This window comes from Cricetulus griseus, chromosome 5, assembly GCF_003668045.3.
Source record: "Cricetulus griseus strain 17A/GY chromosome 5, alternate assembly CriGri-PICRH-1.0, whole genome shotgun sequence".
NCBI classification, from domain to species: domain Eukaryota; kingdom Metazoa; phylum Chordata; class Mammalia; order Rodentia; family Cricetidae; genus Cricetulus; species Cricetulus griseus.
In genome coordinates, this window is record NC_048598.1 from 126,055,553 (window position 1) to 126,335,464 (window position 279,912).

The following is a 279,912-nucleotide window of genomic DNA, read 5'->3' on the forward strand; positions in this document are numbered from 1 at the left end:
TGGCCCTCTCTGCTGTGTAATTCTTATCATTTCATATACTGTAATTCCATGTATTTATTTATTATCTGCCTTTCTCCTTGATCGTAAGTTCCAGGAGGAGAGGAATTTTCCCCTTTCTTCTGCACTATCTTTAAGACTTCCAGCTGTGTCTGCTGTATATATAGCATCTGCTTAAAAAATATCCGTTGGCTTTCCATGGCCTTTGCTATTCCTAGTAACATCTCAGAAAGAACAGTGAGAGTTACTTCGCATCTGGTTAAACTATATGCAGTGAGAACTGCAAACTGCTCCTTTGTGAAGAAAGAGAAAGAGAATGGGAGAGGAGAAAAAAGCTGCGGTGAAGAGTAGGGTGCTCTGGGCTGCTGGACATAGCCCGTCTCAATGGGAGCTGCTGCAACCTGCCTTATTAAATACTTATCTCTGCATTATTAACCACACTAATAAATTATGCTTTTCTAAATCATTTTGAAAGCCCAATTGTTCTGTCAAAGGTTTTTACCTTTTTATGGGTGGCTCCTACCATGGAGTGCTTGGAATAGACTTGTCTGAACTCCACAGAATGGTCCAAATCTGTTGGATTCCAGAAGGCCTCTAGAGGAAGGAGCTGACTACAGGGCAGCAGATAACAACTTCAGATAGCTGTTCTATTTTAAGAATAGGTTTTGTGTCACAATTTGAAGGCAACTGTCTTGGGATACCTGTTGGGAGGGCTTCAGGTGGATTTAAAAGGTTCAGGCCCAGAAAGCCTTGGATTGGAGTGAGTGACTAAAGAAATAAGAGTTAAGGAAAATTCACGCTAAAAGAATAGTCAGAGCAGGTATAGTAAAGAGCTCCTGGAATCCTAGCACTCTGGAGATGGAAGCAGGCAGGAAGATCATGAGTTCAAGGCCAACCTAACTACATAGCAAGTTCCTCAGGAAAGTAGGAATTCAAGCATCAACATTCAGGACCCGGAGAGCTTTCTTTCCCAGGTGGGCCATGAAGGGAGTTGATAGGGGCCTTCACTTGCTTCCATGTTCTGCCAGCTGACTGGGGCAGTGTCTGAGGAGCGGCAGCTCTGAGAGGCCAACCCCGATGGCAGATGTCTCTTTCTCTAATGCCTTCTTTTTTCACATTCAGATTTTCCGGCTCCTTCTCTGTGCTCCGTCACTTGCTAGTTACCTGAGTTTCAGCTGCCACTTACATTCTCAGAGGTTGTGCTTCCTCATTTATAAAACAGAGTATGTTAATGCCTAGATTTCGTGTTGTACTGAGATTGGACCTGTGCAAAGCACATGGTAGATATTCCATAGGGGAGTGGTGGCAGCAGCTGCTGCTATTGATACCAGCCACTGTAGTAAGATTGAGGGGGGTATGTGGCAGGGGAATGGCCTTTAGGCAAAAAGCAGGCCATTTTGAGTTAAGGCTTAGTAGCAAGAGAAAGATGACTGGTTTCCCCTTCAATCCTGCTCTGCCCTTTGGTCCCCTTTTCATCACACATATCCTATACACTGCCCTGCACTGCCCCATCTCACATCCTTTACACCCTATTTTCCTAGGAAAGCAGCTAAAGATGCAGGTGATATGGCCCTTTTGAGCTCAGCCTAGTTGCCAACCTCAGAAGCGTTCAGCCTCATGCTGGAAAACAAGACAGCGGGGCATATCACTGCTTAAGTGTGACAGTTGGCTTTAATTGTCAAGTTGACACAGTCTATAATCACTTGGGAAAGGAGTCTGTCTAGTGAGGGTGACTATTGCTGTGATGAAACATCATGACCAAAGCAACTTGGGGAGGAAATGGTTAACTCAGCTTACCCTTCCCTGACACAGTTCAGCAGAAAGAAGGTCAAGACTGGAATTCAAGCACAGCAGGAACCTGGAGGCAGGAGCTGATGCTGAGGTCCTGAGGGGTGCTGCTCACTGGCTTTTCCTCATGCTTTGTTCCATCTACTTTCTTATAGAACATAGTATCATCAGCCCAGGGATGGCACCACCCATAATGGGCTGGACCCTCCCCCATCAATCATTAATTAAGAAAATGCCTTACAGCTGGTTCTTATGGAGGCATTTTCTCAATTGAGACTCCTTCCTCTTCATTGATGGCTAGCTTGTGCCAAGTTAACATAAAACTAGCCAGTTCGGAGTCTCAGTGAGGATCAGGTGGGCCTGTGGGCACTGACTTTGGCTAATGTATGTTGGTTATATTAACTGAGGTTGAAAGACCTGCCCGCCGTAGGTGACACCATTCCCTAGGCAGGGGATCCTGAACTGTTAAGAGTTAAGAGTGAGCTCTAGCATGTCCACATTTATTCATTCCTCTGATCCTGATTATAGGTGTGATATGATGACGGTCCTGCCCCTGTGCTTTCATTACAATGATGCATTGTATCCTGGAACTGTGAGCTAAAGTATATCTTTTCTCCGATAAGTTCCTCTTGCTCAGGTATTTTATCAGAGCAGCAAGAAATGGCGCTAGGTCATGTCCCTCCATTAATAAAGAGTAATGGCCAGGTGATAAATAAGTCAGCTCAGGAGGAAAGCAGCACTAGAGAAGCTGATGAAAGAACAACCTGCAAGGATGGGGGAACAGGGAAGGTTCGAGTCTTAGCTTCCTTCACTACCTAAAACAGTGAAAAGAGCACACGCTTCAGAGGCGCTCCCAGGTTCAAATTCTGCCTCAGACACATGAAAGTTGTTCACACCTTGTTTCCATGAGGTGAAATGAGAATAACAAACAAGAATATACCACCATCGAATTGCTATGTAAGTGAGGTGTAGTAAATAGCCAGTGCTACTCCAGAAACATAGCAGGTGCTCTGCAGATGTCATTTTCTTTTTCATGCCCTGAATTCTCATAGCCTCACAGTCATGCCCATGAGAGATCCTCTGCATCTAGCCTAGACTCTGCCTCATCTTTATGGATAAGAGAGGATGGTGCCAATGTTGCAGGGAACACCTGTGATAGACCAGGCCTACGGGAAACAAAGATGGATGAGATGTGGGGCATGAAGAAGCCAGAAGTTGAGAGGGAGAGGCAGCTGCAACTACCATTGTCATAGTGGTGAACCAGCCTAAAGCAGGGAGTCAATCTGGATTTCAAAGACTACTTTACTGTTCTTGAGTGGTAACTGATCAGACTGGGGCATGGTATGGTGAGGATATAGTCAGTTTTGCCAGAGGTCTGAGCAAAATGCTGGCAAAATACAGAGAAGAATGAAGAATTCTGCCTAGAGATATCAGCCACAGGGAGGTACCTCTCCAGACTCATAAACAAGGGAAAGATGGAATGCAAAGTCACATTTACTGAGCACTCAATGTCAGATTCTGAGTATTTTGCAAGTATTAACTCATCCAAACCCTCACAGACCCTGTGAAGAAATAATGTTGTTCATGGTGAAGGACACTCATTGATCGAAGGATGAAGTCATGTGGTTTGGAATGGGAAGACTAGAGTTTGAGTCTAGACTCCTTGTTCTTAGTCCCTAATGCCTCTCTGAATCTTGAAGAATCAATGTTGAGGACAGCCTCCTCCCCCTAATAGACTAATAGACATTATGTCATTTGTCCAGCCACACCACTTCCTTTTTTGTGTCATAAGATTCTGTAAGAGTAGAACCACAGGACCTGTGGAAGGAGCAGCAAGCACAGCCCCTTACTCCACCTATGAGCTGTTTTGCTAGGACTGTCTTTGGCTTTAAAGCCTAGAAAGTGGGATGGTGGGAAATAAGGAGAACCAGTCGGGCTTCTTCGTCACCTCTGGCCCCATAGACAGGAATGGTGGGTGCTGGGAGGTCCATGACATAAAGTAGCTCCAAAGGCTCTCTTCCTTTTTCTCGGGATTGGAAGAGGTCTCTACTTGGCTTCTTATACAGAGCAAATAAAGTGGGATTGGTCTCATAGAAGCAGGATCAGGAATTGAGGACCCCACATAACCAATGTTCTCTTTATCCCCCCAATCTGCTCATATAGCTCTTAAATCATTCCCAGAAATGCATTTTGAAAGCCCTGACCTAGGGAGAGAACTGGCAGAGCTCTCTCCTTAGTGCTGCAGGTTGTTGAGAGCAGGCAAGTAGGCTCAGAAAGCCAGAAGAAAAGTGACAAATGAGTACGCATTTACGTGGCTCCCTCTCTGTCCTAATGCACTCTGGCTTGGAGGTGGAGTCAGGGAGAGGGATCAGGACCGACTAGAGGTGTAGGGGTGGGAGGTGCAGGCATACACAGATTTCAGAGCTCTGCCTGTCCCGTGCGCTTCTAGTGGGGATCCAGCACTTCTGCTGGTGACACATCCTGTGCCTCACAGTGCTCAGTCCTCATGGTGAAGCAGCTACACCGAGTCAGTATTGAAGGCTGAAAACTAGACTGCTCAGGAGGCAGGCTTGGATTTCAATTCGGGTTCTGTTGCTTGTAACTGTTGAACTTAGGCAAGTTACTTGTTTTTTTTACTTTCCTCTTCTTCAACATTGGAACAAGAGGAGTTTCTCCCTCGTGGGTTTGTGCGTATGGAACTAACTAATAGAGGCAAAGCACTTAAAACAACACCTCATATATAATGATCACTGGAGAGATGCTACTTCCATTATCATAGCATTGCCATCCTCAGGGGTGGTTAATTAGAGCTTTGGTGTTCCTAAAAAGTCAAATACCTACTGAGGGTCTCCTCCTGGTTCCAAAGTACATGTGCTTAAAATGTCTGGTTTGGAGATTATGGGCAATTTAACACTGTACTTAACAAGAGCAACTGTTAAAAGCTAATGTCTCAGCCGTATCACTGTCTACTACTGTCTGTCAGAAGAGGGGAGGGACGGTTCTGCCCCTGAAGGAATCCCAAAGTCCGGGCTCTTTCACTTAGGCTCCAGCACTATGGAGGAACTTGGAGGTCTTCACAACATTTTCCCCACCCAGCCTAGAGGCAGCAAGGAGCAAAAGCTCAGAGGATCTTCCAAGGGTCAGGCATGCTGGAGGCTGGTTCTATGGATCTCCATAGTTAGAATTTAAGTCACATGGTCTGGCTACAAAACACAATGTAGCTATGTGCTTAGGAAAATGGTCCTGCTTAGCTGGGTTCATGCCAGGCTTTGCCACTCTTTCAATATTTTGCTTAATTCAGATACCAATAAAAGTGATTTGCTGGGGCTGGAGAGATGACTCAGCAGTTAAGTACACTGGCTGTTCTTCCAGAGGACTAGGGTTCAATTCCCAGCACCCACATGGCAGATTCAGGGGATCTGACACCTTCACACTAAAGTGCATAGAATAAAGTTAAATAATTTTTTAAAAAGTGCTTTGTTTTGAAATGGTAAATAAAAAAGTAGAGAAAACATTGTGACAAATTTCCATGACATTTCACTCAGCGGTTTTCAGCTGAGGCCAGTACTGTTTCGTCTACACTTCCATTCAATTCTGTATTCCTCCCATATTGCTTTAAAGCAAATCCAAGACACAGGATGATGACATTTTTAATTATTTCAGCACACTGCATTTTTAGAATTTGCTATGTGCCAATCACTGTACAAGAATACAATTAAACATAGTTTTTTGTCTTTAAGCTGCAGCCAAGTGAGTGGTTTACAAAAGCAGGTTTATTGAGGCTAAATCATGGTCAGGAGAAAATGTAGCATTCTTTTCTTATTTGGTCGGATGATACCTTGATTTCCAGTGTGGATTAAAAAAAAATCATTGGGGCAATGAGATAGCTCAGTGGGGTAAAGGTGCTGAGTTTAATCTCTGCTGTCTGCATGGTGGAGAGAACCAGTTCATGCAGATTGCCTTTTAACTCTATTTGTGTGAGGTGACATGCTCACCCTTCCCACATAAACATAATGAAATTTTTAAAAATGCCCTTAAAACTGCTGGTGATAATAACTGATGGTCTCGGTTTTCATGACCTCCCTATCTTACCTGAGCATCTTGACTCTTGGCACAGCTGCTTTGCGAGTCATGCTAGCTGGAGAGCTCTGTGCATCATGACACATGGGCTTCCCTGTCCTCAGAGAAGTGTGATAATGGAATGGCTGCTGAGAGAGGCCAAAAGGCCCTTCCTGGCCCAGATAGCTCTAAGGGTGCCCACTAGGCAATGACTTCAGGCTTAACTCTGTCTTTTCTTGGAGGTAGGAATGACAAGTGATCTCTAAGGGTTAAGAGGCAGAATCTTAATAAAAACGAAAGTGTTGACAGCTCTGCTGGCTCCAAGTTTTCTCTAAATGTAGCTCGGCACAACTTAATGGGTCACTAAACTTGCCCAAGATGCCCTGTTATAAATCACCACCATCAGAGCTAGGCAGACAAAGCTAGGATAAATCACTGTGGGCATTTCCTGCCCCTTCAGTCTCTTCCCCTTAAAGTCTGGAGTGTGGATTTGGGCATGAGACAAGTGATCACTAGGTAAAACTAAAACCTCGTCTGGGAACAGCTTGCCCATGTACACATATCATCCCTGCGTCAACTTTCAGTTACAGAACAGTTATACTCTCTGAAGCACATATAGGGAAATAGCTTCTGCTCTGAGATCTATCTTGTTAAGGAGAATGGAATCACACCTAGAGTACTTTCCACATTTAGTAACTGGGTAAGAAACAGCTTGAGTGGCCCTAATAACTTAGCATCTCTATACAGTGCTGAGCTGGGAGTGGACACTGGAAGATGCATATAGGCAATGTGAGAGAGAAGAGACCCAGAGGGGTTGAGCCCAGGCATGTGTCTCGGGAACCTATCAACTCAGAATCTGCAGTTCTTCCCACCTATCTGGTTTGTTATGATGGTTAAAGTAAGCAGAAAAGGAAGTATACAATGCTGTTCCAAAATGTTTAAAGAATGGGGTAGGACGTGAGATAATTTGAAAATATAGTTAAAAAGATGCTCAGCCTTACAGTGAGTTTGGGTGATGAAGCCTCAATTGATCAAATACCTCAAAGAAATGTAACCTGGTCACAACAGGTTCCCCCATCCCTCTCCCCCACTGTCTGAAAGCTGCAAGAACAGACTTCAGAGTCAGGCAGTCTTGACGCAAGCCTTGATTTCACTTGGCCACTTAGTGAGCATTCTCAGAGCTTCCTAGTCATGAAGAGATCAAGGGTGTGCCATAAAAAGCTGTTGGCTGTAAATTTTTATGATAGTTAAAGCAATTTTTATAATGATTCAATATTCTGTAAGATCGAAATGCATTTGAACAGTACATGACTCCCATGGAGACTTCTTGAATATAGCATTGGCTATTTTGTTGCATAATATCTTTTTATATCTAGTATCCATTGTGGGAAGAGTCTGTTACATTTACCCTTCCTGATCACCCTAATCAAATTAACAGAGAAGTACTGCTAATCAAATTAACAGAGAAGTGCTGAAAATTTTACCATCTCATATACATGGCCCAAATCCCCTCATTTGTCCCATAATGTCGGATATTAGAATATTTTGTCACATGAAAAATACTTAATTTCTGTGAGTAAATGTCATCTGAAAAATTAGAATCAATATAGAGTACTATGAGGTAAATATGTAAATGATTGGAACATCATGAATAAATAATAAAACAGATTCCTTTTTTCTTCTGCACATGATGGGATAGTAACTCCCACTGACAGGGCTGACTGAAGATGAGACAAGTGAGAGAATGCATGCCAAGCATGTCTGGCACATAGCAGGTGGTCAGGGAGAACCATCAGTGCACCAGCGAGCGAGCGCAAATGTGTATAGCTCATGCAGTTACCTTTCTAGGGCATTTTGTATGTGCACATCTTTGTAGTCGGAATCCTTCTGCAAGCTGTTTAAATTGTGTCCTTCTGCTCAGGACTACTGAATTCTTCAACTACAGAAACTGTCCAAAACCTGAGTGGTAATTAATTTTGCAGAGCTGTTAGCCTTTACAAAGCCCTCTTAGGTCTACTTTCTCAAAACAACTTGCGCCCCCCCACCCCGCCCTCGGTTGTAGCTCAGTTGTTAGAGAGCTTGGTTAGAGTGCATGAAGCCCCCTGGGTTCAGTCCCCAGCCTCTAAGAAAAGCAGCAGTGGTGGTGGTGCACACCTGTAATTCCAGCACTAGGACGATGGAAGGAGGGGGATCAGGTCAATTGTGGCAACATGGACAATTCAAGACCAGAGGAGGACACTCACGACTGTCTCAAAACTACAGTAACCCCTCCCCCACAAAAGGTTGAGTTCTCATCATCATAAAAAGCAAGAAAACTAAGACCTAGCCAGAGTGTGAGACTTGCCAAGGTATCAGCAGCACAGATTCCAAAGATTCCAAGTCTAGCCTCATTTCACCAAACACACTACAATAGAGCTCTTGCATGTGGAAGGAATGCAACAGATGTTGTAGACAGTGTAGATTTATGTTTATCAAGCAATTTCCTAGTAAACAGTAGTAGGGCTTTTGTCTATTATAATATTATGTGGAGAGGCACTTTTAACCAAAGTCATCATACCGATCAGTAAAGGACATACTATACTACCACTATACTTTAGGTTTTGTCTTTCATGACTCAGTATTTTGGGATTTTTGAGCCCCTTTGAATTATGGATTCTAATCTAAATAATATGACAAGTTGCAGCAGGGGTTAGTGAGCTTTTTCTGTAAAAAGCTTGATAGTAAATATTTTAGGTTTCTTGGCCCATACAGTCAATCTTTGTCACAACTATTCAATTGTATTGTTGCAATTGGAAAGAAGGTGCAGACACTGCATAAGTGAATGGTCATTCTGTGTTCCAATAAAATTTTACTTATAAAAACAAGAGGTGGGCATAGCATGCCAATTACTGACTTACAGAATTCTCATTATTTGACATATGAGTTTCCTGAAAGAGAAGTCTCAGACTGAATCTGCTGAGGCAATGGATATGAAGCCAAACCTGAAAGTAGAGCAATCTTGTTTTGAGCCATTTGTTCTTTACCCTTAACAACAGACTCACATTCTCATTCTTGGCCATGTAACCTACCAACACCAGTTATATTTGTCAACAATTCCAATGTTTGTGGATATAACTTAAGAAACAGTGAAAAGACTAGAAGGGCCTCAGAAAGAACTTTCTCAGTCTAGTCCAGAGGTTATTAACAGTTTAGTCAATTTTTTTTAACTATTTTGTATATTTCATGTGTTTTGTTTTGTTTTGTTTTGTTTGAGAGGGTTTCTCCATGCAACAGTTCTGGCTGTCCTAGAACTTGCTTTGTAGACAAAGTTGTCTTTGAACTCACAGAGATACACCTGCCTCTCCCTCTGGAATGCTGGGATTAAAGGCATGTACCACCACTGCCTGGCTTCATGCTTTTGTTTTATTTAATTATCTGCTACAGTTTTAAAAATCTGAAGATTGTACACAATAAATAGATGCTGTTTGCCTAGGAAGACAAAGATGTTGATGCATTATGCCCTTGGGACAACAATCAGCTAGCTGATGCTGAACCATTACTATTTCATTTAGACATGTGGAGTCCAATTTGCAAAGCCTGAATAGGACTAACTAATTTATTCCATAAACGAAGAATATGAAGTTCTGAAGAAGTTTCACCCACTCTCGTTTAGAGCCAGAAGCCTCCCTCATTCAGAACAATGGTGAGCACTGTAGGCTTTCTCTTAGAGATCTGAGGTTCAAGGATATGCTGCACTTACAGGTGCTCTGAATGGGAAGCACCACCTTTGTCCTGTATCCTTCCATGTCCTTCACTTGGCCAGAAATTCTTAGTGGCTGTCATCCTCTACAGAATGCAAACTTGGAACACAAAGTCCATCATTCCTCAGGCTGCTGACCACACCCACAGACTAAAATATTTGTGCTCTGGGTACAGAGTGATACAGATTCCCGCCTCCACAGATGCTCTCATATCCAGCTGGGTTATGAATCTACATGCTTTTGTCAATGGCCTTTTCTCTACCCACACAGGCAGTTAAGAAACAATAGCTTCTAAAGGACAGTGATGTGGGAAGAGAGGTTACTGAGAACGGTTACTGATGACAAAGTTCCTCATAACAGGAGGGCAACAAGAGATCTGAACTCTTCCTAAAACATTAAGTGGCCCATGGCCAGAGTCTTCAATAGATTGCTTTTTAAAAGGTGCAGAGTCTGTCTGGATTGTCATAGTTTTACATAAAATGTTCCCATCAAGGGTAGTGACATTGATTAGTAAAACTCTTGGGAATGTTGAGTTTAAATGGACATGAATACAGAGGGCCCAGCTCCACTATGTCTCAGGTCCACAAATTACCTTATGAATAACTCTCCAAGGAGTTGCTTAATTGCATTTATAGCTTACAGATGCCAACAACAAAACTGTGGTCTCTGTGAGTAAATAGGTATATGAATGACATGAGGAATGGACTAGTACAAAGAACCATTTCCATGAGATCATCCACAATAAAGGTGGTAGCAACACAAAACCAAGGTAGTCTTGAGGACAAAAAGAAGAAAGAGCAGGTGACAACTGAACTGGAGGTGGTTCTCTGAATAGCTCAGGAGACCAACAGTCAGAGATTTTGATTTGGACAAACAAGAGAACACAGTCAAAGAACAAGTTGTCAAGCATGTATAGCATTGGTGACAGTAGGAGACAAGAGGACCTTTAAACTCTATTTCTTTTCTGCCTTGGAACAGCTTCTCCATGTTTCTATAAAGGAAAATGCTGCCAGGAACAAGTCAGCATAAAATTTCCTTTAAAAAATTCTCTAGAGCCTGTATCTAGCATAAATTAAGGTGTCATTGCTAAGTTTGCAAATTGACCAATCTCTAAACCTAACATCTATTCTACAAAAGTCTACTGAAGTCACTGTAGTCTCCTGGTAGCACAAAGAACATATCGGACAGTGAACTGTGGCTAAAGAAGTCCCTTTTTTGTCTCTTAGCCCTCAACTTCCACTCTGGAGCTGTTCTTTATCTTTATTTAGTGGGGATCTAGGAAACAGGCTTGACTAAAAAGAAAAGGGAAAACTGAAGTTCTCAGAGGGAAGCAACTGGACTTATTTATTTGGATCCCAACAAAACCCTGGTTTGGAGCCCTTTCACAATAGGCCTGAACTTTTTCAGAACCTCAGTCAACATGTTAGGCTTGAGTAAAGGATCAGGAAAACCTTGATAATACAGTTAACCGCTTTGCCACTGATATGTAGAATTCTGTTATTTGTGTTCAGTAGAAGGGTAGTAATGTGGTTCCAGGTAAGCCTTTTGAAAAATGAGTCACCCAACAAGGGAAAGATCCAAATCCTCCTACTCTAACTGTAAGAGAGGATTTCTAAGTACCAGGTCCTCATGGACAAAGTGCCAAGTGGTGAAGAAATGTCAGTCTTTCTAAGAAGGCAGTGTGGATAAAAGGAATCACCATCTTAGCATGACGGCTTCCAATACAGCACTCCTGGAAAGCTTCTCTGGATATGGTCAGCAGTGTTGCTTAGCCCCTTGCTGTCATGCTTTCTCACTTAAGTTTGTCTCTCAGAGTTCTGGTCCTGTGCAGTGGAGTGAACACCTTATGAATGCATTTTCTGATGATCAACTATATGGTTTCAACACAATACACAAGAATGAATACTCAATTGCACAGGACAAGACAGAAACTTCCAGAGGCAGGCTGAACCATGGGGGAAGTATGAGCACCAGGAGAATGTCCTGTTTTGATGACTTTTGAGCTGATAGAAACCTGCAGTCTTGATGGGCATGGTGGCACATGCCTTTAATGTCCACAAAGGCAGGTGGATCTCTGTGAGTTCCAGGCCAGGGACAGCTAGAGATGTCACACAGAGAAACCTGTCTCAAGCCAACCCCTCCCCCACCCAAAAAAAAAAAAAAAGAAAGACAACTGCTGTCTTTCTGGACAGAGAAACAGGACACTACAAAGTCATCAACTATAGTTGCTGGGAAGTGAGAGGGAAATCTGAAAAGAAAGGAGCTAAAGCAAGAGGTAGTAACTTAAATTCTGAGCATAATTTCTGTCTAGTTTGTTTGTTTGTACCCTGAAATATATGCAGGACAAACTCTGGTAAAGAAAAAAGAACTAAAATAAGATTTGAGTTGCTACCCTACCCAAGACAGTTTACATGCAGAGTTCAACGAAGTTTAAAACTATGTTCCTGGGGCTGGAGTATTCCTGGGACTGGCTCATCGGTTAAGAGCACTGGCTGCTCTTACAGACTACCCAGGTTCAATTCCCAGTACCCACATGGCAGTTCAAAACTGCAACTCCAAGATCTGACATGCATGCAGGCAAAACACTAATGCATATATATATACATATATATGTATATATATATATATATATATATATATATATATATTTATCACTATGTTCCTACAAACAGCAGCAGCAGCAGCAGCAGCAGCAGCAGCAGCAGCAGCACTCTTAGGAAGAATATAACAGAACCTACAGCATGAAACAGTTACAAAGCCAGACATACTGGTACATATCCGAGATCCTACTACTTGGCAGGCTAAGACAGGGATGGGAGTTTGGGGCCCACCTACACCTAATCTAATATTCCTTACTCAGTATGTCAAGTGCTCTACCACTGTGCTAAATCCCCTGCCCCCACAAAAAGGATCCTCAATGTAATTATCGTAACTATCTTTAGTAAAGAAAAATATGCTTTTGGTGAACAAAGAGGAACTGAAGAAACTAGACAAGAACTCAAGGATAAAATACACAGAATTTGCCTCCATTTGAAAACCACTCTTCTTTCCTTCATACTTTATTCTTTTCCTTTCACCGCTGAACCGGGTCAGTTTTGGATGAAAAGAAACTGATTTACCTTTGCTTCCACAGCGGTACAGATAGAACCCCCAATTCCCAATGTTCTGAAGACAAGTCAGATGAGAGCCGGAGAGTGACTCATTCACAGCCTGTCTCTGCTCAGCTGGTGGTCCCATTTCACCTGATTTCTATGTGTGTCTAAATGAAATGAAAATTTGCTGAACACTACCGTTCAAAGTTCTGCTCTTTCAGAAGGGTGGACTTTGAGAGAATTTAGGGCATTTAGTGGGAAGATTTCATTTCCTGAGGTTGTAAGGGTCAGAGTTCACTAAGCTCTTCTTTCTGCAACCCTGATACTTACTACCAGGCCTACTACTAGCTCCTACACAGACCAAATCTTTCATTTGGGAGGCAAGCTGGGTGTGGGGAGCACATTGTTTGTTCCAGCATTCCAGAAGCAGAGGCAGAGGCAGGTGGATCCCTATGAGTTTAAGCATGGTCTACAGAGCAAGTTCCAGGGAAGCCAGGGCTACTTACAGAGTCCCTGTCCTTTTAGAACACGTGCTATGAAATGCTTCTGTAGAAGGAGTTCCACACAGATAGGGGTTCTCCTGTGAAAGGAGAGAAGGTGTCTCACTCTTCTGCAGTAATTCCAATATGGGTTCCTAGAAGGAAACTTAGAACGGATGATTCTACGCTTACTCTGGATCTCATTCCAGACCCCCTCCTGTTTGTTTACAAGATTCTATATCATGAGATATATACTCTAGAAACACAATCAGCTTCCAACTTCTCAGATTCAACTCCTCAGACAGGGTGTACCTGGGTGAAACAATGAGATCCAATTCACAAAAAGTGACAATTGCCACAGTAAGAGAGATCACCACACAAACCTGCTATGGATTATTGCTTACACTGGAAGCAAGAGAATGACTATTTCATTCAATTATATCAAGTCAACAATATCAAACTAAGAGAGTGAACACCTCCCCCAAAGCGTGTTCTTAGCAACTTCATATAATATGCATGACTAAAGCCAGTTACTAGTATTAGAGGGGACCAATGCTTCTCTTGAAATATGATTATTCTATCAGAAATAGAAAAAGTAGGACAAAAGTAGAAAAAAATCTTAAAAGCTATAAACCCACTTCCCATATTTCTACTACAAAGCTTATAACTACATCATCCAGTGATACAGAATCCCAGAAACTTTACAAAATTCCTTTTTAAAATTTATTTTTGTTATCAAAGAGAATGTCCAGAAACATTGAGTACTAAAGAATTTTTTGTTCATGGCATTGTTTTATAAAACTTCCTAATGGACAGTGAATATTTCATTTGATTTTATTGGTATATTCCTTCATTTATTAATGAGGTGGATGAACTGAACTGATGAAATTACTTTAAAAAAAATCCAGACAACCATATAAAGGAAAAACATCCATTCTCATTCTGAATCTGTTGATTGCAGTGAATTCAGTGGCGAGTCCACCACTGACTAAGAACCAACTTCCCCACAGAAGGGAGCTGTTCTCATCTTCTCAGTAAATCACAGAGGTCTCTCAGATATAGGCACCATGTTTGAAGTCTCACACAAAACGTCTGTGTCACTTAAATTACATAATGTGGCAGTGTTTGTTTCATGGGGACAGAATATTTAAAGGGCAAAGTAGAAAATAATCCGTTTGTATGTTATGTGTGAGTACATTATTTTACTGTGCATGGGCTTGAGGGCACAGCAGCCCTTCACAAAGAGGCGTTCCACCAGTGCAGCATCTGAGGGTTCCCACTTGCTCTTGGTGCGGAGCATGTCTGTCAATGAACCATATGTTAGTCTGGGTCTTCTGCTTGGCTGAGATGGTCTGAACTAAATTCTGTTGTTAATCTCTTACACTCCATCTCTATTTTTCAGCTTCAGGATATGTAGGGTATTTGACTGTTTCTATCTTCTCTCGGACTTTGTAGGAAGGGTACAGGCCTGTTTTTCCTAGTTTTCTGTTGACACCTTTAGAGTAACCATTCCAATGGTTTCCAGCCACACCAATGATATCTCCAGGTTCCATGGGGATTTCCTCTTTAGTTCGAGGTTGGTGAGGATAAACTGCAATCTGGTTGTGGGCATTTTGGCCTCCAAAATAGTAGATGTCATCTAAAGAATGGAAGTTTGCAGAGGCATCAGGATGCAGTGTTTGCATGATTTCATAAGCAACCCTACAGACCTTGGGAAAGAGGGGAAAAGAGTATGTTAGTACACAGTGTAAATACCATACTACTGCACAGCGATCTCTAACCAAAGTTGGGCTCTAGGGTGGAGAGGGCTGAGAACAGTCCATTGCTGTCAGGTGATGGATAGTTATTCTTCATTCATGCACACACCACACACACAGACAGACACACTCGTGTACACACATGTGTTTTAGAATTAAAACAGCAGGGACAATACATATATTGTACAATGTAATGTAAGAATATGAACTAATTGGCTTTTAATAAATATTGTAAAGAGCTACATGATCTTCCAAGCTATGAACTAGTCACACAAAAATGAATAAGATCAAGTTTTTATCTAGAGAATTTAAGGTTTGGGGTTAGCACTTCAAATAACACAAATGTTGTTGCTCTCATCCTTTTATCCACTCTTTTTAAAAAAGTTAAATTGCTAAGAATTAACTTTTATTTGTATTGATGTATATGTGCATATGTCTCTCTATGTGCATGGTGCATGTGTGTGCATGTACAAGTGCTTGTAGAAGCCAGAAGGCTGTCAAATCCCCCTGGAGCTGGAGTTACAGGAACTGTGAGTGGCCAGCCCAATGTAGATCTCAACTCTGGTCCTCTAGCAGAGCAGGAAGCACTCTAATTGGCTGAGCCATCTCTCTAGCTCCCTCTATCCACTTTTAACATAGTGTTTTCTCAGAACTCTCCTCAATAGAGATTTATGTATTTACTGATGACCAGTGAGCAAGTGGGTTTAAACATATCAGTTATTCCTAAAGAGCTCTGAAGTATGCTGTGTTCATAACAGCAGGTTTGGACTGATATCAGCTGGGCTAATAATCTTTAAGGAAGACATATCTGCCCAACTAGTGTTGATTTAAAATGACTTAAAAGATTCTGCTGTTAAAGGATGTCCAAGCTAGCACGTAAAAATCACATGCCCTGAACTTCACCTCCTGGATTTAATATGTTGAGTGATAAGCTAGGCCACCTTCACAGAAGGGTAGCACTCAAGCAATGAACAGATTCACTAGAAAGTAGAATGGGTTTTCCATCCCTTCCTAAGTTAGGTCATGACAGGAGAGAACTATCATTTTGCTTAGAACATTTTTCTTTTTTATATTCTGACTGAGATCTAAATGCAGGTCAAATTTCTCTGCATCTCTAGTTTGGTTATCTCAGTTAATGAATTTTCATTGTCCTTATGCCAACATTTTGCATCCACTTAGAAATGAAATCACTATTAATAGCTATTAACCTGCTAATGGCACTTTTGAATGACTCAGCACATGTCTCTAGACTGAGGCATTTCTGGAGCTCAAAAACTGAATAAAGATGTTTTGATTTTTCTCTCTTTTTCAATTATGCTGGCCAGTGAACTAGGGCCTTGTACCCAGACAAGCACTTTAACCTGAGAAATACCTTATTTGGACCAAGTAAAATGACTAGGTTAACCTTCACCTCAACTTCCTGGAGAATCTGAATTTAAGGACCTTGAGCAGTTCTCAAAGGCTAGATGTAACTGGTAACCCAAACTAAAGTTAGACAACTTTCTTTTTTCTTTTTCTTTTGGGAATTAAAATACAAAGTGATTAAATGAAATTGACCTAAATCTTAGTGCTATAGTTTCAACTATTAACAGAAAGAATAAAGACAATGATTTTTGTTTGTTTTGAGATAAGGGCTCAGGATGGCCTCAAATTCTTTACGTAGCTAAGGGTGACCTTGGATTCTTAGTCTTCCTACCTCTATATTTCTAATGTTGGGATACAAGCATGTGCCACCAGGCTCAGCTTGTTTTCAATTTACCTTTGTCAACAAACTAAGTTTATTTTGGGACTGCCATGATATAGATGGAATCAATGGTAGAAACAAAAACTATAATAAAATGAGAATAAAAGCAAGCAATTTACAACTTTTAAACTTCAAATTCAAAGGCCTACACAGAGAAATCAAAATTAAATTGAACTCTGGAAAGAAACAAATATCATCAATGACAGACCAAATACACAATGGTGGTCTCATAAGATTACATCCTCAGAACTCTGTAGCTATCTTAGTTCATAGTATGTCACATTCTGACAATGACAAAAATGCCTAATGACACATTCCTCAGAATATCCTCACTGCTGAGACACATAACTGTAATTAAAATAATGAAGCTCCACTAATAACAAACTAAATAACATGGAAGAAGCTAATGTTTGCTGAGCTTTTGCTGTCAAATACTGATGTGAGATATTATTTGGCATAATCCTCCTAGGAGCCCCATAAGATTCTCTCATTCTTCTTACAGATGCCAAAGGGAACTAAAAATAAAAGCATCTGCCCCCGTTACACTATTAGTAAGTGGTAGATTCAAGTTCAAACCCAGGCAACCTGCGTATATTTGTAACTGTCACATATATTTTCTACAACAAATCTTATACTCCACATCCATTATGTTGCACCAGAAAGACAACCTAAGAGCTACAACATCCCTGGGGAAACCCAAGTCTCCTCTTCAGGGTCCTTCTTTCCACTCTCCTGCTGTTCTTAGCAGAAATGCAGGGCTGTGTTTCTCAGGACCACCACAATTTCTACCTTAGCAGTTACAACAATTCTCTCTCTTCATTTTTTAATGCATTGCTCTCATAAGAACAGCACTGCCCCATGTTCCACAACCTAGGTCTCTCTTTCTTTTTGTGAAAATTTTAACATTAGTTTATGTTAGAGAGATTTTGTAACTTTATCTTAAAAAAAAAACATAAAAGCAGATAATAAATACTACATCCACAATTAGAATCCTTTCTGGTTCCAGAGTATGTGCTTTCAAGCACAATATAAGACTGCTTTTGGATAAGCAACTGGAAGTGTATATACCACACAGTAGGTGTTCAAGCCCATGGGTGATACTTAAAATTTAAGGTCCATATACAACATTCTGAATAAATAATTGTTGTTTAACTCAATCCTGGGACAATTTACTGCTAAGGGCTAGGAGGATCACTACATTGTTGATGGTTGCATTCAACCACATTTGGCTCCCTCAAATCATGTGGTAGGTAATGAAGGCTTGCAGCCGATGGCAATATTCAAGATTGGTACTCTGAGTGTGCATGACTGAGACAGGCAGGGCTTGGTTTACAAACAAAACATGGCTGTATACAGTTTATTTTATTTCACTCTGTGCCAACACCACTTCATCACTTTCTAGCATATTATTAAGCATACAGTGATAACTGACAGCAAACATTCCTGCTAAAGGCTATAACCCAGGTATAATAATGGCTTTAAAAATATTAAAAAGGTAAGTATCCATTAGTCTGAATATAACCATTAGGAATAAATATCTAGCTGAGTATATGGGCTTCCAAGCTTTCACATAGCATATAGGACCTTGCTTTTGTCAAATTATACAGTCAGGCAAGGTTTTCCTAGTCGGAGAATCCGAAAATTGCTCTCAGGTTAGTGGGTGACGCTGGAATATCTGCACACCTTTCCTTTAGATTGCTTAGTTTTGCTATACCATGAGAGAAAATAACCAGTTTTTGCTGTACTGCATGAATGTCCAAATGAATGCAATACAAGTGGCACAGTACGGCATCCAGTGCCAAAGGTGAGGGGTACCCAGGCTGATGCAAGACAGACTTCTTGTCCTCCATGCTGGGAAGCAGGCACAGGGGTCACATCTTTTATCTTGTATTTTCTCTTTGCTATTCTCAGAAGGTATTCACCACTGCTTCTTAAACTACACCTCAATGGAAATTCCTACCCAAAAAGTGAATGTTACTCTTAATTTTGTCTTTTGGGCTTTCCAAAATCTGATTCAAAGTGTATAATGTAGCCATTCCTGTTGTGTGGATTTGGAATTAAATAGGGCATGAGACTGTTTTAACAACTGTTATAAAGGGAGTTGTCACAGGGAAAAACTAATCAAATTACTAAGCAATGCTTCTCATTAAACAAAGTAAACTTCAGCATTAAGGTCTTTTATATTTTTAAGATTTACCAAGTTTATTTTCAAAATCATAAAAGACTTCTTACAAAAAGATCATTACATTTTATGTGTTTGGGTGTTTGCCTGAATGTATGTCTGTGCACACATGTATGTTCTTAAGAGAACACCAGATCCCTTGAACTAGAGTTACAGATGTTTGTGAGCCACTGTGTGGGTGCTGGGAACGGAACTTGAATCCTCTAGAAGAACAGCAAGTGCTCTTATGCTGAGCCATCTCTCCAGTCCCAACGTTAAGGTCTTTAAGCATCTACAATTGCTTTAGTAAATCAGATTCCAGAGTAATAAAAACTGATTCTACAACTTAGTAAACAGAATTTTCAGAAAAACTTTCTGATATTTCATTTTTCTACCAATGAGCTTCCAACTACTTTCATTTCTTCAGTTATAATTTGTTTGTTTCAGTAAGGTAGTTTTAGTAAGTAAGAATATAAGTGATCAAGTAGATGGTTTGTGCATGGCATTTTCCACCAACACATTATAGTATGACTGACTTATGTCTGAAATGTCACTGTCCTGGTTGGTTTCTGTCAATCTGACATAAACACAGATATTATCTGGGAAGAAGGAATCTTAAGAGATTAACTGCCCCATAAGACTGTCCTATAGGCAAGTCTGTAAGGTATTTTCTTGATTAATGATTGACGTGGGAGGGCCCAGTCTACCAGGGACATGGCTACCCCTAGGCAGGTAGTCCTGAATGGCATAATAAAGCAGGCGGAGCAAGCCAGGCGGGAGCGCATAAATAAGCAGCACTCCTCCATGGCCTCTGCTTCAGTTTCTGCTCCCAGTTTCCTGCCTTCCATTTATTCCATGAATTCTCTCAGGGATGCCATGTGACCTGAAAAAACAGACATACATCTGTTCCTCCCCAAGTTGTTTTTGGCCATGGTGGGTTTTTTGTTTGTTTGTTTTGTTTTATTTTTCGAGACAGGGTTTCTCTGTTTAACAGCATCAACTGTCTTGGAACTCACTTTGTAGACCAGGCTGGCCTCCAACTCAGAGAGATCCTCTTGCCTCTGCCTCCTGAGCACTGGGTGTGATTAAAGGTGTACTGAGAACAAACGTTGGTCCTCTGTAAGAGCAGCAAATGCTCTTAACTGATGAACCATCTCTACAGCTTTATTTTTGTTTATTTTAAAAGCTGAGTACTTTCAGAACACTTGCACAAATAAATTAGCATTACCAATACAAGCTGAGGAAGGAAGAGAATGGACATCTATCTAGTAGGCAATTATAATCTATGCTATAGCTGGCTGCCCTCTAGCTCAACACAGTAGATTATTTAGTAGATGGCTAGCTATTCCTTCTCCACCATCCAGAGCCTTGAATTTAGGACTTTTTGTGATCTGGACTAGGCCATCATTAGAAAATCTTGGCTGTTCAAAATTCTAAAGCACAAATTTAAAAGGAAAAAGAAAACTGATTACTTTCTATCCCAGAATGGGCTTAAGAAAGGATTCTTAAGAAGGGCTAGAAGAAGCCAGGTGTTGGTGGTGCACGCCTTTAATCCCAGCACTTTGGAGGCGGAGGCAGGTGGATCTCTGTGAGTTCAAGGCCAGCCTGGTCTATAGAGCGAGTGCCAGAATAGGCTTCAAAGCTACGAAGAGAAACCCTGTCCCAAAAAACCAAAATAAATAAATACATAAATAAATAAAATAAAATAAAGAAGAAGGGCTAGAAGAAAGCAAACACACTGAGCACATCCCTATAAATGAGACTCATATGCTTTCGATTGATTTTAGAACTGATGATTAGAACAGTGGTTCTCATCCAAGGCAGCTTTGCTAGAGGCATTTGGCAATGTCCAGAGACATTTTTGTTTTTGACAAGTTGTGTTGAGGGTGCTACTGGACAAGAATTCTGCTAAACACCCTAAATGCACAGTATAGTTCTTCATAACAAAATATCTGCTCCAAATGCCAGCAGTGCCTAGGTTTAGAAACACTGGACTGGAGGAACAGGCTTCAGACAGGGCTAAAATTTAGAGTCACAGGGCAGGCAGTGACTAGGAAAAGTGACTCCTTTTTTTTTTTTTAAAGCTAAATTTTATTTTTCATGTATGAATGAATTCATGCATGTATTCCCTCAGATTGAATTGTGAACTGAAGTCATCATGTTTGGCAAGAAGTACTCAGCTATTTTACTTGTTTAAATGACTCTTTAAAATTTTTTCTTTTATTTTTGAGATTATAATAATATAATTACATCATTTCTCCCTTAAATCCTCCTAGTTCTCCCACATGCCCCTCTCCCCACTGTCTTTCAAATTCATGGCCTCTTTTTTCATTAACTTTAATCATATGCATATATGTACATTATATACATACATACATACATACATACATACATACATACATACATACATTTCATTCCTAAATATAGCCTGCTCAGTCTGCAGAACCTGTAGCTAGGTTCTCAGAAATAGGAGTGGGGTCAAGTAGATACACACCTGACCTGTTATGAGAAAGGAAAAGGTGCTTTTTGCAGACAGAATTCTCATCCCAGTTAAACAAAGCCATTAGATGCCTCCATGGAAATTTGAAATCTAAGAAGATTTTCTGTAGAGATTAGGATTCCTGCTGTGTGGCTCCTGTTTTGTGTAGCTGTTTTTATATAGTGAGTTATATTCTTACTTCACTATGAAGAACTATATATAGCCTTTGCATTGATAAATGCCTTCTGAAAATCTTATCAACATCCTACTGTGATAAGGTACTGACTGTCATACTGTAAAAAAACTATGGTCCATTTCTTTATTCTTCCTGAAATTCCTTCCCATGGAAACTGCACTTTTCTCTTACTTATTTTCTTTACCATGAGGCTCTCAGCATTAAGCACACTCATTTTACACCTTTTAAAATTTTGGGTAATTGTCCTCTACTTGTATTTTGATTCTGAATGAGAGCAAGACCCATATCTTCAAACTCCTTTTAAATCCTGTGTAACTGTGTAACTTTGAGCATAGTCATTCAATGCCTGGTTAATTAAGCTAATCAGTGATAACTGGATAAATGGGGAAAGTATAAAGTTCACAGTAAGTATTGCAGTACCAGTATTGCATAGGGCACAGAAGACTGATTAGATACCTCATAAACACACACATGTACCAAACCCATAACCTATACGCAACAATCAAACTCAAGGAGTTACTGAGGTATTACAGTGTTTAAATTATTTAAATTTAATATATAGCTTCTTGCTTAACAGAAATGCAATAGGACTTGTAAAAGACTTGCATTTACTGTTCTTACTATAAAGCAAGCAAGTGAGGCAAAAGGCTGGGAACTTAAGTCTCACCATATTAGTGTACTGATGTGTTAAAATGGATGGGTTCTATATAGTAACCACTTGCAGAATCAGGAAAGTACAAAGTAAACTTAAACACGTGCTGTTTCTGTTAGATGCTATGAACCACCAAGTACTTTAAAGGACTTTACTAAGTGACTTCAGTGGAGATGTATTCAACCATTGCTGTAAACAACTAAATATTCAATGTGCTCAAGCAGCTTTTCTATGGGATCTCTTTATTCTTTCACAAAAGATATCAGTACTGAAAGACCCGCTCGGAATGCTTCTGCATGCCCCCTGCCCCTCTGTCTTCCCCGCCTGTGCCGGTGCTGGGTGTTCTCTCTGGAGCAGGCGGGAGGAGCAGTTAACCGAGAGCAGCGCGGCGGGGACTGAGCAGGGCAGGGCCAGGGTTCGGCCAGGGGCTGGAGAATGCAGCGTGGGCGGCGCCTGGAAGGGGAACTTGAGCTGGGAGAGCAGCGGTGCTGCTTGTCCAGGAGCTGCGAGCGGGGAGCCGCCTCCAAGGCCAAGGACACGGGGGCCGCGGAGCTGCCGGGGCCTCCCAAGCCTTCACCCCGGCAGGGCTCGCGCCCCCGGCCCGCCCCGCCTGGCACCGCGCCTCGGGGCTGGGGCCGAGCAACGAGCACCAGGTGGGCCGGCACGAGGGCGAGCACCAGGTGGGCCAGCACGAGGGCGAGCACCAGGTGGGCTGGCACGAGAGTGAACACCAAGTGAGCCGGCCTGGGGCCCTGCCCCTGAGCCCCCGCCCGATGAGAAACACTCCGTCCCAAGGTCTCCGCCCCCAAGGTCAGTTATCTGGACGAGGAGGGGGGGGAATTGAGTCTGTTGTACCAGACACCAGACCTTGAGAATATGCTGATCTGGAATGGCTCTGTGTCTCAATTGAACCGTCCAATAGAAATGATTCCGTATTTCGCCTTATTTGAAAGACTCTGTATTTCACCTCATTTGAATAACTCTGTACTGCGCCTCATTTGAATAACCCTGAGTAGCGCCTCATTTACATTGACCAATGGGAATAGCTCTGTACAATGCCTCATTAGAATTATCCAATAGAATCCCTGCTTCTAGCTTGCGCCTTTTTCCCTATATAAGGACCCCTTTCCCTTGGCTCGGGGCGCTTAGCCACACAGAAGCTAAGTCGCCCGGGTACCCGTATCTCCAATAAAGCCTCTTGCTTTTGCATCCAAGTTCGTGGTCTCGCTGATTCCTGGGTGCGGGTCTCCTTCTACGAAAGTACCTCTTCGGGGGTCTTTCAAGTACTAAGTTAAGGAAATTATACTGGAATCATACTAACACTAAAAACACAGACTAATGCTGGGCGTTGGTGGTGCACGCCTTTAATCCCAGCACTCGGGAGGCAGAGGCAGGCTGATCTCTTCGAGTTCAAGGCTAACCTGGTCTACAGAGCCAGTACCAGATAGGCTCCAAAGCTACACAGAGAAACACTGTCACGAAAACAAACAAACAAACAAACAAACACAAAAAACACAGACTCACAAATAATTTTCCTGGCACAGTACAACACTGAGTACTGGCCACTAAAAAGTGCTACCACTTACCTGGGATGAAAAAGTACACACAAGGAAGTCAGCCTGGGAGAGAAAGTGTATATCCAGGATCACGCCCCGAAGTGAATTTTCTGTGTATCGGTTGTGTAGTCCAGCTGACCAAGAAATAGAGTTATCACTAATAAATTCATAATTGGAGTACCTGAAAAAAAGAGATTTGTACATGACTAAACTTAAGTATTCTACAGAAGGGAGACCACTTCTTTAATCAAAAGCTCCCTCCTGATAACATTTAATAGAGTAGTTGAAGCATCTCTCAAATCAACAATGGAGAAGAAACTACTTCAGAATATCTTGATGCCAGGTGTGGTGAGATATTCATTCCTATAGTCCAAATATTCAGCTGGCTGAGACAAGAGGACTACGGGTCCAAGGCTGGCCTGGGCTACGTAGCAGAACCATGTTTTACAAAAATATATTATGGGTATATTATCTTAAACACATACATCATTATGACCTTTAAGTATCTCATGACAGAGTAAAACTGAAGGCTTCTAAGTCTCTTTGTAATGAGCAACCTTCTAAGAGTTTATCCAAGCTTTCTCATATATGAATGAAGCTGTTGAAGAAATACATCAGGACAGACTCTCACTTAAAGTTTTAATTTATAATTGTGACAGGTCAGATTTGAGTAAACTTGTAAAGTCTTCTTCATTGATTTTTTTTACAAATTAATAATGTAAATAAATTTAAAAATACTTAAAACATTTATGACAACCAATGATCTTCAATTCCCACCCTTTTTGAAGATTCAGCTATCTACTCTTAGCCATACAGTAATAGAAAAGACATTCTATTGGATTTATGAAAGCAAGCTCCTTGTGGATGTCTGCCAATGAATATTGCTGATAGTCCTACTTAAGAGATGTGCTTAAAAATACCAAAATTGTTTTTTGTTTTTGTTTTTGTTTTTTTCTAAAAGTCTACCATCTAATAGGTCTTTAGACTGACACTGAAATCTTAGGCACTTAGCTGAAAAAGGGAATGTGCTGGCTAGTTTTATGTCAACTTGTCATAACTATAGTCATCTGGGAGAAAAATGTCTCCATAAGATCAGAACATTTTCTTAATTGGTGATTGATTGGGAAGGGTCCAGTTCATTGTGGGTGTGAACACAATGTGGGCTGGTGGTCCTGGGTTCTATAAATAAGAAAGCAGGCTGAGCAAGCTATGGGCCTCTGCATCAGCTTCTGACTCCAGGTTCCTGCCCTGCTTGAGTTCCTGTCCTGACTTCCTTTAGTAGTGAACAGAGATATGGAAGTGTAAGCCAAATAAACCCTTTCTTCTCCAAGCTGCTTTGGTCATGGTATTTCATTACAGCAATAGAAACCCTAACCAAGATGGGGAATAACAGCCATGCTTCCTATGTATAATTTCATAAGAATTAACACATAGAGTGCTTACAAGAGTACCTCACATGTAGCAAATGCTTAACAAATTTTAGCTGTGATAAGCATCTGTCTAATTCTAATCCTTAGTCTCCTAGATCTCCACTCAGAATCATCTTATCAGTGGGGATTTGAAATTTAAATGTGAAACTCCTAACCTTTCTACCTGACTTGTTTTTGACCATCGTTCATCTTGTTATGTGATGTATGTATTTACGGTTTACTGCTTGTATCCCTACCCTGTCTCATGAATCTAAGCTCTATTAAACATAGGCATTCATTTGCTATGTTACTTTAGCACTCTCAAACCTACAAGGGAATCAGGAACATGGTAAGAGATGAACAGGTATCATCTTGCGATAAAAGCACTTCTTTACCTACAAACTGTCAGTTTATATTCTGGCTCTAGACAGTACGCCCCAAGGTTGTTTTTCCTCACATGACAGGACCTAGAAGTCCACACAATGCTGGGACTAAATGCATGAACATGTGAGTGCCACCTTTGTCCAAGACTTTGTCTCCCCCCCACTTCAGATTTCTTATCATTTCATGACCACTAAGGAGCTTCCCTTCATTGCCTCTGGTAAAATGGCAGTTTTATACTGGTAGGTAGTATTCAAACCGAGTAGGCCTTATTATTTATTTATTCATTGATTTTTAACATTTTCCCCTTCTCAGTTCATCATCAGGGAGGTGAAGAAAATGTCACATTTGTTCTAAAAAGAAAACACTAAAATTTTTGGTATGATCTCCATGAAGCTACACACCCAGGAATGAGGCAAACACAGTAACAAATATATCTTCAAATGCATAAGGGTGGCAGAGAATAAGAACAAGCAAAACTATTTTGGGTTTTACCCTTGATTAAAGTCAATCTCATTAGTGTAGTGTAGAACTCAGTGAACCTGATAAAGAAGTGACCACCTTACTAAGAAGTGACACTGACATTCAGGGCTTTCCTAACTAAAAGCCCTGCTACAGAACCAGACCAACAGAAACTGATGATTTTCATGTCTTTATTATGTGAAAGAGTTTCATGAAAGACACTTCAAGTAGGAAAAACAAAAATAAAGCAAATAAAAATGGGACAAGGGTGGAAGCTTCTATACACACAGACTCGGGGGTGGGGTGGGGTGTTGCCCTCAGCTGTGTAAGCAGAGGGCTTCTTTTTCCTGGACGTTTCAGGGATTGATAATGATAATGTTTTTCTTTTACTATCTTATAAAAACTTACCTTCATACCATCCAAAACAGACTAACCATACTGCAGTTGTTGTAAACTAATCTGAACTTCCTGGAGTTGGTCTATAGGTAGAAATACACTTGTCTTTATGATTTCTCTGTGTCTGGTACATGACTCCTGCAGGACACTTCTTTATGTTGTAATCATCTGTCACATGTATACACTGTCTACCAGTTGGATATTCTGAGATAAGGAGCCATGTATTATCTTTTATTTGCCTTTGTATTCTAGGCGTCTTGTGTCATAATTTGTCCCTTAGAGGAATTAAAACAAACAAACAAAAAAAAACACCTATTGCTGATTCTTCTTTCCAAAGAACAGCTACACTTATAGATCATATAAAAATGTTCAAACATTTTTCTTCCTTCTATTACTTTCAAAGTGCCCGATGTTAGGAAAAGCTCGTTTAAAATGTTTGATAAGGAACAAACTAAATATGCAAATACGTTATTTGTGAGATTTTTTTCTTTTAAGAAATGATCTCACCATGTTTTGTCCAGGTTTGCTTTGAACTCACTATGCAGCTTACACTGACCTCAAACTTATGATTCCCCTGTCTCATCCGTCCAACTGCTCCGATATCCTATTTGGGAGCTTTTATAAAGGCTTCATCTTCCACTTTCATATCACCTGAATCTTCACTACCCTAGACAACAATCTTTGATGGACAAATTTGGTACTTTTTACTCTTTGACTGCCAGTGATTCTGTGATTTTAAATTCTCTACTGTAAGTTACAGTAACTGGTACCTCGGCAATGGCTGCTACAGTTCCTGTGAAGCCAGTGCTAAGACCTCATGGATGAGTTTTAGCCCAAAGAAACCTGAGGTGTAATGCCAAGTGACAACAGATTCATGAAGAATTAGATAAACAATGCTTATCTTGATGCCCCTTTCAGATAAACTACCTAGAAAATGGCTTCTCTTCCTATGGTGTGAAGCCCATGAATCATTGAAATTTAAATTTTCATCTAACCTTCTTAAAGCAGAAAGTTCTTACAATAAAGTAAATTACTTTGGGCACAATATATCTGTTGCAGGATAAATGAATGCTTTTTATCTCTTATAAAGAAGAACAGCAGAGGTTGATTTGCTTAAGTATCAAAACCCATCACAAGAGATCTAAAGAGAGTTAATTCAAAGTAGAAATGTTCGAGTAAAAGAAGAAGATAAAAGACAGTTAAATTTTTCTGATTAATATATGAAAAATGACTTGGGGTATTAAAACAAAAGATTGCCAAAGAGGAAAATATGCATAAAGTTTTACCAGTGAATTTATAGTAGAACACAGAGAAAACTCCTGGCTAGACCACTACAGGGAGGAGGTTAAAGGTGCTGAGTATAAAGAAGAAATTCAGGTTTTAGTATTCCCACAATAAAGGAGATATTGCCAACTGTATCTGGTTGCTCAGCATAAAAATGTCATGTGTGGGACGGGATCAATGCTGTAAAATGTTTATATCCTTTTATCTAAACAGTTAAAAGTCTGGAAATGTAGCTTGAGGAAATAATGTAGTTATTTTAGACACACTTTGTGTCATTATTTATAAGAGTAAAACAATGGAAATAACCTAACTATCCAGTACTAGAAAAATAATTGCTTAAGTCAATGGCAAATTCACACAGTAGGTATAGTCATTAAACACAGTGTTAACTCATCACCACTGGACACTAGAAGATAGAAATAAAGAAAAGGGAAAGATGTTATAAGCAAATAAAGACCAACACAAAGCAGTAGCACCTATATTTCAATCACTAAGACTGCAAGAGAAACAGCTCAACTCAAAACCATGTTGCTTCTCAAGAAGTTGTAACAACTGTAAAGCTGGTCATAGTGGCATGTACCTATAATCCCAGCCCCAGAGAGGCTGAGGCAGAGACACTGTGAATTCAAAGCTAGTCTGGGTGTTAGTATTTAGGCATCTGTACTGACCTGCCCTTGGGGTTCTGATAGGACACACCCTCAGTTGCTGCCACTAAGAGCACCACCTTTGCGTATTCACTATGTTCCCTTTTAAAGGGCCCTGCTCACCTTCCATTCCTCCCTTCTGTCTCTCTTTCCTCTCCCCCACTGCTCCTGTCCCCAGAGGCTGGTCTCCTCCTTCCATTCCCCCTTTTTATAATCCCTTTCCCCTAATAAAAAAAACCCTCCATGAACTTTGTCACATGGTGTCTTTCTCTCTCATGCCCCTTTTTAAAATTACAACACTGGGCTACATAGCAAATTATTATCTCAACAAAACCAAACTAAATAATTATTATAAGTTGTGAATTTATAAAAATTTACATTTATATAAAATTTATTTATTTAAATTATAAATATTAGATCAATGAAATATACAAAGTAGCATCAAAGATCAGTGGGTGAGATAGCTGCAATACAATAAAATCAGTAAATTTCATATCTCTCATTCAACACTGGAAAGTTCTAGACAGAAAAATCAATTAAAAAAAAAAAAAAACAACCTGGAGGGATGGAGAGACTAGGTAGCTGTTAAAAGCATTTGCAGCTCTTACTGAGGACCTGAGTTCAGTTCCCACATTTCACACTGGGAAAGTCACAATTGCCTGTAACTCCAGCTACAGATTCCCAATGGAACACATTCTTCTAGGCTCTGTGGGAACCTACACATACATTGAACACACACACACACACACACACACACACACACACACACACACACACACACTCACACACACACACATCCCCACATGAAAAATTTTTAACAATATAGAACAAAACAAACAACAAAAAAACATGGACTTGGACAACGTTTCAGACCAAATTGACCTAATGCCATTTACAGAGTCTTCTGTTCAAAAGCAACAGAATATGTGTTCTCCTCAAATATACACAGAACCTTCTTCTGAAGAAAGCATATGTTGGGTATAAAACTTTTTTCTGCCTATAATGTTATTTAGTTAGAAATGAGTCACAGAAGCAGTCTTGTAAGATTCACAAATATGTACAAATTAAACAAAATACTCTTGAAATGATGGATCAAAGAAGTCAAAATAACTAGAACAAACATGGGAACACAGTAGGGCAAATGGACCAGATGCAGCCAAAGCAGTCCTGAGAGGGAAGTTCATAGAATACACTACACCAACAGAGAGGAAAACCCTCAGACAGACAACCTCATGTTGTAGCTCAATAAATGAGAAAAAGAAGAAAACAAGACAAACTAAGTAGAAGGTTGTTTCTTAGTTGTTTCTAAGACTAAGACACAATTTAGAGATTTTTAGAAAAATGATTGAAAAGATCACAGATGTTTTGAAAAGATCAAATCAACAAATGCTTTAGACTTATGAAGAAACAAGGAAATTCAAAAAAATTTCAGGAAGGAAGAGGAAAAATAAAACTGGGCAGTGAGACTTCTCAGTGAGTAAAGGAGTTTGGCACAAAAGCCTGACAACCTGATCTCAGGAAGCCATGTAAAGGTGGAAGTTGTCCTCTGATCTCCACATGGAAGCTGTGGCACAGGAATGTTCCAACACACACATCATATAAATAATTATAATAATAGGCCACATTAATAGCAATATTATGGAAATAAAAAAAAACCCAAACCAAACAACCAACCATGAGACTACTATGAACAAATTGGGTAATCTAGAAGAAATGGATGAATTTTTAAAAACATCAACTCACCAAGACTAAATAAGGAAAAACAAAAAAAACAAAAAACAGAATCTGAACAAAACAACACCAAGTAAGGACACTTAGTAATTAAAAGCTTGCCATCAAAGTTCCACTGCTAAGTTCTACCAAATATTTAAAGATAGAATACAGACTTTCCAGATCTTTGGTTTATTTGTCTTGAGACAGGGAACTGTTACAAAGCCCAGACAGCACACACCTCCATCCTTAGCTTTTGAGTGCCATACAGGTTTATGCTACCATAGCTGTCAGTTCTAAACATTTTATGAGATTAGCAATACCTTAAGAGTAAAGTCACTAGTCATTACAAGAAAATTACACAGCAATATTCCTAATGAACAGATACAAAACTTCTATAAAGTACTAGCAAATTAAATTAAATTCAACACAACATTTAAAAACTATGATCAAATGAGATTTGTCCTAAAGATGTGAGGATGGCTCACCACACAACAGTCAGTAAACATGATCCATTGCAATAACAAAAGGAAGAGCAACAGCAATAAAAACCCTACATGACTATCTCATTGATACAGACAAAGCATTTGTCAAGAGTCAACATCTGTTCATGGTAAAGCTTTTAAAAAATAAGTATAAAAAGGAAGATATATCAATATAATACAGGGGATATATGACAAGCCCACAAATGACATCACACTGAATACTGGAAGTGTGACAAATTTTCCTGTAAGATAAAAAATAAGAAAATAGGCTAAGGCAGGAGGTTACAAATTTCAGGCCAGCTTGGGTTACTACCGGCAGACACTCTCCCCCTCCCCACTCACAAAAAAAGGTATTCAAACAGGAAAGGAATATGTGAGATAACTGCTTGCTCATGGCATGGTCTTATAATTAGAAAACACTAAGCATCCACTGAAGTTCTAAAACTGATTGATAAATCCAGTAAAGTTGTAGGTTGTCGGTTAAAAATAAACATACAACATACAAACAAACCAGTAGCATTTCTATATGCTAACAAACTACTCTAATAAAAAATTAAGAAGCCAATCCAATTTATAATAGCACAAATAAAATACTTAAGAGTGAAATTAACCCAGTCGGTGGAAAATCTGTATGCTAAAAAGTATAAAATACTGAAGAATGAACCTAAAAATTCCAAAAGTGCAAATCTCAATAATATTGTTAAAAACTTCTTTACTCAAAGTGACCAGCAGATTCCATGCAATTCCTATTAAGATTCCAATGTCGGGCTGGAGACAGCAGAGACTGACTGCTCTTCCAGAGGGCTTGAGTTCAATTCCCAGCAACCACATGGTGGCTCACAACCATCTGTAATGAGACCTGGTGCCCTCTTCTGGCCAGCAGGCATATATGCAGGCAGAAGACTATACATAATAAATAAATCTTTAAAAAAAAATCCCAATGTCATTTTCCACAGAAGTAGAAAAACAGCCTACAATTTATATAGAAGCAGAAAAGATCTAAATTTCAAAGCAATCTTGAGCAAAATCCCCTAACCTGGAAGTCTCACACTCCCCAATTTCAAAGTATATTACACAGTTGTAATGAGAACAATGTGGTTTTGGCATTAAAAACAGACACAATGGCTAGTGAAATAGAAAACACCACAATAAACCAAAGTACCTATGGCCTGATTTTCCAAGAATATCCAATAGAGAAAGGGCAGTTTGTGTAATAAATATAGTATTAGGAAAACTGGATATCCACAGACAGAAAAATGAAAACAGATCCTTGCAAAAAGCAAAAGATATCTGTAAGTGAACTTGGTGTAGACTGGAGACTACATGTTATTTTGATGACACTGGGAAAAAGCTCTGGGAAACTGGTATAGTCAACAATGTCTTAGACAAGGCTCTAAAACCACAGGCAACAAAAACAGCAAGTAGGAGTCTTCAAACTAAAACACCCCTGCAAAGCAAACAACACACTGTGGAGGCAGCCCAAGGACTGGGAAAACATGCACATGCCATGTACCTGATAAGGGGTTAATTTTTAACTACATGTCAAAAGGAATGTAAAAAGTGCTCATCATCTGAGAACCAGGAAAATGAAAATGAAAACCATAATGAGATATCACCTCACACCCTTCAGAATGACTGCTAACAAAAAGAGGGAACAAATGTCACTCGGATTGTGGTACAAATGATTCCATGTATACTGTAGGAAGGGCATAAACAAGTACGTTAACAGATAAAGCTCTCTCAAAAGTGAAAATTAGACTTACCATATAATCCAGCAATCCCATAATAGGGATGCAGTGATCTATTCGGACTGGCACCTGGGGAAGCTGCATGGGACCAAACTAAGCCCTCTGAACTTGGGTGATAGTTATGTGGCTGAATCTATTTGGGGGAGCTCCTTAGCAGTGGGACCAGATTTTATCCCAGATGCAGGGACTGGCTTTTTGGAGCCCATTACATATGGTGGGATACTCCCCCCTGATTCAGGGGGGAGGGGCTTGCTCCTGCCTCAATTTGGTATCCCAGACTTTGGTGACTCTCCAAGGAAAGCCTTATCTCCTCTGAGGAGTGGATTGGGGGGGGGGAAATGGGGGGAAATTGGGGGGAGGTGGAGAAGCAGGAGAAGAGAAGGGAGGGGGAACTGGGGTTGGAATGTAAAATGAAAAAAAAAGTTTTTAATTAAATTTAAAACAAACAGCAGAAGAACCAGAAATTCAAGGTCATCCTCAGTTACATAGTGAATTTGAGGCCAGTCTGGGCCCCACGTGATTGCATCTCAAAAAATAAAACAAAAAATGTGACTATACAAATTTCTGGGAGGAAAATGCCATTATTTAAAAGATGGCCATCACTGGTAATGAGAATGTGGGTAGCATTTTTCCTTTGTTTTCTTTTCATATTTATGAACTTCTATATTTTTAATGGACATGAATTATTTCGCCAGTCAAGGGAAAAAGAAGTGTGTGATACATTCAAGAATAAGTCAAAGAATAGACAAGAATAATATCCTTTCTCTAACCAAGTTACAAATTGAGTCTAGTGTTTTAAAATGAATGAGCATTCATCTAAAACAAATGAGTGGACCATTCCTGTTTGTTTCTTTGGTGCATCCGAATATTAAACTGAAAATGAACACTTTAATGTCTTGTGCTCAATGGTCACTTAAAGTGTAGCTCTTATATTAACTTAGTCTTACATTTGGCTGATAAGTTTCTTGGGTAGCTGACTTACAGAAACAGCTATATATTAGGCTTTACTCTAAATGTTTCTTTTTCCCACCCCCAACTAACAGATAAAAGAGACCAAGCAGTATACTAGATAGGAAAACAGTTTAAACGATTAACTGCTAACAAAATGTTTTCAAATTGTCTAAGTAAATAATTCAATATTTACTAGGCCTATACCACAGCTAGGACTCTCATCAAAAGTATATAAAATGTACTGAAGGAGACAGAAGTGCACAAGTATTCAATGATACACCAATAATATGTAGAGGAGGGATACTTACTCAAAGCTTAGGGATGATTTTTGGAGGAGGTAGTATAATGAGCTAAGACTAAATTTTTCTTCCTTCCTCTATTTCATAAATAATTTATCTTTTAATTTTATTCGCCCAGATCTTCTGAGAATTTCCAATTTTGCTCACGGCTTTGTCTATGTGCTTCTTTCTTTCTTTTTAAATTAATTTTTATTTAAATTAAAATGATATTATTTACATACCAATCCCAGTTCCCTCTCCCTCCCACTTTCCCATTCCCCTCACCAACCCTCCCATCTCACTCCCCCATCCAGTCCTCAGGGAGGGTAAGGCCTCCCATGGGGGGAATCATCAAAGTCTGTCTATGTGCTTCCCCTAATGCCACAGTAGTACTAGGTGTACCATATACTAATGGTCTGTTCCATCCCCAGAATGGAAATTCCTTAACAACACAGTGTATCATGACTGGATAGTGACTACCTGTAAGCTAAGAAACTTCAGAGTAAAAATCAATATCACTAGGACCTCGATCTGGAATATCCCAGATCAAAACTGTGAGACATAAACTTCTGTCACTTAAGCCCCAGGCTACAAAATTTGATTTATGGAAACTCTAGTATGTTAAACAGATTTTGGTACTAAGAAGTGTGGTACTGTGTTGAATGATGACTGCTAGTGATGCTACACAAATCAGCAGTCTAATTCATTTTAGACTTCTTAATTTGCATCAGATACAGCTAGTAAGGTATGACTTGATTAGATTAATATTTGCACATGTAGTCTTTGATTTTGGAACCTATTAGTTAGCAACAAGAACCACAAGTTCCCAGAATTAAGGATTTTCTTCAACTAAGAGATAATCCCATACAGAACCACTTGTTGGTCTAACTTACTTTGTCTTTGCCTCCTTTAACAAAGAAGGGTCATCAGTGGCCAGATACACTCTTTTTTTATCCACTTTCATTCTGCGTTCGAGAAGCTGAAAATGTTCTTCAACGTGTACCATGTATTCCTCAATGGGATGGAAGGCTGCTTCTGTTCCCACTTTGTCAGTGCGTCTGACATGGACTCTGGGGAGAAGTGGAGAGCACACTGATAATGTACTGGTACTCAATTAGTATCCCTAGTCATGGGGGCACTGGAGACATATTAAAACATTTTCTCATTTATTCTCACCTTAGAAAATATAAAATCATTTCAAAACACTTCACAAATACTTTAACATAGCTGAATGTTGAATAGTACAGGTCAATATGAAAGTTAAGTAAAAGTTTTATGAAACACTTGCTTACAGAAAAAGTAATTGGCATATCCAAGAATATATGGGAACCTGGAATCAACAGATTTAAGTTTTTTGGTTTTTGAGACCAAAATCATAACGGAATTCAAAGCTTAAAGATAATGCTTGTAACATTCTTATGCCAAAGTTTATTAATTTTTTTCTTTCATTTTACCCTGTAAAGTTACTACCACTTCAGTTCATAGAATTTAAAGTCATCTAAGAAAACAAAGATCCATATGAACTTTTCCTGTAGTTTAAGACAAGCTAGCCTTTTAAAGATGTTGGTTATTTTATGTTCATGAAGTTACTACAGACTTTTTTTTGCATTTTTTTTCTCTATCAACTGCAAACAGAAACAGACCTCATTTTCTCATTTTGAAGAAAAGTCACAATGTTATAAAGCAAGGAATACAGACTTACACTGACCTGCAATGGCCAAGTCACTGACTTCCCAGCACTCTCCTGCATCTTAGTGTTGCCAAAGACAGGGTTATGTCTTGAATCTGGAGTCAGGGCTGTAGCACACTGGGGTAACTGTGCCACCTTCATGCTACTGTTTCCTTTGCATCCCAGACTATAGTCCAGTTGTGGATTTGACCACAGGAATAACTATGCAGTCATCTTTTCTTTCCTACATTCCTCTTAATCACTGTTTCTCTCAGGAAATTGGACTTGTTCCGTGTGTTCTATACAAATGAAGTGAGGCAGGGAGAATGTGCCACACTGAATTTCAATGAAGTCTGAGGAGATGAACACTATTTAATATTCTGGTTTCACTATGTACTTTCGTTACCTCTAACATTTAGAAGAGGGGTCAGTAACAACTCTACATATAAAGATTAAGAGATGAAGAAATTTGTGGAATAGGAAATATAAAAATAAAACCAAGGAGCTTCATAAAAAATGAAAGGAAGAAGAGCATCCGAGACAGCAGAAGGACACACTGCACCATTTGCTCTGCTGCCCTAACTGAACAAAGGGAGAATAGTCTTTTAAGTTTTAGAATCTTTGTTCTTTGGTGGGACTATGACTATTAAATATTATAAAATTTACAGTAAAAAGTAAACACATACAACTACTGCTATATATTACTGTTTAAGGGGAGGGGGATAGATTCTTACCCAATAACTGGATGTTTGAAGCCAAGCTTCTTGGTGGTTTCTTCTATTTCCCTTTCCAGCCAAGGTTGTGGACGGATCAAGTATTTGACAAACTGGGATACCCACCACACTGCAGGATCACCATGGACTCTCAGGAGTCGATCTGCAAGGTCTTCTGGTACAGCCAAGGGTAAGTAAGGAGGACGAGGATGGAGGCTGTCTACAATGGGGAGCTCGACCACTTGAACATTTTTGTCCTTCACTTCACCTAACAGAACATCAAAACACATCATCACTACACTACACTCCTTATAAACCTACCATGCAACAGAACTCACTCAGAGTACTTGTACCTTCACAGCAACTCTAAGGAAGTATTATGGTTTTTACTTGATACAGGAAGTCAAGAAATCTGCCTAAGGTGCCAGGGCAAATATAGTGAGAGAGATGAACATGCCTCTCAAGTTCATGGCCTTTCTAAAAATTATTATCACTTTATACTTCAAGTTAGGATGGTAACCAGATCCAAAGTATGTTAACAGTCATATGGTTGACAGACACAATCAGCTACTAAGTTCATGTTTTTTGTTTGTTTGTTTTGTTATTCTGCTTTGGAATTATACAGTAAGTGCCTCCAACTTCTAGCTTGTCATTATAGCAAATGGTCCTTGCATTTTTTTTTTGTAACAGACACTAGAAATAACAATAGATTACAATTATAAAATCAAGCCATCTGTATATTTTGTAGAAAACAATAGACAACTAAAAATATTTTTCTTGGCTAAATTAGATGTACTATATATTTTATTATGATAGTAACAGTAACTTGTTCCTTATTTATCTCGACAGTAAAGTTCAGAGATTAGGTAATCATTTTTACAGACAATGTTTGCTTTTGGAATTCATCTTGAATTCATCATTGCTATTTCTGTTCTACTAAATTTATAATGTAATGATAAAAAATATAAACCATAATTGACAGACAGTACAGTACCCTCAGACTTTACACATTAAAGATTACCCAGTAATAACTAGACCAAAATACTACACAGAAAAAATAAATTATACTAAGTTACAATTTTAATAAAAGAAAATGTCAGCATAAATATACAAAATAATTCCAGTTAAGATGTGGTCATAATCATGGGACAATTAAGGAAACAATATACTTATAAAGAATAAGCCTACAATATGTTGAAAATGTATTCACCAGTATGAAAGAAATATAATCTCTTTCTGTATATATGTATATGTAAATATATATGTTATATTATATATTTAATATATTATATATAACATACATAAATTTTAAAATAAATTGTCTGGAACACAGCCAATAAAGCTAACTGCATTGGTATTTTAAAATCAGCTTAGTATAGCTAAAATTTATAATTTTGGTAATATTTTACTTCTCTGCTATGTAAAATCATTTCAAGATTTTGAGAACAAAGTCTCTAAAAATATGACATTTGAATGAATGAACAGTAATAAAAAAATGAACCATCAGCATTTCAGTTCATCTAGTATGCCAGCTAAGAAAGAACTGGGCACCTTTTTCAGAAGAGGGATGTGGAGAAAGAGTGTGAGGGGAAGACGGAGATGCATTTTAAATTACGTTGTACCAGTCTCCCCTCAGACAAGGAAGTCATTGGCGCTTTCCCAGGTATGGAAATGACCAAAGGTAAGACAACCAAAAAAGAGAAAATACAGAATGAAAAGAAAAGGGAAAGGGTAGTTATCTGTAATTAAAAAACAAAACAGAGTAAGGAAGGAAGTCCTTACACTGGGCATAGTGTATGGTTATAATCTCAGCTCTTAGGAGGTATGAGCAGGAGATTCTGTGTTCAAAGCCAGCATGGGTTATATGTAGTAAGATGTCTTTAAACAGCATTGCTATTGGGCTTAATGGAAGAAAGAAAGGAAGGAAAAAGAAAATAAAGATAGCAGCATTACCCAGTCTCATATAGACCCATAAACATGTATACCTACACAAAAACAGAGTTAGTGGGGCTGTCTTTGTTACTTCTTCCTATAAGGTTATTCAAAATGTTCAACCTAAGTAGCTCAAATTTCACTAGTAAGAAAGCAGTATCCTCTGATGGCACCAAGTCTTCAATTTCTTTATTGCTAACCCTTCTGGCAACTTGCAAAATGGAATGAAAACTGTATCTACACCTTCCAGCTAGAAGTACAGTCTTGTTGATTTTTTGTTCTTACCTTCATTAATTCATTATCTTGTTCAAATATTTGAGGAATTATATTCAAACATTTGAGGAACATTATAAACCAAACACTATAGTAGTTAGAATATAAAATGATAACATGCTTCACCAAGCAAAAACTACAAGATTTCCAGTTCAAAACCTCATATAAATTGCACGGTTTACAGTTTAACAAATAAAACATCACTGTTAGCAAGTGTGCTTTCAAAAAAAGACTGTCTTGCAAAATATCAAAAAAGGTATTTCTACAGAATTAAAACATTAGTTTCCTCAGTAATTGTGCGTGCGTGCGCGCGCGCATACACACACACACTAAAATACTAAGTGAATGAATTTGCTTTGTTTTGTTTTGTTTTTCGAGACAGGGTTTCTCTGTGGCTTTGGAGGCTGTCCTGGAACTAACTCTTGTAGAACAGGCTGGTATTGAACTCACAGAGATCCACCTGCCTCTGCCTCCCAAGTGCTGGGATTAAAGGCGTGCACCACCACCACCGGCTGTGAATGAATTTTATAGATGTTAGCCATAACGATGAATCTACTGAAATTCAAGTCATGCTTCTGAATTTTATGTGCGTACTACTGTTTACTGGCAGTTCTGAGCCCAGCCAGGTTTCTGTTAGGGGGAGATTACTAGAAAGGACTTATTTATTTATGAATTAGGTTTTAAAGGGTGAGAAGTGCTTTCCCCTTGCATCTTTCTGCATTACAAGTAATCTAGCTAAGCGTAGGTTGCATGTAAATGTTATGTAATTGAACACAGGGGCTCAAGCATCTATGGATGTGAAGGTTTTGGTATTTCCTGCAGCCCATGAACAGCCAGGGGACCGTACATTATTACTGACCATTGTCACCTAGACATACATCCCTAAAAGTTTTTCTTCCAATGTAAATGAAACTTTGCCCCCTTTTCATCAACAGTTGCCCTTTTTCCCTCAGATCCTAGACACTAACTTCTGTTGTCTCTATGAGATCAGTTTTTTTTTTTTTCAGATTCTATGTATACATGAGATTATATAGTATCTCTCTACTTCTGGATTATTTCAGCGAAAGAATTAAATTAAATAAAGTTGTAGAAATTAGTAACACTTTAAAATATCACTAACAAAGAAATTAAGAAAACAATCTTATTTGCAATAGCACAAAACTCTTTAAACAATCTGATGAAATATCAAAATACCAGAAACACAAATAAATGGAAACATAGCCCATGCACATAGGCTAGAAAAATTAATGTTAAAATATTCATAGTACCCAAAGTGATCTATAGCAATGTATTCCATATCTCAATTATAAAGTCATTTTCCAAAAAAATACAAAAATGCAATTTTTATGCAACTATACAAATACCCCAAAGAGCCAAAGTGATCCTCAAAAGGAAGGAGCAGAAGCTGGAGGCATTACATTTGGATTTCATAGTGTAATCAAAGCAGGATGGTACTGGCATAGAAACAGACACAGTGACCAGACACTTAAGGGTTTACAGATAGTTGAGCTCCATCAAGGTCCCAAGGGCATATACAGGTATCTCTTTTGTAAATGGTATTAAGAAAAATAGATATTAACATACAGGAAAATGTATTCATATACCATAGACATAAATGGACTCAAAATAAAGACAAACATAAAATAAGAAACAATAAAGCTACAAAAAGACCAAAACCAAATTAGGAAGAGCTCCACAACATTGGTCCAGACAATGATTTAATGGATGAGACTTCCAAATCATAGGCAACAAAACAAAAACCACACAAATGGGATTGTAGCAAACTAAAATGCTTCTGCAGAGCAAAACAAACAACCCAGTGAAGAGACAACCCAAAATCAAGAAAAATGTTTGCAAACCATGTAATTGATAAGGGGCTAATCTCTAAAATATACAGAATCCAAACACTGGAAAAGTATGAAAACAAATAATCTGATTTAAAAAATAGGCAATGGATCTAAGTAGACACTTATAAATAGAAGTATAAATAGACAAGTATAAGGAAAATGCTCAACATCTCTAATCAACAATAAACTCCATATCAAAACCACATTAGGATGGTAGAAAAACACAGACGATGATTAATATACATTGCCAAAGTTGTGGTGAAAAGGGAAAATTTGTGATCCAGTGGGATGTAAATCAGTGACCATTTTGAAGCAACATTTAAAATGGAAATGATTTGAGAACAGAGCCTCTGATCAAAGGCTCTGTTGAGATGTGACTACTTTGAAGAAAGTACAGAGTCAACCTTCAGCCAGAGGATGCTCTGTGTGGATAATCCATACAGAAGTTAACAATACTACTCATTTGTGAGCAATCAGCATCAACTAGCCTGTGCTTTATACTATGGACTGCTTGGTTCAAACCAAACCAACAGTGATCATTATAGCTGAGAGATCCATTTTCAAGACTGCCTCTATACTATGGTTTGAATGTTAAGATCTAAACAGAGGAATAGTTCTATGACACTGGTCTGGGCAATGATTCCAACATTGAAATCCTAACCCCCAATATTAGTATCCTTATAAAAGATACCCACTTTATGAAGCTTATTTATCCCTTCCATCATGTGAGGATGTGGTAAAAAGATACTGCCTTAGTTACTTCTCTATTGCTATGAGGAAATACCATGACTAAGGCAACTTACAAAAGAAACCGTTCAATTGGATTTACAGTTCTGGAGGGTGTGAGTCCATGATACCAAAGTGCAGAATGGCGGCAGACACAGCTGAGAGCTCATCTGGAACTGCAAGCAGGTAGCAGAGTGCCATGGGAATGGCACTTGGCTTTTGAAACCCCAAAGACCACTGCCAGTGACATACCTCCCTCCAACAAGGCCACATCTCCCAAGCAGGTCTATCAATTGGGGACCAAGTGTTTAAACATGAGTCTATGGGGCCCATTCTTGTTCAAGCAGAACTTCACCTGACAAAGTATCTACAGGACAGTGAGAAGTTGTTAAGACACTGTTGCTTAAATTCCACTGAGTCTTACAGTATTTTGTTACAGCAGCAGACTATGATGCACATCTTATTAAGGACCCTGTTTTACAAGGCCATACTTTCTGATAAGGATACAAACTACTTACAGGCTTCTTAGTGCACTTACATCCCTCTCCTGGAAGCATGCCTCTTTGAAAGGGATGATTTTCATAGCTAGACTCTGTAGAAAAGGTTTAAGAAGCTTAACACATAACATGAGTGAATGGATTCTGATGTTAAGAATAGAGGATTTGGGATGCCAGGTATAAATGCTACTTCAGAGATTAGCAAGATTTAGGAGGGAACTTTTTCTTTTTAAAAATACAATATGTAGACAGGAAAGTAGTGGTGCACATCTTTAATCCCAGCACTCAGGAGGCATGGGCAGGAGATCTCTGGGTTCAAGTTCAGCCTGGTCTACACATCGAGTAACAGGACAACCAGGGCTATACCATGTCTGGACCCCCCACCCCCATTACAATATGTTTATTTATTCTTTGAGAATTTAACACAATGTATTTTGACCATATTCATTCCTACTCCTCACCTCTACACCTGCTTTCAGCTTTGTGTCCTCTTTTTTATTTTTTAAAATAACCACCAAGTCCAATTTGTGGTGTCCATGTACGCAAGAGTATGGAGCCATCAAGTGGAGTGTGGTGAGTCTACCAGGTGCCACATCCTTAAAGAAAACTGACTGTGAGAGAATACCAGGATGTCTGCTGTAAAACAGTGTCTCTGCATAAACAAGACCTGAACGATGACAGCATCGATAGATATGTCAACATGAAAGGGGGGGAATCTCCTGTGCTCCCACCCTTACACAAAGGACTACTAATTAATGCTGAGAGGGAGAATTAGCTCTCTCAATTATGAGCCTCCTAATTGGTTATCTAATACAAACTGGTCAGCCCTTAAACCATAGGCAAATATACAAAAAATGGGCTCATCAAATTATATTTAAATATTTATCCGTGTGTGTGTGTGTGTGTGTGTGTGTGTGTGTGTGTGTGTGTGTGTGCGCGCGCGCGCGTGTGCGTGTGCGTGTGCGTGTGTGCGTGTGTGTGTGTGTGTGTGTGTGTGTAACAGTATCAAAGAAAATAAGGATTATCATTTGAGGAGGGCCATGAAAGGAGTTGAAGGAAGGGGCTAGAGGAAGGAAAGAGAAGAGCTGAAGTAATGTAATTATATTTTAATTAAAAATGTATTTTCAAAAGCACTGTTTTATTCACCCTTTCTCAATAAACATTTCTGAATTACTACCCCTTCAAAAAGAAGAAACAAGAAAACCGACTCTTCCCTCCCTCAGAAGCTATCAATAACCCCTCAGTTAGGAGTGGAGGTATGTGAGCCCCTTCCCCCTCCATCCTAGAATGCTATCTTGAGCTTGTATAGGCAACCACAGCTGTTGTGAGTTCATGAGTACAATCGTCCTGTCATATCCAAAAGACATCACTTTTCTCTGGTCCTCCCAGACCTCTGGCTCTTACAATTTTTTTCTGTATATGCTTTTTTTTTGGGGGGGGGTTATAGGTTTCCACATGGTGTTTTCAAACATCCTTAATGTTAATCACACACATCCCCACCCCTCAGCCTTTCTTAAGTCACAACTCATAAAACTGAGAATGTCCAAGACAAGTCTTCAGAAGGCTTGAGAAAAACACAAGACATACATTTTGCTTCAGGGAAAGAGATTATCAGTATCTTTTTAGTGGTTAGAATAGCTGTCTGTTTCCTAGATTCAAGCCTCAAAAAGATGTTTCTTTCACTACCTCTATAGGCAAACAGACAGAGTGAGGTCTTCATATTCCCTTCCTATTACCAGCAGTGGGAGCTTCAGCCTAATACTGTATTCGGGCAGTAATGCCTGAAGAGTTCTCCCTCAAGGATCTCCACCCAGGTCTTGCTCAGATCTTGACTTATATAGCAGAAAAGCATTTCAAGACAAGTCAGTGTGAAGCAGTCAGGTTCATTAAGTAAGGATAGCATACACTTACATTTAAGTGTGGGGAGGAGGGAAGGAGAGGGGAGACAGGGACAGAGAGGGAGGAGGAGGGAGGCAAGGTCAGAGAGAAAGAGAGAGTGGGGAGATCCTAAGAAAAATACATATGGCTTTTGAAGTTAAATTAATTTATAGCTAGGCTCAGAAATTAAGCAAAGTTTGAAAATTAAGTAAAAACATGCAAGCTTGTTTACTTCATTTTCTGATTTTAAACTGTATCCACTTATGAGTACATACTGTGTACTGCAAGGATAACCAGTCCATGATCCCAGAGAAGCTGGGTGACAAGGAGAACCCTAAGAGAGACATACATGAATCCCCCACAGTAGGGTAAATAGACAAGATCTCCTGAGAAAATTGGGAGTGGGGATGAAGTGGGGAGGGAAGGCAGAAGGGGAGGGAGAGAGGAAAGGGAGAGGGAAGGAAAACATGAGGAAAAGGGATGGTTGAGATGAGGGAAGAATAGAGAGGAAGAGCAAGAAAAGAGGTATCTTTATTGAGGGAGTCATTATAGGGCTAGTGAGAAACCTGGCACTAAGGAAATTCCCAGGAATCCGTAAGGATGACCCCAGCTAGAACCCTAAGCAATAGTGGAGAGGATGCCTGAACTGGCCTTCCCCTGTAATCAGATTGATGACTACCTGAATTATCATCATAGAACCTTCATCCAGATGGAAGCAGATGCAGAGATCCACAGCTAAGCACTGAGCATAGCTCCCAGAGTCCAGTTGAAGAGAGGGAGGAGAGATAATATGAGCAAAGGGGTCAAGACCATTTTGGGGATACCCACAGAAACAGCTGGCCAGAGCTAGTGGGAGCTCACCGACTCTGGACTGACAGCTGGGGAACCTGCATAGGATCAAACTAGGTCCTCTGAATGTAGGTGACAGTTGTGTGCTCGGCTAGGGCATATTGTGGGGCCACTGACAGTGGGATCAGGATTTATCCTCAGTGCTTGAACTGGCTTTTTGGAGCCCATTTTCTTTGGAGGGATACCTTGCTCGGCCTAGATATAGAGGGAAGGGCTTTGGTCTTGCATCAAAGTTATGTGCCAGACTTTGTTGACTCCCCATGGGAATCCTTACCCTCTCTGAGGAGTGGATGGGGATGGAGTGGGGGTAAGGTGAGGAGGGCAGGAGGAGGGGAGGGAGTGGGAACTGGGATGGGTATATAAAATGAGAAATGATTGTTTTAAAATAAAAAAAACACAAAAAGGAAAAGAAAAACAATGTATTGGGTGTCTATATCAAATCCTTTTCTAGCTTTGTTTAAAAAAAAATTCCCTCTGTACTGAACTGTAAGGAGATATGTTGTTGGTTTAAAGATGTGAAGATATATGCTGATAATGCTAAAACTCAAAAATCACATGTAGTTTGGCCGTAAGCAAACCATGATTCATTTGCTGTTTTAACATTCTTGAGGTGACTCTTTGGAAAAAAATGGAGTCTTTATATGGGCACTCTTCTTGGTGATTCTCCCCACACACCACCCAGTAGTGTAAAAATTCTTGATTCTTAGCCAGTGAGAAACATACAACAGATCCTAGGGTTCAGGGATGTCTTTTACTCCTGATGTTGCACTAATGTTCCCTTAGTTTCTATTCTTCCTCATTTGTAGGAGTTACTTTGAATGATATAGCTGCTAGATGCCATCACAGACTTCTTTCATTTTAATGTCTGTAAGAGGGAAAGGAATCAAAGAAAATGTATAGAGGCAATGTCAATTTAGATGGTACCTGGTAACATACAGTGATCAAGAGTAGAAACTTTGTAATCACAAACATTGATGTTCAATCCTTTATCACTTAACAGCTGTGTGACCTCAAATGATAGATATTTAACTTGATTCTGTTTCTTCATTGGGAAAATGATATTAGTAACATTACCTACTCATCTGTAAATTGGGACAGTAATAGTTATTATTATCAATGATATATTATCAAGTTATTTTAAGAATGAAATGAGATGCTGCACATAGAAAGCTAAACAATAGGGGCTGGAGAGATGGCTTAGTAAATAAAGTACTTGCTGGGCAAATATGAAGACCTAAGTTCATATCCCTGCATCTAGGTAAAAAGCTGTACATAGCACAACCTGAAGTACTGGGGTGACAGAAATATAAGAATCTGAGGCTTGTTATTGAGCTAATCTAGATGGACTTGCTGTAGGTTCAATGAAAGACTCAGCCTCAAGAGAGAGACAGAGACAGAGACACAGAGAGACAGAGAACAATCGAAGAAGGCATTTGATATTGACCTCTGGTCAGTAAATGCAGGTATACACACATGCACATGCATCCCTCTCACACACATACAAGAAAGCTAAACACAATACCAAATGCGGAGTCATTCTTAAAACATTATCTATCTTGGAGTCAATTCTGCTGAAAAATTCTCAAGAAGCATCTATAGTTTGGCCCAGAATAGACAATCTGCCAAAATATACTCTCTGAAAAATACATGGCAGTGCTCTCATTTCAGTGACTGTTTTATACCCAAGTCATGTCTTATCCATGCTGTTTACCACAGACAATAAAACAGTATGCAGCTTTTGCAGCTTTTATCCTTTCAAAATATTTCAACAAATGATCAAACTAAACAGTAGGGACTTCTGCGATTTAAATATTAGGAAATTTGATGTTACTACACAACTTGACCAAAACTCCACTCTACTCAGAAACAGCTAGTTGTCTGAGCCACTGAGAAATTCTGTTCATATTTCAATAAGTTTTTATGTTTAACTTAAGAATACAAAGATTATACAGATTCCTGGGATTTTCTTCAAGAGTATATGTCCAAATCCAACAGATTAAATTCTTACTAAACTGAGACTTGATATAGAAGTCAAGAATAAGAAAGGAAATAAAGTCTAAACACTAACTAGTTATAGTGAGACCTCTAACTGTGTGGACAGCCCTTAAATTTTTTTTCATTTGAATAAAAACATGGCTGTTTACAGAAATCAATAAAAAACAAAAATATGAGGTCTATTCTTTGGTATTAAAACAATGAAAACACAAATATTTATATCCTGGTTTAATGACAGAGATCCTTTCTCATTTAAAATACATATGATAAGCTATTAACAAGTCAACACCTGGGCTACCTTTGTTTTGTTTTCCAATCACATCAGTGGATAGAGATTGCTTTTTGAACAAAAATAAGACACTGTCACCTGCCATATGAATTCTATCTCTGCTCTGCTTAGGCAGCAACTCAAATGACTATTGTCATTGCCAGTATGAAGGCTTCAACCAATTGAAGGAAAAGTTCTAAATTCAATCACATGAATCGCAGCACAGTGTTGGCAACATTCTAAAGACAGAATATCACACCCTGGGAATGACTGAGCTGCATTTACTAGCAACAGAAATGCCTTGTAAAGGCAACTGGACTCCAGACCTCAGTGTCATTCTGTATTGGAGACTAAAAGAGCAGCTGTTAGAAAACATGTTCTATCTTGGGGGTTTAGAATTTAGGTGGACAGGACAATGTCAAAAGAAAAAGGCCAAGGAGGTTTGACTGACCATGACACTAACCAAAAGGATCCCTGTAGTCATTCTGAATTTCTGAAACAAATTTGCTAATTCTATATATACCTAGAAAGATATAGACCATATCTCTACATATCATTACCCAGAGGTTGCTAGTCTATGGGCTACTTATGAAAAGGATACTGTCAGGCTGATGAGATGGCTTAGTGGATAAAGGCATATGCACCAAGCCTGATGACTTGAGTTTTATTTCCAGGACTCATATGGTAGAAGGGGAGACTGATTTCTGTAATTTGTCCTCTGATTTCCACACTAATGTAATGGCACAAGTGAGTTATGGTACAGTGATGATGGTGTGTTAGTGTATACACTAGACAAATAAATAATGAAATAAATAAGCAGAGGCAACAAAAAGTTTAAAAGCATGTTGTCAACAATCTTTCATGGCTTGTAAGGTGTTGATTGGTTGTGCTTTTTTTTTTTTTTTTTTTTAGTAAGTTAGTATTTTCTCTTATTTTGATCCTTCCAGCTCCAAGGGTGCCAAAGACACTTAAGCAGCTTTTCTCATTGGCAGAACAAGAAAATAGAGGAACAGATACCTAGGAGGACAAAGGTCTTTTTTCATTGAATGTACCAAAATCAAATTCCAACCTTCCTTTTCTCATAGAAAGTCAGTCATGCATTATTCCCTTACTATCTGTTATATCTTTGTGCAGTGTGCAGCCATAAGACAGGACCCAAAGGTAACTGACTGCTTTGAAATAATTGGAAAAGGTGACTAGAGTAAGAAGGCATACCATCAGAATTTAGTGTGGCATTGTTGGTTGGAAAGCTGAAGTTCTTTGTGGGAATTTTAAAGCTGCTTCCATGATTAATACACTTGGAGGATTGCCAATGAGATGTCATGATGGATTTAAGTCATTTATAGTTTTTGTGCTGAATTATCTCCTGATTATGTTGAATCATATTGTTGAATTTCAGACCTAATGATAGGCTAAAGGCCAATCCTAATACCCTAAGATTCAAGAATCATAACTAGATTGGCTGAGGATAGCTCCATGATAAATGTTTGTCTTGAAAGCAGAAACATCTTAGTTTAATCTTGTAATCCTAGTGCTAGCGAGGGGGCAGATAGATTTCTGGGGTTTGCTGGCCTGCAGCCTAATCTAATAGGTGAGTACCAGTCTAGTCACAGACCCCCATCTCCCACCCCACCCAAAAGCAGATGGCACTGGAGGAATAGCTGAGGTTGGTTGTGTTCGAATTTCCACATGCACACACAGAATTTTAACTAGAAATTCTAAGTACACTACAAGGGAAGAAAATATATGTTGAGAAAGTAAATAATAAAAAATCAGGCAAGTATTATGTGACAAAGACCAGAGGATAACTTAGCACAGCATTGAGTACCACCGTAATACAAAGTACTGATGAAACAGTCATGCATCTTAGCCTACTAAAACAAAGACTAGAGAAGAAAATCCCCTTGTGTGGGCTACTCCAATATGTGGGGTACCAAAAACTCCAGTCATCACTTTGATCTTAGACTCCTGCGTCATGTTAGACTGTAGCAAACATCTGCTTTCCCATCTGCCTCAGCTTCCACTGTGACAACAGGTTCAGATGTTGGACATGGCCTCATGTGCCAACAACTGCTACTGCCACCACTGTTACTGACATGGTATAACTCACCCACTTTCCCTGAATTAAGCAACATCTTTAGTCAGAGAGCTAACATGTTACAATCAGTGCAGCAAACTGTCATAGCTGGGACAATTTCTGTAAAGATGTTGTTCAAAGATGAGCACCTTTTCTGTTTACCAGGGAGAAGGTTAGGGGATATCCACATAAGAATAAAAGAGCTACCAAGCAAAATGCACCAAACCTTAACTAATAGATTAGAAAGTGGAAGAAGGAAGAAGTTACATATAGAAAATAGGGCAAGCAGAGCATGTCTGGTACTGTGGGAAGCAGGTTTTGGTTTGTCAATGCCTTAATATTTATAAGATAATTGTAATTATATAACTTGATAGTTATATTTCTCATGAAATTTCTAATTAGACTGAAAATATGGGGCCCTGTCAGCATATATATGCTGGGCAAGAACCTTCCCCTCCAGGCAGTTTTTCATTCTTTACAGCATGCTGTTCAAGCTGGAGATACTTAACTATTAACAGGACTCAAAGTCTTAGTTGGCTTATCTCAAAGTACTACCTTCATCTCAAGTATAAGATAACAGTAGGGATGAGAGTTCAATGCTAGTTCTCTCAAATGCTTTGTTCCTTCTCAATTACATCATTTCTTCCTTGTTGTCTCAGCAACTACCACTGCCCCAGGGACATAATAAGCACAGCATAGATGCTTAATTGAAGGAATGAATTATTTTAATCATATATAAGCAGTACACTTAATAAGGACCCCACAGTCAGATGTAGGAAATAATCATTTGGTTATAAGTGAGCCCTACCATCAGCATCACAATCTCAGAGTTACATGTACATTTTAAGGCTTGTGAATGTTATCAGTTTTGCCAATTTTTAAGATGAAAAACAGGCAACACTACTCAGGTTCTGCCTTTATACCTTTACCAGTTTGTAGACAACAGCTCAACACCTTGAATACTTAAGAGAAGTGTATATAGTATTTACAAAGCTACCTAGATATCACTAGTCTTCACTCACACACTACTTCAGAAAACAGGAATCCTACCTTAGATCCAACAAGCATTTCATTAAAATATGCTATCTACATAGCACATGACAGGAAAAGAAATATTATTCTTGTTTTTGTCAATTTTGTTATGTCACTGTGTATTTGAGGGAGTGGGACACAATTTCCCAGGGGAAAAAAGTCACCTTTGAGAGTGATGAGTGATAAACACTGTAGAAAATAGAATTTAATTAGTAAATAGTATCAGATGCTATGATTAGTTTTTTACATGAAGCACAGAGCCAGAAGACATTACTTTGCTCATGTGTTATTACTAAAACATTACCTGCATTCAGAATTTTGTGAGTTTCACACTGGGTTTTAACTTGAAGTATATAATGAAATCACTTAGAAGAATCTTACTTTGAAAATTTCTATATATCATAATAGAGAACATAAAAATAAATGAAGCATTTCATTTAATACTTATTTTCATATTCCTTTTATTACTATTTGTGATCATTATATCATTATAATAAAACATACAGTACTTTGTTCAGTTCCAGAAAATTTTCATGAATTATAATAACTCAGTTTATACTTAAGAGTTCTCTGTACTCTTTAACAGCCTCTGCCTACTAGGGTTTTATCAAGACTCACCTAAGTGAGGGAAATGAAAGATACAACTAAGGCTCCCTAAAGTCTCAGAAATTGCTTTAGAATGCCCTTCTTCCTCATACTAACACATTAACAGGACTGAGGAAGAATAACAAAGAATAAGAGCTAAAAGAACTGCCCTTTAAAGGAGTCTCTAAGAATGTTTAGGACAACAGATCACTAAAGGAAATTTCTGTAGCTGAGTCCACAGTAAACACTTAACATAGCTTGACTTCCAGTCAAATGAACATAAAAACTTATGCTAAAAGCCCATGTCCTTCTGTTTCTTTTTTTTTTTATCCAGCTAACAATACCTGGCTTTCATCAAAAGCCCATGCTAAAAGGCATAAAAATAATATAGTATGAGAGACAAAGAAACCATCAGAACCTGACTCAGATATGGCAGAGACTTTTGAAGAAACAAGTTCAGAAATTTACAAATAACTATGATTAATATCTTAGGAACTTTAATGGAAAAAGTAGACAACAAGCAGGAGCAGATGAGTACCATAGATGGAGTTGAAAACCCTGAAAAAAATGAAAATGAAATGCTAGCAAACAAAAGCATCGAAACTGAAATGGCAGCAACTCTAAATGACCTCATCAGATCAGACAGGATTAGACATGACCTGGTTTTTAAAAAAAGCAGTAAGCTTAACGATATGGCAATATACTTACAAAACTGAATGAAAGAATGAAAGGATGCAATGGGATTTCAAGAAATATGCGAGGCACATACCCGTGACCCCAGCATTTGGGAGCTTGACAGGAAGACTATGAATTCTAGGCCAGTAGGACCTGTCCAACAACTGTGGAACAATTACAAAAAGTGTACTACAGGTAATAGAAATACAAAATGAGAGAAAGGAAGAGAATATTTGAAATTATAATCCTGAAGATTTTCTAAAATCAATGGCTGATACCAAACTATAAACCTGTAAAGATCTGAAACCATCAAGCAATGTATACATTTAAAAAAATAAAAATATTCTAGCTAGGTCTGGTGATAAATGCTATAATTCTAGCATTTCGGTTGACTGGTCCGTCCTTCCTTCCTTCCTTCCTTCCTTCCTTCCCTCCTTCCTTCCTTCCTTCCTTCCTTCCTTCCTTCCTTCCTTCCTTCCTTCCTTCCTTTCTTTCATGTCACTAAGTAGCCTCAAACCCGCTATGTAGATCAGGCTGGCTCTAAACTCACACAGATCCTCATGCTCCTGTCTCTTTAGTGTTAACACTGAAGGTATGTGCCACCATACCCAGGCAATCCTAGCATTTTGAAGGAACTCAAATTCAGGGACAATCTGGGTTACATAGCAAGCCAGCCTGATCTATTAGTAACAACAAAACTCCAAACGAAACCAAACCTGATATATCCAGGAATAATAACACTAAACAACATCCCTCAGAATATCATACCAAAACAGAAGAAAATCAAAGAAAAGGTTTAAAATAAAAAACAAAACCAAAAACATCCAGGGCATGGGAAAACCTCATTTATAGATATATGAACAAGGGTATATTTCAGAAACTATTCAATCAAGAAAAGATTGAAGGTTCAAAGAATAAAACCACTCATTTAGAATTCTATGTTAGACATGGTTGTAGAAAAGAGGAGAGTTGCCATGTGATCCCAGCAAGAGAGGACTCATGCTGCTGGTGTCCTTGATAAGTCTTTATAAAATATATAGATTAATGGTTATGGTTGATACTTAAGACAGAGCTATTGGCCAGCAGCATGGTAACTACTATAAGACTCTGTGTGTTATTTGGTGGCCCTAAAGCGACAGCAGAATCCAGGCAGCTGGTGGAAAGAGTTATCGTTACAAATGGCGCCCACGTGGTTTTACAAACTTCCACATAAAAACTTCACAAAAACTTAAAAAGAGATTTTAGAAACAAAAAGAACAGAGGAAAGCACAGTTTTCCTGATAGCAGCATTTTCTTGGATGAGCAATGTTTCCCAGGCTTTAAGAGACATGCCCAGACTCCTTTTAAGAGCAACTTCCTCATTTACATAGCAGCCAAAACAGAGGCTGTTAGCAAGCACATAAGACTCATGTGATTAGAAAAAGTTACAGATTTACATTAAAGAAAAAATATACATAGGCTTAGGAGAGAAAATAAAAAGAAAAAAAAATAATGAGTAGCTGGGTATACTGAGACATACCTTTAATCCTAGCACTCCAGAAGCAGAGGCAGGTGGATTTCCACAGGGAAACACTCTCCGAGGAATAAAGAAAAAAAAGGAAGTAAAAGAAATAGAATAATAAAAAGCCAGGTAAAGATGGAAAATACTCACGAGTCTGGATACTATATGTTATATTGTTGTCTTTAAATTGATTGATTGCCAAAGAAAGAACTACAGCTGCTAAAAGACTGCTAAAATTAATTAAAAGTGCTGCTAAATTAATCCAACTTATATATTTTAAAAATGCTTTGACTTCTAAATTTAAATATAAGGACAGGTTACTTGGGAAAAGAGTTTTTGCTTGTGTTTCCACAGAAAATGGAAAACTATGGATTCCTTCCAGACTAATATGGTTTGATGAAGCAAGACCCCCTGAAACAGTGTCCCCAGGTGATCCAACATCTAAAACAGCTGAGACAATGCAGCCTTGCCGGCCACAAAAACAAAGACCTGGCCTGGTTTCTGTGTTTTACCATGATCCCCATGGTATGGACATCACCCCCAACCAGCAGGAAGCAGTTTAGAATGAAAGGCACCCAAGTTCCTAAATATTGTTTATAAATGTTTGTTTTCATTTAAATGGGGTTGGTTATAAATGGTAATGATCACAGTCAATCTCCTTTTAAAGGAAAAAAGGGGAATAGGATATAGAAATGAATACTTTACATTGGTATGGATTTTCACTTGTTGAATACAAATTTAAAGCTAATTTTTTATATGTAAAGTTCTCCTCTTTTTTGGTATTGTGTTTATACAGATTTTTTAATATGTAATGCATAATTAAATACAGATTGTATATAGTTAGGTTTAATAGTCAAAACTTACAGTTAGATTAGTTAGGTTTTCTAGATATTCAGAGCTGTATTTAAGATGGATAGATATTCTCCAAACCTTTCAAAGACCTACAGAATACATGGCATTTAAATGGTTTAGAGTTTTTCATGGGAGTGAGACACAACTGCTCCTGGCACACCAATTACATCATAAAGGAGGATGGGCATCAAAGAAACTTGTTATGGAGTTTGCTTTCAACATGGCAAGATTAGCCATTTGGGCAAGAAACTGTTCTTGCCTGGACTGTTTGATAAACTAGACATGCAGGACCCACAGGAAAGTGAGTGCTGAACTTGCAAAACAAGACAGTCCTGAAGGGTTCCTGCTTCATGGAGAAGTCTGCCAGACACACTGTGGCCTATAGGCTGAAGATGGATGCCCAATGTTTCAGAGGAACTTTGGGTGACTGTTCAGGTAGCGAGATGTCTCTGTCAGATCTAGAGTTTTATATATTATCCTTCTGTGGTCTTTGATGGAGTTGAAGACAGATAGCTACGGTTATAGATTTCTTTAGTTATTATAAAAGATAAATTATATATAAGACCTTAGACTCACAAAGATAGGATAGATGATAGAATATTTTCTTTAAATCTTGCTAAATGTTAATGAACTACATATTGTAACTATAGGTCTTACTTGATAACTGTTTTGCTGTATATTTTATTATGTTAATGTTAAAACCCTTCTTTTTATTTAGACAGAAAAGAAATGATGGGGAAGTCCTTCTGTGTATATGTTTGTATTATTGGTTGATAAATAAAGCACTGTTGGCCAATAGGGAAGCAAGTTAGGCAGAACTAGGAGAGGAGGAGGATTCTGGGAAATGCAGTAAAGAGTAGAGTCGCCATGTAATCCTGGCAAGAGAGGACACATGCCACTGGCGTCCTCAATAAGTCTTTAAAAAAATATATATCAATGGTTATGGTTGATACTTATAACAGAGCTAGCAAGTAAGAAATTCTAGTCATTGGCCAGCAGTATTATAATGAATATAAGACTCTCTGTGTTATTTGGGGGCCCTAACATGGTGTTGGAACTCAGGTGGCTGGCGGAAAGAGTTATTGTTACACATGGTGGTATAACTACACCGTAGAAATTAGGAGACTGAACATGGAGAATGCAAACCTGTTAGACCTGTCAGGATGGAGATACAGAGATTTCAGTGAACGTTTCCTTCAGAAGTTAAGGAGATGTATAGAGCTGTACCCATGAAAGCTCAACAGTATAGCTGCCTAAACAAGACCAGCATGACAACAACACTAGTCGACAAGCCAACAGGGATGAGGAAAATCTTACAAGCAACAAGCCCCCACACCTACCAGATGAAGAGCTACAGGTAATGAATGGCTGCCAAAAGAGAGAGAATCAGTCTTGCGGGGTCCAGCCCCTGATCAGCCCAAAGCATATATACACATTAACAACACTAAATGAACTCAAAAGGCTGTATTTATATATACATATGTGTAAAAATGTGTGTGTAACAATAATAATCAAAGAAGAAGAGGTCATGAGTTTTAGGGGGGAGTGTGACATTGGAGTAACTGGAGGAAGGAAGGACGAAATCATGAAAATACAGTACTAACATGAAATTCTAAAAACAAATTAAAATAATTTCAGAAAAAAATTAAGGGAATTTTACTGCCAGCTTCAAGGAGGAGGGAAAAAAAAGATAAACTCAGACATGTAAAGTAGATTGTTCTAGGATGGCCCCAAACTCTCTATGTAACTGAAGATGACCTTTAACTTCGGATCCTCCTGTTTCTATGTTCCTTCCTTTCTGGGATTAGAAGTATGCTCCAGCATGGTAGGTTTACACAATATCAAGGATCAAATGTAGGCTTAATGAATGCTAGGCAAGTACCTTACTTGCTGACCTCCTGTCATAATCTTTCCAGTAAATTTGTTCAGAAAGTACAATGGATGATAACAATGTTACAAGGGTTGGGAGAAAATAATTAGGAATACTCTGATTATAAAGTGGTAGTGATAGCCATGAAAAGACACAATTATTTAAAAGTGGACCTAGATTAGTTATAAACATACATTACAAATTCTGGAGGATTCAAAAAAAAAGTGTAACTGATATGCCAAGGCAAGAGAAAAAATGTAATCTTTGTATAAAACCGAGGCAGAAAAACAGAAATTTTTTTTAAAACAACAAAGAACTAGGGCCACAAATAGAAACATAGTACAGACTCTATTATGTAACTTTATGGATTCAGCTTGCCATGACAAGAGCCATCTTGACTTGTAACTGCTATGTTTGCTCCTAAGGAGTTCTGGTCTGTTTTCCATGCATAGTTCCACAATACATAGCCACAGACAAAACCATCAGAGTAATATATGGATTCTGATGATTACACCTTAGAACCAGGAATGTGTCTCATTCTTGGATGAAGATATGTTGCCCTTATATAGCCCTATATTTCTGACTAAAATCATGGAGATCCACCTAATCCTGCTACCATTCAGGGTCATGTTTCTGTCAATTAATTCCCAGTCAGTTACTCTGCAATCTTGAATCTATCTTCAGGCTCATGGTATTTGGGACTGCTTGTCATATAATAAGACTACATTGTTCTGGAAAACAAAGTATGTCAATAATCACTTTAAGTGTCAGTGGTTTCTGAATGAAGATGGAGGAGTGGATAGGGAGGGGTTGAAGGGAGATGGAGGGAGAGAATGGGGAGGGGGGGAGGGGAAACTACAGTTGATATGTAAAATAAATTTTAAAAATGATGAATATATATATATTCATCATTTTACTTGCTGACCTCTATACTCCTGTCATAAATTTACTACCATATTTAATATATATATATATAATATATATATATATATATATATATATATATCTCCAATTTAAAAGACAGAGACTATCCAAGGTTTTTCTTTTTTTGGGAAGGGGAGAAAAACTCAAGCACATGTTGTCTACAAGAAACTTATTTCAAATATGAAGACATATTGGTTAAAAGTAAAGGGAGGGGACTACCCCCAAAATCATGTTAACCCCAATGGAAAGAAAACTAAAGTAGCTCTATGAAATTCAGGCAAAATAGATTTCAAAGCAAGGAAAATAATAAGCAATGAAATGGGAAGAAAAATTATGAGAGGGTTGACACTGAAGAAGATACATTTTCTTTAAAACCTATGTCCCTAAAAGCACAATGACAATTTGATTTACAAATTGATAGAACTGAAAGGAAAAACACATAATTTCATCATTATACTTGTATCTTTAAATGCCTACTTATCATTGAAAGAATCAGCAGGCAGAAGAAATGAGTAAATATAAACTGGAACCAAGCTGACATTTCCTGGATACTTTACTCAGACCGCAGAGTACCCACTTTTCTCAAGTTCACAGAAGACCATCTCACTACATTCTGATTGTAGAACACATCTTAACAAACTTAAGAGAACGAGCATTGTACTGAGTATGACTTCAGATCCCAATACAATTAAACTAGAAATCAATGAATGGGTATAGTGGGGCCCCTAGGCATTTTTGGGGCAGTGAATGGTCTCTTCAAAATAATGCATAGTGGAAGCATGTGATTATACAGTTGACAAAAGCCAGAACTATACAACAGAAACCAGGAATCCTAATATAAATATGTTTTAGTTCTCTGATTTTTTTCTCTTTTCTTTGTTTTTATATAGGGGTTCTCTATGTAGCTCTGGCTGTCATGGAACTCTGTGGATCATGCTGGGTTCAAAATCAGAGATCCACCTGCCTCTGTCTCCAGAGTGTTGGGATTAAAGGCACTTGCCACCATGCCCAGCCAGTTCTCTGATCTTAACAAATGTACTACAGCAATGCAAATACTTACAGTAGGAAAAAAGTTGGCTGTGTAAGATACACAGGATATGGTGTATGAGTGTGTGTGTGTGTGTGTGTGTGTGTGTGTGTGTGTGTGTGTGTGTGTGTGTGTTCACTTTCTGTTCAGTTTTTATAGATGGCTACTCTAAGAAATAATGTCTACTAGTTTAAAATACATTAAAATGACTGAAAGGAACACATATTTATGTATTTAGTATTTTGAATGTTTTCTTTTGTATTTTCTATACTTTCAGGGTTTTTAGCAATAAACATCCATTGCTTTTTATTTTACACTTGTATTAAAAAGCAGTATGGTCAAACAGAATGAGTAAATTTAGTATGGCCATGGCCATAGCATGATCTGAAAGAAACTAAATCCACAGTTGGTCTCTCACACTTGTTTCAAATAATTCATTCCAGGTTTGTTAAAGAGAAGTGTTGAGCCAGATTTCAGGTAAAACATGTAATTGTCACTAGCAGCTTGCAGGCAAGGGAAACTGAGATCAACAATGACTCCTAGCACAAAAGATATTCCTTACTTTTATAGACTTAAGGAGAGGGGTATTGGGCCTTCAAGAGGAGGGGAAGAGTGTGTGAGTTGAGAGGGAAGCTGTCTCCAAGCTTAGCAGGCTAGTAAGTTTCAAGACAGGACATGAGATGTTAACTGATCCCCTCTACAAGGGCAGCCTCTGATCAAACATCATTGTCCAATCAACACACTTTCTAACTTCCTTTCCTTGTCTTCTAACAATGAAAAACAGTGTCACTTCCCCTTGGGTGTATTTTTGGAAGAGAAGAGTTCTTTAAAGACTTCCTAGTAACTGTTAAATATTATCAAAGATACGACTTGTTTATCTTTGATGAAAATGAGACTAGAGAGAGAGGATTCCATGAAACTTCCAGTCAACTATTAAAAGTCACGTGTATCTCAAATTAGAAACACAAAGAGAGTGTTTTGTTAAATCAAAGGGCTGCTTAGTCCAACTTTAAGGCCACAAATGGAAACAGCTTAAATTAATAAGTAGGTGTCATAGGTTACCTGGGACTTCTTAACCTAGGAAGAAATTTGTTCTGTCTGAATGAATTTACTTTCTTCTTTAAAGTAGATGTTTTTCATTTTGTAAACAAGAATTTCTAGTCAGTATTGAAATAAAGGCTATATATTGTGATGTAAGTGGAAATACAACTTTGTTAAAGTCCTCTCTTTCATGACAAATAAATACATAAAGGTACCCTTATGTAACATTATTTATTTTTACTAACTGATGAACTTCTTAGATTCAAAATAAATAAAACTGATAATCAACCACCTCTACCTTATATTTGGTTATTTTTTTCAGTTGGCAAAAATCAAACATTATTCAGATTGTCCTCAACAAAACAAAAATAAAATTAACTATTAAAATTAACTTTATTAAAAATGGATTTGATATAAAAATATCTCAAATATTAATAGGCCCAACCCAGCTCTATTATAATAATGTTTCCTGTTATTACAGTATTATATTCATATTGAACATATTATTTCTAAAAGATAGATCAAGAACAGGTATCAGGCTAGAGTTTAAATTTCACAAGTGAGCTTTGTGTTAAATAAGAATGCATTTGAAGATATAACTGAAGAAATCCAGACACCAAGTGTCAGGTCCTAAAGAAACCTGGGACCAGGCTCACTCACTCAGTTCCTGTGGCTCCTCCTAGCATATTTCATCCCTATCCTAAACCATTCTACCTTAGAGGCTGGGCTTCACTTCCTTTCCCACAGCTTCTCTTTCCTATAACCTGACATTTAGCCATGCGCCCTGATGCTCCTCAGCTCCTCTCTTGGTCACTTGATCCCTTCTCTCTTCACTTCTTCTCTAGCCCTACCCCTCCTCTCATGGCACGGTTCAGTCTGGACACTTCCAGATGCTTCTGACCACACACTCTCTCTTTATCTACAATAAAGCCCTTTCCCTCAACCATACCCAGGAGTGGTCATGTCCTCATTTTCATTCATCAAGGGCAAAGAGCATTTAATAGCTTGTGATGCTAAATAAAGCCATTTGTCCAAAGGGGGCAAGCTTATTAACATCCTTTAACAAAACCTCAATGGCTCTATTTCCTAGGTGCTCTTGTCCAGAGTGGTCTGTGGCCTCTTGCTCATCAGTTTGGTGTGCCAGTGTTAAGTAATGACAGCATAGAAGTGAATCAGACAAAACAAGGAAGAATAACTTTTTGAATATTTACTCAGTTTAAATTATATACAATTATATCACTTTTAATTAATTCTGAAGACATCTGACTATATTGTTCTTTGTGCTCTATGTAATGACTACAGAGAAAAAGCAAACTCTTTCACTTGGTACTGACAGAGAAAACTGTCCAAATATCTTAATTTAATTGGGATGCTCTGTGGCAGACAGTGAAAATATGTTGTCTCATAATTATACTGTCAAGACACTGAAAAAATGACAAGTTAAGAAAAACTGAGCTGTTCCCTTCTACTTATTCTTTCCATAGAAGCTGAACAACAGAAAGGATGAATGGCAGACGCAAAAGCAATGGTCTGTAAAAAGACCGAACAGTCTTTCTGTGTCTTTTACTTGTGAACCTTAATATAAAATAATAATTGATTAACTTAAGTTGAACTAAATAAGCATAACTTGATAACAATACACTATATACTAGTAAAAATAAAATCTCGTCTTTAAAATGATAATTTCCTCTCAACAGCAGGTAAGTCTATCAAAACACAGCTCTGTGAAACCATTTCTTTGTCTAGTATGTTTGAGAAATGACATGACTAGATAGAGGTTGCAGGCTGGATTTTAGTAACAACTCAAAAAAGGCTGCACTAAAATATTCCTAGAATGATTCTTTTCATTCATTTCTTTAATCATCTCAGCATGCCCTTAAGACCCAGGGGGATTTCATTTCAACAACACAGAACAGCAACACTCTCTTTAAAAAATGCTAATGCAAATATATTACTTTATGGATGTTTTTATATGGATCTGTGACTACTACTGTTTTTATACTACTACACATATAATTTGGCTACTAAAATGGTTCAGGATTAAGTGCTGATAGTTATGGACACATTACAATCACTATAGTAAAACATATTTGTCTTTTGTGAAACACAACTGAAAATGCTATCAAATGTACATTTGAATATACAATCAATGCTAAACAAAATATCTGCCCTAATATAAAACACAGAAACAAAAATTATAATTTATCACTAATGCATATTCTTTCCAAGCTAAGAAAAAGTGTTCAAAGAATAGATTTCACTTAATGAGAAACATTTAATTTAAAATATATATCCCCAGGAGAACAGGGAAGAGTGATCTGCTCACATACACATTAATTAGTTCAATTATTATATATTAGTATTAATGATATTCAGAAAATGAAATAGCTTACAGCTATTACCAGGCTTTTAAAAATGTTATAAACATAGACATAACATTTATGACTCATACAATAGATGCCAGTCTGCATAAACTACAAGATTAGGTAATCTTTATGCCCTGTCTACTTTTATTTTTGATGTTTGGAGTATTTTCCAATCAGCAAAGAATAATTTAACCTTTTATTGCCTTGAGAATAAAATAATACTTCAAAATACAAACATTTAATTAACTGTTAACTGTAACATTCTAAACTGTATAAGAGTATAATATCTAGTAATGTAACTGGTTTACATGTGTGCTAGAGATTGATCTAGGGCCTTGCATATGTCAAACAGGCACCCACTTGGCCACAGACCTATACTTCTATCTCCTTCTAACATAATATAATACTCAACCTCTGTGCTAATTTTAGGAAATACACATTTTTTTTGAGTTTACATTCATTATACTTTAGGCAACACTTATAGCCAGGGCTGGAGTAATAAAAATGCCAATCCTGTGTCATTTCCTCAATTTAGTCAAAAAAAAAAAAAAAGCAGTGCTATATTAACTTGACTACTTTTGGCCATATCTTTCAGAAGCAAGATTGTACTGTTTGGTACAATAATTGTACATGCATTATAAAACTGCAAGGTAGAATAACCACAAGTAAGTACCAAATACAGAATTATAACAGTGTAAATGGCAGTTAAGAATGAATACAAAATTCAAGGATTATTTAATTAAAGCACCATCATTTTCATACATGTACACCTAAAAACACTTGCATTCTGATCGGTGCAATAGTGGCAGAAACATAGCAGTAACTAATCATTTTTTAAAAATTGAATTTAAGGCTCATTCCATGAGATGGAAACCAAACATGACACTACTAAAGTGACCTAGAATCATAGACTAGATAAGTCATGAACCTAGGGGAGTATCTATCTACTACTATTATTCTACTAAAGGAACACAACAATAAAATGACATATTGACATATGCTAATGACATATTTGCTACACCCATAGATCAGTGCATTTTCTCAACTCTTATCAGAGAAGTTTCTTCTTGAAGTAGATGGAAATTAACACAGAGACTCACAACTCAACATGTTGCAGAGTGGAGACTTTGGTGCTCTTAGCCCTACATGGGATGTCTTTTCAAACCCCTCTCCTCAAGGCTCAGGCATCTATGCAGAAGAGGAAGAAGTGGTAAGATTATAAAGAGCCAGAGTTAGTGGAGTACTCTAAGGAAACAACACCTTCCAGACAAAATAGGACTGAAACACAAGAACTCACAGAGATCATGATAGCACACCTAAATCCCACACAGGTTCAAACCTGACAAAGTCCCAGCCCTGAGAAGGGGAAGGAAGACACAAAGACCCACCCTATCCCAGAAGTTATTTGAAATTCATACCAGGTGGGAAAGGGAAAATCAGTTTTCTTCAATGGAGTGTCACTGGGTACATCAAACACACTACAGGGTAGGCTATATGCCCAGGAAGAGTTGGCCAACACAAAATGGATTCCATAGTTTTGTGTGTGCATGCTTTTGTTTTGTTATTATTTTTTAATCTTACTGATTTTTTAAAAGTTTGTTTTGTTTTTTCTTCCTTTTTTTAGAGTGAGAGAAAACATGGAGTTGGTTGGTAGGTAGGAAGAGGGGAAAGAATATGACCAAAATATATTGTATGAAAACAATTTTAAATAAAAATTACTTAAAGTCAAGTATCTTCTATCAGATTTTTTGGTTTTAGTTGAAAATGCAATATAATTAGCTATCAATACTTGGTTTTCAGTCACATCTGACTAAAGGCTAAACTGAGAAGCAGATGGTTTAAATCTCTCTTCTGTGTAATTCAGCAAATTAGAGACTGAAGAAAAAATAATTCCCAGTTATGATATTTTGGAACCCTCTCTAAGCAAGATGTGACAGGCACCTGGCCATTTTATCATTATCTGTCAAGCACTCCAAGTGAGTAGGATTCCACCCCTAACATTTCTTGCCATTTTAACAACCCTGCCAAAAGCCATTTAAACATGCCATTTCTGACTTTTCTAGCTGGAATGAGTACACTTTCCCCCCTCCTTTTGAGTCTTGCAGATGATTTTACAACACCACAGACCAATTTGGTTCATGAGATAGACTGGGAGTTTTCTGAGTATAGGAAGTTCAATCATTAACTTTTTGGGACATGCAGCAAATATTGGATGCCTATAGGCTGTATATGTCCCTGTTGCTGATGTTTAAAGCAACCCTTTAAAAATGTAGCAGGCTGAGTCTCCTGAAAATGATCACATGATGATTTTTGGTTCATTAAAGATCAAATTTAAAGGAGGACTGGACTTCTATATCTTAGTAGCAGCACCTCTGGCAAGTCACTCATTTACATGACGTGTGAGCAGTATAGGTTATGGTGGGTATCAGTGGGATGGAGTATGCAGAGTTCTTGGCAATCTACTTAGTAAGGCTCACGAGATCTAGTTACTGCTGTACGAACCTCCATAGCCCATCAGCTGAGCAGCATCGAAGCATTCAGCAAGTGTTACACAACTGGAGATGCCCACATTATTTTGGGATGGCGTTTGCTAGATTGCCCAAGTAGACCTTGAATTCATAGTTCTCTTGCTTCAGCCTTTTAAATACTCAGCTGGAAGGCAAAGCCAGGGTGCTTAACAAGTTAGGTGAAGATAAGGGAAAATCAAATGATATCAGATGCAATGTCTGTCTGGTATCTCATAAAACCAACTACCTCTGAGCCTCCCTGCAAGATGTCTAATCTGTGCCCTGCACTGCATATGTACCCCAAAGGAGCTGGCCATTAATCTGTTCACCAGGTGCTCTCTCTCCTGTAGGAAGTCCAATCTGGTTGTAAAACTGACCTTAGCCATATATAATGATTTGTAAAGTAAGTGTTCTACTTTTTGGACTGGTGTTGAGTCCTCCCTAAGTGTTCAGTTTACCTGTTAAAGACATCTAGACCTGAAATTTTTTTTTTGCAGATTTTTCTTATTTGAATTAGAAACAAGATTGTTTTACATGACAATCCCAGTTCCCTCTCCTTCCCCTTCTCCCCTACCCCCGCCCCCAACTAAAGCCCTACCTATCACATATCCTTTCTGTTCCCCCTGGATGGTGAGGCCTTCCATAGGGTATCATCAGAGATTATCATATCCTTTGGGATAGGGCCTGGGCCCACCCCCGTGTGTCTAGGCTCAGAGAGTATTCCTCTATGTGGAATGGGCTCCCAAAGTCCCTATGCTAGGGATAAGTACTGAACTACTACAGGAGGTCCCATAGATTTCCGAGGTTTCCTCACTGAAACCCATGTTCCGGGGGTCTGGATCAGACCCATGCTGGTGTCCCAGGTATCAGTCTGAGGAGCAAGAGTTCCCCGATGTTCAGATCAGCTGTTTCTGTGGGTTTCACCAGCCTGGTATGGACCCCTTTGTTCTTTACTCGTCCTTCTCTGCACCTGGATTCCAGTTCAGTTCAGTGATTAGTTGTGGGTGTCTGCTTCTACTTCCATCAGCTGCTGGATGAGGGCTATCAGGTGGCATATAAGTCAGTCATCAATCTTATTATCAGGGGAGGGCATTTAAGGTTGCTTCTCCTCTGTTGTTTAGATTGTTATCTGGTGTCATCTTTGTAGATCTCCAGACAGTTCCCTAGTGTCTGATTTCTCTGTAAACCTAAAATGTCTCCCTCTATTATGGTATCTTCATTCTTGTTATCTTCTATTCTTCCCCTGACTCATGTCCTCCACATCCCTCCTCTTCTCTCCTTCTCATTCTCCTAGCTCCCTCCCCCCTCTTCCTGTGCTCCCAATTTGTTCAGGGGATCTTGTCCCTTTCCCCTTTTCCAGGGGACCATGTATGTCTCTCTTAGGGTCCTCCTTGTTTACTAGCTTCTCTGGCAGTGTGGACTGTAGGCTGTAGACCTGAAATTTTATGGAAAGTTTTAAACTATAAATTAAATTTATTGCCCTTCCACCTCTCCTTCCCCCAAGGTCCTTCCATGTTGCCGAAGCTAGCCAAAAACACATGTGTGATCCTAGGTCCTTCTGCCCAGCTCACCCCAGTACCACTCTTGGAGTTTCTGTTATAGAATTATTTGTTTTTATTTTTTATGCTGGGGATGGGCCCTAGGGACTGTGTATACCAGGCACTGAGCTACAGATCTAGGCCCAAATTCAGTTTCTTTAGTGAAGGTTATCTATTTTTTTTTTGAGCAAGCCTTGATAATTTTTTTGTTAAGCCAGACACTGTGAATTACACCTGTTAGCACTAAATAATTTGTAGTCATACAAATGCTCATAAACTTTGTTGCTGGGTGCATTAATGTTACTTGGGAACAAACATTAAATAAATTGAAGACTTTCAAAGAGACTCACATAACTGAATTTTGTAAGAAAAATACCTTATTTAGTTAATCAAAAACTCCTAAATTAATACTTTCAGCTTAGTTATTTGTAGCTTTGCTGGAAACATTAGAAATAAGAATCTTAAAAAAAAAAGAAATAGGAATCTTAAAACAGGTTTTAATATTAGGACTATTTAAACCAATACAGATATGTGAATATAAAATCCCATAATGAATTAAAGCTCATCATAAAATACCAGGCAAATTAGTTCTAGAGGAATGTTACTATAAATAAGGGCATATTTTGAAATATTTTCAGATATTCTCATGCATATTACCTTATTTGATCCTTACCAGAAACCCAGGAACCATACAGTATGAATTTATTTTCTTTACTTTATAGATTTAGAAACGATTTAAAGGGTTAGGGTTATAGCTTTGTGGTAGAGTGCTTGCCTAATGTGTGTAGTTCCTAGAGTGAGAGGGGGGATGGAAAAGGCAGGGATGGGTAGAGAGGGAGAGGGAAGGGAAAACACAGGAAGTGAACACAAGCTTGCTTCTAAGGAATGCATTTGTAGGTAGACTATTGAGATAAGGATTACAATAGCATTTTGAGAAATCAGTGTATGTAAATGGGCTAAATTATTAAACTCTTAATGCTTCTGGATATTGATCTGACATGGAAGACTTAAATGATAAATCCCTATTTCTTTTTTGCAATTATTTTAATGGAAGTATGGAAAATAGATTAAAAGAAAAAGGAATGGATTCTAAAAGTAAGAGACATTAAAGTAACTGTTCCACAGAGGGATTTGGTATATGCTGACAAGTTCACAAGATGCACAACACTTACTGTGACCTAGCAGTAGTACTACAGACATACGTGCTTTACACTCAATGTTACAAAGTACTTGAAGACTAGCAAAAGTTCAAGATGAAGCATAGACAAAAACAGGACAGACAAACAGAATGGAGAAAACAGAAACAGACACTTTACTACACTGTTGAGTAATCTTTACAAAAATGCTATGACAACACAGCAGAGGCAAAAGATGTTTAGTAGATAAGGTTGGAACAACTGGAGAAGAATATAAAATAACCACTCTAATATTTATCTTGCTTAATCTTTTTCTTGCTTGTGCTAAATAAAAAATAATACTAGAGGAATGGTGGATATATGACAGCTAAAACATACATCTGGAAGAAAACAGGAGTGAGTGTGTGTGAGGTATTGAGTTATTTGCAAATGTTAGATCATGGGATTTCTTATGATCATGCAAGTCAATACCTTTTAATATGTTTTCCTAAACACACAAACACCTTTTGATTCTTTCTCTCTGGAGAACCCTGACTCATACAGAGGGCCACAAGGTCTCTTACCTATTTTACTCTGCCACAGTAGTATGAAAACAGCCATAGGTAGTCTTAACAAATGGAGAACATGCTATAATAAAGTCTTATTTTAAAAGACAAGTAGGGGATTTTGTTTCATCTGAGGACTATTGTTTGTCAACCTAATTTTCAGAGCAAAAGATTTTATATGTAACATAGTGCCATAAAGATCTGTGACTTTACCATATGGAAGCCCCACTAAAGTGAAAATATGGGTAATAAAATATATTTTATATTATGTGAACAAGTTTAATAAGAACTAGCCTAGGAAAACCAACATATTAGTTACATATGCACAAGGAGTCATTTTTGAAGACAACTACTAATCATTGTTTATAATAGCAAAGGCTTGAGATGTAAATGTCCACCACAGAGACAATACACAAGCTAACACTTGTACAACAAAATACAATAGTAGGAGGAACTAAACTCCACTTTTTAATTCATTAGTAACAGGTGCCTCTAATATTCATGGTAGTCTGCAAAACGGTAATATTTCTCTGAAATAAAAATATCATGTTACTTTAAAAATGTACATATCAGGTTGTTAATCCAATCTAGTTCTAAATTGCTAGACATTTCCAAGGGTAGAGATGGAACACTCTCTGGAGTAGTGGAGAATGACCCTCATATAGAATGAGGGAATCTAAAGAGCCAAAGATTTTTTTCTTTGGGGATAAGTAAGTAGAATGCTTATCCTCATTTTCACTTTGTTCTTCTCTTATGATTTTCCTTGTCTCCCCACTACCACAAATTATGCAGTCGAGTTTCCCACATACGGGAAAATCACAGGGCTCAGCACATACAGAATGCAATGGATGAGCCTTGCCTTGGGAAAACCTTTTTTGTAATCATGGTGTCTCCTTTGCCAGGTAAGTATATAATTTCCTCTTTTTATTTCCAATTTTTTTTTAAATCCATCAAATAGTTCTGAATTTTGTTAATGCTGCTTGCTAATCCTTTTCTAAAGAAGCCCTGTTGAAATCCTAATATTTGATTATGCAATAATTGTTATTTTGTTCCTAAAAATCTAAAGTGGTTATCATAGCATAAGAGTAATTTAGAATGTATGAAGAATTGCCAAATATGTTTCCATGGTAAATCATTATAACTACTATGTGAAACATAGAACAAGGAGGGTACAGGTACTACCAACCTTAAGCTACTGTTCTATTTCTGTGAAGAGACAACAGGACCAAAGAAACAAATAAATAAAAACAATTAATTGGGACTTGCTTACAGTTTTAGAACATTAGTGGCAAGCAGGCAGAGATTGGGCCAAGAGTGGGCTTTTGAACCCTCAAAGCACACCCCCAGTGACACACCAACAAGGCCCTAGCTCCTAATCCTTCCCAAACAGGTCTACCAACTAGGAACCAAATATTGAAAATATGAGCCTATGAAGATCATTTTCATTCAAATTACTATACTACCCAAAGTCACATAACTAATTTTTGGCTTAAAAATCAATGGCATAGATTTGTCCTTGCAGATGATAACTTTCTTCATTATGTCTGTGCTTCCAGTGAAGTCTCTTATTGTTTAAGCCAGAAAGTTACTCTGATGACTCTTAGAATTTTGTATTTCTCTTTGGACACTGAATATATCCTATCTGTTAAAATATTTACAGATATCTGACTTATACAGTTAATGGCAAATTCTTGAAGAACAGGGATTAGGTTTTGTCCTTTTTACATATCCTATATTTCATTTTTTAAAAAAAACTGGATAACTACTGGACTTCCTTGTTTATGGGGATAATAAATATTGCTAAAACTACAAACATATATATATATATCATTATTGAACACCTATATAGTATTTTTAGCAATTGTATTTAAAAATGAAGTACACCAAAATTTTGAACAGTAAATGATAATACTTTTATTTTTGAGAAAAATCAATTTAACTTCTAGTATTGCTATCTGCAATCTCTATAGAAACTACAAACTGTATTATATTTAAATCATTCTGAGGTTGTAATTAAATTACAAGAAACATCTCTTTAGGAGGAAGTGGAAGACTCAACTCTAATTCTTCCCAATATCCAATGTATTTACAAAGCTACATTTGAATATTTAAAACATGACTTGGTTTGTAATAATTTAATTTATAGCACATATTTAAAGAACACATATAAAGCATGTTAACTCTTTAAAAAACATATATTTCTGAAAAAGTTATCCAGACAGCTCACAGGAAGATATTACACCTGAATTATATTAGCTAAAGCAGCCTTGGGTAGGTTCTAAATAAACTTGAAGAGATTTTTCAGAAACCCTTCACTAATGAAACTGCTTTCAGGCTACAGTGACTTTGATGCTAATTACATAGTCCTTAAGCCACCCCTCTCTTTATCCCTGGACTCATTCTGCTGGAAACTTTCAGGGCAAAATATACTGCTAAGAAGATTCATTCTTAATAGTAGACTTTTCATTAAAAAAAAAAAGCATTACAATTTTGCAAGTGGTTCACACTACTTGAAGAGGACTGTTTTGGAGTTTGGAAAGAGGTGTGGGGGTATTTTATTTCATTAGAAATGTTCTGGTGGGTCTAGAGAGATGGTTCAGTGGTTAGCAGCATTTACTGTTCTTTCAGAGGACCCATATTTAGCTCCCAGCACTGACATAATGGCTTACAAGCATCCCAGCTCCAGTTCCAGGGGGATCTAATGCCCTCTTCTGACTTCTGTAAACATCAGGCATGCACATGGCACACATACAAACAAAACCTCATACACAAAAATAAAAATAATAAATCTGAAGTGCTCTGGTCAAGTCCTTGACAAACAACCCACGAAGATGCACATCCCATTGCCACATTTTGAGCCTTTAAGAGAAAATATACAGCTAAAAATCCCAGGTGTTCCCTACGTGGCTGTCTCCTACTCGCTCATACTTTAGGTCTAATCATAAAACCATTTCTTCCTAAAGGACATATTTGTAACTTTGCATTATAGAGTAGTCCAAACTTACCTATACTACAACAGTACACAGCATATTTCACCTCTTCATTCAGCCACCTGCCTTTGCTCATGACAAAGGAGAGAGACTGCGTCTGTCTTCTTCATGCAAAGACTACTATAGCATTGGGTGCCAGCTACAAAGCAAGTACTTTTATTTTCAGAGTGTCTCCATATAAATCACAAGGATAAAAAATAAAATATCTTTGTTCAAAGCCTTTTTGAAATGAGGCATAGAGAAAACCATACAGTTTATATGTAGAAATATAGAAAATGACCATTTATGTACATGTGTACTTAAACTTCTAGGACATCAAACTCTTCCTTGTTACCTATTATTTTCAATTACAAAATATGATTCTAAATTATTATTAATTAAATCAAATTATTAATTTGTTAAATTCACATCTCAGTTTAATTCATTATGGCAATAGGAAAAAGATATAGATACAAAATACTTGAATAATTCCAGTTTTTGGTTGTGAGCCTAGCCTTTAACAGCTCAGCCATCTCTCCAAGGGATTGACACGTGAAACAAGCTTGTTCCTAATTTGAACTAATTAAAAAAAAATTCCAGTTTTTTATTAAAAAATATAAAATAAGAAAATTTTTAAAGGAAAAAAATCCCAGAGAATGCTTTAATTATTGGAATGTATAATCGGTACATCATTTATTCAAGGGTATTTATGCTACTACAAAAAATTTTGCAAACTAGTTATCATACATAGCCTAAAACAGATAATATAATTCAAGAACAAATCAGTAATTATTGAAAGATATTTCCAAACGTTAAATTAAAAGGCAAGGTTCCTGAGATCTGTGTGGAAGAATCTGAAAGTCTACAATATGTAGTTACTTTAGGAGCTATCTCATAGTAAGAAAAATAAATTATCTTTATTCCCCACCACTTTTGAACATACAACTATTAAGAATATATATGATGTGTGCAGGTGATGGGAGGGTTTTGATGATTTTCAATTAGATGCACACTCTAGACTATCTAATCTCCCTTCATATAACAAAATTAGTTACTATAAAAGATTGTGTGTGTGTGTGTGTGTGTGTGTGTGTGTGTGTGTGTGTGGTATACAAACACACATGTGACTGGGTACAAGCACTCATGTGCATTAAGGCCAGAGGAAAATGTCCTGCTCTCACACTCCTCACCTTATTGCTTTAGGGCAGAGATCATGGGGCTAGGCTAGTGGCATCAGGTCTCAGTGGTCCTCTTGTTGCTACCATCTGACCTCCCCCACTATAGCACTAGGATTACAGATGTGTACAGCCATGCCCAGTTTTTTATGTGGGTTTTAGAATTTGAACTCAGGTTCTCATGCTTGTATAGCAAATGTTCTTACATGATAAACCATCTTCCCAGTCCAGGATAGGGTCTTCTGACTATAAATTAATGCCAGAGAAACAGAAGTCAACATATAAGGTAAGATGAAACTTGAAACGATCAGATATGCACACTAATTACTGCACTAGTGATGCATACAAACAGGAATCATTAAATTCCAGCCACAGGCACATCATGTAATATGTCTCTGAACAATAACAATTTCATAGAAGTGGAGTCAAAGGGAAGAAAAAAAATGCAGGATTTTTTTTTATAAATTACAACAACAGATATTTTTATAACTAAAGGATTAATATTAAGGACCTTATTAGAATTTATGCTGTGTCCTCTACTTCTCTGAAATGTTTTACTTCCTCTAAAACACATATACATCTTATATACCATTAATAATTTTATAAACAATGTTACTATTTCTCTACATGGGCTCTTTTACACAGAACTCAAAGTATTTTTAAGAAATTACCCAATTAAATTTCATGACTCTTATATGTGAAGAACTGTATCAAACTTAAAAGATAATGGAAAATTATTCATTCAGCCAATGGTATAATGACCTTTATACCATTACACTACATCTAGTGCTGTAGCTTGTGAGAAAGTGTTGCTCAGCTCCAAGAATGATGCTAATGGAAACATCTCAGCTTTAAATAAGTTTAATGTCCCAAAAAGATGTGAGTTCAGAAACAGTGCATTGTCTTTTTTTTATCTTTTTCTTTTTCTTTTTCTTAAAGGTAAGGTCTTACTATGCAGTCCTGGCTGGCCTGGAGTTACTATGTAGAGATGGTCACAAACTCCACCTGTCTCCACTTCATGAATGCTGAAAGGCATGACCTCCATGTCTGGCAATACTTAGCTTTGATAATAAATACCGGTCACAATTCAAGCACCCTTACATTTATTTTTTTTTAAAGCAAATAATAGTAGTTTGCAATTACTTCAGCTTTTACATGAGGTTCCATAGTAAATGCATCTCAATATATGATTTTATTTAGTGTTTCACACAATTCAATTCTCTCATGTTACTGGTAAAGAAACTACATCTTGGGTTCCATAAATTAACCAGGAATTTTTAATAATGGTAGCTTAACTTAAAGTCTTGATTGTAGAAAAAGAGCACTGAACTACCACTAAGACCTTCTGTCTATAGTCTTTTTAATACCACTTTATTGATGAGAAGGGAAGGTTTCTGTTCTTTTTTAAATTATTTTTAATTACTTGGAAAAGCCTGGAATAGACCATAGTTCAACCTATCCATCACCAAATGTTTCTTCATTAAAAAAAAAATATAAGCAAATATTTCATTGTCCTCAATGTAAAATGAAGATGGTTACCAGCGCAGCCTTTTTCAATTCTCAAACCTTGGTCTCAAGATACAGAGATTTTTCTCAGAAATAAAAAATCTTGGGCCCTACTCCTGACAGCCTGCATCAGAATCCACCATTTTAACAAGTCTTCCAGGCATGCTAATGTTTGAAATTCTTGGGTTGATTTTATGCAATAATTATGAATAAAATAAATTCAATAACAGCACCTTAAAAGTAAGTTACATCATCCCTATTAAATTGTACTCCTTGAAAAAAAAGTGAATTCACAAAATCAAAACAAAAATAAACATCAAGTGAAATAAATTACTAAATAATCTTCATTTATTTATTTTAGATAGAGATTTTTGCCATGTAGCCCAGATTGGCCTTGAACTCACAATCCTCCCAAATCAGATTCCCAAGCCCTGGAATTATAGGTATGTGCCACTACACATGGGTACATAATACTTTAAAAATATAATACTGTTCTACATTTATTTGCATAATGTATAGCATTTATGTATCAAGAGAAAAAGTGATTATATCTTTAAATCTGTCCCTAGAAGTGTGCTAATCTGACCTAACCAGAGATCTTTCATGGTGCACATGCTCCTTACCTGACCAGTGTCCAGTGGAGAGGCCAGACCTGTCTGTGCATGTCTCACTTACAGGTCTAAACACAGTCTCCCATCCTCCAGTAGCATAGCGCCAATTCTGAGATTCCAAGATGAGTGTTCGCTGGGTGCCATAAGCAATCATGAAGCAGTAAACCACATGATGGAGTTGACATCCATAGCCACAGCCTTTGTTGATATTACATACCAGCTTTCTGGCTTTGCTGCAGTCCTTGGGATTCTGCCAGAGAAACAAATAAGATAAAGATATAAGGAGTTAACTTCTCATTTTGGTCACAGGTATTGAAAATCACACAATAAGTCAGAGCTGATTCAGCTTATTTCTTATTTAAATAAAGAATCAATTCTATGGATAGTATCCAATAAAACATTTCAATAAAAATTCGGTGTGCATATTTAGGGAAATGGCAGAGAAAAAGAATTACTGTGGAAAAATCACTAAATAAATGTGAAATTAAGCAGTTAAATTAAAAAATAGTTTCTAACATTCTATAATTTAGAGTGTGCAAATATGAACATCCCTGAATTCAAAGTTGCAAATGCTGAGATCATGATGAAAGAGGTGGTTTCTGTTACTCCAGCAGCACTTCAGCACTTTTAGCCAATATTCTGTGACAAAATACAAGGCTGCTTAAAGGTAAAGCTGTAGTTTATTGTCATTCCCAGAGTTCTGAATGCCACAAACAAAACTATATTTCCCATCAAGAAACAAGGGGTACAGAGGAGCTGGTGTGACAAGTAAGTGGGGTCACCTGTCATTAAGCCTGATGACAAGACTCACATAGCAGAAGAAGAGAACTGAATGCTATACACTGTCATGCAGTAATGAGGTGTGCACACACCCGGCAGGAGAATAAAATGGGTTTGTGGGATACTGCAAGGGGTAGTGGCTGCTCAGTAGCATGTGCCCTAGTATACAAGGATCCTGGGAATGACACTTTCAAAGTGGTTTGGAGCATTATTATTGACTCAGCAATTTCTCAGGGGAGTAGATAAACATTATTTGCCAGACTTTTTTATGACTCATTAAAAATATAGAACTTGAATAACTCTAAAAATCGTATCAATAAAATGTAAATGCCACCCACATATATTCTGATAGCTGTGAGGCATTTCAAATGGAGTGACTATTACAAAGACAGCATACAAGTTCCTAGATACCATATTCTATTTCTTCTATCACTACATTTTACAGAAGTCTTTTTTTTTTTGATCTTAAGGAGCAAACATGAGAGAACAAGATTAATCAATCATACAACCTTTCATGTGACTCCTAGAGCTTTTACTTAAAAGAAGATTGCCATCTACATCTAACAAAAACTGTGTACTAGGTTTACTGAAAGAAATACACTATTTTTTTTCATGTATATTATAGGCAACAGAAAGAAAGAAAAACATTTATTATGCTTGATTCTGAAGAGAAAGCTCTACGTGTAAAAGGTCTCAGTGGAGGACTCCAAGCCAGAGAATGACAAGAGAAACTGAGTGACTGGAATGATGGCTGTGAATAAAGCAAATGAAAGCCATAACACAACTTTTGGTTTTGCCAAAATACTAATATCTAAAAGTACAGAAAATTCAAAGGATGTTGCTCATAAAATATCCACAAAATGCAGAAAAAAGGAAAAAAAAACAGAAAAGGTATTTATGTTTATAGACAAAAATTAAGTTCACCAGAATAAAGATCTAGAAAAATCAAGTAGGTATTTCTCAGATAATAAGGAGGGATTAATTCTTTTGAAAACAAGTGACAAATAGACTGACAAAAACTTACTGGGATGGAAAAAAACTTTACAGGAACACTCTAATCTGAATCACCTCTATCATCCACTGTTGTTAGAATGACAAGTGTTGTTATTTATAGATTTATAGACAGCTACAAAAGGGAAAAACTCATAGTTCTGTAACCTTCAAATATCAATCACCACTGATCCTTGCTCCCTAATATCTGGCTGTTAAAGTCTTGAAACTGTGTTTTACTAAAAGACAGAAACAGGCCTTGTTACTGAAAAAACTTTGTTCCAATCATGCTAACACTTTATCATGACGGTTCCATCTGATGATAAAAAATCTGTTCTGCCATTGCATTTGGTGTACTTAAAGCATCTCTTCTACATAAATCTCTACCCGTTATATAATACCACAGTATGTGCTGCTTTATATTGTGATTCTTATCAATCATTCCTTTCCTTTTATAGAATTTTCTTCACCTGCTACAACTCATACAGAAGATTATGGTGTATTCCGGCAGGATTAAGTTCACTAGAAAATATTTTATGTGAGAGTAAAAGATGAGGGAAGACATAATGAAAATGTCTCAGTAAGTCCCAAAGGAGAAAGTCTCCTCCACTTCACTATCCTTCTGTCTTCAGTGTCACAAAGATATGGCTTATTACACTTATGAGATGCAAAAGTAAATGAAAAGGAAGTTTTCTTTTAAAAATAAGTTACAAATCAGATTGACAGGAATTTATCCTGTCAATTTTTAAGAAATTTTCAAATTTTATAGGAAATACGCTTATTCAATGCTATAGAATTACTGTAAAAACAAAGTTAAAATATGAGCTATAAATCATGGCATTTCCACATACACACATATATGTGCATGTATACACATACACATCATTGTATTTTGCTCACTTGTGCGCACGCATGCGTGCGTGCGTGCGTGCGTGTGTGTGTGTGTGTGTAGGGGGAGTGAACCTAGGATCTCTGGAAAGCTAGGAAAGCACTCTAGTACTTATATTCTCACTCTTCCTTTTACTTTTCATCTATTTAGTTAGTGGTTTGTGGTTTTGTTTTTCTTGGGATTTTGTTGTTGTTGCTTGGGGTTTTTGTTGTTCTTTTATTTGTTTTGAAGACTGAATCTCACTATGTAGCCCTGGTTGGCTTGGAATTTACTATGTGGACCAGGAAATCCTCAAACTTGCGACATCCTCCTGTCACTGCCTCTTATTTACTTTTTATTTTGAGACAAAGGTTCACTAACTTGCTTAGGTTGGTCTTCCCAGCAGCCCTGCTGCTTTAGCTTCCCAAATAGTTGAGATTTTGGGATTCCAGGCCTTTACCAACAAGGCTGGCTGTATGTGGTTTTCATAAAGTAAAATTCATCAATAGACAAGTAAGTTTCAGTTCTTTACAATGAAGATAATTGTCCAAATTTTAGAATGACAAGCCCTGTGTATGTCAAGCAAATAAAAGTTACAGAGAATTACCCTAATGAAAGAGCTTTGAAAGAAGGGGCTTTAGAGATGTGTTTTGCTCCAGTGAAGGCTTTGGTATGAATTCAAATGCATGATTTTGCTTCAGTTTGTAATTTAAAATGAGACAAAATAATCTCAATTCTTAACCTCTCCCTGTCAATCCATCTTTCACCACAGATAGTGAAAAAAGCTAAATGAGATAGTATACACTCAAAATTAATTTAAATATGTTCTTACTTGTTCATGTAATCTGAGAGACACTATTTGGCTCTGTATAAGTGTAATTTGGAGATGCTGGGACTGAGCCCAGAGCCCTGTGTGTATAACAAGCATGTTCTTTATCACCGAGCTTCATTTTACCTAAATCACTGATTTTTGTGCCTTAGGATTTCTCACATACATACATACATACATACATACATACATACATACATAAATACATACATGCCCTTTGAAGGACAAATTCCACTCAATAAAATTTCTCACTTTTTTAAACAATTGACCTAAAATATTATGAAAAATGGCTAAATAAGCAACAAATAAAAACATGTCATCAATATAAATGGTATATAACATCCCCATGTCTTAAAGAGGAAACACTCAGTAAACCATTACCTCAACTAAATCTGTTTAAAAGATAAAAGAGATGTTCATATTCACAAAACTAAATTCATAGGTGGGAAGGACTATAAATTATGAATTTTGTTTTCTCAATCTACCTTCCTCAAAATGTCTTCAATACAAGAGGTGGCAAGATGCAGGCTCAGAATACCTAGCTTGCTACTCTTATAGGCTACTAATTAAGAATCAGAATCCCAGGGGAAACTTTCACCTCCCTTTTAAAAACATTCCTATCATGGGGAGGCATTAAGACACAGATAGCTCCTCTTTCTAATGAAGAAAGCTTGTTAAAAAGAAACCAGGTAAGTTAAATTTTATTGTGCTCTTTGTATTCTCTAATCACAAGACTATAAACAGTTTTTTAATTTGTTTGATTAAAAAGATTTACAATATCTAGCTTTGTGTTGATAATGAAGAAGAGATCCATTAATAGTGTGGTAAAAGCACTTCATTGTATTGGAAATAATCTGATTTCATTTCTCTAAAATTATTTTCAGAACCAATGCAGAAAAGGTAATGAAGCAACTAAGAGAACTGAAATACTGCATGTTGGTAATTAAAATGAAGACTCTGGGCATAGTTAATAACCATGAAAGTGAAAGTTAAAAAGCATTCTCATTTTTAAAAGCCAAGACTAGAAATTACTGGCTGCAGACATATTAAACAAGAATATTTCCCTAGCAAAGTTAAGATGTTCCAGAGGTGTCCTTTCCACCCTTGCAGCGAAGAGCAATTTGCTGCAAGCAGTAAGTGCACTGCAATAGCTCAGGCCCAAGCAGGCTACCAAGTGCTTCAAGAAATCAATTTCCCTGTGGGTATTCTGTAAAATTTAAGTGTGGAAACTTAATGGAGAAAAGATATCAAGATACATAGTTCACAGATGGGTAGACTGGCACACTGCAGCATAGGCAGACAGTTGCTGTTCAGTATAAACGAGAAGAGCTTACCTTGTTAAGTAAAGCAGCAACTGGCTTATTTTAAATATATTTTTAAAGACTTTGGCTCTTTGCCTACATATCTATATCAAACATTTTAAACCAATTTCTAAAAAAATTTCTACAAATCTAATAAAAAGAAAAAAATGAGAAAAATTTCTTCTACTGTGAGTTCTACCATCTCTAGCTATTCCAGGTAGCCTCTACAAAAGCACTGCCTCTGACTCAAGAGAACTGTATACCAGGACAGTGTTATTTTCTGCTACCATAAGGGCCACAAGAAAAGGCATAAAATTACTGAGAAAATCCAGCCTAATATCCCATTCTAGTATATGATGTAAACAAAACTCCTTCCAAAGACAGAGAAGGAATGTATCGGCAGCTGATATTTTATACAAATGCACAGGTTGATTCTTTAAGCACCTTAACTTCTCTCTTTGAGTTTATAACCTGATTCTCAGCTGAAGTGTAAGGACAAATTAGCATACATAGAAATTAAGATAGAACTTCAGGAACGTCCTCCATCTTTTTACTTACAGTGCTTCATTTGACTTTCTTACCTCAAAACCAAGACTACAAGAATGATGTGGCAGGTACTAGGGTGTTGGGGAGGTGTGGAGAAAGAAGAAGAAACAGAGTGGAGAGGGTAGAGGAGTGAAAACAAGCACAAGGAAACTGCTTGATACTTTGTTCCTGTGCAAAGGCTGCTACAATTTTATTCTCTCTCCCTCCCTCTTATGTTTGGATGTTCCTGTTTAAAGGCTGCTGCAATTTTATTCTCTCTCTCTCCCTCCCTTGTATGTTTGGATGTATGCATGTTTGTGTGTGGTGGTACATATGCAAGCCAAAAGGAAACATGGTCTCTCATTGGTCTGGAGCTGATCAAGGTAGGCTAGACAGGCCAGTAAGCCCTGCGACCTATTTCTGTATCTACCATCATGCCTAGGCTTTTTTAGGTGAGTTCTACAGATCAACTCATGTCCTCATGTGACTGAGTTATCTTCCTAGGTCCCTGTGTTTTCCTTTAAAAAATGAGAATAAATTACTGTTTTGCTGATGTTTCTGCTCCAGAATGTGTCATTCTTCTGGGTAGTACTGGCATTATACCACCTATCTACTCACTATTTTGAAAATCAAACCATCAACAATAAAATAAACCAGATGTCAAATCTGACTGCCTTTATTTCATCTCTTCATGCAGCTCAACACAGAGATAATCCATTGCTACTTCAGAATAAATTTCTTTGGAGTCCCCCAAGTATTATTTTTTTGTTGCAAAGGGGAGAAGCACTTAAGAACACTTGTCAAACTACCTTCACCTAATTAACAGTACTCTATTCATTTTACTTTCTTTTTTAAAATATAAGGATATTTGTTTCTTTGTTTTTATTTATCTCTGCACCATGTGTGTGAAGTATCTGTGGAGGCCAGAAAAGGCATCAGAAGTGGAGTTATAGAGCATTGTGAAGTGCTATGTCTGTGCTGGGATTTGAATCTGGATCCTCTGGGAAAACTCTAACCCTTACCCACTGAGCCATCTCTCTAGGCCTTTATTTTACCTTCTAAACTCTTCAAAATCTTCAACATTGTGTGTTTAAACACTTTAACCCACAATAAATTACAATTATTGTGTACCTTCTATAAATTTTCCCCCAAGGAGAACAACAGTACATTTTCAAAACCAGAAAACAGACATAATGTAATACTATTAACTAAATCCCAGGCTTTGTATATATTTTAACATTCTTTAAAATGTATGTAAGTATTTATTTATTTATTTATTTATTTATTATTTAAGGGGTGAGCATGTGTCACATTGCACATGTGGAGGTCAGAGGGCAACCTATGGCAGCCAGCTCTCCTTCCACTACTGTGGGCCTCAGTTACTGAACTCAGATAACTCAGAGGCTGCTTGATGTCAGCCTCTTTTACCATCTGAGACATCTTATTAGTCCCATATTATAAGTTTTCACTTTCACTTAGACATTCTAATATGTATTGACTTGTGTAACTATCATCACAATTAGGATACTAACTGTTCCTACCTCTTTGAAGATTTATTTTATTTTTATTTTATGAGTGTTTGTCTGCATGTAGGTATGTGTACCATGTATATGCCTGGTGTTTGCAGTGGTCAGAGGAGGGTGTCAGATCCCCTGGAATTGAAGTTACAGAGGTTGTGAGCCGTCTTTTAGGTGCTGGGAAATGAATTCTGGTCCTTTGTCAGGGCAGTGAACACTCCTAACTGATCCAGACCCTGTTAATCCCTCAGAGTCACATTCCCTAAATTTTAATCCCTGAAAAGCATGGACCTAGTTTCTACTTTCACCATTCTGAAAGCATTGTAAAAGTAACAGTAGTACCTAGCCTTTGAAAATGTCTTGTCATCATTCAGAGAGATGCTTCTGAGATCCATTCAAGTTGAATTGATTCATTTCATTTTGCTTCTGAATATGTGTTGCTCCCACTGTACCATAGCTTATTTATCCATTGGGGGAGTAACATTTGGATTGATTTGTTTGAGCCTATTAAAAATTAAGTTTTTATGAGCATGATCTAATCTAAAGGTTTCTGTGTGGACATGGGTATTAATTTTTCTATGAAAAATAAAACAAGACCAAGAATGTGATGCTGGAACATACGGTAGGAGTACATATAATTAGTACAGGAAACTGCCATATTGTTTCCTAGGATTGTTGCGCTATTTTACATTCCCACAAGCAATGTATGAGAACTGGTTACTTCATATGCTTAGTGTCTTGTTTTGTTTTCTCCTTTATCCATCCTGACAGGTGTTATCTCTTCATGTCTTTAAGCTGTACTTCCTTAATAGCTACTGAACATGTTTTGCTGAGCTTACTTCTTTATTTTTTTAAGATTTATTTATTATGTATATATCGTTCTTCTTCATGAATCCCTGAAGACCAGAAGAGGGCACCAGATCTCATTACGGATGATTGTGAGCCACCATGTAGGTGCTGGGAAGTGAACTCAGGACCTCTGGAAGAGCAGTCAGTGCTCTTAATCTCTGAGCCATCTCTCCTGAGCTTAGTTCACACACACACACACACACACACACACATCACATGAAGTTGTCTGTTGAAAACTTGTGCCTATTTTCCAATGTGACTATTTCTTACTATTGGAATAAGAGGTTGCAATACATACTGTATACAGGACCTTTGATGTTGACTTCTAAGATTCTTGTACCTTCATAGGCATATCCTTCTTTAGGTTGGGAAAAGTTTTTTATTATTTTATTCAATGTATTTTCTGTGCCTTTGAGCTGGAGATCTTCTCCTTCTTCTATCCCTATTATTCTTAGGTTTGGTCTTTTCATGGTGTTCCAGATCTTTTATGTTAAAAATTTGTTGGATTTAACATTTTCTTTGACCGATGAATCTATTTCCTCTATTGTATCTTCAACTCCTGAGATTTTTTCTTCCATCTCTTATATTCTGTTGATTATGCTTGAATCTGTAGTTCCTGTTCATTTACGAAGATTTTCCATTTACCCAGAATCCCCTAAGTTTGTGTATTTCAATTTTCAAGTCTTGAACTGTTTATTTACCCGTTTGATAGTTTTTCTTGGTTTTCTTTAAGAGATTTACTAATTTCTTCCAATTTTTTGTTGGTATTTTCCTCCATTTCTTTAAGGAAATTTTTCGTTTTTTCTTTAATGGTCTCTATCATCTTCATAAAGTTATATTTAAGGTCATTTTCTTCTGCTTCTTCTGGATTAGGATGTTCAGGTCTTCCTGCTGTAGGACACTAGGTTCTGGTGTTGCCATATTGCTCTTTAGGTTGTTGAATGTACTCTTGCATTGGCGCCTACCCTTCTCTTAGCAGGCAATGTCATTGCCTCTTGGTCTAATCCTTACAGTTGGTATCTGTGTCTCAGGGAGCCACTCTTGTTCAGCTCTGTGTAGTTGCTGTCTGTGTCTCAGGAGTTGCTGAGGACATTCGGGGAGGGGGGGAGTTGGAGGCAGAGTGGGACTTGTAGATTACAGGGTCCACTGTGTGTTGGGGAGGGGTTGGAACAGCCTTACTGCAGGAGGTTTGCCCACTGATTAGTTAGTATAGCTGAAGCGGTTGGGGTAGGGGCCCTGGGGTTTTGCCCTGGGGCCTAGGGTCTAGAGGCTAGGCTGTCCAGCTGTGGTCCTCTCTGTGCAGTAGTAGTCTGTCTGATACTGACTTCTAAAGACTTTCTTCTTCCCTGTGACTTTTCATTCTCTTTAACAGAGTAGTAATTTGTAGATCAAAATATTTTAATATTGACATTGAATAGTAGTGGTGAGAATTTAGTATTAAAATATTTTCTTGAATCTTTTACTCCAGTTCCTCTTCTAGGATTTCAAGGATGAAAATATAAAGATGTTTTGTTTCCATTCCAAATGTCCTTAAGAGTCTGCTAACTTTTCTACAGTCTTCATTCTCTGCTGCACAGGTGACTGAATTTCTACTGCTTTAGACCCCAATGTACCACCAGTTCTTTCCTCTGCCACTTCAATAACACTGAGCTCACTGGAAGTCATTGTGCTTTACACTCTTAAATTTTCCATTTAGGTTTTCCTTCTACCATCTATTTCTTTGCTGAGACTTTCCTTTTTTTTTTTTTTTCACTTGTTTCAAGCCTCTAATTGCTACTGGACAATTTGTACTATTACACTTTTTATAAAACCTTTGTCAGACAATTCTAGCACCTGTGCTGTCCCTGTATGGTGTTTTGTCTACTTATTAACATTCATCATTTAAATTGAGATTTTTCCTGGTTCTTGGTATGATGAAACTCTATTTTTTATCTGCATTTCCTATTTTAGTAAGCAAGCACATTGTTTGGATTCATTATGAATGTTTTTGCCATCTCTTTAAGAGCCTTGGTTCAAATGTTAATTTAACAGTTAAAATCTTTTCAGCATTGCAGTGCAATCATTTTGCTTTAACGGAGCACAGGACATGTGGTAGTATGATTTTATCATTTATCATGAAACCATATTCATGACTGATGTCATTTTAGAATTGTAGCATTGCTTCTACCTTCTGGAAAATTTTTATAAAAAGACTTTGAACAAATACAGAAAAAAATTGAAGAATTCTAATTGAAGTTCATCTTATATTCAAGTGAGTTAAAAGAATAAGATATTTGCTAGGTATAATGCTACCCTCCAAGATGAAATGGGTAGGGGATAACAATTGCCATACTACCAGCCATTCCATTTCTAGGATCACAGATGTTAAGAGACTCATATGCAATTCTGCAACCTAGAAATAAAGCATTCTTTATTACTGACAATTAAGATGGTGTGGTCATATGAAAAATAAACTTAAAATGGCAACATATGGTGAATTATAGATAGCACAGTGTCACAAATTCAGAAAAGTTCCTCTGGTCCCATCAAAAAGTTCAAGAAATATTTACCTTCTTAGCAAAAATGCCTAAGCTGAAGGAACTAAATTTATAGTTTACTGTAAGCTATGTCTAAAGTATAAATATACTACTTAAAATTAAGAATTATAAAGTGATTATTGATAAATGTCACCAAGATTAAAAAATGAAGAAACAAAGCAAATGACACAGTAACCCATGTGGAAAATCTAATAAAATCCACAAAAAAAATTATCTAACCTAATGAGTGTGCAAAGCTCTAGTAACCAAGATGGTGTGGTAATGACAGAATAGATATGACTATACTACCTGGTTTTCAACAAAAGCAATAAAGCAGTGGTTTCCCATTTTCAGGCAAGTCTTTGAATAATGGCTCAAATAAACAAGAAAATGAACCTGAAGTATTGGTTCATATCATAACTCCAAATGGATCACAGGCCTAAATGTAAGAGCTCAGTTATAAAATAGAACTGGAGAGGTAATGGCTCCATTTTAGAGTGCTTGCCTGACATGTACAAAGCCCTGAATTCAATCCCTAGTGCCAGCAAAATAAATTAAAAAATATAGATAAATAAATAAATCGTCTAGAAGAAAACAGGAAAAAAATCTAGCCACCTTACCATTAGCAAAAGTTTCATAAGTATGAAAGTGCAAACTATAAATAAAGTAGATTTTGTTAACCTAAAAACCTTTGATCTTTAAAAGACAGTGATAAGAAAACAGATGCTGGAGAGATGGCTCAGTGGTTAAGAGCAATGCCTGCTCTTGCAGAGGACCCAGATACAGTTCCTAACACCCACATGGCAACTGACAACTGCCTGTAACTGCATTGTTTAAGTGATCTGACACTCTCTTCTGGACTCCTGGCACCAGACACTGCACATGGTACATATACATACAATGCAGGCAAACAGCTATACACATAAACAAGTTTTTAAAACTTTAAAAAAAAGGAAAAGAGAAATAGGTAGGCTACAGACTGGAAGAAAAGATTTCCAGGATTCCTAATAAACTCAAATCATTAATAAGGAGCCTCAATAACTCAATCATAAGAAAACAAATATCCAAACTAAAAGTTGACCAAAAGATGTAAAGAGGTCCTTCATTGAAGAAGGAATAAGGGGGTTGGGAAGATAGCTCAGCTGGCTTGCCTCACCAGCATGTGGACTTGAGTCTTATCCCCAGCACTCATGTGAAAAAAAGGCTGTGCATGGTGGTAAGCACCTGAGAAAGACATCTGATGTTGTCCCCTGCCTGACCCAAGAGCATGTGCACTGCTACACATATGCACCCACACAAAGGGTAGGATAGGATACAAAGATGGTAAAAAGGCAAATAAAGAGACACTATTCAACTACGGTCAAAGGAAAATATGAACTAAGCCTATGGCGTACTATTAAAAACATACTAAATTGCTAAAATAAGAAAACTGATTATACTAAGGATAAGGATTATCCGAGGATGAGGGAGAACTGGTTAAGAGTATAAACAGGGACATGCAAGACAGATCAGTGGTTAAAGGTGCTTGCACTAAACCTGACCTGAGTTCAATCATTGCAACCCACATGGTGGAAGGAAAGAACAGTTCTATCAAGTTGTCCCGTGTCCTCACATTCATGTGTGTGCACACACATGCATGCACAAAGGCACAAACAGGCACAACACACACAAATAAATTTAAGAAAAAGAGAATGTAAATGGTTTTCCCATTTCTGAAATCTGTACCAAGTGGGATCCTAGATCTGAAAGAAGAAGTGGACCCATGCCCCCATCCCTCAGCCAGAAGCTATCTCCAATAACCACTTGCAAATGAAAATTTAGTTTTCTCCAAGGGAGTCTCATTGGGGAAACAAATTACCCTAAGGGTTGGCTGCATGTCTAGCAGTAGATAGCCAACAGATAACAAACTCAAAGGCATCTTTGCAGGTTCCTTGTTTCATAACATCATGTCAGGACTTTCCCTTTTCTTTATGTTTCTTTCTCTTTTGCATATATATTATGGCTTCAGGTTTTGTGTTTTTATGGGATGCCTAAGTTAATGAGTGAGTCTCTGTGTATGTTTCATGTGCCTTTTGTTGGGCTCTTTTCCTTCTGTTTGTTTGTTCTGCCCTATTCTGATGTGTTTGTTTTTGTCTTGTCTTGTTTTATTATTATCCCTTAGATGCCTGTTTTCTAATGAGAGACAGAAAGGGGATGAAACCAGATGGGGAGAGTTAGCGAGGAACTAGAAGGATCAAAGGGAGAAGAAATATTATAGATAATCCTGATTTCAATTTAAAAAAAGAAGAACACATTAGTACAACATTTTTAGTACTGGGATAGTTGTTATAGAATATTCAGATACATCAGTAGCAAATGTTAGAATTCTGAAAACTGTGCTGGGTAGACATCTCAGTGTTTCCTATATAACATTATTTCCATTAGGAACCAGAGGAGAGATGATAAATTAGACTTTCAATAAGGATTATGAAGCTGAAATCATGCAATATATTTTCTTTATCTATTAATTGGGGGAATATCATGGAAAGCAAATGGAGTAGTAATATGAATGCATCCAGTTCTGTAAATTGTCAGTTTGGGATGTATGGCAAAGGGAGAATGAGTGAAAACCTGATAGTTTTCTCAATCTAATAAACAAACAAAACATCAGCAAAAAAAAACAAAAAAAACAAAATCAAACATATATTTTACTCTTAGGTAATTTCAAAAAGAGTAAGTCCATATAAACATTTGTATATGGATGTTCAAAAGAGTTTATTCATAATAGACTCAAACTAGAAATAACTAAATGTTTCTTAAAATGAAAATAAAGAGTGATGTATCCACAAATGAAGTATGACTCATAATTAAAAGTAATGAAATACTGATACATACAATGTGACCCAAGGAGTAGATTTTAAAAGAGAAACAGAAAATAAAGTAGATGGCAGGTACTTGTTACAGTATGAGAAGCTGATTATGACCAGATCGTAGTTTAAATACAGTGGCTGAAAGTTTAATGAGTATGTAAAAGCTTACAAACCATTGTTATTTCCATTTTATTAATAAACGAGATGATGGTTCTGTACCACCAACTGTTCACAGTTCACTGAATGAGGATCTAGTTGATAGGAGATAATTACCTCTTCCCTGTAGGAGGTAAAGTGGTTTGCATTCTGCGGACTCCTCTAATGAATGGTCATGGGAGTATGAGACCAGAGAACATGCCAACACTAAGTTGATTTTTAACAACCCCTAAATACTTATCACCCCCACTTACCTGTATGAAAACATATGCTTTAAAACATATAGAGGCATGTCAAGAACTGCCCTTTTGCTTCTCATCTTAAAGGAAAACAGTTCTTGTACATGGAACTATGCTAGCACAGAATTAAAAAAGGATTGAGTAGACATTTTATAGTTATTTCAACTTGAAACATTTCTTATTCAATTTTAAATATCTCTACTAATTCACTAATTTTTTTCCTCGAGACAAATTTCTCTCAGTTTATTACCAGTTAAAGATGCTTCCATCCCCAACATTTTGGCTCTTTCAATTACTTAAATGTCCACTAATTCTATTTTTCCTACTTTCCAAGTTTGTCTCTACTTCCCAGGAAAACTCCCAACACCTCACAATTCTTCCTGCCTGCACCTAATCTCTTTGTCCTAAATGCTCTTGCTGATTCTAGTCTTTTCAAATACTAATAGAGTTCAATGGAAATACTACTTTTAGATTCTATCGTTCATTGTACCTTTTATGTATAAAACTCCTTTAAAACTAGATTATCACTGGTGTACCATGCCCAGGGCCCCAGGTTTAATCCCTAGCACTTGCGGCAGAAACAAACAAAATGAGGATGTTGTAAAAACCCAAGCCAGAAAGTGTCTAGAGAATATTAACAATAAAATAAAATTCAAAAGTTTTCCTTACAAATATCTAAAAGCTATATATGCAGATAAGTAAGAACTTAAAAAAGAACACATAATAAAGATTTTGTAAATGGCCCTTAACAGTTTGATCAGTGTTTACTTCTTGCCAAATGACATCTATAAAATAAATGTCTTTGGGTAATCATTTAACATTCCTATACCATAAAGCTTATCTTCTATACTTTAGCTCTCCAATCTCTTTGAAGCTTACTTTCCATCCCTCTCTTTCATACAACCCAAAACTCCAGACCAATTAAAGAGTTCAGCTCACATTTGGAACCCTGTATTAACTTTTTCCTGTTATGGGCCACTGTTCACAACACACTCTTCAGTTAGTATATCCTCTGCCTCCAATTTCTGAATGCAGAAATCAGACTTGACTACCTTCACCGTTAGGTTCAGATAATAATATATCCTCCAAAAACCATCCCTAGTGTTGCCTTCAAAATGCCAATAAACATTTCCAACAAAATACAGCATGTTCCTTATTGTATACTTTGTGTGTATGCGAGCAAGTAGCTCTTCTTAGGCTAGGCAGGGACCTTGTTTTAGTCGCTGTTATATTCCTGAGGCATAAAACACTGTCTCCCGAAATTAAAAACTGGGGTGCAGAACTAAATAGAGAATTCTCAACAGAGGAATCTGATATAGCTGAAAGACACTTAAGAAAGTGCTCAAAATCTTTGGCCATCAGAGAAATGCAACTCAAAACAACTCTGAGATACCACCTCACACCTGTCAGAATGGCTAAAATCAAAAATACCAATGACAATCTATGCTGGAGAGGATGTAGAGAAAAAAGAACACTCCTCCATTGCTGGTGGAAGTGTGAACTTGTAAGACCACTCTGGAAATCAGTATGGCGGTTGCTCAGAAAAATGGGAATCAGTCTACCTCAAGATCCAGCCATTCCTCTCTTGGGTATATACCCAAATACTGCATGTTCATACAACAAGGACATATGTTCAACCATGTTCATAGCAGCATTGTTTGTAATAGCCAGAACCTGGAAGTAACCTAGATGCCTCCCAACTGAAGAATGGATAGAGAAAATGTGGTACATTTATACAATGGAGTACTACTCAGCAGAAAAAAGCAATGGAATCTTGAAATTCGCAGGCAAATGGATGGAACTAGAAGAAACCATCCTGAGTGAGGTAATCCAGTCACAAAAAGACAAACATGGTATGTACTCACTGATATATGAATTTTAAACATAGAGCAAAGGATTACCAGCCTATAATCCTCTTCACCAAAGGAACTAGGAAACATGAAGGACTCTAAGGGATAAATGATCCCCAGGAATGGGAAGTGGCATGAACTCCTGAGCTAATTGGGAGCATGAGCCGCTACAATAAGCGCAAGAGAGGAGGAGTAGAGGAAAGGAAATGGAGGGGCAGAAATATTGAGTTGGGGGAAGAATAGAGGAGAGAGAGCAGGATGAGAGATACCATATCAGAAGGAGCCACTATAGGTCCGAGAAGAGATCTGGAACCAGGGAGATCTCCAGAGACCTACAAGGATGACATGATCTGACAATACAGGCAATGGTGGAGAGGATAACCTAAAAGCCCTTCCCCTAAAATGAGATTGATGACTACTCTTTATGCCATCCTAGAGCCCTCATCCAGTGGCTGATGGAAGCAGAGACAGACATCCACAGATATACAATGAGCTGAAATTGGGAATTTAGTTGAAGAGTGGGAGGAATGAAGAGTGAAGGGGCCTGGACCAGGTTGGAGAAACCCACAGGAACAGTTGGCCTGAACAAGGGAGTGCACATCGACCCCAGATGCTATCTGGGAGGCCAGTACAAGACTGATCCAGATCCCTGAACATGGATGTCAATAAGGAGGCCTCTGCACTCCAGGGAGCCTCTGGTGGTGGATTAGTATTTTTCCCTGGTGCAAGAAGGGACTTTGAGAGCCCATCCCACGTGAAGGGTTACACTCTGGCCCTGGACACATGGGGAAGGGCCCAGGACCAGCACAGGAAGATTTGGTGGACTTTGCAGAGCCCCCGTTGAGGGCCCTACCCTGCCTGGGGAGTGGTGGGTGGATGGGGTGGGGGGTAGACTGGGGGTGGGGAGGAGAGAGGGGTGAGGGGAGAGAGAGGTGAGAAGGGACTTACATGTGAAACAAGCTTGTTCCCTAACTAGAACTAATAAATAAATTAAAAAAACACTGTCTCCCTGAATAAATATATAAAATGAGTGAGTAGTTGATTCTTTTAAAAAGCACCAGAAAGACTTTTTTATAAAGCAAAACTTAATTTTCAATTTAATTTTTTAAAAATTAAAAATTTTTTAAAAATTCAAGTTTTATTTCTTAACCTAACCTTCTTACCTGCAGATATGTTATTCTCCGCTGGACCAGCTCTGTCAGATCTTTGGCTTCTTTTTCCCGCCACTCACCTGCTCCATCTGTTTGACTGAGGTAGTATAGATCTGTCATGATAGACCTATGAAAGCAAGGAAAATTGGAGATCCATTTATTTGTACTGTTTCAATGGATTACACAAAACTATAAGGGAGACAAATTCATCCAAAATATTGATGCTCAGGTATATGATGGCATTTATCTTTTACTTTCCATTAAAACTATGAAATTTAAAAATTAAGTCTCTACCAGCCATGATTCATTACTATAGAAAATCTTTTCTGATGAAAGGATACACAACTTTTCCCTACAGGCCAACCAGATACACTGTTTTCCAAAGAAACAGGAAAAGTACAAAGAATACAATTCAGTATAGTTTGATGTTTTACTCTTTTGGCTTTTAGAGGGGTCCATCAACCAGCATCCAAATAAATACATGGAGGTTTATTCTTAGTTATGCTCAGCCTTAGCCTGGCTTGTTTCTGGCCAGCTTTTCTTGTCTTAAATTAACCTGTCTACCTTTTCCCTCTGGGCTTTTATGGTTCTTACTTCTTTATATCTTACTTTCTTTCCTTCTTACTTGCTGGCTGGCTGGTGGATGGCCCCTAATGTCCTCCTCTCCTTGTTTTCTTGCTCCTCCTTTCCTTCCAGATTTCTCCTTCTACTTATTCTTTCTGCCTGCCAGCCCAGACTATCCTTGCTCCTGCCTCACTATTGACCATTGAGCTTTTTATTAGGACCATTGGGTATTTTAAACAGGCAAAGAATCAAAACTTCACAGAGTTAAACAAAGGCAGTATAAACAAAAGCAACACACCTTAAAATAATACTCCCCAACAATTCAGTATGCATGGTATTTGTATTTGAAAGTACCACTGTGACCTCAGTTTTACGATTTCACAACCCCTCTTAAAATTCCACTCTGAGTAACTGGAAAAAGATTAGAGGAAAAACTAGATACAAATCCTGAACAATCAAGGATTAGCAAATTCTTTCTTTTAAAGGGATAGGTACTAAGATGTTGCACAACAAATAAAAAACTCAGCGACTGATATTGGGGTTCAAGCTTCAAGCTGAAGATCAGAAAAGCAAAGCAGCCAGGCACTAGCTCTCACTCTACCTTAGACTGAAGGACGATCCTGGCTCCACCAAACCTCAGACTGTAACCTCTCCTCACGGTGGCTGGAGAATCCTGAGGCTTCAATGTCTTCCTATCCTCAATATGGCTGGAGATTGAGTGCCATCCTTTCTTCAGTGTGGCTGGAGAGTGAATGCCTGATACTGACTACTGAAGACCCTGTTCCTATCTTTTATACCCCTCTGGTGCTGGGATTGAAGGCGTGTGATCCCAGGTGCTGAGATCATCTTTGTGTGAGCTCTTTCTCTTTAGGATTGGAACAATCTTGTGTAGATCTGTGTTGCCTTGGACTCACAGAGATCCATCTACCTCTTAATCCTGAGTCCTAGAATTAAAAATGTGTACCATCACCTTCTAGCTTCTGGTTTCTGGGATTAAAGGTATGTGATCTCTATAGCTTGTGGCTGACTTTGCTTTCTGAATCCTCAGGCAAGCTTTAATAAATCATAAATAATATATCACCACACTAAGATTTTAGGTTGTGTGAACCTCTGTTGCTTTTTTTTTTTTTGGAAGTATGCAATGCTTCATAAATCTTCATGTTACCCTTGTGTAGAGGTCATAGGACTTTCTGTATCATTTCAGTTTTCATATGCCTACTGCCAAAGGGAGTATCCTTTGTTACCTTAGTAACAGGAAAGTTGCCATTGGCAATAAGTAAGTGAATAGGTGTGACTCTGTTCCAATAAAACTTTATTAACAAAAATAGGAAAAGAGCTAAATTTTGCCCCTGGATTATAATTTGCTATATTTGCCATTCTCTCATCAAAACTAATGTAATTATTAAGATACTTTCTCACTCTGTAGCCATTAATAATTTTAATTATAACATATTAGATTTCCTGGCTAAAATACCCTGAAAACTACAAAGACATATGTCAGAGCTGGTACAGATGGTTTTACTTATATTGCATTGAATAAAAACAATGGTTTGCACTTGGTATTAAAGAAAGTAAAAGAGTATCCTCTCTTTCTCTAACAGGCCCCATGTAATCTATCAGAAAATAAAAACATAACCAGTTTTTGACTATGAAGCTCTACCAGTACTGTTACCAACTAAGCTACCATCTTCTCACACGAGAATTACTATAACAGCTTTCTGACAATTCTCTCAGCTCCCAGCCTTTACTTTGTGTAGTTTATTCATAGTGGCCAGATTCTCTTAATAATCAAATAACACTTCTGCTTTGCACTTAACATTGAGTTGACCCTTCAAATAACTTAAAAGTCAAAGCCAAAGTTACTATCCTGACTAATATGACACAACATGGCCCATCATTTCATCTGATCTCTTTCTAAATACTTCATTGCTTACTTTATTTCAGTCACACGAACCTCACTGCAAACATTTAGGAATACGAGCATGTTGTTATTCTAGGGCATTTAAAGTTACTTCTTTCTACCCTAGAATACCCAGATATCCGCCACATCAACCAAATGTCCTTCAAATATTTGTTCAAATACATCTTCTTCACAACTTTCCTAGATTAACCTATTTTAAATAGCCAAAATCCTACCACCCTCCCCCACTTTGGCTCCCTCCCTCTCTAACTTTCTCTCTCTTCCTTCTCTCCTTCGATTCATGGGTCCCAATTCCAGAAACTCTCAGAAAGTTGTTTCACAGCATTTACCTTGAGAACAAAAAGCACAGACTAATACTCTCATACAACTAAGGGGAAGGAGTTACTGGTTGGAGATAACAGTAATATGTGTTAAGGATGGCTGGGAATAAAAACTATCCAGTATTCAGTCCCCTGTAAGATCTAAAGAAGAGGACTGATCAATCAGAAGAACTGAGTCCTCAACAACTGTGAGCTAGTTATCTAGGAGGACATGACATAGTCTCGGTAACTCTTTTATTTACAGTTCTTGGTTAAATGTTACAACATTTAGTAACTAAAGCCAACAGTTCACATAAAACATTTTGGACTATGAATGATTGATTACACAGTGAATAAGTGATAACAACACATTTGAAAAGGAAAAAATATTGGTATAAAATGACAATTAAAATCTTAAGACACAGTTCAGAATATTCAGACTAAGTTAAAAAAGAGAATGGACACAATAGAAGACAGTGACACAAAGAGTCACTTTCAAAGGATTTTAGGCATTTATTGGTATCAATATTACCTACTTACAGGACACCCTGAGGTTTAGCTTAGTAAATTCATTTTTCACCATTTTTTGAACATGGGTAAGAGTCTAAACTATAGTGTTTTATTAATTTTTATAATTGTCATTATTATTTGAGAACAGTTTTAAATTTAAATTTTTCATATGATCAAAATGAGTTCCATCTGGAATACTGTATAGCCTACAATATTCTTTGATAGTTACTAAGTTAAATGTTACCACTTCCTATGGCTTGAGTGTTCTCTGGTGTCCTGTCCCCAAGGGTTCAATGTGATTAAGTATTAATCTCCAGGGTAGCAGCATTGGGAGGTAGAATGGGAAGGGATAGTTATCTTGAAGGAGGTCCTAAGATTCTTGGGTGAGGACCACCCTCAAAAGAGGCTATGTGATATCATTCATATTCTCTCTCTCTCTCTCTCTCTCTCTCTCTCTCTCTCTCTCTCTCTCTCTCTCTGTCATTCACTCTATCTCTCTTTCTCCCTGTCCCCTTCTCCCTCTCCCCCCTCTTCCTCCCTTCTTCTCTCTCTACATCTGTTAGGCCATGTAAACTCTTCCACACACATCTCTCATGATGTTGGGAAGGCTTCTGCTGAAAATGAGCGAGAACAGCACCAAGCCTGTAAACAAGTCTCTTCACTTCATGAGATCAACTCTTTCAGATACTTTATTATGGTAATGCAAGCCTGCTTAACACACTGACCACATGGAATTATGATTTTACTCAAGAAGCACAGAAGTCTTTAATTATAATTGTGTTGCAATGCTCAGTTGGAAATTTATATTTTCTCAGTTTTATAAACTGCTACCACAACACACTCATAGTTCTTTATATTTCATAGGCATCACAACATCCACTAATTTTCTCCTACTCATCAAGTAGTAATGGCCACAAAATGTATTGCAAATCTATGTGTTAAATAGCACTATTACTGCTGGAGATAAGGCACAATGGAATAAAAACCCAATCTTTTAGCAAATGCCTACTGGAGGAAAGAAGGAAACCTAATATGCTATGTTTAGCTTTAAAATTAAAATAAACATGTGAATACATATGCACATATGTACATATATGGGGACAAAAAATAGTAAGTTTTATTAACATTCATAGCTCCAAGTATAGGGAAACAAATTAAGCCTTATTTGGAAGGCAATCTTTAAAATATAAACATTATGTCTTGGGCTCTCTCCTCTTTTTTTCCTAACACAGGCTCCTGCAAAAGTCCAGTCTGGCATCAGACTTGTGTATTGGTCTCTAAAATGTTGGGCTTATAGGTATAAGCCTCTACACCTAGCTATGGTTTTTAGATTCAGTTCTTGATTTCTAAGAAATCAAGAAATTAGATTGGTATCTTTCAATGAACTGATAAATTAAAAAAGCAGTTTATTTTAAACCAAGTTATATCAATTCTAAGTCTTGGCAATTCATTCCATCCCAATCTGTGTATAAGTCAGAATGATCAAACAACTAGATGGCTAAACATAAGAAAAGTGCTCAATATCATTTGACATAGGAAAATGAAAATAAAACTACAACATGGCAATCATTTCAACCAGCTAATCTCTCTCTCTCTCTCTCCCTCCCTCCCTCCCTCCCTCCATCCCTTCCTCCCTCCCTCCCTCTCTTTCTCTCTCTCAAGATTTAAAGAAAGAGAAACTCTCAGACACTGTCAGTAGGGATGTAGAATAGTTCAACCATATGAACTAAATGCATATCTGGTTTCTGAAGGAAATATAATCAGCATGTCAATGAAATATGTTTATTGCTGCAATAGTCACAGTAACTAAGAAGTAGAATCAGGAGATGGAGAAATGGCTTAGAGGTTAAGAGCACTAGTTGCTCTTGTAAAGGTCCTGAGTTCAATTCCAGCAACCAAATGGTGGCTCAGAGCCATCTATAATGAGATCTGGTGCCCTCTTCTGGTACATAGGCAGAACACTATATAGATAAGAAAAAAAAAAGGAGGAAGAAGAAATCTAGATGCCCATCCTTAAATAGGAGAATACACCAATGTCTTCATTAAGAGTTTCTACTGCTGCGATAAAATACCACGACCAAAGCAACTTGGGAGAAGATAAGGGTTTATTTATTTACATATTATAAGTTTCAGTCCATTACAGGAAGCCAAGGCAGAAACTCAAACTGGGCAGGAAGCTGGAGGCAGGAGCTGATGCAGAGGCCATGAAGAACTGCTCCTTATTGGCTTGCTCAGCCTGCTGTTTTCTTGTAGCAGCCAGGACCACCAGTCCAAGGGTAGCACCACCCACAATGGGCTGGACCCTTTCCCATCAATCACTAATTAAGAAAATGCCTTATGGAGGCATTATCTCAGTTGATATCCCTTCCTGTCAGATGACTCTAGCTTATGTCAAGCTGACATAAAACTAGCCAGCACAATAAGCAACAAAAGCTCCCTTGTTATTTTTCCCTTAGTGGTATAACTGAGACAGATTAGACACTCCTCCCCCTCCACACACACACTTTCACAAGAAATGTTTCAGGACTATAAAAATAGAAAAACAACTCAGGAGAAAATATAAGAAATACAAGCATAGCCAATTTTTGAGATGAAGTTTCAACTGAATATTGTTCAGCCATAAAGATGATAGAAATCCTGTCCATCTCAGCAAGATGGATGGAACTGATGTAGACTATGCTAAGTGAAATATGACAAATACAGAAAGCAAGTACCACATTTCTCCCTCATATGTGAGGGTTTTTGAAAAGTCAACTTTAATATAAAATAGTGATAGCTAGAGGTTGAAAATTGGAGACAGGGCATATATAAAAGGGGGCTACATTTAGTCACTGCACAATATATACATATACTGAAGCATCACATGAATTCCATTAATACCCACAATCGACATGCTAGTATAAAAATAAACAAGGAACGCTGGATGTCTCTACAATTTTGTTCAAATGACTGCAGAACCTGGAAAAGATGTTGTTGCTATTGATGCATAACATACTGCTATTATATATATATATATATATATATATATATATATATATATATTTGAACTTTTGGAAACTTTAGCTGTGCTGTCAACTTTGGAAAAAAGTATACCAGTTTACCGCATTCAGTTGGCATTGTATAAAAATTAACAGCCATATTGGTCTAGAAATGTTGAACTTAAATTTTTTTCCATTTGTACAGGGGTAATGCACTGTATTAAATATGTAAGGTCTTAAAAAAAAAAAAGAAGGGATTTTGAGAGCCCATCCCATGTGAAGGGATGCTCTCTTGGCCTGGACACATGAGGAAGGGCCTAGGCCTGGCCCAGGATGATGTGGTAGACTTTGGGGAGCCCCTTTTGAGGGCCTTACCTTGCCTGAGGAGTGGAGGGGGGATGGGTAGGGGCAGGTGGGATGTTGGGGGGAGGGAAGGGAGAGGGAGAAGGGATTGACATGTGAAGCAAGCTTGTTCCTAATTTGAACTAATAAAAGAATAAAATAAAATAAAATAAAATAAAAAAACAAGGGACAGTCAGTCAGAATACCAACATATCAATCAATCTATTCTCAGTCTAAGATTAAGTCTGATTTTAAAACCCCCTCCCTCTTCTCCCTATCAGAGACCACATAAATACGTCAGTTATGGCAGGAAACAAAGTTAAATTTGCATTATTTCTCCACCAACTCAAAGATGTTTGGAAGTTGCATTCCTACAAAACATAGTTTTCTGTGTTAAAGAACTGTATATAATCAAAACAGAAAGCTATGGCTTGTTTTACTGGGAATTATGATGATTTAAAAAAGCATTCTGCCGAAACTCTTGACATTTCAGGGGTTCTACACCCTGAGCCAAATCCCCCAAGCTGGAAATGTTGCTGCCTTTGCTTTTATCACTGAGTATCAAGAAATCTCATAGTTTGGCAGTAAGGATGTTGGCTTTATATGAGGCCACATCAAGGTTTAGCATATGTAAGCCTAGGCAAGGTTAGGTACCAGCAAAATGAGGGAAGAATACAGATGCCAGATGATAAAAGGTCATTAGAATAGAATGTGTGACTTTAGAGTCAGCAGCTATGAGGGCTGTCAAACTTCATTTCAAAAGCTGTCTATGTATGTGTTATTGCATTTTCCCAAGTAATTTTTCTATTGTCTTAGTCATAAAACTTTTATGTGAAAATAGAGTCTAGTCTGTCCCAATTTTGCTATCAAAGAAACTACAATAAAGAAGGTTTTTGTTTATTTTTGATTCAAAATGCTAAAGCATAAAAAATTCCCTTAAGGGCCACTACAGTTATAATTCATATAAGAATAATCTGAAGGAGAAGATTCAACATATACTAAAATAAACTTGACTAGGGGAGATTGCTGCAAAGTCCTGTCCCTGGGGGATCATAGACAAGAAAAATTATCTGAAATTTGTGTAAAGTTGCTGTGATGTTTACTTTGCATTATCAATTTCATTAGATTTAGAATCATCATGGAATAGCACCTCTTGTGAAAGTCAATGAGGGAATTTTCAAAAAGGCTTGACTAAAGATTCATTCTGAATGTGAGCAGCACCATTCTCTGTGCTGGGACCCAGACTGAATAAAAAAGAAAAAGCAAGGAGAGCCTGCATTCATCTCTGTGCTTCCTTACTGCAAACAATGTGACTAGCTGCCTAATGCCCTGCCTGCCACCTTGAGTTTCCTGCCACATTAGATCGTACTCTCAAACTGAGAATCAAAATAAACCTTGTCCTCCATGTTGTCTCTTGTCGGGTTTTGATCACAGTAACAAGGAAAGTAACTGATACAGGTACCTCACTTCTGTAGGTCTAAGAATAGCTACAAACAGGTTTAGAGTAACTCTCCCTTATCCACTAGAGCTTCATTTGGAGACCGCCACCCAGTGGATGCTTGAAACCATATACAGTACCATTTCCTCTGATATATATAAACCTAAGGTAATGCTTAATTTATAAATTATACATAGTAAAAATTAATGCTTCTACCTCTGCACTTTGTAGGTATTATTAAGTACAGCAAGGACTACATGAAAACAAGCATGACAACACTGCTGCGATAGTCCACCTGGCAGTTAGCATATGCAGTATGGACTGGATATACATAGAGATGACTCACATCCTGGCAAGATGGGATGAGACCTCACTGTGCTACTTGGAATTATGTGAATTTAAAACTTGTAAATTGTTTATTTGTGGAATTTTCCACTTATTATTTTTGGAGAGTGGTTAACAATGGCTAACAGACTAGAAAGCAAAACAACAGGTAAGAGGGAGCAATAGATAAGAGGGGACTACTGTAATTACTTCAGTGGGTTACTGGATTGATAATGTGGTTGTACCTATAATGATTGAAGACACTGTATCATTAGTGACTGGCATTAGACAATCCTTGGTAAATCATTAGTTTTAATTTGCAAATCATTCTTCAGTTTGGGACACACACCCCCTTCCAAATAACAATAGAGGCAGGGAAAACAATGGCTACTAGATACAATATATTCTTCCACCTAGATCCTTAATGTAAACTTCATTTTAAGGAGGAGGGGAATTCCTTGAAGAAGATGGAGAATTAGAATTTGGTAGATACAAATTAAGGAATAAACAGAACATGAACAACTTTCCATGCAAGTATCTCCTTGTGCTCATTTGTACTAGGAAAAATGTTCTATTATCATTTGAAAATACTCCTGGATGTCCAGAGAAAAACATTTTGTCCAAATAAACTTAAAAGTTAAGAAAGATTATACACATTGTAGGTTAATAAGAATCTCAAACTCAAAAAAAATTAAGATTTTTCATCCCCTTGTGCATATGTGTGTGACATAAAACACAAAGATCTGATCTGAAGAATTGTAAAACTTAGCTTTTCAAGGGTGAAAACATCAATTCTTGAGACTTTCAAAGAGAGTGGGAAAATAAAACAAAGTTACTAGGCTACAGCAACAGCTATGATTGAAGACTTAATCTTACAGTATACAGGTCATTAACAAGCTATCAATCTTTCCCTATTATTAGATAGATAACTATCTTTATCTTTTAATTATCTTTTAATTCTTTATCTCCAAAGTCCTTTCCTAGCCTCCATTATGGCCTTTTGTTTATCAGCCAATTTCTAATAAGTATACTCAGCCATAAGTATCACCTATTATTTGGAGAACACATCTAAGTTTGCTATTAACAATATTGTCATCACATATTATTGATAATGAGATGATACAGACTTAGAAATGGAGATGTTAGTGCTGCTTCCCAGATAGTTTTTCAAGAGCTGTAGTCAACTTAATTGAGAAATAGATCATTGGCTATTTGGCTCTATGAGCCTTCCTGTCCTTCAGTTTGAAGTTCAATAATTACTGTCATTTAAAAGCAGAAAGAAGACACTCTAGCAACTATTTCATAAATTGGTATCTGGCAGGATGAAGAAGGCAAAAGAATCAAAGTAGTAGTGATATAAAGGGTGGTAATACAAAAATCCACAATACTCAGAGGTTAAGGTATAAATCTTTAGAGTACCATATAGATAATAAAACCACAATGGGAAAAATGATCATTCCAAAATATTTACTTCCATCTCACTACTTCAAAGAAGGGGAGTGAGGGCATTTGTGATTAATGATACAAAAAATCAGCAAAGCAAAAGCAAAAGCAAAACTACTTGGCTGCATGACTATGAAACAGTGGCAAGCAATGATTAGAATGAGACCTAGTGGTGCTGAGGCTTGAGATCCATGTAGCAGGGAATAATCTATTCTGCAGCACACTCTTCTAAGTTCCTCATTTATATTTAAGATTTATTAATTTTATTATTTGATGTGTGTGTTTTCTCTGCATTCATAGAGGTGCACCACATATGTGCCTGGTGCCCAAAGATGTCAGAAGAGGGCACTGGGTCCCTGGAACTGGAGTTAGAGATGGTTGTGAGCAGCCATGTGGAAGCTAGGAATCAAACCCAGGTCCTCTGTGAGAGAAACCAGTGCCCTTAAGCACTGAGTCAATTCTATAACCCTCTAAGTAACTTTAAAACCCTCTAAAAGTCAAGTCTTTTACTAATCACTACCAGGTAATTACACACTTTGGTAGTGCATAGGGACCTGCCAGTTATTAGATCATTCATAATAGATTAGTCAAATAAATAATGTTTTGCTAAAAATTTCAGGTAATCCAAATCTCAGATATAAGCATAGTATTTGGCTTCCAGGCTATGTTTAGTGCCTGGTATTTGGAGTAATAAACTATAGTAGTCATGATCCAGAAGATAGAACACAGTGCCTCCACCACACAGAATAGCATCAAGCAGGGAAAAAAAGAAATTTTTCCTTACCTTTCTTATCACCAGAACAAACCTCGGTGAGATCCAGCAATACTGATCTCAGCTCTTCTCAGATATGGTCTTAGATCAGTTCTGCCTAAACTGGGTCTGTGCTCTCAGAGACAGACCTACAGATTCTGCATCTGTGCAATGCAGGACTAGGTCCTTTCAACTACAGTCTGATAAACCCTGATCATGAAAGATTACATTGTAATCTACAATTACTTGAGATTATAAAGAACACAAACTGGCTGATTAAAAAGTAAGATCCAACAAGAAGTTGCATGTAAGACATTCCATTTAGTTTAAAAGATATAGACAAGCTGGACGTTGGTGTCGCCCACCTTTAGTCCCAGCACTCGGGAGGCAGAGGCAAGTGGATCTCTGTGAGTTCGAGAGCAGCCTGGTCTACAAGAGCTACTTCCAGGACAGCCTCCAAAGCCACAGAGAAACCCTGTCTTGAAAACAAAACAAAACAAAAAACAGACAGATTGTGAGGAATAGAAAAGGAAAGAGGGAAGTGAAGCAGTGGTAATCAAAGAGAAGGGTGGCAATACTTAGGTCAGACAAAATGGATTTTTAGCCAAAATTTGTTACATGAGACAATAGAAGCTCACTTATTACAACAAAAGGGGTAGTTTATTATGAGGCTATAACAATTACATACATACATACTCAGCATAGTAGCACATAGACAAAGCAAACGCTAATAGAACTAAAAAGAAACACTGACAGCAACAGAGCTAATAATAGCAGGAGACTTGATACCCCACTTTGAGCAATGCACACATCATCCAAACAGGAAATCAATGGGGGAACATGTTCAGACCAAAAGAACATTCTAATAATAGCCAAAAAGCATGTTCTTTTGAAGCATACATGAAACATTCTCCAAGATGCATGATATGTTTCAAATAAGGCTTAACAAACATAATAAAATTAAAATCATATTAAGGAAATATTATTCTCCCTGTCTTTACCAGAGTCTTGCATATGCTAGACAAATGCTTTACCACCAGGCTATCTCCCCTGACCATCATACTGGGTACCATACTGAGTATAGAAAACAAAAGGAAAATTTTCAGGAATAATTCATGAGTCAAGAAAGAAATAAGAGGAAAATCAAGATATAAATCAAGACAAACAAAATGTAAATACAATAAGCTCACACTTGGATGCCGAATGAGTGCTAAGAGTGTATTCAAAGTTGTAAACACCTACATTAAACAGAAAATATCTCAAACACCTCAACTCAAAACTCAAGGAACCAGAAAAAGTACAAAGACCAAATGCAGCAAAAATAGGTAGATTACAACAGCTAATGTATTCAATGAGAAGCTACAAGGAAAGATATCCAGTGATTAAGTCACTTAATATACTTAATGACTTTTCCTCCAAATGGCATGCATGCATGCATGTGTCTTCTGGTACATGTGTGATAGACAGAAGACAGCTTGGGGAAATTGGTTCTCTCATTCTACCACATGGGTTCCAAGGATGGAACTCAGGTCATCAGGCTTGGCACCTTTACCAGATGAGTCATCTCACCGACCTCAGAAAATCTATTTTAAAAGACCTTTGAAATTAAAAAAAAAGACACCTGTGTTTTATATATTTCCAACAGTTTGTGAATTATTGGTGGGACACTGCAACTTTTAGTCACATAGAGTTTGTTGATATGTGTCTATTATTACATTTAATTCCCATCTTACAATTTATATCACATTAGGTATATCTCTGGGCGGTTGAAGCCAGCTAGGACTACATAGTGAGATCCAGTCTTTCAAAAAAGAAAAGAAAATAAAAGTGTAAGGCTTTGGTTTATCTGTCATGGACTGAAATACTTTAACACAATGCTTCACAGAACTCGTTCTCAATCTTTATCTTGCACAGGACCCTCCAGCATAACATACACAAAGAAAATCCTTGATGTCAGACAGATGGAAGGCTTGACAAATGGTGAATGGAAGGTTTCATATAATCTCCTCAGTGTTTCCATTTAATTCTCGGATAAAGAAGTCATTGGAAAGACAGACATTTCTGTTCATTTGTGTTGGCAAGCATACCTCTGATGAATTAAATTTGAGCATTTGCATTACTGAGGGAACCAGATATAAGCATTTTAAGAGCTTTGAGGTACCCTTTTGAGAATATATCTGTAGGTTCCTGAATAGTGTTCCACTATTTACACTTAGGGTTTAATCATTATGGTAACACTCAGAAGTGAGCTGAGATTCTAGGTTATCTTTCTGAACACCAGGGAATCTCTCAAGTAGTCTGACTTGAAAGTCAAGCTGGTTTATTATCAAATTTTTGGCTTTCTCAAACCAAAGCACTCATGCTAAGTTCAATATTTTCTACCATTTCACAGAGTAAATGTGTAATCGAGTCAAGGGATCAGCTATAAAGGTAACAGAGGTTTGCCCCCGGAGATTGTTCCCTAAAGGACTTTGTACAAGTCAATGCATTTTTTAGGAAACAGCAATAGTAACAATGAAATTGAAAATTTTCACTGCCCTATAGGGTAAAAATGCTTTACCAGAGTACAGCTCTTCCATCTAATATTTGTGTCACTGCTTGTATCATCTAAACACAAAACAAGAGCCGGCAGGAGGTCTGCTAACATTTCCAAAGCACCATGCCTGCCTGTCCACTGAGAATGGCAAATATTCTGCAGTTCTTTACCCCTTTCTTCAATGTTCTGGAAAAGAATAGAAGTTATAGTGCAAAGTTCTCAAAGCAATTGAAGTGCTTAATGTAAAACGGAACAACTTTGTTCTTGGTGTAACAGATAACTGCCCATCCCCCTATACACACACAGTAGACAATGACTTTGTCAAGCATAGGCTTAGGGTAGAAGGAGAGCAAACTGTTAGTAGCTTTGGGATATTTCTCTAAAAATCTAGAAGCCACAAATTTCATTTAAGGAGAAAATTCACTGGCATATTTTAAGCCTGGTCATAACAACACTCCATATTTAGTTCCCACTTCTCAGTTATCATAGTGCAAAATTTCACAGCCAGAGTTTTTACATTGGTTCCATAAAACAGGAAGCTCTCAAATTCCTTTTTCAGATTATGAGATGCCCTGGCGAACCTCAGCAGTATTTGTAAGTAAGTCCTTCCCTGGTAAGTCTGCTACACTAGTCTTGGTAACAGAAAACAAGAGGCAGTCTTGCCTCCCTGAGGGTTGCTTCTGAATAAGGCTCTTGCAGTTCTCTACTAGGTTTCTCTGTCTTAGAACAGAACAATGAGGTAAATGTGCTCTCAAGCACCTTTCCAGGACCTCTTCAGAATGTATCCACTTCTTTAGTGCTTGAAGATTATCAAACAGAGAGATCTCTTGGGATTGCCAGGCTCATGCCCTTCCAGACATGGTATCTTCTGCCATAAGAATCAAATTTTCAGATAAAGATAGTGAGTCTGTTCTACTCTTCCAAGTTGGATGCCTTCACCCTCATGGACATGCTCTTCTTTTGCAATGTAGTTCTAAGCACTGCTGTTTACATTTCAATTGTGTTCAGAAATCTTGTCAATGGTTTTCTGTTTCATTGCTCTGACTTCATAGTCACTTGATCCTTTTACTCATTTTTTAAATTACACTTATTTATTTGGGGTGGCATATGACAGTACACAAAAGGAAGCCAGAAGACAACCTGTAGAAGCTGGTTATCCCCCTTCCACTATGTGGGTCCCAAGCATCAAACTCAGGCTGTCAGGCTTGGCAGGAAGTATTTTACTATCTGAGTCATCTTGCCACTGCTGGCCCTTATTCATTGTCTGTTTCTACTACACGGCTTATTCCAATGACTAATAAGATCAAATACTGTTAATACTACATTATCTTGAAGAATTGCCTATAAGGCCCAGTTCTATAGGTCAAAAGGACTCAAAGTGTCTGGCATACAATTGCTAGTGCTTATTTCATTGATCAAATGATTTATTTTCAAAATCTACTAAAATTCTCTACCCAGTTCTGACAGCTAGTTGGATGCCATAGGAACATGAAGAAGGCCAAGCTAGACAGTGTGCTGCTTTGTGTACAGTTGGAGCAGTACAGAACTTGAGTACTGTTGTGTGTCTGCTGATGTTCCCCACTTCCTCAAGGCAGCCTAGCTAACCACTGAGGCCAGGGAGGAGCTCAGCGATGAATTATAAAGAATCAGAAATTCTCAAGAAACCAATAATAATAAGCAAAGGGATTGGATTAGTACTCACAATAAACAAAAACCCTGAACCAAGTACATTTGTAGATAAATTCTATGTGAATTTAAAGAGAAAATCAATGTCAACCTTTATAAAATTAAAGAAATGAGAATTTTCCAAACTCCTTTGAAAAGATCACTGCCATACCAAGTAAGGGCAGTACAAGCAAAGATTATAAGAGAACATCCCTGATGCATTTAGATACAATAATCTTCAACAAACATGAATGAACCAAATTCACATTAAAAAGACCAAGTGGGTCAAAGGAGGCAAATCAGAAACAAGACAAAAGATGCTCACTCTCTATACTTCTATTGAACATGATTTTGGTAGCCATAGACAGACAAATAAAGCAAGCGAGAGAGAGAGGGGGAGGGAGGAGGGAGGAAAGGAGGGTGGGAGGAATAAGAAACCTAAATCAGAAGTTATAATGGTTCTGTTTGGATGATCATACATACAAAAAACCCTAAAGACACCATCAAAATTTGGTGGTACTAATAAGGATATTTGAAAAAGCTAAATGGCACAAAACCAACATACAAAACTTAACATTTGTATATACTAGCAAACCATCTCTTAAAAAAATTGAACAACCCCATCTATAATAGTATAAAAATAGGAATAACCAGCCAAAGGGGTAAAGACTTGTGCATTGTTCTACAAAACTATAGAATACTGATGAAAAATATATATGGTGCAAAATGGAACATCCTATGTTCATGGACTGGAAGAATTAATATTGCCATAAAGTCCATACCACAAAAGTGACCCACAGATTGAATATAGTTCCTATAAAAATTCCTATGTCATTTTTTACAGAGCCAGATCAAGAACTCTTAAAATAATTTTTGGAACTGAAAACACTCATAACATGTGAAATTATCTTTGGAAAGAAGAACAAACCTAAAGATATCACATTTCCTGACTCAAGACTACACATCTATGATATTTACTTATATTATAATTATGTCTAATTTTAAAATTTTTCTACTTACATATCCAATAAGGGCTAATAACTAAAATACATAAAGTACTCAGAGCAAAAATAAATAACCTGACTGGAAATAATAAAAATAACTTAAATAGCAATCTACAGATTGAATGCAATCCCCATCAAAATTCCAACACAATTCTTTACAGACCCTGAAAGAACAATATTCAACTTCGTATGAAAAAAACAAAAAACCAGGATAACTAAAACAATCCTGCACAATAATAGAGCTTCTGTAGGAATCACCATCCCTGACTTCAAGATGTACTATAGAGCCATAGCAATAAAAACCACATAGCACTGGCATAAAAATAGACAGGCTAATCAATGGAATCAAATCAAAGACCCAGAAGTAAATACACACACCTATGGACACCTCATTTTTTTTTATAAAGAAGCCAAAATTGTAAAACAAAAAAGAAAGTATCTTTAACAAAGGGTGCTGGTTTAACGGGATGTCACTATGTAGAAGACCGAAAATAGATCTGTATCTATCACCCTGCATGAAACTCGAGTCCAAGTGGATCAAAGACCTCAACATAAAACCAGATACACTGAATCTGACAGAAGCAAAGGTGATCCTTGAACACACTGTCACAGGAAACACTTCCTGAACACCAATAGCACAGGCACTAAGAATGACAGTAAATGGGACCTTATGAAACTGGAAATCTTCTGTAAGGCAAAGGACACCATCAATAGGACAAAATGGCAGGCTACAGGATGGAAAAAGATTTTTTTTTTTTTGGAAAGGCAAATTCCATACTGTTTTTATTACTATATCTCTGTAATACAATTTGAGGTTGGGGATGGTGCTACCTCAGTAGTTCTTTTACTCAGGATTGTTTTAACTATCCTGCATTTTCAGTGTTTCTATATGAAGTTGAAAATTGTCCTTTCAAGGTTTGTGAAGAATTTGTGTTAGTATTTTTGTGGGGATTTCCTTGAATCTACAGATTGCTTTTGGTAGGGTGGCTATTTTTTTTTTTTTTTTACTATATTAATTGAACCAATCCATAAGCCTGGGAAATCTTTCCATCTTCTGATATCTTCTTCAATTTGTTTCTTCAAAGACTTGACATTTTTATCATACAAGTCTTTTACTTGCTTGGTTAGAGTTACCACAAGACATTTGATATTATTTGAGGCTATTGTGAAAGTTGTTGTTTCCCTGATTGTTTTCTCAGTTCAATTTGTCATCTGTGTATAGGAGGGCTACTATTTTTTTATTAGTTCTAGTTAGGGAACAATCTTATTTCAAGTCCCTTCTCCCTCTCCCTCCCCTCACCCCCAATCTTCCTCCCCCACCCCCAACCCCATCCACCCACCACTCCCCAGGCAGGATAGGGCCCTCAGTGGGGGCTCTGCAAAGTCCACCAAATCTTCCTGTGCTGGTCCTGGGCCCTTCCCCATGTGTCCAGGGCCAGAGTGTAACCCTTCACGTGGGATGGGCTCTCAAAGTCCCTTCTTGCACCAGGGAAAAGATTTTTAGCAACTCCACATCTGACAGAGGGCTAATATCCAATATATACAAAGAACTCAAGAAACTGAAGACCAACAAAGCAAATAATCGAATTTAAAAATGTAGTAAAGAACTATACAGAGATTTCTCAAAAGAGGAATCTCAAAGGGCTGAGAAACAAAGTTCAACATCCTTAGCCATTAGGGAAATGTAAATCAATATGACTCTGAGATTCCATCTTATACCTGTCAGAATGGCTAAGATAAAAACACAAGTGACAGTACATGCTGGAGAGGATGGAGCAAGGGGAACACTCCTCCATTGCTGGTGGTAGTGCAAACTTGTACAGCAATTTTGGAAATCAATATAGTGGTTCCTAAGAAAACTGGGAATCAATCTACCTCAAGACCCAGCTAAACAATTATTGGGTACATACCCAAAGAACGCTCAATAATACCACAAGGACACTTGCTCAACTATGTTCATGACAACTTTATTAATAATAGCCAGAAATTGAAAACAACCTAGATGCCCCTCAACTGACGAATAGATAAAAAAAATGTGGAATATTTATGCAATGGAGTATTACTCAGCTGTTAAAAATAATAACATCATGAAATTTGCAAGCAAATGGATGGAACTTGAAAAAAACTCATTGTGAGTGAGGTAACCCAGACACAGAAAGACAAACATGGTATGTACTTATTTATAAGTGGCTATGAATTCTAAAGTACAGGATAACCAGGCTATAATCCACAGCCCCAGAGAGGCCAAGTAACAAGGAGCATTCAGAGGGAACGCATGAATCTCCCTGGGAAGGGAAAAGAGAATCGTTTTTTGTGGGTAGACTGGGGATATGTGGGGATAGAAACAGGAGAGACAGGCAGCAGGGAAAGACAACTGGAACTTGGGGGGGATTTGGGGGTTGAGATAGAAACCTAGTGTGATAGAAACTCCCAGGAATCTACAAGGGTGACCCTAGCTAAGACTCCTTGTGCCAGTCAATATGAAGCCTTTACTAGCCACCTTCTATAACTAGGCAAGGCTACCAGGAGAGGGACTGGGACGCCACAAAACCTTCAACCTACAATTTGTCCTGCCTGCAAGATGTTCTGGGATAAAGGTGGTGCAGAAATTGTGTGAGTGACCAACAAATGACTGGTCCAGCTTGAGACCCATGTCAAGACAGGGAGCCCATGCTTGATGCTACCTAGAGGGTCAGGAACCAGAGGCTGGATAGCTCCAAGACCTAGGATAAAACCAAATAAGACCGGGGGTGGGGGGAAAGAAAAGAAAAGTCAATGAAATGATTCTTAATGATACTCATAGACTGGAACCTAGCATAATTGTCATCAGAGAGGCTTTATCCAGCAACTGATGGAAACAGATGCAGAAATCCATAGCCAAACATTAGGTGGAGCTTGAAGAATACTATGGAAGAGGGGGAGGAAGAATTGCAGGAGCCAGATGAGTAAAACAAACAAACAACAATAGCAAAAAAAAAAAAAAAAAAACATAGAATCAACTAGCCAGGGCCCAGGGGGGCTCACAGAGCCTGAACCAAGAATCAGTGAACTTGCATGGTCTGATCTAGATCTTCTAAATATATTTATCACTGTATAGATTGGCATTCTTATGAAACTCCTAACAATGGGAGTGGGGGCTGCCTCTGACTCCTTTGCCTGCTTTTTCGTGATCCTTTTCCTCCTACTAGATTGCCTTATCCTGACTTAATATGAGGAGATATGCCTAGTCTTGTTTCTGAAGGGAAAAGGAGAAGGAGAGGTGGTGGGGTTGGGGGACTGGGAGGAAATGATGGAGGAGAAACATCAGTCAGGATGTAATATATGAGGGCATAATAATAAATATATATGAGAGCAAGGTATGGAGGTCTATTTCTATATTCCAGAATCAGGGACACTAACGCAAGATAAGCATGAGTCTGAGGTCAACATGAGGTACACAGAGAAGCACTGTTGCAAACAAACAAAAACAGAGGGGAGGGGGAGGAAAGGAGAGGAGTCATGAAAGGAGAGAAGAGTTAGAGAAGAGAAAATAAATACTAGAGAGACTACTGAGAAAAAGGAACCCTTGTAATGTTCTTGGGAATATAAATTGGTGAAAACACTTAAAAATACAACTATGGAACACATGCTCAATCCCACTTGTGAATAAATATCCAAATGAAATAAAATCAATATATTGAATCACACCAGCACTATTCACAATAGCTAATCTATGCCAACAATCTAAGTGTCCCTTAACTGATGATTAGATAAACACACACACACACACACACACACACACACACACACACACACACACACACACCACAACATAAACATCCATAAAAACGAAAGGCAAAGAAGACATAAAGTTAGGAGGACGATCTGTTAAGGAATCTGGAATAGGCAGGGTTGGAGATGAGAAATGGTGGATAGAAATAATCATATAACATTCCACAGATTGTATATGAACTGTCAATGAACTTTTTAAAAGGAAAAGAAATAGTGCCATTTCTAGCATCATGAATATATCTGTAGGATATTATGCTATGTGAAATGAGCCAGTAAGAAAAAAGCAAATACTGTAATGTGTTTACTTAGAGATAAAACCTCAACCTCATATAAGCAGTGTGCCTAGGGTTAGAAAGTAGGAGAAATGTGAAGGTATTATCAATTGGTTCAAACAGTCAGTTATGAGATGAAATAAGTTCTGGGTATCTAATGTACTGGCATGGGTTAGCAATGCTTGATTGGTTTGTTCAAAACGTGTAAGACATCACATGTTATCAACACACACACACACACACACACACACACACACACACACACACACACACACACACAACTGTGTTGTAAAGGGTATGTTCCCTCTGTGGTAATCATTACACATATGCATATTAAACAAATCATTACAAGTGTACAACTTATATATTCACAATTTGGGGTTTGGCAGTTGAATCCAAGGCCAAGCCCTTCAAAGAAAGCATTCTATTACTGAGCTACAGCCGCAATCCATCATTTATCAGTAAATTATATGTCTCAGTAAAGTCCCTAAGAGTTTTTCCCTTAGTTGTTGACTGAACAAAAATGAGAGGTTCACAGAGAAATTTAAACAAGAAATCGATACATTAACACTACAACTGATTCTTCAGAAAATCAAATCTTTTAGTTCAGAGATAACTTGCATACCATAATTTGGGCTGCTACAAAACTAAAACAGATAACAAGTACACCATAAATTAAGATGTAAATAAAAGAAGATACTGTCTTTAGTGTATATAACAACTATTATTATTCTCAAATATTCTGTGAACTTAACAGAGAAAGAGATAGAAAGCAAGCAAGAAAGAAAGGAGGAGGGGAAAAAGGAAGGAATAGAGAGAAAAAGCCTAAGAAAAATAAAGACATATAAAGCCCAGCAGAGACACAGTTCTTAAACTTTAAGGATTTAAAAATGGCCAATATGAGGATATTTTCTATGGTATAAATCCTTCCTGCTTGCATATGACTATTTTAAAGATTATTTCTCTAATGTGTTGCTGTGTTTGTTCATTATTTGTGTTACCACATTCTAACCTGTCTTCCTGGAGTTAAATTACTACCTTGTGCTTTGCATCTGGTTTTCAGTGAAATATCATTATTTAGTATACACTAAATGACACTGTCAGGACTTAGTATAATTTTTGTAAAAGTTCAACTAACCAAAAAACATAATGGTAATTTACAGACAGTTATCATGGGCTTGTTTATTGTGTTCATTTTTAATTTACACACATAATTAGAAAGCATATGCACAAAATATATTTACAAAATAATTTAAAATTATTTTCATTTAAAAAACCTTAGAATTAAATTCTCATCAAGCAATTTAACTAAATCATTTCATCAGAAGTCAATATTCAATATTCAAATTTTGGATTTAAACCACATAATCTACTTATATCAAACCTTGTTTTAATCTGCATTTTTCTATAAAACTGCAATAATCAAAACACAGAAACACAAAGGCCTGCCTAATAGAAGCTTGGAACAGGGAATCAGCTTTAGGGCAGGAGCCTATTAAGGACTGAATTAGTAAACATTTGGTCTAATGGTCTAAGTTTGGCCTTACTGCTAGCTAGGGTAAAAATTTCAAAGGGACTGCCTAGTTTAGGACCTAAATATTCAACAACCCTTTAAATCCATATTATCATATTTCTATAAACTGCTAAAATCATCCTAGTACACTCAGATTTTGTATGTAATTTCACTTAAAGCAGGAGATCAATCTTTCAAAAATCACTGTAATACTGTTGATGATGTTAATATATGTGACTCTCTTGTTTGTGTGGGTAATTCATTTCCTCATCACAGTGGTAGCTTATACTAACACAATTGTTTTTCTTTCATTGTTCACCAATAAGACAGTAATTCCTATGAGAATCCTATTGAGAACACATGTTTTTTAAACTATAATAAGCCAAAGGATGTTTCACTTTATTTAAAATGATTCTCATGTACATTTTTTCTGCAGGAACACAAGATCAAAACATGTTCTGTCTTATAGATCATAAGCTGCTTATCATTAGAAATGTGGAAATAGGAAAAACAAATTTAGATGGGCAGATACTAAGTACACCTCTCTAAAAAATAAACAGAACAATTAGCAGAATACTCTCCTTTACCCCAAACCTGCTAACCTTTCATTAAAAACCCTTTAAAGGTGCTATTTTTAAGTATGCAATATTTGGAAATTAAAAACATTAAGTGCAGCCTGGGTGTGAATTCCAGTGCACTGTAAGTACACATTCTCTGCTTCAAATACTGATTGTTACAATGGACTTTGACAGGAGACACTTTCATGTATTGATAAGTGACACCACTAGATACCAATCTACCACTCTTAATCACACTACCACTTACCATCAACACATAAATTAGAAAGAGTCTCAATGTCTCATTCATAAATTAAAATCTTTATGGAAGCCCAAATGAAGCACATAGGGACACAGTACCTTTCATGATGTCCTAAATCCAAAAGAATTTCATCTGCATGTCTTTGGAGTTCGTTTCCTTCTAATTTCTTTAATTTCTTCAATTCACTTTGTAGAAAAAACCAGAGCTCTTTAGCTCCATTTTCAATCCTCCTCCTTAAGATTTCATGATCCTTTCCCAGATCTGCAAAGAATAGAAAGTATTAGTATTTCTAATATTTGGTAAGAGGAATTTTCAATATTTGTGCTAAAGTCACTATATTAAAATGGAAAAACTGCATAATCACATACCATTCCTAGCTTGTTTCTTGTAATTTTCAATCTGTTCTTTGGCCTTAACAAGCTGTTCTTCTAAAACACGGACTCTTCCTGTAGCTGTCCCCTGATCAATAGGGCCTTCTGGTATTCTGTAGTTCAGAGATGGAAATGTGAACATTTGCCTTTTATATTACACAACAAAACATATGCATAATTTGCTATACCATACTTATTAGTATCTCTATAGGTTATTAAGCATACCAAAAAGGGTTACAAAGTGAATCTTCTCAACTGTAAAGAATTAATCATAAGGGCTAGCTGAGAATGAACAAGACCAGAAATGAATAATGTAGTTGAGATATAAGATCTTCTGAAAGCTAAGAAATCTTTAGAGTTGTTTACTGAAAACTTTCTCCTCATTTGGGGTATCACTTTTGGTGTCAAAATTTCATAGTGGTGATGAAATTAACAAAGACGTAAGAGAGAAGGTGATGTGACTTAAAGAGAGTAACATGAATCTGAAAGGTCTCTACAGATATATTAAATATCAAAGAAAGCAATTCTGCATTAATCCCAGTATCAGATTATATGACTGTTTCAACTTATGAATTCATATCTAGCAATGGTTTTATAGGGAAGGGAAAGATAAGATAGAAGAGAAATACAGTAGAAAATATGGAGATTGTCTCCTTTATTACTGTCCAAAATAAACAAAATCATTTAGTAATATAAATTGTTGAAAAATAACACAGGAACTCCAGGCTCTTTTACTTATATTACCAACCTATCTGTTCTTATCTGTTCTACTTCTTTGCAAATTTGGCTCATTTCTAACATGCTTGCTTTTATGTGACTTTTATCAGTACTCTGCACTCCATATTTGCCTAAATACCTAAATAAAACTTGGGAGTAGCCTAAACAGTGATCTTCCAAAGGTACTTGCACCTTAATTTCTGGAATTTATGAACATTACTTTATATGACAAACGACAACTTGAAATATGTGATTAAGGATCCTGAGGCTGGGAGACTATCCGGTGTGATCTAGGTGGGTAGTAAATGTAATCACAAGTATCCACATGTAATCACAAGTATCCACCAAAGAGAGAGAAATAGGGAGGCTTTGTTACAGATAGAAAAGGGTAAGTGGCTGCTCACATTTAAGATGCAGGAAGGACCTAGGAGTGAGAAATGCATACTTTTGGAAACTGGAAAAGGAAACATTTTTCCCTTGGAACTTCCCTATGAAATACTGCCTTTAAACACCTTGGTTCCAGCTCAGTAGAATCATTTCTGACTTCTGACTTCCAAAATGATAACAGGAAAAAGAAATGCCTATTGTTTAAAGATAGCAGTTTTCTGGTATTATCATAGCACCCATAGGAAAAACACACAAATATGTTTTGCAAAACTGTGAACATTAAATAATGGGTTGATTACTATTCCAAAGTCTAATTATAAAGAAGAAAATTTATCTATTCTTATCATCACTGTCTTTTGTAGGAACTTAATTTCCAAGTTGTATGTGGTGAAACCTAAACTGAGACAGGAATACAGTCCTTGGCACAAATGTGATGAAACAGGTATTTAACAGAGTTTTAAACATGTTACAGAACTGATGAGGTCAAATTAACTATTAATTACTACACTAATTCAGAATATATGCTTAGTGTTGAAGCTACTGTTTTATCTATAGTAATTAGGACTGTGCATGACACTATATGCAACATTGAGCAGGAGAATTAAAATAATCATCTTCCATACAAGGTCTAAAGATATAGAATATCAATGAAAAAGCTTTCACTTGTAAATGCACAAAGTGAACAATAGTAAAATGAAAATAAGTATATAAAGACTAATTTATAGGCACTTAAATATGCATATACATAAACAAGATATGCACTGATATATAATTTCTAAAATCTGACCCTTAATCTCTTTCAAAATTAGGTGGTTCATTTCATAGAAACCATGTAAAAAGAACAATAAAACAAAACAAAAATCCTACCCCTTGGGATTTATTATGGAAGCACTATGCCATGGACAGGGATGTTCGTGATCAGAACACAATTTAGAGATAGAAAAATTCAAACAACAGAAAGATTATCTCTGGGCTCTCCTTATCCCATTTCTTTCTATACTGTTGGAATAATAATAGACATTAAAAAATAACGTGCACTCTTTTCAGCAGATTTTCATCAAGTACTAAATCCAATCTAATTCTAATAAAATGGAATGGAAGTCATGATTTACATCACAGTATTATATATAATTATATAATTCAACTGTGAATACACTGTAGATAAATAAAAAAGAAAGCACAAGAACTATTTCTCCAAAACACTGTCTATAAACGTATGTCTGCATGAACAGTCTCTTTTCTTTGAGAATGAAATGCTCTCCTATAATGTTCACTATAAAAAGATACATAGGACTTCTACTTCCTACCATGGAAAAGAAACCAGATTGACTATCATGTCTGAAATTAATCAAAACACAAACTACACATACATGCGCGCTCGCACACACACATACACACACACACACACACACACACACACACACACACACACACACACACACACACACACACACACAGTATAATAGGCAACAAAGGGCACTGGTTTCCAGAGAAGAAAAACATGACGAGAGCCCTGCAACTACCCCAACTTATACCTCAACAGAATTTCCACTCCAGATTGCAAAGAAGGGGACATGCTGATGGACCCTAGTATATGCTCTAAGATGAAATGGAACTAGAGTATAAAACTAAGGTACAAAGAGTTCAAATGATAGAGAGAATTAAAGAAGAGCTGAACACTGAACTCCAGAGATCTGCAGAAGTAATTCTTGAGAATCAGCATAATACCATAAACACATGAAGAATGTGCTGAGTAAGGAAATTACTCAAGATTGGGGGAGGAACTCTCCAAAAAGATTAGCGCAAGTACCCGACATTCATACAGAGTTGCATGGGGCACTAGGGATAAAGCTCAGAAGGATTTGGGATCAGCAGTGGGGAAAGTAGTCAAGACTAAACATAGTCATTTTTATAAGCAAGACCAGAAGGATCCAATTATTCTCAAGTAACCAAATTCTAGGAGAAAACTTAAGAATACTTGACTTGATCCTGGTGGCCTGAACATGTCATCCAAGCTATGAGGGAGGATGAGACAAGAGAACTTCAAATTAAAGAACAGCTTGGTCTACTTCAAGTAACTGTCTCAAAAATTTAAAAAGAAAAAAAAAAGTAAAAAGAAGGCTGAGTCTATTTAAATGGTAAATCATTAGCTAGAACATGTAAGGCCTTCAGTTCAGTTCCCAGTACTATAAAAAGGGGGGGGGGACTAAAAATATACTTGTATATAATGAGAAAATCCAATTAATAAAACACGCTTGACATAAAAAAAAGCAGTTACTATGACTATTTTATAGTTCAAAAGATAAAGACTTGAGGCTAAAAGTGTACATTAGTGGCATTTGTGAGGGTTAGATTTGAGTCCCATAACTGAAACACACACACACACACACACACACACACACACACACACACACACACAGAGTGTGATACAAAAGGGACAGTATAAAGGACCAGAACAATGGCTCAGCAGTTAAGAGCATTACTGCTATTGGAGAGGACATGGGTTTGACTCCCAGCATTCACATGGCAGCTCACAACAGTGGATACCTCCAGGTCCAGAGGATCTAACACCCTCTTCTAAGCTCCCAGGGCACCTGGCATACAAATAGTGCTCAGACATTTGTATGTGTGTCATACAGACAAAGTACTCACATGTAAATTAAAATTTTTAAAGAGACAATATAAGCAATATATTAAAAATATAGTAAAGACCATAGTTGAATTTACCAGAGATGAAGATGCTAGAAATAACAAACAATGAATGGTGCTGGGGGCCAGCCCTGCCAGTTGACAGGTTCAGTTGACAGAGGAGGCAAGGAGTAGGCGAGGGAGGGTTGAGCCAGGCCATGGTGGTTGGAAGAATCTTGTAGCCTGACTAACTTGCAGTCAGAATGTTTCTTTATTTGTACAGAATTCAGTAAGCAGGGGTAGAGTCATGTTGGTCAAAAGCACAAATTATATCACTTTTGTTTCCACACATGTGCTTAACTTTTTCTCACACACATCTGGAGCTGTAAGTTTAATCATCATTGATAAACTGTGACAGAACAGTTATCTTTTACAATCATTTTCCCTCAAGTTTAGTCATCACTGACAAATAGAGTTATCTTTTATAATCATTTTTACTCATCAGCCCCATAACCCAATTTTTAAGAATCTAGAGACATATGACAGCCTGTTCTCAGGCTGGTAGCTCTTGTGGCCTCAAGGACGGTAGACAGAAAGAAAATCTCCAAGCCAGCCTGGGAAGATTGTCATGTCCCAAGCAGTGTATTATTAATTTTTTTTTAATTATTTTTAACTCTTAATGGTTAGAGTGCCCAAGAAAAATCATCAGGCCAAAGCTGCTGCAGTTATTATTCAATTTCTGACATAATACAATGCTTACATTCTATATCGTTATAGAATTTGTTTAGATGTCTAATCCTAGCATTCTTTTGCTCCTTGATCATATGACACCACAGTGGCTCTGCATGAGCTAACTTTTCTAAGAAATGGTTGTTCTGACACCTCACTCTTTGTCATCTTTTACATTGTTTTATGCCCATCAATATAAGTGTCTGTGTAAGGGTGAGGTAACTCCAGCTAATCTAACTTTGTTGCTGTGTATGCCACATAATCACCTGGGCACATAGTAGGAAGAGGCTTGTAATCTGATCTGTTGCCAACTTCTCAATGAATCTTGTTGACCTTTTTAAGTTTACTTTGTCTTTATTATCTTGTTCCTGAGTAAACACAGGGACAGATGTTTCAAGAAGATTTCATAGCCTCGTAAAGAGACCCCTGGCTTCTTTATATGTGTCACAACCTCCAAAGCGTAAGGAAGACCTTCAAGATGATAAGGATATCTCCCTAAAAGCAGGAGGGGCAGTATGCTCAGGACTTTCCCCAGGAAGCATAGAAGTTGTAGTCCTGGGAGAAGGCATAAGAAATTTCACATCAATCCAATAATATCCTCAAATTGTACAAATATTAAAAGCCCCTCAAGCATGCAACATGTGAATATCAAAGCCAAAAGTGGCATGGCATCATCATGTGGCTCAACTGGATTTTGTCAAGCAGCTGTGCTGGCTTTATGACTTTTGCCATTCTCATCTGATACGGCTGCACCAGAATGGGATTTATTAAAGATCATATGCTAGTCCTCATAGCTTAAGAAACTAAGAAAAATGGGGCAAATGAAATCCGAAGAAGGAGAAGGAGGAGGAGGAGGAGGAGGAGGAGGAGGAGGAGGAGGAGGAGGAGGAGGAGAGAAGAGAAGAAGAAGAAGAAGAAGAAGAAGAAGAAGAAGAAGAAGAAGAAGAAGAAGAAGAAGAAGAAGAGAATTAACAAAAATCAGGGAGAAAACCAATGGAAACCATGAAAACTGTAAAAAAGAAACAGGGTGGAAAAAAAAAATCAATGAATCTAAGAGTGCCAGCTTTTCAGAAAATCAAAAGAAGGCCCTGGAGATGACTCAGTGGGTTAAGTGTTTGCTACACAGGCATGAGGTTCCTGAGTTTGGATCCTCAGCACCCACCTAAGGGCAGGGTGTGGTAGCAACAGGCCTCTATCATCAGCACCAGGGGAGGGAGACAGACTAGATGGCCAGTCAGTCTAGCAGCAAGCTCCAGGTTCAGAGAGCTGTGTCAAAAAAATAAGGTAGAGGGCTACCCAGATGGTTCAGCTGGAAAAAGCAATTGTCATTCAAGCCTGACAGAGTTAGTTAGATCCTTAGATCCCACCAAAGGAAACAGCACAGTAGTTTGCCTCTGTGATTGATCCCAGTGCTCCTACAGAAAGGAACAGAAGAAGAACCTTCTTGGAGGCTCAAAGACCAGAAAATGGCCAGGGAGCTGATAGGCCAGATAGCACAGAGCATGGCACAGTTAAAGCAGAAGCTAGGAAGACTGCTGCTCAAAGGAGAGGTGAAAGCAAAAACAATTACTCCAGAAAGTTGTCCTTTGACCTTCACATGCAGACACTTGTGCCTGCACACACATTCTCTCTCTCTCTCTCTCTCTCTCTCTCTCTCTCTCTCTCTCTCTCTCTCTCTCAAAAAAATATCAATTTATTCAAATAAGATGTTTCTTATAACCATATTTATACATTTCATTTAATGTGCAAAAGTTGGAATTTTTCATTTATAATACCAAAAATTCATACAGTTTTCAGATTCAAAACCAAGAGTAGGTAAATATCATAACATGGCATCCCATGGGAAGACCTGGATCTGGATTTAGCTATAAGATACTATGATACCAACATTAGGTGGATATCATTTCAATTTCCAGGGAAATCTGTCTACATTTAATTTTCCACGTATGAACCAGAGCATTCTCTCATCATCTAGCAGCCCCAAACCAAATAATGTGTAGAGTAAATAGCTCTCCATTGTCAATTCAAAGGAGTTGAGTGAAGAAATGTTGGAGGAAACTTACAAATCTACAAAATGAGCAATTAAATTCAGGTTTCAGCTCCCAATTTTTTCCATAAAAATTAAATTGCTCATTTATTTGCTTATGTTAGCAAACTGCCAATTTTTACACATTCTTCTTCCGAATTTAACTGAAGACATAGTACATGAGCAGGGTAGTTTTGTTAATTTTTGTGGTGTTAGAGATCAAACCCACCACTTTGCTATTATCATTCGATAGATACAGTTTATACTCTTGTAGTTACAACCAACTCAGGCAAAGAATTGTTACAGATAATCTGATTTGCCTGAACGGCTAATCCTATCAGTAAAAGCTGAGCCTGCTGGATTATATAAGACACTCAGGCACACACAAAGTCTTCTTTAATACACACATTTCTCCAGGTTTTCATGCACTAGAAACTTTAGAAGAAAGAAACCAACTACTTCCCTACTAAGATACTAAAAATGAAGCCTGCTTCACAAAGTGTTTTGGCTCCAAGCTGTACTACCTCAGAGATCAAGACTCTCTTCAGCTTCTTTTGCCACATTACAATCTTAATGGCACTACTTAACTCAAATAGCTTAATCTCCTTTTATCCAACAGTATCAATAAAATTTGTTAATATTAAGTTACAAAACCCTTATGAGATGAGCATTTTAACTGGAAAGTTAATCCTCATTTATGAAAAAAAAAAAAAGCTGAGTTTTCCTTGTGTATTCTGTTTGGCTGAGGGAAAGCACAAATTGTAGAACAAGAGAGCTGAAATGAAAATACATGACCTATTCAAAGTCCTCACAAGACGAAGACTCCCATCTAAGACTAAAGGAAGGACCCATCACCTGGAAGACTGAAGCAAGCGGATCATAATTTAATACCAACCTCAGCTACACAATGGGATCTTGTCTTGAAAACCAATCAACAAATCTAAATGTTAGCTTTTCCTTTAATCGAAAATGAGTAGTGATGGGTCAAAGGAAACCATACCAACCAATAATACTAAGTTCAAGAGTATGGTAAATTTTCAATTTTTCAAATTAAAATGAAAAACAATTAAATAGCTTTATATTCATTTAACAATTCATACAACCATTCTAATGGGAAAATAGCTGACACCTTGTATAAAAATTTCTAGGCTTCATTTCCAAAGTGCTTTCTATTACTTTGAATACATTTTATGTGTGCTTCAAACAAAAATATTGATAGAACCTAAACTGATGAACATAATGTTTTCCTAAGTTAATACAGAAATGTTTTTGGTTTTCACATATTATGAGATAACAAAAATGTAAACTTTTCAAAATATAGCAATAATGGGACCTCTTCTTCCCATGGAGATTTTTATCCAGGCAGACAGAGTGACAGAAGGTAAAAAGAGAGTCACTGTCTTTGGCCCTCAAGCAGAAAATACCAAACAAAAGGCTGAAATCTACTAACACCAAAAAATGACAATGGCCTCAGCAAGATTTTGAACTGAGACATTAAGCCCTCCTCAAGTTGTATGGGGGTCTTCAGAGCCTTTTAATTTTATCTGGAGATTAAAAAAATTCACACAGCATCAGGCTTTTAATGTGCTGGCATTTTACAAAAGGACTGTAGTTCTCCACACTCCCTGGTATATTCCCAACACTATTGCACATTTAGGAAGCACACAAATGACACTGTTGCTCTAGTCTGCTGCCATCTAGGAAAGGAGCTTTGTAATAATAAGGGAATTATTAACATTCCCCACAGCTGGAGGAGGAGAGAAAGAAGGGATTTCTCCCCTAGTCCTCATCCTTTAGATGAACATACAAAAACAATTTTATGGGTTGTCAAGATGCTTCAATTTCAGCGAAAGCCTAAACTCTTCCCATTCCCTGTGGCTTTGTTTTTATTCTGCATTACAAATGAACTGGATATGCTGGAGCTAAAAACAAACTCTTTGCAGAGACATTTCCAATCCAAAGACTTATAACGTATTTCACACATGAGGTGTGTATGCATGTCTTAATTTGTGAAGGCTAGAGGTGGATACTGGGTATTTTCCTCATTTGCTGTCTATCATATATACATTTTTAAAAGATTTACTTTGTACTATATTTGACCTTGTCTGTGTATCATCTTTTTAAAAACTAGAATCTCTTACTATGCTAAAAATTAATAATTATAAAAAGAGGGGCAGAATCAAGAAGGAGCCTCATCCTGAGTGAATGAAGTGAAACACCTTACTCATTTTAGGCAAGACACCTGGCTGGCAAAAAAGGAATTATCAAACCAAAGGTTTAGGAAGTGCTGTGTTATTCTTCGCAGAATTGGGAGTATTCTGTTCAAATTTATAAACTTGTATTTCTTTTACATACATTTAAGTAAATATGCTATTAGTATACTTATCAGGAAGAAGTTTCTAGTGAAATCAGGATGATTTTTCTAGATGCTGTTTCATCAGAAATCAATCCATCTATACAAAGAAAATCCACTCACTAGTGGATTTTATAACAGTTTTTTCCCTACAAACACTTCAGACAATGCCTGCCTTAAGTGTAACACTGAAGAAAAAGAGGGGAGAATTGAGAAAGAAGAATGAAAGATGAAACAGGGCTAAGAACACAATGAAGGGAAAGTGAATAAAATTGATATTTATATATGACAAGAATTACAAATCGTTTATAAAAAAAACTTCAAATTGTCTTATAGATCGTGTACTTAACGAAATAAACATCAAACAAGAGCAATCACTATCTTAGAGGAGTTTACAACAATTGAGAAACTTATCATGAATTAGTAAATATTATGTTTTTCATATGAGGTCTTAGTAGACTTTACCACCAAGAAATACATAATGCCATTGACATACAGATTCTCAGGAAGGGCAGCCATGAATGAGTCTAAAAGATGGTGAAGTTTATCGGGTAATTAAGGAAGAGAAAAAAATCTCAAATGAAAAAGGAACAAAGCAAAGAAATAGCAGTTTGAAAGGGCACAGATACTTACGTCCTAGAAACATATTAATTTCTACTAATTATATTTTACTTGTATACACAAGTAAAAGATCAGTAAATAAAGACTCATAAAACTATGGTTATTGACCTGGTTACAAAATAAACATTTGTCCTAGGTCATATTTCTGGTCTCACTTTTTTTTTTTTAATGTAAGAGTCATGACATGTTCCTTAAAAAATAAAATAAATTCATTTTATAACAATTTGCCTAAATATAAATATTTGCTTTTAAAATATCCAATTTTAACAACCAGTTTGATATTGACTTCTTTAATAAACTTCTGGATGGCCATGATTTATATATCATTCTAAGATTATTTTAAAGATACATGATATCCAAAGAAACCAAAACAAACACAAACCCTCTCAAAACTGCCTAATAATATATTAAGTAACAATTTCCTTAATTGGTAAATGTAAACACAGGATAATGAAATAGTGGTTTTTTTTCCCCACTGATTTAAAACTTTCTTTTCTTATTTTTTTAGACATAGTAGATTGTATTTACATGTTTGCTCATATAAATAAATACATATATGCATATATATCAATAATAATTGAGAGATAAGAATCTATAAATTTGAGAGTGGGGAGCATGGAAGGAGATTGAAAGAGGGGATTTGGAGGGGTTGATGCCAGAAAGGGAAGGGGAAGTGAAAATTGTATTTTAATTCAAATGTATCAAAAAATTTCAAGACAAAAAAATAGCAAAATGTTTATTTAAGATGTAAGCATATTTGATCTAAGTTGTCTTCATCTTCAATTTGAGTCTATTGTATAAAAATAAATGAGAATTATGACAAATAAAGATAGTGAGTAATTAAAGTTCACCAAAACATCTATTAATATTAGGATGAATAATAAGATTCATTAAAATGAACAGTGTCTGTATTCAAAGTTTTCATTTGAGTTCTGCTATATGCACTGATTTTCATTGGTATATGCTAAGCATTTTCTCAATTATATATATGCTTTTTTATCTAAATTTCTAGTTTGAGAGTCTATACTTGAAGAATTCATTCCTTTTCTGTGATTTGTGAGTTTCATGTATTTGTTTTGGTTCTAATCAAATTTATGTATTTTTCCTTTTAATGGTATTTTTATTTTGAAACGTCACATATTCTCAAAGATTTAAAATGTTCTTACTGACCACACTTAAAACTTTGATGGTTTTGTTTACACTGACCTATAGCTCTCTTTAAATCTTGTGTAAAATGACAGTTCTTCCATGGAAAGCCTGTCTTAAAGTTACACTTCATTTATTCCAAGAATGATGGCCACATCTCTTTCTACAAATTTCCCTACAAATTTTACAAATTTCATTGCAAAAGTAATCAGCAACAACATAGAAGTTAATCAAGTAATTCCCCCTTTGTTCTCTAGTCTTGTCACTTTTAGACATGCTATAGCATTATTTGAAAAATGTTTCATCCATCTTTACAATGGTGTATCATTTTCATGAATGCAAACAAAACCTTTTAGATTTGCCTTCTTACCAGAAAAATCATTCTTGATGTTTCAGAGTCAATGGATTCTTTTCATTTACATCCTAAAAATACTCTCTTAAAACTTTTAGTGTACTTTGACTGAAGGGTTGGAAAAGACAGACCAACAAATTCTTAAATTCAAAACAAGCAAAAAGATGACGACTATGGATGTTAAATATTAATACTACAGTGACTAATCTAGAAGTACAGATGCTTACTAAGTCCAATGCAAAATACAGTCACAAATTCCGATTTATTCATCCAACAATCAAACTACTGAGCTAAGTAATATGTAAGAACTAAGACATAAAAGGCACAGAGAACTGTATTTAAAATGATAGTCATCAGTTAGTAATGTGTGAATAATTTATAAGTAGAAACAAAGAATCCCCAAATAAACTGGGCTTATTCATTCAAGTTTCACTCATTTCATGGTTTTTATTAAAGGTATCAGATTCTGGCTCACTCCTTCACCACATCGACAAGATTCACTTTAAGAGATGAATGCATAAATAAAGTTAACACATTGTGGTGTCTATAAAGGCAAGAATAAATGGTAAGTGCTCAGAGAACACATGGAAATGGTACCTTATCTGGATGAAAAGGATCAAAAAAGAATTATCAGAATTCTGGGTGTTAAAGAATCAGTAACATTTATGAAAAATAATTCAGGAGGGTCTAGGGAGATAGCTCAGTGGATAAAGCACTTTCTGTGTTTCATTTGCCCACCAAAATGTTAGGTATACATCATGGTCCAGCAATAGGGCCAGAGCTCAAAAGTAGAGAGACAGGAGATTCCTAGAGCAACCTGGCTAGCTAGACTAGTACCTTGAGCTCTGGGACAACTCAAGATCCTGCCTCAAAGAATAAGGTGCAGAAATACCAAGAAGATTCTCAACCTCAACTTTGGGTTTCCATGTGTGTACATATACTCATGTGAGCATATACATATATACATAGGCACATTGTGAAAATGCTTGAGGAAAGATGAATATAGGGCTAAGTCAGTATAACAGGGAAAATATGCAAAGATACAGAGACACAGAGCATATTGCCTTTGGAGAACTGTAGGTTGCTCAACCTAAGGGCTTAAGTTTAGGATGCAAATTAGTAAATACTGAGAGTAAATGTTAGTGAAGTAAACAAATACCATGAAATGTCAATGTTACAGACCCACCTGAAAGCAATGAAATAAAGATAATTTTATGAAAATGTTTCAGAAGAGCATACAATTTCTATGTGTAAATCAGATATCTTTTTTAGGGTCTAACATTGCTCAGGTTGGTCTTGAACACTGCTTCCACTTCCTACTTGCTGATATTACAGGTATGTACTACCATGCCCAGTTTATGCCATGTTGGGAGTTGAATCGAGGGCTTTCTGCATACCAGGTAAGTATGGTACCAAGAAAACTCTATTCCCAGACCCACATAAACTTTTTTTTAAAAAGTCATGTATTTTTACCATAAATAAAATGTAAATACAACTACAACTGGGAATTCAAAACCTTATATATGGTTTTAGGTGGGTGGGAGAAAAAATGCTGGCTTAACTTACCATGCTAACATTTATGCTCCTTTCGAGCTGAATCTTTATGTGACAATACAGTCAAGCACACTGTGCTATTCTCTATATCCTCAATCAAAAATTCAAAACTATAACTTACAGTTAGGGCAACAAGATTCTAATAGTTTCAGTCAAGTATAGTAGACAAAGTAAGTTGTATTCTACCCAAACTAAGAAATCAAAGTCTGTTAAGCTGACAGTATTTAACTACAATTTATAAGCAAAAGTGCTGTTAGAAAACTCATAAATATATTCTTGTTGACTTCCTAATGTGGCATCACCCAAAGTAGGAATCTATAGGTAGAATAAAAAAGGAAAAAGCAATTGACCTCTAATAATAATCAAATGTCACCTAATACATACTAAACATCTATAAGAACAGATTTGATGAAATCATTAATTACAAATCAAGGCTAGGATGAGAAAACTAAAATTACAAAAGTTGGCTTGTATTCTTTGATATCAACATCAACAGCAGCATTCTACACTTTTCTTTCATAGACCATGCTGTGAAAAACTATGGCTGCATAGTTAAGGTAAATGTCATAAAACCAGCAATCTCCTAAAATGAATAAAATAGAAAATGTCAAATAAATACTTTGGATTTATGTCGTTTTCCTTTGGTCCAAGGTCTTATCCATGCTACATGTACTCTAACCACTGCATTCATTCGTAGACCCACATAAAATCTTCTGAATTGAACCTTACTTCCCCACAGTACATGATGCCCTATATTTAAGCAGAAGATGATACATAAATACTTACTTCACTGGTGCACTACGAATGCCTGTAACAAACTCTGGTAAATTCCAAAGATGATTCACTGTTAGTAACAGTTTTCTTTTTTTTTTTTTCTGTTACAAATTTTTGGTCACAGTAATATGAATATCAAAATACTATGCTTTAGAAAATGATTCTCAAACTATTCGTGTGCATCAGGTCCATATTGAGGGCTTCCCAAAATAGGGGCTGCAACTGTAACCTTCAATCCCAGATAGAGGATGAGGAGGGCTGTGAAATATTGTCTTCTGTGACATGATAAAGCTATTGCATTCAGGAACTCAGTACTGCTAAGGTTACCAACACAAGATCAAGTGAATCCGCATTGCAACATATATGGAGTTGGGGTGGGTGGTGTGCTCACAAGGCCCCACCCCAAGCTGAGAAGCTACTGCAAGTTCATAGCTTCAGGAAAATGGAGAATCATTTTTCTTCAGGGGGTGTGGCTGCTGGTAGGCTGTCCAGGTATGGCCTCATATCCATATGCATGTAGCACTAACTGGACTCTGTGAGTTTAAAAACCAAAAGACAAAGTAGGGAAGAACATGTTGGGAGTCTGGGGTGGATATGATCAAGATACACTGTATACATGTATAATATATGTCATATTTTTATATAGTTATATATAAGTATTTATTGTATAAAATATATAAATATATATTTATGTACTAGTATATATAAATAAAAGTATGCATTGGTATATTTTTGAAAGGAATGTTTATTGAAGTCCTTAGCTAAATCTTTATACATATAAAAACTTTCACACAAATGCACTTATCTAAGTGGCATTTGTATAGAGAAGAGAAATTCTAACACTGAATTTATGTATTTATTCTCAATTCGGCTGTAAGGTTTTAATATTTTTACTTATGTGAGATCTTTTTCCAAAAATGATGCCTTTTCACTAGAGGTCTTACTAGACAGTGACAATAACTGAAATTACTGTACTCTAAATAAAACTAAGGGTGAGCAACTACAATTCCCATATGTAAAAGCATCAGCGATAAAAGTTTAAAGTCATAGAATTTGGTTCAAAGAGTCAAATTATGAGGAAGAAAGCCTGTGGACTTCTATTTAATTATTTTGTCTCTATAAAGATATTTATTGAATGTAAGTATCTACCTGGATCCACTGTCTCTGATTTCTTTGCAAACACAGCAGATCTCATTCTCCAATCACCATTTCAGCTCTCAACACAATGGCTATCTAACAGGCCCTGGGAGACAAACCTCCAAGAATGTTTGAACACATTAAAAAGCAAAAGCAATCTGAGTATGGAATAAGTTCATAAAGACTTAGAGCACAGTCAGCAAGGACCTGATCAGAACAAAAAATCAGCAACTGGGTTTGCATTTCACAGCTTGTCTTTACCCACATGCAATATGCATAATGATTTGATGGGGAATGTTCTTCTGTAAATATGTTTCTCTTATTGGTTGATGAATAAAACACTGATTGGCCAGGCAGGATGATAGGTAAGACTAGGAGACAAGGAGGATTCTGGTAAGTACAGGCAGAGAGGAGTCATCATGTGATCCAAGGAAGTGGTGTAGCTGGGCAGAATCAGAGTATAAGCAGGAACAAACAGGAAATCTCTTCTCTTCTCTTCTCTCTAGATACAATGAGCAGTCACCATGTAGGACATGAGAGGAGTAACAGGTCCAGACCCTTTTTCTGGACCCTTTTTTACGGTAAGAGAAGACCACCACAAGGAAATACTTAGATTAACAAATATGGGTTAATACTTTAGACAGAGCTAGCCAGTAAGAAGTCATAGGCAGTGGTCAACATAATTAATATAGTGTCCATATGTTTCTTTGGGGGCAGAGAAGGGCAGCAGGACCTGCTGGGCCAGAAAACTCAGGTGACAATGACCCAAAGACTAAAAGAGACACAGGCTAATAATGAGTACATATAATTAATACCAACTCCCAGCTAGAAAACTTTTTCTATAAATGTCCAGATAATAAACAGTTTAGGTTTCATTGCTATATACACTAATATTATCCTCTGAATTTGCTCCCCATTCTCCAACAATGAAAATGAAAAATCATTCTTGGCCTGGAAGTCATCAAGATCAAAAGGGGATAGAGGGCCCACATTTGTCCCACTAGACAGTTTGCCAACTCCTATTAAAACCAAGCAAGTTAAAAAAAAAAAAAAAAGAAAGAAACACCAATATATTTAGCAAGGCAGTTACTACAAGGATTGCTAGGGAGACGAGAACCAAAATTAATTACTCATATAAAAGCTAAATTTACTTGTGTTTGGGAATTAATTCCATTTTATCTATATTTTTAACTTAAAAATTAAGCATTCATTTGAATACATGCTTCCAGTAAACTGGTAATCCGTTTATCACTTCATAAACAAAGAGACAGGCTATTCATAACCTGGGTTTTCTGCACTTATTTCTATTAAAATAAAAATCCATATATAAAACTAAAGATAGACAGATAGATAGAGGATAGATAAATTATATGAAAAGCCAACAAAATACAAACTAAGTAAAGCTAAAAGCAAGTTGGAAATACTCCCTGAGTACATTAAGTTGAAGTCTTATCTAACTGCTCTTAAACTTTCACATCCAGGTAGACAAATGAAGGAATAGGAGCATGCATCAGACAACACAGCAAGGGTTAATTGTTTTTTTAAGTAATCAACTTTCCTTCTAATCAGTTTGTAGCCTTGGACATAGTCATCCACCTAGCTGATTTCTATTGAACCATCGTTGTTGGGGGTTAGAAGTGAACAGAATGTGAAAATGAAGAGGAAAAAGAATTTCTCTCTGCAGAAGAGACTTCCAGCTGATCCTACAAATAAGTAGAAATTTCTGGAGCTGACACTTTACAATGCACAACTCCAAATACAGACTTCCCTACTTATTACAGCAAGGCCATCTAAGGAAGCCTTTAAAATATACTCTGATCCAAATAACAGGGGGTACACATCAGAATAAGAATGTGCTCATGGAAAATATGTATTTGTTATTGTAAGATACAATACTCTCTAAGTATCAACTAGGCCAAGTTGACTGGTAGTGTTGCCCATGTAAATATATCCTTACTGATTTTCTGTCTGCTTGTTCTATTTCTATAAGAAGGGTGATGAAGTTTTTAGCTATCATAGCAGGTCTAGCTACTTCTCTTTTCCTCACAATATTTTACCTCATGTATTAGACACTGTGGTCAAGTATAACCTGTAAAGGCTCAGTGTGTCATAATATAGTTACTCCTGTAGTATTTTGCAATGCTCTTTCACCTCTGTTGAATCTGTTTCTTGATAAATGGGGAGTAAGTCTGATACAGAAAGAAAGCTCACTATATAGCATAGGATCTGCCCTGCTAGATCCATACAAACAAAGAACAATGAGGGCTGGAGGAGTGCTGAACATTTTCCTGTGATAGACCAGTTACTACTAGAGCTATTATAGCAAAATGATTAGGAATAAAACCAAAAAGCCTGGGTTTGACCTCTCCACACCTAGTACTCACAGCTATATAAATTTGAGACAACAACCTAGCCAACTACTCTTCTGTATTTGCCTCTCTACTTCTACAAAATGGAAATGATGCATTTATTCATAGTTCTGTTACAGTAATTAAATGAGTAGTTTACACAGCATGTAGGATGTTACCTGATATACAGTAATACATTAATAGCTACAGTTTCCGGTTTGCCATTCCTACTGTAACAAATGTTAAAATAATCAAGATGCTGGGATAAAAAGGAGAATCTAACATTGGTTCTTGCATCATTTCCTATTGTAACTCAGCGCCAGTGGATGAAATATAGCACAAAGACTTTGAGAAAAGCTTCACAAAATTATCAGCTGTGGTTCCAGTATGAAAAGAATTATAAACAATGTTCTGTGTCTATGTACTGGTAGACTTAGTGTTATAAAACAAAACTTATAAGGCGTTGGTAAAAATGGATTATTATATTTTACATACAAATAATGCAAGTTTGCTCCTTTTAAAAAATGATTTTGCTCATTTCTATATCAGGCCTAGTGAGACAGGGACTAATAATTAACACTCAAAACTTCTACAGACCTGGTTCATAGAATAAAAACATCTGTTACCAAGTCCAGTGACTACCTAAGTTGGACCCGCCCAGGAGGAACCACATGGTAAAAGAGAGAGAACCAATTCTCACAAATTGTCCTCTGATCTCCACAGGAAAGGACTGGCCTATCCATGCCTACACACATATATGTATATATGCACAAAACATAAAATTTCATTTTTAAAAGGCAAAGAAGCCCAGAAATAACACACTTCCAACAAAGGAAACTATCTATAGCCTTCAAAGTATTTTTTATAGGCAATGTCTGGCATACAACTAAAAACAGATATGCAAAGTTACTGAGTAATCAAACGAAGAGATAACAGAAGTAAATCAAAAGGTGAGCTAGAAATAAGCAAAAAGTCAGGACTACAGGAGGACAATTATTGAAAAATTAGAACATGATGGATAGTTTTATTAATTATTATTTTGTGTATGAATGTTTTACCTGCATGTATGCCTGCATGTGTACATGGTACCCAGACAGACCAGGAGAAGGCATGGGAACCCCTGGAACCAGAGTTACAGAAGGCTGTGAGCTGCCATGTAGGTGCTGGGTATTCAAACTGGAACAATAGTCAGTTCTCTTACCCATGAATCCATCTCTTCAACCCCAAAGACAGACTTTTAAAAGAAAATTAGAATTTCCAAAGAAGTTTGAAATTTTTGAAGAAAATCAACTTGATATTGTAGAATCAAAATACCAACAGAATATATGAGTTTAAAACAGAATGCAAAGATATGCTGGAAGACAGCTCAATTGAAAATACACAAAATAAAGAGTAAAGAGAAATTAAATTAGTAAAGGTGCATAAAATGTATGTAACACTATACAAGGAAGTTTTATAATACATGCATTTTCAGTTCCAAAAGGAGAAGAAAGCATGGCTCTAGAGCCACACTTAAGTTTTTAAAATTAAATCTTAAAGATGTCAACTCCCATATTTAAGAAGTTTAGCAAAATTCAAGCTGGATAAAAGCAAATCAAGTACTACCAAGGCACATCACAGTCAACTGATTAACATCAAAGACAAAGAAAAATGTAAATGCAGCTGAAGAAAAAGGTTCACTGTGATAACTACAGAATTCTCAACCAAGTGTGATGATGATTAGAAATCTTGACTGGAATAAACCCACAGAAATGTTCTCAGGCAGGGAAGTATTTTTGCTTAGGAAAAATAAGACATCTTAGTAGTATAAGGAATAATAAAACTATTATTAAGTATAACATATGTAGAATGCTATTAAAAATTATTCCCAATCAAATTCTGTACTTTTTCTTAAAAAGTAACTTTCAAAAATAAAACAGAAAAAATGAGAAAATCTGAAATTAATTTATGGTCCTTAAAACATGTATCATAAAAATACTAGAAGATACACTTCAAGCTGAGGGAAATTATTCAAAAACTAAACTACGAAAAACTAGTGAACTTAGAAGGGGAAAAAAATGTGGTCAATTGATAATGTATTTTTTTAACTGTTTAAAAATTTCATAATGCATATAATGTGTCTTGATATGGCATTTTAAAAGGTAACAATACAATAACAGTCTATAACATACTACAACAAAGGCATCCAAATGGATGAGGTTTTAAAAGTTTGAAAATTACAAGATTTTTTAGGACTTCCAGAGCAATGCAAAAATAATAAAGATAAATGATAATGAAAGGATTGTAATTTATTATATGTGAGATGTGTGCTGTATATGTGTGTGATACATGCATACGAGCATGCAGACGGTAGATAATCAGGTATCTATGACTCCCCTACCTTATTCCCTTAAGACAGGACCTCTCACTAAACCAATATTCTGTTTTGGCTAGGCCAGTTCCTCAGGGAGCTCTTGGGATCCTCCTGTCTCTGTCACACAATGCTGAAGTGACAAGCCCATATAGCAATGCATAAATTTTCATGGGTGCTAGAGATACAAGCACTCTTATCCACTGGTAACCATTAAAAGTTGGCATCACCTGCTTGAAGAGAGGGCTCAGTGGCTCAGAGCAGTGGCTTCTTTTCCAGAGGAGCTGGGGTTTGATTCCTAGCACCCTATGGCAGTTCGTAACATCCACAATACCAGTTTCAGAGAATATGACACCTTCTTCTGGCCAAGACCAGGTTAGCACATGGTGCACAGACATACATGTAGTCAACACACCCATTCCATAAAATAATTTTAATTTGATATAACTTACTGTAAAAACAGAAAAATAAAAGCCTATATAATCCAACAGACAAAAATAAGAGATGAGACAAACAGGGAAGAAATTTAGCAAGATAAAAGAAAATGTAAACCTGGTAACAGCATTACATATAAATGGCTAAAACAATTCAGTAAGGTAGGAGTCGTTGGTCAGAGGGAAAAATGATGCACTGCTATCCTCTTTAAAAGAAACACTTCAGGGGCTGGAGAGATGGCTCAGCGGTTAAGAGCACTGACTGTTCTTCCAGAGGTCCTGAGTTCAATTCCCAGCAACCACATGGTGGCTCACAACCACCTTGAATGAGATCTGGTGCCCTCTTCTGGCATGCAGGCAGAAGACATAAAAAATAAATAAATCTTTAAAAAAAAAAAAAAAAACTTCAAATATTTAAATCTGTGTCTAAATATAAGGATACATGTCAATTAAGGTTAAAAACACTAACCAAACACATACAAATACTAGCCAAAATAAACCTGATATAAGCATATTAAATTAATTAATTTTATAGCCAAAAAGGTTTTGCTAAAATAAGGACAAGATCTCATAAGCTAATGGGGATCGTGGGTGGAGGGGAGAGGGAGTTAGAAGAAAGAGAAGGGGAGAAGGGGAGGGGAGAGGAGGACATGAGGGAGCAGGAAGATCTAGTCAGGGGAGGAACGGATGAGAGCAAGAAAAGGGATACCACCATAGAGGGAGCCATTATAGGTTTAAAGAGAATTCTGTCACTGTCCAGAGACCTACAAGGTTGACCCCAACTAACAATCTAAGCAATAATCAAGAGGCTACCTTAAAAGCCCTTCTCTGATAATGAGACTGATGACTACCTTATATGCCATCCTAGAGCCCTCATCCAGTAGCTGATGGAAGCAGATGCAGACACCCACAACTAAACACTGAGCTGAACTCTGGAATCCAGTTGCAGAGAGGGAGAAGTGATGAGCAAAGGGGTCAAGACCAGGCTGGGGAAACCTACAGAAACAACTGACCTGAACAAGGGGTTGCTCATGGACCCCAGACTGATATCTGGGAAACCAGCATAGAACTGTTCCAGACTCCCTGAAGGAGGAAGTCAGTTTGGAGGTCCGGACAATCTATGGGGCCACTGATAGTGGATCAGTATTTACCCCTAGTACACAAATGAACTTTGGGAGCCCTCTCCACATAGAGGGATACTCTCTCAGCCTAGACACACTGGGGAGGGTCTAGGCCCTGCTCCAAATGATATGACAGACATTGAAGATTTCCCCCATGGAGGGCCTCACCCTTCCTGGGGAGAAGAAAGGAGTTGGAATTGGGGCTTAGGTGGGGAGCAGGGGAGGAGGGGAGGGAGAGGGAACTGAGACTGACATGTAAAAGCAGCTTTGTTTCTAATTTAAATAAAAAAAATAAATTACAAAAATATATGTATTGAAGGGATGAAAATACAAGCCAAAGACTGGGAGAACATACTTGAAAATAATATCTAACTTTAAAAAAGTATTTACAGACAGGAACACTAAAAAACCTATTTAACTAAAAAACAGGTTTTTAAGGAAGGAACAGGGACTTGAATAGGAACTTCACAAAATCTACAATAACAAAGGGATACAGATGAATTATGGTGATAATCAACATTTTCATTATATTTACTAGTGATGGCTTCAGGTGTGATAGTTTTAATTGTCAACTTGACACAGTCTAATCATCTGGGAAGAGTCTCAATGAGAGGTTGTCTAAATCAGTTTTTCCTGTGGATGTGCCTTGGTTGATTGCATGAACTGAAGTAAGTGGATATGCCCATTGTGGTAGCACTATTCCCCAGGTTTATGATCCTAGACTATCTAAGAATAGGAAAAGTGAGCTGACCACAGGAATGCATGCATTAATTCACTGCTCTCTGCTCTTGACTCCATGTGGATGTAATGTGCCTAGCTTCTTCACATTTCTGCCATGTTGATAACCTTGCAATCATACATTATCAGCTTAAAATGTAATCTCAATAAACTTGTTGTCCCTTAAAAAAAAAAAGAAAAGAAACCTTTGAAAAGGGGTTAATTCACAGAAAACAAGATAGTACGGAGTTAGTATTCAACACACAAAACAGCTTGAAGAGATGAATGGAAAAACCAGAACCGATAGGAGACAGCAAGCATACTTTGTTCTTAGACAACAAAACAAGCATCTAAATATTTTACATTTGCATAAACTCAAGACAATCTGACCAGCATAATCAACTACCTAACAAACAACATGCTATATAAGATTAGAACCAATATCAGTAGACCACACGTTTTTCTTAAGCATTCACCAACAAAAGGCAGTTACTAAGCCACAAAGTAAAATTCAAACTAAAATAATACAGAATATAATTTCATTTGGCTAGAAAATAAGCAAAAATAATAATAAAGATAAGTAACAGCACAACATTCAAATTAAATAAAATTTTATAAATATGGTCAGATCAAAATATAACAGATCAAACAAAAAAATTGAAAATATGTTCGCTCATTGGATAACAATGAAAAGTTGACATTGTCAAAAAATATAGAACACAAATTAATTTAAAGGGAAGCTTTTCAGGTATACACAGGTTGACCATTCCTAATCCAAAATGTGAAATCCAAAACACAACAAAACCTAAAAATTTTAAAAGCTTTATCACTCTAAAAGTTTCAGATTTCAAAGCATTTCAGATTTCATATTCTTGGATCAGGACATTCAGCTGGTAAACTTGATGGAAATATTAAAAAAGAAAAGTTCAAATCTGAGTTTCTGATCCCAAGCATTTCAAATAAGGGGCATTCAGTCTATATTACAAAAGAAGCAACTGTTAAAATCAGTGATATGAACTTGCTAAGAAATCTTAGAACAGCAAAATAAATCCCAAAGAAAGTGTAAGAAAGTAAGTATCAAACTAACAGTAGAAATCAATAAAACAGAAAGCAAATATATGACAGAGGAAAAAAATACAGAATATAGAAATATATACCTGAGAGCCTTCCAATACTACCACATCTTTAACTTGTGCTAGCTACCTAGATAGAGAAGAAACCCAGAATGGAACAAGATTTTGGCCAAACACGTAAATCATCCTGGATTCCCTAACCAAGAGTCAAAGATGTTTGCAGCCATAACCTTACACACAACTAGTGAACTAGCCTAAATTTGAAAAAAAAATCAAGAGTAAATAGCTATTTTAAAATGTGCTATTTCTTTGTCTAAATTTATCACATATCAAGAAAACTGCAAATTGTATTTGGAAAGTTAGGTAACTGCTTTTAAAAATTATTGTTCTGAATCTTAAAAACTGTCATTTCAGGCTTTTGTTTTCCAACTTCAATTTATATGCCTTTATCACAAAGAAATTACCTACTATTACATTTATCTGAATTAACAGATATCAAACTGAGCACAAAAATACTAGCTCAATTATAGTAAGGAAAAAAGTCTAAATGCTAACAAGCATGTCCATCATTCATGTCTTAGCTTTAAAATAAAACCCCTGTGGATGGTGTACAAACAGCATTACTAGTAGAATCTAGAGAACAGCCTGGGGAGACATACTTCCCTAATGAAGGAAAATAACCATGCATTTATTTTTACTGAGTTAATATGCTTATTTATAAAAATGTTCTAGATTGTATTTACATTTATTATATCAGCTTTTAAAAACTATTTTGTAATTTGAATGCAGTTGTTAGGAATTCAATTTCTATGTACAAAAATATAAAGAAAGTGTCTTAAGAGACCATATGAGGGACTGGAGAGATGGCTTATACTTAAGAACAGGTTCTGAACTTGCCTTTGAGTTAGTTCCCAGCAAAGACATCAGATGGCTTACAATCAGCTCAGCTCCAGGAAAAGTGAGCTGAGCACAGGAATGCATGCATCAAGTCATTGCTCTCTACTCTTGACTCTGGATGTAATGTGACCAGCTTCTTCACATTTCTGCCATGTTGATAACCTTGCAATCATACATTATCACCTTAAAATGTAATCTGAATAAACTCTTTGTCCCTTAAAAAAAGATCTGATTCCCTCTTCTGCACTCCATGCTACTTATGAGCACAAATCGACACACAGACACATATACACATAATTTTCAATACAATTAATTTTTTATAAAAATTAGTATTAAAAGATACTATGATTTTCTGAAGAACTCATACAAATAACATGATGGGGGAAGTCCCTCTGTGTAAATGTTTCTTTTATTGGCTAATGAATAAAACACTGATTGGCTGATTGGCCAGGCAGGAAGTGACATAGCTGAGCAGAATCAGAAAATAAGCAGGGACAAATAGGAAATCGCTCTCTCCTCTTCACTGCCAACACGCCAGAGGAGTAAGAGGTCCCTGGACCCTTTCCTTGGTAAGATAAGACCACATGGAAATACTTACAATAGTAGTTATGGTTTAATAATTAAGACAGAGCTAGCCAATAAGAAGCCCAAGCCAACTGACCAACAGTTTCATAATTAATACAGCCTCTGTGTGTTTATTTGGGATTGAGGCGGATGTGGGACCCTGCAGGGGCAGAGAATTTCACATTACAATAACACATTTTCTTTCATACAGCAAAAACAAGATACTTTGTGGTAAGAAAAAAGGAAAACAGAAATAACAGTACTATAGATGGAACATGGAGAAAATTCAGTGATTATTCAGGAGCCTAAATTATAAAAGGGAAAAGAGATCTTCTCAGGATGGGAAGTCTCTCCTGAGACTTTTAAATAAAATTTTCTGGGTCATTGCTTTTTCTGTTTTCAGCTTAGGAAGATAAGAGTTCGGACTGTGTAGCCATACTGCCAGAATTCAAAGAAGGTTCTACCATTTGTTAACGTATAATCTTGGGCAAACTAAATTATTTAACATTTTTTAAGATTCTTCATCTGTAAAATGACTGAAAACAGTACTAGAATCTCATAAAGATATCTAGAAATTCAGTAAAACACGCTGTCTGGCCCATGACAAATTGGCACATATGACAAATTCCCAATAAATGATAGTTACTATTAGCAAGGCCTAAATCAAGAATAATGAATCACATATAATTTCAGTTCAAAGACCACAACTTTCATAACCCTCCCTGATGAACTTCCAGTAAAATGATTTAATCCAACAAAGTATCGCCCACTTCTTGTCCCTGACTTAGTTCCTTGCTGAATAATCCTATTGTGACAATTACCACCATCACAACTCACACCGAGGATATGGCTTCATTTGTTTTTGTAAAAGTGTTAACATACAACATTATCATCCATAGACATTTAAAGATAAAACTGATGGTGAGTTACACAATATACCATATGAAACATCTGAGTTCTAAAAGCAGTGTGAAATGCAATGGATGCAAACAGTGGTGTGGGAGAGCCAGAAGGCATCCTCTCTAATGCTCCACTTTCCATTCATGAATTATGTTCCTCAAAAAGTAATATATTCAGCTGTATCTTAATACCACTTGCTGGTAGTGCCAATTACCACATCTAATGTCAAAGTCTTCATATCTGCATGTCTAGCCCTGCAGTTTTTTAAAGTGACAGTAAGCACTGTACACATGATCATTCTTAGATATGAAGTAAGAGAATCCAAAGTTGTCAGACAACTTGTAAACTCAGTAACTGCAAGTTAAAGGTATCTAGAAATAGATATCATTGTTTATGTTTTCCATTTAAATCAGACTTTGGCTTTCCAAACAACTGATGACTTTGAACAGTTATGCCACAATTTTTAGTAGACTAGAAATATGGCAATAATTACCCACATTCCAGATGCACTGTTCTATTTAACAATGAATTTTTGCTTTTCATCATAAGAATTTAAGAGTAACTAAGCCTTTCAAAATTTATGTCTCTGTTGTAGTCCATAGAATAAAAAAATTTAATGAGCACTAATCCAAATCACATAAAGTTTGTGTTCGTCTAAACATAATTGTAAATGCAACATAAGCATATAAATGCCACTGCTTCTATATACTGATTCATATGCAAAATAAGATTGCAACTATGTAAACCTATATTGACTATATAGATGTATCACTGACTTTTAAAAAGTCTGCTACAATACTTAAAATTTTACAAAGACAGTTTGTAGAAATTATATTTTTCAACAGCAGACTGAGACCCTATACCTAAAGGTCAAGCACAGTATTTCATCAAATCCTTGAGTATTTCAAACCTACCGGAGAGACTCAGCCATTCTCCTCAAGTCTTCATTTTGTTGTTTTAAGCGCTCCAGCTTTGCAAGAATCTTGGAGAGTTCTCTGCTAGAATGGTCAGGGTGGTCATTATCTCGAACCAAATGACCACCTATATAAAACAATAAGGTCCCCCAGGCAAAAAGAATGAGCATAATCCAACGCCAGGAACCAGTCCATGCCCGCATTTTCAGAGTTTCAACTCCCTTCTGTCTTCTCGGAGCTCAAAGAATTGGAAACATTGTACTCTGGTTTTAGTTAGCCACACAGGAAAATAAGTTTCTGTTGTTTCAACACATGATGCTTCAGACAAAATTAGTCTCTCTGGTATACTGTGATGACTCTTACAAAAAGATCTTCCTGGTGATACAAGGAGGCAGCTTTCTTGTCCTGTGCTTCCTGGGCTCTACATGCTGTGGAAAGAGTAAGAAACACCCTGAGTTGTTTGAGATATAGAATACAACGTAAGTTGACTTTCATGGTATCTTTGGCCAGGAGGCTGAAAGACAATTAGCTACCCAGTATCAGGTAAAAAGTAAACACTTTAAGTCAACCACACACGTTAGGGTTCTACCTGATAACAAATGGTTCACTCCAATACTGGAAGTCTAATTCTATCTTTCTTGAATTGTTGTGTAATACCTCTTTTATAGGGATTAAAAGATTATATCTTTGAATAATTAACCAATTCGGCTATGTACTTCAGGCTAATATGTTCATTATCTAAAAGCAAAACAAGTTCTCAGTATAAGTGAATTCATTTCTACAAATTCTCATCACTCCATCTCGCTGTCATCTCACTACTTAACTTGCAACCTGTCATTTTTAGAGGACATATTCTCAAACTGACTTGAACCTTAGAGAAGCAAAGGTTATCATAACCATCAACCAATTGGCAACCACACCAAACATCAAAAGGTTCAAATGGATCAAACCAGACCATTATTTTTTCAAATATATTTAAAAACACTAATAATTACAGGTGGATATGATGTAAATATATTATATACATATATGGAAATGTCACGATAAAATCCATTTTTCTATATGAACTAATAAAAATTCCAAAAGAAGGCTAACAACAGTTAAACCCTTAGGGTGGCTATGTATTTTAAACTCCAAATGTTCGTTCTTTATCAGCTTTAATTATGTGTTTTGTTTGCCATTTCTCAATCAGTATGCTTAGGATTCTCTTAGAAATAAAATTATCTCCTCCCACAAAGAACATATATGAAAATGTAACTTAAAGTGACTGGGCAACTCTAAAGCTATGGAAGAAAAGTCATATATTATAGAATAAAATTATATAGTTACTGTAAAGGCAGGTTGGTTAAAACATTTACATATACAAGGCTATATACTTTGACCACATGGCCACAAATTAAATTATCATTAAGAGATTAAATAGAAAAGCTGAAGAAAGGGGATTCCAAAAAATCAGAGTTTTTTTTCTATTACTGAACCTTAATTTTTATTGACTTTAAATGCACAAAAACCCAAAGAAAAGAAATTCTCTACAAAAGAATGTACCAGAAACACCATTTATTCTGATTTCTGCTAAAATATAGAATGGGGGAGGGGTATACTCACTGACTATTATTTGAAAGCAAAATTCAAAAAGCACTAATCCCAAGGAATATTTAATGTCTTGTCTACTACTTTAATAAATAGTTTTACGTTTACAAAGTATACTTTTTGTTGTTGTTAAACTCTACTGTTTACCTTCTCCCTTTCTCAAAACCCTGTGCCTATAAATCTGATATCCCCATCTATCATTCAAATAAAGACTAAAGTCTGTTTAATGGTTCAAGTTGTTTACCACTCTGGAGGTGGTGGGATCTGAGAGAATGAAGCCAATAATTGAAGTGGACTGAAGTCTCATACAATAGCCAACTTTATTCATAGCATCAGACAATTTATACTCTGAGAGTTAAGAGTCACACAAGTATAAAATCATAAGGACAAGCTGCATGTGGCAAAAAAAAAATATGTTTTTCTATAAAGACATAGAAACAAGTAACAGTTTCCCTAGACTATTATGGACAACAAAACTTTCAAAAAAGAATAATTTACGAAAAAATGTATAACAAAATAGGCTGAAAATTTTTACTTACAATTATAATGTAAATTATCACAATATTCAAAAATATGATTTTACGCCGGGCGGTGGTGGTGCACACCTTTAATCCCAGCACTCAGGTGGCAGAGGCAGGTGGTTCTCTGTGAGTTCGAGACCAGCCTGGTCTAGAAGAGCTAGTTCCAGGTCAGCCTCCAAAGCCACAGAGAAACCCTGTCTCGAAAAAAAACAAAAAAAAAGGAAAGAAAGAAAAAAAAGAAAGAAAGAAAAACAGAAAAAAGAATATGATTTTAACAGTCAAAGTTTGCAGAAACATATACTTTGTTATAGAAATAACACTGTAATTTGATAAATCAGTATTCAAAATATTCCAGTTGTTAAATTACTATACTCACAGCAAGACTGAGACTATATAAACTATAAAGGCTTAAATTGTAATAAAAGTAAAACATGATCATGCTCTTAATTATTAATATGACCTTAACTCTGTTTTTTGAGAGATTGTTCCTCAGAATTCTATAGAGTTCTTAACAAGTATTTTTAAATGGTATCAACAACAGCAAGCCAAGTTGAAAAATGAATATTTTCTATGTGGTTTTTTTATCATGATTTAAAAGAGTATGTTTTGAACTTTTCCCCCATCTGCTAACCACAGTGAAAGCCTAGTTGTTTTCTTGTCATGTTGGAACCATGACTGTCAAAATATCAACACTGTAATTTTGGTCATTTCGTTTGCTGCTGTCTCCCAAGCACTTAGCGCAGTATTTGGCATTTAGTAATCACTATGAAAACTTGCGAACAAGTGAATGTATGTAGGACTGTGTCACACATGATATAGAAAGAGACTGAGCACATCAGCTATAACTACATTTATGTCAAACTTTAGACAGCAAATTTGAAATCAGATAGCACTATTTTAAGCAAAATAGATCAAAAATAAAATCATTTGTAAACTTAAGGACTTACTATTGTCAATGCATTACCTTACAATATACTGATATTTTCTCAAAGTGGCTTGTTCTCTTTTCAAACATTTATGATCTTATTCCTATTTAGAATCTCATAATACTTTTCTTCTGCAGAATAGTAAATAGATCAAAATATGGCGGGCTCCCTCCTGCCAGTGCATTTGATTAATAATTCTGGATTTTAAAGGGATAGAGGTATTTAAATGATTTATTTCTTCTGCTACCTAGGAAACTAGGATATTTTTACTTTTGTTTCTTCAACAACAAAACTACCACAAGTAATTTTTAACTAAAGTATTTGCCTTGATCTTGGAGCTACAGTGCAGTATAAGTGAGACCAGGAATTTGAGAAGAACTGTCCTAAATAAGGTTAATTATATGTAAAGCATTACCTGTATTGCTTGGCAAAGAAGAGGTACTCAATAAAACATAATTTTATCTTAATGTTGACAAGGTGTAGAGATTAAAATTGTATCTGCTATAATATATAGTTAAGACCAGTTGAGTCTGCATCATGCTATATTATGGCTAGGTAACCTCACTAGGTGCCAATTTCTTTATCTGTAAAATGGGAACAACACTTGTCTTTTATAGGGACCACTGAAGAAAATGAGTATGCTTTGATCAGGTTATCCTGCTCTGAGTTACTATTTAGTAAAGGCCTCCTAAGTGGAAGGATGAAATCATTAGAAGGCTTATTTACTTTTTTCTTTTGTTTCTCTCCACCATTGCAATCTTACCAACCCTTTGCTTTATATTTGAAGAGTTTTCCTAAAATATTTTTTGTAAGCCCATATCTATCTTTAAGCTGTATCCTCAGACCTCTTTAAAACAAGGAAAATGAAACCTATATGCATTTCTCCAGTGTTGCTACACTCCCAAAAAGGGAAATTTCAGGAAAAATAGACAACAAATTTGAAATAAGTGTACTTTTAAAAAGCTGGGTGGTGGTGGCACACACCTTTAATCCCAGCACTCAAGAGGCAGAGGCAAGTGGATCTCTGTGAGTTCGAGGACAGCCTGTTCTAGTTCCAGGACAGCTAGAGCTATACAGAGAAACTCCATCTTGTGTATGTGTGTATGTGTGTGTGTGGGGGGGGTGTACATTTCAGTAAGGCCATGCTTCATAGTTCAGATATAAACATAGAATCTCCAATGATTGGGGAGGGGGGTATCTTAGTCACTGTTCTATTACTGTGAAGAGGTACCATGACAAAGGCAATTCTTTTGTTTTCTCTCTTTTTTTAATTTTATTTTAATTAGAAAGAAAAATATTTTACATGTCAATCCCAGGTCCCTTTCCTCCTCCCCTGCCCTCCCCCCAATTAACACCCTACCTATCCTATACCCTTTCTGTTCCCAAGGGAGGGTAAGGCATTCCACAGGAGGTCTTCAAAGTCTGTCTTATTCTTTGGGATAGGGCCTAGGCCAACCCCCTTGTGTCTAGGCTCAAGGAGTATCCCTCCATGTGGGATGGGCTCCTAAAGTCCATTCCTATGCTAGGGATAAGTACTGATCCACTACAAGAAGTCCCATAGATTTCCAAGGTCTCCTCACTGACACCCACATTCAGGGGGTAAGAAAACATTTAACTTGGGACTTGCTTATAGTTTCAGAGGCCTTATAGTCCATTATCACCATGGCAGGGAGCATGGCTGCATTCACGGCACTGGAGCAATAGCTCAAAGCTACAACCTGGTTTGTAGGCCAAGAGGGAGGACAGACACTTGGTCTGGAATGAGTTTTTGAAACCTCGAAGACCATCCCCAGTGACACCTGTCCTACAAAGAGGCCACACTTCCCAATCCTTTTCAAATAGTGCCCCTACTCCCTGATGACTAAACACTCAGATATCTGAACTTACAGGGGCCAGTCTTAGTCAAACCACCACAGCAGTTGTGCACACCCATGCATGTGTGGAGGCCAGAGGTCAACCATTGATGTCTTCTTTGATTGTTCTCTGCACTAGTTACTTTCTTGCCAACATGGCACAAACAAGAGTCATCTGGGAATAGGGAATTTGAATTGAGAGAATACCTCCATCAGACTGGCCTGTAGGCAAGTGGTCCTAGGGTATATGCAAGAAAGCAGGCTGAGTAATAGGCTCTACTTCAATTCCTATCTCCAAGTGCCTGACTTGGCTATTCTCAGTAATGGACTGTAAGCTGGAAAATGAAATAAACCATTCTTCCCTAAGTTACTTTTGGTCATGGTGTTTATCACAGCAACAGAATGCAAACTAAGATATTCGTTGTCTTTTTATTTTTGAGACAAGGTCTCTCACTGAATCTAGATCTTCAATCGGCTAGACAAACTAGCCATGCTTCCCACAGTGACAGCCATGGACTCACCCTCTAAAACTGTGAGCCCTAAGGAACTCTTATTTAAGTGGTCTTGGCCATTGTGTTGATGGGGGATGTCCTTCTGTATGTATGTTTCTCTTACTGGTTGATGAATAAAACATTGATTGGCCAGTAGCCAGGCAGGAAGTATAGGCAGGGCTAAGGGATGAGGAGAATTCTGGGGAAAGGCAGAGAGAAATCTCAGGGGAGAGATGCCATGTAGTTACAAGTTAGATACAATGCGACAGATGTTCTCTGGTAAGATAAGGCCATGAAGAAATACATAGATTAATAGCTATGGGTTAATAATTAAGAGAGAGCTAGCCAGTAAGAAGCCTGAGCCATTGGCCAAACAGTTTATAATTAATATAAGCCTCTGTGATTTATTTGGGGCTAAACAGCAGTGGGACCAGGCAGAACCGAAACACCGTCTACAGTGTCTCTTCACAGCAATAGAAAAGTAACTAAGACAAGCCCTATGATGAGCAAAACCTTGACAATATCTAAGTGGTAGCAGGCTAATATAGCTGGTTTTTAATGAGCAATGGAAAGATACTATTAACTGGAGTTTATAAAATGCTTTACAATGTTTGAAAAACATTTATGCATATTATCACATAATGCTCACAATTACTTGAGTCTATGGAATATCATTCCAATTTTATAGTTGGGTAAGCTTTCTATATATTTTATCACCCATGACTAATTTGAGAAGTTTGCTCTTCACAGTACGTTACCAATCAATTATATATACATGCAAGTATATATGTATACGTCCAACTCAATTAGAATTATAAATGTACACATTTCACTTCCATTTACTAATAGTATCACTTGTTTTGTGTGTACATAAGTATAAGGAGGCTACCAACTAATAATGGTCATCTTCCTCAGTCATTCTCCACCTTATTTTATGTATATGTAGATTTGTGTTGTGTGTGTGTGCTTGTGCATATGTGTGTTTGTGCATGAGTGTGTACATGTGCATGTATGCACTTGCCTATCCAGGCATTTGTGAGGCTAGGGGATGACCAGGATGTCTCCCTCAATCTCCACCAATTCTCTGCCTTATTTTTTGAGACAGGATTTTTAATGTAACCTTAATTTGGCATTTTGGCTACACTGGCTACTGGAGAATCCCTGAGATCTGCCAGTTTCTGCACCCCAGTGCTCTGGTTATAGCCATTCAAGAAACACTTTGATTTTTACATGCATGCTAAGGATATGAACTCAGGTCCTAATGCCTACACAGTAAGCACCTGACCCAGTGAGCCATCTCTTCAACCATAGGAGTACCACTTTAAACTGCTTTCATTTGAAGCCAAAGGTAAAAACAACCAGTTCAGACTATTATAAGTTAATTACATCAGTAAATAAAACCTGTTATATTATTGCATATAACTATTTAAAAAAACTCCTTGTAGAAATCACATTAATTGTAATTAAATGTACTTCATAACTAGGCCAATTAATTTTTTAGATATTAGCAATATTGATGAATTAAGAGAATATTCTGTACATACATATCAAGGATAACTAAAATTTTTAAGTCATATGTGCATATATTGTTACTTTACCAACAAGAAATGTGAAAATGTGATTACTAGTTAGGGTTTCTATAGCTGTGATGAGACACCATTGGGGGTGGCTTATAGTTCAGAGGTTCAATCCTTTATCATCATGGTGGGAAATAGCAACATGCAGGCAGACACAGTGCTGAAGAAGGAGCTGAGAGTTCTACATCTTTGATCTGCAGGCAACATGGAATGAACTGAACTAGTTTTAGTTTAAGCAGACCTCAAAGCCCACCCCAACAATGACACACTTCCTCCAACAAGGCCACACCTACTTACTCAGCCCCCACCTCCTAATAGTGCCACTACCACACTATATAATCAGAAAATGAAAACTGAATTTATAAACATCACTCTTCTGTCCTTCTTCCTTCCACATTTTAATTCAATTGATTTCACCAAGGTGCTTTTACAGAAAATGACGGGGGAGAAGGGTTCCGTTAGAATTAAAGGGTCATTTTAATTCATGATACTACTTTTGCTCACTTATTCTGTTTTTCTTATTTTAATAAATAAACACACACACGTATGTATGTATGTATGTATGTATGTATTAACTCCTTTCACTTAGGAGTCAGACAGAAAGAAAGATTCTAATAAATTCCATAGCACTACTTAGAGAATTGAGATCAACACAGAATGTACTTAAAAGATACAGATTTAAGGATATGTTAATCTAGAATTGAATTGGCTTAATTTGTATAGGGATCTTTAAATAATAGTACTTTGCAACTCATGCTCAGCTTTTCTTTAAAATGTTTTGTTTATAATGACTTTTTCCAAACTGAAGCACTTAAGCTTCCTAGTGTTTCTTAACCAAGAAAACACACCATTAAAATACAACAGTCAAACTAAACATCTATTAATCTTGCAAGCTTAAACTTCATTAAACTATGAACTAATGATTTCTTTTTTCTTTTTTCACTTGAAAATTTCAGTCCATCTCATCACATGGAATTAACTAGGGTAGCGTACTGAAGTAATGATTTTCTAGTTTGCTTTAATTTTAAAAAAATCATGAAGTGAATGTTTATAATCATTCCATCTGCTCTGCAAAAAGGTTAGGATATTAGGAAAGTTGGGCACAGTTCTGTCATTTGCTAATTAAAGCACTAGTTATTTGAGTTGATTCTATTGTCTCTGAAATATGTGAAAATAGAATTTTACATTAGTGATTGAATATAAATTGATTACAGAATAATTACCGTTAATGTTCTTTTCATGAAAAGAATGATAAGCGTGGTACATGCTTACAATTTCAACACTAAGGAGGCTGGAACATGAGGGGCACAAACCCTAGGCAACCCTTTCTTTGTTACATGGTCAGATCCTGTAGTCCCAGCCTGGGGAGATGCAGCCAAGAAGGATCTAGAGCTAACCGTCATGCTCAACTAATGACAGGGTGAATAGAAAGCCAGCCAGTGATACAAGGCTATCTCAAAATAGAAAAATCAATGAAGCAGGGGAAAGAATGGAGAAAGGAAGGGGAAAAGGAGGGAAGGAGAAATCTGAGATAATTTCATGGGGAAAAAAATCTTTCATTTGAGCATAAAATGCAATTGAAAAACAACAAAAGTAAATTTTGTTTGAAAAATGCAATAATAAAATCTAATTCTCTAATAGCTAATAAAATGTAATAAAATCACCTAAGCCCAGTATTTAATAAATTTGTCAATTTTCATTAATGGCATTTTCAATTATATTTATTATTTAAAAGTGGGGGCAGTTTAAAATTTCTCTTAAATTGTTTTCAACTTTAAGTACCAAGTTAAATGATTTTTTAATCTGTACCTTGTATAACTATTACTTTCTCTTTTCAGTCAATTTTCTCGCTTACTGACAAACACTAATCTGGTTTATTTATACACACACACACACACACACACACACACACACACACACACACACCTCTTGCCAGGACTGAGGGCCACTGCTGCTCAGCTTAGCCCAAACATATCCCCTTTTGCCCTAATTTCATAGTTAGTGATACATTCTCAAAAACTTCACTTCAATTTATGCTGCCAGTGCCTTGTGACTAATGGAAGAGGGAGATAAAGAAATAATGGGTAATAAGAAATGTATACAATTTCACAGCATCTCAAGAGATAGAATAAAATATTTATGCAGCACAGTCCCACAATTATGTCTAATCTTATTGATCAGATGTTTTATTTTTTTTCAAATACAGTTAGGATAATTATTTTATGATAAAAGAAATTCAGCAGTTTTCATAAGTAAGAAGTCCCACACTAAGTAAGAGTTATGTTTTTTTTGTTATATTGAATTCAAGAAAGGAAAAAGAAAGAAGGGGAAGAAAGGAAGAATTAAACCAAACCATTTCACAGGCAGTGATCTTCAGTGAGGCAAAGAAAAACTAAACAAGATCACCCATTGTAAATCATTAGAGTTACACCAATATTAATTTACTGCATCAGTTGACTGACTGATAGTATTAGATCAAAAGCAGCTAAAACAGTCTTTATTTATAGCTACATGTAGAAGAATAGCAGAAATGTTACTAAAGTATATTTAACTTAGGCAATATTCTACATTCAGTATTTTTCATGTGGTTGTACCCAATTTGTAATAACCCAGATCTATTGCTTGTTAAGAATATCACTGTCCATTTTAAAAATGTTATGAGACCTTTAATATTATCCATAAGGAAATAAGAATGGTCAAGAATTACTTTCCAGTCAGGGATGGTGGCAGCACATGCCTTTAATTCCAGCACCCAGGAGGCAGAGGCTAGTGGATTTCTATGATTTTGAAACCAGCCTGGTTCTACATATTAAATTCCAGGTCAGACAGGAGACCATATCTCAAAAGAAACAAACAAAAGAAATACTTTCCAAGTGTAAACAATTAGAAAACAGGACAAATTATGCATCTGACATTGGAGAGCTGAAAACTGATCTCTAAACAAGGAAGACAAAACAAGTGAGCCCCATGACATCCTGGGATTGCTTTCAGTGTTTGCAGCACTGAAATATGTAGATGAGGAAGCCCAATAAAAGCTAGTCATACTACTGAGTTGGAAAGACCAGAATTCAGGAAAACCAAGGCAACAAGAAATGCTGGAAAATGTCTCACTTTAGAGTGAGAGCTACATGAAGACCTGTGTTTTCAAAGAAGCTTTTTAAGTGACCTGAAACCAAGTCCACATGTGCAAAGAATTAAAGACCCTTAAAATAAAACCTAGAAGAATAATTTATGGGGAAAGAGTAATCTAGTATTAATGGTTAATAATTCCTATGTTCATAAGGGACTAGGAATTCTTTAAGTTCTCACAATAAAGAGTCCCATCCATGAATTATTTGAAACATTCAGTAGAGGCACATCTTACCAATGAAACAAATTAATGGTCAAGACAGACTTCCTTTAGCAAATCTTGAAAACATTACAACATACACAAAAAAAAAGAAGGATGGTTAGGGGTTGGTGTGGAAGTAGACTTACTATCACTGCATGACTCTAAAGAGCTCACTTGCAAAACTCACATGGCTCATCAGTCCTCAAAAGGCTACAACTTGACACACACAACCCAGAGTAACATGCTCTGAAGATGGTGACACCTAGGAGAGCAAGATGCTGCAGGGCTACCACCACTATCATGCCTAAGAAGAAAGGTAGAAGGGTTTTGTTGTTGTTGTTGTTTTAATGGTAGTACTAATTAAGAACACACATGCATGAATAGTGGGGGTAGGGAGAAGGAGGCAGAGAGAGAACATGAATGAATAATAATAGAATGAACAAGACAATGGTCAGGGCTGACTTAGTGTACATACAATCTCCAGCACTTTAGAGCCAAGGCAGAAAGATGGAAGGTTCAAGGCCACAGGGGACTATATAGTGAGACCTGGTATGTTCCAGAAAGAAGTTTCACTCCATACAGGACTTGTGGACTAATATAAAACACACTTGCCTAACTGTTCCAAGGCTTTGTCCCTCATCAAATGCAAGCAACCACTCAATTACCATTTTGTTGGGAGCCAAATCTCAGAGCTTGGCATGAGATCCTAGGCCATTCTTGGCCGGCCACATAGTTGTATATTAACCTTTACATAGCACTCCTTCGAACCTCAGCTCAAGAAAAGAAACAAATTGACCCAGTCCACCCACAGGCTCAGTAACCTAGGCAACCCATCCTGGACCTCTCACTCATGAACTCTTTACCCTGCCAAACATCCTCTTTGTGGCTTCCTAATATCCTGCCTATACTAACACCTGGTGCACAGACAACCCATTCTGCCCCTCCCCATATCCTGCTCTGCTGAATATATAAGCTAGCATGAAAAAAGTAAAGTTTGCCACTTGATCAGAATCCTGTCTTGTAGTCTCTTGTCCCCATTCCCTATCCCTGACTTTCTTGCCCCAGGTTAATGTCCTGCAGGTCGGGACACCATTTTTTCAATGAAACAACTTTCCTTTTTGTAGTAAGTTAAAGCTGTGTGTTTCCTCCTCCAACATTACAATACCTGTCCTGGTGTGCATGCTTTTCTCTAGAATTCTTATCACCATCTGACATACTAAGTATCTGTCTACACAACAGAATATAAACTTCAACAGACAAATAATTTCTCTTTATTTACTGGTTATTATTCAGTCAAGAATACAGCAACCACCAAATAATCTGGAATAATAACAAATAAATTAATGCAAAAGGAGAAATTTTCATTTAAAATAATGTCTACCATGCTTTTATCTATACACATGTCTTCCTGTAGCAACTAATTTTAAGTATCAATTATAAATACTGTCATTCATGATTATTGTATTCATTTGGACATTTCATTTCAGTTTTTAGTATTTTCTTATAAATTATTTTAAACACATGAAGAATTTTAAAATAATGGTACTGCAAGACAATTCATCTTAAAAGAGAATCAACATTTAACAAAATAATTTATTCTCCACTATAAAAATAATCTCATTCTTAAATTTGATGACAAAATAAAGTTACTATACCACCCAGGTTTAAAATTACTATATTCAGTGATACAGACACCCACATGATGGTGGTGGGGTGGTGGTTATCTAAGTGAAAAAGAAGGACCTAGAGCCACCCTCCAATGTTTGCAGTCTATTGTCCTTGATTAATATGCTTACAATGTTTGAGGTCTTATGAAATAAAAGTACTTTCACTAAATAGAGTTTTTAAAAATAATAATGAGAAAGCAAATAATGAAAAATTTGCATATCAGAATTCAAAGAAATTATATGGTCTAAAAAAAAATAAAACATATTTTTGGAAAAAATAAAACTTCTATTTTATTTAAGTAATATTTACTATTTTAAAATAGTATTTTAAAAAGCAAACAGTTCTGGGGAGTTTGGAGCAGAAGGAAGAGCAAAAGCATAGACAAGACAGTAGAAGGATGATAAAAAGGTTATAAAGATTGGAGAAAGAAGCACACCAAAGAGTTGCAGTGAGCTCAAGTCTTCAGTGATAAGGGGCTCAGAATCCAGGCTTTGAGCTACAAACTGGCCTCTGCCAAGTACAAGGGTACCAATACCAGATTAACAAAGGGTCTGAGGGCTAAGTAGGACAAAGTGTCCTATTAACTTAGGAACATAACACTAGAACGACCCATTTGTTGCTGCTTCTGCCTGTCTACTTTCGTGACTCTCTACTTCTGAAAACTGAAGAGCTGCTGAGACCAGCCTTTAAAGAGTCTCTTTGCTAACCAAAATTCCTATCCAGATAAAGCAAAGGAAGCCTCACCCAGCTAACTGGAGGCACAACTACAAAGCCAAGATGACTTTGGACTCTCCATACTCCAGCCTCACTCAGTCTCTCATCAGCTAGAATTACAGAATGTATCCCCATGCTCTGCTCCTTACTATGTTTTTAATTTCCATTTCTCTTTAATCTTGTTTCTCTATTGTTCTTTTTAAGATTGCCAATCTCTCTCCTAAGCATCATCCCACCTGTTCTCATATGTTTACTTTTCCCATTGCAGCCCTTGGCATATTAATCATAGTTGTTTTAAATTCACAGCTTTGTCATGGCATCCCTGCCTTGAGAGTGTGATTCCAATGATTATTCTTTTTTTATTAAACTATGTGTAGAGGAGAGGGACATACAATTTAGCATCTTGAAATTTTTAACCAAAGTGCTTCAGGATGTACTGGGTAGAAGAAACTGTAACAAAGAGGCCTTTAGTACCTTGTCAAGGTGTGGAAGGAGGGAACAGATCCTATGACCAGGTTTCAACCTCCTACTGACCTGTGCCCAAAAATAAACTCCACTGGTGCCTCTCAACTTCCCTCTGCCTCCTCAGGAAAACAGTGGCTAGAAAAGAACTTGAGAGCTCCCCTTCCCCTAGGTCAATGAGGTTCTTTTTTTTTTTTTTTTTTTTTTTTCCTTGATGACAGACCTTAATAGAATAGAATTCTCCAGGATATTTTAAAAATAATTACTTTTTTCCTCTCCAGCTATAAGAATAGGAATTTTTTTTCTCCCTTGCCGATATTCACTATAAAGAACTAGAAGGAAAGACCCAGAAGTATGGGGGGTCCACTCTGATGTTTTTACCTCTCTGACTTGTCCACTCCAGCCTTCCAATAATTCTTATACTTTAGTTTTGTGGCACTGGTTCTGGCTCCTGTTTCTTAAAAGAACTGTTTATTTTTAAATGTTTACAACGCTTTTTGGGGGGGAGGGGAGTTAGGAAAAATTGGTGAGCTTTATAACCTATAATCACAAAAGTAATCCTTACCAAAATTAATTTACCTGGGAAACCCTAAACTAGAGCTGTTTGTTGCTCTTTTGTTGTTGTATGTGTTATTTGTTTTGTTTTGTTTTGCTTTTGTTTTTGTTTTCTGTGTGGCCCTGGCTGTCCTACAACTGGATTTGTAGACCGGGCTGGCCTTGAACTCACTGAGATCTGCTTGCTGCTGCCTCCCAAGTCTGGGATTAAAGGTGTGTGTCACCTCTTATTAGTAAAAATACAGCTCATTTTTTTTGCCTCATGGGGAAAAATTTACATTACTGCCTTAAATTTTATTTGAGTTTTAATCTACTTAACAAAAAGCATATTGGTTAACTTAAAGTGAACATAATGCTGAATTCAAAACTTGAAAAAATGCTGCAAAATAAGCTTCCAGACCTAGCAAGAATGTCAGAAAGACTAGCCCCAAAGTGCACATATCAACAATTAGCTCATTTTAGGTGTTTATGGTGTTATTCTATTTCTACATCCATGATGCATTACTTATAACAAATATATCTGAACTCTTAACATAGTAGCAAATAACAAAATACTTTAAAATGAGCAATTATGGTAACAACTTAAAGAATCATAATCCTTTAAATTCAGTCAGCAGATTACACAATTAGGCAAATCAGTTTTCCTAAGAAGATAATGAGAAATTTGAATAAGATAGGTAAGAAAATATTTGGAGACAGTCACAAAAGGGATGGGTAAAAGTAGCAAAACAAAAAATATAAATCATCTAGATTAAAATCCACCAAAAAAAAAGGAACAAATGAGAATAGTAATGGATTCAAGTAAATAACCGAACACTACCAAAATGCACCTTTGTAAAACATAAGACATTATTTCTGAGGCTCTACATTTCCCAAAACCCAAACGAAGTCAGTATATCTAAGTAACACTGAGACTAAATACTTACTAAAGATTCTAACTAAATAACACAAGCATATTCAATTATGTCCTTTTACATAAGATTAAGAAATAAAGCAGAAGAAGACAAAGTAAACTACCTACTTATGTCTTACTGATTACATGCATAAAAGTAAACCATTTAGGTGACAGTGGTGAGGTAAAGGACAAGACAGTCTAGTAAACAGAACACAGAACACAGTCCCTGCTCCAAAAGGTATATGAGAAGATTCTCTACCCTCTATACAGCTGAAATAACATAACTCAGTAGACTCCCCTGAGGAACAGTGGGACCCCATCAACAAATAATAGTGTTTTCTGGGTGAGGGAAAATTATCTAAAAGTCAGAATTTCTGACTTAAAATGAAGAAGATTATTAAGTTACAAAGTTAATTACATATTAACTGAAAATGGCACTTACCTTCCTTTCCTTAGGATGTAAGACATTGAAGAAAGCCACACGGTATTGCAGAGATAGGTGTTATTGCTTGAACCTCGGTCTCTAAAATTACTAGCTGTTTAAATGAGATAAAAAAGAAATACTAATTATCTAGAAACACACTTTTTGCTGTTAACATGAAGCATATTTCATAATCAACTGAGGAATTTATCTCGAAGTACGGGGTGTAAAAGACAGCTTCTTTGAAAGCAAAGTCTACAGAAATAGTTAAAAATACTTATACAATTCAAGATCATTAAATGTGAATTGGTTTAATTTTTTTAAAAAAATCAAATCTTTATAGTTTTCACCCTTCATTAATTTTTTTCCTAAAAGGGGAACAAAGGTGTGGTAAAGGGAAAAAGGCACCACAGTTTAGAGGTGGGAGAGGACCCACGTGGTTTCAAGGACAAAGCACATTGCACTCCAGGATATATTTACAGCTCTTCATCTAGAATTCAACTAATATCGAACTGCAGCAATCAGCCAAGCTAAGCAAATTAAAATAACAGTAATTTGACAGATTATCTTCTATAAATATTCAAATATAGATGTTTGTGTGAACATGAGGGCCTCCACATGCCAATCAAAATGTTTTGTTTAGGATCCTAAAATTGGGCTCGTTTTTTTAACCTTTTGTAGGAATCCCCTTGAACCCTTAGCTCCCTATGTTAACTTTGTCCTCAATTAGAAAAATTCTCTCTCCAGAGCTTCAAGTTTTAACGATAATATTCACATATACACATCAACAGAAAACCCAACCAATGTGGATCTAATGGCTTAAAAAAAAAAAAGGTGTACCAGAGTTGTTTTAGAATAATAGATCATATCTCATGCCCCAAATCACATCAAATAGACAAATCAGTCATAGTTACATTTACATGACTTATGTTCCATTTGTACAGTGATGGTACCATAAGATTATACGCCTAACAAAGTCATGGTCACCTTGACACTATCGATGTGAAAACAGTGTACTAAAACAGTGTACTAAAACAGTGACTATATAATCCAGTTATACAGTCATCAGAACAACTCTTATCCCTAAACAATAAATGGCTATGGCTAAAACACTGGCAATTACTTTTTCTTCTAGACCCTCAAGCACCATGAACATTTAGGATCATGTTGTCTAGGAAAGAGACAGAAGGCCTATGCCATCATGTAACCCAAGGAAGACAGAGATGGAATGTACCTGTTACTCAGCTATTGTTCAGCTCCAATCCCATCCTTAATAATCCTTTCTGTTGAAAAGAAAACTCTTAAAACTACTTTTCTCTTTTACTAGGTGGCTTTCTAATACTGCCAATAAAAGCCTTAAAGAGAGAATTTTATTCAGTCATCAATGCCCCAGCACAGGCCCTCTACCCAAAAGCAGCAGTTAGTGGAAGATACAGGTCTCGGGAACAGCAGTAGCCACCAGACAGTAGCTCTCTAAACTCTCCATGGGCTCTAATGTGCCCTATTCTAAGCTTTTTTATTCCCTCATGCCTATGGGAAGGGGCTCCCTAAAATTATCATCTGTGTTACTTCAGTATCCACGTTTTGTTTTTTATGCCTCCTAACACTTGTGTAACCCACTCCCTATGTTGACTTTTCATGACTGAAGTAGAACCAGTGTGGTTTTGCTGACAGAATCCTAATTGATTCACTATGCCTAGATGGAATAAAAGTCAACAAGATCCTGATTACTATAGAAAACAGATTTCAAAAAAGACAGAATCTGTAAGAAAATATTGACTAGCTCTCCTCTAAAATCTCTAAAATATATGCAAGATGAAAAATGTATTCAAGTAGTATGTTTGAAAAAAACACAAAGAAAGCAATATACTAAAACAATTATCATGGTGATAAATGTATCAAAACTTGGGAACCTAACAGTCAATTTAAAAAAATCCTAAACAAATGTTTTCTTCTTAAAATAATGAAAATCATGGAACTTTAGGAATGGAAGGGACTACATTCTTTGGCCTCAACAATTATCCATTTTTATTAAGACAGTTTAAGCTAAATCAAGTTTGGGCTACTATACTTTAAGGAAGCTGCTGAGAGATTAAAAGAGTCCAAAGATTATATAAATGACAAAAGGAGACAAAAATGGGATTCCCCAAAGAAAGGTTCACGGAGTCAAACTTTTTAGAAGAGTATAGTGAAAAGAAAACTTCAGACTAACATACCATCTGGCTTTTAGCCTAAGAGTCCTGACCAGTTGTCCTTCAATTTGACAAAGGAAATGGACTTAAAATCAAAAATGCTAAGGCAGATAAAGACAAGAAGGTGAGCTTTCCAGATCACAGAGAGACTAAGAAGTGGGTCACGAATGTGTAACTTTGCTACTCAAGGCAAGAAGGCTCATGGGGGCAACATCTCAGAACTATTAGGAAAGTATTAAATACATGTTAACCTGATCCCCAAAAAAGCCCTGAGCACATGAAAATTGAGACAACACTTCAGTCTGAAAGAGAGGGAGTAAAGCTCTAACCTGAAAGTTACTTTCTGAAATTTTCTAAAAATGTAAAAACATTCATGTTTGAATTTACTAAAAACATTATAGCAGAAAATTAATAATAATCATTCAATACATATCATGTATAGGGATTGTTCCATCTTTACAAATTAGTTCAACCCTCAAGATGTTTATGAAGTAGCTATTTTATGGTTCTCGTTTTATTCATAAAGTAAGATGAACAGAACTCTTAAATGAATTACCTTGACCCAAGTCACACACCTAAGTTGACAACTGAAATTTGAGGTAGTCTCTTAAGAGTCTACCCCCAAAGTATTATTACTGTTTTTCAACATCATTTCAAAACATTGAAGTCATCCAAGAAAATTATATAACTGTTGGTACTAAAACTGCTGTTAAGTATAAAGGAAAAAATAATGTACTTTTCTCCAGTTTAAAATAATTCAGAATTAACATTAGAAGTCTGTGAAGTCTGTGGCACACACTCAGCCAGGAATGAGACAGTGAGGACAGTAAGCCAGAAGATAATTATGAGTCCTGCATTGCCAGTATTTTTAAAAATATCTAATATATACACAAATGAAAATCAAACACAGGACTATGTTACAAAGAAAACTTCTGGTAATAACCACGTTATTAACTGTATTTGGGAAGCAACTGAAATCCCATATTAAAGGATACATTCTCCCCAGTGTCACTCTTTTTTCCCTAGCAGCTATATTGATGAATTCTTGACATATTATAAGCTATACATTCCACTTTGAAATTTCTATCTTTAAGCTTATCTCCATAATTAAATAATTTTTTAAAAACTGAGTATCTCTTAAATCCATTTCTGCCATTACTTCTACCACCACAATCATTATCACCATTGCCACCAACCCCTGAGAAAAGTAAAGTACATTAAGCTAAGATTTTTCTCAATGAAAGAGGGGTAACATAAATGAGTGTGAATTTTTTTCTCTGTACTTGCACTGCTCCCAACTTCTAAATATGTCCCTTTTCTTTTCTTTTGTAATTTGCAAAACTCCAATTCTCCCAACAGTCCTTCAGAAAATACTGAGGACGACTAAAGGAAAAGTAAAATGGAGGTTATAGGTAAAAAGCCTATTGAAAGTCTTAATAATGTATGTGAGTTCTAAATAGCATGGCAGAATAGATGAAGTTCTCAGCTATAAATAACATCATTGTACTAACAAATAGGTTGAATTTAAAACATGCAAAATTGTATCTTGTATGTAAGGCAGAGTATTACATATTTTGTCTTCATTCAGTCTGAGCATGCTCCTAAAAAGAAAAGAGGTGAACAATGACTTTTTCATTAACAATGACAAAGCTCTGGTGACCTAGTTTGAGAATGAACAGAACTATGGTTATTAAAAATAGAGTTGCTTAACCCATAGGAATAATTAAAGATGCTGGAGCCAAGAAGATTTGGGGGCTAAAGATATCAATGCTAAAAATGAAAGGTATTCTTCCAAACATGGAAATTTAAATCTATGACTTATTAGAAGCAATTTGAGTAAGAATTTCCTTGAAAAATCTAAAATATGTAAGGTCTATGTGAGGCACCAAATGGATGTAGCCTGACTTCCTAAAAAGCACAGTAAAACTGCTCTGGAAACCAACAAAGATAAAACCCAAAAGAAGAGTGCTCCTAGCAAGGAAAACAACAGTCAAAAACCATACAAGTAAAGCATTCCTGATCTGACTTGCATTTACAAACATGACTAACAAAATGACCCAGGCCAAAACACTCAAAAATTTCCATCCGTTCTTATTCAGATTAGTTATAAAATTAGCATTCACTTTGTCCCACTAGTTAGCATCAGAGAATACCTTCTGACCCCAGTTTCACTATCAGTATCTTTTCAATCTGCCTTCTTTTCCCACTCAAACTGGAGACTGTATTACTTGAATAACTGACTTAAACATATAAAAACACAACAATATACTCTAAGCAATATTTGCTAGCCATTTAGTAAATACTGATATTTACTAAGTGATATTTGTTAAATATTAATTGAATGAATGTCATAATCCTATCCTTAACATAGGAAAATCATATTTATAATATGATATGTAAAAGTCTAACATTTGTTTTTATTATTTTTACTATGTATATGTGTGTTTGTGCACATGAATGTAGGTGCCCACAGTGGCCAGGGTTACTTAACACACTAAAGAAAAATAACTACTTAAGCATCGCTAGAATATTTTTCATTTGCTTAGTCGTTTACAATGCTGGGGACTGAACCCAGGGTGTTGTATGTAGTAGGTGAGCACACTAAGGCTGAGCTACATTCACAGCCTAGAATCATTTTTAACCACAAGACTATAAAGAAAACTCTCAAATTCCACAGTGACTGGAATGACTGAACTTGCAATACTATAGAGCCAAGCAGGCATGTCCAGCCTTTTGTCATTATAACACAGTGTTTTCATCTATATAGTTCATGTTCCAGAATACCATTGGGCTGTATTCAGGGCCATTTTTTTTTATTTTTTTTTTCTGCATATGGCTTGTAGGTCATGGGTTGCATTCACCTTTGTGGTAGCTGTGGCCCCACAGGCTCATAGATTTGAATGCTTGGTCAACAGGTGGCCATATTTGAAAAGATCAAGAAGCATGGCCTTGTTGGAGGAAGTGTGTCACTGGAGGTGGACTTTGAGGTTTCCAAAAGCCCAAGCCAGACAGACTCTGCCTGCAAATCCAGATGTAGAACTCTAAGCTACTTTTCCAGCAACAAACCTGCCTGCTTGCTGTCATGCTTCCTGACATGAAGATAATGGACTAAACATCTGAAACTGTAAGCTAGCCCTAATTAAATGTTTTCTTTTATAAGAAAGAGTTGCCATGGTCATGGTGTCTTTTCACAACTACAGACCACTGAATAAGACAAGCTGGTACTAGGCTCTATTGCCAGAGAAACTGATCTGAGTTCCTAAAGTCAAACCCCATACTACAGATTAACAAGATTCCAGGGTGAGTGCCATGCAAATTACTCTTGAATGCACTTCAAAATAAAAAGCAAAAAAAAAAAAGAAAAGAAAAGAAAAGAAAAAACACTTTACCTTCAAAAAACTGTCCACTTCCAAATTAGTCCTATAGGCCTGACCTAAATGCTCACTTCAATCTCTCATTAGTCTCAAATTCTGATTAAGCTACAGCAACGTTATTATACATACATTATATATAATGTCATAAATTTTTACATACACTATTGCATACACACTAGGCATGGTGGTACATACCTGCAATCCCAGAACTTGAGAGACAGAAACAAAGGAATCAAGAGTTCAAGAGCCTCCACAACTATATCGGGAATTCTGTAGCCTGGGCTACAGGAAACCCTGTCCTAAAGAGAGAGAGAGAAAGAAGGAAAGGGGGAAAGGGAGGCAGGAGAAGGAGAGGGTTGTCCAATTATATCATGCCATTATCTCCAATCTATACAGCCCTAAGAAGGAGTTATTATTTTCTATTTCAGTTTTCCCAACTGAAAAACAGTAACTTCCCCAAAGTCACAGGTATACTTACAAGGGTAGTGATGGGTTCTATCCCTAGAATTGGGAGGAATGAGGAGACACCAAAAATTACTCAAATAGCAACCAATTTCTGGAGTCCTTAGAGAGCCTTTTACGTAAATTAACACCCATAGACCCTCAAATGGCAGGAAGCCTCAACACTTGGTAAATCTTGCCCTATTTTCTTCATACTGAGTAAAGAGTATGTCCTTTTCCTGACACAGAGACAATTGAATTGTGGTGCCTTCAGCACAAACGCCCCTCCACTGTACATAGAGAAAATAAGCCATCTATGTGGAATTAAAATTAAAACTAGAATTAAATTGTTATGAACATAACAACTGCAATCAAACTTTTTCCTTTTGATAGTCTGTGAATGCGCTGTCCAGTGAAGTGGCCAAATATGTCCATTAAGCATATGATTCGTGACTAGTCTGAATTATGTTGCAAATATAAAGTACATATAGATTTCAAAGATTTAGTATGGATTTAAAGGTATAAAATATATCACTGATAGTATATTGATTAGTTACTAGTTTTCTTTTCATTCCTTTCAATATGGTCATAATAAAATTAAAATATATGGTTTATACTAAATATCTATTGGACCATGCCAACCTACAAATTAATGATCACTATTCCCATATCAAGCTTTCACGGTCATATAGTATCATGAAATCTAGTGATTACAACAATCAGACTCAAACTCCATTTCTCCTGAAATGCAAAGTAAAGAACAAATGCTTACCTGTTTCCAGGTTCCTTCCTTTCTATTATCTTCACCTAGCCTTCAAATCCTGAATAAGCTCTTTAAAATTTTATGTCCTCCACCACCTCCCAAATTATCGACCTTGACATATTAATCTTTTCTCTCTAACAACTGTCATATTTAAAGAAAGATAGAAAGAAAATTTTTCCCAAAGGGGACTGTAGGTTATCTTCAAAGACAATACTGTGGCAATGTTAAGTATTTTGTCAATAGAATCAAATAGCCAAACATGAACCTTGACTCTCATTGTGAAAATGTTGAAGTAGTTTCCTGATTTGTACAGATCATTGAATACTAAATTAGAATTTCATTTAAATAATGATCACTATTAAAATATAAATTCTGTGTTATTGTTCAGTTATATAATCATCAGAATAGTATCTGAGACTGTCATTATTATCACCCCCATTTCTGTCTTGCTTCCTGAATCTACCATTTCCCTTTTATTCCTGGCTGTCCATCAGTAGGTTACTCCCTTAGTCAAGCCTGCAGCACATCCAATAATATATGAAGAATACAGAATAACAGGTCATTTGGGGTTGCTACAACAAACAACTCCAACCACAGGAGATCATACAAAAATGGTTCACATCACATAATTCACTTTGGAAGTAGTCGATCCAAGTCTGGAAACCTGTACAAAACTGTCTTCAGTCGGGCGTTGGTGGTGCACGCCTTTAATCCCAGCACTCGGGAGACAGAGGCAGGTGGATCTCTGTGAGTTTGAGGCCAGCCTGGTCTCCAGAGCGAGTGCCAGGATAGGCCCCAAAGCTACAGAGAAACCCTGTCTCGAAAAAAAAAAAAAAAAAAAAAAAAACAAAAAACAAAACAAAAAAAAAACCTGTCTTCAGAGGAAGTAGGTGTTTCTGAAATCATTTCTAACCTTCTGTGCCCTGTCCAAGGTATCAAACTCAGATGTTAAATTCTGAAATCTGTCCCATTAGCAATATTTATCAAGTCTAGGAATTGTATACTCTTTATGACATCTAGAATGGCAATTAATTGCTGCCTGTACACCTAAAATTTTAACAAGCTTCCATCTATTCACTATTGGAAAACATAAGTTTATACTTTGACCACATGGCAATCACAAGTAAAAATCTGAACACATTACTCAGTAGCCCAAAATATAGAAAGCATCTTTATTGAAAAGTACAAATGCTTTGTCACTTGTGACAAATCAAAAGTCTTATGGTCTTAGAGCAGATTTAAAGTTTCAAGTGGTAGCTCTTTACTTAGGCTAAAATATAAGAAATCTAAACTTCTCATCACTTTTCATATTGTGTCATATGATACAGACATATGAATTATGTCTTACTTCTTTCTCTTAACAGCAAGGACAATACCTTACTAAATTCTAAAACCTATACTAATCCAACATATTCTCAAAAGTTTGCTGTGCTAGACTGAATCTATTGTTTTAATAAAATTATTTACCTCTGTTACATTAGTTCTTAAAATGATTCAATAGTCCCAATAATCATAATTAGACAGACATAATTTTATATTTTACTAAGTAGATGAGGCTCAGAAGTCCAACTATGTAATTCCCATTTTTTCCACTTTTGTACATATTAATAAGAAATATACTAGTCCAAGACTTTCCTGGTCCATAGATGAAAAAAAAATTCACAGTACCTCACCATACCACATCAGAAATAGTCTCTGGGTGAAAAGGAAGGGAAGAGAAAAGATAAAAGATGATCAAAAAGAATGTTTGATTATGAGCTAAATCTAAGTTCACATCATTTTCCTTATTTTTTAAAGTCATAAAGTTTAACTTTTCTTCCTCAAACTGTTTTCAATTACTTCTTATTTACCTAATTACTTGTACTTTCATCAACATATGCTCTATCTCAGATTTTACCTGCTACCTTCCTCATGCCTATAAGTTAATATATGTTCTAAAAATTACAATTTTGTAATTACAATTCTCTTATTCTGTCTTCATGAAGACATCTTACTTCTGTGAAATGGCTTCTTTTAAATTTTACCTTCTCTAAAAATAACCAAATGCATTAGTCTCACTAGACTTATGTGAGAAAAGATCCAGAAGTTTTAGACTATAAAAGTATTCATGCTAAGCAACCAACAGCAATTGATATTTAAGATGATAAAAGAAAAGTTTATTTGCTGCCCATTATCATTCCAGAGTTTGTATTGAGAAAGTTTTATAAATCCCCTTTTTAAATACAAGACTTAAGACAATTCACTTCATGTATAATAAATATTAAAATCATAAAACAATATATAAATATAAAATAACATAATAAAATAATAAATATGTTAAGATCTAAAGTTCTAACAAGGTTAAATACATGTTTACCTTTTCATAGGTTGTTTATTGTTTTAATTCATGTGTGTGGACTTTGTTTATTCACTTGTACTTAAAGGTAAGAACCATGTCCTATACAGCTTTGTACCCTTATCACTTTGACCACAGTGTTTCATACATACAGGCATGTTACACATGGTCTAATAGACAGTATACAACTGCTAACTTTAAAACTTCAAGATCCCCCATGTATGACTCAGTGTTAAGTTACTACAAGTTTGAACCAGAGGCTGAGCAGACAATTCTGTACAGCTGGAGTAAGGACCCAGGTTATATTAGATTTCATGATCAATGGTCAGTATGACTTGCATCTGCAAACAGAGATGGTAACTGGGAAATAGAAATTAGTGCCAAACACTGCTTTAGCCATGCTCCCCTATAACCCTTAATAGCCAATTCCTGACTGATTTTAAACATTGTCTAGAATGTCATTTGGTCACTAGATCTAAAACTGCAAGGAAAAGAAGGTGGCTAACAAGGTTATATACTTAGCTTTTGATTCATTATAATAGATTTTGCTCAAAACCTTACATTTGCCAAATTTGTTTTTAAACAAGATTAAAAGCAATCTCTTTAAATTAAAGTAAAAATTTGAAGAAATACTTTTAAAAACATAAGAATTTCTGCCTTTACTTCTTGTCAAAACCTAATAATATCAACATTAGCTTAAATTTAAGCTGAAATTACTACTCCTGTGAATAGTTTTAGCAGGTGATTGAGTCCTGATCAAAACCATTGGCCTATGTGAAATACATGTGTATTTATAAAGCCAATGCAGATACAGATAACAAAAACCTATCAGGACACACAGAGCAGTAAAGAACTTTGACAAGTCACAGGCAATCACCACATCTGCATGTAGTTAAACATATGGTAAACCGGGTTTCAGGAATCCTGAGATTATCAAAACTTTTACAAATATATTTGGGCTATTTGGGGCAAGGAAAAGAGATGCGAAAGGGCAGTAAAGAGCCTTAAGACACCTATTTTGACTAAGTCTGCAGCTGTTATTACAGCTGTTCTGAAGCTTTTCTTGGAACCACATAAGTACTTTTTAAAGTGTTAAGAATAACCAATGATAGCCTTAAAGAACTAAAGAATAAAATAGTGGGTTTCTGTCAACTAACTGAGTATAAATTGTTATGTAAGAAGCAAGAAGCTTGATTAACTTCCTTGAGTTTCAATGTTTCTAACTTTTCTTCATTAGGATATGCATTTTATACAACTACAAATCTATAATCCAAACAACATATATGTATAATACCAACAAACACACAAAATCCTTTAAAAACATACCAAACGTACTCCCTAATATACTCTAAATGCTTACAAAAGCAACTTCATAAAACAAAAGAGAAATTACATACATTTTAAAACACATTTTGTACTATATTTCAAATGTAATTAGTACTTCAATTAATTTCTGGCTCTTTGTTCAAAAGATAAATTTCTTTTAGAAAAATAATACATCTATGAAAATTTTTAAAATCTATTTGCTTTTAAACGAGGTCTCAGAGATCACAAGGATGCACCCACCACCACTCTGCTATTTCTGTTATTCTTAAAAGCACATGTAATGGCCTAAGACTTTTCAATTGTATATTTCTATTTCTGTTCAATCAGAAGTACTAAAAACAAATATTTTCTTTTTATATACATATATAAATTTTATTTAAATTAGAAACAATCTTATTTTACATATCAATCCCATTTTCTTAGAAAGAAATACAAAGAAGCAAGGTGTGGTGGCACACACCATTAATCCCAGAAGGCAGAAGCAGGTGGCCACCCAAGGCTACATGGTGAGACCTTGTTTCAAAACACCACGAAAGAAATACAGATGGATGAAAGCCTTTCAAGTTCTTCAAGACAAGACATAAAAGTAAAAAAGGGTTCCCCTTCCCCAAAAAAATAAAATAAAGTTATGTAGTGAACAACTGCTTACATGATTACAAAAATTACAAATAAAGAGAATAAAGTTTAAGGGACAAAGTAGTATTTTTTAAAAAAGATTCTCTCTGGTGATTTATTTAGTCTTAGCAAGTGTGTTGTTTATCATCCTCTGGCATTCAAATTGGGAAAACAGGCCAGGGAGATGGCTCAGTGTGTAAAGGCACTAGCTGACAAGCCAACAACCTAAGCTTGATACCTGGAAGCCACATAATGGAAGTAGAGAACAACAACTTGCAAGCTGTCTTCTAACTTCTATGTGTGTGCCCTGGTGCTCAAAAGCATGTGCGCATACACACACACACACACACACACACACACACACACACACACACACACACACACACACACACACTAAATAAACAAGTAAATGTAACAAAAAAAAATTATGAATGAACAGCAGAAGTGGTGGTACAGGCCTTTAATTCCAGCATACAGAAGATGGAGTCAGGTGATGTCTGTGACTTTGAGTCTGGTCTATATAGCGAGTTCCAGGCTAGGTAAGGCCTTACTGAGAAAGGAAGGAGGAGATGCAGATGGACTGATGGACAGTGTAGTAGCTGTAGTGTATGGTGACTCACACAATTGCAGATCAAGAAAAGGGAATGAACGCTGTTAAGTAGCAGTTACAGAAAATTAGTAAAGCATTAAAATACATAAGAGAAGCTAGGCTCATGAGTATAATCTTGGGGCAGAAAGATGACAAGTTCAAGGACAGTTTGGGCTACATAATGATAATGAGACAAAGACAGAAACAGAAACAAACAAAAGAAAAAGAAAGAAGGAAATGCCTGGTCTTGTCAGCCACAGCTAAGCACTTGGAAACAGGCATTGAAAGGTTGGACGCATACACCAAGCTTTCATGCCAGCCATCAACACTGATCTCATTCAATTTCTACTAGACTTACCTTAGAAGGACGAGGAAATTTTTTAAGTCAATTGCTCTTTAAGTTGAAGATGAGTCAACTAAAATTGCTGCTACAAAACCCTATTCTGACAGACAGCTTCTCCAGCCATGTGTCTACTCAATACCTTTTCATTACTACATAGTGTTGTTGTTTCTTGTACTGAAGAATCAGACCAAGGAAGGCAAACCACAGAGACAAAGAACTTAAATGTCAAAATTTTTAACTAATTAATTCCTTAAAGTTTTATAAAGGTACTACCTTGTGAAATCAAGAGCTAGGAGGAGTTTAAAATCATGACCAAGATCTATTGGAGAGTTAAGTCTCTGGGAGTGAGGTGGAGCTAACTAAACAAACAAACAAACAAACAAACAAAACCAAAAGGAAAACTCTTCTGTGAAGCTAGTCCATGACCTTAACCTTCTGAGGAAACCTGTAAGAAATTTGATCATCTTTCTCCAAGTTAGAGTTCTCCCTAGGACCTTTCTCTTGCTATGATTTTTCCAATGTACTCCTATGCTGTATGATGCTACTCGTTTCCTTCCAGAAAGTTCCATGTGCTGTGCTTCATGTTTATTTTCCTGAAAAGGTCCAAAGTAACTATAACACTACTTCTGAATGTGTATAAACACTAGGGAAATATGCAATACAAAAGTAAAGCTTCCATTGGTCACTGAAAAAAAATGAAAAGACAAACATTTCTCAAACTATACTGAACCAGTTCTATCTCACCCTTGCTGTTTCCTCTGAGATAGTCTCATGCTCATTCTACACAAAAAATCAGAAACTCAGTTTAAGAACTCAGTTTATCCAGTTAGCAACTGGCAAATACAATACTTAAAAACACAATTATCCCAGGTTAATTCCTGATTTGCAATAAAATGCTATAAACTACATTACAGTAGGTCAGACAACTGGTCTATAAGAAACAACTGCAATTTTTAGAGTATCAGTTTTCCTAAGTCTACTTACTTACTTTTTTTAATCTTTCAGAAAGCCTGATGGCTCATGCTTTAATTCCAGCACTTGAAAGACTAAGGTAGGATTGTTTGGGCAACATAGTAAGTTTCAGGCCAGACTGAGCTACAGAGCATGACCCTGCTTCAAAAAAAAATTATTTAAATATAAAATTCAGTGACTGTACTATAAGTATATTCTTCACATATTTTTCTGATTCTACCTCTCCCCAAATATTCACAAATAAAAATTAAATATCCTATAGATGCCTTTAATGTAGTCATGATGAATCTAACTTCACAGTCAAACAACCATCAAGTTTAACCAGGATTGTTCCCTAGACAGTTTCCAGTTCATTATTCTTTATATCACAGTTCAATAATTATATTCCATTGGTATACAGCATGTCCTTTTTATAAAAATTTAGAAATGGTATTGGGAATAACTCTGGCAAAAACAAAAAACAAAACAAAACAAAACAAAAAAAACCTAAACCTTGGCTCTATATGAGCAGGCTAATGGCTTCATGGAAGAGATTTTTTTTTTAAGTTGCCATTACAAATTGTGTACAATAATAGATACTTGAATTATCCTAGGGATAAAGCATAAAGAAATGGTAACTCTCAAACCAGAATTATTTTAACCACCAAAACTACTGGGATTTTAAAATAAAAGGACAGAAGTCAAAATGTACAAACAGGAAACAGATGTGTCTTCTCACTTGAAACAAACAAAAGAAGGCAGACAAATTATGGGAAACAACGGTTTTCAAGAAACTAGACAACAAGCAATAAAGAACAATGATTTAGAGCTGTGGTTCTCAACCTTCCTGATGCTGCAACCCTTTAATAGAGTTCCTCATGTTGTGGGGACCCCAAACCATAAAATTATTTTCACTGCTACTTCATAACTGAAATCTGGCTACTGTTATAAATTGTAAGGTAAATACCTGTATTTTTCTGATGGACTTAGGCAACCCCTGTGAAAGGGTCATTCAATCTCAAAAGGATCACTACCCACAGGTTAAGAACCCCTCCTGTAGAGAGACAGAAAACAGAACAAACAAAATCGTAGCATTGCCCCAGCTCTCCACCTCTAGAGACTGCACAGACTCAAAAATGAACAAGGTGAGTTGCTGAACTCAGTCCAGGTGGTGAAACAGAAGATCAGGCATCTATCCGGAAAGAAAGTTACAACAAAAAGTAAAAAAAGAGAGGTTTGCAAAACCATGTCTCAAATATTTGGCACAGTAATGACTGTGTAAGCTAAGAAAGGAACAACCTGAAAGAGGTACAGATTAGTGCCTGACAATCATACAGAGTAAGGAACACAGTCTGTTCCACCAGCCAAGCTAGCAAGGGACACTGCGTGGAGTACTTAGGAGGGTCTTGTCTCAGTAAGTGAGAAGACTAGCCCTAGAAAACCCTGCTCTAAGCCATTGGATGAAATATAAAACAAGATTCAAACTGTCTCCAAACAACTACAACCAAGGCAACTAAAAAATTTCCTAATACAAAATATAAAGGTAAAATTTACAGTTATCTATCATCCAATCAAATATTACCAGAGCTGGGCACAGTGAACATGCCTGTAGTCCCAACACTCGGGAGACTGAGGAAGAAAAATCAGCTTGGCCTAGAAGATTAAGGCTTGTCTGGTGGAAAAAATCAGTCTGGGGAATTACTAGGTACACAAAGAGGCGGAAGATCATGAATCATAATGAAGAAAACAATTTACCAAAACAGATGTTAGAATTAGGGCCAAGGATCTTAAAAGTTGTTTTAATATATTTTACATACTCAAAAATCTCAAGTGAAACATGGAAGATATGAAATATATATCTTAACTATAGTGATGGAAACTATAATCTGAGATGAAAAGTATACTACACAGAATTAACAGATAAGACATTAAAGACAAAATTAGTAATTTGGGGGCAAGAAAAAGCCACACAAACTACATATACAAATAAAACAGGAGGAAAGATGCCAAATATAATATCAAATATAGTAAAACAGAAAAATCAGCAGTATTGAAAACCAGAAAACACTATTGATAGAAACTAATTATCTAAATTACTCTGACCTTATCCAAGGGTCAGCAGACTCAATATTGCTATGGTGTCAATTCTCTCCAAATCTTTCTAAATACAATGTAATTCCAATTAAAGTTTCAATAGGCATTTTACAAAATGTTTCTAAAATTCATATGGAAATGCAAAATCTACTAAAAGAGAGAAGCCACCCAGGAATTTGAAAAGGGAAAGTTTAATATAAGAGATCATTAACTTTAACAGGGTTTGGGGAACAGTCAATTAACTAATGAGAAATAAAAAGGGCTGTAATGCAGGAGAAGCCAATACCCACTTAGGCCTGAGCCAGTTAAGAGCTTCTTCCAACCCTTAACCACCCCAAGGCTGAGATCTAGATCCTACTGAAGAAAACATGGTGCCATCCACTGAATGGCTGAAAAGCTGCTCTAGAGTTCTGTCACTGTGACTTCCTAGAAACAGACAGAAATCCATTCTTTATGGAGTTGATGTCCCAACAAGATTCTATGCTACAAACAAGAACAAGCAGCCAGTATCAGGTCTCTGGTTGCTGGGGTTCGCCTGCCTCTGAGCACTGCCGGAGCCTGGTACTTCTCAGCATTCTGCAGAAAAGTGTACACTACTGAAGAAGCCATGAGGACTAAGGAAAATAAATATGTTGATGGAGTGAGCCAAGCAAGCACACATGATACAAGAGGAAAAAATTATCAGTAGTGTTATCCAGAATTCTTTCTAGCCTAAGGTAAGCACTGGATGCTATGACAAAAGAACAGTATTTAAAGGGTCTGATCTGTTTTCAAACAGCAAAGGAAAAAAAGATTCATTGGAACAAAATACCAATAAGCAGTACAATAGGCAAAATAAAAATGAAAAAGAACAAGTTGGATGGGTTAACATGACCTCATTCCATAACTCACAGAGTCAAAGTGACCAGTATGGTAGAAGCACCAAGATACACAAAATGCCAATGTAACAAAAACTCAGCAACAGACCCAGAGACTTGTGAGCAGGGTCTCAATGTGCACCCAGACTAGCCTCGAACTTGTAACCCTCCTGCCTCATTTCTGAAGTGCTATGATTTATTGGTAATTCTGTTTCCCAAGTGCTGTGATTTACCAGAGCCAGCAACCACACCCAACATCAAGACTTTTAACAACAAATCTATTTCAACAAATGATGCAAAAATAATTGAACTCATCTTTGAGTGGTCCATCCAATTTTCATTACACACACAGATACATACATAAACACACAAACACACACACACCCCACATCAAAGAAATATAAAGAACTATTTTCCATCAAATGAGACTATTAGATGCCCAAGAATACCACTGTTCAAGAAAATGTGAGGAAACATACATTGTGTGGATTCATGCTCCTTTCTGAAGACGACCTATTTCTATGAATCTAAGTTTCAAAAATAGTAAAATCTTCTAAGGCAGTAATTATATCTCAGAATGGTAATGCATTGGAAAAACAAAAAATTCTTTCTGTGCATTTACATATGTATAAACATATGTTATTGGTACCTGTAGGCTTTAAAAGCTCCTCATAGAACTTTGTATGATCACCAATTTGTGGACCATGATCCCAAAGAATGAAAACATGTATAAAGGGAACTATAACCTACTGAGTAACTTTTGTGAACCTGACACTCTATGGACAAATACATTATCACATTTAACCAGAACATATTAAAAGCTAATGTTTTAAAAAGACCTTGTATATCCAAAATGATAGTAAAGGCCTTAAAGAGTATTTCCCTACTAAATTCTTACACTCAGTTGGCAGAATTCATGTTCTAAAGGGAGGGGGAGTAGTTTAAGACAAAATTAACGGTTTATGAGCAAAGAACAATTCAAGAATCAGGCTATATACAGAAGCACAATCAGTCCAGAGAGCTCTACTGCCAACATATTGGGCCAGAGCTGTAGAGCAGTAAGTCCTGAGTTAGTTAGCTGGTGGTTTCTGACTGATAAAGTTGCTGGTTTCCTTGTTTAGGATGGGTTATTTGCTTATATAGGAACCTAAAGAACTCAAGTTGTTCTGGTCTCATTACCTCCTAAGTTAAAAAATATAATAATAATACTGTGAAGATAAGTTTTAGTTACCAATTCAAAATCCCCCATTAATTTCCAAAATGTTAGTTGGCCCCCAAAATTAGATCATATTCATTATTTTAAAATATAAGATATCAAGTATAAAGTAGTGGTAGAGTAAGGCTTTTATAATATAATAGAATCAAAATAAATTTCAAAGTCCAACTATCTTACTGAAAATTACAGAGAATCTGTATGTTTAAAATTATAATTTATCTGGATCACTAAAATCTATAGAAAATACTATACTATTTAGCCATCTATAAAAGGTATCAATAATACAGAAAGGTTTTATACTCACACCATCACATATGGTAGCTATGGGAGCAACTGATCTTGCAGCAGATTAGCATGAAGACCCCCACAGTGTGGCAGAAAGCTAATGAAGGATTTGAAGCTTTCCTAAGGATTAAGACAACTGTGGAGCCTAGTTTCATCACCAGCAGGGCTTCCCCCCAGAAGTTCCAGAGCACCCTCCTGAGGCCTACTGTGTCTGGGCCCAAAGCTCCCTCCCTTTGCCACTCTTAGACCCTTCACACATGGGCCAACCACTATTCTGATGTCCCTCCAGGCTTCAGGGGAGCTGGGGTAGGAGCTGGTCAGAAGGACACTGAGGCTGACACTGAGACTGATTTAGAAGTGTCTATTGCAGATCAAGCAACCTGCACAAGTCAGAAAACTAATGTGTTAAAGATGTCTTTAAAGGTCCCTAAGAACCTGAGATGCCTGGAAGAGTTCTAAGGACATGTCACACCTCTCTGGTGTCTTAACCTGCTTTTCTTCTAGGACTTTATCTCAAATCTGTCCCAGAAAAGGAAAAATGGTGTTATTTTCTGAAGATCATTCAAATAGCAGGAAAGGACATCAGAGTTTATCAGACTGACTAGCCAGAGAGAATTCCCTCTGTCACTCTTATCTCATGGCCAGAGACTACCATCTTCCACAAACAGGTTCACCACAGCCCAGATGACTACAGTCTGGTCTCTGTCCCTTGACCTAAGTAAAATGGGCTTTCCGTTCTACATAATTCTGGTTTCTGGATCTACACAAACAAGCTGATTGTTTAGCAGCCCTTTTGTCATGTTAACTCGTTACTGTTCTTCAAACAAATAAAAATAGGGTAGATACTATCTAGATACAACTACAGAGCACTTAAATATGACTACTGAGAACAAAGTATTGTAATTTTATTTTTGTTTAATTTAAACCCACATGGCTATCGGTTACCATTTTCAACAGCACTGGTCTATAATGACTTCTGGTCCTTAAACAACAATCAACAGCTTAAGCAAGCCTCTACTGACTGTTCCTCTATATTCCCACCTTCTGTGTAACCTCCAAGCTAATACACTAACAATTATTTAATCATTACTTACTGAGTACCTCCTACAGGACACACCCCATGCAAAACACAAAAATACTCTTTGACAGTCTCTAGTCAGCCAATAATCCTACAACAAAAATAACATTTAGCTTTAACTTACATTTACTCCTTTTAAAGAGATTTAACCTGGTATTTATAGTGACACACACACACACACACAACTTATGACTTTAATTTAAACAAAGGCATTTTTTAAAGATTTATTTGTATGTATGTGTCCTCAACTCTATGAAAAGAAAACTTAAGAAATACTAAGAACAGGAGAAATAGTCTTCCCCAGGAAGGACACAGCAATTGATTTTCCAGTACCAAATGATCAGTCCTGAAAACACATACAACATTATACAGAGCAAGCAGGCTTCATATATATTCTTCAGGAATATAAGTGTAACAACAATTAATGAAAACAGAGGCTATGAATTTGAAAGAGAATGAGAAGGGGATATGGAAGGATTTAGAGGGAGGAAAGTAAGGGGAAATGACATAATTGTATTATAATTTCAAAAGTAAAAGAAATAATTTAATAAAGTTTTAAAAACTGTTAGAGGACCCAATCCCATCAAAGTAAATACTTCCTTGAGTTTTATCTGATACCTCTATCAGGTTGTTAGAGTCTGAGAAAAGACCCTTATATTTCTAGCAGAAACTAGAAGAAACCTAACTTTTCTGAAATGTGTCACATTCTCTGTTCTCTTAAAAGGCCTTCCCTCCAAAAAACGAAAGCATTTTATCAAAGCTTAAGCAAGTGGGTTTTTTTTTTTTTTTTTTTTTTTTTTACCTGTCCTGTTTCTAGGATTTTACAGTATCTAACCAATGCCGGGGAAGGGAAATACCCACTCCAGCCCCTACTATCTTCTGACATGGGGAAAAGATGCTCCAGGCAAACCCACAAAAGACAAATCTAATAACAGGACCTAAGAACTTCTTCCCTTCTTCCCCTTCTCCCCTCTTACCACATCAACATGACTACTAAGCAACAACCAAAGATTACAACTAAAAGAACTATAAACCTCAGGCATTATTTAAATATTCTCTCAGGAAAAAAAAAATCTAAATACAAAGTTAGCCTCTGATGCCACAGATGCAGCAAACACAGCCAAGCTTTTTGGCAGATAAACAAAACTTCATGCCATATACTATTACCTTAGCTTCTTTTACCTGATGCATCCTGTCTATGAACAATATAAGTAAAAGGTGTATTGTTAAGGCAAAACCCACAAAATAATAGAAAGAAAAGGAGCAAGGATGGGTGGGAAGGTACTAACCTATCTGCCAACCAGACCAGGGTATGACAGAGGTTTTAGAAATACCACCAGAAATGTGAAGTACATTTGCTAAGAATGCTGATGTGAGAATCCAATAACATGGAAAGCAGGGAATGGAACAAGGCAAAGGAAATGCCACAAATAAAACACACTGTAACAGAAAAGTAATTTTGCAGTGATAGTTCAGGGTACAGAGGACATCAAGCAGGATAAATATCAAAAGACTTACATATAGGCATGTGAGATGAAGACTGCCAAAAATCAGACAAAGAGAAACAAGAGAATAATAAAAAAAACTAAAAGGCCACCTTACCACAGGAAAGCAGGTCAGTATTATATCAAGCATTCCCCTTCAGAAATCACATAGCAAGAAAAGAACAAACGAAATACCTCAACTATTAAGAAGAGAACTGACCCAGTCAGAATTGCAGTATTATACTTCAAAAATAAAGCAGTAATTAAGATTTTTTTCAAATAACAGATGAGAGAGATGAGAGCTAAAAGACTTGTCTTATAAGAATGGATTTGATTCTTTAATAATAAGCAAAATTTTAGAGCAAAAAACGTGGCACATATGCACCTGGTACCCAGGGAAGTCAGAAGAGGTTGTCAGATCCCCTGGAACTGGAATTACAGTCTCTTGTAAACCACCATGGTAGTGCTGGGAACTGAACCTGGGTCCTCTGAAAGAGCAGCCAGTGTTCTTACTACTGGACCATTTCTCTAGACCCCTAACATTTTAATCCAATCTCAAGTAGAATAGCAAGGCAGTGTTTCCTACTCTTTTCACTGGAAAAAAAATAGAAAATATGACTTTACCATAATTACAGTACTTATTTAATTTCTATATTCTGTCCATTTAATATTTCATTTCCAAGTATTACTTCAAGATTACAGTAAATTCTATGTTCAAATATATCTCTATCCTCAGACTACAGTTTTGAATTTTTACTGCATGAAGTAAAACAAAAAATGACCTGATTTTCCTCATAACTTATATCCAGACATTGATTTTACCTGTACTGACGCTTACCACCAATAGACAGACATTATTAAACACCTATGCATGACTACATAAAAATTATAAGAATTGCAGTATTACCAAACAAGTTCCTTTACAATGCTCACAGTATCACTAAGCAATAATTAACATGACTCTCCACATTGATTGAAAGATTTCAAGTAAAATACCTCAATGACCCATTCAAAACATGAGGAAAGTCCAACTTGGGTCAATGAATCACAACTGTCATTTTCACATCATGCTCCACCTCCCAGGATAGTTAGCATTTTCTAGTAAGAATTTTTCTAAGATCCTATGATAACAAGAATGATGTGACAGAGAACCGAGAGCAAAGAGAAGAAACTACATTCCTTATGTTCATTTTGTTTTATGAACTCAGCAAAAAAGCAGAGTGGTAACACACTTTTTAGCTTTAAATGAATTAACTGGCTGTAAAAGTGTTCCTCTTTCTGATATTCTCTTCAAATTGAAAAATATTAAATATGATTCAGTCGGGGAGATTGGGACTAACAGCAAGCAGTGATCTTCACTGGTGATCTTCACTGCAGTAAGGCATACACAATTAATCTGCAGATGTTACATTTGTAAGTCAGCACCCCAGCTGGTGGGTATCTGAGCATTCTCTCTTTGCTATTTTATGGTGTTTTAGTGATCTGGTTATGTCTGTAAGGTCTATTTACAAGTAGACAAGTTCTAGTGATTCTGACACACACATGACAGCAGATATCGTCAGGGTAGAGTGGTTGTGGAAAGGAGCAATCACATGACCAGACAGGTAGCCATAAAGAAGGGAGGGCAGATTTGCTCTGTTTCTAAAAACCCTCTCAGATGACTTTACTCAGAGATTTAATTAAAATCCACAATGACCTAAGGACCTCCCATTAGGCTTTATCACTCAAAGGCCCAACTCAGCCCCACCATTAAGGTTTAGAGAGCAAATGTCTCCCACAAGTTTGTGTATTGAATACTTGTCCCTGAATGGCTGTGCTAATTTGGGAGGTTCATGAAATTTAAGAGGTAGTAAACCACAGATGGTTTCTGTGAGTGGGACAGAATTTGATCAAAAGATTCAGGAGGACTTGGTATTGGTGTAAAGATGCCTGATTATCAATAGTCACCAAAACTTCCAACAGTGGAATTGTGTCTCTTGAGTTCAGTGAATGAAACTGGCAAATAAGTGCAAAAGCAAAAGTAGTTTACTGAGTACCAGGTAAAAAGGTGCCCTGACTCACATCGAGCTTACCAGAGCTCCCTCCCAAGAGAGAAGAAGCACGGAGAATGGGTTCCTGCTAGCTGGCTCTTACTTGTGGAGTTTTAAAAAGAACTTTATATAGGGAAGGAGAACTTTCAGGGAAGCAAGCCATCAGCTGACTATCAGCACACTGTTGGTTGTCTCTGGTGTTTTTAGAAACCAGATGCTTTTGACTGTACTCAGCACACAGCTGTCATCAGTGGAATCCTTCAGGATCAGTGCCCCATCCTGACTGCCTGGTATGGTCTAACTACTGGCCTCCAGGGGTCTACTAGAAGAAATAAGTTAATGGAGAAGGGTTCTTATGGGCACTTTGTTCCCTGTCCCCTAAGTTGCAGGCCGCTAGCCCTATCAAACATCTGTTAAATTTTTTTCTAATTACTTTTTAATAATATTTTTGGTGCCAGGCATGGTGATATGTACTTCTAATCCTAGCAATTAGATGGTAGAGGCAGGAAAACCAAGTTCAAAAGCCAGTCTAGTCTATGTAGCAAGTCCCTGTCTCAAAAACACAACAACAAAAAAAGGAGACTAGGCAAAGCCCTTGCCTAGAATGAACAAGCTACTAATTTCAATATCCAGTACTGGAATTGGGGGGGGGGATTAAAAAATGCAAACCCAGCCCTCCCCCCCCCGAAAGATGACAGTTAAATTATATGGTCTATTTTAACAACAAAAAGTTATTTAATTTATAGCCGGGCGTTGGTGGCTCACGCCTTTAATCCCAGCACTCGGGAGGCAGAGGCAGGTGGATCTCTGTGAGTTCAAGACCAGCCTGGTCTACAAGAGCTAGTTCCAGGACAGTCTCCAAAGCCACAGAGAAACCCTGCCTCAAAAAACCAAAAAAAAAAAAAAAGTTATTTAATTTAATAAAGAATATGAAGTCATGTTGTCTTTTCAAATGCATGACAATGGAAGCTTTACTATCACCCCAAACTTGAAATAATCAAAATAATCAACTAATAGATAAACTAATTATAGTGAATCCACACAATAGAATACTACTGATATACATATGAACATGAAGAACTTACAAATGCATTATAGTAGGTCAAAGAAACAGATTTCAAAAGCTGAATACTGAATAACTGCATTTAAGTAGCACATTGGAAAAAGTAAACTATACAGGCAGAAAACAGATCCACATTGCTACAGATTGTGGTGAAAGGATGGGGGTTAACCACAAAGGAACAACATAAATGAAGCTGGAAGCTAGTATAACTGTTTTAATTGTAGTGAATGTATATGCCAATACTATTAGAATTAACATTAAAAGTAGAGATGTTAGTATATGACTTAATGTTCATGTGTAAAGAAGTTTTAAAAAAGCTACTAAAACATCACAAGTTTCTAAGGTGAGTTTATTTTCATTACCAACTATGCCACACAACAATTCCCAATGTTCAATATAGAAAGCGTGGCTAAAACTTGTTTTATCAAGTCTAAAACTTGAAAGTCAATGCCATTAAAAGTAACTTGCTTATAAAGGACATATTATACTCTGTAGGCAGGCAGAAAATATTCCCCAACTAATGCACAATTCACTAGAGTTTGGGCTAAGCTGGCCTTCTTACTCCATGGGTACACACACATGTAGCTTTAAAAACAAAATCATCCATGTCTCAAAATACTAAAATGGAAACAGAGAAGTGCTATTCACAAAAAAATATACTAACCTGAACTTGCTCAGTTAATAAAGATGGGAAGGACTTATAGTGAATGAAAACACCACCAGGGTCACAGATGGCCTAAGCCAGAGCAGCAACCTGAAATAAAAGAAAGTAAATTAATTCACCCTCCTCAAATTTCACTTAGCATCACTATACTTATTTTTTATTTACTTTCAATGTGGTAGTCATAAGTAAATGTTTGTATTTTGCATTAACTAATTCTGCAACCATCATTTTCCAAATGACAAGAAGGAATAGAGTTTCATTTTTCAAATTATACCCAAACTCAGTTGCACTCATTGTCTTAATTTGCTTCATATTTCATCCCCAGAACAAGTCAGCCCCTCAATGGTTCCTTCCCAGTCACAAACATTCATCTTTCCAGTCTACAGTTCAAAATCTATATCCCCAACACCTCAATTAGTTCTATACCTTTGTTTTCTTCCTCCTTCTCCACAAACTTCCCCTCAAACTAACTCATCTACTTGCTTTCCTCAGAACAATTTTATTATTCTCAGCCTTAATCATTGAATGAGCCTTCCTGGCATATAAGACAGTGTAAATCTTACTGTATTGAGTGCTAAGTAATTTCATACTCCTAAAAACACTGAGTGTTTCTAGGATTTATTCACATTTTTTGGAATTTTCTTTTTTGGGTACTGCTTTTAGTCTTTCTTTAGAGGAGTCATATGAGCTAAAGTTTGCTCCACTGGTAAGCCACAACTCTTCTGAACTCTTTTTTTGTTTTTTTCACTTTTTGCCAATTAAACTATATAAGTCAGCTTTCTCAAAGTTTTTTTAAGAATTCTATATTCCATTAACCTTTGGTAGACTATTTGCTTCCATAGACATATAAATACATATGTATATACATATTTATAATCATTTAATTAGGGAATTTATATCCTACTTTGTTGCTGGCTCTCCATCATCTATTACCATTTTTGACATATGGTAAGGAATCAATATGATTCACAGTCAAGTGAAGTATTCTTTTTAAAGATTTTATTTATTTATTATGTATACAATGTTCTGCTTGCACCTACAATGTTCTGCTTGCACATTTGCCTGCACGTCAGAAGAGGGAAGAGGGCAACAGATTTCATTATAGATGGTTGTGAGCCACCATATGGTTGCTGGGAATTGAACTCATGACCTCTGGAAGAGCAGCCAGTGCTCTTAACCTCTGAGCCATCTCTCCAGCCCAGTGAAGTAGTTTTAATAAACATTCACTGAACATATATATATATATGTGTGTGTGTGTGTGTGTGTGTGTGTGTGTGTGTGTGTTTGTGTGTGTGTATGTATATGTATATGTATATGTATATGTATATGTATATGTATATGTATATGTATATGTGTAAGTCACTGAGTACAAAAACCCAATTAGCACTGTATCTTTCTCTCAAGTCACCCTACTCTTATGACATGTGATTATTCTTGAAATGACATTAATCGTTAGAAGTAGGATTGACATTTACTATAAGAAGTGGTTTTTCCTACAGTGACACCAAAGCCCACGGAAACTGACTTTTGGCAATTAGAACTAATTGGAAGAAGCACCATTCCTTAACCTCCTATATAATCAAGAGCCCAATTACTTTTAATTTCCAAAAAAATTAAAAGTTCTGAGGGATAATAGGCTATGAAAACCTTCAACAAATTGCCCTAAACACAAATCCTTTTGTATAGTACAATATTGTTTACATTATCTCATCTGGTAGATCAATTTGAAGAGGACAAACAGTAACTCTGAAAAGACCATAAACGTACAATTTATACACAAACATGATGTCTAAAATCTACCTAGATTCACTATAATTCTTTCCTAGAACTTCACCTTAAAGCTTTTGGCAACTTTCTACAATAATTGAAAAGTGTAGGACTTATGTCTAATGCCACTGTAAAATAACTGGTACCAGATTTACCTTCTGATGGTAAACAACTGCAAACACACACACACACACACACACACACACACACACACACACACACACACACACACACACACGCACCATTTTCCAGATCTTGAACAAAAATAAGTGGGATCTGTAGTGCCTAAAACTTGAAACATCAGATAGTCTCTATAAGTATTTTGTCTTTACACTAAGAGACATGTTATATATACCACTGCAGACAGATTCAAACAAAGATCACAGGAGCCATACTAACTCTTAAGAAACAAAGATCCAAGTTCACTACAACAAAGTGGCAAGCATTTCTCAAATAAATACTGGAAAAGAAGGAGCTTAGCAGACAAATGCTACATATCTATACTAAGGTTCACTTACACCTCAGACTTAACAGTAATCCACACACACTTAGGCATGTGTTCATAAACCAAGGGAGTAAAGAAAAAAATCAGGGGTGGCATTTGTCAATGAGAGTTCTATCAAGCAAAGACAAAGGTTCTCGAAGTACATTGAATAAAATGGTCCACTAATAGACTGTTCTATAATGAACCCAAGAATTCTTTAAAAACAAGCCTTAAAGGATAATCTAATCTTCTATCTAACACCTGTAACCATCAACCAAAAAGGAAAAAAACTCATCCTTCATGGGATTGTGATAATCAGAAGGGGCGTGGCTCATAATACAGCAAACATTAGCTAATATGACCCCACTAAACAAAGACTAAAAGCATAGCCAAGAAAGAAAACTCCAAATAATGTGAATACATCCCAGAAAAACTCAGGAGTATTTATAGAAGTATGAAATTACTTAACACTCCACAAGATAAAATTTATAAAATGTATAATCTCCTTTTTTAATGCTTACTAAGCATCAACTGATTACTAAGCAATTTTAAATATATATATATATATATATATAAAGACAATTTCTAGAGCCTTAATAAGAGAAAAATCAATCAAAACCAACCTAGAATTGATAGTTGATAGAAATAGGAAACTAAAGTTAAAACATTAAAGTTATTATATATACACTATATATAACACTAAAGTTTATATATATACATATATATATATATATATATATGTATTTCATATCTTCTAGAAAACAAGAGAAAGACTAGATATATCAGAAAAGATACAGAGAAGAAAAGATCCAAATGAACACCTAGGCATACACACAAAAATGTCGAGATGTTCTATCAGATACTTGGTAATTAGTTTTCTATTCTGTAGCTCCAGGTTTTATACTGTTCCCTAAATTCCTTTGGGGTGGTTATTTCTCAGCCTCAAGAAGCTTCTTCATAGATAGAGAAAGTATAATACAGTACAGTAACTAGAGCAATCATAGGCTCATTTATTACCTGTCTTTCTGGAATCAGCTTTTATTCCTTGATGGCACTGTCTTAAGAATTGTCATTTCCATTCAACAGGAGGGAAAATATAACAAGTAATAGAAATCTAGGCAACTTCCCAAGGCTAGTAAAGCCAGGGATCTAATAAAAAGCATCTACTACCACTACTTTGATAGACCAGCATAATTCCTAACTACACTAAATCCTATCCCTATACTCACAGAGAAGTGTAGTTACCACCCCTCATCAAAGAAGCTCTTCTTTACAGCATATGGAGACCAACCATCACAGAAAACCACAACTGAACACAATGTAGAAGTCACTGAGAGAAGAATCATGTGAAACCAGAAATTATGACATTAGAAACAAAAAACATGTAATAAGAGATATATAAGTGATAGAAAATATGATTTATAAAATAGGCAATAGGCTGGAAAGATGGCTCAGCTGTTAAAGGAGAGGCTCACAACCAAAAATATAAAATAGGTGACTATCATTGTTCAAGGAATACTCAGTAGTAAACAATAATAAAAAGACAATATAAAAACCCATATTAGACAAAATATAAACTGAGTAGTTTCTCTAAGGGGGAAAAAAAGACCATATACCTATGACCAAGGTCGCAACATGTGATCTCATAGTTGTTCAGAACAAATACATGAAAGATGTTACTCATTTAAGAGGAAACACCACACTTGTTTATCAGTAGTGGTGCTGGAATTTGTTCTAGTTTAAAGCAAAGCTGAGACTAGAACTGAAGCAGGAATCATGGAGGAATTCTACTTGCTGGCTCACTTCCCTGACTTGCTCAGCTATCTTTCTTGTTCAGACCAGGACCACCTGCCTAGGGATGGGACTGCTACTGTGGGCTGGATCCTCCTACTTTAATCAGCAATCAAGAAAATGCCTCAAAGACAAGGCCAGGCCCATAGTGCCAATTCTTCCAATTATGGTCCTTTCTTCCCAGATCGTTACAAGTTTGTATCAAGTTTACAAAAAAATTAATCAGCACAGAATCCATGTTCAATATTATGAAATTTGCCTACAATCTTAAAAATACTAAAGGAAGAGAGAGACAAATCTTTAAAACTAAATAAACAAATTATCTCTGTAATACGTAAAATATGAATTACTTCCTTTTTGATGAAATACAAGAAAGAAAGATAGAGGGAAAGAGAAAGGAGGGAGTTATGAATCATAGGTTTTATATTCAGTCTGTAGTGTTGAATTGTCAGTCATTTTCCCATATTGCTAGAAAGAAAAAAATGACTATGAGTTACAATGAAGAAACCCTAGATGGGAAGAGAAAAACAGTAACTGATCCGCTGATGCTCATTTAAAGAAATAAGTCCTCGTCTGAAAAAAAGGAAACATAAAAACCACATATGAAATGAAAAAAAAAACTAAACTTATGGGGAAATTACATATTTAACAGATGACAGAAAGAAACTGAAGTAAAACTGGCCATTTTTTTGGGGGGGAGGGAGTTCTTTCAAAGGGAGTAAAGGCTGTAAATATGTCTAAAATGAAAAGCTAACCATGACTCAGTCACAACTGAATCTTATAAAACTAATGATCCCTGGGCTATTTAAAGTCTGACTTCAGAGAGGAGTAGATGAGACTGTATCTACAGATTATATGGATGAGACTACCCAGATTGATGATAGCAACCCACAAGAAGCTGCTTGCTATATGTAATTTCCCTGCTGAAAAAGTATCAACATAAACAGAGCATGAAGGTACACTGCACTGGCTCAGGCATAACAAGCCATGCTCCCTAGCTATGTGCACCTTGTTATAGAAGACCGAATGAGAAAGTCTCAGCTCTAGAGAAGACCACAGTGACACGGACAGTGTAGTGCTCCATTTCCTACTTTTTAGTGAGTCTGGTGAATCAATGGAGCTGCATTCATGCAAAGAAAAATAGGCAAGAGAGGTGATATTCATGGAGAAAGAAAGTATTACATGCTAATAACAACCAAAGGGGGTGAAAGAGTACACAGAGTGTTTACCTAGCATGAATGAGGCCAAATTCAATTTCCAGCACTAAATAAACCAGGCATGGTGGTATCTACCTGTAATTCCAGCACTCGGGAGGTAAAGAAAGGAGGGTCAGTAGCTTAAGGTCATTCTTAACTACACAACAAATTTGAGGACAGCCTGGGATAATCTTGCCTTAAGAAAATACACACATAAATAACTAATAAAATGTAAGGAATAAAAAAATTTGAAGTCTATCCCAGCACTATTTTTTTTTTTTTTTTGAGACAGGGTTTCTCTGTGTAGCTTTGGAGCCTATCCTGGCACTGGCTCTAGAGACCAGGCTGGCCTCGAACTCACAGAGATCCGCCTGCCTCTCCCTCCCAAGTGCTGGGATTAAAGGTGTGTGCCACCAACACCCTGCCCAGCACTGTAAGTATCCTGACAGCATTATTTTAAAGTAAAATAAGAAGTCAGAAACAAATTCGTTAGTCTTCCTCCTTTCCTGAAGTCATCTACTTTGTTAAAATAACACAGTAGTAAGCCAGGCCTCAGGCTATCACCCCAACTACTCAAGAGTCTGAGACTGAGAAGGATTCAAGTTCCTACCTTGAAAACTTAGGAAGACTGGCTCAACAACGAAAAGTAAAGATTTCAAAGGCTCGGGTACAAGTCAGTCATGGGCACTTGCCTACTATTCATAAGGCCCATTCCAATATTCAACCCCCAGAGCCACAGAAAAACAAGAAAAAAAATTATTACTAAATCAACCTTCCCTGATAAATTGTGTCTATTTTATCCCTAATTATTACTTACTCATATTACCTACATAAACTGTCTTTAATCTTTAAGTTCTTTATGACATTACAATATCAGCTCCCTTTTCTCCTTCCTCAAACTATGCTGAGAATCACCAAAGTAATTTAAGTGACTATCATCATCCTTAAGTCACTCACATCACACACGTGTTCAAATCTTAGGATCACCCAAAATACAAATAAGAATTCTGAAAAACTAGAAAAGTATGTCAATTATCTCATGGTTAACATAGTGATTATCTTCTCAGTTAATCTGAAATCGGAAGGCAAAATACCAAAATTTTCCATGATTTATAATACCACCATTCCTTCAACTTTCCCATGGGGCACAGTTTGAATTTCTAAGTCTTTTTTAACTTGCCATATCATGTAATTGGCTGCTTTCCCACCACACCTCCACAAGATTCTACACACTAAAACAAACAAGCCTGTTATTCATCTTTTTACCCCTTAGTGAATTCTAGCACAATATCTTAAAACATATTATGTTTGCTATTTCTCCACACCAATATCCTTCTTACCTATCTCACAAGGCAACAGCAAAGACAAAACATGGAATTATCTTTGAGAATATTCTGTGTAAAATAAAAATGCTTTGTAGCTATCAAATGGAATTTATCTCCTATTACCTCTTATTACGCTAAACCTTACCTGGCAAATAGTCACATGCTCTAGGAATAAAGCAGAACTGGCCCTTAGGATGCACCATAGTTCAATGGTGGCTCCACAGCCTACATCTCCAGGTCCTCCATTCCCAGGCTCTAGAGCTCAACTGAATTGTGTCAGAATCATTCGTGACCCTCCTGCCCTACCTACCACAGCATCCCTCAACAATCTCCAAACAACATTTGGAGTTTTTATGGTTTCCTGTATTAGTTCCATTTCCAAGTCTGTATAGTTCACAACTACCACCTTTGGCTGTTTTAAGTTTGACTTGGTTGGTTGGTTTGTTAAAAACTTCAAGCTATGTTATCCCTAACCAGGGAAGACAGAAAGGCATAATGAATATGGCAGGGTTTTGACCTATAACACTACTTCTTCGATACAAAAAAAAAAAAAGTTTCCATATGTTTTTAAAAATTTAGTCACTCCCAGCACTCGGGAGGCAGAGGCAGGCGGATCTCTGTGAGTTCGAGGCCAGCCTGGTCTCCAGAGTGCCAGGATAGGCTCCAAAGCTACACAGAGAAACGTTGTCTCACAAAAAGAAAAAATTTAGTCTAGACAAATGTGTAATATTATATTACCTACGCTAATTCATGTCTCATCTAAATATTTTCTATTCATCCAATAGCATAGTCACAAGCCTTAAAAAGTAAAAATCTATACCAGATGCAATGAGAAATTAAGAGAAACTGAATATTTGATAAAATAACATAAGATGTAAATGATATAATCAATAAACAAGATACTATTATATTCAATTTATGAACCTGAACTTTATACTCCAAATAACCTCATTTTAAGATAAGACGTAGTCACAAGAACTGACATATTTAAGGTCATAAGTCTCAGTAAATTTAATAAAGTAGAAAAACAAGCTATATTCTCCTATCACTATACAATAAAAATAAATATGCAGGGAAAACAGTCATACATATAAAAATAAAAAATATTTTTAAATAAATTGCATAGGCTTAAGAGCAAACTGAAGATGCTATACAAAAATAGTGAACCAGAGATCAATAGAAATTCCCATTTCAGAATAACAAAGTCCACTGGGAAACCAGACATTTACATAGTGTCAAGTATTTCCTCACAAGGTGTTTGTTAATTACAAAGAAAAATGGCAGATAATTAAAATTACCATCACTGTAACAGTACTCACATGCTTCCAGATCTAACATGTTGAGAAGGCATACATAACTACTGTGGCTATCTCAGCTGAAATACATAATCAAATTTTAGTAAGAAGAAACATCTAAATGTAAACTGAAGGACACTCACAAAGAACTAGGCCTACATTTCAAAAACCAGATGTCATAAAAGGCAAAGTTACTTCTCCAACTAAAGAACATTGTTTGCTTTTGCTGTATATTTGGTAAATTAGTGAAATTTAAAGTTATAGGCAGACTAAAATTTAAAATATACATAGAAATTAAATGCTAACATCTATAGACAAGGTCTACTGGCTAATTCAGAAGAATGCCCCATGCTTCATAAAATAAAACTAAAGTGTTAGTGAATCTGCTAATTTTCCAATAGTTCAGAAAAATAATAATGTATATAATAAAATAAAATGTATTTAATAAAAATAAAATTATATAGATATGGCATTATATTTAGAAACTGGATGAAAAAATTGCTTGATTATGTTAGCACTATTCTGTTTTCAACTTTGAATCATTTTAAAATTATTAAAGCCTTTTGGGGTATAATTTTTTATAAAGACCTTCTAGGTCTGTATTCCCAGCATTCCACAGGTTGAGGTCAAGGTCACCCAAGATAGCATAGTTGAGTTCCACGCTAGCCTGGGCTATGTAATAAGACCATATCTCAACTATCTGTATTTCTTGTTCCTCAGATTTTCTGTATGGACCTTTAAGTGTGTGTGTGTGTGTGTGTGTGTGTGTGTGTGTGTGTGTGTGTGTGTGTGTTGTGTGTACATGCCATGGTGCTACAGTGTGTATGTGAAGGAGCTGGTTTTCTCCTTCTACTATGTAGATTCAGTAGATGGGATCAACTCAGGTCCTTGGGCTTAGCTGCAAGCACTCTTAGGAATTGAGCCATCTCACCAACCAGACAGCCTTTCTTTCTAATGAAATGTTAATAAGATTGGTGCTATTGGCAAGTGTAATTTTTAATACTGCATGAGTATTTGGAATATCTACACAATTTAGTGAAACAATGTTTTCCAAATGACCCAACCTTTTTACAAAACTATTCAAAACACAGTCTATCAAGATGGCTCAGCAGTTAAGAACACACACTGCTCTTACAGAGGACTGGAGTTCAATTTTCAGCTCCCATGTAAGATGGCTTACAACTGCCTGTAACTATTGCTGTAGGAGACCCAAAACTCTCTTCTGGACTCCACAGACACTTACTTACACACACACACACACACACACACACACACACACACACACACACACACGATTAAAATCATTCAAAGTATACACTACAGAATTTAGCACAATAATAAAAAATTCATTGATAATCTGATACAAACTTTTTAACGATCAAAAGATATCTACAGTCATTTTTAAAGTCATTAAAATAATTCCCCATGTCCCAGCTTTACCCATATACTAAAAGCGATTATTTTTTTCTTTTTTTTTATTAGAAAGAAAATTATTTTACATGTCAATTCCAGGTTCCTCTCCATCCCCTCCTCCCCAGCCCCCATCCCATACACTTTCTGCTCCCCAGGAAGGGTGAGAGCTCTCTTCTGTTCTTCCTCCAACTCAACCTCCCTGCCCCATCATGTCCTCCTCACCTCTTCTCCTCTCCCCTTCTCATTCTCCTAGTTCCCTAGTGGAACCAATACAACATTGGAACATACTGAACCCAGAAGTAGATATTAAAAATGTAAATATTTTTAAGCATGACATTAAACAGTATAAAATGATGCCAGTACTGATTTTTAATCACTTGCTTTTTTAATTGTTATGTATAGAAACATGATATGAATCTGCTCTAATCCCAGCACTTGGTAGGCAGAGAGAAGAGAACTGGGAGTTCAAGGCCAGCTTGGGCTACACAGTATATTCAAGACTACTTAGCAAAAAGATAAGAGTCTGTCTCAATAAAAAATAATAATAATAATTAGCTGGGGGGAGGGCTGGAGAGATGGTTCAGTGGTTAAGAACATTGGCTGCTCTTCCAGATGACAGAATTCTATTCTCCGAATCAACATGGCAGCTCACAACCATCTATAACTCCAGTTCCAGGGAATCCAATGGCCTCTTCTGGCCTTTGCAGGCACCCAAATATGCAAGAGACACTCAGACATACATGCAGACAAAACACCCACAAATATCAAATTAAAATTTTAACTAAAAAAAAAAAAAAAAAAAAAAAAAAAAAAAAAAAACATGGGCTAGGGATTGGAAAGATGGTTCAATCAGTAAGGTGCTTGCCACACAAGCCTAAGGACCTGAGTTCAGATCCCTAGCATCTACAAAAAGTCAAGAATCAGAGCATGCATCTAGAAGTACAGAGACAGTCAGATCCAGAATTCACCAACAAGGCAGTAAAGCCCAATCTATAAGCTCCGGCTCAGTGGGCCACCTGTCTTGAAATATAAGATGGAAATCAATTAAGGAAGATACCTGAAATTGACCTCCAACCTCCACATGTTCCCACACATACATACGCACAGAGAAGATAAATAAACAACCAAGGGTTAGAGACGAAGCTCAGTGATAGAGCATTTTTATGGCATATTTAAGGCTCTATCACTCCCCCAAAAATTCTATCTTATACTCTCAGTTTTAATTTCCAGTAAGTAAATGTCAACCTAGCAACAATAATAAACCTCTTTGTAGTGCCTCACTACGTTTAAAGAACGTAAAATGGATGAAGTCAGGTCATGGGCCTGTGATCCAAATATCCAGGAAACCAAAGCAGGAGTTAGAAAGCTGATACCAGCCTGGGCTCCCTTGTGAGACCCTGCCTCAAAAGCCAAAACATGATCACAAGCTTCACACCATATATTAGAGCAGTAGGCTGATCTGTCAGAGAACATCATTAAACTTCCATAGAATAAGGATCACAGAATAAGAAAACTAATCACTACAGTTACAGTGCAGCTTCTATTTAATTCAGCACAAGTAAAACAAATCATCTTTTTAAATATAATTAAGTCGCTGCGGTGAATTATCTTAAAACATTTTCTCTTAGTCAATGATTAAGCTTGCTTTTGTTGTTGTTTATACAGAAAAATTTTAGAACCCCTAAATGTCTTCTCATTATGAATTTCTGCATCACTAACATGGAAATGCTCAATGAATTTGGATTAAACATATTTAAAAGTTCAAGAAAGGAAATACAATTGCTTATACTCATATTCAATCAATAATATATAATCAGAATATTTCTAAAATTAAGGCTATTTCACAGCTGTTACAAACATTTGCAATTTGCATAAAACTATGACAAATTTTATCATATTTTCAGGATAAACTCTGTCAATAAAATATACCATCAGGATTATTTGGGGAGCCAGCAAGCCTGCTCAGCAAATAAAGGTGCACACCACCAAGCCTGACAATCTGAATTCAATCCTCCAGACACACATATGGTGGAAGAAGAGAACCAACTCCCACAAGCTGTCCTCTGATGTTTACATGTGCACCCTGGTACCTGTGCATCTATACGCACGCACACGAGCGCACACACACACACACACACACACACACACACACACACACACACACCAACAAAAATGTCATTTTTAAATTTCAATTAAAAAAAACTTCACAGTGCTGAACTTCCATTGATAGTATTACAGTCATTGCCTACCAGTTAAGTTATACGATACCACCATTTTTAAATCAATAAATTGGAAAATACTAAGAAAAAAATAAAGATCTTTGCTGATATGAAAGACAATGAGATTATCTGCATCCACAGCTAAATAATTTGGAAGAGACATCATGTCAAAACTTTCCTAGCAGGTATAAAAGGTCATTTTTTTGAGCAAATTAAAACAGAAGATGAAGTTACTCCTGAAACATTAATTAGTAAGTAGTAATAATACTAAAAGAGAAGGCAAAAATTATGTGACATTTACTATATGCAAGACACATTTTTTCTTACATGAGTCTATATAGTTAACTCTCAAAATCACTAAGTTCACTCTTCCTTTATAGAAGAAACTGAAACTAAACAATTTGTGCAATGACACACTTAAGTGTAAATGGGATTTGACTCCAGGCTGTCTCTAGAACCTAGACCCTTGAATGTTATATAAACTCTTCTGTGACATGTGCTAAGGTGAAAACTGTTTTCAGGGACCTTGCAGGTTATCAAAAGCTCACAGACTGTGTCCCATTTTTATTAAGACTCATCTCTAACACTGGACCACTCTCCTTCAAGCACTCCTGCCTTGATGCTTGATTAGTTCTGTTGGTTTTACTTTTGATCTTTTTAACAAAAATTTATTGGACAAATTATTTATAAATTTTTATAAGCCAAGTATTATTCAAAGACCTGAAGGATAATTCGATGACCAGCCGGACCAATATCCCTGCTTTTCTGCTTACTCTTTAAAAAAGAAAGAAAACTAAATGAGATACTACAAAAAGTTACTATCTGTTTAATTTGAATAAAGTCTGCTACATGACTTACTATATTTTTTGGTATGTCTAAATTGTTTCATGAATGCAAAATTCTCAGTACACTAACAGAGGACTGCATGGCAGGGAAGAGAATGGGAGAGAGAAAAACAGGAAGAGAAGAGGGAGAGAAGCAAAAGAGGGGAAAAGGAGAAGAAAGGAAACAAGAGGAGAGAAACCAAAGGGCAGACAGTAAAAAGTGAACAACCTAACTTCATGTACTACACAAGTAGCTACACGTTTTTCGTATGTTACCACTCATCAACAAATTCTCTCTAGGTGTTTCCTATTTATTATTGTCTAGCCAAATAGCATTGATTAAATGAAGCATTTGTTAGCAGATACAAACCGTTTTCATAGTTCAAGCTAGGAGCATAATTTTGTGTTTGTTTACCTGCATGTAGGTTAACTTGAAACTGGTCTGTCTGTAAACATATTAAACTATATTTGATCTCTGTGGTCATATAAAAATACAACTATCAAGTTCAGTTATATTCTAAGATTTCTATTTCAATTTCAATGAAACAGTTTCTAGGTGAGCACTGGTCACTGATAAAACTATGTCTGCATTTCAAAAGTATATTAGACCAGACTCAGGAAGACAAATACTGAATGTTTTCTCAAGAGACTTTGAGGGGGAGGCACAAGTAATAGAATACATGTTATTTGAAACACATGAAAGCAGACAGGGTATGGAACTATTGGGAAGAGAAGCAAGAAGAAATTGGAGGAAAGTAGTAGTGAATGAAAACAAAATTCAGCCAGGTGAACATGTTTAATCCCAGCACTCAGGAGACAGAGGCAGGCAGATCTCTTTGAGTTGAAGGCCAGCCTGGTCTACAAAGCAAGTTCCAGGATAGCCAAGGCTACATAGAGAAACCCTGTCTCAAAAACAATAATAATAATAATGACATATATGTATGAAAATGCCATAATGAAACACATTGCTTTGTACATTAATTTTTAAAAGACATAAAAAGTATATAGTATATACCTTTCAAATGTTTACTATTTTACAAAAAGAAAAAAAATAGCCAGGCAGTGGTAGCGAGTGCCTTTAATCCCAGCACTCGGGAGGCAGACTGGTGAATCTCAGTAAACTTGAGGCCAGCCTGGTCTACAGAGTGAGTTCTAGGACAGCCAGGGCTACACAGAGAAACCCTGTCTGGGGGAGGGGAGAAAGAAAGGAGGAAGAGAGGGAGGGAGGGAGGAAGGGAGGGAGGGAGGGAAGGAAGGAAGGAAGGAAGGAAGGAAGGAAGGAAGGAAGGAAGGAAGGAAATATACAAACAATGCCTCCATAAAATCTTGCCAACACCATTTGTTGAAGATGCTTTCTTTATTCCATTGTATATCTTTAGCTTCTTTATCAAAAATCAGGTGTAGATAAGTACTTATGCCTAGTATAGGAATGGACTTTGGGAGCCCATTCCACATAGAGGGATACTCACTCCCTCATCCTAGACCCTATCCCAAAGGATATGATAGACTCTGAAGACTCCCCCATGGAAGGCCTCACCCTCCCTGGGGAACAAAAATGGTATGGGATAAGTAGGGTGTTAGTGGGGGGGCAGGGGAGGAGGAGGGGAGAGGGAATTGAGATTGACATGTAAAACAATCTTGTTTCTAATTTAAATTAAAGAAATGAGAAAAAATAAAACCATAGAAATATATTTAAAAAAAAACTGCCAAACCAAACTTGCTATCATAACAATTTGAAGCCTACACAGATTGTCTTACCCACGGTTTTCACTTGTTACCTGAGCTTCATTAATGGGAAGAACTTAATTTTTTTTAAAAGGAGTCATCTATTCTTTGAAATGGCCAATGAAATACTCACATACAATATCATATCTGTTTACTACTATGTCTTTTAGAACATAATTATATATATGCAGGTCAGACGATGTTTAGGCACCAAGTTATTAAAGAGCCACCACCAAGAATTCAAACTCTGATGGTATGCTACTGAGTACCTAATATTCACCAAGTGTGTTAGCTAAACATGCACTTTACAAGAACTACTATTAAAACACTTAAAACCTCATTAACCATACAGTTCTCATCAATTCAGTTTGTAAATGAAATGGTGGGGCTAGAATCTGTACTTGGCTTAGATTCCAAAACTAGTTGTTTGTTTGTTTGTTTGTTTTTTAATCTAGTGGCTTTACACAGATTTAAGTTTACAGTCTCTAATCATTCAATAAATACTGTCTGCTATGGTATGGATGTAGCCCCAAAATTCATATGCCAAAATTTAATGACCAGTGTAACATTAAGAGGCGGGGCTCCAAAGTAAGTCATGAAGGGCAGACCCTTCACAGATATGATTGAGATTCTTATGAAGGGGGATGAAGGAGTGGGAGCTTTCTCTTTTCACAGCATTATCCTTCCCTACCCCTCTGTCCCTTCTACCATGTGAGGATGCAGAAGGAAGGCCCTCACCAGATACTAAATGCCACTGCTTTGATTATGGATTTCATCTCCAGAACTGTAAGAAAAGTCTGTTCTTTATAATCAGACTATGGTTTTGTTATAGTAGTATAAATGAACAAAAAACACAAAAATACCCATGCCCTGCTGCACAAGGAAACATATCTTGCCAGACCAGTTGTTGCAACTTACCGGGTTCACAGCTGGGTAAGCCTATTTTTTCTCTCCACTAGCGTATGTAGCACCTTCCAACAATATGGAAGCTAGCCAGTAAATGATGGAGCTTCCATCAGAATCAGGTTGATTTTTCCATCTCCTACTACTCAGGTATATGCTGTCTTTTACAGCAGGGTCTTAGCAACAAGTTATGGAAGGTAACTAAGAGCAATGGCAATAGCCTGTAATGTAGGGACTATAGGACCCTAATGACCAACAACTCAAAAAGAGGCAACACATACCTGTCTCTGGGCTTTTTAGCTGATAATCTATAATACCTAGGGGAAGCATTGTCCTCCCAGTATAGAGTAACACCATTTAAACTTTTATGTATACAAACATATGTTTTAAGAAGCTTCTATGGTAGTAGGTTTCCTTATGGCTTTGTCCAAGGTCATAATTGTTAGGTATCCCTCCTCCTACTTTCTCCTCTATCCTGCTCTGCCATCCCCCACCCCACTGAAACCTTCCTGTTCCATTATTCCCCTTTCTCCTTCATACCACCTGCATTCTATCCCACCTCTCAAAGCCCAAGGCCTGCAATGGCCCCTAACTTTTGTTCTGCCTTCTGTGGGTAATCCAATGGATGTTATGGGAGTAACCAACCACTTTCTGACTGGACTTAAAGTCTGTGTTACAAGATGAAACTCATACTTCATACCACAAATTGTGCCAAAACCCTGGGGTTACTTAGGCCAAAGGTCCTAGGGGAGAACCTAAAACTGTTATTCTCCTAGATGGATATAGTAATAAACTGTCTCCTAAATTATTACCTTCATACCAATAGATTATTATATCTCTTAACCCTCACCAGAAACGCTTCTTTCCACAGCAAAGAGCAATTAATACAAAAATCCTCAACTTGTCAACCAGCAAGGAATAAGAGACTGTGGAGTGCCCACTCTCAATAGACAGCTATTCCACACCCTCTCCCACAAGGTTCAGGGATCATCTTGGAAGGGGGGGACAGAAAGATTATAAGAGCAAGAGATAGTGGATATCTGCAGGAAAACAGTAGTTGCCAGACATGACAACTCTGTTGCACATATGAACTCAAAGCAGCTGTCACTGCTTACACAAGACCTGCAAAAGACCAAGTCAGACAGAATCCCAGCACAGATGGGGAGGAGCTCATGAACCCCTAGTTGAAGAGCTATTGGCAACTGATGACTGCTAGGGGAAGGAAAGTAAGATTTCTTCAGGGATGCAAAATTTAGGAGACTGCCAATACCCCAGCTGATAGTCCTACACCCATGTACACACAAGCAGCACTAAATGGACTGAGTGAGTTTTTTAAAGAGCATGTGAAAGTAGCAGGGAATGTGGAGGATAGGTAAGGAATTGAAGGGGAGTGAGAAGAAGGTAGATTTGATCAAAATGCATTAAGTGTGTGTATTAAATTCTCAAACAATAATATTTTTTTAAATGCAAAAACAATCCATGGTTTAACATCAGTCACATGTATAATCCCTGAGGATTAAAAACTAGTATGCATGGCAAACACTCAGGCGTGGCAACTGGCAAGCTGAGCATCCTTATATGTAAAATGTAGACAAGTCACTGTGAAGGAACGTGTTATTACTAAGACTCATTTGGAACTAATAATGAATTACCTCTTTACACGGAAAAAGTATGTATAAATGGTAATTCTATCCCTCCAGCCAGCCCATATTAAGTACTAAATAGTAATTAACTATTCCTAACTACAGTTTAGAAATATAGGAAAATATATGAGTTGTGAATATACGTATATGTATTAATGTTCTGAGATCCAGGCTATGGTCATATGAAATTTTCTATCTCATTTCTCATGAGAGCAGGGATACACACCTAACAGCATGGCAGCCTTACAGAGGGGCAGTTATTCAGCAGCAGAATCAGAATTTAGGAACAACGACAAGAAAAATCAATGGTTCCTACTAGGGAAGGTGGCTTTCCTCCACATAGCATCACTTCCTAAGTAATGTGAATAAAGCAGGAGAAAGGTTTCCACATTAGCAATTTCTATTCTACAGAGTACTTAATTCTATGGTGCTTACAAGTCAAAACTATACCACAAGTTAATTTAATGTGCTATAGAAAGCATATCTTTAACTCTGTCTACTTACAATTGGGGAACACAAAACTAAAAAAATACAATGCTTAAAAACCAATTTGGCAAATATTATGGTTTAAATTCTTAACTAGCACATGAAGCTACAAATGATACATTTATTTGGGGCAGGAAAATCTATACTGTCAAATTAATTAAGTACTGTTATATACCATGTTGGAAGGTGTTCTCACCAACCAATTAATACATGTACTCCATGCATTTGGTTTTACAATATTAAATAAAATGATTAGGAAATCACTTAAGAAAAATATACAAGAGGGAACTAGGATTGATATGTAAAATAAGATTGTTTCTAATTTAAATTAAAAAATCAAATGGAAAAAATAAATAAAGAAAAATATACAAGCCCAATAACTATAGTAATGGTGTGTTGGGGTATACAATTGAACAGAGACAGTGTTGACATGTTTAAATTATTCTACTCAAATCTCAGGAATTCTATGTTGGCTATCAGTCCATTTTATACATAAAGATTCAGAGTTTAATAACTTATTCATTTTATTTTGTGTATAAATTTTATTATTTTATTTATGTGACTATGTGTGTACCTAAGTGTATATATGTGCACTACTTGCATGCAGGTACCCAAGGAGGCCAAGAGAGAATGTCAGAACTCCTGGAGTTACAGGCAGTTGCTGGGAGCCAATCCAGAGTCCTCTGTAAGAGCATCAAGTGCTCTGAACCACTGTGCGCCATCTCTTCAGCCCCTAGTAAGTTGTATTATTATTATTATTATTATTATTATTATTATTATTACTATTACTATTATTATTATTCAAAGTTACACAACTCATGTAAGGAAGAACAAGGTATGCTGTCAAAGCCAGGATTTTATTCAGTTCACTACACAGTGAGCACCTAGGAACCATATGTTTGGGGGAGGGAAAGAGTGCAAATCATGGCCTTAAAATGATATTCACAACATAATATGCACTCAGCAAATATTTACTAAATTAAATTTTTTTCTATGACCAAGTTGCAGTGTCTAGAGACACATATTTGAACAATAAAAATACAGATGACCATAAAAATGAAAACAGAGTCTGCTACTAGGGAAGGAAGCAGTTATACCTGAATGCTATTTAAGCTAAACCAAAGTTCTTTTTACTGGTAGTTCTAGCCTATCCTTGAAGTAGGACCCCACTACAGAATAATCTCCATGGCCAAAGATTTTTGGAGAAATGACTGCTTTCACAGAATTAACAAAAAAATCTACAACATAACTCTGGAACAACTTGTCATACAACACTATCAAAGATGAGTAGTCTCATGTTGAAAGAATTCAGAATGTCTTAAGTCTTAAAGATGCTCACTGTTCCAAGATGAACTACAATGAACCTCATTAGCCACAGTAATTGCAGTGGACTAAAATCTAAATATGTCTGATTATGGAACAACAGCAACAACAAAAAGCACCTAACACCTTCAAAGGCTTAGACTCAAGGAATAAATTCACTATCTTCAATCTTAGTAAGTAAAAATTAAGAAGTACATACTTACTCTCTTTGTTCATCTTACTAGCCAATGATGGAACACATAAATAGAGTATTCTATTGAAGAATCCTTCTTAGAAGGGATAATTTAGAATAACACCATCTTTCAAAGAATTAATGGATCTTACTTCAGAAAGATCACCCAACATCACATACCTCCACAGGTTTTACAAACAGATCACATCAATTCTAATCAAATCTGGATTCAGCTAGAAATCTTCAGAGCATACAGAAAACAGAGATGCATGTTAAATTATACTATCATATGTAACTGGCAAAATTCAGTCTGTGGAAAACAGTAAACCCAGAGCTCAGCAGCCAAATTAAAAGAAAAAGAAAAAACAGGAGGGGAACATGTATATTAAGAGTTCAAGGCCAAGCTCCTAGAGTCCAGTTGAAGCAAGGAAGGAGCAATAACATGAGCAAAGGTGTCAAGACCAGTTTAGGGATAACCACAGAAACAGCTGGCCTGAACTAGTGGGAGCTCAATGACTCTAGACTGACAGCAGAGGAACCTGCATAGAACCAAACTAGACCTCTGAATGTAGGTGAAGTTGTGTGTGTGTGGCTCTGACAGTCTGTGGGGCCACTGACAATGGGATCAGGATTTATCCCCAGTGCTTGAACTGGCTTTTTTGAGCCCATTCTCTTTGGAGGGATGCCTTACTCAGTCTAGATACAGGGGGAAGGGTCTTGGTTCTGCCTCAAAGTAATGTGCCAGACTTTGTTGACTCCCCATGGGAAGATTTACCCTCTCTCAGGAGTGGGTAGGGGTGGGGTGGGGGAAGGTGAGAAGAGCAAGCAGGAAGAGGGGAGGGAGTGGGAACTGGGATTGGTATGTAAAATGAGAAAAGATTGTTTTAACAAACTTTTAAAAAAATGATTTAAAAAGAGTTCAAAAGGCACCAAATTAAAAAAAAAAAGTAAGACTAAGTCACAGTGTCTAGGGACACATTCTTGAACAAAACAGTGGCTGCTTCTGGGAAAGGAAGCAGTTATAACTGACAAAGGGTACATAGAAAGCTTGTGGGGGAGCTAACAAGTTCTAGGTAGTTGTTCTAAATGTGTTCACTTTCAATACATGAAGTAAATACTCAATTTGTGTGTTTTCTGTATTTGTGCTTTATGTTATAATTTAAGAACTTTTATTAAAACACAAATGTCAGTCTGACATTCTTAAAATCCCAGCCCTATCAGATTCTTGCTGTGTGAACCAACATCTTACCTAATACCTCTATACTTCAGTCTTCACATCTATAATGTGAAGAGAAAATAATGCCCCGTAAGTATGATCATCATACAAATTGAATGTTTAGCAAGTGTCTACTGAAGGGCAGTATTTCAATAAATGTTAATGATTATCTGTGCAAAAAATGAAACTATAAACTAAGTGGCCAACAAAAATTTTACACCAAATGTTACCCCAATTCTTTGAATGTTTATATAGTAATCTGTTAAAGGTACTCTAAGTCAGGTATGATGACACATGCCTACAGTTCTAGCACTCAAGAGGCTGGGACTACCTATGACTACTTCAGTCCAGAGGGTCAAGTCCAGGTTGGGTAACATAAAAAGACCTGATCTTGAACAAAAAGGTTTTCTGTTTATAAGTCACTGCTCATATAAATCCTTACAAGTTAAAAACTTCAGATAGTATTAACATGTTTATTTAACCAGAAATTATACAAAATGCCTTTAAAGGCATAAATCTATTCAGCTATGAGCGTATATTCAAATTTTTAAGTTAATATATGGTAAAAATGGGCTTTGGGTGAAAAGCAGAAGTATTTAGTTCTAAAACTTTTAAAACATTTGCTGGGCAGTGTTGGCACATGCCTTTAGTCCCAGCACTCAGGAGGCAGAGGCTGGCGGATCTCTGTAAGTTACAGACCAGCCTGGTCTACAAGAACTAGTTCCAGGACAGCCTCCAAAGCCACCGAGAAACCCTGTCTTGAAAAACCAAAAAAAAAAAAAAGAACAGAAGTATATTCTTCACAGTTATGGAGGCTCAGAAGTCCAAGATTAAAATTCAGTGCTTGGTGCTGGAAAGACAGCTCAGTGTCTAAGAATGCAAGCTACCCTTGCAGAAGACCCAGGTCCAATTCCAGCTCCCATGTCAAGTTCCAGAGGATCCAAAGCCTCTGATCTCTGAAGACACCTGTACTTGCATAGATATATACCCACACACATGCACACAATTTTAAAAGTAAAAACTTTTTTAAAAAATGTTTCAATACTTGGTGAGGGCCCTTTTGCTGCACACTAACACGGTGAATGGAAAAGGGGCAAAAGAAGACAAACATTGTGTCATCATAGAGGAGAACCAAAGGAGCAAACCTACTTCCAGAAACTCTTAAGGACATACTTATGCACAAGATCTCACCTTTCAACCCTGTTGCACTGGGGATAATTTCAACAATAATGTTTGCAGGGGACAAAAACAAACTATAGTAGCAATGTTCTGGTCATGGTTAAAGTGTTGTCTTTTTGCAAATGTCATATTATGGAATAATGAGACTAGCTTCTTTCACAAAGCATAATGCCTCTGGGAGTCATCCAAGTTGTTAAATGTACTAACTTGTCCATTGCTTTTCATTGTGAAATATTCCATTGCATGACCTACCACAATTTATCCACTCAGACACTGACATTTGCACTTTCTGAGTTTTGAGAATTGTGAACATGTGTTCCATTTCTCTTTGGTAAATACTTAGGGTGGGATTGCTTATTCACATGATGGCTCTGTAAGGAATTCCCAACATTGCTGTGCAATTTTTCATCTTCATCAGCAGTACATGAGCATTCTAGTTGCTCTATATATTTGCCAGCTGGCTACTATCAGAATTTACCTGTTTCTTAACCTTTGGTATTTTAATAGCTAGGTAATAGTATCTCATTACTTTAATTTGCGTTTTTTATTACTTAATGATGTTTATAGACTCAGTTTTTTAAAATACATACTACGGTTAATTTTATCTGTCAGAGGACCTCATTTAATATTATAGCACTTACCCTGTAAATGGGATGAAATTCTTTCATAAACTAAACTATACTCGGTATCTTTTCAGAATCATTTACCACACAAAATTTCAAATTGGTATCATAAGCAATGAACATTTATGCAAAGTTTTTCAATTCATTGGGTAGAAAATGTACTCAAATTCAATTTATATTGAGATTTTATAAATTTTTTCTCAAATTAAGAAAATTAAAGTCTTCTCAACTTCCTTCTCATCTTTTCAAAATCTTTTTTCACAAAATAAACTAATTGTAAAAAGCATTTACTGAGTGTACATTTTGTGTTAGGAACTATACTAAGCCTTAAGCACACAAATATTAACAAGATCTTGACATGGAAGACTTTATATTATTATTTGTACGTGTGTGCATGTGTATGTGGTGTATATGTTTGTGTGGGTATAAGCACTTGCATATGAGGGACACCATGCACATGTGTGCACATGCATATGAAGGCCAGATGTCAACACAGGGTGTACTTCCTCAATCAATCTCTGTCTTACTCACATGCCTGTGTGTGAGCTAGCCCATGCTGATGCAGGGCTGTCCTCCTCAATGGCTGTCTACCTTATTTGGTTTCTCACTAAAGCTGGTACTCACTGTTTCAGCTAAACAAACTGGCCAGCCCTCCTATGGGATCTGCTTGTCTTTGCCCCTCCAGAACTGTTGTTACAGGTGTGCACCACCACACTCAACAATTTATGTGGGTGCTGGGGATCCAAGCTCAAGTCTTTGTGCTTAACAGCAAAGAATTTACCCATTATGCCATCTCCCCATCCCTGTACCTTAATTTCTTTTTTAATTTATCTTATGTATATGGGTGTTTTGCAAGCATATATGCCAGTGTACTGTTTTGTGCTAGTGCCCACAGACGCAAGAAGAGGGTGTTGGATACTCTGGAACTGGAGTTACAGGTGGTTGTACAAGAGCCATCTAGGTGCTGGAGAGATGATTCAGCAATTAATAATACTTTTTGGTCTTTCAAAGACTCATGTTTAAGTCCCAGCACCCACATGTGTCTAACTAGGATGAGAATGTAGTTCTGATCAGTGTTCCCCTGGTGGCTAAAATGTTGAATACTTTTCCACAAGTTTATTGGTCACATACTTCTATTTAAAAGTATCTTTTTGGATCATTTCCCCCACTTACTGGCTTGATTGCTTAACTTGACATCACTTCCACTTGTCAATTCTTGCTCTTATTTCCTAAGTAATTAGAATGGGGGGGGGAGTTGATTTGATTTTTTTGAGACAGGGTTTCTCTGTGTAAAAGCCTGGCTGTCCTGAAACTCATTTAGTAGACTAGACTGGTCTGCCTCTGCCTCCCAAGTGCCAGCATTAAAGGCGTGAACCACCACACCTGGTGCTATTTGAGTTCTAATCAGGAAGTCATCACCTGTGACATACCTTGAAGCAGTTCCTGATTGTTTTCCTAAGAACTGCAGAATTTTGGAGTTCTATATGAAGAACCTTTCATCCATTTTTAGTTCATTTTTGTACAAAGTGTTAGACGGAACAATTTAAAATGCTCTCATGTGGATACTCAGTTTCCCCAGCCCTATTTGCTGAAAAAGCTGTCTTTTCTCCAAAGTATATACTTGTGCCTTTGTAGAGGACAAGATGACTAGAACTATCTCTATGAGTTCACTTCTAGATTTTATATCCCATTGATTTTCTGCCAACACTATACTTGTTTTTGGAATTGTAAATCTGTAGTATAATTTGCAAACAAGTATGATAATGTCACTATTTCTCCTTTGGCTTGGGATTGCTTTGTACTTTCCTAAGAATTTTATGGATTTGTCATTACACTTGTGGTGGGAGTTTTATTGAATGTGCATATCACTTTCAATAGTATGACCATTTTAACAATACTAATTGTCCCAATTCATAAACATTGAGGACTTTCCATCTCCTTGTGTCTTCTTCAGTTTCTTTGATATTTGATACTGTTATTTGAAATAGTGATAGGTTTATTCCTTCAGATTATTTTTTTTTAAATTAGGGCAATTTTTGTTTTCGTTTTCAGATATTGAGAATGGTATTATTTTTCTGATTTCTTCCTTAGTAAGTTTGTTATCAGTATAAAAGTTACTGATTTTTATATGTTGACTGTGTATGCTGCTACTTTGCAGGAAATGTTTGTGAGATCTGAGTCTTCTGGGAACATTCAAGGTATTCAAGGTATACAACACATTATCTGCAAGTAAAGATCATTTGACTTCTTCCTATTCTATTTATATTCCTTTTGTTACTTTCTCTTTTTAAAGATCTGTTTACTTTATTTAATGCATGTGAGTGCTTTTGCATGGTGCCCACAGAGGTCAGAAGAGCGCATTGGAGACCCTGGAACTGGAGTTAGGGATGGTTGTGAGCCACCATGTGGTACTGGGAACCAATCCAAACAATGCTCTTAGCCACACTTTTTTTTTTTTTTTTTTTTGTCTGACTACTCTGGCTAAAATTTCAAGTAGTAGGGAGTGAACTCCCTTGACTCATACCTGATTTTAGAAGAAATACTTTGCTTTTCAGTATTTGATTTTATCAAAGGCTTTTTCTCAGTTTATTGAGATGACCAGTGATTTTTCTTCTTTCCATTTATTTATTGATTTGTATGCTGAATGAACTTTGCATTTCTGGAATGAACTTAATTTGATCAGTGTGCATGCTCTTTTTTAATGTGCTGATGAATTTAATCTATAATTTAATTTAACCCTTATGTTTCTTCCTTGACTTTTTTTGGTCTGGATGATCTATGATAGTAGAATGCTAAAGACACCCACTATTGCTTTACTGAGGTCTATCTCCCTATTTTTATCTAGTAGTGCTTGTTATTTGAATTCAGTGGTGCATATTCACAATTATATCATCTTGATAAATTACTTCCCTTATCAACGTGTAGTGAACTATGTTCTGTACAGTTTTGGCTTGAGGTCTATTTAGTCATATCCAAGTATGGCCTGGGTTTCATTTTCCACCTTTCTACTTTCAGTCTGTGTATGTATTTGCCAGGAAGATGAATTTCTTGCAGGCAGCAAATTGTTAGGGCTTATTTTTTTGTTTTATTGTTTTGGCTTTTTGAAACCTAATCTTTCTGGCTGCCCTGGAATTCACTATGTAGACCAAGTTGGCCTCGAACTCAGAGATCTATCTGCCTGCCTCCCTACCTTGGCTATTAGCTACCCCCCCCCTTTTTTTTTAATTCCAATAAACCAGTCTAACATCTTTCAATTGGGGAATTTTCAAAACCAATTACATCCAGGGTTATTGTTGAAAGTTGCACAATAGTTCCTATCACGTTGTTGCTTGATTTCTATTTATTTTAAATAATCTATGTCTGTTACTTTCTCCCTCAGTCATCAAAGAGGTTTCACTGTTTCCTAATTACCACTTGCTTATCTACTTACTCTTCTGGTAAAATTTACTATTTCCCACAATCTCATGAATGTGTTTATCTTGCTCCTTTTTCCTAAAGTATCTTCTGTAATGCTCCTTTTAATGGTCATAAATCCTTTTATGCCTATCTTGAAAGGTCTTTACTTCTCCTTTGATTCTGAAAAACAATGTTGTATACAGTAATCTACACAGACTATTATTTTCTTTTAGAATAAGAAACAAATGGCCGTTCTGGCTTTGAGATTTTGCTAAGAAATCTGTTGATATTCCGATGGTTATGTTTCAGCATTTCTCCCTTGTAACTTCAATATTTTTTGTGTACTTCCAGTAATTTATCTATGCCATGTTCTTTTCTGGTCATGTCTGTTTAAGGCTTTGCCTGCCTCCTGTGCTTGGATGCCCATATCTTGCCCAAATACTTGAGAAATTTCCACTCAATAAAAGTTTAGCCTATAGATCTTCACCATCTATTCTTGTTTTATATGTTTTCCCTCTTAATGTTATTCCATAAATCATATATATTATCATTCTTTCTTTCTTTCTTTCTTTCTTTCTTTCTTTTTTGGTTTTTCTAGATAGGGTTTGTGTAGCCTTGGCTATTCTGGAACTAGCTCTGCAGATCAGGCTGGCCTTGAACTCACAGATATCCTCCTGCCCTCTGCCTCCCGAGTGCTGGGATCAAAGGCTTGCGCCACCACTAACCGGCCTCTTTCTTATTTTGTATTACTATCTGAATACAGTAATTCACCAATCTTAAAGGCTTAATATTCTTTCTTCCTCTTGATCTTGTCTACTGCTAAGACTTTCAAATAAAATTTTTAGCTAGCTTATTGAGCTCTTCATTTCCAAAACTTGTTGGTTCTTCTTCAGAATTTCTATCACTGTATTCCTCTTTCATATCCTAGATTGTCTTTTATAATTTATTCTATTTATTTGCATTTCTTTGAATTTATTTTTTAAGGATTGTTTTGAATTCTTTGTGTGGTATTTCACCCACATGGAATTAGTTACTAGAGAGAGGTATTTTTAAGGAGTCATGTTGCCTTGTTTCTTCAAATCTCTTATTATTCATTACTGCTATCTTTTCTACTTTCAAGTAGAGCTTATTTAGAGAACAGTCTTCCCTTGACTACATACCATAAAATGGAGTGCTGAGTTTAATTCCACACAGATTTAGTGTAGTTTCCTTGTAGCTTCTCTGGCTATAGTCAGTGGGTTTTCACTGGAATCAGAAGAACTCACTTTGTAGATCTCCCAAGTGTGGAATCTGTGGTAGTTCAAGCAGACACTTTGTAAAATGTGAAACAGAGTACACTCTCTGTGGTTATCCCTCCAGTTGTGTCAGCAATATGCAGTCTGAATAAGATGAAAGCAACCTAGACTGTGGTCCCCAGTAGGTGCTGTGTCTACAATCTGTGTCATTTCTCGATACTGTTGCTATGAGGCTGAATGTCCAGGAGTAGATATTCCAGACCCCTAGCTATGCTTACTACTTAAGGCTAGGTTATCAGCTAGGAGCTTTTATTTTCCCAATTCTTCAATCAAAAATGAAGTTCACAGTGGGCTGGGTAATGGATAATGCGAGCTGTTATTTCTCTTAGCTGGACTAGAAGTGAACTTCAGAGTAAGAACAGCAACCCATGATTGATGTGTCAGGTTCAGTCCCCAGTACTACACAGAAAAAGGGAAATGAACAATAAGGTATGGGAATATAGTTCAGTGGAAGGTTTGACTAGCCCAAGGTTTAAAAACTCCAACATCACAAAAAGAAAATAAAAATAAACAGCACCTAGATATAAAAATAAAGCAAAAACCAACTAAATCCTATAATAACCAAACAACCAAAAAGAAAAAAAAATCACACAATACATAAGTCTAAAACATAAAAATAGCTTACAAGAAAACCAGTCAGAAGACCTCCCAGTGACAGGGGAGGAACACAGAAAGGTCCAGAGGAAAGCCAACAAGCCAAACACAACTGCAGTTCTCTTTGGTCAAAGAAGCTTCCTTTTGCAGTTGGCATCAGAAACTACAGAGACTCATCATTAGTCCAAGTATTGAGAATAAATGACTGCTGAATGCTGGGCTACTATATCAAAGGGTGACATAGTTGTCACTAAATCATCCCTCCAAGACTCAAGTAACATCATGGAAGAAGTAGAAAAAGAATGTACAATCTAGGGAAGGAGAGAGGGAATAGTGTAAGTGACTTCTAAGCATAACATGACTGTTGTACTCAAATGCACAGCAGTTGATCACTTACACAAGATTTGGACTCATCAACACCATGTTGTGGAAGAAGGAGAGACCCTTAGAGTGGCTTTATATGACGTGAACAATTGATAGGCTGATGTGGGCAGGAGAGTTATTTGTTCAGTAGTAAAGTACCCCTGCTCCTCTAAACAACCCTAATGAAACACATTAGTTCAAAAAATTATAAAAGCTATGAAAGTAGAAGGAGGCTAGTTGAGAAGAGGGATTAGCTGGAGTGGAAAGGCAATACAAAATAGGGTAAAGGGGGGGTGAACACCATCAAAATTATTATATACAATTATGTACATGCATGAAACATTAAAATGGGTTTCAATATTATTATTAATTATAAGCTAATTATTTTTAACCAAAAAGGAGAATTTCTTATAGTAGAGAGAAGAACAATTACAAAATTCACAAATAGGCATAACAAAGGAAAATAAGAGTACTGAGAAACAAAAAGGAGCCCGGTGGTGGTGGCACATGCCTTTAATCCCAGCACTCAGGAGGCATAGGCAGGCGGATCTCTATGAGTTCAAGACCAGCCTGGTCTACAAGAACTAATTCCAGGACAGCTTCCAAAGCACAGAGAAACCCTGTCCCCCCACCCCAAAAAAAAAAAAGAAGAAGAAATAAAGAGAAAAAAAAAGAAAACAAGGAACTAGAAAAAAAGAGAACAAAAGAAATATTCAAGCAAAAGTCAAGTCACTGAATCATACAGGCAATGTTTTGTTTTGTTTTGTTTTATTGGTGTTTTGGCATATTTTTTTATTTTCTTGGTTTTCTTTTTACTTTTTGGAAGCAGTATTTTTCAAGAAGCCCAAATTGACCTGAGCTTGCAAAGTAGTCCATACTGGCCTCTAACCCAATGATCATCCTGCCTCTGACACTCCACACATACACAAACATACACAATAATATATAAAAGTTAGCATTTTTTAAAAATGCTTAATACAAGTTAATAATTAACCGAGTGAATTGTTTTTTCTAAAATTTATTTTAACATTTAACCATGCATGAGCCAGCATGTCCATGTGGGAAGTTGTGCACATGGACACAGTTGCCCAAAGAGGTCAGAAGAGAGAATCAGATGCCCTGAAATTAGAGCTACAGTGAGTTATGACCCACTTGATGTGATTGTTGGAAATGAAGTCCGGTCCTGCGGAAGAGCAGCAAGCAATCTTAGCACTGAGCCTTCTCTCCAGCCCCAAAGTAAATTCCTAACCGGTACTTCCCCTTCCCTTTCTCTCCTACATGCAGGCATTTATTTCCCTTTCTCTGTGTCTACCATTCCCTTTTATTCCTTCCTTTCTCCATGTGGATCTATAATGCTAAAGATTGTTTTTGCTAATTCACATATTTCCATCCTTTGGGAGAAAAAATCCTATCTCATTTATGTGGCTCTAATTACAATGCCAGTGATAATTTCCTACAATGGTGTGCCCAGGGACAGACCTTTTAAGTGCTCAGCTATCTGAAGTTATGCATCTCTTCCATGGCTGAAGTTTTCTAACCTAAGTACAAAAATAAGACCAGAAAGAAATGAAGCCAGGAAATGGAAAGTACCCTGAAAGTATCTAAATTTCTTGATCTGGGTGTTCCTGGATTAATATAGCACTATTCTTATTTATGTAGCAAATAAATTACCTTTTTGTTTAAGCTGTTTTAAGATGTTTTTAATGCTTCCTATTTTAAAAGTGCCAAATGTTTTGTTTCTCTAGGGAAGCAAAAATAATAAATTGTCTTTTTGCTTGTGTGACCTTCAGCTTATTTGAGAATTAATGTTTATTAGTATAAAGACAGTACACAATCCTGCAATCACGAACATGTGAAATGAGACAGAAGTAAAAGAGAATGCCACACATAAATAGACTAAGACTAGTTGCACATTGAAGATTTACTCTCCAAGTAGTCAGGAACCTTCAAAATAGCTTGGGATGTAAATTTTAGTGGGGGTTTTAAGTCTTCACAGCAGGCAGCACTTACTTTTCACTGTCTTACATTAGACCACTCCACTTTCACTAGGTAGTAAGATGTGTGTTACTTTGTGTTGATCTGCATTTACATGTTCATTCACTTATTTTAACCAATATCCAAAGACAGTCTGACATACAGCATCACAAAAAGAAACATAGATGTAGTAGGATCAAGTCATGAGTTAACTCATGTAATATACCTCTAAGTAGTCACTTCCTTTAATACAACAATTCCTACTTCTAAGTCGTCACTTCCTGTAGTGTAATGATTCCTACTTGCCACAATTTAGTAAAAGTACCTCTGAGCCAAGCGGTGGTGGCACATGTCTTTAATCCCAGCACTTGGCAGGCGGATCTCTGTGAATTCAAGGACAGCCTGGTCTACAAAGCTACACAGAGAAGCCCTGTCTCGAAAAATAAAAAAATTAAAAAATAAGTTTAAAAAAATCCTCTGGAACCACGTGTGGTGGCGCATACCTATAATCTCACCACAACCTGAAGCAGGAGAAATCTCAATTCCAGGACAGCCCAGGATACAGTGAGAATCTGCCTCAAAAGGAAAGAGAAGGGGATGGTGAGACATCTCAGTTGGTCAAGTTCCTACCTCACAATTATGAGGGTCAGAGTTGGATCCCCAGAAACCTCATAAAAAGCCAGATAGGCCTGGCAGCCCCCTATAATCCCAGCACACAGAAAGTGTAAATCCCTGGAGCAAGATGGCCAGATTGATCAAAATAAAGAGCTCCAGGTTCTATAATTGACCCTCACTCAGTACATAAGGTGGAGAGGGCTATGGAGGAAAACCCTCCCCCATGTCATTCTTGGGACCACACATACACATACATACATACATACATACACACACACACACACACACACACACACACACACACACACACCTTCTGTACATACAGATTCAAGCATGCATAAACCCAAGTACATACAACCATACGCGCATAAAAAAGAAAATTATCTGCCTTCTCTCCCTCTAGCACAGCAATTACAAACTATAATTATTTATGTTAGCAGTAATGAGAATCTGAGTCATTGTAGTAAAATATGAAACAGAAAAGAGCAGATGATGTAGAGAAACACTGTAGTAATAGAATACACAGTTGTTACACGGCAGAATGGATCTGATTCCTCTATTATTCTTATTCATTCAGAAAAGATCTGAGTCACTCAAAGATGACTCAGAATTCAAGTTTGGGAAATGGAAAGAATAAATCAATAATAGAAAAGGGAAAGCTAAGAGGAACAATACATTTTAGAACAAAGAAAATTCAAATATAGTCAAGTTAAGTTTGGTGGAATGACAATCATGTGGCAACTTCCAGGCTGGAAACTGAAGTTAGGAGCTTAACAGTATCAGAGGCACCTGAAAACTAATGTTGTCACTGAATCTAAAGGAACAGGTACCATCCCAAGACAAAATAACTAGAGAACCAAGGGCTGGAGTGATGGCTCAGTAGTTAAGAGCACTTAACTGCTCTTTCAGAGAACGAAGGGTTCAGTTCCCAGCAGCCACATGAAGGCTCACAACTACCTGTATGTAACCCCAGTTCCAGGAGATCGTATGCCCTCTTCTGGCCACAGAAAGCTCCTGCACACATGCATGTGTGCGCATAAACCCATGCAGGATCACACACACTACACATTTTTTGAGGAAACTAGTCAAATACAACAAGTTAACCTTGTAAATGAACAGAGGAGTTGCTATATTCTATAGAAGAAACAGGAAGGCCACCAAGTTAGAAAAATGGAGGAGAACAAAAGACAGAACTCAAAATCTAAAGCAAGGTTTTTACAAAGAGTCCCTATTTGACAATTAAAATACTGGTAATAACAGAGGAGATAGTTTTAGTGAGAAAGAAGGAAACAAATGGACTAAAGAAAGACATGTAATCCTCTTCCCTTAAGAGATGATGGAGAGGATGAACAAATAGCAAATCTTAGATTTTTGTCTTAGGCTATTAAAGATGCTTGAGGAAAATGAAATTAAAATGATAAATTAATCAAAGAACCTACAGATTTTAACAAGTAGAAGAAATAAAAATGGTAGCAATGGGTCGGTCATGGATACTCACATCTTTAATGCTAGCTCTAAGGAGGCAAAGGCAGGTGGATCTCTGTGAATTCCAGGCCAGCCTAGTCTACAAAGCAAGTCCCAGAACAGCCAGGGCTACATAGTGAAACCCTGTCAATAGATAAATAAATAAAACTTTCTAAAAGGAAAAACAATAGTAACCATAAGGTAAAAAGAGAACACTCCTGGGCAGGCAGACAACTAAGGTGGCCTTAAACTCTTTACTTAAAAACAAAATAGGTAACTGGATAACCTTCAATGTCTGAAAGCAGTATGCTAGAATCAGATACTAGAGTTCCAGGGGTTGTTTTTGCTTGTTAGGGTCTCGCTACTAGATAGCCCAGGTTGGCCTGGAACTCACTACGCAAACCAAGCTGGCTCAAATTCAGAGATCTACCTGTCCCTGCCTCTCCCTCTCAAGTCCTGGGATTAAAGGCCTGCACCACCATGACCAACTACTAGAAAGGGTTTGAAACAGCCCTTATAAAAAAGATGGAAAAGAACTTCTAATCTGTGTTAGTATTTTACAATCTCTCTCTTTTGCTCTCAATCTTTTTCTCTCTCTTAATAACTGAGTCTGGATCACCACATATTGCCCAGGCTGGCCTCAAATTCATGATCCTGCTGCTGCAGCCTCCCAAGTAGCTGAAATTACAGGTGTGCACCACTTGTCTTAGTTAGCAGAATATTCTCTAATTAACTGTTCATCTCATGTTCACAAATTCTCCAGTAGATTTAATCTAATTGCAATTCTTTTAAAACCAGTTTTCTATATCTGATCTAATGATATTATTTCTTTTCTATTGTATGTTGTCCCAGATAATTTTCGCTGTTATAAAACTACTGCTTTAATATGATTCTTGTTTTGCTTTGCTGTTTTGCATATGTATAAAAGTTCTATTTGATTTCTTAAAAAACACTTAACAGGGGTTATGACTCAGTTAGTAGAGTGCTTGCCTAATATATACAAAGTTCTTGGTTCCATTCCCAGCACCACAAAAACTGGGATTGGTGTCATAAAATGAGTTTAGTAGCATACACCTGTAATCTCAACACTCAGAAGTGAAGGCAGAAGGAATAGAAGTTCAGATTTATCCTTTGCTACATAAAGAGTTTAAAGCCAGCCTGGGATAAGAGGAAAGATGTTGGCATGATGGCCTTTAATCCCAGCACAGGGAGGCATACACAAAGAGATCTTTGGGATTTCAAAACCAGCTTGGTCTACTATAACAAGTCTTTCTCTATCCTGCCAACTCCCAAATAATGATACAGAGACTTCTTATTAATTAGGAAAGCTCAGCCTACAGCTTAGGCTTGTTCCTAAATAGCACTTAAAACTTAAATTAACCCATTTCTATTACTCTACATTCTGTCTGGTACCACCCACTCTGCTTCTTCCATGTCTTCTGGAGCTTGAGTGCCTAGATTCATTCTCCTCTCTCCCTGCCAGAAGTCCCACCTACACGTCCTGCCTAGCTATTGACCATCCGGCTCTTTATGAAACCAATTACAGCAATATATCTTCACACAGTATACAAATATCCCACAACAGTCTACATAGAGAATTCCAAGCCAGCCTGGGGTACACAGTAGTGAGACCTTGTCAAAAACAAAAAGCTAGGAAGTGATGGTACAAAGAAAGTAGGAACTTGACAGATCTGAGCATGGCGACAGCAATTGGGAAGTTGCGGCAAGAGGACCAAAGTTGGTTACATAGTGAGATGCTGTCTCAAAAACAAAACAAAATTTTAATTTATAGCATCTATTTTAGCAAGTATTTGAGAGAACTGTATCAAGAACAGGAATTCTAAATTTAGAAATGGCTATACCATATAACAGTTGTACATTTATTACTACTGAAAACAAATGTTCCCTTGGAGAACATGACAGATCTTTCTTTCTCTTTGGGGCTGGGTTTGATTAAACTCAGTCATGGCCTTGAGTATGCCACACAAATGCTCTATCATTTATGTGGCATTCCTAGCCCTTGGCTCTGACTAGATAAATAAAGCTGGCCAGAAACTCACTATGTAGCACAGGTAAGTCTTGAACCTAATCATTCTGATTCAGCCTCCTACCTGCTGAGATTACAATCCTGAGATTCCTACTAAACTGGGGGGGGGGGCTGGCTTTGATATTCTGAAGGCCTGAAAACTATAGAAAGTGGGGTCTCTACTTTTATATTGGAGTTTTTCTTATTATACAATGAGTACTTAGACATGTGTATTCAATTCAGTGGGTCATTTTAAAACAAGTATGGCATACCATATACTAAAAAGAGCATCCCACAATTCCCTTAGGAAGCACTGCACTATTCCTAGGATGCTGTCACTGCTAAAAGCATCAGGATCCAACTTTTGCAAATGCTGAAGAATCTTAACACAGTTTTTATAATATTGTCAGAAGTGATAAATCATACATTAAATATTGTATTGACTTGAGCATATTTCTAGGTATCATAAAGTGGTTTACCTAATTTAGAAATAACACTTTTGAAGAAAAAGTGTGACTATAAAACATGAAACAATTTTTCTTATGGTGCTATAATAACACTATCATTAAAATATGTTTATAACTATAACCCCCTCCTCCACAGAGGTCTGTTCTGTGGGTTACCACTCATGTATTCTACAATGTTGGGTAAAAATAAATTTCAATAATTTTATAGCCATACTTCCTACTATTATCAATAATACAAGAAGTCCTGAAGTTTCTGAGTCAAATTACTAAATATCTGAAAAATAATTATAGCACTCTTATCTTTAAATTTCACTAGTTATTAAATGTCCTCTCTTTTTCATACTGCATGGAAAATGCACAGTAGCTCTTTGGCACACACCTGACACCAGCCTACTCAAGTTTGTTGTTCACTCCTACTACAGACACAGGTGCATATATACAGAGACATACTTACCCACTCCTATTTTTTCCATCACCCATAAAAGTATCTTTGTCCTAGCTTGTTACCTATCAGCTCTCTGTTTCCCCTGCAATAGGCATGCTTTTTTTTTTCTTTGAAAAACAGACCAATCCCACCTAATACTTTGAGCCCCAGGCTGGCACAAAAAAAAAAAAAAAAAAAAAAAAAAAAAAAGTAAAACAGTATAGTCTTTTTCCCATCTCCACAACCAAAGCAACCCCATTCTCAAGCAAGGTGGTGAACACCTGCAAGCCCAGTACTCAGGAGGCAGGGGCAGGAGGAATACGTGTATAAGGCCTGACTGGGCCAGAAACTCTATCTCAAAGGGGGGGAGCATAAACTGTTCTCAGAATTATGAGCATGAACTAAAATAATACTCATGAAAATGTTTAATTGCCCATCATGGTAATTCCAAGCAGCCCCAAATTTATTCACTGCTGAATCCTCTTGGATTCTGAGTAATTTATGAAGAATAGAAATGTGCTGATCCCCCAATTCAAGATCAAGGCTCAGATCTGATATTTGGTGAGGACTGGTTCGGTTACACAGATGGCACCTACTTTTAATATGATTATTTTAGTGTGTGGGGGGGGAGATGTTAGTGCAAGCAGGGGTGTAACAAGGTACACATGTGAGGTCGGTGGATAACTTTCAGGAGTTGGTTTAATTCACTCCACCAAGAAATCTGGGGATTTAAACTCAAGCTTGTGAAGAAAATACTTTTACCCTCTGAGACATCTCACCAGCACATTAAATTCTCTCTAGTGGGAAGAATGAATAGGTTTCCTTGACACTAATCACATTCTAGAGATCTCCTGCCTTATCACCTAACCACTTTGCAAAATCCCCACACCTCTTATTACCAAGAAGGTAGGGGATGGGTTTCAACATGTTAGCATGTGATTTTAGGGGGATACAAACTTTAAGATTATAGCAGATTTTTTTTCTTTATTTTTGCTTTGTTTTGGTTCTTTGTTTTGTTTGGTTTTTGGAATTTCTTTTAAATTTGGTTTTGTTTGGGGAAGGAGGTTGCAAAGTAAGAGAGTAAATTCAAGGGGACAGGGAACTAAGTGGAATTGGAAGGCATTATGTAAAATCCACAAAAAAATCAAGAAAAGTAAAGGGGGAGGGAGGGAAGGAGGAAGGCAAAGCAAATTTTCAAAACTGCTTTAAATCTGCATTTTCCCAGTTTGTAAATTTTTGGTTTTATTTGTTTATATTGGAGCAGGGTCTCACTGGCCCTCCTGTTATGGGGACCTTGGCGGAGTCCACGTGGAGTGAGGTTGACCAAGGCAGAGGGACAAACATACCAGGCAGACAGAGCTTAGTGAGTCTTATTAGAAAGAGAAAGGGCAAAGGAGGAAAGAGAAAAGAGGTAAAAAGACACAGAGACAGAGAGGACAGAAGAGAAGAGGGAGACAGGAAAAGTTCTGTCTGTCCTAGGGGAATAGCGGGAAAGAGAGAAAGAAAGAAAGCAGGAAAGAGCAGGGAAAGAGTGTATAAGTGGGTCTTTCTTTAAAAGGGGTCCTTTGCACCTGGGCTGACGCCTGAGTGCATTCTGCCAGGTGACATGGTCAGGCCAGCATAACGCCTGAATCCTCACACGTCTGCCTCAGTCTCTCCAGTACTCCCAGGTAATCTTAATTAGCTCCAAACGTGATTTTTTTTATCTTTAAAAAATGCATGAATAATAAAATTACTGAGAAGGAATACAGTAAATAAGAAACTCAACAGTAAGAATACAAATAACCCAATTTTAAAAGTAGGCAAAAGGGCCTAAATAAGCATTTTTCAAAAAGATCACAATGAAGAAATGCAAACCAAAACCACAATCTCGCACCTGTTAAGAGTGACTACCAAACAAGGTGTGGTGGCACATGTCCTCTGAAGTGGGAGGCTGAGGCAAAAGTATAAAGTGTTCATGACCAGTCTGGACTACAATAGCCAGACACAGACTGGCTCCCTAAGTTATTATTTTAACTTAAAATAAGAAAGTTCCATATAAATAAAAATAACAACTCTTATTTTGAGATAAGAATAACCACAAACAGACAAGATAGCAGGACTAGATAAGAATATGAAGAAAAAGAAACCCTTCTTACACTGCTGGTAGCCATGTGAACTGGTACAGCCATCATGGGAATCTGTATGGAGGTTCCTCTAAAACTTAAATATAGAATCAACATATGCTCCAGTGACCCACTTCTGGATATACATACAAGGGGAATGAAATCAGTATGTCAAAGAGATCTCTGTACTCCATATTCACTGAAGCATTACCTCTAACAGCTAAAACACAGAACCAACCTAGGTGAAATCAAATAAGTGAGTCGACAGCACAGGGTGAGGCTTGCCCACACCTTTAATTCCAGCACTCCAGCACTCAGGAGGCAGAAGGCAGGCAAATTCTGGGAGTTCGAGGTCAGTCTGGCCTACACAGAGAGCTCCAGGACAGCCAAAGTTATAAGGTGAGACCCTGTCTCAGAAGAGAAAGAAAGAAAGAAAGGAAGAAAGAAAGAAAGAAAGAAAGAAAGAAAGAAAGAAAGAAAGAAAGAAAGAAAGAAGGAAGGAAGGAAAAGAAAAAGAAAGGAAAGGAAAGGAAAAACAAATGAAAGAAATGTGGCACTATCTGAGCATCTGTGGAGGATTAGCTCTAAAACAGCCCCTCCCACTGATAACTAAAACAGATGCCCAAGTGCCTTATATAAAAGGGCACAATATTTGCATATAACTTGTAGTAGGATGCACAAAATCCTACTTTATATTCTGCTACTATATATTTTAAATTATATAGATTAGATTATTTACAATACCAAATACTTTGTAAATATGAACACTTTGTAAATAGTTAACACATTGTTTAGTGGAAAAGTCTATATATGTTCCAATTCTTTTCAAGCATTTTTAATTCTCAGTTTGTTACTAAAGGGGTGTTATTGTTTTGCTAGTGTAATATCGAAGACAGAACCAAAAACCTCATAGACACTAGACAAAAGTAATCAACCTGAGCTACAACCCAGTTCTCTATGCTGAACTCAGGCATGTGGACACCATATATATGTGCATGCTTACATGTGTAAAATAGAACTTTATTTAGTCTTTAGAGGTTATAAAAGACAGGGCTGAAGAGGTGCTCAACAATTAAAAGTACTTGCTGCTCTTCCAGAGGACCAAAGTTTGACACTGAACAACTCACAACTACCTCTAATTCTAGCTCCAAGGAATGCAATGCCTTCTTCTGACTTCTATAGATACTCTTAAACACGAACATAAATAAATCTTAAAAACTAAAAAGGAACTCCTATCTATAAATAAGCCTTTTTAGTATATTGGCAATTTCGAGTTAAAGGCACTTAAAAAACAGCAAGTACAAAAAAACCACTCTGACCTTCCATCATTTTCTTAAAAACAGGAGATGAAATTCCCATGTGGAAAAAAAAAAAAAAATGCCTTCCTTGTACTAAAAAAGCAAGCCAACATACTTACCAAAGTTGGTAAGTTGAAACCAAAAGGATGGTGTACAAGTGTGTAAAAAGAGCTCTTTAATTAAGTCACCCCATACAACTTGGCTACTTTTTCACAACTGCCAAGTGTAAGTGTTCCACTCTGTCTCTGTGTCATTTCCTGATGGGGGCTCAGTGTAGAAGGCTTGCATTAAATAAATTTCTATGTGTTTCTTCTACTCATCCGTTTTATGCTAATTTAATTCTCAGACCCAGATTGAGGGGGAAGAAACACAAAAAGGATAACCAAATTTCTGTCTTCTCTACAATGTTGTTAAGATGAACGTGGAGAACATCGGACAAAGTGAAACAAGCAAAGTACAGAAAAACAAACACTGCATGATGATCTCATTTATATGTGGGATTTTAAGAAGGCAAACTCACAGAAGCAGTGAGTTTTTTATTTGCCATTATCTCTCAATAAAACTAGGAAGATTTTTTTTTCTTTTCTTTTTTAAAATAAATAGCTGGGTGGAATGGTGCATACCAGTAGTACAAGCACCGGGGAGGCAGGAGGCAAAGGCAAGATCACGAGTTCAAAAGGTGGCTAGGCTACAAAGCAAAATACTAAATAAACAAGCAAGTTTTTTCTTCTATATATCAAGTCCTTCTCCTTTTCCAGATCCCAAAATAGGTAACTTACTTTCTATTCTTTCATTTGCAATGGAAGCAGACAATAATAGAAGCTGTATAAAAATACACTGAGGAAATTTGCACACAATTCTTGATACAAACCATTGCTTATCATTAGTTTATTTGGGGTATTAACAACACTGCACTAGTCCTCTGCAAACAGTTACAGAGTTCAGGAGTTATTCTGACCTGCTTGCTACCTGGTCCACTAAAACTGTTATAAAATGGACATTATTGTTGATCTCATGTTTTATTTGATCTTTGTGTCATACAGTTAAGCACTAATAGCATCTTTTTTATTAAGAGGAACTGCTCTTAACTGTATATCAGAAGGTTTCTTTAGTTCATCATTTGGCCATTTTTGGTAGACATACTTAATCAGCATTAAGAACATCAGTATTCTTGAGATACTTACAAATTAAAAGTAACATGTATCTCTGATTATACCCACACTGACCATCTATATACAGTGTCAAGCTGGGCTAATATTTGGATAATGAAGGCCAAGATAGCTGTAATTCAGTAAAAGGAGGCAGTCGGGGTTACTAAGTAACCCTCCATTCCTTAAGCCACAAGGATCAATCTATCAAAGACAAGGAAGGACTTCTTTGGCCTCGAGAATTTCAGTAACCACCTTCCTAAGCCCTACAATCTTGTTAAACTTTCTAAAAGAATAAGAAAAAATCTAAAATTTATGTTAAAAAGAAAGCAAAATGTTTATCATGGTTTAGCTGATTCTGAGCAGTTTCCTCAAAATTTTAATATTTTGACATTTGATTTGTGGATGAATGAACTACTCAAAGAAGGCACAACATCAAAACTGTAACCATTTGCTACTAAACATAGAGAAACTGAACCAGTCTGGTCCTAAATGAGTAAGGCTCTAGTTATCCAACATATCCTCCTTGTGAACTTCCAAGGGCAGGGAACACTGTGCATTTTAGACTGAGTTCTCTTTAGTGAATCTCCGTGTACTGTTTTGCTTTTTACAATGTGTTATTGCAAAGAAATATGTAAAGATTAAAAAAATCCTTTTCAAAAAAAAAAAAAAAACAGATCCTTATAGTTGGGAACTCTATAGACAAAGACGGAAATAACATTGAGACAAGAGAATGCATTCCAGGAAACTAGGATACTGTCTTAAATAGAACAATAATGTTACTGGCAACCTTTCTGATCCCATACTACCTTTCTCTGTTGTTTTTGGTGTTAAGCACATGTTCTACCACTGAGATACAGAACCACCATCCCATAACCCTTTTCAAGTGAAATTACAGTCAATTTCTCAATTTCACTTAACAACGTTAAAAGGTAAAAACTGGCATCCTGGTCTTTTGTCTTTGCCTCAAAAAAAAAAAAAAATGAAATCACTAGAACACATCTATGCAACACACCAACTAAAGTTTTACCTGAAAAGTCTATGAACCTAAAAGAAAAAATACATCACAAGAACAAGACCTGGTGGCATATGGCAGCAATCCCAGCACTCAGAAGTCTGATGTGAGGATCACAGCAAATTTGAGGCCAGCCTGGAATGCAGAATGAGATAAACAAAACAAAAGGAACCACAAAGACAGGTTCATGAACGAGTTCATGAACAGGCTCCTCTGAGCCTCCCTGTCTTCAAGGACTGGGCCCAAGCCCCAAACTCTAGATTTAATAGAAAAGCTATTAATTATTTTCCATCTTTATCAATAAGCTAAATTTACTATCAATTGTATTAGAAATATATAAAGTAATTATAAAATCAAGTCATTTATAAACATTGGAATACAATTAGTTTGATGGTTTGTATCTGATGGTTTGTGAGGAAGGTTTTTCTATTTTTGTTTTTGTTTTTCTCGTCTTGTTTTTCTGTTTGTTAGTTTAAGACAATGCCTCTATCTCTAGCCAGTCTTAAACTTCTAACCATCCTGCCTTTAACTCTACATCCCATTTATACAGTGCTAAGGATCAAGATCAAATCTGATACTTCATGCATGTTAGGCAAGCATTCCATCAACTAAGCTACATTCCCCCAGCCCATTAGTTTGTGCCATCTATATCCTAGACAGATTTATTCTAGTTCTAAGTATTAATAAGATTTTGTATCTTTTTAAAGTTCTATTTCCCTCTTACAATGTCATTTTCTGGCAGGAAAAAATAAAATTACAAAGAAATACCATTTAAAGTAGTAAAGCATGGGTGAAGTACTATGTAGGGTTTGGCAAATAAAGTTTTCTTGAGTGAAAAAAGAAAAAAAAAGTTTGCTGCCCCATGTCTATAATCCAAGAACTTGGCAGGATGAGTTCAAGGCCATCCTGAACTATTTCTAGTGACTGCCAGGCCAACCAGGACTACAGAGTAAGATCCTGCCTCACAAAAGAAAACAGACAAGCATCTTACATGAAATTAACCCTTTGTCACTATGCATTCTGTGGTGTACAAGAATAACTTTTAAGCTGACACGAATGGCCTAATTCCACAGCCCCTGTTTGACCCATATTCTATCAAAAGGAAAATGTACAGTATCATATAAATTCCAAATGGTCTCTTAGGGATTTTTTAAAAGGCTCTTTTAAAAATCAGTTGTAAATCTGTGTTTACTTTTAACCACGTTTTACGGTCTCATTACAATGAACTGCAAGTTAAAAACAATTCAAACACCAATCCATTCTACTTTGTGGTAGAGAAATGTAAGCCAGAGCATAGGAGAACCAAAGGGAATCCTGTACCCATCCTTACTCCTATTATACTCCTCTGAAAAGCATAGATGAATATAGAGAGTACTTCTCTGTTTTCAGGGGGCCTACAATCTTACTTTTATTTCCTTTTAGGGAAGAAATGTACTGACTTTTTAAAAAATCTTGCATTTGTAAAATGAAATACTTCCAGATTTATAAGTATGCTATAAAAATGTGTGCATCTATCATTTAGTTAAACCAAATGTTTTTATAATGCAATTTATAAAGTAAATCAATAACTGCATGGAAAGAAATGTGTATTTTAATTAGCACAATAAGGTTCTATTTAGTTGAGTGAAGAACCTGAGTAACAAAAGACTCAATCACTACCCTCAAAACATAAATATTTTAATGATTTTTAAATACACATTATCAATTTCTTTGTGTGGATCTAAAGAAGAACAAATCAAATACATTATAATTTAGAAATTAAACAAAATGCCAAGGACACAAGATAACTATTCTATTTTCAAACAAATTCAACATCATATTATAGGACTACAAAATGACCTTAAGACTTTGCTGTACAACTACCCAAAGGGCCCATTTCCTTGCTGAAATTATCTATTTTTGACAGGGAAGACTCACTACACAATGGATGTATCTGCCCCTCCAAGACTCAACTTGAAGCTTTTTATTTTATTTTATAGGGAGTTCCAGTTTTATAAGGCAAAAATACTCAATGTGCACAAAGGGTCAAGGACGCATCTTCATTTTTAATGCATTGCACAACAGGAGTCAGAAAAGGCCACAACATACTCATGTTTCAGCGCGTACTTTCAGAGATTTTACATGGAAAAGTCAAGAAGCTTAAATAACAGTTTTTATCATTCATGACGATTCATTTTTAAAACTGATTTCTATTACCCAATATATGTACCCCACAAATAACTATGTGCAGTTAATAGGTCCGCCTCAATGCCCCTGGTGTTTTAATTAAAAATGTATACTTCTCCTGGTCATAAAATCTGATTTTAGATGTTTTAAAACTTCAAACAGCTATTAAGCTACACTTTGCTTTGGCACTAGCTCCCCCTCCAGACCAACCTAAAATAACTGCATTTAAAAAAAAGAAAGAAAGAAAGAAAACAAGAAACACAGATTTTTGTAACCCACTAGCAAATTTCAAAATTCATCACTTTTAAGGACATTGTTACTACAAAAAAAAAAAAACAGCTGGCTAGAATTTGTTTTTTAAAAGACCATATTATATAATCAGAATGCTTGTCTTGGTCTCAGTTCTACACACCTTAAATAAAACGGATTTGTAGGAAAACAACCTCAAAGAACTTATATTTTATAAAATCCTTATAATGTAACCTGTAGTGTATCATATTTAAATTATTTTGAATCACTCTCCTAGATCACAAGACACCCTTCATATTAACTCACTATCTGATCAAAGACATTTCTGCACGTTCCTGCAATCTAGGCAAGTCTCATTCCAGCTGTTCAGCTCTTCAACTCAAACAGAATTCTCGATTTACAGAACAGCAAACGGAAAACCCATGCCTCCAAATCACCCTTGTATGCTCCTTATAGCCTATTCATCTCTCGTTCCCTACATCTTTAATCGGCCTGCAATCTCAAATGTTATTTCATAGGGACGGCAATGTATAGGACCGTATTAGTGGCACAGGACTTCTAGGCTGCCTTAAAGAAAAGCAGCATCTTACTCCTTTGCTCCAGTATACAATTATCTCCTAAAATACTTAATATATGATACACCCTTTAAAAGAAGTGTGCATATAACGTAGAACTTTAATCGAGAAAATAAATAAGCACTAAACCCAGCAAGAGCAAGAAAACTAAAATAAGACCTACTTAAGAGTTTGTACGGAGCAAAGGCAAAGTTAAGTCAGTGACTTGTGATAAATTTAACTCTTAAACTGGAAAAAAAAAAAAAAAACTTGCGTTGCATTTGTTCCCTGAAACCTTTAAGTTCGGAGTGATCCACGGGAGGGTATAGTTTTCCTGGGTTCACCCTGCGTTTGCTTAAAAGTAACGTGGAAATTAGACACAAGAAGGAAAAAAAAAGCCAATCTCCTTGCCTCCAAGGCCTCAGTGTTTAAGGCAAAACGCTCAAAGCTCTCCAGGGTGCTAAACCCTAACCATGACAATGCCGTTTAACTTCAAAAATACGTCTCTCAAGATCGCAATGCCCTCATCCAGAGAACAGGTGCTGCCACGGAAAAACGCCCTCAACTCCAGCAGGACAGCCCTCGCTGAACTGATACGACTCGTTTAACCTTCCCAAGTAAGTTGAGGCACTCCACAGTCGCCAGCTTGTCATTTGCAGATCAAAGGAAAGGGGGATACCAAGGCACCCAAGCCATTAAAACTGCCCAGCCTCAGCCACTCGCCAGAGCGGATCTTTGTGCAGGTTCACCCCGATTCCCAGCCCCCGAAGTCCACACAGAAACCCCGGAAAGCCAAGGAACCCACCTTCCCACGGTCTGACCACGGGGGCCCGGCTGCGGGGGACAGGGGGAGACGGGAAGATAGGTGCAGAGATGAGCTGAGGGGACACCTCCCACCCCGCCCCCATCCCTCAGGTCCCGGGCTCCCGCCCCTGCCCTGAACCAGGATGCGATACGCGACGGCGCCCCTCACCCTTCCCTGCGCCCAAGCACCGCCGGGGCATCCCGGGGGCTCCCTCCCCACTTTTCCCCGGGCCGCTGGATGAGCAGCAGAAGCAGCAGCAGCAGTTGCAGCAACAGGCCTGGGATCGGCGGGAAGAGGAAGGAGCGCCCGGAGCCCAGGCTCCACAGAGCCCGCGCCCGCCCCGTCCTGGAGCCCGCGGCGCGCGGGGCCCGGCTCCCTAACGCCCCCTTACCCGAGGCGGGAGCGAGGCGGTCGGCGCCGTCCCCCGTCGCCACAGCCACTGCAGCTGGCCGCGCCGGGCGAGTGGGAGGGGTGGCGGAGTGGAGGATGCTACTCCCCGACTGAAGGGAGAGGAAGAAACGGAAACAGGAACCGCGGCCGCTGCTTAACGGAGCCTTCGGCGCCACTGACTGAGGGAAAGCGCAAGGCGGCGCGAGCCAGGCAGAGGCTGACAGCGCGAGACCGAGCGCGAGCCGGGTCCAGGGCGCGCGACCCCGAGCAGCGCCGGCCCCATTCCGTGAGGAAAGGGAGGAACGGAACCGGTTGGCTGGGAGGCGGGAGGGGCGGCGGGGGGCCTGGAGCCGAGGGAACCCGGCCACTCGGGTCGGCCCGAGACCACGCGCGCACGCGCCGGAGTGGCTCCGACCCGGAGCGCAGGCGGGAAGCCTCCGGCCCGCGCGAACGAGCGGCGGGCGGGCGAGCGAGCGAGCGTGCGCGCGCGGAGAGGGGCGCGCGCCCCTCGGCGTCCCAGCCTTCTGGGGGAGGGCGCGCATGCGCCGGCCGCGGCCTCCTCCAGCGACCCTGGCATGTGCACAGGCTCCTCCCCGTCCCCTTCCTCTGTGCGGGTGGACAGCACAGCTGCAGCATCCACGGGCCACGGCGGGACCCGAGTTCCAGCCGGGCAGCGGCCGCGCGCGGGCTCGGGCCCCGGTTCACACCGGTGTTAGGCCGCCTGAGGGCCAGAGACTGAGGGGGACGCGCCCTGGCGGCCCGGCCCGTCGCCTTGGGGCTCAGGCGGGCTCCGCGCTACTTTCGGGGTGTTCTCGCTGCTCGTTGGTTGCAGCACGAGCACACAATGGCACCGCTGCCACCGCAGCTCTGGGCGGCCCGGCTACCCTTGCGGGCTCTGTCTCCACCTCCACGCGAAGACCCCCCTGCAGGGCCCGAGTTCGAAGCCCGGCCTCCCCGGGCCGCAGCTGCCACAGCCCTTCGGAGGCGGAAGTTTATTGAGTACGGGAGTAGGAAGGGAGAGGCTTTGCCCTAGGGTGCTTCCTACCGGCTCGCACTCTGGGATCCTGGCGCCCGCGATGCTGAGCCGTGGGCCGAAGGGCTACCTCAGACCGGCCCAGAGGGCGAGTTGAGCGGGAGGACCCAGCCGCACCGCCCGGGCTCACAAAGTAATCGCGGGCCGAGGGGTGCCGCCGTGGCCAATCAGAGCCAGGAGCCCAATGAGTGGAGTGCGAGCCGGCCAATCAGAGGGCCGGAAGATGAGTTTCCCGTGCCGAACTCTTCCCTGTAGCCTGGGGACCCAGATCCCAAGCATGAGGGTGCAGGCGGGTGGCTGGGTGGAAAAGCTACCCTCAAGACAGTTATTCCTCTCAGCACAGATATATTTAAGTAAATACTGTGGATACTTTTCTCTTAGTAAGCAGGACTGGCCTTTTAGATACTAAGTATCAAAAGGCTCACAGAGAAGACATTAAAAGGGACCGAAGCCTGCCAAGAATGCAATCTGTCTAATAGCTCTCATAAATTCCCAAAATTTATTCTAGACCAGGAACTGTGTTTCTGAAATGCAAAGAGGACACTGCTTTCAAAAAAGAAAAAGAAAAAAAATTCCGGGCCTTAAGCAGCTCCTCACCCAAGAGCAGCTCTTCCAGACCTGTGACTGGGTTACTATCAGTCCTTGAAATAAAAAGGTACTCTGAAGTATCTTGAAGAAAACACACTGATTTATCGAAGGTCACGCAAAACCACCCAGGCAGGGGTCAGAATTATGTTCTAGCCAAAGTGTTTGGGTGTCATCATTCAACAAATCAGTAGTCATTTATTGAATGTCTTCCTTGAAACTTCCAGTAGCATTCTTTGGTTGTTACAAATAGACAAATTTTAGGCTTATACAATACTTAACGTGGATTAAAGGCTAAAGTTTCAACAGTCAAAAATCTGAATTATTATCCCTTTTGTGTTAGCATGTGTATGCCAAGGATGTGTTTTCCTGTGGGCTATACCCACAGCCTGGAACATTTTTAGGAGTCAGTGGTAGAATATTTACTTTGGGATGTAAACAGAGCATTTAAAAAATATTTTAACAAGTATGTGTGACTTGAATGTTTTCAGCGGAAAAAGGGAACCATTTCTAGTTAATTATGGTTTGCAGTACTTGAAGATCTCCATGTTCAACGCTTTAAGTTTGCCTCAAACCCTCTGCTCCTTTAATCTGGCCTTTAATTTTAAATAGTAAATATCTAGGAATCATAACATTTATCCTCCCCACCCACTTTCTATCCAAATAATAATACAGTAGGGATATTTGTCAGGAATAGCACATTTTTATAGGCTAGCATAGAATATATGAAAGTACCAAGCTGATGACTGACACTGGGCTACAGTCAGAAAGTAATGCTCCAGCAGTTCTGATCTAGGCTCAGTGTGACAATATCCTGTCATCAAAGCTCTCCCTAGGACATGCCCAGGATGTAGCTACCATCCCAGAATTGGGAGTATCGCTATGCAACTGACATGTAGAAACAAATCTTTCACACATTCAGTTGCGGGCCAGTAAAGAATTCCTGAAAAATTCACTTCAAATAGAAATACTGGCCCCATTCAATGCAGACAACAGTCTTCAGCTTTTTAAAAACTACAGCCCTAAACCAATGGTGGTGGTGCATACCTCTAATCCCAGGAGGGAAGTCTGAGGCAAGAAGACTGCTGTGAGTTGTAGTCTGGCCTGGACTGTCTAGTGAGTCCAGTTCTGTCCTTGGATATATAGCAAAACCCTGTCTCAAATAATAACAGTGACTCATGATTCAAAAATTGAAATGGATAGGGAGGCTCAGTTATAGGAAGTGCTTATCTAACATACTATAAGGCCTAGAGTCAACCTCCAATACTAAAAAGAAAAAGAAAAAAAAAAAAAAAAGATGTATCAGTACATTTCTTCTATTCTCTGCAAAGGAACTCCTGAAACTCAAATCTGCCTTCCCGTGTTAAGTTTCTGAGAGAGCATCCCTAAACAGTTCTATACATCACTCATAGAAAGCTTCCCTCTACAGTCTATGGCCTCCCACTCTGTGGCTGAAACTCCTCACTCTCTTTTCTCGCTCCAGCTGCTCACTTGTGACTCTCATCCTCGGTTCCTGATTTGCATTAGCACGAGATAGCATGCCACCTCATCCTCCGATGCTCCCTCAGCTTATCCTCAAAATCACAGACAGTTCTGCCCAAGAAAAGAGTTGTCCAGAACTTTCTCCATAATGTCTTATACTAGGAACTAGGAGGGCCCTGTCAGCTCATCATTTTCCTGTGGCTCAGCCTGGGTCAGTTCTTAATCATCAGCTAGAACTGTGGAGACTTGAATGTGAGGCGAGGAGTCAACTCCTAGATAATGGAAAATATCAAAATGAAAGTGAAGTACATGAGTGGCCATTTTATTGAGAGATTAGCTAGATCAAAGTTAATGAACGTGAATGCTATCGCATTTCCTAAGTTGTGAACATTCATGTAGAAACTAGTTTGAAATTTACTACCATTTTATTATGCCTATAATAAAAATAATAGTGAAGGTGTAACATTGCTGAAACAAGGCCCCATGCTAAAGTCTTTTCCTCCATCATTTAATTCTCAAATCAAACCTTTGAGGTGGATCCTATGACTATAGTGGGGAAATCAGTAGGGTCTCAGGGGTACATGCGGCTCTCAGGAGAATCAACAACAGCTGCTTAGCAAGTAATTTAGAAACTTCCATCTCTACCAATGTAGACCAACTGATGTCACTTCTAAAAACATTCCCTCTTTTTCTTTTAGAGATGTATTTATTTTTATGTGCATTGGTGCCTTGCCTGCATGTATGTCTATGCAGGGGCACCAGATCCCCTGGAACTGGAGTTACAGACAGTTGTAAGCTGCCATGTTGGGTGCTGGGAATTGAATCCGGGTCCTCTGGAAGAACAGCTGGTGGTCTTAACTGCTGAGCCATCTCTCTGGCCCCTGAAAACCTTTTTAATAACTTTTCATTTTCTTTGTTTTACAGTGGTTGCCATTTGCCATTTCGCCTCTATGGTATTCTATTTTGCAGGCAATCATAGGAAGGATGATATTGTTGCTCCCACAAACAAGACGATGGGACCTTGAATAATGAAAGCCACTTTTGAGCAAAGTCCTGGTTCAAAAGCTAGAGCTAATCTTCCCCACCTGGAGGGTAAATGACTGATTTAAAGGCTGATGAAACTAAAGCTAACTTTCTCTCTGACTCACCTCCACAGCTGAAATTCCCGTCTTCATTGAGTGCAAGCTCCATATACTTCATACCATTGATTGATTTGCTATCCACTCCAGAATCCCCCTCATTAGTAAGACATTCTTATTTCATTCTTGTTTTAATTTGCTAGCTTTTTAGGTAATCACTTTAGAAGGAACTACACCTGGGTCTACTATTCCCAGAATAGTAGAGAACTTCAGAGTTTACCCTTTTCTTTCAGACATTAGAAAGGTTATATGTTGATAGCAGATGTCTTTAATCCCAGCACTCAGGAGGCAGAGGCAAGGGGATCTCTGTGAGTTGGAGGCCAGCCTGGTCTGCAGAGCAAGTACCAGGACAGCCTCCAAAGCAATACAGAGAAACCCTATACAAAAAAACAAAAACAAAACAAACAAACAAACAAAAAAAGGTTACACCTGCCCTCCGCATGTTTGCAGTTGGGCCAAACCATGAAACAAGTGATAGCCTCTCTATTGTTGCTTGTCAACAGGAATGATATCATTTCCAGGTACATCTATTTGTCAGTATAAGTCCTTACAGTATTTACTACTACTTAGCCTCAAGATCTGCATCTATGGTTTTTTTAAATTATTGTTATCGCGCGCGCGCGCGCGCGCGCGTGTATGTGTGTGTGTGTGTGTGTGTGTGTGTGTGTGTGTGTACCCATGTCACAGAAGTACTCCTGTGGATGGAAGATCAGTTCTTTCCTCTTTCCTTTTACCAAGTAGGTCCCTGGGATCAAACTCAGATCATCAGGCTGGGTGACAGGTGTTTCTTTTTCTTTCAGGTGCCTCAGGAAGCCTTACTTTGAAAGAAGGCTTTGCTAAGCTGCCCATGTTAGCTTTGCCGAGCAGTCAGGAGGCATACATGACCACATGCTGTGAGACTACTATTGCTAAAGATGGTAAAGCATTTGAGCCCAGGTTCCCAAACAAGGACCCCATGCAGCAAACCATCCACCTTTGAGCAAGGGAACTACCTTTGATGTTAAAGCCACTGAGATTTGGCTGTATTTTTTACTGCAGTGTGACCTAGAATCTAAGTTATGTTAGGTTGATTTGTGCTAGGATCAGAATAGTCCCAAAGTATTCTAATTAATCCCCTTAATATCATTATATTCCTGGAGTAAGCCAGCCCCCATCAGACCAAAAAAAAGACTTTGAGTCCACACTTGAGAGAGGATTCTCTCTTCTTTGCCCTCGGCATGAATAAATCAGCCTAAAATCTAGAGTGTGGCACACAGCAGTGGTGCAGGACGAACTGGTCTTAAAATGAACACACTAAAGATGACAGTGACACAGGAAAACTCCAGAAGATACGATTGAGCTGTTGATCATACCACTGGGGAAGGCTCCTGTTTCTGAACTTTTAATTCTGTAAAATAAATGTCCCTCTATAACGCTGTAGGAAGAAACTCCATTTTGAATATGTTTAATTTCATCACAGTTATCAACAAAGGATTACAGGTTCAAGAAGCACTCAAAATTATAGAATACATTAAAAATTTTAAAACATTACCTTTCATTACTGCCTTCTGAAATGTCTCTGCTGATATATGGGGGGAAAGTATTTAATTTAATCCATTCTTTTTTAGATGAAAAGATTAAGATTTAAGATTACAAGTTTTATCTAATTCATCTAGCTCCATGGTGGCAGCCGTGAAGATTGAAAAAAAAAAAAAAACCAACTGTGAAAGGTGTGGTTGTGCACACCTTTAATCCCAGCTTTTGGGAGTCAGAGGCAGGGTCAGGTGGATCTCTGTGAGTTTGAGTCCAGCATGGTCTACAGAGTGAGTTCCAGGACAGCCAAAGCTACACAGAAAAATCTTGTCTAGAAAAACAAAACCAAAAGAAAGAAAGAAAAGGAGGGAGGAAGGGAGGGGAGGGAAGGAAAGAAAAAAAGAAAGGAAATTGGAGTGTCTAGATTAATGGTGCTCCCACCTAACAAAAATCCCAATACCAGACATAAGAAGGCCTCTTTTGAGTTGGTTAGGGCTAAGAGACTCCCAAAACATACAGACTGTTGATGTTGCCCTTGGTTGCCTGGGGGAAAAGATGAAAGGTAAGTCCCTATTGCTGAAAACACCATGCACTTCAGATACAGGCCACTGAGGTCCCTGAACTGGGGCTGTTCTGAATGTCACCTCCCTGAGGACTAGTTTCCGTGGTACCAGAAGGCATGCAAGCTTCCAAACAAGGAAGACAGCACAATCCTACTCAACTCTAATGCCTGTAAGCCATATGAATGACACAATAAGGGTGCAGTACTTGGTGGTAACCAACAGCTCTCTAAGTGGACTTACCCACTCAACAAGAGGGAAAACATGCCTGGTAATGGAAACCTAGCCAACTACCCAGAGCTAATGAAGTCATGGTTATTAGAGGAGAATCTATAACCACTAATTTACTAAGCTAGCACAATCCCTGGCAACAACCTATAAACATCTGTCCTTGTACCCACAGATAATTGTAGTCATCTCTCTTCATCAAGGAAACTTCTCTTCGAAACAGATGGAAACCACTACAGAACACCACAACCAATCAATATGCAGGGTTATGGAACCCAGTCCCAATGCATACATCTGTAAAAACACTCCTGCACCCAAGGCTCAGGGAACATTGCTGAAGAGGGGATGGAAAGACTGTAAGAGCCAGAGCATCAGGGAGTTTGCTATGAGATTATGTCTTCTAGTAACATCAGAAGCTACACCAAATGTGATCTGAACAAGGATGACACCAAATGGACATGCCAAAACAAGGGAAAAGCCCAGGAGGCCTCAACCCTACACAAAGAACTATAGGCAATAGAGGAGAGCTGGGAACAAGACAGGTGGTCTTCCCCAGAGAAGAGCACACCAGTTGGTTGTCCTGTGCCAAATGGTCAGTCCCGAAAACAGGCATACAAATAGCATTATACAAACTCAATGGGTTATATTTAGGAATATATATATATAGGATATATATATATATATCCTATATATATATATAGAATATAATAACTAATTGTTATTATATATGCAATAACAATTAGTGAAAAAAGAGGCATAAATCTGAAGGAGAGTGGGGAGGGATACTCGGGAGGGGTTGAAAGAAGAAAGGGAAGGGAAGGAAGAAATGTTGTAATTATATTATAATCTCAAAAAGAAATTTTAAATGAAAAAAGTGTTGCTCAGAGTCCTTCCTAGCATGTGCAAAGTTTTGGGTTCAATCTCTAGCAGCACTAAGGATCAAGAAGATCACATGTTCAAGGCCTATAGCAAGTTTGGCCTGTGTAGAGGACCCTGTGTGTGACATGCACATGTGCGTGTGTCTGCACGCTCCAGTGAACACACACACACACACACACACACACCAAAAAAAAAAAAAACTAAGAAATATTACCATAATTTCTAACTCAAGACAGAACTGGATTCTGGATTGAGGTAGTTTATTATCCCAGTAGTTCAAAACTTGGGCTGAGGAGATGACTTATTTGGTGAACTGCTGGCAATGCAAGCGTGAGGACCTGAGTTCAGATCCCCAGCTCCCATGGTGACATGCACTTGCAATCCCAGCACTAAGGAAGCTAAGACTAGAAGACTCCTAGTGCTCAGTAGTTGAAAATAATGAGGTCAAGATTCATTGAGAGGCTTTGCCCCAGAAAATAAAGTGGAAAGCAACCAAGGAAGACACCCAATGCTGACACCTCACACACACACACACACACACACACACACACACACACACACACACACAAAACTAACCTTAAAACAAGTATAGTTTGAGCTGGAGCGATGGCTTAGTGGACAAGAGATTTTGTTATGCAAGAAGGAGGAGCTGAGTTCTATCCCTATAGAACTATTTTTTAAAAGAACTATATTTTAAAAGAGAGTTAGGCATGGCAGCACATGTCTAAACCCCTTAGAGAGAATCAAGACAGGTTGGTGGTCAGCCAGCCTAGCTGAAACACCAAACTGCAGATTCAGTGAGAGACCCTCTCTCTTGGGATAAGACAGAAAGAAATGGAGGAAGACACCTACCATCTTCCTCTGGATTCTGCATGAATGTGCATGGGCACAGGCATATGCATATATCACACCACCATACACACATAAAACCCAAGTATAGTCTTTAATTATATATGTGACCTTGGATAGATTATCTAATCCTAAATTCAGATCTTTCTATCTGTAAAAGGGATAATAATAGTTTATAGAGCTATAAAGGAGTCAATGACTCAATATATTAAAAAGAATGGAGCACAATGCCTAACACACAGTAAACATTATATACAATTAAAGCCTTGTTAAACAATGTTTATCTGCAACTAATTATGTCTACATCCTTACTAATCATTTAACTTGGACCACTGACCTATATTTTTACATCATGTATATGGAAACTTTTCAATTGTGTGTCGTATGTGGTCAACACCCATCTTCCCTATGGGGAAGTTGCCTCTTTCGTTTCCATATTTTCATCATGATGGCAACAGCAATAACATCCAAGTTACTGCTGACTGTCCTTGGTCATAGTTCCTGGGCAAGAGGTGGACACCTGTCCAAAGAGATCCCGGAGTTTTGGATTTAGGTTCCTGACCTTACTAGATATCAAATCAGAGAGATATTACTGGATGTATGTTTTTACCACATGAGTGAAGAAAAATGGTTCTTCATCAAGAGAATAAAGTCAGTGGAAAGAACTAAGTAGAGAAGACAGCTATTTTGTATACTCAAATCCTCATTTGCAGGTTTTCTTAACCAGTGGCTAAATTTCTGCCCTTTGTGTAGGTTCGTCTCTTTCTAGAGTTTCTTTGCACCCTTCCAGTAAGCTATCCATTTTGCCTAATTTTTTCCACATGGGTTTATTTTACATGCAGCTAATGTAATTCTATTACCATAAAGTGAAATAAAATAAAAACGGGAAAAATTCTTAGGTTAATTATGTTCATTAATGACCCAGATGACACTATCCAAGAATACCACCAGTGAATTTTTATCGAAAGTGAGACACATGTAAGGTACCTGTAGCAGAGACGTCAAATTATCTCTCTGTATTTATTATCTCATATTACAAAACTGCATTTCTACGTGGTCCTGTTAAAGATTCCACCAGAATCTAACTTTTCCCAATCTCCTTTGCAGTAAAAGTTGCCATCTAATAAAATTCTGGCTATCGAAATCTAGCCAGGTATGATGTATGGGACTTACAACTTTAAAATTCCCTGAAAAGAAAGAGAGACATCATTCTGTCTCTTTTCTCCATCCCATTAGCTGGATCAAGATATGGTGTATGGACCCTTTTCAGGCACTTGTATCCTTTTAAGGGGAAAGTTGTTGCCTGCAGAGACAGTAACAGTTAAGAGAGTTAAGAGAGTGGGGTCCCTGACAACTTTGCGGAGCCTCTGTGCCATCCAATATTATTCAATGTGGAAAAGAAATAAATGTGACTTTCCCTAAGCCCCTATCATCCAGGTTTTTCTGTTATACTACACTAAACCTAATCCTGATACAATAGATACAGTGTTGTTTTGATTTGATAAATTATATTAAGGTGGACCATTAGTATGCTACAAAGACAAAAGCAACTCAAAAAAAATCTTGAAAGAAATTCAACAGAGACCAGCACATTCTATTACAATTAAAGATTAAAAACAAAAAAGTAAGGACATAGACCGAGAAGTATGGAATAAGTTCAAGGTCAAAGTGAAAATTCCAGTCAAAATTAATAATTGACCATAACACTTGCTCCAACGAGAATGAGCCTCTCTGTTGTCACCAAATTCCAGTGTTTGCTCAGCTTTACATTCTATGAATTCCCACTATGAGAATAGTGGGAGAGAAAGTGAATCACAACAACCTATACATATGAGAAGGCTGCAATGAAATGTGTGAATTTTTTTAAGTTTGAAAAAATAAAACAAAGAACTGAGTAAATTTCTATTTGAAAACAGAAATCTTTTAAGTTTATCTAAAGGAATATTAGATTCTAAGGAAAAAGACAAGCTTTAACCAAACTGATAGAAAACTGGAAAACTAGAAGGCCCCCCTTGAAGGCAAAGATGCCGTCTGCTTATCTTGATCAATAGTACATAGCATATTTATTGAAGGAGTTAATTTACTGCAATATAGCTTCCAGCAGAAGCAAGAATATAACCTCTGCTTAGTCAGGATCTTGTATGGTTTCCATGGAAACAAGTCCATACAAAGTCATAATTCAGAATGTAGATTCTAATTATATTTGGATCTTGGCTTCATCATTTAATAACTGTAATACCTTGGAAATGTTTTTTTAACCTCTCTGTTTCATGTGTCCATACCTGTAAAATGGGAATAACTATACTCCCTCTACCTCATAGAGTTTTTGTGACTATTAAGGTTACTAATTGAAGGCTCTTAGGCATGGAAGAAGCACACAAAATAAACACTGGCCATTTATAGCTCTGCAAAACACTAAGCCGAGGCAAGCCTTTGTGGACATTATTGCTATCTGATCTAAATTCCAAAGTCAAGATAACATGAAAACAGAATCTAAAAGAGCAAAAGAAATAAGTGATTGACAACCTTTCCTGGACCAAAGGCTGAATGCCTTTTCAGTTCTGGGGTAATGTTAAAACACAATTGTTGATATTTAAAACAAGGAGTAAAGGTTCCCAAAACAGCACCCTGCAAACTGCTGGCATGATTTACAGGCAAACTTTTAAATCCATACAGATAGAGGTCAAGTGGGACTAACTTATATTTATTTCAAAGCTGATCATTTAGTTTAAAGTCCACTCTTGGAGGTGGGAGCATTGCTCAATGACAGAATATGTGCTTAGCATACACAAGGCCCTGGCTCTAGGTTCAATTCCTAGAACCAAAAATAATCTGTTTAAAAAAATTACATTTTGTATTTTGTCTCTTACATTCATGTTAAGTAGCTAAGAAGAGCATACAGCTTATTTAACCTCCTTAACGTACAAGGGCCAAGAAATACCCATTTCAAAGGGGTGGAGGTGTGAGATTCTTAAAAATACAATAATGGAAACACCATCTCCTTGGGGCTGAAACACAAGCAATACTGAAGCAACCCGAGACATGCCTCGAATGTGTCTCTTTCTCTGATACTCCTGTGTTACTTCTGTTTTTCTTCCCCTTTCCATACCAATGCATTTCCATTCTTTCTGTTTACTATGATGCTTTATTTAATTTTGTTGTATTTTATTTTATTGAGACAGAATTGGATTTCACTATGTAGCCCACAATAACCACACGATTCCTTGTCTCTCTTCCTCTCAGAACTGGAACTACAGGCATGAACCACCATGCTCAACCTTTTACACAGGTACTGGAATGGAACTCATGTATTCAGGCTCGCATGGCAAGCTCTCTACCCATAGAGCCATCTGCTCAGGCCCCTCGTTTACATTCTTTATTTTGCCTTTTAGACCCTTTTTGCTCGTGATTTCAGATTTTTTATAATTTCATTTCCCTCCTAACAACTGACACATATTAATGTGAAAATTGAGGTAGTTCCTTGGTTCAAATTCTTCACAGAAGGAGATCTTAGGCTTGCACATTTCTTTCTACTAAGCCATATTATAAGTCCCCCAGTCTCTGTCCAAACTACTTCAAGGCACTGGTAACTACTGTTTCAGAAACAGCTAAGGTCGCAGGCATTGTGAACCCTCCAGTACGTTTCATTTACCAAAAATGAAAGTATCAAAACAAACACTCATGGTTAGGTGGATTCACCATTGAATCCCCAGGGTCTAGAATAGTGTGAGCCTATGGGAAATACTTACTGAACAAATACATGAATGAATGAACAAAGTGGATTTTGTTGTAACAGAAAAGATTTAAATAAGGAAAAGAAATCTTGACATGTCAGATCCTGGAAGCAGTTTCCAAGGAAGCTTTAATAGCTGCTAATGGTTATTTTTAAAACAACATAGAAAACCTTATATATGCTTATGTCCACATTCGGAAGTAAAAGAAAAAAATCCAATTAACTGTGTCTTTCCTTTTATAGAATATTCTTCATTTTTAAGAATAAGTACCTAATAAAATAATCTGTGAAGTCCTTTCATTTTTAATATTTCATGTACCGCTAAAGGGGAAGAAAGTGCTTGATTAGATTTCCTCCACAACTTGTAATGAATGTATTTGCCAGCTCTGTCAAGTAGATATGGTTGGATTGACTGTTCTTCATCAAAGGGGATGATCTAAAACCTAAATATAATATTTATAATCTCAATTTCCCTGAAAAGCCTAGAACACATGACCACTTAAAGATGTCTCTAAAATGTTTAAAGTCTGTATGGTTATGATTCCTTATGACCTTATATTATACTAACATGTCCTTGTCTATGTATAGGCTACATTCACCAATATGGCAAAATTCTCATAAGCCAGCAGTCTGAGTTCATACAATGCTACTTTGAATATTCAAAGGATGCCTTTGTTCCCGGCGAGCTTTTAACTGTTAATATTGTCAAATTGACAGGATCTAGAATCAGAGAAGAAGCAAACTCCTGGGTGTGTCTGTAAGAACGTTTGTGTAGATTGCGTTAGCTAAGGTAGGAAGATCTATCCTATATGTGAGCAGCACCCTCCATGGACCGGGATGCTGGACTGAACAAAAGAGAGAAAGCAAACTGAACTGAACCCCAGCAGTCATCTCTCTTTTCCTCCTGACTGTACATTCAATATGCTCCAGTGCTCTGACTTCCCCTACACAAGGAACTATACCCTCCAACTTCGAGCCCAAAATAAGGCTGTCCTGTAGTTGCTGTTGGTAGATATTTTGTCATAGCGGTTAGGAGAGTAACTAATACAGAGCCGGCTAACTACAAACTGGATAATGCAACCATCACAAATAGAGCTGTGCCCAAATGAGCATTATCTTGTGATATAGAGTTGATTTTATTTTTCCTTCACTGTCTCCTCATCACCCTTTACTGCTACTTTCCTCACCAAAGGAGAGGAAACAAGATGCCACTACAGGAGACTGAACAAATAAATCCTACACTTGACAGTCATCACCTGTCACATGATGATACAGCTGGACAATTTGTATAGGTAGATGCTACTTTGGACATCTGTGTGCTTTTAAACAGTTCTAGACTGGGTCCCTTGAGCTTTGACAGAGCAACACAGGTGCAATTTAATGAGTAGAGGAGGCTCCAAGTATTTTGCACAATTTTCCAAACTGTTAGAAATAGGTATTGATTAAATCTCTCCAGAGCTCCATACAAGAGAACGGACTGTGCTGTGCTGTGCTGTGCTGTGCTGTGCTGTGCTGTGCTGTGCTGTACTGTGCTGTGCTGTGTTTTTAAAGTGAACATTGAATTTAGTATACTATTTCCTCTAAATTTTCTGCATTCTTCTCCAACTGCTAGAATCATCTAGTCCTCTTTTGCCACAGAGCAGTACAAGTCACTGTGCTTCTTAATGTCTCACCTTCCTTGGTAGTCAAGTTGAAACTAAGATCTGCCCACAAAGATATAGGCAGAAGTGATGTGAGTTCTTCCTAGCCTGGTTAGAGGTCACTTGTGAAAACCTCTAACTCTGTCTTTCCCTGACTTGATGACATATTCTAGATGGTCCAACTACAGCAAAGAGGTGGCCTGGATCCCCGAGTATCCACTGAAAGGAGAGTCAACTCTACATGCACTGATGGTGACAGGAGAAAAAAAGAGATGTTTATTGCATGAAGTCACTAATGTTAATTAAATACCTACTAGATGGGACAAAGAACTAATGGGGAGCAAAATTCCAGCCCTTAGACTCATCAAATAGACCATGTGCCCTGAGCTGAATTCTCAGAGTACATTTTCTCGTTTAAACACATGGACTAGCAGCAGACCCAACTGTAGCCCCTCTCATTTGCTCATCCCATCTCCATTCTTGTTCTCCTTTGGAATCTTTAAAGGGCCTCCAGGTTAGCACTGGTGGTGCACAGCTGAAGGCCCAGATAAATGATTAACAGGTATTTATTAGGGAAGCACATAACACAGTAAGGATAAGTAACCACCATGGGCTTCCTGCTCCTAAAGATACAACCTCCAACTGCAGCCCAAGAGAGCAAGCCAACACCTCCTCTTCCTTATAAGGGGTCACATGTGCACACCCGAAGGCATGCCCCTAGGATTCAGCCACCACTGCAAGTCCACTGGGGAAACAAGATGGCACTACACATAACTCCGATCCAGAAATACCTTTGTGGCTTTAAGTATGTACAAAAGCCTCCCGACCCTCTAAAACTCACTTAGCCAATGTACTTCTGCAGTACAATCATTGTCTTTGTTTCCTCACACCTGTGGTCCCCATCACATATGGGGCTAGCCTGTGGAAACTCCACTTTTGCTTATTCTGTAATTTCCACAGCTCAGACTCTCCTCAAGCCCTCCAGCTTAACCATGATCAAGTCTTCCCTTTATATCCCAACTAAAAATCTAAATTTCCAGCCTATATAATATTGTTTCTACCTGATTATAAAGGGGGAATCATCTGCTTTGTTCACTTTAGCAGACACTTTCATTCTGACCCTTTGGCACAGAAAGAATTCAGTGGTTTTCTCACCCCTCATTGGATCCTGCTTGCAAGAATCAAATGATGAGGGAAAAACAACCACATATTATGTGTGTGTTCCTATCTGTGTGGTGGTTAGGATTGCCAGGTAAAAATATGTCAATTACATCTGACTGTCAAAGAAACAGAATTGCTTTTGCTTATTTGGATGATTGATTTTTGTTTGTTGGTTAAGTATCTCCCAAATATTTCATGGACTATACCTAAGCTAAAATGTTATCTCTTGCTTTTTTAAAAGTCAAATATAACTAGGGGTCCTGCGTTTTGTTTGTTTGTTTGGTTTTGGTTTTTCGAGACAGGGTTTCTCTGTGTAGCTTTGGAGCCTATCCTGGCACTTGCTCTGGAAACCAGGCTGGCCTCGAACTCTCAGAGATCCTCCTGCCTCTGCCTCTGGAGTGCTGGGATTAAAGGCGGGGTCCTGCGTCTTTGTTTGCTAAGTCTGAACACTCTAGTAATGGCCTCCCTGCTACCATTTATCTATGGCTCACATGGGGGGAAGGGAACAACTCACACATAGTCTGCCCCCACACATCCCCCTCTCCACAGCAATGTTTCCCTTCCTGTTTTCATGTGCCATTGTGATTTCTACACAATAAACCTCTCATATGACAAAATTAGTCTCTTGAAGTCAGGAATCATATTCTTCATTTTCTTTCATTGGCTGACTGCATCTCAGAGGCATCTTTCATGTACTGACTACCCATTTGCTACATTGACATTTCAGGAATTCAAAATCAGCAACAGCACCAGAAATTTTAAAGCAGATAAAAGCTTCAGAAGAAAATGCCTTGGGCATGCATAATAGCAAATCCTAGCACTTTTTCTGACTTGCATAATGAGCCATGGCTTTATAATTTTGGCCTCACACATATGTTTCCAAATCTCTCTCTCTTGTCTTCCAGGGAATACTTAGCTTGGCGTCACCGAGGTACGTCAGACATTCATAGGAACACAGGCTATGTCTAAAAGTCATTCTCTTAAGATGGCTGCTGGAGAACGAGTGATGACCAAAGGGATCCAGACCAGGCTGGTGAAACCCACAGAAACAGCTGACCTGAACAATGGGGAGCTTTTGGTAACCAGACTGATAGCTGGGAAACCAGCATGGGACTGATCTAGACCCCAGGAACGTGGGTGTCAGTGAGGAGACCTCGGAAATCTATGGAGCCTCTTATAGTAGATCAGTACTTATCCCTAGCATAGGTGTGGACTTTGGGAGCCCATTCCACATAGAGAGATACTCCCTGAGCCAAGACATACAGGGGTGGGCCTAGGCCCTATTCCAAAGGATATGACAGACGCTAAAGACCCCAATGGAAGGCCTCACCTTCCCTGGAGAGCAGAAAAGTTATGTGATAGGTAGGGTATTGGGGAGGGGGGGTAGAGGAGGAAGGGAGGAAGAGGGAACTGAGATTGACATGTAAAACAATCTTGTTTCTAATTCAAATAAAAAATGTTAAAAAAAAAAGATGCCTGCTGAAGGAATAACTCTCTGAAAACAAAAGAGGTGGCATTCCTGCTTGCTGTTTCTCCACTTTTTTTGTTACTTGTAACATTTGAAAGTAATAAACTGACCACAGATTCACATCTTTGACCTCACTAGCCTACTGTAACTGATAATAATAATAAAAAAAAAACCCTAGCTGTAACTGTCTGAAAACCACAAAGATAGTGGTCTAGATTATAGAAGTTCATTAAATGCAATAGGCAATTGGGGTATTTATTTGGTTGGTTGGTATGGTTGCTGTGTCTGTGTGTGTCTGTGTGTCTGTGTCCATTTCTGTCTGTGTCTGTGCCTGTATTTGTGTGCCAGAGCACTCTCGGAATAGATGTCAGGGCCTTGTCCATGTTAAGCAAGATCTCTGTCACTGAGCTTTATCTCCAGCCCAGGAGGAAGAAAAGCTATCAGGCAGCATGATAAGCACGCCTATGTTTCCAAATATGACTTTAACTCTGTAACGGTGTGTTACTTTTGTTACATGATGTAAAGATGTGTTGCATTGCCTGCCTAAGGCACCTGATTGGTCTAATAAAAAGCTGAACAGCCAAAAGCTAGACGGTAGAGGGATAGGTGGGGCTGGCAGGCAGAGAGAATAAGCAGGAAGAAGCTAGGCTCAAGAGAAGAGAGAAGGGAGAAGAGAACAAGGGAGAGAGAGAGGGCCGGGGGACCTGGGGCCGGCCAGCCAGCCAGCCAGCAAGACAGACAGACGTGGGACACACAGAATGAAAGAAAGGTAAAAAGCTCTGAGGTAAAATGTAGATGAAGAGAAACAGGTTAAATCAAGTTATACGAGCTAGTGGGACAAGCATAAGATGTTGGGGTTCTTAAGTTCTAGAAGTACAGGAGTGTAGCAGGCTTTCTTTAACCGCGAACCAGCTCCCAAATCAAGATACAGAGACTTATTATCAATTATGAATGCTTGACTTTATCTTATTCTAGAACTTAAGAGGTAGAAGTAGGAGGGTCAGGAGTTCAAATCAGATTGGGATTCATTCAATCCTGTCTTGAGCCAGCAGGGAAGGTGACACAGAGAAGAACTTTTTTATAGGCAATTGGGGTATTTATTTTATTTATTTTTATTCTATTTATATGTTTGTTTGTTTTGGTTTTGAATTTTTGAGACAGGGTTTCTCTGTGTAGCACTGGCTGACCTGGAACTCACTCTGCCGACCAGGGTGGCCTCAAACTCACAGAGATCTGCCTGCTGGGATTAAAGGAGTGTGCAGCCACCACCCTATTTTATTAATGAGGAAAGTGGAAAGTAAAACTTTCACCTGTGTCCTTGCTAGAATAATGGAGACCAGATTTACCCTGGAGACATAGCATAAACAACAGTTTGGGGTGTTGGAGATGAGCTTCAAAGGACAATGGATTCTGAAAGAGAAACAAAGGGGTGAAGCTGCAGAACCCCTCTGCCACTTACCCCTGGAGAGTGTCCCAGCTGCACATGAGCGCAACCCAACAAAGCCCCAGCTTTCCTCAGCTGAAGAAATGGAGTTGAGAATGCAAGGAGGCTGAGGCACTTTGAATTTGGAGAAAGATACAGAGAAAAACAGAGTTCTACATATTAGCAGGGCCTTCAACTACATACATACTAGTCAGCACAGACGTGTCAGGAAACTGCCTGAGTCCCAGAAGAGAGTTACCTGAGAGGAGTGATCCCAGGTAGCATTACAGCAATGGAAACAGTTTTTATTCCCAATAGCCTGTGTGGAAAAACCTCATGATACAGTAAAACTCTGAGTTGCATACTCAGAAAGCTGTTGCCTCGTGAGACCAAATTGTTCAGCTTCTATCAAATTTCAAGTGTGAGCCTTGAAACAATCCAAATCTTTCCCAGTAACTTACGTGTATCCTAGAACACAGCTCAAAAGTATTTAATAGAGGGCTGGGGAGATGACACAATGGATAAAAGTGCCTGCCATCAAGTCTGACAACCTGAGTTCGATCCCTACTCCCACCACCATCCCTGGGATCCACATAGTGGAAGAAGAGCACAGACTCCTGTGGACTGTCCTCTGCCCTCCATACATCCAAGCTATGACAAGCACACACCTAACCACACAATAAATAAATAAAACAATTAATAATAATTATAGGAATTTTTAAAAGGCAAACAAAAACTCAGCTTTCAAAAATGTGAAATGTAGTATTTCTGAAATAAAAAAAATACCTAGTATATGAAAAAGCAGGAAAATATAACCCATAATGAGAGAGGAAACACATCAAAGCAAACAGAGGTAAATAAAGCCTTAGATGATGAAATTACTAGACATATTAATTAACACAGTATAACTATGCTAAATACATGCAAGAAAGTAAGAAACACATGAGTGTAGTGAGTAGAGAAAATGCATGTTTTTAAAAGCCTCAGGTTGAACCTTAGATGATAAAATACAATGTTTAATATGAAAATTCAAAACTGCTATGGGAATTATAATTTTCCCATTTTTTCTATCATTATGAACATCGTGAGTATACAAAATGATGTTTTTCATTGGGTTTAAAAATAGTCTTTTCAATATAAAAATCTCAAAGCCATATAAAATTCATGCATCCAAACCAGCAATATAGAACAGTGTTTGTGAGGTTAAAAAAAAAAAAAAGGCGATCTCCAATTGCTATTGGCATTTGTAAAAGATAGAAGCAGCACACTGGCTTTTCTATATGCAAAGCATATTAAGCCAAGCATAACTTCCATTTGAAGACGAGTTTAAGTCCAATGGAAAATGAAACATCGAGTTCTTTGACTTCATTTTTAAGCTTTGTACATATATAAACTAAAGAAAGACTTTTTATATGCACCACTCAGATTATGGAATAAAGATAGCAAATTTTAGGTCTTTATCAGGACTGGTTATAGCAATATTCCCTAACAATTTGTTGGTAAACTGCACTTAGGTGTCTAACCTAAGAAATAAGGGATGATAGAGCAAGAAGCAGAAACAGGATAAAACAAAAACATTAAAAAAAGAAAGAAAGAAAAAGAAACTACTTTTCTTTTTAATGCAAGGACTACGGTTTATAAGAATACACAAATCTCAGCCAGGCATTGGTGGCTCACACCTTTAATCCCAGTACTCGGGAGGCAGAGGCAGGCAGATCTCTGTGAGTTCAAGGTCAGCCTGGTCTACAGAGTGAGTTCCAGGACAACCTCCAAAGCAATACAGAGAAACCCTGTCTCAAAAAACAACAAACAAACAAACAAACCAGAATACAGGAATTTCCTTGCTTGGGGCTTAGAAATGTTAACATGAGAATGCAATTAAATCCAGCTCAGTGTGTACTGAGCCAGTTTGCTACTTGCAAGACGCTGCACAGATGAAGTGCTGTTGCTTTCCTTTGAAGCAAAAAGTACAATGTAGGAGATGGGTGCCAATATGTAAATAACTGTATCATAAATCAGCCCAACAGCTGCAACAATGAAGACATCACCTCTGCTAAGACAGGAGTGCAATAATAACTGGATCCCAAGATAGGAAAACAGGAGGAAGTTTCACAGGAAAGGTGACATTTGAACTGTGCCCTAAAAGATAAAAGGGATTTTACTATACATAAGAGGATAATGTCATTATTAGCAATTTAATTTCTTCCTCCCTCTCATTGTCATTCTTTCCCTGCCTCGCTGTGTCTTGCTTAGTAGCCAATAGATTACCTCATGGACCACCCTTGCTGGTTGGCTGGCTTCTTCTTGAGTTGGACCAAATAAAGATACTAGCTGGAGAGCAGAGGGTATCAAGAATGATGAAGTGCTGTGCTTCTGCAACCCTCTCTGCATGACTCCTATTCATGGTCCCTTTCCTGCAGCTATGTGAGCTATGAAGACAGTACTCCATCCCTTTTGGTACTCTGGGTGGAGGATCTCTGGGTACATTTACCACACTTATGGTTTCCGTCTATGCTGGCCATATCTCTGTAAGTAGATCTTTCATTTAAACCATATGAATCTTAGGCCGAGAATAACACATGCAAAAATAGAAAGGAACATAAAATTGAGGAACCACATGAGCAGAGAAATACATGGGGGGGTGCAACAAAGACAAGAGTCTGGGGTGCAGAAGAATGGTTATAGAGAACCAGAGGCAAATTGAGGGAGCTCAGAAAGGAATTTGGACACTGTTCTTGGGTAAGAGTATCCACTGGTAGATATTTAGTGGGTACCATTAAACCTGTGTTCCATAAAGTTCTCTGGGGCGGGGGGAGCAAAGGGAACATGGAATGAAGAGGAAAGAGAGTAAGGTAGGATGGCCTGGAAAGAAGTTATTTTAATCAGGCCCTAAGGTGGGGTGTTGATTATGGTGGGAATAATGGATCTGAAAAGGGTCAGCAATAAAGTCCCTACCTCCCTCCCGTCCCGTCCTGTGTCTCCCCCCCTACACACACACACACACACACACACACACACACACACACACACACACACAACAGTATCTTATCTGGTGTCTCAGGCTGGCTTTGAACACATGGTCACCTAGCCTCAGCTTCCTGACTACTGGGATTACAGGCATACACCACTGTAACCAGCACAAGGGATTTTGAAGGACGATTTCCAGGTATCCGACAGGACCGCATGGAAAAATAGTGGCCCTATAAACACACCGAGGAGAGTGTTTGTTTCACTTTAGAACATGAGGAGTTTGGTTTAGACCACACAGAAAGCAAAGCACTGTCAACTCAGCTGTCCACACAAAGTCGGACATGTTGTTCTATGTATCAGGGATGAGTCTTTAAAAATGAAAAGTAGATTTAGCTGAGCCTGGTGAATCAGGCCTTCTGCATCCCCAGCTATTGCCAAAGCTGAGGTAAGAATCAAAAGTTTTAGGGCTGCTTGGGCCACAGTCTGGGTAATTTAGCAAAATTCTGACTCAAAATAACAGAAAGAGGGAAGAGGGGAGGCTTGGGTATAGGGGTGCAGAAGACACAGTTCATTGAGAGAGCACTTGCCTGGCATGTATAAATTCAATCCTCAGCAGGAATGGGTCAGTAAATAAGAAAAGTGAACAGCTAGGGTTGTGAATCCTAGTGGTTCTTGAGAATCACCTGAGAAGTGATTTAGAAAAAAAAGATGCCAGAGCCCAACCCCAGATCAATTAAATCCGATTTCTCTGTGAAGCCTGAAATCGGATTTAATTGGTACACATCTAATCAGATATAATGGGATATAATCTGGGTCTGGGATTTTAAAGCGCTCCCTGAGTGATTCTTAGATGCGACCAGAGTGAAGTAATAGCCTAGAACAAAGCAGAAGCAGCTAAGAATGCTTGAGGATACCAGCGGACCTGATGAACAGGGTCCCGATGACGAGTCCGGTGGTGGAGTGGCAGACAAGGTCCGCAGGGAGAACTTTGTCCAGGGAGCGGCATGCATATCTCACACCACAGGGAAGGGAAAGGACTCAGGGAGGCCACGGTGTTTGGTAAACAGGCTGTAGAACCAGCTTATGGTGGGAGAACATTACCGGCAAGGTAGTGGAGGGAGGGAATACAGACTGTTCTTGGGAGAAAAAAACAGTAACTTTGGATGACCAAAAAGTTAAAAGAATGTTCTGTGTGACTTTGAACCTAAGGTGTCAGTTGACTGAGGGTAGGGGAACATTGAAGGCTGTCAGCACAAAGATAGCGTAGGAAAGGGGTTATTAGAAAGGCTGGACTCCCAAGGAAGCCAGAATGGGTACCTCAGGATTGTCAGTAGAGGGCAAGGGAGATGGCTCAGGCTCCATCTAAGTGTGAGGACCTGACTTTGGATCCCCAACACCCACATAAAAGTCGCATGCAACCCTAGGACTCGGGAGGCAGAGACAGGGGACCCCAGGAGCAAGCTGGCTAGCCAAACAAGACAAAATGGCACACTCTGGGTTCAGCGTGAGACCCTGCCACACTATAGAAGGGAGAAAACTATCCAAGAAAAATCCAAGATTAACCTAAAGTTTCCACATGGCCCTTCAGACACATGTGAGCCCCTATACCTGAAATATGCACATGCACAGGCACACACACCCCTCACACACATACAAAATGCAAAACATTGAAAACCATCAGTGAAGTCACCATCCAAGGAAGGGATACAAGATGAGCTTGAAGTTGAAAAGTTTCGAAATTTCAAGTCATTCTCATAAAGAGACGCAAGTTGTGATGACAGCTGAGCAAAGAAGGTAGAGGGGGAAGACAAATGACTCAACGTTTTTGTTTTTTTTCTTCTAGCGCTTTCCATGTACTAGACACTGTGTTAAAGTTCTCCCAAGTTGCTACTATTAAGTTTGAATTTCAGGAACAAATGTTGTCAACTGAGATAAGAATAAAAAACTTAGGCCTATTCCACCCAACTTCAGCCATCGAGTCACCTAGTCACCTGGCTGCTCAGGTACCACTACTAATTAATGGCCCTTTGGAGCTTGGCCTGTAATTTGTTTTAAGTTAAATTCTCATTTCTTGCTGAATAGGAAGAGATTTCTGTTATGATAATATTGCCTTAGTTTAGTTTAAAGGGAAGAGCTGCAGACCGTTTAAGAAAGAGGAAAGGCCTATTATTGAGAATGCTCCATTAGCGAGGGCAAGGGAGATGGGGCTTCAAAAAGATAGAGTTTAATGGCCCAAGTTAATGGCAATCAATAAATATTTAGGGAGTAGATTTAGCCTGCATATTTTAAAATTTCCCCTTTAAATGTGAAAAATGTAACTTTAAATTGCAAGTCTATTACAGTGCCCCCTCTCTCTAGGGTGTCTGGCAAATGCTGTGGGCTCAGTATCTTTCAGCTGAGGGTCCAGCCGTACCACTTTGCCTTTTCATTATCATCTATGCCATGTGGTGCAAGCAAGCAGGCCAGTAAGCTAGATGCCTTCCAGTTTTTCAGATGGCCCATAGGATCCTTTATATGAAAAGCCTCTGACATTGGAGGTCCTTTTCTCTGGGAAACCCTTTCCTAAATTGCAATCAGTAAATTCAACTGACTGCCATGGGTTTCCTTCTTCACTGATGTCCAAAGTAAATCAAGTTGTGGTGGGGGTGGGCAAGAAAAGGCAGGAAACCTCACCAGCTGCTTCAAATGAGCCTTGGGGGATCCCAGAGGAAGAGTCCTCAAACTAACTGAAATCCAGTCAGAGTGGCGGTAGAGAGGAAGTTATAGAACACTGGCAAAGAACAGAATAAAATCAGGGCATCACCCCTATGGTGGTCCACAGCTTCATTTAGAAATCGTTTCCAAAGACATTAAGGACCCTCTGTTAGAGATTGCTGAGACCTGCTTCTAAATGATGACTTAATTCTGTCTCTATTCCATTGACTATGTCTGGACAACCACTGTGGTTTAAATGTGTCCTCTCCAAATTTCTTGATGAAACTTAATCTCCACTGTGATAGTATTACAAGAGAAGGCCTTTGGGAGAAGTGACCTAGCCATAAAGGCCCCCATCCTTGTGAATGGATTGCTACATTATAAAAGGGCTGGAGGGAAGCAGCTGGGACCCTCTTTTTAGCCTTGCACCCTCTTCCATTTAGGTGAGGTTGCCAGGTACACCAGTTTTGTCATAGGAGGGTGTACAAGAAAGCCCTCACCAGATAGCAGATGCCAGCTAGCTCTTGGACTGGCTTAGTCTTTAGAACTGTGAGAGATAAACTTATATTCATTATGTCTTACCCAATCTCTGGTGGTGGTGGTGTTGTTTTTTATAACAGCACAAAGAGGCTAAAATACAGAAAGCCAATCAGATTTGAGGCCAGAACACTGTGCAGCTTTTACACAACACAGAGCTCGGATCCTGGTGTGTATCACTCACCACCACAGTCTCAGCTCCTAGCAACACCTGACTCATAAGTTAGGTAGTGTTGTGGTGATGTCTAGCCAGACTTTTATTGTTTCACCGTGGCCTATGTGGAGCTGCTTCCTTGTGTATCTCCATGTTATTTTTGTTTAAAACCTTTAAAGAAGTGGGGGTTTTGAAGTATTACAGTATTTCCTCTCAGCTCTTAACATGTAATGGGCCAAAGGATCATTCTGATGCTATAAGGAAGAGCATCATCTAGACTCCCAGATGGTTTTCTAGTGCACTAAGGGAGTGCCGTTCCAAAGCCCCAGGCTCTCTGTCTTCTATTTCCCAACAAACAGCTTCCAAGTGAAATTGTTACTGTAAAAGGCCTCCAGGTGGGACACCACCTGACATGTTTAATGTCTCTTCAGGGGGCATTCCCTTCCCCCTCTACATTCTTCCTTCTTACACCCTGGGTGGGTGGATGGAATCAAGTCACACATTTTCATTTCATTTCCTTTCTGAAAGGTTGAAACTATGGCAAATTCAGGAAGAGCACCCACACCTGTTACTCTATTGAGGTGTCTATGCTAAGCATTACAGACTGGCCATTGCTGCTTAGGAGAAAGGGGTTACAGAAGACTGGCTTGAAACAGACATGTAGCAACCACAGCCTTAGCAGCTCCGTTTAGTTGTCTTCCTTCCACTTTTCATGGTGGGACTGGAACCCAGGACCTGTGGACACTGGATAAGTACTCAACCACTGAGCCACAGCTTCACCTTGACTCATTTTCTTAATCTGTGGCCACAGCAGCTCATAGGGTGACTCCTACACCTGGACAAGATCTGTACGTTTCATTTTGTGTAGGATCTTTCATAGAGCTAGCTCCGTTACAAAATGCTTTGCCAACTTGAGTTGTAGAATTACAGAGCAGCCCTGCTGAATTAAATAATAAGTAACAGCTGATACTAATAATTAGCTAAATTTATGGTCTAGTAGAACTGTCACAACAGAGGCAGCTCCCCGCCCCTCATCGCCCTGTCTCCTCCTGCTGCCTCCTCCTTTGGCAGCAGCAACCAAGTGCTGGGACCATTGTGTTAGTCATCATCAAGTCGAGTCACTACTTCTTCACTCTGCAGCTTTACTACGTTATTATGTCAAGAATCTCCAACCATTTCAAGTTATGTCACCCCACCACTGTTTAATTTCTCAGCTACTTCTCATGATGTCATACACCTAAAGGGGGGGGCAGCTTCCAATAGGAGCAAGTCTATTCCAAAAGACTCCTGCTTTTTTTTTCTCTCTCTCTCTCTCCTTTTAAACCAGCTTTGATAATCACTAGTCCACACATCTTAAAGGAGGTTATTCTTCCTCACTTAAACTCATGGACTAGAAGGCAAACACATTGGAAAGGTCACACCAGGGTCACATGGCAGAAACTGGGAATGACTGTTTTTCCAGTGCCTGTTGCATGGTGGCTTTACAGGGACAATCTGATCTCACTGTAACTGGAGAGGATTCAAAAAAATTATTACATAAACCTGGTTTCAAAACCCAAACAGACAGAGGCTGAGGGAAGAAGATGGTAAGTTTGAGGCTAGCCTGGGCAGCATAGCAAGATCACCATCTCAAAAAAAAAAAAAATGTGTAAAGCTGAGTGTAAGGTACAAGTCTGCAGTCTCAGCACTTGGGGAGTGGAGGAAGAAGGATCAGTTTAATGTTATCCTTAGTTACAAAGGAGTTACAGCACAGCCTGGGCTACAAGAGATCTTGTCCCCACCCCTCCAACCCAGGCCCAACACACACAAACATTGTAACGAATAATAAAAATAATAAAAACAAACTAAAGCTCATACACTTTTATATGGATGCATTGGTTCCCACTCCATAGTGCCAGCTACTCAGGAGGCTGAGGCAGAAAGATCATTTGAGGCAGTGAGTTTAAGACTAACCTCAGCCAGGCATTGGTGGCACATTGCTGGCACTTCCCAGCACTCGGAAGGCAGAGGCAGGCAGATCTCTGTGAGTTCTCACCAAATTCTTTTTCTTTTCTTTTTCTTTTTTCTTTTCTTTTCTTTTCTTTTTGTCATAGACAGGGTTTCTTTGTGTAGCCCTGCCTGTCTTGGCACTAACTCTGTAGACCAGGCTGGCCTCGAACTCACAGAGATCCACCTGCCTCTGCCTCCCAAGCTCTAGGATTAAAGGACACCAAATTCTTTGCAGTTACCTGAGCTGTTTTTTTCTTCAAGATATGTTCTTGGGAGCCAGAGAGAGTTTGGACCTGGAGGGATTTTGTTTTTGTTTTTGTTTTTGTTTTTTTAATACTGTCTTCTGTAGCCTGGAGGGTAATAGTCAGGATGTCCCCTGTGCACTGATAAAGCTGCCAACTTACCTGAATGAAATGTATCTCAATAACACTCCTGCTGGAGAGGGCCCTGAACAGGAAGCAACAATAACATTTTATGTGCGTTTTATTATTGCATAAAAGTGATTAATTGACAATCTATTACTAGGTTAAGACATCTAAACAATTAAAATGGACATAAAACTCTAATATTGCCAGACTCTACCAGGATACCTTAGAGTGACAGACATGGATATTCACCCTTCTCTTCCACACATGAAAATCTTTATAGGAATTCATTTCTCCCTCCTCCCTCCTTTCTATAGGACAGACACACTCAGTCCTGGGTATCATCAAGCTTGGAAGTGTTTGTTTTGTTTGTCACAGGAAGAGATGCCTTGGTTTTCCTAAAGATCATCCATGTTAAAAGAATATCTGTGGGGCTGGGATGCAGCTCAGTAGCAGAGAGAGCACAAGACTCTGGGTTTTATCCTCATTAACGCACGCACTCTCACGCACGGGCACACACACAGACAGACAGACACACCCACACCCCATAGCACATTTTTAACTGTTGACCTAACCAAGAAAGAACTCTAAATTTTGCCTCTATCATTACAGCATCACCATGACTTTACTTTGTCCAGCTTATGCTAAGGCAAGTTCATGCCTGGTAGGTAGTTGTTCCATCTCTCCACTGAAATACATCTTCCCCAGCTGGCTGCTCTGGAATATTTGTTAGAAAAGTGACTGATTATGGAAAAATGTGTTTGGAAAATAAAAACTGAAAATTCATTTCCACAGAAAATGCTTTGATTTTATCAGATACCTTTCAAAATAAGCACAGACCTAGGAGGGGTTTTTTTTGTTTGTGTGTGGGATTTGTTTTGTTGGGGTGGGGATCTCACTATGCTGCTCAGGCTGTTCTCAAACTCCAATGTTCAATTGATTTTCTCTCATTAGTTTCCCACAAAACTGGGACCACAGGGACTCTGTTGTTGCCAGCTGGACCTTTTAAATTCTTAATTCAAAGAGGGTCTATGGCTCTCTGTAGGAGGCAGCGTCTGACAAGTATGAGTTTCTCTATACCTGTGATACCACTTGCTTGCTACAAGTATTTCATCAGCTGAAAAAATGAGGCCATGTCTAGTGAGAGCTAATGCTACTCCTGCCACATTCTTACTACTTATTTCTATTTCTAGCCTGCAGTAATTATCAGCCTGGATGTTATTGCCTATTGCCTACTTTATTTGTCTCATGCAGTAACTAGTTGGCTTATAAAATTATGGCTTGGCAAAAAAAAAAAAAAAAAGAAGGAAGTTGGGTTTTGTTTTTGTTTTTGTTTTTTGGTAATCAGACTATCTGTGAACTTTCCTGGGGTCACCTCAGAGGGTGTGTCTAAGGAACTGGGCAAAAAGCGAGGTTCTGTGGACTCGACACTGTCCACCTCTACTTAATAAATGACTCTGGGTATCCAATGCTGACTTACGAACTTTTGTCAAAACAATTGTTATGAGCAAACAGTACTTACTGTAAGGCAATAAAAAGAGCAAACCTTAACCTTATCTAAATTCATTGCCCTAAACCACAGACATTCCAGGATGGGTTAGGTTTAAAACTCACCTAGTTAACACTGAAGATGTATTTAGCACTAAACTGTATGTAATCCAGCACCACTGAGGAGCTTCAAATCGCAAAAACAGAAGGCTAGAAAGCGAAAGAACTCATTTCAGGGCTACCTTTGGTCCTTTATTGATGGCATAGGAAAAAAAGACCAAAGAAAATCCTAGATTAATCTAAATACTTTCCCTAGGACTCTGAGATATGCAGCATGCTGGAAACAAGAAAATAAATGAAAAAGAAATGTCCTTCCCCGGCAAAGGTTGCATAGCAGATTGAACATTCATATTCTCACAGAAACATTCAGTAAAGGAGCTTTTAAACGGCATAAGCTCACAAAGCTAAAACAGACATCAGACGAAGACACAGCAAGTGAAAAACAAAATCAAAGACAGCTGAAAAATAAATCTACAGAAAGCAAGTCAAGTGGTCTGAGAGCCTCAGAAACTCAGACACCTGGACAACTGGTTCTTCCAAAAGTGGGATTGCAGAAGCAGGTCTGAAAACTGTGGAAAGTTTGCATAGAACCATTTAGAGCCTTGCCAGTTCTCCATGCCCCACTTTCTCTGCCTAGCAACTGTCCTGCCCCTTCTCCAGGATGTCTTCAGAAGGTTAAGACTTGGTGTGAAGGGCCGGTCATCGGTACACTGCTTCCCTCCAACAATTGGCTTGTGGTAACACAGTGCATGCATCCCAGAGGCCAGAGGATACCTTGCAGAAATCATCTCTCTCCATCCACCATGTTAGTCCCAAGGATGGAACTCAGGTCATGGGGCTTGAGGAACAAATCCCTTTATCCACTGAGCCATCTTGCTGGCCCCCAAAAGATTTTTCTCTGATAAAACTATCTGTGAAAAATTGAGGCCCATGCCAGTATCCTTAATGAAATCACTAACTGGGATTCCATGTAAAACGGCTAGGCTTAATAAATAAAACAGAATGAAGAGATACATGTGACTTTTGGATAAATAAGGAGTAATTTCTTAGTTAAAAAAATGTTTGTGAAATATTTGGATATTCACATAGAAAGCAAACATTTGTTTTTCTGAAACTTAAATTTAACTGCCTATCCATCTATTATCTATCACCTCTAGTCCTCATGGTGATATCTTGTTTGAAAAAAAAAAAGCCTGTCTGAAGATCAGAGGGTGGAGCTTACCACTAGCTAACCATAGAGGTCTGGAGGTCTGTATAGATAGACAGGAAGTGAAATGGTGGAGAAAGGAATACCGGTGCGAGGAAACAGGAATTTGGTCTCTTTTCTGCAGGAAAGCTAGTGAGGTAAAGGTGGTTTGGCTTGCTCCTTCTTCTCTCTGATCTCTCAGCATTTGCCCTTATGTCTGACTGCAGGCTTTTATTATTAAGACTTAAAACTCGTGCTACAAGTCTCCACCTAAAATTCTAGTCAGTGCTACTTCTTATATAAGAACAAAAGGCTAAAAACCAAGAGGAAGGAACCCTCCAAAAGGAGAGAGAAAGACCACAAAAACAGCAACAGTGGAGAAGGTAGAAGAGAAATAAATTATTACTGGAATTATTTCCATCAGAGAGACAAGAGAAAAAAATGTTCCATGAAATAAGAGCAGTAATCTATTTTAAAAGAGAAGAAAGAAAATTCTAACTTTAAGGGCTGGAGAGAGAGCTCAGAGATTAAGAGTACTCATTGCTCTTGCAGAGAACCCAGGTTCAGTTCCCAGCACCAATATGGTGACTCACAGCCATTCATAACTCCAGTTCCAGGAAATCCAAACCCTCCTCTAACCACCTCAGGCACCAGGAATATGATGAAGTAATACACATCTGCAAGCAAAACACTCATACACCTAAAGTAAGTAAATATTCACAATGTCCCATTTTTTAACATAAGAGAAATTGGAAATACACTTCCTGAAATTAAAATTTCTCATAATTATTGGAAAACCATTGGAGAAGTTCTGGCCTGGAGTATTAGAGACCAAAGTGAATGCAGCTCTCTGGGTGGGGACAGTCCAGTACAAAGTATCAATGCTCAGGTAAAGGGAGAAGATCTGCTCATAGGATAGATGCCAGTGGGAAGAGGACTTTGTAAACATCTAGGGCAGTGGTTATCAATCTGTGGGTCACAACCCTTTTGGGGGTTGTATAGATATCCCGCATATCAGATATTTCCATTATAGCTCATAGCAGTAGCAAAACTCCAGGTATGAAGTATCAACAAAATAACTTTATGGTTGGGGGGTCACCACAACATGAGGAATTGTATAAAAGGGTCCCAGCATTAGGAAGGTTGAGAACCTCTGATTTAGGGTCTTGATTAAAAAAATGTATAGACTGGGACTGGAGAATGAACAAATATACATATACAAAGAGAGTCAACTAAGATGCATACTATCCTATCAGAGTAGAAATGGAGATATCACTGTGGGCACATGACTTTCCATATAGGTGAGATAAGTAGATAAATAAAAATGTTAATATGTTGCATATATGTACAAATACATATTCATACATTTATTCCTTAATTCTGACAACTGAGAGGACTTAGAAAGAGTGATGCTACAATATGAAAGAACATCCCAAGCACTCAGATCTTGGCTTCTAAAACAGCCGTCCACTAGTGCTCCTTGGAGGAATGGTTGAATAGGCCCGGATAATAAGTTCTGCCAGAAAGCAAAAAAATGGTACTTAAAGAATGGAGATCATATATCAAAGAACATGGAAACTTTATGGGATTCTAGCTAACTAAATTGAGAATCAAAATGTGGAAGTGGAAAGAATGGGGCTGAAGCAATGGTTCAGTTGGTTTAGTGCTTGCCTGGCTAGTGTGGAGGTGTGGAGGTCAGACCCAGGACTCACAGAATAAACAGGCACAATGGTATAGTCCTGTCATCCTGGCAAAAGTTGGAAGTGAAACAGACACTAGTAGACACCCAGAAGCTTGCTGGCCAGCCAGCCAACCTACTTACTGACACTCTGAGATGAAGAGAGTCCTGTCTCAAACAAAAGGTGAAAGCACCTGAGATGTAAACCAAAGTTTTACACACCCACAAGCGCCCACACACACACATATAAACATGCATTCAAGTGCACACATGAAGCCCTGACCCAGTCTCCAGCACTATATAAACCAGGCACAAAGGCTGGTGCAAGCCTGTAATCCCAGCACTCAGGAAGTTCAGAGTTATTGTGAACTATATAGTCAGTTAGAAGGTGGACCCTAGGAAACATGAGAGCCTGCTTCAAAGATAAAACCAAATAAAGAAAAACAAAACGAGAGTTCAAGAGACAGCTAGATCAAGAGGACTTGAACTGGGTTGGAAGTACCCACATCCAGTGGCTTACAACTGCCTGTAACCTCGGCTCCAGGGGATCCCATGTCCTCTTTTGGCCTCTGTAGTTCCTGAATACATATGGCATACATTCATACAGAAATATAGACACACATAAATAAATAAAAATGAAATAAATGTTTTAAAACCTGAATAAATAAATAGACATTTGATGAGGAATAGACCATTTCCTCAAAATAACTCCACATTGAATACTTTTTTTTTTTAGATAGAGTTTTGCTATGCAGCTCAGTTTTATTCCAATTCATGATCCTCCTGTCTCAGCTTTCTAGAGTGTTGTGGTTAAAAGTGTGCTGCCACACCCTATAGTACTTATGCATTATGATCTAGCTAGCCATACTTTTCAAAGTGTCAAAAATCATGAAAATCAAAGAAACCCTGTAACTCTTCCAGGCTGAGGAGGCTACGTATGGTGACTCATAATTGTTATTCCCTTACTCCACATGCTGAGGCAGGAGGATTGCCATGAATTTCATGGCTACAGACCAAGACCATTGGACTCTGGATCGAGACAGAGACAGAGACACAGGGAGAGAGGAGAGAGAGATGTTGGATTGTGTGGAAGCTAAGTATTAGTTGAAAGTGAAATATCAAAGCTAATTAAGTTTTCTCAGCTGTTTGTAGTTTTGTAGCCTACTTCGTTCTTTGGGGTATGATAAAACACAAGGTCAACAATTCCCTCTCAATAGTTGTGGGAGGAAATGTCCTGTAGATGAAACTTGCAACTTCTCTGAAAATGCAATTGTCTTGATACAGAGAGCATGCTATCCCCAAATGTCCCATTTTATTATAGAGATTGTTTTGAACTGAAAACAACTGAGAAAAAGCACAAACATTTGTCTATCCCTCCCAAACACTCACTTGCCTAAAAGAAAGCCCTGGCTTTTAATCATTAAAGGCTTTGGTTGGCTCAGAGATGGCACTGAGCAGAACCTACATAACATCTTACGGAAACAATTTTGACCTTTCATTAGTTTGCCCTATATCAAAACCTTCCTAGGATTTGATGTCCACTTCCCTGTTCATATGCTGTCTCAGGCCTATAATGAGCAACCAGAGGCTGAGGCAGGGGGATTGCCTTGGGTTTGAAGCCAACCTGAGCTCCAGATTAGACTGGACTACATGATGTCCTTGTCTCAATAAACAAAACATGGGGCTGGAGAGATGGCTAAGCATTTAAGAGCACTTGGTGCTCTTGCAGAGAACCCAGGTTCTAGCCACAGCACCTACATGGTGTCTCACAACCATTGGTAACTACAGTCCCAGAGCATCAGATGTTCTCTTCTGTCCTCAGCGGGCAAAGGACCATATGCACAAAATAAAGTGAAACAAAACCCACACTCTTTACCTTCATCTTGCTACTTTTCTACATAGCATCCTCTTTTCAGATGTTACAGAAGCCACCAAGTCCTCCTGCTTTTAAGTGAATACCGGGGACGTGTGCCCATCTGCAGGTACTAAGGTACTAAGGTACTAAGAGACTCTGCTTTTCATTTGTGATTCTGTGTTCGATCCATTTAATTTCCATCTAGAGAAGCTAGGAGAGTAAAAGGAAAATGCTCTCTCTCTCTTGCTCTCTCTCTCTCTCAATAGTTCCAAAAAAAGAAAAAAAACAAGCAACACTTCTACAATTATGATTATTAAATGGACTAATGGAGAAGAGGTGTGCTATAAAACTGGGGTTTTCTGCCATTTGGATTTCATGGTCCAGTAAAACTTTTTTCCAGTGGGAGGAACAGTACAGTTATCATCATTTTATTTACCCACACTAAAGGAATATCGTTAAGAAGAATAAGACTGCCATCAGTTATTATCATTTTATAAACATTTGTTTCTTTGAGAGAATTTGACTTTGGCAGACACAGTCTCAAATTATGAAACTTGAATATATTGCCTTAAAAAGTTCATTATCCTTACCATTATTTTTTAAAGATTTATTTTATGTCTATGAGTGCTCTATCTGCATATATAACTTTATGTGAGAAGAGGGCACCAGATCTCATAACGGATGGTTGTGAGCCACCATGTGCTTGCTGGGAATTGAACTCAGAACCTCTAGAAGAGCAACCAGTGCTCTTAGCCACTGAGCCATCTCTCCAGCCCCTCTTTTTATGCTTGTCATTACACTCTTGCACCAACTTGTGAAAATATAAACTAAGTGATGTCCTCGTATTTGAGATCTAGTTTTTCCTTTTCTTTTGCCCATTCACCTACATATAAGACTTCATTGCTTGATATATAACCTTCAAGCCCATGTGACTAGTAGGCACTTGAAATGTGGTCAGTTTGTTGTAAAATTATTCATGTATAATACATGCTATATATTGAAGATAATTAATATATATATATGTGTGTGTGTGTGTGTGAGAGAGAGAGAGAGAGAGAGAGAGAAAGAGAGAGAAAGAGAGAGAGAAAGAAAGAAAGAAACCAGAGGCATCCAAAAGAGTCCAGAGCAGAGAGAGAAAGTAGTAGACTGAACATGGCCAAAAGACTGGACCTGGCCTTAAGAGAAGCAGGAGCAGAGGCGGGGGGGGGGGGGTGTTGGGGGAGGAGAAGGGAGAGTGGGAGAGTGAGGGAAAGACAGAGAGAACATAGCTGAAATAGCAGGGTTGTAAGGAGAATGAGTATAGCTGGGGGTGTGGGTGGGGAACCCATGAGCTGGGGAAGTATAGGGTAAGTGAGAGGTGAGAAGGGCTAGGATACTAGCACGGACTTTGAAATATGTAGCAGGTACTTTCGATGCTTAGGGAGCCTGGAGGCCAGCATGAGCTTTGTATGTTGATAGGCACCCCAGATAGCCATTTGTCCCTTCTGCCTTTTGGAATTCTGCCTTTTGGTAAGAGAGTTTCCTTTGGACCTGATATAAGCTATGTAAATATCTCCATAACCCTTATAATGATTACATGTGTGTGAAAATAACAGAAAAAAATCATGATGTAAACAACAACAAAAGAACTTTTCAAGGCAGACATGGTGCTGCACACCTGTAATCCCAGCACTCTGCAGACTGAGTTAGAAGGATCTCAAGTTTGAGGCCATGGGCCATCGAGATGGCTTAGTAGGTAAAGGTGCTGCTGCCAAGCCTGAAGACCTGACTTCAATCCACAGGACCTACATAGTAGAGAGAGAAAACTGACAACTAGAAGTTATCTTCTGACCTACACACACACACACACACACACACACACACACACACACACACACACACACACACATTAAAACAAAAACAAAACAAAATTTTGAGGCCTCAAGTTTGAGGCTTGTCCTTGTTGTGGAATACTTAACTATTAAAGATGTGTTACATTTGTTTATGCTGTGGAATATTACGTTAGCAGCGTAAAGGTATGTTATATTTGTTTCTGCTGTATTTGTTTAATCATGAAAAGATGTGTTGCATTTGTTTCACCTTGCCTGCCTAAAGCACCTCATTGGTCTAATGAGAAGCTGAACAGTCAGTAGCTTGGCAGAGAAAGGATAGGTAGGGCTGGCAGGCCGAAACAATAGGAAGAGAAGTCTAGACTCGAGAGAAGAAGAGAAAATGAGAGAGAAAAAGAGGGAGCCACTTGGGGCCAGACAGCAGACATGGAGCAAGACATACAGAAAGAGAGGTTAAAAGGCCTGAGGCAAAACATAGATGAAGAGAAACGGACTAAATTATAAGAGCTAGCAAAAACCGAGCATAAGTTAAGGCCAAGTATTCAAAACTAGTAAGTTTCCCTGTCATGATTTGGGAGCTGGTTGGTGACTCAAAAGAAAAAGCCTGGTACGTGTCCTGCTTAGATCTTTGTCTTGATACAAGCCAGAATTATCTGTCAAAAAGGAACCTCAGTGAGGAAATGCCTCTATCATAGGTAACTCTGTGAAGCATTTCCTTGATTACTGATTGATGTGGAATGTCCCAGCCACTCCTAGGCCAGTGATCTGAATTGTGTAAAAGGAGGTTGAGCAAGCCAGAAAAAGCATCTCTTTATGGCCTCTGTTCCAGTTCCTGCCTCCAGGTTCTTGCTTGAGTTCCTGCCCTGACTTCCCTCAGTGGTAGACTCTGTAGTCCAGGCTGACAGTGAAGTCCTCAGCAGTCCTCAGCCTTTCCAAGTGCTGGGATTACAGGTTTGTACCACCATGCCTGACTTGACCAACTCTGTAACCAAAGTTTGTAAACTGATTTGGAGATGGGATTGTGCTTAGAGTGGTGCTGTTTAGGGGAAATACTCTGTGAGCTGCAAGTGTAATGTTAAGTGGTTTTGTAACCACATAGAAAACATCAAAGGTGATTAATTGATTTTAGTAATCTCCTGAGCCCAGTAGACTTCAGCACTGTCGTTTTAACTGTTGTTGATCAATCCAAACCACAAAAGAAAAAAAGCAAGATTTCATTTGGAGTCTTGGGGGGACTGTGATTCAAGAAACATAAGGCAGGGATGGTAAGGAGTTGTTACCAGACAGGAATATTACTCTGTTGTTAAGAACAAGAACTTCGTGTGACAGAAACTATGTGACTGATAGAAGATGAAGAAATTATGCCTCTGTGTGTGTGTGTGTGTGTGTGTGTGTGTGTGTGTGTGTGTGTGTGTGTGTGTTTCATGTGTACATACATTTAGTGAAAAATAGCCACAAAATAAGAGTGAAAAGTCACTGGGCACAGTATAATGATCTATTCTAGATGCCTGTAGTCAGTAGTTAGCAAAGGTCAGGCATGTAGACAACTCCTGGAGTCATGTATGAGTCCTGCTTCCATGTTCCAGTCTCCCCATGTGCCTTCTCCTCTTCTTTTCTGGTAGGTTCTTTCTCTGTAGCCCAGGTTAGCCTGCCCTACTTTGTTTTTCTATTGTTGTGATAAACACCATGACCAACAGCAGCTTGGGGAGGAAACGATTATTTTAGCTTACAACTCTCAGAATATTTCCATTAAACAACATTTTTCTGTGGCTATTATACAACCCACGACCACCACTGCCCAGTGGTGGCATTGTCCATTGTGGGCTGGTCCCACACACACACACCAATTTTTAAGCAAGAAACTGTCTCACAGACATGGCCATGGGCTAATCTGACAGAGGAGATTCCTCAATTGAAGTTCCCTCTTCTCAGGTGACTCAAGTTAACATCAAATTGACAAACACTAACCAGCACAATGGGTATTTCGGTCACATACCAAGAGACTCAGTTTAGTGAGGTCTTCTTTCTCTGTTCACTCTGAAAGATGGAGTATCATTTGCTTAATGAGATGCCAGATTTCTACCCTCATATATACCTTATTCCGGCCTTCCCTTGATCCCTCCTGAATACTCACCCTGATGGGTTATTATGGTGGGGGCTTATTATAACAGCATTATAATCATAGCACATGAATAAAGATTCCAGTTTCTACTAGAAAACACAGAAACTATCAGGGGGAAGCTTGTGGTTGCACTTGCCATGACTGGTTCCTCCTGTCTCAGTTCAACTATCACTTCCATTATGGACTGGGAATTACAGATCCCCTAGTTCCCAACAAGAAGCACTGAATGGGGGCGGGGATTGCAAATGCATTAAGAGAGAGCTTAACTTGAAGAAGATGGCCTTCGGGGTGGGGATGTTATCCCTAGCTGCTCCCTGGCCCACTATGATGTGAGCAATGTTATTCTGTTAAGCCTTGCCCACCGTTCTAAACAGAACTTTCTGATGCCAGGAACTAAAGTGAACCATCTCTCCTCCCTTGTTGTTTCTGTCAATTTGGTTATGGTGATGTGAAGTCACTGATACAATGTCCCTTCCTAAATCTCAGTTTCTAACAGCATCTCTCTTTTTTTTTTTTTCTCTCTTCACTCTGCACAACACTAAAGAATTTAATTTTCTTTACAATATTTACTATGATAGTAAACTTTCTTGTTCACTCATTTATTGTCTTCCCAATTATAACCCACAGTCTATAAGAACAGAAACCTCATCAGTTTTGTGCCCTTTCCCCAGAACTTGGTACATATCAAGTACTCAAAAAACGATTTGTCAAGCTGGGGAGGGACATAGCACTGAAGTATATTACTTGCCTAACAGGAGCAAGGCCTGGACCAGATGACTTACTCCTCTCTATATATAGTCATTGTCTGTTGAATGAATAAGGGAATGAGGGAGAAAGGGAACAAAGAACAGAAAGAATTTGTGAGACCTGAGAAAGGACTCATGCCCTTCTTTGCTCTTTAGGAGGGACAGTGTGAGTGCAGACATACACTGCATGCTCCAAAGACATTGCGCAATATTTAATCCAGGTAGGCCCATAGTGTATCCAAAAGATAAAGAAAAACTTGGAGATTGCGATGCAGACCTATAATCCCAGGACTTAGAGAAGAGGAAGGAGAATTAAGGTATTTACCTTCCTTAGGCTAAATAATGAACTATATACCAAGATTCTATCTCAAAATGAAACGTGGTGACATGGAGAAAGTAGAGGAGGAAAAGGAGAGGAGAAGGGAATCAGCAGTCAAGTGTGGAAGAGTACCTGTAGCCAACCTGTAATCTCAGCACTCTGGGAAACTGAAGCAGGAACAGCAAGCTGGGCTTACATAACAACCTTGGGGCAAGAGATGGCTCAGGAGTTAAGAAAGCATATCTTTCTAGCGAAAGACCGGGTTTTGGTTCCCAGCACTCATACTGGGTGACTTGGAGTCCTCTATAACTCCAGCTCCAAGGTATCCAGCACCATCTTCTTGCACACTCATGATTAAAGCATAAAAATAAATCTAAATGACTGAGGGGGGAGGTCTGCTTGCCACCTGGGACCATGGCAATGTCTGGATCAGGCGGCTACCAAGGTCCTTGTGTGGGTCCCTGGTCCTACAGTAGCTAGGGTCTATGCTGATGTCCATGGCTCCTGTTGCCCTCTAGTGCCATGCTGACTCCAGGGCGCTGGGCTGCCTCCTGTGGCTGAGTTGGTGTTTACGAGCCATGCCTAGTTACGAGCCACTAGGGCAGTACTGATCTGGGTGGCTTTTGTCATCACCTGGGGCCATGGTGACAGTCAGACCTAGGCTGCTGCCAAGAATCATGTCTGTGCCCATGATCCTACCACACCTGAGGTCTATTTTGATGCTCATGTCCTCACGGTGCCACCAAAAGCGGCATGAAGCCTGGGTCTGGGCTGCTTCCTATGGCCTTGTTGGTGTCCAGGGGTCATGCTGCCATTAGAGCTATCCTGATCTGAGTGTCCAGAGCTACCACTCAGAACATGGATTTCAACCAGGCTGAGCTGCTGCCTGAGGCCATGTCTGGGTCTGTGGCTCACCTGCAGCTGGGGTCTGCCTTGGACTCTGTGGCACAAGTTACCACTAGGACCTATTCAGAGGCCCAGAATCTAGGTCAGAGCCTGCAACTTGGGTAGAGTGGGGCGGGGGGAGGGAGGAAGTGGAGGATGCCACAGCAGGAGACATACAGATCCAGGGTCCAGGATGCTGCTGAGGGCCATGTCTGGGTCCTTAGCCCTGTAGCAGCCAGGGTCCAGATTGATGTACCTGGCTCCAGTTGCCACCAAGCGCCATGAAGAAGCCTGGGGTCAAACCAGCCACCTGAGTCTGGGTTGGTATCCAAGAAGCAGGAGGCATCCATATCTGAGTGGCCTGCACTGCTACTCAGTGACATGGTGATGTCTGGGCTGGAGCTGCAGCTGAGGGCCATGTCAGGGCCTGTGGCCCAATGCAGCCAGGGTCTGTGCTGATGCCCAATGCTCCTGCTGCCACAGAAGACCATACAGACACCCAAGATCAAGGGCCAACTTAGTTTAGTGTCTTGGGGCCATACTGCCACTGGGGCAAGTGGTGACATACAGACCCAGCTGCTTCCAAGGACCATGTTGGGGTCCATGAACCTATGATGGCTGGGGATCTGACATGTAGTCAGGGTGTTACATTGCCACCAAAGATCACATACACACCCAGGGATGGGTCCACAAGCTAAGGCCTTGGTGGTGTCTGGCGACCACACAGCTGCCAGAATTATTCCCACCTGAGTGGCCATTCCTTCCACCTAGAGCCAGGATGTGGTCAGGGCCTAAGCTGCTACCAAGGGCCATGTCTGGATGCATGGTTGAGTAACAGCTTGGGTCTGTATTGATGTCTGTGGCCAGTGTCACCTCAGGAGTCCTTAGGAATCATTCAAGATTAAATAAGAGGGCTATTCTGAGCCAATTCTGCACTTCACTACCCTGGGAAAGCTGGGCCTTGCCTCTGGCTGCCCACTATAGCAAGAGAGCTGGCACCTGCACTTGGGAAGGATGCAACAGGGATGAGGGGGAATATGAGAGACCAGGAAGTGACAGAATTGGGGTACATGATGTGAAACCCTCAAAGATTCAATAATAAGTTTTTCTAAAACCTATAAAAACAAAACACACACACACACACACACACACACACACACACACACAAGACAAGGGCAGTGTGCTCTAGCTTGAACCTGTTTTCCCATTATTTTGTTTCAAGGTAAATGTGGCCAGAAAGGGTAGAAATCTTTGGAATGGCTTCTAGCCAAAAGGATTAGACTAGAGGATGGGAGTAAGATTAATGTGAAGTTGATCACTCTGAACTTCAAAAGATACACACTGTATCTGGGAACATAGCCATGTCATGAGGGCTGGGTGTGGACACAAACCCTCTTGTACAATCCTGGCTCACAGAGAAAACACGTGGGTAATCAAGTATGTATGGCACAGAAATGGCATGACACTGTGGAAAATGAAGTTTGTGGGGTCATTAATAACACAGGTGCATGCAGATTTCAAGGAGACTACAGACCTATTAGGAGGGTCATCTCAAGTCTTGTTTTGGCAAGACTTCAGACAGAAATGTGTGTGGTCCTGTAACTTAGTCTGGGGGAGGGCATAAAGCCAGGTGAACCTATCCAGATCAAATAGGCCAAAGGCAGCTCAGCAAGGCTTCCCTCTCTTCAAGTGAATACTTGGAAAGATCTAGAAGGGTTAGGCCAAAATGGGTTACCAGCTGGGGTCTTCCACATTGAGGCAAGAGGATACCCAGAGGGATGAAGGCACCTTACACTAGCAAGAGCTCTTTTCAAATGGTTCAAATATGGTATCTTATTTTACTCCTATTTCAAACCTCAGAGGTTTTCATAGGCACCCACAAATGCAGACTCCAGTCAGTGGCTTGTCCAACACCAACTTGTTTATAATAGAAGAATTAATACTGTCTCCACTAGGTCTCTAAAAATGTGGAACTCCTGCATCACAATCTCCCAGGGGAGGATTCCTGAAATGATCCACACTTGGGAAAGAAGAAACATCTTTTCTTTCCATCCTTCTGAGTTCTTGACTGGAACCTTTGTAGCAAATTAAGAAGACAGATTAACAAAAGAAAGGCCTATATATGTAATTAATATGAATTTTATGTGACATGGCAGCCTTCATTAAGACTGAAGAATCGGTTAATTTTTGACCATTTTTATGGTAGATTTAATGAATGCAAAATAGGGGGCTATGTGATGGGACAGAACAGAGAGCATAGTGGAGAGACCCAGGGGATCAGCCAGGCTGGGAATCAGCTTCCCCATGTCCATTTCTTGTCAGAGGTCATATGTTATTTCTTCCCAGCATGCATAGGGAGAGCACCTCTCGCATGAAGGTCTTACAACTTGATTCTGGGAAAGGTCAAAAAGTCCTCCTTTCGTGTAATCACTTCTCAAACTCCTGTAATCCTCACTACTAACTGAAGCTGAACCAGGAGAGATGTGTGTTCAAGGTCTGGCAGAGCAGTATAGCGACACATAACCCCTACTCCCCATATCCACCCTTATCCTTCAAAAGCTTAATAATGTCAGAGCAGGTGTCCTGAACACCAACCACTATCCATCCATTAAGAAGTCCTTAATCAGAGGATAATTGGGGATGGAGCCAGAAATCTTATTGTCTTTCAAGTGATTTTTATGCAAACTGATTGCTGAGTATGACATATCACCCCAAACCCTAAAGTTTTGTAATCAGTTGATCCATTGGCTCAGTTCTGAGCTCATGGTTCCTGGATTCATTTCCTCAAACAGTCCCCCTTTGAGCTGGTAATTTTAGAGTTCCTTTAGACCATGGGGCTGTGTGCCTGTCAAGAAAACAACGAATGTTGATTATTTGAAGCTCTGAAAGAGCACTGTTAAAACAACCATGACTAGAGTTGGGAGTGTAAAACACGGCAGTGCCTGGGAATCTGCTCTTCGGTGGTTACAGCAGAATGTAACCCAGCTAGGTGCTCAAACATTCCAGGCCTGGAAGAACTGACAAAAGGCTTTAGAGTCATCACAACTGGCAAACTCAAAGCTCCACTGGCAGCTAGAGGGCTGTTGAAACAAGATCTGCTGCAACACGTCCTCGAGAGAGAGCAAGCAAGCAAGCATTTCAACAGCTTTAGGAAGCTTCTAGGCAGGGGTAGGGGAAGGCCTACCACAACACTAAAAGCTGTGCAAGAAAATACAGAAGAGAATGCATCCTCTCAGGCAAAAAAGGTGAGATTTGTAATCTAATTTCAATGTAAAATTCTGAGTTTGTATAAGTCAGATTATTATTCTTGCTTACGACTGTAGTAGTTTAGTCCTGTAAGTTTCAATATGCTGTCTATTTAATCCTTGTACTTGTAAAGGACTTCATGTAATTACTCTTGCATTGTCCCATTGTACCTTCTCAGTGCCTTTCACCACCTTCATTACTTATAATCTTCATCACTACCCAACAACATTTATCACTCTTAATGAAAAAAATAATATAAACTCATAAAATTAAGGTCTCACTATGAAGCTTTATGACCACATTTGATCTCCAGGACCCACAGGGAAGGAGAAAATCAACTCCTACATGTTTTCTTTTGATCTGCCTATATGCACTATATAGTACGCATCCCACACCCAATAAATAAATAATGGAAGTAAAAAGCTACTTAAAAATTAAGAGATTTGCCCAGGTTTTTTTTTTCTTTTGTTTTGGTTTGGGGTGTGTGTGTTTGTTTTGTTGTTGTTGTTTTTAGTGGAAAGGCTAGAACTCAATTTCAGGGCTTTCCCATTTCTCCATTAAGCTCTCTAGTACTGGCTTATTAGCCAGAACTTCTTATGAGCAGCACTCAATACTGAGTCCTATCCTTTGCTTCCTCAACACTTCTGGACAAGCTAGATGTTAAAGCACACATGTTAGTTTCAGAACCTTGGGATAAATGTGTTTAATCAGTTAGTCCCCCTGAAGTATGTTGACCATGATACCTTATGGAGGGACCTTGACAACATGTCAGTGACATCATGCCAGTCACAGAGGGATACAAAATGGATTATCCTTCACAGGATGTGTTCAGTACAATGAGATTTATGAAGATATAGTGTAGGATGGTGGTTGCCAACAGTGATGGGGATGAAAGTTTATGTTATATGCATTTTATCACAATCAAGAAAAAACAGTGTGCCCTGTTTATGCATTTCGTCTCTCTTGTGCCATTTTGAGAGAGCCTGAGTCAATTCATCCTTCTTCTAAGCGTCACTGAAAACCCTATGATGGACAGACAATAAGGCAAACAGGGGAAGTGGAGCATTGTAAGTTAGAAGACTTGGTCCCTTCAAAACTTAGTGCTATCACAAAAGAAAAGGTGGGACAAGTTACAGGGTAGATAGGATTTGTCCTCTCAAAAGCTTATATTGAAATGTAGGAACTGAGAGGCTGGGGGGCATTAAGAGATAACTAGGATATCAAAGAAGGATTCAATTGGATTAGTTATTGGGAGAGGAGAGCTTAGCTTTTCCACACCCTCCCGCTGGCCTTTCTGCCTTTCTATGTTAGGACATGACACATACCCTCACCACAAGCCACAAGAGGATGGCACCATGATCTTGAACTTCCCAACTTCCAGAGCTTTAACATAAATAAACAATTTTGCTTTAAAAGCTATTCTCAGACATTTTGGAGCATTTCTAGAAATCAGATAAAATAGTGATAATGTTCTAAGTTTAGACACCCAAAAGAACCGACTTGTTCCTAGTTGGGGGTGGGGTGGGGTGGGGTATAGTTCTGAAAGACATTTTGGAAGCAACTGAAAAGTTTGAATGTAGATGTCATATTTTTTTTAATGCAGATGTAATAGTGCATTAGTTTCCTGTCTCATCACAGTGACCAAATCCCTACTAAGAACAACATAAGGGAAAAAGAAACATTTATTTTGACTTATGGTTTCACAGGTTTTAATCTATGATTACTTGACCATACTCATAAGTATGGGCTGTAAGAATATATGACAGTGCATAGCTGTTCTTGTTGGGGGGGAGTTGAGGGTGGGGAGGGAAGAAGGAATAATATATCCCAAAGATACCCCTTTTTCTTTTAGCTAGTCTCTCTCAAAGTTTCCTTCTAAAATACCTTCACCAGCTGGGAAATGGTTTAAAACATGGGATTGGAGAGATGGCTCAGCAGTTAAGAGTGCTTACTGCTCATCCAGAGGACCTAAGTTTGATTCCCAGCACTTCTGATACCTACATTCATCTGGCATATACTCACACACGTGCATACACATGAATTTTTTTATCTAAAAAAAAGAGTTCAAAATATGAGCCTTGGGGGATATTTCATATTCATATTGTAACGAGTATTAAAGTAAGTTATGTCCTTTTTTGAAGACGCTACGTACAAAATATTTAGGGCTCAAATGTCATGACTTTGCTACTTACTGAGGGGATGTATATATGTACCAGTAAAATAACAACATTCACACATCCAGACCTTATATATAAAGGTATTCATTGTATGCATTTTTCCAATTTTGATTATAAAGCATGAAAACTGAATGTTCAGGGCTGAGACTGCAGAGTGCATGCCTAGCATTTATGAGGCCTCCAGTTCGAAACCCTGCACTGCAAAGCAAGGGGGGAAAAAACCATGGGTTAGTAAATATGAAGTTATTAATTTATCCCTTCTTCAAAACCTCCCTCACTAACAGCCCCTGAATGTTCAAGATAGAGCCATTACTTTGCTTGACCTTATACACTGTGCATTTTGTTCTTGTACATCCTATGGAGATCTCATCATTATCCTCACTTTTGCAGATGAGGAAAGTAGTGCAGAGACAGAGTAACTTCTCCAAGATTACACACCTAGTGAGTGGAAGCCAGGATGTAGAGCCACGTGTTCTGTTAGACTGGGTTACCTCTTCAGCTCTGGCAGTACTGACGAACATGTTAGACACTAAGTCAAACCCATGATGGAGAGTATGGCCATTAAGGCAGGGAAAGAGGTGTAGTTTCAACCACTTAGGTATTCTCAAAGTGGTCAGAGCCTAAAAATAATAGCCTCTGTCACCTGTATGTCAGTATTGAATCAGGTATTTTGCCCCACCCCAGGAGTTATTATCTCATGTATAGCCTAAGGCAGTCTGGGATCCAGTTAAAAAAAAAATAGTGTAATTCTCTCTTGTTTTCACTGCAGAGGCGCATCAGAGGCTCCTGGAATGATTCTGTAAACAGTATATGCATTAAGCTGGTCACTTAGCCATAGCAATCTTTAAGAGCTTTAAGTGTATGTAGTAAGAAATCTTCAGAACATACAATGGATTAGACATAGTATCCCATTTTAGAGATGAACACTGAGGCACAATGTAAGCAAATGGCCAGGATGACATACTTAGCAAATGAAAAGGAATTAGTGCTGCTGTTAATCCATGAGACCCAAAGAGCTGCCTCGTGAGTCTTATCAGTGCCCAGGAAGACTTTGTCTCAATTTTTCCCTGACCCTATCAGCTTAATGATGTTGTTTCCACTCCCCACTGGCACCAAAGGAGTTTAGCAGAGTCTTCATTACCTCTGAGAGATCTGGAAGCCTGAGTTCTACCCTGCTCTTTAAACTTGACCTTTGAATCTTCGTTTCTTAAAAACATCAGTAGTTCTCAGGTGGTTTGATACCAGATTTAATCATTCTTCCATGTTACTGGCCCAGGATATCATGGACCAACCAGAACAAACCACAAGAAACATACTTTGCTAAGCTGGACATGGTGACCTAGCACTCAGAAAGCTGCAACAGAAGGCTTGAGCATTCAAGCAAGGCCAGTCTGGGCTGCACACTTTCAGGCCTACAGGGGAGGTTCTGAGTGGGTGGAGGCCAGGGAGAATGTATATTTTCCACCAAAAGAGGGAAGGCTCCCTGATGGGCCTCACCCAAGAGTCAACCACTAAGCCTACTGCTGGATGTGAGTATAAGCAAGGGAAGACCTAGGCACCCTATTTTTCTTCCTTAGGGTGAGTAGGGTGTTAGCCCTACTTGCCCCTCTCCCAATGAGGCATCCTAATATTCTAATATAGAATCCTAGCTATGTCTTATCTAAAGGGGTGACACTCTAATAACAGGATAATAATCAAATGAGGCTGATTTCCCTTTTTGCTTTAAGAATATATATATATATATATATATATATATATATATATATATATATCCCTTCAATGGCTCTTAGATCCCCAGTCATCTAAGACTTTGTGTTCAGGGTCTTAGTTCCTCATTTTATTGACAGCTTCTTTGTAAGTCAAAGGTCAAAGGCCAAGAAAGAATTAGATTGGAAATGGGGAGGGAAGGAGATAACCTTGTCTTTCTAGAGGAGAGATAACTGGATTCTCCGAGTCCAGAAGGTCATTGAAAGACACCCTCTGTGGAGGCTCGTGCCTCTTCTTGTGCATGGTGTTAGGCAAGCAGTTGGTGCCTGGCAGTCAGGTGTGTATAGTGTGCTTTTCTGCAGAAGGGTCTGAGGATAGCAAGCTGGTTGGAAGGCCAAGAGGAAATGCCGCCCCACGCTGGGGACCTAGCTCTGAATGTGAAAATAAGAAAATATTAGCCAGCTGTAACAATGGGAAATGCTGACACCAAGTCTGGGGGAAGGTCTCAAGTTTCTGCAAACTGCAAAATTCCCCCTACCACCACACCACCCAAACTTAGCATTCAGCTCATGGCTAATGCCTCAGGGACAGTCTCTAACTATACATGACCTGGGGGCAGGGGTTGGTAGACAAGGCTCCTCATAGCAGACTCAGCAGGCAAAGTAGGCACTACAAGGAGAAACATTTCATTTAATAGCTGGGTCACATAACAAAGAAGCAATGCTAATCTAGGTGGTTTTGTTGAATAGTAGCTCAAGCCCTTTTCTCTTATAAATAAAGCTCTTGCGTTCTCATACGGTCTTGACAGAAGGGAAGTTAAATCAGTGGCCTCTCACATAAGTCAGTTCCAGGTGGGGTCCTCAACATGATTTCTCCTGATCTGGAAAAATAAAGATGTGCACTTCCCTGCTCCTTGGAGAAGGAGAGTAAGTGCATACCTGTTATTTAGGCACCCCGTCGTGGGGGTGGTGGGGTTGGAATGATTCTCAGATCACAAGGTTGCTGGAGGAGGTGCCAGGCTCGGCCCATCTGTGTTTATTTGCCTTTAGTTGGCATAAGACAAATGATCCTAGCACCTCTTGAGCCCGGGGTTTGCAATGCAGTGTCTGCAAGAATGCTTGCTTGGGGAGCCACACTGTTCTTTATCTCAGCAGGTGTAATTCCATCACATGATGATCTGGATCTGCTTTTCTCTGTTCCAGCTTGGGCTTGCCAATTCTGAGAGCCATCGCTGAGAAATAAATATTCCTTCTCTGTGTTAGCCCAGAAAACACCGGGAGTCCCTTTATAGAGACTATAATGAGCATTTCCTGGCTCCCAGGGTTACAGAAGTCCTTCCCCTCTCCCTGCCTCTGAGATCTGCTAGCCAGGACTTCCTGTTGGCAGACAACTCATTGGCCTCTGCCAGGAAGCCATGCTGAGTTCTGTAGCCTGCCCTGCCCAGAGCTTTAAAGGTCACCAACAGACCAGCCAAAGCAAGACATTGAGGGCCTCTGTGAAAACACAGACATGGCACAAAGGGCTGTGCTATGTTAGAAACTTCCAGTACAACCTTGGTATCTCTAGTCTAGAGAGTAATTTCTATTGCAGTTTAAGGTTACCTTGGATACATAACTTACTTTTTGGAAAAATACTAACAAAGAAATTAAAAGGTGGAACCTCTCCAACTCAAATCTGAAGGCTCGGCCCTTTATTTCAAGAATAGAGAGATAAGGTAAGCTTTGTCAAGGAAATACCTACTCATGTCTAAAGTCATGCAGGATTGCCAGGTGTAGTGGTGCATACCTGTAATCCCTGTGCTCAGATTGAGATAGGAAATTACCTTAGGTTCAAGGCTAGTTTGGGCTACAGTTTGAGACCCTATTTAAAAAAAGAAGTCTTCTGGGGTCCTTTGAAAACACACACAGTCTCACCTTCCCTTTTCACATTCTTCCGGCTCTTTTCAAGACTAAGTTGACAGGGAGAGTCAGGATTCTGCACAGCTCTGACACAGATCAAGGGAACGGATACTGTGACTGAATCCTACAGACTCCTCAGAAGTAGAGTCAGAACCTTGTGAGGACCCTTAATGTTTTATCTGCAGCAAGTTCTCCTGTGACAAGGCAAGACAGTACAAAGGTTCCTCCATTTTGTATTCTTGTAGAGGCTACTTTAGGTTTAATTAGAATTGGACCTCATTGATGGAGAATTCTGTAGGAAATTATCCAACTCTATTCTAGAAACTTGAGGTCAACATGCCCCAGCCACTTAATCTTCTGTTAAACTGCCTGCTTGTACAGACCTCCCCTTCCAGCTACCAGCATACCTTAGCTTCTGTTAAAAAGCTTGCTTGCAGAAAACCTCCCGCTGCAACTTCAGAGTGAAATAACATGATGTGATTTTTGCCTTGAAAAAACAAAAACAAAAACAAAAACCTTTGCCCTAAACACTGGGGGCAAACACTTGGGTCCTGAATACTGAGTGTAGTCTCAGCCAGCTGGAATAAAGACTTTCAGTTGGCTATGTATAAATTGTCTGAGTGTTCACCTCTAGTGGGCTTCCTGTAACACCCCTAGGTTTCATTTACAAGGGTTTTCATTCAGTAAACTCTTATATGAACATTATCATCATCAACACACAACTTAAAAGACTCTTTGGATTCTTATAAATCAATTGCTGTCAGTTGTCTGTTCTCTCTGCCTGTACTTGTCTGAATTCATTTATACATTATGCAGAGTTATTTTCACAACAGAGATAGCTTTACTACATTCATAATAAGATCCTGTGATTGCACACGCCTATAATCCTAGTACTCAAGAGACTGAAGTAGGAGGATTGCCAGTTTGGAGTCACCTTGGACTACACAAGGAGACCCTGTCTCAATAATAAAGAAAACAACAAACAAAAAACCAAGACCATGACTATCCCTCAGTCTTTCGTTTTGTAGCTCAGTGGGTTGGGATATATATATATATATATATATATATATATATATATATATATATATATATTTGCTTTGTTGTTGTTGTTGTTGCTATGTGAATATGCTGTATTTTGAGTGCATGTTTAACTTCAGGTTTTGGGACTGCTTCTAGAATAAGACCTGTCTGCCCCCTCATAGGTCTGGGTGTGAGGTGTAGGCCCCCACTACCACCATAGAAGATCAGAACATGTAATAATGTTATGTTTCTTATAAACACCCCGCAGGGTTCTGTAAGGGAAATGTCAGTAAAAGCAGTCTCTCCACTGTTTTCTGCTAAGACACAATATATCCACTCTCTTCTCCCAGCTGTCCTAATAGATGTTGGTTTTCCTATTCACCTGGCAATCACTGCCTTCTCCTCTCTACTGTGCTCTCTACCAAGAGTCATGAGGATTGCATCCATGGGCTCCCTTTGTCCTCCAGCCTCACCAAGGGAGTTTAGCCAGAGTCACCTTGTTTACCTTTCTTGTTCCTTCCTGCCAGATGGCTCTCATTTCTTAGCTTGTTTTCTAGGTTCCCTTCCCCAGCCCTGCCCCCTTGCCCTTTCAAGACTGTTGGTGTAATGGCTCTTATCAGCTTTGACTTCAAGCCCATCCCCTGCTTTGTAAATCTTGCCCTTTATTACACTGTGTTCCTAAGTGATTAGACTTACAGGCACTGTGGTGGGAGGGAGGGGCAAGCTATCTAACTCTTGTAACCTTTAGAAATTTTACTGTATTATTCTTTTCAAGTTTATATGAGGGGAAATTCATGTCCTTTCCCAAGTTTTTTGTAGATAGAGCTCTATTTTTTTCTTTGTAATATTGCTAAAGTAGCTTTTTGGATATGATTTTGCCTGTAAAAAGTAAGACATTAGCCATAACTGCTTTTAATAAATAATTCTGAGATAGATGTGGTGGCATATACCTATAATCTCTACATTCCCATGCTTAAGAGGTTGAGGCAGGAGGTTTGCAAATTTGGGATCATCCTGCAGCATGTCTCCAGAGAGGAGGAAAGGGAGAGGGGGCTTGTCAATTCTATGTTCTAAACAAGTGTGACTCCATGATGTTTTGATGTATTCTATATTTAAAAGGTCACACCCAAAGTGGCTCTAGAAGTTTCTCACAAGTTAGTGTCCTAAAACGCAAGCACCCCTTCCCTCTGTTAAGCCAGTCTCTGGAAGTTTGAGATAAGCAGGCATCTGTAAAGAAATAGCCTGGTGTCTAGATTATGGTGTCAGTCCTTAAAGCATTGACTTAAAGTCTGGGAGAGCTATGCATATTTTTTGTTTTGTTGTTTGGTTTATTTGGTTTGGTGTTTGGTTTATACTCAAGGCTTTCTTAGATATATTTTCTTCCATATTCCTTATTGTAAAAATTACCCATCTGTTCCTCAAACTCAGCAATAGCTTTTCTGTGGAGCTCTTGGTCCTCTCGAATCTCCAAAGAGAGTAAAAGTGTGATGGTTTTGCCCATGAGCTGTCCTGAATACACACCTCAGGCTAACAGCAGGAGCACTTGACTCCACCTTTGGAATGTAGAGAAAGTTGTGGAACCTCATCTTGGCCTAGTCTATCTCTCCCCTTCCAGTTCTTTCTCTTGGTATAAATGGATCATTCCTCAAATCTGTTCCCTTTAAAAATAATATGTGGGGAGGTGCTTAATCTTACTGCAACTTGATAGGCCCATGTTTTATTGATACTCATGGGAGACCTGTCCTTTCCTAAACAGAAATAGAGGAGGAGTGGATTGTATGGGGGTGGAAACAGAGGGGGGGTGTAGAGGAGGGACTTGGAAGAAAGAATGGAGGGGAAACCTTGGCTGGGATGTAAATTTAAATAAATAAATAAATAAATAAATAAATAAATAAGCATGTATTTGTTTATTTCAGTATAAACACTGTAGTCTTAAATAAACCAAGAAACTATTTAAAAATATGCAGGGAGAGGGATGTAGCTCAGTAACAATTGGACATGAATGATATTACAAGTTTGATCCCAGCCCACAAAAATGAATGAACAAGATAGAGGACTTATTATATGCACTGTATGCTCACTATTGTCCTGAGTTGCTCCTTAGAAGCTGTTGCAAGTACTGAGCCAGGCATCTGTGGTCCACTCCCTAAAAGTTTCTTACATGGGACAAGTGCCAGCCCATGAGACAAGGAGAATCTGAACAGAGACACTACATGTAGGCCCGAAATATCACATCTCCTCTGCTATGATGCACCTTTACCTTCTCTACCCATGTCATTCCCGTCACTTCTTGGCCATTTATCTTGGATTTGCCTTTGACTTTCTAAGTCTTTTCTATATAAACACACACCACCAGAGTCTGCCTGGAGCTCTCATCACCTGTTTCCAAGCTGCCCTGTGCTCTAAGCTTTCCCGGTGAGGTCTGAGCTGCCAGCCACTCTCTTGTCAACTCTAGCCTGGCCTGCCCTTTCTTCCCATGAAAGCAGGTCCCACCTGACTGCCAGCCTCATTCTGAGTAATAAGGCACTTACTTCCCAGTACAAAGTGCCAGTCATCATCAAAAGCTTCGAGGCAAGGGGGCTAAGAGGGCTGTCCTGTGGCACTGCCCTAGCCAAACCTGTAAAAGATGAGGGTTCCACCCTTAGCACCAAAAATAGAAACAAAAGCCTTTGAGGCAGTTAATGGCTTAATCATAGTCTTATTTGAAGGATACTTCCTAAAAAATCACCTTGGACTGCCCAGTTAGCTCAGTTGGTTAGAGCATGGTGTTAATAAAAGTCATCTCAGAGCTGGGGCTGCTCAGTGGGAGATAACTTGCCTAGCATACATGAAGTGCTGTGTTCAATTGTTAACACCACAGGAAAAAAAAAAATAAATCTGACCAACAGTGAAGCACAGAGAGATTCTACAGTGGGTAAGGCTCCAGGCATGAATACAAATGGAGATCCATATCCAACATCCAAAAGTTATAAATTAAACAAACCAATAAATAAAACATCTCATCCTCCTATACTGGCAAATATGTCTTTATAATAACCAGGAAGGTCAGGTTCAGCTACAGAGGCCTTGAACTTCTGAGTCCTGAGCTGTAAAGGAATAGAATACAAAGGGCTGGGCAGCCCTGTCCACGAGTCAAGTCACACTGAACTTGCCTGATCTTGAAAGATAAAAAATCTGGTTAGTTTGGGGGATGGGAGAGGGCTGGCCCTCCCCCCACCTACCTGCACAACTCTTAGTACAGGCTCTGTCCACATGACAAGGAACCTGGAATGCCTCCATATGAACAATATCTAAGCTCCCTTCCCATTCCACTTCATCATACCTCTTTCTAATAAACAACTACCTCTTAGCATCCAGAGTACCTTTCAGGAGACAGCAGTGGTCTGGAGGTGAGGCTGAGGAAAGAGGGCCAAAGGCACAGAGGCTTAAGAACTATCTCTGTTGGTATAGTGCTGGCCTGGAATACAGGAGTCCCAACTTCCATCACCATCAGCAGTTCTGAAACCAAGTGTGGCAGCACATGCCTGAAATCCAACACTTGGGAGGTGGAGACAAAAGGATCAGAAGATGTTCAAGGCCATCCTTGGGCAACATTGCAATTTTGAGGCTAGACTGCTAGAACAGGAGGAGGAAGAGGAGGATGAGAAGGAGATAGGGAGGAGGAGGAGGAGGAGGAGGAGGAGGAGGAGGAGGAGGAGGAGGGAGGAAGACAGTTCACTGTCCACTGTTCCTGCAAAGTTCCCTGAAAGGAAACATTGTCAACAATGAGTCCCCATGTCAGCTCGTGCAGTCTCCCCTCCGTACTGTCTGTGTAGAAATAAAAATTAACTGTCCATCGAGAAGCGCGAGAGCCGTGACCTTTTCCCCTTGATTTATTATATTTATTTTTTTATTTTTATTTTCAAGGGAAGTATCTGCCAGCCCTGGGTATTAGAGTCCCTTTTAACTTCCTCTGGGTGTCCATGCCCTGATGTCCTTCCTCCCATTCCAGAAGACAGACTTTTTATTGACACATAAAAATGACACAGTTTTATGGCCTACTATGTAATGTGTTGGCTCATGTATACACTGTGTAATTTTCACATCAGGGTAAGTGTATTGATCTCATGACTTATAACTTCTTTGTGGTAAAAATCATCTAAAGTTCTTTTAGTTAGCATATATATATATATATATATATTACATACATATATATACATATATATAGAATGCATACATAGAATGTTATCATAATCTAAACTCATTGTAAGGTGCAATGGAATACACTTATTTGTTCTAACTGGAACTTTATACCAATTGACTAATTTTCACCCTTTTCTCAGCCCCTGGAAACCAATATTCTCTTTGGACTTTTATGAAATAAATATTTTGAGGTTCTACATATGAAGGAAATTATGTGACACTATGAAATTCATCTTTCTATGTCTGGCATGTGGTGAGATTTTTTATTACTCTCATCGTTATCTATTGAGTCAGGTTTTACTCTATTGCCATGGCTGGCCTGAAACTTGCTATGTAGCCCACGCTGGACCTCAACTCTCAATTCTCCTTACACATTTTATGTTTTGATACAGTACATCATATAAACATGAAAGTATGTGTGTAGACCTGGGGAGCCTTACCAAGAGTGGTGTATTCTGATATATTTTGTTCTAATTTGCTCCCTTTTTTTTTTCCTTTTAATGATGGTTTTGAGCCACAAAATTGATTTTATTACCGACGATTGAAAATGTTGCCTTGAGCATAAACTCCACACTTGGAGACAATTTTGCATTTAAAGTAGCAACAGGAATAATGCTGGACAGACAATATGTGTTGAGTAAACACTTGTTAAGCTCTAAACTTTTAAGGAACCAATAATTCCCGTAGCTAAAGACTGTCTTAGAAACTCTCCAATTTGTTTTGTGTGGATAAGATCAGCCTAATTGCAAACCCCAGGAAAGAGATAATTCATACACATAAAACTGTATGTTGATACCTGTTTTGAATTTAGAACTGTAATTCTGATGTAAAACAAAGCAAATAGGTTTCATTAACAGACATGAGCTAAATGTCTGTCCTGTGCTGTGTACTGTTCTCAGGTTACAAATATAGACACAAATGAGTCCCAGTGCCGGTCCTGAAGGAACTGGGGTATAACAGGAGATGTGAAGTAAGAATTTGATGCAGACAAGCAAGGTACAGGCTGCCAGGGAGGGAGGTGAGGTGTCTAGTCAAATCTTGTCGAGAAGGTAGAATGGTTCCCTTGGAGCTACCTCAAGAATAGTAGCCAGTTAGGAGAGTAAACACAGGAGAGTGGTCTCAGCAGAGGAAACATCTTCCAAGCTGCGACAGTCACAATTGATTATCTACCATGCAATTAGCCCTATGTGTAACAATTCTGGCTGCCCTGGAACTCACTTTGTAAACCAAACTGGCCTCCAATTCACAGAGATCTGCCGGCCTCTGCCTCCTGGGTGCTGGGATCAAAGGCATGTGCCACCACTTCCTGATTGAGTCCCGTGTTTCTGACAGCCAGTGCTTCCCTTATTTTAGGAGGGAAATGGACAGTTCACTGTGACTCTTTAACTCAAGGGTGTGATAAACACTTTTGTCAACTTGACACAATCCAGAATCACCTGGGAAGAGTGCTTCAAGAAGGGACTGTCTACTTTGGGTTGGCCTATGGGCATGTCTCTTCGGTTAATTAAGATGAGAGGACCCAGTCTGAATGTTGGCACTATTCCAAGAGCTAGGCCCTGGAGTCTATAAGAGTGTAGAGCATAAGTAAGCAAGTGAGTAAAATGACCAGGCATATACGCTCATCTGCTCTTGATGACCGATATGACGTGACCAGCTGCTCTCTTGCTACTGTGACTTCCCTGCAATAATGGACTGTCACCTGGAATGAAGCCACTTTCTTCCCTAAGTTGCAATTTGTCAGTGAATTTTCTCACAACTACAGAGATGGAGCTAGAACAAAGCAAAATCCTCTAACATGAACCAATCATGGTGGTTCCAGTATCCTTGCCAATCTCTGACTTAGAAATTGCCAAAACGACACCAGTCTAGCCAATGAGATCTGAGAGAATATCCTCAGGGAATAGTATTTGGGAAAGCAGTCATGAGAAGAAATTCATGTTAATAAACTGCCTTTTCCTCTGCTGGATTCTTTTTTTATTATGTTTGTAGAACACTTGCCTGGGATACAGCCATCTTGGAATCATGAGGTAACCTAGTTAAGAGCTTGCCAATCAAAATGATAGGAAGACAAGTGTTGGGAGAGATGTTGGGTCCCAGCCCCCATGGGGTCTCCATGAGTTGCTTGTCAGCCAATAATCACAGGTGCATCCTGTTCTCTAGTCCTAGCTTATAGCCCCGGCCTTGCCCTATTGGCATCAACATCTAGTAAGAGGAAAACACAGGCTCTTACACCTGGGGTTTTTCCACTGTGTTGTAAGTCTGTATACAAGGCTGCTCCCTCCCTGCAAAAAGCCACATGCACATAGCACAAGTGGCCGGAAGGCTCTGCTTTGAACTAAATCTCCAGGCTTTTGCCAGATACTAGGACTTAGTCATGCTGTGGATGCCACAAGTGGAGGTTCCATTAGACTTAGTCGTGGCACGGACACCACAGACAAGTGTGTTGCTCAGCTTTCCATCCCTATGATGAAAATACCCAAGATGATTAGCTTCCAAGGAAGAAAATTCAGTTTTGCCTCATAGTTTCAGAGGTTTCAATCCATGGTTGTGTAGCTCAGCACAGTATATCATGGTAGGCACATATGTCGATGGAGGCAGCTTATCTTATGGTGTCTGGGACTTGAGAGGGAAGAATCAGAATCCCAATATTCCCTTCAAGGACACACCTTAATAGCTTACCTTCTCTTCACTAGGTCCTACTTTCCAAAAGTGTCTCAGGTTGGTGACCAAGCTCTTAATATCCCTTAATATATAGCTCTCTGGAGGACACTTATAAAATCCAAACCCTGACAACAAAGGACCTCGATGACCTTGATAAATAGATGAATTGATCAAATAAAGGTACTGTATCCCAGACATGATGTCAGTAAGCTGATAGATTTTTCTGTATTATAAAAATCAATTGAACCAGGGTTTTATGTTGGTTATAGTCAAAATTAAATTGAACTAATGCAGAAGCTGTGGAAAGAGGAAAGTCTATGTTCCTACAGAGCAGGAATTGGGGTTCAGGAAGGAATACTGGGGTGAGCAGTATTTTTTTTTTTAACTGAGAATGGTAGGTGGAAGGATGGGGGAAGATGAGTGGTGGTGTGTCAGAACACAGTGCTTCTGAGTGCTTGTGAGGAAACTCCAAGACAACAAGTCTTGTGACCTTGGTTTCTTCACAACACGGAATTGTTCTTGGAATGTGTTTTCATTCTCCTCCTGGGTGCAGCAGATAACAACAGTGTGTTTACTTCAGATTACTCATTAATCCTTGCTAGTGTTAACCTTTATATGCCTCTGGAAAAACATGGTTTTTGCCATGTGTGGCTTATCCTTGTGACTATATAAAGTTTGAACTCATGAGTACCTTACTCATGTAACCTTTCTTAACCTCCAGAGTGATTGTCTGAGGCTCTGAATAAAGTTGGCTATTTCGTGAGACTAGTCCACCTCGTTTATTGGCTCCATTCTCCCAGGTTACACTGCTTCTAGGGAAGTGACAGCGGTGAGTTTATCAAAGCTAAGGATATTTGAAAAAGCCATATACAGACCTACTGTTCTGTAACTCTAATTAAAACATCGATTTCTAAAAGTGTGCTCAGGTGTGATGGCAAACACCTTTAATCCCAGCACTCAGGAGACAGAAGCAGGAGGATCTCTGCGAGTTTGAGGCTAACCTGGTCTACATAACAAGCTCTAGGATATCTGGGACTACATAGAAAGACCTGTCTCAAATACATAAATAAAAGTGAAGGGAGGTATCCTGTATAAGTGGATAATGTTACTCCCAATGAAAGACCCCTGGAAGGCTCAGGCCCCCCAGGATCTCGGTCCAGGACCTCGGTCACCCAATCACCAGGCGGAGTCAAAAGCTTGATGCAAACTGTACGAAGCTTTATTATAGTTGTTTAACGAGCTAACCCCATGTTAGCTCAGGTCTTTCTTCCACCCACTATGGCAGATGGCTAGAAAAGACAGCTTGAACCGGCTGCAGAGAGATCGTATAGGGCAGCGTAAGGGGAGTCTCTAGGGGTATGCACAGGCTCAGGATTGGTGTGCCTCCAGGCTTAGAGGGCTTGCCCTGTGTTGATTGGTCAACTGGTTGTAATGGCCCATAGGCCCTCCCAGGGTGGTTGCAGTGCTCTGCACGTCATTGCTGTGCACTTGTCCGTAAAGCACACCCAGAGTCGTAAAACATGGCACCACCAGCTAACTTCTGATTGGTTCCTTGCCACGAGGCAGGCATCTGACTTTCTAGTGACTAACTTCTGATGGGTTCCTTGTCATGAGACAGGCATCTGACCTCTAAGTGACCAAGGCAGGTTTATGGCAAGCACGTGTTTGGCTGTTATGGCTGCCAAAAGGGAAGCTGGTTCCTTCAATAGTATCAGCTATGAATCCTTCCTGGGGAGTGGGGTTTAGAATGCTATTTTTAAAAAGTCGATGGCTGCCTGGTGGTGGTGGTACACACCTTTAATCCTAGCACAAAGGAGACGGAGACAGGCAGATCCTGTGAGTTAGAGGCCAGCCTGGTCTATAGAGTGAGTTTCAGTATAGCCAAGACTACAGACAGAAACCCTGTTTCAAAAAACAAAAGTAGTTGGTTATTCCCATAACTGGCCTGCCACTATTGCACCAGTAGGACCATCTTTTCCTGGCAGGTTGATATTGTAGCTCACATAATTCACAACTGGCTAAGACCATTGACAACTACTACTCCTTTCCCCTCTGAAGTCTTCATAGCCCCTTCCCACAGTGCCAGGGACCAAAAACTATCTAGTAGAAAGTTTCTTGGGGTCCAAACCTCCGGCTCCATCTTTCAGAAACTGAACCTCCATTGTCTTGCAGATGCTGGTGGAATTGCCGGCTGGATGGCATGGCCTCAGTGGAGAATGTCTCCTAGTTTGCATTAGAACAGGACTAGACCCTGAATGTGCTGCACCTGTGCTGAGGGCTTGATCTACGTGCCTAGAGATTTTTTAGATGTGCCTCTAGGGTTAAAAGAATGGCTTAATAGGATATGGTCTCTGTGTTCATGGACGGACGGTTAGAAAGCTGTTTAGGAGGATGATAGAATAAACTGGAGTCTCCAGTTTCCAGATGAACTGAGAGCCCTCCTGAAATGGCAGGATGCCTGTGTCTGATCTTTATTGCTGTTGGGTAGCTAGGCGTTTCCATATCCACACACCCCCACTCAGGACTGGACCCATGGATGTTCAGATGGCTCCAATCACAGCCCCCAAGGACATCAGTTCAGAATAGATAGCCTTTGTAGCGTGGGACTGATGCAAGCCAGATCATGGCACCACAGCCACAAAATCTACCCAGCAGAAAAGAATATTCTAGCTCAGTTCAGCTTGATTTCTCCATGTCCTGCAACCAAAGTGTATGTTGTCTTCAGCAATAGCTTCTTACCATCTAGTTCTGAGAGACAACAAGAACATTAGCAATAGCCTGTATTGTTTTGGGGCCTCTGGGGCCTCAATGACCAACAACTTATAAGGACGTAGCCCTCATTTGGACCTCTGATTTTTGTTTAATAAAATCCATGGCTCCTGGTGAAGGGACCAGCTCCCCATTTCCGCAGCCATAACAGCTGAACACGTGCTTGTCTGACCTTGTCTTAGTCACTAGGTGGTCAGATGCCTGCCTTGTGGCAAGGAACCAATCAGAAGTTAGCTGGTGGTGCTATGCTTTATGGCTCTGGGTGTGCTTTACGGACAAGTGCACAGCAATGACGTGCAGAGCACTGCAACCACCCTGGGAGGGCCTATGGGCCATTACAACCAGTTGACCAATCAACACAGGGCAAGCCCTCCAAGCCTGGAGGCACACCAATCCTGAGCCTGTGCATACCCCTAGACACTCCCCTTACACTGCCCTATAAGATCTCTTGGGAGACCCTAGGAGCCGTCTTTTTCTAGTCATCCGCCATGGCAGGTGGGTGAAAGACCCGGGCTAACATGGGGTTAGCTCGTTAAATAAAGCCTCGTGCAGTTTGCAGCAAGCTCTCGAATCTGCCTGGTGATTGGGTGACCACGAACGTGGCCTGGGACCCCGGAGACTTCAGTTTTCAGGGGTCTAACACTATAAACGTGGTCAAAAGTCCATGACTAGGGAGATCATAGTGGTGTCGGGGGGACCTACAACTCTTCTTTTTTTTTTTTTTTTTTTTTTTGAGACAGGGTTTCTCTGTGGCTTTGGAGGCTATGCTGGAACTAGCTCTTGTAGACCAGGCTAGTCTCGAACTCATAGAGATCCACCTGCCTCTGCCTCCTGAGTGCTGGGATTAAAGGTGTGTGCCACCAACGCCTGGCACAACTCTTCTTTTTAAAAAACATGGTAAAACTACCTTCTGAATATTTATGCTGGTAGATTACTGCTGCTTTTAGCCTTGATCAGAGAAAGCTTCTGCTTACCATGGATAACAGTTAATGCAGAGGCTTATAACTGGCCAAAGTGCTGAGAATCAGTGATTGTTGAATGCTCATCCCTAAACAGGACATTTATATCACCCCCTCTAGAGCTCAGGGAGCATCTCAGGAGGAAGAAGAAAAAATGTAAAAAGCTGGAGGAAAGGAAGAGTTATGAAATGCTTTACTGTGGACATGGCATCACTGTTGTACCCATGAACTCATACCAGCTGTGGTGCCTGGATAAAACAATGATAAAAAATGTGACCACGAGGCTGAGGGTGGTAGCATATGACTGTTATGTCAGCACTGAGGATCCTGAGGCAAGAGGGCCTTGAGTTCAAAAAAATTCAGGGGACATAGATAGGCTCAACTCAAAAAGAAAAACCTTGATAAGGGCTGAGGATCCAGCTCAGTGGTCCAGCTCTATGTGCCTGGCATGCATATGAGGCCCTCAGTTCAATGCTTAGCACCATTAAAAACAAAATAAAAATCTCTGTAATATCTAATATCACCAAAGAGAAAAATCAATTTGCTTGTTGCTAATAGAAATGCAACATAAATGTATGGTAGACAGTTTGACAAAAATCTGTACAACCCAAATGACAAATTCATGTGGCCACAGTCATCCTGATACCCAAGCCACACAAAGATTTAACAAAGATTCAACAAAGAATTACAGACCAATTTCCCTAATGAACATTGATGCAAAAATACTCAGTAAAATACTCACAAACAGAACCCAAGAACACATCAAAAAGATCATCTACCCTGAACAAGTAAGCTTCATCCCAGAGATGCAGGGATGGTTCAACATACAACAATCTGTCAGTGTAATCCACCATTAAACAAACATGATCATCTCAATAGATGCTGAAAAAACCTTTGACAAAATCAAACACCCTTTCATGATAAAAGTCTTGGAGAGATCAGGAATATAAAGGGCATACCTAAACATAATAATGGCAATTTACAGCAAGCCTATAGCCAACATCAAATTAAATGGAATGAAACACAAAGCAATCCCACTAACATCAGTAACAAGACAAGGTTGTCCACTCTTTCCATATCTATTCAATATAGTACTTGAAGTTCTAGATAGAGCAATAAGACAGCAAAAGGAGATCAACGGATATAAATTAGAAGGAAGAAGTCAAAGTATTGCTATTTGCAGATGATAAGTATATAAAAGCAGCCCCCAAAATTCTATCAGGAAACTCCTAAAATGGATAAACACCTTCAGCAAAGTGGCTGGATACAAGATTAATTAAAAAAAAAATCAGTAGCCCCTTGATAAACAAATGACAAACAGGCTGAGAAAGAAACCAGGGAAGCAACACCCTTCACAATAGCCATAAATAATA

The 279,912-nt window shown here is 38.1% G+C and overlaps 1 protein-coding gene, 1 long non-coding RNA gene and 1 other non-coding gene across 10 annotated transcripts; 1 reads left to right on the forward strand and 2 right to left on the reverse strand.

Annotated features, from left to right (window-relative positions):
- Positions 1-13,864: 13,864 nt before the first annotated feature.
- Positions 13,865-220,533, reverse strand: Fut8 (fucosyltransferase 8). 8 transcript variants are annotated; one of them, XM_035444999.1, is made up of 13 exons: positions 220,397-220,533; positions 175,420-175,509; positions 157,764-157,786; positions 151,741-151,834; positions 136,716-137,143; positions 110,971-111,086; positions 110,701-110,863; positions 88,465-88,579; positions 72,045-72,282; positions 35,852-36,098; positions 34,342-34,518; positions 23,731-23,881; positions 13,865-14,864 (listed from the first exon to the last, which is right to left on the reverse strand). In XM_035444999.1, exons 5-13 carry the CDS (start codon positions 136,916-136,918, stop codon positions 14,547-14,549), a joined length of 1,728 nt encoding a protein of 575 aa, XP_035300890.1. In that variant the 5' UTR covers positions 136,919-137,143; positions 151,741-151,834; positions 157,764-157,786; positions 175,420-175,509; positions 220,397-220,533; the 3' UTR covers positions 13,865-14,546. The 8 variants fall into 8 exon arrangements, with proteins under 8 accessions (XP_035300890.1, XP_035300889.1, XP_035300887.1 ...); XM_035444998.1 differs by lacking the exon at positions 157,764-157,786 and adding an exon at positions 165,616-165,702; XM_035444996.1 differs by lacking the exon at positions 220,397-220,533 and adding an exon at positions 219,353-219,484.
- Positions 66,524-66,681, reverse strand: LOC113836039. Its single transcript, XR_003486033.1, has one exon. It is a non-coding gene; the product is annotated as a U1 spliceosomal RNA (small nuclear RNA).
- Positions 219,532-226,621, forward strand: LOC113836006. Its single transcript, XR_003485937.2, has 4 exons — positions 219,532-219,637; positions 223,608-223,694; positions 224,391-224,507; positions 226,066-226,621. It is a non-coding gene; the product is annotated as an uncharacterized LOC113836006 (long non-coding RNA).
- Positions 226,622-279,912: the final 53,291 nt, after the last annotated feature.

Bases quoted from the DNA above. Each gene is read 5' to 3' on its own strand.
- Fut8 (XM_035444994.1), bottom strand. From the start codon at position 136,918: ATGCGGGCATGGACTGGTTCCTGGCGTTGGATTATGCTCATTCTTTTT. The intron at 111,087-136,715 runs GTAGGTTTGAAA...TCTGAACTACAG, and splicing joins AGAATGGCTGAGTCTCTCCG to AATACCAGAAGGCCCTATTG. The intron at 36,099-72,044 runs GTAAGGAGCATG...ATGTTCTGTTAG, and splicing joins CTCCACTGGACACTGGTCAG to GTGAAGTGAAGGACAAAAAT.